Source organism: Ovis aries, chromosome 18 (genome assembly GCF_016772045.2).
Source record: "Ovis aries strain OAR_USU_Benz2616 breed Rambouillet chromosome 18, ARS-UI_Ramb_v3.0, whole genome shotgun sequence".
Classification (NCBI taxonomy): domain Eukaryota; kingdom Metazoa; phylum Chordata; class Mammalia; order Artiodactyla; family Bovidae; genus Ovis; species Ovis aries.
This window is the reverse complement of record NC_056071.1, coordinates 22,400,553-22,686,329: the sequence shown is the minus strand read 5'-3', so window position 1 is coordinate 22,686,329 and position 285,777 is coordinate 22,400,553. Positions and strand designations below refer to the sequence as shown.

Here is a 285,777-nt window from a genome sequence, read left to right as displayed (position 1 = left end):
GTGGTACCTGGTCACAAGGAAGCTGGCTGCAGAACCCCATGGGACCTGGAGCTAGGGCTGGCTCACTGGTGGGCATGGCCAGGGTCCAGAAAACTCCAGGGCTGTTGCCCACCCACTGGTGGGTGAAGCCAGGACCTGGGGTTAGTGCCAGATGACTGGCAGGCAGAGCCATGCCCTGGAGTCTGGCCACAGGGCCCAGGTATCCCGAGTTGGTGTCAGATCACTGGTGCAGGGTGGGGGTAGTGGGATAGTTCCTGACACGGTTGGGGATCGAATCTGGCATGTCCTGAAGCTTGTATTGGCCTGCTAATAGGCAGGGTTGGGGCCTAGTTGGTCCTAGGACAGGGTGTCACCTGCTGTGTACAGGTTGCGTCCACAGTCTGCAGGACTGTGGTTTTCTTGCATTCTGCCCCCTGGTGGGTGAGGCTGTCCAGAGGCTAGTGAAGGTTTCCTGGAGGGCAGGGCCCTTACCTGCCCACTGGTGGGAGAAGCTGGGTCTTGGCCCACTGGTGGGCAGTGCCATGTCTAGAGGCATGCCTAGAGGTGGCTGTGGGCTCAGCACGTCTTTACTCAGCTCTCAAATGATGGGTGGGGCTGTTACTTGTTTGGGCTGAAGCATCCCAGCACTGTGTACAATGACTGCGATCATGAAATTAAAAGACACTTGCTTTTTGGAAGAAAAGCTGTGACAAACCTAGACAGTGTGTTAAAAAGCAGAGACATTACTTTCCGACAAAGGTCTGTATAGTCAAAGCTATAATTTTTCCAGTAGTCATTAACAGATGTGAGAGTTGGACCAAAAAGGCTGAGAATTGATGCTTTTGAACTGTGGTGCTGGAGAAGACTCTTGAGAGTCCCTTGGACAGCAAGATCAAACCAGTCAATCCTAAAGTAAATCAATCCTGAATATTCATTGGAAGGACTGATGCTGAAGCTGAAGCTCCAATACTTTGGCCACCTATGCAAAGAGCTGAGTTATTGGAAAAGACCCTGATGCTAGGAAAGATTGAGTGCAGAAGGAGAACGAGGCAACAAAGAGTGAAATGGTTGGGTGGCATCACTGACTCAATGGACATGCGTTTGAACAAATTCTGGGAGATAGTGAAGGACAGGGAAGCCTGGCACGCTGCAGTCCATTTGCATGCTGCCAAGCGTTAGACATGACTTGGCGACTGAACAACAATAACAACATCCCAGCACTGGTGCCTACAGGCTGTTGGGTGGGGCTGATGAACCCCACCCAACTCATTAGCTACTGGGGCTAATGAACTAGAGGGCAGATCCCACTGCAGTGCCTGTCAGCACCCCTGTCCACCAGTAGAAGAAGCTTTCAAGTATGGCTGTTACTGTTCAGTCGCTAAGTTGTGTCCAACTCTTTGTGACCCCATAGACTAGCCTGCCAGGCCCCTCTGTCAATCCCCTTTATGGATCACAGTCTTGTCGTGGCAAAGGGGTTTGCATAATTCAGTGAAGCTGTGAGCTATGCTGCGCAGTGCCACCCAAGTTGGGTGGGTCATGGTGAAGAGTTCTGGCAAAACATGGTCCACGGGAAAAGGAAATGGCAACCCACTCCAGTATTCTTGCCATGGGAATCCCATGGACAGTGTGAAAAGTATAGCTGTTACCAGTGTCTGTACCCACAGCCTGAGCCGCACCCCACCCCCCACTGCCTCTCTGGGACACTCTTTAAGACCAGCAGGCAGCTCTAACCCAGGTTTCCATCGAGTGACCACTTTTGCCCTAGCTCCCAGTGCATGTGTGTGCTCTTTAAGACTGAAGTCTCTGTTTGCTCCAGTCTTGTGGGACACGCAAAATTAGTACCCTGCTTGCCTTCAAAGCCAAATGCTCTGGGGGTTCATCTTGCTGATGCGGGATCCCTGGGCTGGAAAGCCCAACTCGGGGGCCAGAACTCTCCTGTGGAAAAACCCTGCAACATGATTCTCTACTCTGTGGGTTGTCCACCCAGGAGTATGGTACTTGATGAGACTGTGAGTCTGCCCGCTCCAGCCATCTCAGTGTGGTTCCTGCTTTCTGTCTGTAGTTGTAGAAGACCTATGCTGGTGGGCTCCTGTCTTTTTTATCAGTGCTTGTTCTGCAGATAGTTGTGACTTGGGCTGCCCGTGAGAGGACCCAAGCTCAGGGTCTTTCTGCTCTGCCGTCTTGCCCAGTCTGTATTGTGATCTTGTTTTCAGAATAAAGACATGCAAGGGGGCCTCTCCTGGTGTCTCCTCCCCTTCTCTGGCTCCTCCTCCATCTGCCCTTCCCAGTTCTTAGTGGGAGGTTTCCTTGCTTGACTGCTCTTAGTGTGGAAGATGCACCGCAGCACCCTCAGTCCAGGGAGGGCAGATCACTTCCTCTTACTTTAAAAAACACTTTGGTGGCCCTTCAGCCCTCCTTCCACCACACCTGCCTCTGCAGTATTCCAGTCATGGCAGGAGGGTGTTATGAAAGTAGTACTCCTCAGTGTATCTTTTCCATCTCAAAACTTTGTGTGCCCAAGACTGCCATGGCTGGACCCAAACTAGACTTGGCTGAGTATTTAGGGACATTCAGGGTATGGTGCTCCAGTGGAGTTTGGTAGGGGTCCTACCTCGGTGGCCTTGGTGCAATAGCCCTTTCCTCTTCCCTTTCAGAGGTCCTGCCCTACTGCCCCTCTGTTCCCCTAAGTCACGTGTTTCTTGCTTTTGCTGTTCCTTTTGTGGAGGACACTCTGCCTCCATCTTCAGAGGAAGATAGAAATGAAATCTTGTCAGTCAAGTGTCAGGTCACTTATCCCTTTCTCAGAGGACTTCCTTAGTGCCCACCTAAAGTATTAGCCTTGTCAGTGCTCATCATGTTTATTTAAGGTAAGCTTGATGAGAGCATGAAGTTGCCCTGTTTTATATCCAATCCAGTGAGCACCTGACCCACGATAGGCACTTAATTAAGTGTTTCACTAGTGGCTGTTTATCTTTTCACTCTTCTCTCCATTGGAAGTTCTCACCTTAGAAGAGTTTGTTGGAAATATCAAAGAGTACAAGAAAGGCCATTAGGTACAAGATACTCATGTTTATGAATTCATGACCAAATTAAATATGCAGTTTTATATAAGCAGAGGCGTGTGTGTGTGCTTCTCCCCCATCCTCCCCTTCTCCCCTAGAGTAGCTCTGAGTGACTCGGGTGCAGGAGTGTGTGTTCTTGCTGTGCGACCCGCTCCTTCCTTCTCGCTTTTACGCCTCAGGCTCAAGCTTGCCCTCATGAATGTGTCTCCTGCTCTGACTCGGGATTTCTGGGCACCAGGTTCCTGGGGACTGGAATTCAGCCCCTCCCCCATCCCTCTCCTCCCTGCCCTTCCCTGACTGGGATGGCCCAGGTCCCCCACAGCCTCCCCAGGTGGTATCTAAGTCCCACCTGGGCTTGCTGGGCTCCCTGGAGGTATGGACTGGCTGTGACAGAGCTATTGGGAAGGGGTGGTGAGACCCTGCTTGCTGGGATCCTTCTGTGGCCTCTCAAATGTGAGCCTCCTGCCACTTCTGAGCCACCTTCCCTTTCTGTCCCTGCTGGCCTTTCTGCATCCTCATCAGTGGGCCAGATGACTCAGGCCTACAACCTCATGGAGACCTGATTCCCCTGCCGTTGGATTTCAGGTCCTGGCTCTCCCATCCCCCTAGAGTTCTTGGGAGGCCCCCATGGCCCCTCCTACACCCTTCCCAGAGTGAAGGTGCTGGTGCAGAGCAGCACACCCCACCTCTGAGGCTCCCCTTCACCTCAACCTCAGCCTGAACTCAGCAGAAGCGAGCTGACCAGCCAGCAGAGGGCAGCACCTGTCTGGTTTCCAAGCCTGCCATCCGGAGGCCTTGGAGGGGAGACAGCCAGGGCCTTGAAGTCTAGGGCTCGGACACCATGGCTCACAGCCACTCAAGATGCACTTGACCTGCCACCTCCTGCTCCTTCTCTTGACAAGGCCTTGACCTCAGATCTCTAGGTCTTGGCACCACAAAATGGATGCAGAGGTTCCATTTTTGCGGGGTTTGCTCTATGCCAGATTATTGGGGGTGGAGCCCCCCACACTGGGCCCTGGGACCAAAACCCAGTTCCTCTCCCTAAAGCATCTTTCTTAGATGAGTCCTGAGTGCTGAGGACAGGAGCTCAGTCTCTCTGGCTCCACCTTCATCAGAGGGACCCTGTGTTCTGAATCTAACAAGGGTGTGTGGAGTGAGATACAAATCAGAATTAGAAAAGGAGGAGAGGGTCAGTTGTGGCCCAGCTTTCCCCCACGGGGCTGCAAGATACTGTCTTAATCCTCCACCATCCTCCAGTCTCCTCCCTCTTCTTCTCTGGACTGACCTTGGTTTTGCTCTTGTTCAATTCCCCAATTCTTCCCTGTTATCACCAACCAACACTGAGTGAGGTCACGTGCTTCATTACAATCCTTTACAAGGACTCCTATTCTCCATGTCAGTGCCCTTTTCCCTGACCTTTGACCCCTACCACATCCCACCCCTTCAACACAGTCATATCCTATGGAGTTACCTGCTGAAGATGAGAACAGTCTGATTCTCGTGACGGGTCCATCACCATGGTGATTCCCGAGCCCAGCCTCCCCACCCCTGCAGCCTCATCCCCAGCATGCTGAAGGCACGAACCGTGCCCTCCAGAGTCAGTCAGTGGGGCCAGGATGTCCTCGGTCACAGTCGGTGACACTGCTTTCCTGAAAAGCATCGGAGTCATTTCTACCACCTCGACCATTGCCTCATCCACATGGGGACCCCTGCTTGGCTTTATAAAAATGAGAGCCATCCAGGGTCTTTTTCTGCGTTTCTTCCTTTGAGGGGATAGAGGCCACAATGTTTTTGTCGGTGGTGATTTTGTTCATTATTGTCTGCATTTTTTTGCAAAATTTACCCTCTCTCCATAAGAAGCTGTGCTGCCAGCAGTGGGGGAGGAGCCCAAAGGAGCATGGGATTGCTGTACTCTGGTCCCATCCCCCTCTACTTTCTCTCCCCCTGTTCCAGTGTTTCCTTGGGTTTCCATCTCCAAACCTGAGCGGTAAAGGATGGGGGGAAGGAGAAGTTTCTCATTGCACCAAGAAGCACTGCTTCCAGGGCTGCAGCTCTGAAAATCCTCTGCCACCTTCTCAGGCCTGGTTGCCCACAGCCCCGGAGGCAATGTCAGCAGAGGGCAAGCCTTCCACTTGCGGCTTCTGGCAGCTGCACCACAGGGGTGGAGGCCTGGAGTTGGGCTCTGAAGGCTTAATTTCTACCCTGACTTTTCCAGTGAGGATTTGAGCAGGCTCCACATGGAAAGGCCCACAAAGCCTCTGTAACCCTTCAAGTCCATAGATGGAGACGTGGGGCCAACAGAAGTAGGACCCTGCCTGCCCACTGCTGCTCCCAGGGAGGGGGCTGCCTGCACAGACCAGGACACACAGCTTCCCAGCAGGAGAGTTTCCCCTTTGATGCTAGGGTTCTCCGACCCACAGACAAGATGCCACAGTCCTCAGCTCTCTCCCCGATGCCCGCCTCTCAGGAGCTGTCTCCCGGCTGGCCGTGGAATCAGGACCTCTGCACAGGGCCACTGCTCTGGTCCACGAGGCCAGGCTCCCTCCTCTCTGTGCTGAGCTATGTTGGCTGCTGAGGGCAGCTCCACCCAAAGGGTCCTGGTTATGCGGGTCCTCTGTCCCTGGGAGGTGGAGGGGGCGATGCGGAGGAGCAGAGGGGCAAAGACAAGTGGGGACAACAGCAGCAGGGTCAGAAGAGGGTGGCAGCATCTCAGACCACAGCCGAGGAGGAGGATGGGGACGCCGAGGAGGCGGCCGAAGGGGACGCCGAGGACGGACTATTCCAGAACAGCCAGCGCCGCTTGGGCTGCCGCTTCAGGTGCAGATAGTCCTCCTTCTCGCGCTCCTTCCGGGCCCGCTGGTAGTGGTCTTCCTCCTTCAGGTACCAGACGGGCGGCCACCAGTGTTTCTCGAAACACTGCTGGTTTTCTGGGGCAGAACGGCAGTAGGGCTGTGTGAGGAAGATGCAGGAGGAGGGGCAGAGGGACTCCCACCCCTGCCCCGCTGCCATGGAACATGCCTCTGGTCCTCCTGGGCCCACATGCCAACCCCTGGGGACCAGAAGCGGAAGCCCTGCCTTCACTGAGCCCCCAGAGAGAGTCAGCTGCCCAGGGAGTGGAGCCGACGGTCCCCACTGGGGAAAGGCATTTCCACTTGCATTTTTCTTCCAGGCAGAGGGAAGATCCTATCAAGGCTCAGAGAATAAAGCAGGCTGCGACTAGGGATGAGGGAGAAATGGCAAGAACTGTGGGCAAGAAGATGCTCGGCCTGGCTGGGGGGACAGCAGATGCAGCTGGCAGAGCTGAGGTTCTGAGAGGGGAGGTGCAGGGGATGGGGGTGTGCAGGAGGTCAGATGGGAGGGAAGGCTAGGCTGAGGGGTTTAGACTTATTCTAGAAGGTGTGGGGGCTCCACAGAAGTTTGGGACCAGGGAAGTGAGGCAGTTGGAGCTGTCCTTTAGAAAGAAAATGCTAGAAGGGTGATGAGGAGAGAGCAGGAGTGGGAGAACTGGTAGAGCACTGGTGGGGAGGAGGGTCACAGCAACACAGACGGTGCTCAGTGAGGACCAAGTGGGGGGGGCAGCCACACCTCTCCCTGGATCCCATGAATCCTGGACCCCTGGACTCCTGTCAGGCCCCAGGACCTGAGACACCAATTAAGCAGAGACCAAACAGCAGGGACCCCAGAGGATACCCAGATCTGTGTTGTCCAAGCTGTGACTTGTGCCCATTCCTAGGTTATGAACTTAATATCATGAGTCATGAACAGTATTAATAACAACTGATAAATTTTTCAATCTGTGTACTAGGTCACAAGATAAAATGTAATTCTTGATAACCTAGAGGGGTGGGATGTGGGGATGGGAGGGAGGATCAAGGGGGAGGGGATATATGTATAATTATGGCTGATTTGCATTGTTGTTTGGCAGAAACCAACCAACATTGTAAAAATTAACAACAAAACAAAAATGTATTTCTTATTGTGGAGTTTGGTCCACAAACATCTAAAAAAATACCACTTCTAGTCTGTACCTGTGAAAAGCAGAAGCTCAGAGGGGCAGAATGAATTGCCCAAGGTCTCCGGCGGGCCGGGGCGGGGGGGCCACCCTCCACATCCGCGCTTTTTCCAGGACCCCCTCCGCTGGGCCGGGTGCATGTTTGCAGGCTACTCCCTACCCACAGGGGTCTTTGGCAGCCTCTGGGCGCCTGGGGTCAGGTCAGAGGCTTGGACCCAAGGAGAGGGAGGCGACAAATGCCGCTGGGGATGCTCACCTGGGGACATGGCCTTCATGTCTCGGGGGAACTTGCGACACACGTTGCTGTAGTTGGTGCAGAAGTGGTGAAGACACCGGTCAGCCAACTGGGACGCACAGTGGAACTGGGAACGGACAGGAACGTGTCTGTGCTGGGACCCCTGGGCCAAGGTCTGCACACAGATGTCTCCTTTCGCCTTCAGAGCCAGAGCTTTGGCGCAGGTGGGCAAAGACCCTGAGTCACAAAGAACCCACCTCGAGAGGCAAGGCCACACAAAACCATGACGGAATGACATGGATTTGTCCCACCTCACCCGTGACCTGCCCCCAGCAGCCCCAGAAACCCACAGTCCTAGGAGGTCTGCCCTCCTCAGATCTGACCCCTCGTCCTCCATGCTGGACCAGAGCAGCCTACACTAAGGTGCTGACAAGCGGGCTTAGAGAGCTGACCTCCCAGGCGTATCTGGCATATTTTAACTTCATAAACTAATCTTTAGAATTTTTGACACCCTGAGGGCTGGTAGGGGAGATTTTGCTTGCCTGTTTTGGGTGGCTCAGACAGTAAAGAATCTGCCCGCAATGCAGGACACCTGGGTTCAATCCCTGGGTCAGCAGGATCCCCTTGAGGAGGAAATGGCAACCCACTTCAGTATTCTTGCCTGGAGAATCCCAGAGACAGAGGAGCCCGGCAGGCTAAAGTGCATGGGGTCGCTGAGAGCCAGACATGACTGAGCAGCTAACACTATCACTTGGGAAGATGCAGGCAGGAAGTTCATCTTAGATGGAGAGTCCCCAGTGTGCCTTAAATGACCTCAGCAGGCAGCAACCGCGTCTATGCAGGGCTCTGGGGTTCCCTCCCCTGCCCAACGGTTGCCTGAAGTCTCCGTCCCTTCCTGCCACAGCCAGCCTCTCCTCTCGGCATGTTGAGGTGAATCCTCTGGCCTGGAGGATGAGACGGGTCTGCACACTGGGGGAACCAAGTCTGTCAGTGGGTTTCCTTCCTACCCACCACCTCCCGAACCCTCCCATTTGCTGCCAACAGGCAGAGCCCAGAGCTGAGAATGTTGGAGAGATGCAGTCCCTGTCATCCTACCTGAGCCAGCTCCAGGAACACAAGGACGTCCCATCGGTGTCCACCATCATCTGAGTTGCTTCCATCAGCCCAGTCACTGTGTACTGCTCTGTGACACACACACAGCCAGGAAGGGGCTGAAGAACCACAGGAGTGGACAGGCTCTCGTTCCTCCCCTCCCCGACCCCAGCAGGGGCCCACAGCACGGCAAAGAGAGCCCCGGGGCCAGTCCCAACAGACCAGGAAAGGCCACAGGAGATTTAAGTCTGCTCCCACTAGTGAGGAAACCAGGATTAGAGCAAGACTTTCCCACTGGAGTGGAGACGGGAAGTGAAGGAGACTGGAATAACCTATGAAGTTTTTTAAGCTACATATGTTGCAGCAAGGAGTTATACAGGTGGAGTGAAAGCCCCCACCCCTGAGAATCAGCCACTGATACTGATGGGAGAGGATATTAAATCTCACACTTGCTGAGAACTATTTATTAGAACTAAGGATTAAATCAAGTTGTTCATATTAACTTAAATTTTGTAACAAATTGTGTACTAACCTTGCATTTCATGTTAAGACCTTTCTAGGGAAGAAGTAAACACTTTTAGTTCTGAATTTCAAGTGTATCAGTATAAACTGATAGAGTATTTTATCTTTAAAAGTAATATGTCTCAGCTGAGTCCATGGGAAAAGACCTAGAAACAACAGCCATCCCAACAGCAAAAGCATTGCTAATGCAAATACTGTGGCCTTGAAATCCCATTTCCAACTACAGGAAGCCAAGACTTCTCAGAGACATGGCTGACTCCAGGTATGGGGCAGGAATGTACGCGATGAACCGGGCACATCTTGTCATTCCAGAGCATCAGAAAGCTCCTCTAGAGACTCCACAGCCAACTTGAAGAGACTTCCACAGGTTAAAGGAACAGTAGAGTATCTGCGTTTCCATAAAGCTAATTGCAATTATTGAAAACCAACAGCTGGAATCAAGATTGCCGGGAGAAACATGAATAACCTCAGATATGCAGATGGCACCACCCTTATGGCAGAAAGCGAAGAAGAACTAAAGAACCTCTTGATGAAAGTGAAAGAGGAGAGTGAAAAAGTTGGCTTAAAACTCAACATTCAGAAAACTAAGATCGTGGCATCTGGTCCCATCACTTCATGGCAAACAGATGGGGAAACAATGGAAATACTGAGAGACTTTATTTGGGGGGGGGCTCCAAAATCACTACAGATGGTGACTGATGCCGTGAAATTAAAAGATGCTTGCTCCTTGGAAGAAAAGCTATGACCAATCTAGACAGCATATTAAAAAGCAGAGACATTACTTTACCAGAGGGGATCTTCCTTCCATCCTGTGGATTTCTTTCCTTGTAGTTCATGCCCTCTCTAGATGTGGAGGGCGGGACTCAGTAGTTGGGGTGTGCCAGCTCAGTAGCTTGAGGCATGTGGGATCTTAGTTCCCCCTATCAGGGATCAAACCTGAGAACCCTGCATTGGAAGGCAGATTATTAACCACTGAAGCACCAGGGAAATCCTGATTTGGTAACTTGTTGGTCCTGGCAAACTAGGGAGATGGGACAGTCCAGGGTGACTTGGACCCTTCTCTGAGCCTGATGATAGGAAGTACTGCATTGCCTCAATGTGAATGGTGACCCCAGTTTGTGAAATCAGAGACATTCAGAGTTGTGAACATAAAATAGGACTTGGTGGATGTATTCATCTGCAAATCAAGTGTTTCAACTACATAGGCACAGCCAGGCCACCTTCTTTCTCCTGGATGCCACTTATATTGGGGAGTTATTCACCAAGCTCCAAAATGTTCTGTTGGGTAGAACTTCAGCTTTATAAAATAAAAGTGACAAAAGTAAACTTATAAACTGTGCTAATGATATTTAAGATCTTTGAAAAGTAGAGTTCACAACAGGAAAATATGGTGTGTATAAAATGCAATGGACAGAGGAGCCTGGTAGGCTGCAGTCCATGGGGTAGCTAAGAGTCGGATATGACTGAGCGACTTCACTTTCACTTTTCCTTTTCACGCACTGGAGAAGGAAATGGCAACCCACTCCAGTGTTCTTGCCTGGAGAATCCCAGGGACGGGGGAGCCTGGTGGGCTGCAGTCTCTGGGGTCGAACAGAATTGGACACGACTGAAGTGACTTAGCAGCAGCAGCATCCTTTGCCTTTGGGGGCTTCCCTGGTGACTCAGTGGTAAAGAATCCACCTGCCAGTGCAGACTTGAGTTCCATCCTTAGGTCAGGAATCCCCTGGAGAAGGGAATGGCAACCCACTCCAGTATTCTTGGATGGGAAATCCCATGGACAGAGGAGCCTAGCGGGCCACAGTCCAGGGGCTTGCAAAAGAGTTGGCCATGACTTAGCAACTAAACAACAATTCTTTGCCTTTAAATACTTATTTGTAATTCCATAATAAAGTGATTATTAACACTATTTATATGATATAGGCCCAGGGCAAAAAGGTTCACCAGGTCTGTCTCATTTCTTAAGTACTTAAATCTCAGAAAGTGCAAGTGAGTCTGGCAACCTACTGCTTTTTCTAACAATTCAAGATCTCTTAGGTGACCCATCTCTCCCCTACAGTACAGCTCAGGGCACCTCTTGGATCTCCTTGGCTGTCCACGTTCTCTGGCCTCCTTGGGGCCCTGGTCAATAAAGGGGGTGCGGGGAGGAGCAGAAGCTGGGAGTGGGCAGAAGGTGGTAGTTAGAAGACTGGTGATTCATTCATTTTTTCAACCCGTGGGGCATTTGACCTGCAAAGGGCAGAGTTAGGACCTGCCTGGAACGCAGATTCTGAGTCTTACCGGCCAGATGAGAACAAAGCACGTGGGAGGTGCCCTGCCCCGCCTCCCAAAGGCACAGACCTGGCTGGCGCTGAATGAAAAACCGCAGGGTATTCGCTGGTGGAAATTCCCCTTCGGTAGAGTCCTGGCTCCTCTCCTGAGCCACACGTGATTGGCTGGAAGTGGTAATGATTACTTCAGCAAGCACTGGCTCATTCGCTACCACCGGTGGCGCAATCAGGGCGGGGTGGTATAGAAGTAGAGGCAGACGGGTTAAACAGCAGAGCTCGGCTCCGCGCACCTCGCAGGGGCGATCTCACGCCTCAGGAAACACACTTTCATTTCTGCTGGCTCTGGAGGCTGTCACCCCGTGGGGTGATGGCAGATTCTGTGTGCTACTAGAGAACTTGACAGAGGACTAACCAGAAAGCAGCTCCTGGTGGTCTTTACCCGGGTCGTCTCCAGCCCATCCTCCTTTCTCCTCCAGTGGCCATCTGTGACATTCCTTTTCTTTCTGCAGAGACTTTCTGGGAGCTTGGTGACTGGACTCGTTGTTCTGACACGTGCGGCCACTTGGAAGACTTAATTCAGAGACCCCAGTGCCTGATGGCCAATGTGCAGGAAGTCAGCAAGGCCTTCTGTGAGAGGCTCCGGAAGCCATGGGCTGCATTCCAGCCCTGTAACATCCTGGACTGCCCCCACTGGGGTGTGACCAGTCACTCTTCTCTCCTTGCTATCAGCGTTTCACTTGTTTTAAAATGCACGGTAAGAATTAAAGATTTTAAAATTAAAAAAATAAAAAACTAACAAAAATAAATAAATAAATAAAATGCACGGTAATTTTGACTGAATAACTCAACCACTGAGATTTGTTTTACGGGGACTATATGAGGTGCTCAGCTAAGTAGTTTATGTGGATCACCTCACAGTCACCTATCAAGTTGAGATTATTCATTTTGTTTTCTCAAAATTTAAAAAAAAAATTTTTTTGGTTGTACTAAGCTGCATGTGCACGCTTAATTCCCTGACCGGGGAACCCGAGCCCCTTGCCTGGAAGCTCAGGGTCTTAACCTCTGGGCCTCCAGGGATGTCTCCAGTGTTGTTCATTCCCTATTATACAGTTGGAAAAGGTCCCCTAGGCCACACAGGTATGAGGGCCAGAATTCAAGTTGGGTTAGTCTGATTTCAGACTTCTGCTCTTAATTGCCACCCTCACCTGCTCCCTGCACTCACAATGGACCTTAAGAGCACAAGGAAAGTGACTTCACGGGTTCACCTAGGAGATACGGCAATGGGCCAGCATCACAATGTGCTTGTGAAAAGCACATTCCTCAGACTCTACCCCCAGGGTCTTGTTGTTTAGTTGCCCAATTGTGTCCGACTCTTTGTGACCCCTTGGACTGCAGCACGTCAGGCCTCCCTGTCCCTCACCATCTCCCAGAGTTGGCCCAAGTGCATGTTCATTACATTAGTGATGCCATCCCGCCATCTCATCCTCTGACGCCCTCCTCTCCTCCTGTCCTCAATTTCTCCCAGCATCAGGGACTTTTCCAATGAATTGTCTGTTCACATCAGATGACCAAAATACTGGAACTTCAGGCTCAGCATCAGACTCTCCAGTGAATATTCAGGGTTGATCTCCTTCAAGACTGACTGCTTTGAGCTCCTTGCTGTCCAAGGGACTTTCAGGAGTCTTCTCCAGCATCACAGTTCGAAGGCATCAATTATTAGGTGTTCTGCCTTCTGTAGGCCCATCTCTCACAAGCGTACGTGACCACTGTGAAGACCATAGCCTTGACAATACAGATCTTCGCTAGCAGAGTAATATCTCTGCTTTACAACACACTGTCTAGGTTTGTCATCGCTTTCCTGCCATGAAGCAATGGTCTTCTGATCTCATGGCTACAGTCACCATCTGCAGTGATTTTGGAGCCCAAGAGGAGGAAATCTGTCACTACTTCCGCCTTTTGCCCTCCTATTTGCCAGGCAGTAATGGGGCCAAAAGCCATGATCTTAGGCTTTTTCACTATTTAGTCTTAACCCAGCTCTTTCACTCTCCTCCTTCACCCACATCAACAGACTCTTTAGTTTCTCTTTGCTTTTTTTTTTTTTAACTTTACAATATTGTATTGGTTTTGCCACACATCAACATGAATCCGCCATGGGTGTACATGTGTTCCCAATCCCGAACCCCCCTCTCTCCTCCCCCGCTACACCCTCCCTCCAGGTCATCCCAATGCACCAGCCCCAAGCATCCTGCACCCTGCATCGAACCTAGACTGGCAATTCGTTTCTTACCTGATATTATACATGTTTCAATGCCATTCTCCCAAATCATCCCACCCTCTCCCTCTCTTACAGAGTCCAAAAGACTGTTCTATACATCTGTGTCTCTTTTGCTGTCTCACATACAGGGTTATTGTTACCATCTTTCTAAATTCCATATATATGAGTTAGTACTGTATTGGAGTTTTTCTTTCTGGCTTACTTCACTGTGTATAATCGGCTCCAGTTTCATCCACCTCATTAGAACTGATTCAAATGTATTCTTTTTAATGGCTGAGTAATACTGTGTGTATGTACCACAGCTTTCTTATCCATTCGTCTGCTGATGGACATCTAGGTTGCTTCCATGTCCTGGCTATTAGAAACAGTGCTACAATGAACATTGGGGTACACGTGTCTCTTTCAATTCTGGTTTCCTCGGTGTGTGTGCCCAGCAGTGGGATTGCTGGGTTGGATGGCAGTTCTATTTGCAGTTTTTGAAGGAATCTCCACACTGTTCTCCATAATGGCTGTACTAGTTTGCATTCCCACCAACAGTGTAAGATGGTTCCCTTTTCTCCATGCCCTCTCCAGCATTTATTGCTTGTAGACTTTTGGATCTCAGCCATTCTGACTGGCGTGAAATGGTACCTCATTGTGGTTTTTATTTGCATTTCTCTGATAATGAGTGATGTTGAGCATCTTTTCATGTGTTTGTTAGCCATCTGTATGTCTTCTTTGGAGAAATGTCTATTTAGTTCTTTGGCCCATTTTTTGTGTTTATTTTTCTGGAATTGAGCTGCAGGAGTTGCTTGTATATTTTTGAGATTAGTTGTTTGTCAGTTGCTTCATTTGCTATTATTTTCTCCCATTCCAAAGGCTGTCTTTTCACCTTGCTTATAGTTTTCTTGGTTGTGCAGAAGCTTTTAATTTTAATTAGGTCCCATTTGTTTATTTTTGCTTTTATTTCCAGCATTCTGGGAGGTGGGTCATAGAGGATCCTGCTGTGATTTATGTCGGAGAGTGTTTTGCTTATTTTCTCCTCTAGGAGTTTTATAGTTTCTGGTCTTATGTTTAGATCTTTAATCCATTTTGAGTTTATTTTTGTGTATGGTGTTAGAAAGTGATCTAGTTTCAATTTTTTACAAGTGGTTCACCAGTTTTCCCAGCATCACTTGTTAAAGAGATTGTCTTTAATCCGTTGTATATTCTTGCCTCCTTTGTTGAAGATAAGGTATCCATAGGTGTGTGGATTTCTCTTTGCTTTCTGCCATTAAAATGGTATCATCCTCACCCCCAGGGTTTTTTAAGACCATTAATAACCTTTCAGTGTCATAAGATGAGACAAAACAATAGTTTTAAAAGTATCCAAAATCAAACTCAATCTCTACCAAATCTGATCTGCCCCTGGTGTTCCAAATCACAATGACTACGTCCTTAAGCAACCCATCCCTCTTTCCTCTCCCTTTCATCCGTTCCTGTCAGTTTCCCACTGTTCCTAAGTCCAAGCCATTGTCATTCTTCATGAGGGTCACGTCAGGAGCCTCCTGAGATTTGTCTCCTCTCTAGAGTGCCTTGTCCACTCTATAAGCAGAACCATCTTTTATCTTACTTGTTTTTTATTGGAGTATAGGTGCTTTACGATGTTGTGTTAGTTTCCGCTGTACAACTAAGTGAATCAGCCCATGCATAAATACACCCCCTCTTTTTTGGATTTCCTCCCCATTTAGGTCACCACAGAGAACTGAGTAGAGTTCCCTGTGTTATACAGTAGGGTCTCATTAGTTATCATTTTATACATAGTAGTTAATATATGTCAATCCCAGTCTCCCAATTCATTCTCCCAAGTGGCGCTAGCGGTAAAGAATATGCCTGCCTGTCCTGCAAGAGCTGCAGGAGACTCAAGATTCAATCCCTGGGTGGAGAAGATCCTCTGGGGGAGGAAACAGCAACCCACTCCAGTATTCTTGCCTGGGAAATCCCATGGACAGAGGAGCCTGGAGGGGTACAGCCCATGGGGTCGCAGAGTCGACATGGCTGAGCAACTAAACAACAACAAGGAGCATATAGTTGCTTCCTTTTTCTTCCCTTTGGTTTCAATGAGTTGAAATCCACCTTTTTGAAATTTCCACCTAATTTTGCCCCAGCTCTGCTCTCTGAGGCCACACAGATGATGGCTTTTGTATCCCTGAGGATGACTTAATCCCACCCCCATGGTATTGTCTCTACATGGCAATTCTGTTGTTCATAAGTGAAAGGAACTCTGAGAATATGGCTGGGAGTTATATGTGGTGCTGCCCATTTCCAGATAATGTGTGTCGGCCCTGAAACAGTCACAATGCTAGGATGGGCTTTCCCTTTGGAAGACAGTCCCCATAAGGTCTATCCTACTAAGCTCCTGTAGTTTTTGTTCTTAGGTGGCTCACGAGCAAATGCTCAGAGTGCTCTCTGTCTTGTGGTGAAGGATTCTGCAGTGGGCAAGTGACATATAAGCACAGAAGACCCAACAGAATGGTGCGGGCGTTGCCTCCGAGAGCCTGTGTCCCCAGAGACAGGCCTCTGGGGAGAAGTCTCTGTTCCAGTCACCCCTGTGTTCAAGGGCTCGTTGAACGAGGGAACCAAGTAATGCTGACAAATCTAGTGTTTGAAAATCATCCAGTCCCTGTGGGCAAACCCACACATCCAAAAAGGGGCTTCCATGGCAGTCTAGTGGTTAGGGCCTTTCTTCCAGCGCAGGGGTTGTGGGCTCCATCCCTGGTTGGGAGGCTAGGATCCCACATGCCTTGCAGCCAAAACATCAAAACATAAAACAGAAGCAATGTTCTAACGAAACCCCGCCCATCAGGGCCCCTCCCCACAGGGGAGAGGAGAGCGCCGACTCCTGCAGGGCATTCAGGAAACTCATCTGCACAGGGCGCCGACCACACCGCACACCGGCTGGTTCAGGGGACTTCCTATTCTATCCTAGACCTCCTGGTCCTGATTAACTCAGGCTGCAGAGATCCAAAGTTCCCCTTGGCCCTTCTGAAAATGTTCAGTATTGTCAGTGCAGGAGGATAATACACTCTTTCTCCATTTCTGCCCAGCAGTGCAGCAATTGTCTCTCTTGAGAATGATTGTGCTAATTCCTAGGTCATTAACTCCAAGTCCTACATGACTACACACTTCTCCAACTGGAGAGGATGCAAAACAGAGGGAGATACAGAGGGTAAAACAGATCTCCAGAGGTGATCTTTCTGAATTATGAAGAACCAAGGAGTTGGAAAGAACCATCCCCTGCACCACCAAGATGGAAGGGGGGAACGTGGGGGAAGGGGGACCCGCCCCGGGGGACAGTGCAGTCTGTGAAGTTTCACCCAGTGGGGTAGGAGGGGCAGCTGGGTCAGAGTGGCGCCTCTTCCTGCCCCCAGGCCGCTCCAGACCATCCTCTGAGCTGGCCAGGGAGGTGCTGGATTTGAATTCCATAGTCCACTTGACCAGGTCCCAGGGAGTTCGGCAGGTCTGACCTTTTGTCTTGGTCAGCAATACCTGGGTTGTTTCTGAGCCTACTTTACTTTTGCAGGTTTTGCTGGGCAATCCACAACAGAAATGTTGTACTATAAACCTCCATATCTCCCAGCCACCCCTATCTTTTTCTGGCTGAGGCCAGAGTGAGTGGCTGCGGAGTGGGGCTACCTAGCTTGGGAGGAGCTTCTGGTGGCGTCGGCCACACTCCGGGAGCACTGGGTTCCCTCTGGAATTTGAGCTGGTGTCCCAGTGCCACAGGTGTGCCTGGCGCTGCTAGTGTCCCCAGTGTCACAGATGTCACTGGTGGCCCGGTGCCAGGATGCCTCAGGTGTGGTGGGTGTTGGGGGAGCGGCTGGTGCCTTGGGTGCCGAAAATGCCTCTGGTGGAGGGAGTGGCCCCAGGGTCACACAAGGCAGACTGGATGGGTGGGGGAGTGGTAGAGTCAGGATCTTTGAATCGGGGGTTGTCTCCTGCATCCAAATGGTCTCCCAGAAGAATAGCCAGGCCAGTATGAGGGTGGATACCTCAGGGCTTGGAGGCTGGAGTATTTGGAGGCTGAAGTTCTTCACGGCAGGGAAGGGCTTCACAGTGGTGGTTGGGGCCCCACCCTGGGTCTATTCAAGCTCAGGCTTTCTGAGCTCTGGCTCTGGTCCCACCCCGTGCCCAGAGCCATCGCACTGTCACCAACGAATTCTCTTCACTAAGTGACAGGAGTGGCTCCTCCTGACCCATCTTCACCCATGGATGCTCCCAAAGACGGAGTAAAGTATGTTTGTATGGTTGAGGGTCAGCATGCTTGCCATTAAACTTCTTGTTTTGTATAAGTAGTCGGGCACATGGTAATGCCCTACAAGACTGTGGAGGTGCTGGGTTTGAATCCCATAGTCCACTTGACCAGGACCCAGTGAGCTCAGCAGGTCTGACCTTTCGTCTTAGTTTAGTCATGCAAGGGTTGTTTTTCGGACTATTGTATTTTTGTGCCTCTTACCGGGAAGCCTTCAACACAAATGTTTCACAATAAAATTTCACATTCTCCCAGCCAGCCCCGTCATTTTCTGGCTGAGGGCAGAGGGAGTGGCTGGGGACACTGGAGGCCCAGCTTAGTAGGAGCTTCCAGTTGTCTGGGCTGCACGCGGCGGGCAGTGGGTAACTTCTGGGGCTTTGCTGCAGCTGTCTTGGGTACCCTGGTGCCACAGCTGTCAGTAGTGCCAAGGGTGTCTCAGGTGCCACTGGTGTCTTGGGTGTCGCGAATGTCACTGGTGGCCCACATGCATCGGGTGTTGCTAGCAACCCCCTCCCCAGGGTGTCAGGCGTACCTCGGGTGTGGCAGGTGCCTTGGAAGCCAAAGATGCCGCAGGTGGAGGGAGGGGCCGCAGAGTCAAACGAGGCAGATGTGTCTCAGGTGTCACTAGTACCCTGTGTGTTGGTCATCGGGCATGCATGGAATGCACCGGTGTCAGGGATCTTTGCATCATGCGTTCTCTCCTGCATCCAAATGGTCTCCCACAGGAAAAGCCAGGCCAGAATGAAGGCGGACAGTCACAGCTTGGAGGCGGGAGTGTTTTGGTGCTGGAGTTCCTCGTGGCAGGAGGGGCTTCGCTATGATGCTGTTGCAGAAACCAGCACTCGAGAAACCAAGCACCACTCTCAGAGAGTTGGAGAACTCAGGTTTATTACGCCGGCAGGCCCAGAGGAGTTAACACTTCAAGCTTTGAGCCCCAAACAAAGGGATTACAGAGTTTTTATATACAGACTGTAGTGGGCAACACTAGCTGTTATAGGCTGGTTTAAACTAAGGGGTTTTGCATGCGCAGGAATAGTGGTCAAGATGGGGAGGGGGATGCCTGACCTGGACAGGCATGATTAAGCAGGTTTGAAGCAGCTGAGCGATTGCAAAGAGCAAGACAAGGGTGAGTGAGATAAATTCCAGTTCCTAGTATTGCAAGTCCCCACTTTCTGAGACCACGTGACTTACATGATCCAGACTTTGCAAGGGATAAGGTGAGTTACAGAGGCAGAAGGAGGTAAAATTTTAACTTTTCCTCTTCAATGGTACAGGGCCCCATCCTGGGTCTGTTCCAGCACAGGCTTTCTGAGCTCTGGCTCTGGTCCCATCTTGAGTCCAAGGGCATCCGCACTGTCACTTAGGAGTCCTCTTCACAGAGTGGCAGAAGTGGCTCCTCCTGACCTATCTTGACCCATAGATGCTGCCAAAGACGTGGTAAATTAGCTCTGTTTTTAGGGTTGAGGATAAGCATGCTTGCCATTTGGTACTTATTTCACATGCTAATATGAAATTTATCATGATAATTCCCTATGAGGGCACATGCTAATTCCCTGTGAGGCCATGGAGTTCTGGATTTGAATCCCATAGTCCACTTTACTGGGTCCCAGGCAGCTTGGCAGGTCTGACCTTTTGTTGCAGTTAGTCATGTAGGGGTTGTTACTGGGACTATTGAAATTCTGTGCCTGTTTCCAGCAAGCAGCCAACAGTAATGATTCATAATAAAATTTCATTATTCTACCAGCCAGCTCCTTCTTTTTCTGGCCTGGGCAGAGGAAGTGGTTGGGGGACTCTGACTGCCCAGCTTGGGAAAAGGTTCCAATGGTGTCAGACCAGTTAGGGGGCAGCAGGTATCGGAGGTACCCTCTGAGGCTTTGCTGCAGGTGTCCCAGTTCCCCTGGTGTCACGGGTGTCTTGGGTGCTGCCAGTGTCTTGGGTGTCATGAAAATTGCTGGTGTGTGTGCCCCAGGTGTCAGGGGTGCCTTGGGTTTGGTGGCTGTCGGGCGTGAATTTATCAGGTGCAGAAGATGCCGCTGGTGAAGGGAATGGCCCCAGGGTCACATGAGGCAGATGGGTGGGGGAGTGGTAGGGTCGGGGGATCTTTGAATCGTGGGTTGTCTCCTCCATCCAAATTTTCTCCCACAAGAATAGCAAGAGTGTGGACACCTCAGGGCTTAGAGGCTGAAGTTTTTGAGTGCTGGAATTCTTCGTGGCAGGTGACGGCTTCACAGTGATGGTACAGAGTCCCACCCTGGGACTATTCAAGCTCAGGCTCTCTACTTCTGGCTCTGGTCCCACATCGAGCTCAGAGGCATCCACGCTGTCACCTTCAGACCCTCTTCACACAGTGGCGGGAGTGGCTTTTCCTGGCCCATTTTGACCCATGGATGCTGCCAAAGACAGGGTAAAGTAGCCCTGCTTTTAGGGGTGAGGATCAGCATGCTTGCCATCACATTCTTATTTCGTATAAGTAGTCGGGCTCATGATAATGTCCTATGAGTTTGTGGAGGTCTTAGATTTGAATCCCAAAGAATTCTTGACTGGGTCCCAGGGAACTCGGCCAGTCTAAACTTTGTCTCAGTTAGTCATGCATGGGTTGATTCTGGGACTATTGTATTTTTGTGCCTCTTGCTGGGAAGCCTGCAACAGAAATGTTTCACAATAAAATTTTGTATTTTCCCAGCCAGCCCCTTCTTTATCTGGCTGAGGGCAGAGGGAGTGGCTGGGGACTCTGGCTGCCTGGCTTGGGAGGAGCTTCCAATACTGTCAGTCCCGCCGCGGGGGCAGTGGGCACACTCCTGGGCTTTGCTGCAGGCGTCTCGGACGCCGCTGCTACCACAGGTGTCATGGGTGCCGTGGGTGTCTGGGGTGTGGCTGGTGTGTCTGGTGTTGCGAATGTCGCGGGCATCACACGTGCCACAGGTTTCACCAGTGCCCAGGCTGTTGGCCGTGCAGCGGGTGCAGCAGGTGTTGGGGATGTGGCAGGTGCCTCGGCCGGGAAGATGCCACCGGTGGAGGGAGTGGTCCCAGGGTCACTCGAGGCAGATGTGGTAGGTGAGGGAGTGGCAGTGTGTGTGATCTTTGAATTGCGGGTTGTCTCCCGCATCTGAATGGTTTCCCACAGGAACAGCCAGGCCGCTATAAGAGTGTACACCTCTGGGCATAGAGGCTGGAGTTTTAGAGTGCTGGAATTCTTCATGGCAGGCAACGGCTTCCCAGTGATGGCACAGGGCTCCACCTTGGGTCTATTCAAGCGTAGGCTCTCTGAGCTCTGGCTTTTGCTCCACCTCAAGCCCAGTGGCATCCCCAACTGTCACTTCTGGATCCTCTTCAGTGTGGTGGGAGTGGCTCCTCCTGGTCCATATTGACCAATGGATGCTGCCACAGATGGGGTAAAGTAGCTCTTCGTAGGGTTGAAGGTCAGCATGCTTGCCATTAAGTTACTTATTTCATACGATAAGTAGTTGCGCAAATGGTCATGCCCTATGAGGCCGTGGAGGTGCTGGATTTGAATACCGTATCCACTTGACCGGGACGCAGGGAGCCTGGCAGGTCTGACCTTTTGTCTCAGTTAGTCATGCAGGGGTTGTTCCTAGGACTATTGTATTTTTGCGCCTCATGCCGAGAAGACTGCAGCAGAAATGTTTCACAATAAATTTTGGTATTCTCCCAGCCAGCCCCTTCTTTTTCTGGCTGAGGGCGGAGGGAGTGGCTCAGGACTCTGGCTGCCTGGCTTGGGAGGAGCTTCCAACAGTGTGGGTCTTACTCAGGCTGCAGTGGGTACCCTCCCGGGCTTTGCCGCAGGCTTCTTGGGTGCCCCTGGTGCCAAGGGTGTTTCGGGTGCTGCTGGTGTCTCAGGTCGCTGGGGGGGCGCTGGCGCCTCTGGTGTTAGAGAATGGCACCGACGGTGCACGTGCCATGGGTGTCTCTGGTGCCCCGTGTGGGGGTGTCTAGGGTGTGGCCAGCGTCGGGCGTGCACTGGGCGCAGTGGGTGTCAGGGCTGCGGCGGGTGCCTCGGCTGGGCTAGACACCGCTGGAGGGAGTGACCGCAGAGTAACACGAGGCAGATGCTGTAGGTGGGAGAGGTAGAGTCAGTGATCTTGGAATCTCGGTTTGCCTCCTGCACCTGAATGGTCTCCCACAGGAATAGCAGGGTCGGTATGAAGGTGCACACCTCAGGGCGTAGCAGCCGGGGTTTTTGAGTGCTGGAATTCTTCATGGCAGGCGATGGCTTCACAGTGATGGCATGGGGCCTCACCCTGGGACTACTCAGGCTCAGGCTTCTGACTTCTGGCTCTGGTCCCACATCGAGCTCAGAGGCATCCACACTGTCACCTTCTGATCCGCTTCACACAGTGGCGGGAGTGGCTTTTCCTGGCCCATCTTGATGGATGCATGCTGCTGAAGACAGGGTAAAGTAGCCCTGCTTTTAAGGGTGAGGATCAGCATGCTTGCCATCACATTCTTATTTCATTTGATAAGTAGTTGGGCACACGTTAATGCCCTATGAGGCCGTGGAGTTCTGGATTTGAACCCCATAGTCCACTTGACCGGGTCTAAGGGAGCTCAGAAGGTCTGAACTTTTGCCTCAGTTAGTCATGCAGGGGTTGTTTCTGGGACTATTGTATTTTTGTGCCTCTTGCCGGGAAGCCTGCAACAGAAACGTTTCACAATAAAATTTCGTATTCTCCCAGCCAGCCCCTTCTTTATCTGGCTGCCTGGCTTGGTAGGAGCTTCCGAAGGTGCCAGGCACACTCAGGGGATGCTGAGTACACGCCTGGGCTTTGCTGCAGGTGTCTGGGGTGCCCCTGGCGTCACGGGTTCGTGGGTGCCGCGGATGTCTCTGGCGCTGCCCGTGTGTCAGTTGTTGCTCGTCGCTGTCGTCCTGCGCGCCGCGTGCGCTGCTACTTCCCTGGGTGTCGGGGGTGCTTTGGGTGCATCAGGTTTCAGGTGTGTGGCAGGTGCCTCGGGTGCTGAAGATGTTGCTGATGAAGGGAGTGGCCGCAGGGTCACATGAGACTGATGGGGTGGGTGGGGGATTTGTAGGGTTGGTGATCTTTGAATCGTGGGTTGTCTCCTGCATCTGAATGGTCTCCCACAGGAATAGCCAGGACGAAATGAAGGTGGACACCTCAGGGCTTGGAGGCTGGAGTTTTTGGGTACTGGAGTTCGTCATGGGAGGAGGGGCTGCACAGTCAGGGTGCAGGGCCCCACCCTGGGTCTATTCGCGAGCAGGCTTTCTGACTTCTGGCTCTGGTCCCACATCAAGCTCAGAGGCATCTGTACTGTCACCTCCTTGTCCTCTTCACAGAGTGGTGAGAGTGGCACCTCCTGGCCCATCTTGACCCATGGATGCTGACTAAGACATGGTAAATTAGCTCTGTTTGTAGGGTAGAGGGTCAAGCACATGGTAATGCCCTATGCGGCCATGGCAGTGCTGGGTTTGAAAATCATCGTCCGCCCCATCAGGTCCCAGGCAGCTCCGCAGGTCTGACATTCTGTCTCAGTTAGTCATACAGTTGTGGTTTCTGGGACTATTGTGTTTTTGCACCTCTTGCCGGGAAGCCTGCAACAGAAATGCTGCACAATAAAATGTTGTATTCTCCCAGCCAGCCCCTTCTTTTTCTGACTGGGGCCAGAGGGAGTGGCTGGGGACTCTGGCCGCCTGGCTTAGTCGGAGCTTCTGACCGCGTTGGCCATACTCAGGGGTCAGTGGGTTCACTCTGGGGCTCTGCTGCAGGCTTTTCAGAAGCCCCTGGAGTCACGGGTGTCAGTGTGCTGGGAACGTCACTGGTGTTCCATGTGCTGTGGGTGTCACCAGTAACCTGGGTGCCTGGGGTGCCTGGGGTGTGGCGGGTGGCGGGCGTGCCTGGGGTGTGGTGGGCGTACCTTGGGTGTGGCAGGCGTGCCTGGGGTGTGGTGGGCGTGCCTCAGGTGGCACGGGTGCTGCTGGTGTCATGGTGTCAGTGGTGTCACGGGTGTCACTTGTAACTTGGGTGCCGCTGGTGTCTGGGGTGTCAGTGGCATAGGGGATGCCGCTGGTATCCTCAGCAGCTGGCGTCTCTGGAGTCTCAGGTGCTGCTGCTGTCTTGAGTGCCACTGATGTCTTGGATGTCAAGGGTCCCGCTGGTGTCGAGTGTCGGGTGCCACAAACGCTGCAGGTGCTGCCCGTGCCGAGGGGGTCACAGGTGCTGCTGCCGTCGCGGGTGTTGCGGGTGCCACGGGTATTGCAGCTGTCACAGATGCCACTTATGCAGGGGGAGGCTGAAAGGTCACACGAGGGGGCTGGGTTTGGGGTACCTGCCCTCATTTCCAGGCTGGGTGCGGGGAGGGGGTTTAGGCTTGGTGGTCTTCTCCTGTGAATCATGGGTTGTCCCCTGCCTGGAATGGTCTCCCACAGGAACAGGCAGGCCAGTAGCAGGGTGGATGGCTCAGGGCTTGGAGACTGGAGTTCTCAGCTGCTGAAGTTCTTGGAAGAGGAGAGAGGGCCTCACAATAATGCTCTGGAATCCCACCTTGGGTCCCTTCAAGTGCAGGCTCTGGTCCCACCTTGAGCCCAGAACCATCCCCACTGTCACCCCCGAGTCCTCTTCACAGAGTGGCAGGAGTGGCTCCCGGCCCATCTTAACCCATGGATGCTTCCAAATATCAGTTAAAGTACCTCTGTCGACAAACCCTACAGGGTCGAGAGTCAGCATATTTGCCAGTGAGCTTCTTATGTCAGAGGATAGGTAGTGTGGGGCACATGGTATTCCCTATGAGCACTCTATGCCAAAGCTGCCAGAAATCTTGTCCCTGGAAGGGGCAGGACCCGGTTACCATGACTGCAAGACAGCACCGAGGCTCCACACATCCACGTCTATAGGTGGGCCCATGCAGCTCCGCCCCGGGGCGAGCTCCGGGGTGTGTAGGCGGCAATGCCGCAGAAAGTATCTAGCCTCTCTTGGGCTGTGCTCGTTGCTCACCGGAGTCTGCAATCTTCGCCTTCTGGTTCCCATCCCGGAGCGAGCTGCTCAGGGCCAGGGCCCGCTGCTCAGAGCTGAAGGGCCAAGAGCAGCTGCCAGAAGCGGCCTCGAGCCCCGCCTCCGTCACGCGGCCCTGCTCATCCAGGCAGGCGTGCATGTCTCCCCTACGGAGGCTTTCTCTTCTGTGTCAGTGACCTTCAGGAGTTTCACAGTGTTGGGATGGTTCAGAACTTTCATACTGTTGACCTCGGGAAGGAGCTCCTGGAGACGGGAAAACTCTGCTGATGTTCGTTTATGACCTTAATGGCCACCTCTCCCCCGTCACAACATGCCATGCCAACTTTCCTTTGGCAAAGTGACCTTCTCTGATTCTGTAGAGGATTTTGTAAATCTCAGTGCAAGCATCCTTGATAGCAGAGATGGCCATGAGGTCCACTGATAAATGGCTGTTTAGAAAAGCTAGTGCTACACTGCTCGGAGCAGAAAACGGCAACTCACTCCAGTGTTCTTGCCTGGAGAATCCCAGGGACAGAGGAGCCTGGAGGGCTGCTGTCCGTGAGGTCGCACAGAGTCGGACACAACTGAAGCGACTTAGCAGCAGCAGCAGCAGTGCTACACTGCTATAATTAAAATGGGTAACCAGCAAGATCCTAGTATATACAGCACAGGGAACTCTCCTCAGTGTTATGTGGCAGCCTGGATGGGAGGGGAGTTTGTGGGAGAATGGAATCACATATATGTCCAACTCTTTGCTATCCCCTAGACTGTAGCCTGCCAGGCTCCTCTGTCCATGGGCTTCTCCAGGCAAGAATACTGAAGTTGGTTGCCATGCCCTCTGCCAGGGGATCTTCCCAACCCAGGGGATCAAACCCGTGTCTCCTATATCTTTTACATCTCCTGCATTGGCAGGCACATTCTTTACCACTAGTGCCACCTGGGAAGCCCCAATAGTCTTCAGGGCACCATAAAAGAAAAGCACACACTGGATCCCTTAAACAGCAGAAATTAATTTTTTCACAACTCTAGAGGCTAGAAGTCCAAAATCAAGGTGTTAGGGTTGGTTTCAGTCAGATTTCTTTTACTGGCTTATAGACAGCCCTCTTCCAACATTGCTGTTGTTTAGTCACAAGTCGTATCCAACTCTTTCGCAACCCCATGGACAGGACTGTAGCCCGCCAGGATCCTCTGTCTCCATCCTCACATGACCTCTTCTCTGTGTTCACACAGAAGGAGAGAGAGTTCTGGGTGTCTCTTCCTCTTCTTATAAGGACACTTCCTATCGTATCAAGGCCCCACTATTTGGCAAGTCATGCTAGGGAGGCCAGATGTCCCCAAGTGGCAGGAGGAAATGAATGGCAAGCGGTGGACCTTTTTTCCTACTTTCCTTTGCTTCTGCTTTAGTCACATGAGTAGGAGGCTCCTTTTAATTGCTATGATGACAGTGGGTTCTGCCTGAAAGTACCTTTTTCCCAAACCTTGAGCTGCTAATTGCCCAAAGAAACAATACATCTTACTCATGAAAAAGTTTTTCTTAAGCTATGTTAATGAAACTATGTGTTTGTTTGGAGATCTGTGTTCCTTCAAGACTTAATTGTTTTGTGGATACAATATATCTCACCCAGAGACATCTAGTCTTGAGAGGACTCCCCTTGTGCAGATATGTATGCTATGGGAGAGAAACCTGGTGCCACTCTCTCAACTTTGAAGTGTTTCTTCTATCTATAATCAACAACTTACTAACAGGTATAAGATGCCTTGCTAAAAACCGGCAAGGGGGTATCTTTTCTGCCCACTTCTGCTGTCTATTGTCAGAAGCTTTGTCAATCCCTTTTGTGCTTTAATAAAACTTTGCCGCACAAAAGCTCTGAGTGATCAAGCCTCATCTCTGGCCCCAGATTGAAATACTCTCATCTGCAGGCCAAGAATTCCGGTGTCGTTCTTGGCTCACAGCCACAACCTTTCATCTTAGGGGCTCTTCCAGGATCTTCAGGACATGGTAAAGACACTTAGAGCTCTAGTTCTTTGGTTCTCCCAGTAAATACTAGGAGTAAAGTTTTCTACTTTACTAACACAGTGTGCCCGGTCTGTGTGAATGCTCTGTGGAAGAGATGTACAAACAAGAGTGAAGCAAGACTTGAGACTGGCTTTGTGGTTCCATGGCACCTCATAACGACTGAAGGTAGCCCGAAAGAGAGCCAGTCAGGGGTTTATACTGACCTGCCAATGCCAAGACCCATCCAACGTCCCTGCAAGGGGAGTGGCCAGAAATGGGTGAAACGCAGGACCTGACTTTTCTTTCTCAGGCAACTTTTCCTGGCCTCTTTGACCATTTTGTAATTACCTGGGGAATTGAAACTACTAACCTAATCTGTAAAATAATAGACTTTCAAGGGACTTGCGATCCATGCTGTTACTGTGTACTTTTACTTAGACCCCAAGTTTGGATTGACAGTCATGAAGCACCTAGCCTTTCTAGGAATCAAGTTACCTTGGTTGTGTTCTCATGTACTGCAGACAGGAGCACAGTTAGGTGCTAGGTGGAGCTCTAGCTCCAGGAACATCTCTCGGGCTAGAGGTTGCTCTCTTAGCTGCCTGCTTCAGGGGCCAGCAACCTGAAAGTGAGTCCTTGTCACAGCTGTGCCTCCAGTCTACCTGGAGAGAGGCACTGCTGGCAATCATGAGGTTTCTGAGGTCACAGCACGGAAATTCTAGGATCTGCTCAGATTGGAAGTGCAATGGGCTTCTTCCTTTGGTAACACTAGCTCTTAGGGGATAAGAGGAGGCTCTCCAGTGACTTTTGTCTCAACTCCTTAGATATTCTTCCTGTGGAATCTGTGGAAATGAACTGAAAGGACTGGCCCTAATAGCTCGAAGACAAAAATCACTTTTTCCTCTCTGGCCGGCCCTTCACTACCTCTTTTACTATGACATATACTGGTGTCGTGACACTCCGAAGGGACATTCTGGGTTTTATGTTTGTCCCTTTATGGCTTTCCAATTTCACTGTGGTCAGGAAATATATTCAGGACTGCGCACAGGCACCCAGGAGATGAATCTTTCCTCTAGTCGCCTCAGCTTGGGAGGCATTCCAGAAGGCTACTCTGTTGCACCCTGGGTGACATCAGAGGAAGAGCAGAAATCAGGAAAAGGCCTTAATGGTGAGCAACTGGACGTCAGTCTGGCATGCCATCAGTCCCCCTCGCTGATAGAATGGAGAAGGCCAGTGCTGAGACACCTGTGTCGGTAAGAGGCAGGTTAACTCCAGCTAGGGAAGGAAGCTTAGGTGGAAGACCTATCTCCATTCCCATCTACAGCAAGGAGGGACACCTCGGGTAGAAAGGAGCCAAAGTGCTGGACACTGCTTTTTTCTCTTTTACAAACGGGAGCGAACAGTTCCAGCCATACTGCTTTGGACTGTATCCTGAAAAACTGGGATAGACTCAATTCCCAGGGCTTAAAGAAGACACACCTGACCTTCCCATGTGAAACCACATGGCCACGGTATCCACTGGAGGATGGCAAACAGCGGCCGGTTGGAGTGTCTCTTAATAATACCATTTTACAAGGAGACCAGTTCTGTAGAAAACAAGAGAAATGGGTAGAAGTGACATGTGTGCTGCTCTTTTTCTCTCTGCGAGACACGCCAGACATGTCCTAAGGGCAGAGATTTGGGTGTGACACTTTCAGTTCCCTCCTGTTCTCCTACTTTGCCCCCATATCTGGGGCTCCCAACTGAACAAACTCAAAGTCAGGGCACCCCTCTAGGAAGGGTTGCCTTGGTCTTGGTAGAAATTCATACTGAAATTCAAACTGCTCCAGTCTCAGCAGAGGTTCAGGCAATCCTTGTTTCAATATGACCTCAGACTACTGTGGTTTCAATAGAAATTCAGTTGAAATAAAGGAAACTCAGGCAACTAAAACTAAGGGTAAAATACAGGATGAGAAAGGAGATGAGATGGAGGAAGAGATGGAGGACAGGAGACAGAGATAAGGAAAAACAGACTTCTCCAATCTATCCCTGGGATCATAGGCAAAGGGCAGCTAGAGAGGCTGAGGAACAGCCACACACGCTGTTGCCTCTTCAGGAAGGACCCACTGGGAGGAATAACGAGTCTATGAGAGTTAACCACCCCTTTTCCTATCAAGAAATGCAAAGAATCAAGAAGGATCTGGGAAACTATTTGGAGGATGCAGAGAAATATATTAGAGCCTTTAAGGGTGTTATTCTGTTTATAATCTTACTTGGAAAGATGTGACGTATATCTTGGGACAGACGCTAACTCCTGACTCAAAAACTTGAGTTTTGGAGAAAGCTGTTGCCTATGGAGATGAATGGCTTCGTGATGAATCAGCAGGAAAGACAGAGGACAAGATAGCCACCCTCCCTACTGGGAATCAGGCAGTCCCGACAACAGAACCAGACTGGGACTACTACACGGCTAAAGAAAGATGGGATCAGAGTCACTCTGTCAGATGTGTTCTTGAAGGACTCAGGCAACCACACACTGAAACTTTAAACTATGCCAAACCGGCAAGAATAAAACAGGGAGAGAAGGAAGAGCCTAGTAAATTCCTAGATAAAAGCCCTTCACAGATTCACTGAGATTGATCCCAAAAGTGAAAAGGGAACAGTGATCTTAAAAGACAGACTTCTCACTCAGTCGGGTCCAGACATCCACCATAAGCTACTAAAACAAAATCGGGAACTAGGTTTTCTGTTGAGAATCAGGGCAGCTGTTCTGAACATTTTCCACTCAAGGAGGATGGTTCTGGCTGGAATTGTGCTGGGAATAGGAAATGCAGCTGACACTACATTGACAAATCTTAGTGAAGGCTCAAAATGGAACCTGAGCCAATGGTCAGGGTCATCTCATTTCCCCAGCAACTCACGATGTGGAGGAGGAAGGAAGAGCCACAGAGTGAGCATCTGCTATGACTCTGGCTGCCAAGTGCTTTATACTAAACCAGTTAATCAAAGCCTCCCAGACACAAGACAATCTACAGGGTGGGAGAAAATATTTGCAAATGATGCAACCAAGAAGGGCTTAATTTCCAAGATGTACAAAGAGCTCATACAACTCAACAACAATAAAAGCCTATCCAAAAATAGACAGAAGACCTAAATAGACATTTCTCCAAAAAAGCAATCAGTTCAATTCAGTTCAGTCGCATCCAACTCTTTGCGACCCCATGAATCGCAGCACGCCAGGCCTCCCTGTCCATCACCAACTCCCAGAGTTCACTCAGACTCACGTCCATCAAGTCGATGATGCCATCCAGCCATCTCATCCTCTGTCATCCCCTTCTCCTCCTGCCCCCAATCCCTCCCAGCATCAGACTCTTTTCCAGTGAATTAACTCTTCACATGAGATAGCCAAAGTACTGGAGTTTCAGCTTCAGCATCATTCCTTCCAAAGAAATCCTAGGGCTGATCTCCTTTAGAATGGACTGGTTGGATCTCCTTGCAGTCCAAGGGACTCTCAAGAGTCTTATCCAACACCACACTTCAAAGGAGAAGTCCCTTTTTTGATGTGTGGGTTTGAAGGGACTGCAGGGGCTAAAAGATTTGAAAACACTACATTTGTTAGCATTACCTAGGTTCCTTCGTTCAGAATCCTGACTCTGGGATGCACACTCTCGGCGGCAACACCTGCACCGTTCTATCGGCTCTTGTGCGCTTACATGTCACTTGCCGACTGCGGAATCCTTCACAAGACACAGAGCACTCTGACCACACGCCTATGAGCCACCTAAGAACAAAAACTACAGGAGCTTAGTAGGTCAGACCCTATGGGGACCGTCTTCCAGAGGGAAAGCCCATCCTAGCATTGTGACTGTTTCAGGGCCTACACACACGTATCTGGGAATGGGCAGCAGCACATATAACTCCCAGCCATATTCTCAGATTTCCTTTCACTCGGAAGCAACAGAATTGCCATGTAGAGACAACAGCATGAGGGTGGGATAAAGTCATCCTCAGAGATACAAAAGCCACCATTTGTGTGGCCTCAGAGAGCAGAGCTTGGGCAAAGTTAGGTGGAAATTTCAAAAAGGTGGATTTCAACTCATTTAAACCAAAGGGAAGAAAAAGGAAGCACATACATGCTCCTTCTTGTTGTTGTTCAGCCGCACAGTCGTGTCTGACTCTTTGCGACGCTATGGGCTGCAGCCCACCAGGCGCCTCTGTCCATGGGATTTCCCAGGCAAGAATACTGGAGTGGGTTGGTATTTGCTCCTCCAAAGGATCTTCTCAACCCAGCAATCGAACCTGTGTCTCCTTCAGCTCCTGCATTGGCAGGCAGATCCTCTGCCCCTAGCACCATCTTGGAAGATGAACAGGAAGACTGCAGTTGACATATATACACTGATATGGATAAAATAGATAACTAATGCGACCCCAAAGTACAGCACAGGGAACTCTACTCAGTGCTCTGTGGTGACCTAAATGGGAAAGAAATACAAAAAGGAGGGTATGTATGTCTATATGGGGCTGATTCACTTTGCTGTGCAGCAGAAACAAACAAACATTGTAAAGCAACTATACTCAAAAAAAGAAAAAAGTAAAATAAAAGATGTTTCTGCTCATAGAGTGAACAAGGCACTCTAGTGAAAGTCTGTCAGTCCTGTCTGATGCTTTGCGACCACATGGACACTCTCCATGGAATTCTCCAGGCCAGAATACTGGAGTGGGTAGCCTTTCTCTTCTCCAGGGGATCTTCCCAACCCAGGGATCAAACCCAGGTCTCCCGCATTGCAGGCAGATTCTTTACCAACTGAGCTATCAGGGAATCCTGAAGGCACTCAAGGAAGGAGACAAAACTCAGGGGGCTCCTGCCAAGGCGTTCCTGAGGAATGACGACAGTGGGAAACTGACCTGAACGGAAGGAAGTGAGAGGAAAGGGGGGAGGGTAGCTGAGGACGTAGTCATTGTGATCTGGAACACTAGGGGCAGATCAGATTTGGTGGACATGATGAGCTTGATTTTGAATACCTTTAAAACTACTGATTTGTGTCATCTATGGCACTGAGGGCTGAGAGGAGCCACTCCACGGTCAAGGTCAGGAGGGGCAGCGGTGAGGAGATACCCCTCGTCCAAGGTAAGGAGCAGCAGCTGTGCTTTGCTGGAGCAGCCGTGAAGAGATACCCCAGGTCCAAGCTAAGAGAAACCCAAAAAGACAGTAAGTGTTGCCAGAGGGCATCAGAGGGCAGACACACTGAAACCATAATCAGAGAAAACTAGTCAATCTAATCACACGGACCACAGCCTGGTCTAACTCAATGAAACTAAGCCATGCCGTGTGGGGCCACCCAAGACGGGCGGGCCATGGTGGAGAGGTCTGACAGAATGTGGTTCACTGGAGAAGGGAATGGCAAACCACTTCAGTATTCCTGCCTTGAGAACCCCATGAACAGTATGAAAAGGCAAAATGATAAGATACTGAAAGAGGAACTCCCCAGGTCAGTAGGTGCCCAATATGCTACTGGAGATCAGTGGAGAAATAACTCCAGAAAGAATGAAGGGATGGAGCCAAAGCAAAAACAATACCCAGTTGTGGATGTGACTGGTGATAGAAGTAAGGTCCAATGCTGTAAAGACCAATATTGCATAGGAACCTGGAATGTTAGGTCCATGAATCAAGGCAAATTGGAAGTGGTCAAACAGGAGATGGCAAGAGTGAATGTCGACATTCTAGGAATCAGCGAACTAAGATGGACTGGAATGGGTGAATTTAACTCAGTTGACCATTATATCTACTACTGTGGGCAGGAATCCCTTAGAAGTAATGGAGTAGCCATCATGGTCAACAAAAGAGTCAGAAATACAGTACTTGGGTGCAATCTCAAAAACGACAAAATGATTTCTGTTCGTTTCCAAGGCAAACCATTCAATATCACAGTAATCCAAGTCTATGCTCCAACCAGTAACACTGAAGAAGCTGAAGTTGAACAGTTCTATGAAGACCTACAAGACGTTTTAGAACTAACACCCCAAAAAGATGTCCTTTTCATTATAGGGGACTGGAATGCAAAAGTATGAAGTTAAGAAACACCTGGAGTAACAGGCAAATTTGGCCTTGGAATATGGAATGAAGCAGGGCAAAGGCTAATAGAGTTTTGCCAAGAGAACGCACTGGTCATAGCAAACACCCTCTTCCAACAACACAAGAGAAGACTCTACACATGGACATCACCAGATGGTCAACACTGAAATCAGACTGATTATATTCTGTGCAGCCAAAGATGGAGAAGCTCTATACAGTCAGCAAAAACAAGACCAGGAGCTGACTGTGGCTCAGATCATGAACTCCTTATTGCCAAATTCAGACTGAAATTGAAGAAAGTAGGGAAAACTGCTAGACCATTCAGGTATGACCTAAATCATGATTATGATTATACAGTGGAAGTGAGAAATAGATTTAAGGGACTAGGTCTGATAGAGTGCCTGATGAACTATAGATGGAGGTTCGTGACATTGTACAGGAGACAGGGATCAAGACCATCCCCATGGAAAAGAAATGCAAAAAAGCATAATGGCTGTCTGAGGAGGCCTTACAAATAGCTGTGAAAAGAAGAGAAGCAAAAAGCAAAGGAGAAAAGGAAAGATATAAGCATCTGAATGCAGAGTTCCAAAGAATAGCAAGGAGAGATAAGAAAGCCTTCCTCATCCATCAGTGCAAAGAAATAGAGGAAAACAACAGAATGGGAAAGACTAGAGATCTCTTCAAGAAAATTAGAGATACCAAGGGAACATTTCATGCAAAGATGGGCTCAATACAGGACATAAATGGTATGGACCTAACAGAAGCAGAAGATATTAAGAAGAGGTGGCAAGAATACACAGAAGAACTGTACAAAAAGATCTTCATGACCAAGATAATTACGATGGTGTGATCACTCACCTAGAGCCAGACATCCTGGAATGTGAAGTCAAGTGGGCCTTAGAAAGCATCACTATGAACAAAGCTAGTGGAGGTGATGGCATTCCAGTTGAGCTATTTCGAATCCTGAAAGATGATGCTGTGAAAGTGCTGCACTCAATATGCCAGCAAATTTGGAAAACTCAGCAATGGTCACAGGACTGGAAAAGGTCAGTTTTCTTCCCAATCCCAAAGAAAGGCAATGCCAAAGAATGCTCAAACTACCGCACAATTGCACTCATCTCACACACTAGTAAAGTAATGCTCAAAATTCTCTAATCCAGGCTTCAGCAGTACATGAACTGTGAACTTCCAGATGTTCAAGCTGGTTTTAGAAAAGGCAGAGGAACCAGAGATCAAATTGCCAACATCTGCTGGATCATCAAAAAAGCAAGAGAGTTCCAGAAAAACATCTATTTCTGCCTTATTGACTATGCCAAAGCCTTCGACTGTGTGGATCACAATAAACTGTGGAAAATTCTGAAAGAGACAGGAATACCAGACCACCTGACCTGCCTCTTGAGAAACCTATATGCAGGTCAGAAGCAACAGTTAGAACTGGACATGGAACAACAGACTGGTTCCAAATAGGAAAAGGAGTCCGTCAAGGCTGTATATTGTCACCCTGCTTATTTAACCTCTATGCAGAGTACATCATGAGACACACTGGGCTGGAAGAAGGACAAGCTGGAATCAAGATTGCCGGGAGAAATATCAATAACCTCAGATATGCAGATGACACTACCCTGATGGCAGAAGGGAACAGGAACTAAAAAGCCTCTTGACAAAAGTGAAAGAAGAGAGCAAAAAAGCTGGCTTAAAGCTCAACATTCAGAAAACTAAGATTATGGCATCTAGTCCCATCAATTCATGGGAAATAGACGGGGAACAGTGGAAACAGTGTCAGACTTTATTTTTGGGGGCTCCAAAATCACTGCAGATGGTGATTGCAGCCATGAAATTAAAAGACGCTTCCTCCTTGGAAGGAAAGTTATGACCAACCTAGATAGCATATTCAAAAGCAGAGACATTACTTTGCCAACAAAGGTCTGTCTAGTCAAAGCTATGGTTTTTCCAGTAGTCATGTATGGATGTGAGAGTTGGACTGTGAAGAAAGCTGAGCGCTGAAGAATTGATGCTTTTGAAGTGTGGTGTTGGAGAAGACTCTTGCAAGTCCCTTGGACTGAAAGGAGATCTAACAAGTCCATTCTAAAGGAGATCAGCCCTGGGTGTTCTTTGGAAGGAATGATGCTGTAGCTGAAACTCCAGTACTTTGGCCACCTCATGCAAAGAGTTGACTCATTGGAAAAGAGTCTGATGCTGGGAGGGATTGGGGGCAGGAGGAGAAGGGGATGACAGAGGATGAGATGGCTGGATGGCATCGTCGACTCGATGGACGTGAGTTTGAGTGAACTCCAGGAGTTGGTGATGGACAAGGAGGCCTGGTGTGCCACAATTCATGGGGTCGCAAAGAGCTGGACATGACTGAGCAACTGAACTGAACTGAACTGAACCGATGACACTGAAGGGTTATTCATGGTTTTACTCTTGCGGGTGAGCATACTACTACTCTAATGGCAGAAAGTGAAGAGGAACTAGAGTCTCTTGATGAGAGCGATGGAGAGTGAAAGAGCTGGCTTAAGAGTAAATAGTAAAAAAAAACTAAGAGCATGTCATCAAGCCCCATTACTTCATGGCAAATAGAAGAACAGGTGGAAGTAGTGACAGATTTCCTCCTCTTAGGCTCCAAAATACTGCAGCTGGTGACTGTAGCCATGAAATCAGAAGACTGCTTCATGGCAGGAAAGTGATGACAAACCTAGACAGTGTTGAAAAGCACAGACATTACTCTGCTTACAATGGTCTGTATTGTCAAGGCTATGGTCCTCCCCGTGGTCACCTACAGTTGTGAGAAATGGACCTTCAGAAGGCAGAACACCTAGTAATTGATGCCTTCAAACTGTGGTGCTGGAGAAGACTCCTGAAAGTCCCTTGGACAGCAATTAGATCAAATCAGTCAATCTTGAGGGAGATCAACCACAAAAATTCATTGGGGGACTGATGCTGAGGCTGAATCTCCAGTGTTGGTCATCTGATGTAATAGACAACTCATTGGAAAAGTCCCTGATACTGGGAAAGATTGAGGGCAGAAGTAAAAGAGGGCATCAGAGAATGAGATATCTGAATGGCATCACCAATGCAATGAACATAAACTTTGGCCAACTTTGGGAGATGTTAAGGCACAGGAAGGCCTGGCGTGCTGCAGTCCATAGGGTCACAAAGAGTTGGACACAATTGGGCAACTAAACAACACCACCCTAGGGGTAGAGTCTAAGGAATGGTGATTTTCAAAAGTACCTCTTGTGATGCTGGCCCACTGCCGTATCTCCTAGGTGAACCCTTGAAGTCAATTTCCCTCTGCTCTTAAGGTCCATTGTGAGTACAGGGAGTAGGTGAGGGTGGCAATTAAGAGCAGGAGCTCTGAAATCAGAATAACCCAGCTTGAATTCTGGCCCTCATACCTGTGTGGCCTAGGGGACCTTTTCAACTGTATAATACAGAATGAACAACATTGGAGACATCCCTGGAGGCCCAGAGGTTAAGACTCTGAGCTTCCAGTGCAGGGGGCTCAGGTAAGGGAATTAAGATTGCACATGCAGCTTAGTACAACCAAAAAAATTTTTTTCATTTTTAGAAAAGAAAATGAATAATCTCAACTTGATAGATGACTGCGAGGTGATCCACATAAACTACTTAGCTGAGCACCTCATGCTGCTGCTGCTGCTGCTAAGTCGCTTCAGTCGTGTCCGACTCTGTGCGACCCCATAGACGGCAGCCCACCAGGCTCCCCCATCCCTGGGATTCTCCAGGCAAGAACACTGGAGTGGGTTGCCATTTCCTTCTCCAATGCATTAAAGTGATAAGTGAAAGTAAAGTCGCTCAGTCGTGCCTGACTCTTCGCGTCCCCATGGACTGCAGCTTACCAGGCTCCTTCATCCATGGGATTTTCCAGGCAAGAGTACTGGAGTGGGGTGCCATTGCCTTCTCTGGAGCACCTCATACAGTCCCCGTAAAACAAATGTTAGTGGTTGAGTTATTCAGTCAAAATTACCGTGCATTTTAAAATAAGTGAAATGCTGGTAGCAAGGAGAGAAGAGTGACTGCAAACACCTCGGGGAGGGCAGGCAGTCCCGGATGTTACAAGGGTGGAATGCAGCCCATGGCTTCTGGAGCTGGTCACAGAAGGCCCCGCTGACTTCCTGCCCATTGGCCATCAGGCACTGGGATCTCTGAATTCGGGCTTCCAAGTGGCTGCACATGTCAGAACAATGAGTCCAGTTGCCAAGCTCCCAGAAAGTCTCTGCAGAAAGAAAAGGAATGTCACAGATGGCCACTGGAGAAGGGAGGATGGGCTGGAGACGACCCGGCCAAAGACCACCACGAGCTGCTTTCTGGTTAGTCCCCCGTCAAGTTCTCTAGTAGCACACAGAGAATCTGCCATCAGACAGTGCAAAGGGGTCCTTTAAATCTCATTTTCCCTTGGGTGGGGGTGGGTGGGCAACCAGGATGGAGCCCTTGGACCATAGCCTGGGAGAGGGGCTGTCGCAGACCAGATGGATCTGCCAGCAAAGTCCCAGAGAAGGAGGAGATACTCTGTGCAGTGGGCTGGCTCCTCAGGACTCTCCAAGCAGAGACAAGAGGACAGAAGAGGAGGGTCTTCCCAGGGGATGCCCTAGTGGGTTCTCTTTCTCAAAAGTGGATCAGACCAAGAGAGGTGAAAGATGATTTAGCAGGGATTAGGGATTAAGCAGACAGGTTCAAGATATATTTCAATTCCATTATTACTTCTCCACTAATTCTTTTTCTCAACCTAAGCTGAGTCCTGAAGCTGAATAAATAATTTGTCATGGAGCCCTCTGGAAAGGTTAAAATGGGAGTTTCCTTTAGAAAAGTTGAAGCTGAGCACCTCCAATAATCCCAGCTTGTTTTCCTTTTAGTCCTTGTTCCAAGCAGACTTTCTCTTCCCTTTTGACACTGGGTAAAAAGATGAGGTAGGACATGACGAAGACAGATTTGTGTATGATCACAGAAAATGCCAGATTTTCTTGTAATAATCACAGGTAAGTAATAGCTACCAGCTGTGTCCACACTGTACTCCATGGAGTACACTTATGCCTTTAACTTAATTGTTTTCCGGTGCTTCCTTTTGATTTTGAAATATTTGTCCTACATGTCATATGGTATCATTTGCAAAGTAGAACAGAACGTATTTTTAGCTGCCCCCAACCCCAGTGAAAGTGAAAGTCGCTCAGTCATGTCTGACTCTTTGCAATCCCACAGACTATACATATACAGTCCATGGAATTCTCCAGGCCAGAATACTGGAGTGGGTGGCCTTGCCCTTCGCCAGGGGATTTTCCCAACCCAGGGATTGAACCCAGGTCTCCCACATTGCAGTTGGATTCTTTACTATCTGAGCCACAAGGGAAGCCTCAAAACACAAAAAAAGATCAACAATTCATTTATATGAGAGCTTAAGAATGAGAAGAATGAGATGATAAAACCACAGAATAAAATGGAAAACTACAGAGCTGAGGAAACAAACTGTGTAACATAACATCATTAAAAACTAACTCAGAACCAAGAGAAAAAAATAGGAGAAACATGGCTGAAGGTCCAATTAATGACACAGAAACAAGACTTGGAAGTGAATGCAGTGTTTAAGAGAGAGAAAGAAAAGTTTTAAAGCAATCAGGGGGGTGAGCGGAGGGCTGGGCTACAGAGGAAGCTTCTGGGTGATGGAGAGGTTCTGCATCACGAATGGGACTGGGGTTCTGTGGTCAGGGCCACCTGTTAAAACTCATCACTTTAGATTGACACAGCTTTTGTTAGTACACACTACCTCTCTAACATCAATTTTTGATGTAGTATTTAGAGATAAAATGAGAGAGAATCCAATATTGAGGATAGCTGGATTATTCAAATAGAGGTTTCAACACATGAAGCAGAAAAAAGTGTTGATAAATAAAATATATGAAAAATGTGCTTAAAATACAGCCTGGAAAGGTTATACTGTCTTCCAGGAAAAAGTGATACAAAATGATTAACGTAAAAACCCCAAGCTTTCAGCAGAATGCCCTCCCTAAAGATGCCCACACTCTAACCCCTAGAATATATGAATATGCTGTTACATGGCATAAGGGATTCTGCAGATGTGATTAAGGTTATGGACCTTGAGATAGGGCGATTATCCCAGTGGGCCTACTCACACAAGTCCTTAAAAACAGAGAGAATCCTCTGGCTGGAGTTAGAGAGATGCAGCAGAGCACAAGGCAAGAGGGAGAGCACGAGAGGCACTCAACCTGCTGTGGCTCCGGGACAGAAGGGCCAGAAGCCAAGGAAGGCAGGAGGCCTCCAGAAGCAGGAACAGCCCCCGGCCAAGAGCCAGCAAGGAAATGGAGATCTCAGCTCTGCAACTGTGTGGATCTGCACTCTGCCAACTGCCTGAATGAGCCTGGAAGTGGATTCCACCCTGGGCCTCCAGAAAAGAGATCAGGCTGACAGATGCCGTGATTTTAGCCTAGTGGGACCTATAGAAATCACTGAACTGTGAGATAATACATTTGTGCTGTCTTTAAGCACTAAGTGTATATAAATGAGTATACTCAAAAATTAAGACTTTGAGGATGAAAAAAAAGAACTGTATAAGCATCTAGGTACAAAAATCAAGTCCTTTATAAGAATAAAAACTCAGGTAGACTTCAGACTCAGCAACATTCAAAACCAGAAAAAAGATGGAACAAGAGTTTTAGGAGAATTGGGGTCCCAAGAATATTATGTCCAGTCTAATTGTTATTCAAATACAAAGGCAATAATTTCCTGTCATATAGGAACACTAATAGTACCAACCTCATGGGGTTTGGCGGAGAAGGTGATGGCACCCCACTCCAGTACTCTTGCCTGGAAAATCCCATGGATGGAGGAACCTGGTGGGCTGCAGTCCATGGGGTCATGGACTGTCGGACACAACTGAGCAACTTCACTTTCACTTTTCACTTTCATGCATTGGAGAAGGAAATGGCAACCCACTCCAATGTTCTTGCCTTGAGAATCCCAGGGACGGAGGAGCCCGGTGGGCTGCCGTCTATGGGGTCGCACAGAGTCGGACACGACTGAAGCGATTTAGCAGCAGCAGCAGCAGCATGGGATTTGGTAAGGATTAAATGAGACATCAGAATGAAAAGTTCAATAATTACAACAAAAATGACAACAACTAACATTCATTGCATTGTTATTTGTGTGCGATACTGTTCTATGTACTTCATATGTATTTTCTCATTTACTCATAGCAACAATCCCATTAGGAAGTATTATTATTATTCCCACTGTACAGATGAGGAGTGAGTTAAAGTCGCTCAGTCATGTCTCAATCTTTGCAACCCCATGGATTATACAGTCCATGTAATTCTCCAGGCCAGAATACTGGAGTGGGTCTAGCCTTTCCCTTCTCCAGGGGATCTTCCCAATCCAGGGATCAAACCCAGGTCTCCCGCATTGCAGGTGGATTCTTTGCCAGCTGAGCCACAAGGGAAGCCCAGAGATGAGGAAACTGAGGGTAACTTATCAAGGATAACATAGTAACTACTGGCATTATTTCACCCTGCCTCAGCAATATCAGGTGAGAGATGCAATTTAAGATCATTCAAGGTGACAATGAAAGAATCCTAGGAAATAAAATAATATTTGGGGGCATTTATTTTTCTGATTTCAGAAACGAATAAATAAACACCAATATCCACTTGTTAAAATAATTCTTTGCTATTAAAGACAAAGAATGGACCTGGACCATTGAAACTATCATGTAAGAAACGAATCGCCAGTCTATGTTCGATACAGGATACAGGATGCTTGGGGCTGGTGCGCGGGGATGATCCAGAGAGATGATATGGGGTGGGAGCTGGGAGGGGGGTTCAGGATTGGGAACTCATGTACGCCCGTGGCTGATTCATGTCAATGCATGGCAAAACCAATACAGTATTGTAAAGCAAAATAAAGTAAAAATAAAAATTAAAAAAATAAAATAAACACAAAGAATGTAACATACATAAGTGAAAGGAAAGCATATTTTAGGAAAAATATTATCAGAAACAGAAGGAAATGTTACATCATCTCCTTAAAATTTAATGACAATAAAATTCAAGGAAACGTTCTATAAGACAAAAGACAAATGATGAGACTAAAAAAGTCAGAACATGAACTTCCCTGGTGCTCCAGGAGTTAAGAATTTGCCTGCCATTTTAGGGGACAAGGGTTCAACTCCTGAAGATCCCACATGCTGCAGAGCAACTAAGCCCACGTGCCACAACCACTGAAGCCCGTGCACCTAGAGCCTGTGTTCCACAACTGGGGAAGCCACGGCAGTGAAAACCTGCACACCACTACTAGACAGTGGCCCGCTCACAGCAACTAGAGAAGGGGCACACAGCAACAAGCACCACGGCAGGAAAAAAAAAAAAAACAAACAGCCAAAACACGACTGGGAGAAAAACCTCTGGCTTCACTGAGAAAAGACTAAAAAAATACAAGATAATGCAAAGTTTGCTCTATGACAGAAGAAAATCCAAATGAATAGTAGAAAATACATTCATGATAAGCACAGCAAGCGGTTTTGTTTGAAGGGGAGATGTGCATCCAAAACAGAGGAAAAAACACAAACAGGTAAGGGAAGTATCATGTGTTAAAAACAGAGAAGAGAGTCAACACAGAGAGTTGGTGAACCTTTAAAATAATAGAAAAACAACAGAAAAGAGGCACTAGTACAATAGAAGAAAATTTTCATGCACCCAAGAAAGATCTGAATCTATGTCCTAAAAATTCTGCTTACCAAAATTTTTGAACAGAAAATAATACCTGGGCTTATTCTAGAAAAATCCTGTAATTTTAAGTATATGAAGAAAAACCTAATCTCTAAGTGGGAAAAAAAAATAAGGCTCACAACAAAAGGATAAAGGACAGTTTAGGCACAAATATCTCCTCTTCATTATTCAGAGCCATGTGTTCAGAGTTTTAAAATAAAAAGAAGTTTATTAAACAAGAGTTCATACTTCTGCTCATTTGAGGGTATAAGAAAGGCATTCTTAAATACAGAGAGTCTTAGAGATTATGCCATCTATATAAGCTCCCAGAAAAAAATGCAGAAAGATACACTCTTGTTTAATGAGAATTTAATCTTTAAAATTACTATGGGAAGAAAACAAAAACAAAACAAGATTCAGTACTGCATGAACACTGTATTATCTTTTGTTTAAATTTTAAAAAGGAAATTTGATGATGGAAATTAAATGCCTTCCATGAACCCATCTTCTGGCCCCAACTTCCAGCCCAGCAAATATGTCCTAAGCAGACAATCAGAGATGTAGAGAGGTGCAATTTGAGATTTGCTACAGTTTTATTTATCATAGTGAATAATTGGATACAAATGGCAGACAGCCAGAAAGATCTTTCTAAAAATGTAATCATGATTATATCACTTGTTAAAAATCCCTGAATGACTCTCACTGCCTCCAGGTGAAGTCCAAATCCTTTATGAGCCATGGAAGGTCTCCAAGACTTGCCCACTTTCCCAACTACCATCACCACCTCCTCAGCCTCCAGCCCCCTCTCCACATTCAGTACCCTTAGGGTCCTGGTGTGGGGGCCCCCGTGGACCAGCTGGCCTACATACAACCTCAATGCCCGGCGTGCTGTTCTGATACCCATGTACATCTTAAGGCATCACTTCGTGTACCAGCTCTCCCAGGAAGCCATCCCTGAGCTTTAAGCCTCACAACACAGCAATCTAATCACTACCTTCTCTGTCTGCCCTATGAGACCAACCCAAGGATGGGAGAGCCTCAAATTCAGGTCTCCTAACACAGAATTGGAGCTCTTCCTCTTACCACAGGCCAGAGCATCACCGTCTGCCACTTAGTAGATCTGAAATGCTGGGAGATAATTCCTTGATATACACCTTTGTTTCCTTGTTTCCAAAATTAAGCTAATAATAACGCCTCTTCATGGGGTCATTGTGAGAATTAAATCGGAATTAATCCACATACAACACTGAGGACACCGTCTGGCACAAAGTCCACAATATTAGCTGTTACTGGTGTTGTTGTGAGAAAAACAGCATGGCTAAAATATAACCTGACTCAATTTGAGCAAGTACAAGTGGAGAGACTAAAATGGCAGTGGAGAAAATATACAAAGTGTTGCGAATCTGTTTCATTTCCTTGGTTCTTATACATGCAGAATGGGAGGGAAGGCAGCATGACTAAGGAAACTCTGAGCCCCGTAAAAACTAGGAAGGATCCAGGGAAGAGTTTTTAAAACAATGATAAACCATATCAACTGTTGACACATTCTACAGCTGAAAGCTAAGAAAGTTAAAACTGCAGTTCCCTTGGCTTCACTTTATAAGCTGTAATTTTTATTTTCCTAATTAAAAAGAAAAGCCTTTTGAACATCTGCTCTCTATGTTTAAATTCAGAGCTCGGGTCATGGTAAACCACAGAGGCAGAAATATTTATCTGCTCCAGACATTCCTCAAGGAATCCGAAATACAGCTATGTCCATCTTCTCGCTGTCAACAGGCAAGCATCCCCAAACCACAGAGACAGGGGGAATAAAAGGATGAACTGGAAGCTGAGATATGTTGTGGTTTTGTTTGGAAATCAAGGGAATGACTAGAGTCAGCGTGATGGGAGGAAACCATAAACTTCACACTAGACAGCAGGAACAGGGCAGCAACTGCCAGGCAGCGTGAATTATAAAGGAAACCTGCAGAGAGACCACAGAGAGAGGGAGAGGGATGGTGCGGAGAGGCAGCCATTCAGGCCCAGGAACAGGTGCTGGGGAGCAAGAAGCAGTCCCACAGGAGAGGGCGGATCAGCTTTGCTCAGCGAATGTGAACAGGAAGAGCCACCACCAAAGTCAGGTGGGGCTGACAGCACCTGCAGGCTTGAGGATGAACATGGGGCCAGACCCTGCTGCAGCGTACACGATATGGCCCTTTCCCAGTTAGGTGAAGCTTAAGAAAGAGCCTGGTTTCCTTGGTGGCTCAGTCGGTAAAGAACCTGCCTGCCAGGGCAGGAGACATGAGTTCAATCCTTGGGTCAGGAAGATCCCCCAGAGAAGGGAATGGCTACCCACTCAGTATTCTTGCCTGGGAAATCCCACTGACAGAGGAGCCTGACAGGCAACGGTCCACAAATAGTCAGCTATGACTGAGCAACCAAAACCACCACCACCAAGAGGGACCCTAGAGATGATCTGATCCGATAGTTCCCAAATTTGGATGCACCGCCCCCCTCTCCAGTAAAACATGCTGCTGACAAATCCATAGAGCTGGAAGTAGAACAGAGATGACCACGGGCTGCAGGGAAAGGGACCGGGGATGGGGAGTCAGTGCTTCCTGGGTACAGAATTTGTGGTGGGGATGATGAAAACTCCTGGAGATGGATGGTGGCTAGGGTTGCACAACAGTGCCAATGTACTTAATACCAGTGAACTGAACACTTAAAAAGGGTTAAGATGCTCCCTTTTAGGTTATGTCTATTTTACCACAAATTTAAAAAGAACTGGCTGAGCCAAAAGAAAAAAAATATGCTCCCAGAATGCCTGACTTGGTGAGGTCCAGAAATCTCTATTTTAAATAGCACCATAGGTGAAATCTGAGGATCACACTTTAAAAAGTGGTATTGTGGGGACTTCCCTGTTGGTCCAGTGGTTAAGACTCTGAGCTTTCAGTACAGGCGGCACAGGTTCCATTCCTGGTCTGAGAACTAAGATCCCACATGTCGTGTGGCGTGGCCAAAAAAAAATTTTTATAGTGGTATTCTGGTTGTCAAAAACAGACCTTTCTCTTTTAGAGCTACACACTGAAATATTTATGAATGAAATGATACGTTCTTTGAGTGTGCTTCAAAAATGCCCCACTGGGGTGGAGGCAGTGGTGAAAAAGAAACAAGAGAGGCCCTGAGTTAACTGTTGCAGTTGAGTGACAGATACATGGGGGTTGTCACACTGTTCTCTCCTCTTGCACACCGGCTTGATAGTTTCTATAACAACTAAAAAAAAAAAAAAAAGATTTTTAAAATCCAGGTGGAGGCCATTCCCAACAGAGAGGAGAACATGGTTAAAGCAAAGAAGGTGAGTGGCAGCTCATTGCAGGCAAGAAACAACCAACAGCAGCGAGTGCTGGAGCACCCCCATTCCAGTCTAAACAGGAGGCGGGGGGTGTGCAGTCAGAGATGAGGCTGGGAGCCAGGAAGGGTGATACCCCGCTATGACTTGTTGGCTGGCAAATGAGCGTAAAGTCTTCAGGAAATGCTGAGCATCGTAAGTAAAGATCAGACTTGTGCCTTAGCCAGACTACTCTGGGTTAGAGGGTGGATTTGAGGAGATCGAGTGGGGAGCGAATCAGAAGGCTTTGTAAGTGCCCTGGTATGCGATCTCAGGACCTGAGCAAGGATGGCAGTGGGGATGGAGAGAAGGAGCTGCAACAGAGAAAGAGTTTAGTAGCTATGACGTCACAACTCAGTAGTTACAGACGGGAAATATGAGCAAGAGGCAAAGAATGACGGCAGGCTTCTGTGTTCTAGTCTAAGGAACTGACAGCAAAGCCTGGAAGCATCCTTGCATGGTTGAGATTCAATCAATGAGTAACTTGTGTTCAAGCAACTTTCTCCAAGGGGAGTAATTCTACCATTAAATTATAGAAATACTGTTCCTGGGCCAAGCTCTGTCCTCATACATGCGAGTCCCTGAGCACTTTGCATTTCATGAGAATGACAATCGCTTTTTATCGGGTCATCCAGGAAGGGTGTGGGTTTAGGAGCTAGGATGGGCTTATTCCGAAGGGTGTTTAGAGCCTTGCAGGATCTTGAGCAATCAAATACCTTCCTGAGCACTGACATTTATTTCATAATTTTAAAAGTTACAGTTCATCCAAACCTTGCAGCCAAAAAAAACAGCATGTGAAAACAGAAAAATAATCTCTGAAAATATCTGATTGCCTTGTGATTCATAGGGGGTAAGCCTAAACCGCCCTTGAAATTGAGGGACTACTGAATATTGGCTCTCAGATCCCATCATAATCAATGATGAGCAACTTTTTAAGAATTGCCAGAAGTATTTTCAAGTTCAGTGACTTCTCCTGAAGTCAAGATTGCTAGCTGTAATGATTTAAAAATCACTAATTGATAAACACATCAATAAAATGTATTAACATCCACACAGCCAATTTGTATAGAGCCAGGCATTACAGAGTCTAAATTAATAAGATGGGGTTCCTTTTTTGCAGTGCAGTTGATGAGACAAGTTACACAAGATAGGGGATAATATAAATAAAAATTTAAGCTATATGAGCAGTGCTTTGGGGAATAAATACTGATATAGAAATCATCACTTCAGCAAAGGATTATTTCATAGTTCTGGCCTATGATTTCTTAATCTGTTCATAGAAGTCAGTGTTTAAATAAGGGTCTTTACTCCAGATGAAGCAAAGTGTGAATTTTCCAGATCAGTCAAATTTAATCTCTCAAGAAACAAATAATTTTTTGAGTCAACTTCTGTTTGAGATCTCTGAAAATTGAATTCTACATTACAAAACATTCTAACATTTCTGCCTGAAAAATCAGAGTATATGGAGCTATGGTAGTCATTAGGAATATTCATAAATAATTAGTTTCTCCCTTCAGCCCATGGAGGACTGCACTTTCCCACTCCCTTGGAAATTAAGTGTGATCATTGACTATCTTTGGCCAATGAAATATGAGTCTAAGTATCACATTCCCCTCCTCGCTACTGTACTTATTATGCAAAACGTGTGTGCAAATAAAGCCTCCCTCAGATGGGGTCTCTGAGACATTCAAGGGCAGAGACCCCTGCTGACCCACACCAAGTAGCATGAGCTAAAAGTTGTCTTTAGTTGTTTTAAGCTCAGAGTTTTTGGGAGGTTGCTTATTACTGAAGGAAAACCTAGCCTGTATTATATTGGAATTCTATTTAACTATTAATGGACAAAGCAAGGTCTTTAACGTCATGGTGTTCTTTGAAACTGGACACTTCACATTAAAATCTAGATTTCTGGCACCTGTTGACAAAAACTCTGACATGTTTATACATGGTTGATCCCTAGAGCACATCAACAAGCAGGTATATATATATTCTCCAGCTCATGACAGCCCTCATGACTCACTATGACTACACCTGAGCAGTCTTCCTCCTTGAGAGGGTGTAGATATTTGAGTTTCAACCTCTATCCTAAACTGTCTAAGCATCACACACCTGTTGTGCTGTTGTCTACTAGAATTGCATCTCATTTCCAGTTACAAACGTCAGTGATATTTGTAGCAACACAAGAATTACAAATATCATCAATAGAGCACAACAGTTAAGAAAATAGATTTTGGAATTCAGTTTCCTAGGTTCAGATACCAGCTCTACCATTTTCTATCTGTATCATCAGGGCAAATCACTTAGCCTCTTCTAATTCCAGTTTCCTTATGAACAGAGTGAGGATAATGACTATCCCAGCTTCAGAGTGTCTGATGAGCTAACACAGCCAAGGGCTTAGACAGTACCTGACCCCGAGTAAGCATCCAGTTTGTGTTGGATGGTATTCCTTTTACTAGAAACAGAGAGTGGTTTCTTCATTTACCCAGTCGTCAAGGAATTCAATAAACATGAAAGTTACAATGGACTTGTTCTGCAGATCTGGTTCCAACCAGGTCCTGTTTCTGGTAAAAATCAGGCCCCAAAGCAGAAGCAAGTTTCACTGAGTTTTGTTGTTTCATGCTAGATGCTGTGCTCAGACTCACGGTAGGTTGTTCCTAGGAGCATGGTGACACAGTCATGCAAAAGAGCAAACTGTAAACACACTTGCAAAAATTGTTTGTAGTCTCTGCCAGGTGAACATCAGGGCTCAGTTCACTGATCCCAAGGCAATCAGAGAGAATCACACAGTTTACTTTCTCTCATTCTGACAACTGTGGACGGCCACGGCCACACTGTCCAGGAAAGGGAATTTATGTGAACACTATCCCGCGGAAAGAAAGATCCTGAATTCAACTGAGAAGCATGTGAGTCACTTCTGAAGGAGTGCCTACAATTCTTTTGACCTGAATGGCCTTGCCAGAAGAGCACTCAGCTTTCAGCAAGGTACCACCTGCCCCCAAAATCCGCTTGCCCATCAGACTCACAAAAACATGATAGGAAGCACACATTCTACTTTAATTTTTTTTCCTCTGGTCTTAGTTCCCCAACCAAGGACCAAACCTACGCCCCACCCTCTGCACTGGAAGCATGGAGTCTTAACCCCTGAACTGCCAGGGAAGTCCCAGGAAGTACACCTTCTAGAGGGACTCATTCAGCACTGAAAACCGCCTTTATCCTGTGCACCTGCTCAGTCATTCAGTCATGTCCAACTCTTTGTGACCCCCACGGACTGGAGCCCACAAGGTTCCTCTGTGCATGGCATTTCACAGGCAAGAATACTGGAAAGGATTGCCATTTCTTCCTCCAGGGGATCTTCCTGGATTGAATCCAGGTCTCCTGCTCTGACAGGAGGATTTTTTTTTACCACTGAGCCACCTGGGAAGCGCTCTTGTTATCCCAACTTAACCTATTATTATCTGCTCTGACCCCATCTTCCCCAGGTAATCGGCCACACTGCCGCTTGCATGACCTTCCCAGAGACAATTCCAACCAAGCTATTTCTTATACAATTCTTCACTGGCTCCTCTTACAACTTTGAGAATCAGTTCATGATTGGTTTCCACCTACATCTGCAGCCTCAACTCCTAGCCTTGTCCCACGGGTATTTTTTCACCTCAGCTCTACAAAACGAGTCAAAGATGCTTAAACACACCTACTGTCACATCTCTTCACAAACTCTATTCTTCCGCCTGGGATTCTCTTCCTTGTCTTGGTTTATTCAACTTCTACTCAAGTCTTCAAAGCCTCAGTGTCCAAACATTACTTGGATTGCATTGCTCCTCTTTAGCCCACACTAAATTGTTTTTAGTGAATCAACAATTCACTGTCAAAAACTGGGAAACCTAAAAAGCATAATTTCACTGACCAAAAATAGCTATTATTATTATTTTGTGGAAGAGCCCAAAAGTTAATTGGTGGTTATAAAAGGAAATCATTGACAGCACATACAATGAAAGAATAAAGTCAGACTCCGACCTTTGGGAAGATTCAGTTCAGTTCAGTTCAGTCGCTCAGTCATGTTCGACTCTTTGCGACCCCATGAATCGCAGCACGCCAGGCCTCCCTGTCCATCACCAACTCCCGGAGTTCACTCAGACTCACGTCCATCGAGTCAGTGATGCCATCCAGCCATCTCATCCTCTGTCGTCCCCTTCTCTTTCTGCCCCCAATCCCTCCCAGCATCAGAGTCTTTTCCAATGAGTCAACTCTTCGCATGAAGTGGCCAAAGTACTGGAGTTTCAGCTTTAGCATCATTCCTTCTAAAGAAATCCCAGGCAGGGCTGATCTCCTTCAGAATGGACTGGTTGGATCTCCTTGCAGTCCAAGGGACTCTCAAGAGTCTTCTCCAACACCACAGTTCAAAAGCATCAATTTTTCGGCACTCAGCTTTCTTCACAGTCCAACTCTCACATCCATACATGACTACTGGAAAAACCATAGCCTTGACTAAACGGACCTTAGTCGGCAAAGTAATGTCTCTGCTTTTGAATATGCTATCTAGGTTGGTCATAACTTTTCTTCCAAGGAGTAAGTGTCTTTTAATTTCATGGCTGCAGTCACCATCGGCAGTGATTTTGGAGCCCAAACAAATAAAGTCTGACACTGTTTCCACTGTTTCCCCATCTATTTCCCATGAAGTGATGGGACCAGATGCCATGATCTTAGCTTTCTGAATGTTGAGCTTTAAGCCAACTTTTTCACTCTCCTCTTTCACTTTCATCAAGAGGCTTTTAGTTCCTCTTCACTTCTGCCATCATGGTAGTGTCATCTGCATATCTGAGGTTATTGATATTTCTCCCGCTAATCTTGATTCCAGCTTGTGCTTCTTCCAGCCCAACATTTCTCATGATGTACTCTGGATATAAGTTAAATAAGCAGGGTGACAATAGACAGCCTTGATGTACTCCTTTTCCTATCTGGATTAGTCAACAGTAAACATCAAATAAGATGGTTTAAGAGTAGCAGAGAAAGGAAGAGCAATTGGTTAGGCCACCAAAGGAGAATGGCTAGTCCAGTTTGGGGGTAAAAAAGTGAAAGTGGGAGGGGGAAGAAAAGTGAAATGTGAGAAATTTGATGGAAGTACCAGGATAGGGGACATGTAAGCAAATACACGCAGTGACAACAACATGAATTCAGGAAGGTGACACTGAGAATTGTGGTGTCATAAACAGAAACGAACAGAAATAGCAGTATGAATAACTAGCAGATCTGGGAAGAACAATACTAGTTCATTTGAGAAGGGGTGGGGACTGGAGGAATTCCCATGGTGTATTGGAGGAATCTGTGGAATCTCCCAGAATGGCAATCAAACTTGCACCAGGGAATTCAAGATTGGAGGTTGAGGCAGAAATAAAAGAGAGATCAAGAGATATGAACAACTTTTGCATTTGCAAGTAGATAAGACTCCTGTATTCAACCAGTTTTAACCGAGGGCCTTTGATGGGGACAGACATTGTGGGAGTACTGGAGTGTGGCAGCAAGTTGAAATCCACGCATTAAAAAGACCAAGAATGTCACGGTAGTTCAAAAGACAAGATCCAACTATGTTGTCTGAGGGTAGAATTGACTCAGCAATGGATTAGATGTGTAGGTTGAAAGAGAAGAATCAAGAATTATTTTAAAAATGGTACAGATGAACCTATCTGCAAAACAGAGGCAGAGACGCAGAGAACAAACAGATGGACACCAAGTGGGGAAAAGGGCGTGGGGTGAATCGGGAAATGGATATTGACACATATACACTACCGTGTGCAAAATAGGTAGCTAATGAGAACCTACTGTCTAGCACAGGGAACTATACTCAATGCTCTGTGTGACGCAAACGGCAAGGAAATCCAAAAAAAGAGGGGATATATGGACACGTGTGGCTGATTCACTTTGCTGTCCAGCGGAAACTAACACAACATTGTAAATCAACTATACCCCAATAAAATTTATTAAAAAAAAAATAAAAGAATGACTCCAAGGTTTTGTGATGAGCAGCTGGAGGTTGTTTTCTAGGTGAAGGGATGCGGGAAAGAGCAGCTCATCTGATGAGCAAGACCACAACTTCCACTAAGCCTATGAAGTCAGAGGTGCCTGGCAGGGTCTGACACTTAGTAGATGGTTAGGGTCATTTGCTACTGTTACTGCTGTTTTTGTTATGAACATGGACATAGATGGAATAGTAAGCATTCACTATGTTTACAAATTTTTCCAGTGATCAAAGGAATGGAGTAAATTCGATCTTTTCCCTACAATCCCCACACTGTCTGAGCAACCTGCCATAGTCCCCTGAGTTCTCACCCCCTTTACAAGCTGCGGGGGGTTATACCTCAGCCACATTCATCACAGCTCTGCAAAGTCCACTCTGAAAAGTTTACTGGAGAACATTCACACTAATTACGTAGTAAATAAGTCACTGCTCCCACAGGCCTCAAATGATGAATTTAACAAGGGAATTCAGAGAACCTACTGATACCAATAAACCAGTGGTTCTCAAAGTGGGGTCCCTGGGCCAGCATCAGCAGCATATCCTTGGACCTTGCTAGAAAGCAAATTTTGAGACCCTCTCTCAGAACTTTTGGGTCAGATGCTCTGGAATTAGGGCCCAGAACACTGCTTTTAACAAGTCCTTCAGGTAATTCTGATGTACTTTCAAGTTGGAGAAACACTGATCTAGAAAAATCCACAAGTCATATGTTACAATCTTTTGACTTTATATGGGCAAAATGATGTCCAAAATATGGACATTATTGTAGGCTGAACACTGCTGGGCTCGGAAGTCCTCTGCATCCAGAGGGTAGTCCTGAGGCAGAGAAAAAGGGCCACAGGCACATTGCGAGGTGAGCTGAGCCAGCACAAGGCTGAACAAGTTCCCCTGAGTGCCGTGAGAGCAGGCCCCCACCTTGCTTTTCTGCAGAAGTCACTTCATTTCTTTGCCTTTTTTTTAACTTCGAAACAGAATCTTCAGTGTGGAATTCTACTGCTACCTCTCTGATCATGGTATTTTAAATAAGTAAAACATAATCTCCAGGTAAGTAATACTCCTTAAAATACATTTTACATTAAAATTCTCAAAGACAATATTTCATCTGCATGAACAGAAGTACAGAAGAGAAAGGTTATCTTTACTAACAGTGGTCGCGGAAATGGCTCGAGCCAGTGGTCCGGAAGCAGGTGTGGCTTACCTGGCAGATGCCACTGATACACATTCCAAGGAGTCAGCAGTGCACCGAGTCCCGTCCAGGACAGAGTTTCTCCCTGTGCCTGACACCTGAGCGTTCGGTGGGTGGCAGGGTCGTTGTCCTGTGGAAGCCATTCATAATAACATCCCTGGTACTGAACATCATTGTAGGCTGAACACTGCTGGGCTCGGAAGTCTTCCGTGTCCAGAGGGCAGTCCTGAGGCAGAGAAATAGGGCCACAGGCACATTGCAAGGTGAGCTGGGCCAGCGCAAGGCTGAGCAAGCTTCCCTGAGTCCCGAGAGCAGACCCCATCTGCTTCTCTCCGAAAGTCACTTCATTCCTTCGATTTTTTTTTTTTTTTTAACTTCAAAACAGAATCTTCACTGTGGAATTCTACTGGTACCTCTCTGATCATGGAGGGGATCACCTCATTTATTCTCATTATGTTTCCACTCAGGTAGTTTTTTCCAGATAATTAAAGCTTACCCTATATAAATGCCAAATTCTGCTCTATTTCAACCATATTGAATATTAATTTTCAAACACATCGCAGAACCTCCTTCTTTTTGAAACAAGGGGAAATGGGATGTTTTTTTAGTTTTCCAGGTGACCTAAGGTCTTCATAGGAGATATCAATCATTATCCATGCTCTCAGGAGCCATTTCAATGTAAATGATTATTAGCCATCATTTTAACTGGCCCCAAACTCCTGCACTAAAGTGGGAACTTGCGTTTGTTTCACTGTTTCTGTCATCTCGCCCTCCGCCTCTCCCCTCTGGCTCTCAGGCCTCAGGCCATCACTGTTTCTTTACTGGTACTCAGTGCCTGCCTGGCACTGGCTCTAGAACATAAAGAGATAACAGAGCTTTTTCAAATCCTGTCTACAACAAAAGCAAATAAACGCACCCAAGGAGCTCTCACACTAACAATAAAAAGTGTTTGTACAAGACTTGATAACTCAAAGATCTTTAATTACTAACCGATCTCATCAGATAGTTCCAAAGCAAGATACTGAATGACAAAAACATCACTTTACTCTTCAAAACTGAGCACAGACTTCCCAATTAATGGGAATGAATTCACTTCCTAATTAAAGGAAACAGATACAGAAAGGTAATATTTTTTTTCGTATTGTAAAAGAAATAAATGTTCACTGTAAAAACTCTGGGAATAGTTTCTATTTTTAAAAAAAAGAATAAATAACAAAGATTCTTATACATATATCTTTGAACAAACGTTTTATTTCCCAAGGACAAATTTCTGGAAATAAAATTTCTGAGAAAAAGGGTATATTTCATGAGATTTATCAACATATTACCTACTGCCCTCCAGGAAGGTCTTATTATTACCATCAGACCACCTAAGTTCCCTTTTCTCAGTACCTCTTCTCAGTTTGCATATAATTTTCTAAAATTTTTTCTAATCATAAGTGTTAAATAGAGTTTCTTTTTTTTTAATTTCAATGCTTTAATTTTCATTTCTTTCTTTCCTAGGCTTAATATCTTTCCTTGTAATTTGCTGTTTTGCATTAAGTCTTTAAAATTTTCTTGTTTTCTGCCCTTCATTTGTTTATTGGAATGTTTGTGCTTTTATTATTTTAACAGGTAAAGCTATTACATTTCATACATTTCATAGTGAAGTTATCAATTCTTTGGAAATATTTTCCCCATTTAATTTTTGGTTTTAGTGCTTTGGGAAGTCAAAAAGTATTACATTTTTATGTAGTCAGTTCCTTTTAAGCTTTCTTTACTAATGAGATACGCTTTTCCCACCCTGACCTGTAAACAGATAAATACTTAAATATATTTTCTAGTTCTTTTATAGTTTAGTGATTAGATGTAACTCTTTACTCCACTTGGAATTTATTTTGATCTATGGGGTAAGGTTTAGCTTATCTATAGCTTCCCTTGTCTATAGCTTCCCTCATGGCTCAGAGGTTAAAGCGTCTGCCTGCAATGTGAGAGACCTGGGTTTGATCCCTGGGTCGGGAAGATCCCCTGGAGAAGAAAATGGCAACCCACTCCAGTATTCTTGCCTGGAGAATCCCATGGACTGAGGAGCCTAGTGGGCTACAGCCCACAGGGTCGCAAAGAGTCAGACACGACTGAGTGACTTCACTCAATTATGTGGTAAGGTAGAACTCAAAACTTTATTTTTATGCAAATAGTTATTAACAGATTACCAGCCAGAATTTTAAAATATAATTTCTTTTATTTATCCCTTTTTCCTACTCGATTTTTGTATTTTACTGTTTATGCTTTGAGCCTTCATAAAGTACCTCAAATCCTTTTTGAATGTAGGTAGGGAATAAATTAAATATAATTAATAAACTTTCCCCTAGAATTAGTTGTATTACTTTATTGTGAATCAATCTAAAATCTTATATTGTGTCCACATTTTTCTTTGCTTTAGCAAGATTAACCCTTAACCAAGGTCACATCTATGGAAGAAAGAATCAAATTAAAGAGGATTAAAACTGGATGACATTTTTCTCTTGGAATAAGGGCTTTGTCTTCCATCTAGCCATAGAGAAGATTACCAGTAATAAAATTATCTCACCTCCACTTTTCTCAACCATGGCCAATTTTCTCGATATCTGATTCTTTGAAATCCAAACAAGAGGGTATAAGAGAGCAGGGTAAAAATAACTTCCCCTGCATCAGGCTCACTTACCATCCTAAGCATGCTCTAGGAACTTCAAGTGCTAGCTGTCTGACTCTTGAATCTTGAACATCTTAAACCCCCCAAACCAATCAAGCTTTACAAAATCAGCTATGTTTAACTAACAGAAAACAGCTAAGAAGGAACTTATATGCAGAGTACATCATGAGAAATGCCAGGCTGGATGAAGCACAAGTTGCAATCAAGATATTTAGGAGAATGCAGATGACACCACCCTTATGGCAGAAAGTGAAGAACAACTAAAGAGCCTCTTGATAAAACTGAAAGAGGAGAGCGAAAAAGTTGGCTTAAAACTTAACAATCAGAAAACTAAGATCATGGCATCCGGTCCCATCACTTCATGGCAAATAGACAGGGAAACAATGCAAACAGTGACAGACTTTAATTTAGGGGACTCCAAAATCACTGCAGATGGTGACTGTGGCCATGAAATTAAAAGATGTTTGCTCCTTGGAAGAAAAGCTATGACCAACCTAGACAACATATTAAAAAGCAGAGACATCACTTTGCCAACAAAGGTCCATCTAGTCAAAGCCATGGTTTTTCCAGTAGTCATGTACGGATGTGAGAGTTGGGCCATAAAGAAGGCTGAGTGCTGAAGAATTGATGCTTTTGAGCTGTGGTGCTGGAGAAGACTCTTGGGAGTCCCTTGGGCTGCAAAGAGATCCAACCAGTCAATCCTAAAGGAAATCAGTCCTAAATATTCATTGGAAGGACTGATGCTGAAGTATTCCACTGTGTGTATCACACAGTTTATTCACCTATTCACCAGCTGGATGTTTGGGTTGTTTCCAGCTTTTAGCAATTATAAACAAAATGCCATAAACATTCACATATGGGTTTTGTGTGAACACAACTTTTCATTTCTCTTGGGTAAATACTCAGAAGAGGGATTTCTGAGTCTCCTTATTTTACATAATAATTTTTTGCTACACATCTTTCATTTTTGTTCAAATTTAGGATACATATCTAGAAATGGATAACAAATACCAGTCTTTTTATCTTACAACTTTTTCATGCATGCATTTTTAACTCTTGGTTAGCTAAGTATTATTTGATTGGTTGTTTCTTCAAGAAGGGTAAATGTCTCCCACATTACTGACCTTTGTACTTCACAGAGGAAAGGCAAAACTGCAAGATACTTTACTTTTTTTTCATGATCCTTTCCCCTCAAAACTGTAGACATGCATCCCTGACCTTTCTGCAAATTTAAATTTACAGAAGAGAAGTCTGAGTTTTATACTTTTTAACATGTATTTTATATTTCTGCATGCGAACACATAGGGTTTTGCTTTGTTAGCACTTGAAGTAAAAACTGCAATCAAGGTGTACCTGTTAATGGTTGTTTATTTTCATCTATTTTGACTAAAACGGTTGGCCTTTTTGACTGGATACTCAAGGTCTTTATTTTCAGCACTGTATATTATTCTCAGATTATAATTTTGATTACTGCTCTTGTTCCAAGAATATCTCTAATTCTTAAATTAGAGTTCCTTTTCTCTGCTACTATTATTTATTGATCTATGATCTTTTTCTAATTTATATCTCATTCATTTGACCTTCACTTATACTTCCAAGAAATTTCCTACAGATATCCCTCCACATGACTGCTTTTCTCCAAGGCAGTCCACTCCAGTATTCTTGCCTGGACAATCCATGGACATAAGAGCCTGGTGGGCTACAGTCCATAGGGTCGCAAAGAGTCGGACACGACTGAAGCAACTTAGCAGCAGCAGTAGTGGTTATCTTGTATTTTATTATCTGATACATTTTTTTTTTTTTTTGGCCACACTGTGCAGCTTGAGGGATCTCAGTTCCCTGACCAGGAATTGAACCTGGGTCACAGGAGTGAACTTGAAAGCCTGGAATCCTAACCGCAAGGTCACCAGGGAACAACTTTGATACACTTTTTCTTTCTTTGTACTCCTTTATGAAGTCACCCTTCTCCATCTCCATCTCAAACTATCCTTGCCTTACTTTCTGTTCCAATTGCAATTTATACCCTAGTCTCTTCATAACTATTTTCTGGCAGGTACAATCCCTAATGGGAGTTAGAAAATATAGGGAAGGAAAGACTTTTTAGAGTGAAATGAACAGCATTACGGCTGCCTCCAAAAGCAGGACCTAAATGATAGTCACATTTCTTGACTGAAATACAGACTAGGTATCCAATTAGTTTCCTCTTTTTATTTGAAAAAAATTTTATTTAATTTATTATACTTGAATATATGTATAAATATTTATATAAATAAAAATGTAAATATAAAATATATAAAGCATATATACATATACAATGTGAATATATAATATATAGTATATAAAATATAAATATATACAAATATTTATATCAAAAATTTATACATGCATTCATTCCCTTATACATTATGAAGATGAATGTTATAAAACTAAATCCATAACATTAGAGTTACAGACCTCATACTGGTTGAAAATCACCAATTTAAGGTCCAAATAGCAGAATTCAACAATGATAAGATTTAGTTGTCCTTGAGGTATATGCAGGCAACAAATTGAACTAGCTCAAATTAAACTAGCAACAAATTAAACTAGTGGGGCACTCCTGAGTATTAATGTCTGTTCCAATTTTTAAAGTGAATTAGGGTATATTTTATTTTGAGTTATGCAATCATTCATTTAATCAAAACCATTTGAGTACAATATACGTATTAGGCACAGGGCTGAGTGCTAGTGATACAGAAATGAATGCAAATTAGTTTTTTTTTAACTTTTTATTTTTACTTTATTTTACTTTATAATACTGTATTGGTTTTTGCCATACAGTGACATGAATCCACCCGTTTTAAGATACAAAGATAGAGCTCCAAATTGATGTGGCAAGTTTAATGATAAGCTTACATGAGAGCTATAGAAACAAGTATCCAGGTATACAGTTCTCTTGACTGTTCACTGAGAACATCTTTCTGTATTATCACAATAGGCTGACCCAGGCTTAGTATTTTCTAACACTGTATAGTTCCATCTTTGTGACTCATCAAAGGTATAAATTAAAATTTATTAAACTCCCAGCCAGGCTACATTAAATTTTAAACATTCCAGAAGCACCAAACTGGGAGTCTGGCAGGGGAAATTTATGAGGGTGGAGAACTCGCTCTCTTGGTCAAAATGATACAGCTCTATGCTCCTGGGAAACAACAGCCTTGCCAGTGGACAAGGTCATCTATTTACATGACTTATTTCACTGTGCTTATTATGTGTGGATAAAGGAAGAAAATAAATTACAGAAAAAGTGAAAGGGTAATTTGAAGTACTCTGTTTTTTATTTGGAAAGGCCCCAACTGACGAAAGCAACTAACAGATTAGCTAAGTGATGACCAAAATCTTCTTGTATCATGCTGACTTATAACCCTAAAATAAGCTTTTGATTCTAATTTCAAAAGGCAGGCAAATTACAAAAACATGGTTTAAGACTGTATTTGAGTTAATCTAAATACAGGAACACAAAAACTGGAAGCTTAAAAAGAATGATTTTTTTTTTTTAAGTGTGTTGAAAGTGAAAGCGAAGTCGCTCAGTCGTGTCTGACTCTTTGCAACCCCATGGATGGTAACCTACCAGGCTCCGCGGGATTTTTCAGGGAAGAATACTGGAGTGGGCTGCCATTTCCTTCTCCAGGGGATCTTCCCAAACCAGGGATCGAAACCAGGTCTCCTGCAGTGCAAACAGACGCTTTACCATCTAAGCCACCAGGGAAGCCCCCCAAAAAAGTGTGCTAGAACTTCAGAAAAAAATTTTCAGATGCATTTTAAGTAATCGTTTCATTTTAATGATTTAAATGAAAAACAAAACTAACATTGAAAAACTTAACACTAAAAGGAAAACATACATTTGCTGACGGGCAGCTATGGTTATGTCTCATAACCACTGGTGGGGTCTGTACCCCAATGCCATCTGCTGTATCCTAACTGTGAGGCACTAACTTGCATCTTGAGTGTTGGGCCTGAAAATCTAAACCTAAAATGTAAATATATCTCTACTAAAAGTTCCACTACAACTGCAGCGAAGTGATATGAAAAAGAAGAGCATTTTATTTCATGAATTTTCAAAATATAAAGTACCATTTTGGACACATTCCTTCTCCAGTGACTTTTTATGATGAACCTATCATGTTCCCTGGTGGCTCAGATGGCAAAGCGTCTGCCTGCAATGCAGGAGACCTGGTTCGATTCCTGGGTCGGGAAGATCCCCTGGAAAAGGAAATGGCATTCCACTCCAGCACTCTTGCCTGGAAAATCCCATGGACGAGGAGCCTGATAGTTACAGTCCATGAGGTCGCAGAGTCGGACACGACTGAGCAACTTCACTTTCACTTTCACTTATCATGTACTACGATGTGGATATAAGGATACTCAGTTCCCTTAATAAGTCAGTAGTAAGGGTTTTTTAACCCAAGCACCTGGCAGACATTTTTCACGTCCTACTTCGCTTTGTCCAACCTAACACACATTGAATCCGCTGACTAGCCTCTACTGATGTGGCATGCTTTGTTTACTATTTAGCACAAAAATGAATGGCCACTTTACGAAGCATGCATGAAATGAAACACAAGTTATTTTAAAGCTAAGGACACTGAAGTCAATTCTCCAAGCAGGAACCTGCCAGCTTATTGTGGAAATAACTATTTTGGCTCAAAGCAACTGAGCTGCAGAAATATGACTTACAAGTTTTTAATTTCATTCTAATTATTATTTGCAAGAGCTAATGATTATCAGTAGTATATGAAAATTCAAGAACATCATTTCATAATTATATATTTTCTATCTATTACAACATTCACAATACCCTGAAATTGAAGATTTTTGAAGCCATAAATTTTATAAATATATAAAAAACATATTGATTCCACATGAGAATACTAGTAATTTTTCCCTAGAGTTTATAATTTATTGCATTCACTTGCTGATATATTGACTCAAATACTAGCGTCTTAAAAACAGAGAAGCATATGTTTTGAAGAAAATAAATATATTAATCTTTTAAAATAGTAGTTAACTTAAACCTGTCTCATGGCTGGCACTTGACTAGAATATCAAATTGCAAATTTCTGCAAGTGAAAGCGACTTTCTGGCTGGTGTATGGTCCACGGTGCAAAAGAACTGAGTGTGGATTTACATGCAATCAAATTCTGAAATAACTTTATCCACAAAGAAATACATGAGCAAAATAGCCATGCTCATGCCCTCTCCTAAATCATGAATTTAAAGGCGCATACCGATAGAAAGAGAAGGCACTGAAAAGGTTTCTCAAGCTTTGGAATAGCTTTCGCCTTGGCTTTTATGTAACCCCCCTCCGCATACCTCTCCCAAGAAAAGCTGACCACAAAAGCTCAATACTTATGAAGATTTAATAGGACTTCCCTGGTGGCTCAGACGGTGAAGCGTCTGCTTACAACGCGGGAGACCTGGGTTCGATCCCTGGGGGAGGAAGATCCTCTGGAGAAGGAAAGGGCAACCCACTCCAGTACTCTTGCCTGGAAAATCCCATGGACGGAGGAGCGTGGTAGGCTACAATCCATGGGGTTGCAAAGAGTCAGACACGACTAAGTGACTTTACTTTCTATGAGTCTCTAAGGCTGTTCAATTCGGGAGACCTGGGTTTGATTCCTGGGTTGGGCCTGCAGAATTCCATGGACTATACAGTCCATGGAGTTGCAAAGAATTGGATACAACTGAGCACCTTTCACTTTCAAGGCTGTTCAAGGATAAGGAGACCTGATAAACTTTCCAGGGAAAGTAGATTTCCTTCATAATAATCTCAGAGTACTTCCCAAGTTACAGTGAAATATCTCAATATGAGAGTGGGTACGTAAGGCCTGGGCCTGCCTAAAAGATAGGGAGCAGGGATGAGAGAATTATTAATGATCTTGATTCCTTTCCTCTGAAGTAACCTAATTTTTGTTCAGAGAAAAAAAATGTTACTGCCCCTGTTTCTTATCAGAATCACGGAAAGAGAGGGTATATCACAGGCCTGACCTTGTATCAGGAGCTAAGCTGAGAACATAGATCATCTCCACCACACACTTGTTTTCCTGTAAATACCTCAGAGCACACTACACTCTCATTTAATTTTTTTTCTTATATTTAGTATAGAATCTTCCCTACCTTCAAATATGTATTTGAATTAGACAAGCTCAGGGAGCAATAAAAAATTTGGAGATTCTTGGGCCCAAAAGTTAATTTTAAAATATAAGTCAAGATATGGACAAAACAGACTAAATAATACTGCATAAATACTTAAAAAAAAAAAAAAAAGGTACTACTCCAGGAATGGTGACTCTAAATACAGTAGCAATATTTAGGACAGACCTGTTTTGGGGTCCCTACAATTACTTTACTGTGAAATATTTTAGATCCAAAAAAGGTCAGGAGGACAATGTAAACTCTTGTACACACCAGTAAACTTCATCATTTCTTAAAAGTTTTCTTTGGATTTAAGAAATGTGTCATTACAAATATGGTGGAAGCTCCCTGCCAAACCTCCTCAATCCTATTCCCCTGCCTCCCTCCCCTTGGTGAGAAGTAACAAGTAAATGGTATCATAGTTTGTCTAACCTTTCACAGCTTGATTTTTTTGTCTCAACACTATGTTTCTGAAAATATCCATGTTGATAGATGCAATTCTAACCCAATCACTCTTATGATTCCAGAGTAATCCAATTTACAAATATAGCCTGATTCATCAATTCTTTTTACTTTTTTATTGATCAATTTTCTTAAAAGCCTACGAAGATTTATGTTGGTTCTGCAATGAGCAATCTTATACTGTCACCTACGGTACTGCAATTCCAGGCTTCCTTGGAGGCTCAGTGTTAAAGAATCCATTTGTAATGCAGGAGACATGGTTCAATCTCTGGGTCAGGAAGATCCCCAAAGGAAATGGCAACCCACTCCAGCATTCTAGACTGGGAAATCCATGGACAGAGAAGCCTGGTAGGCCACAGTCCGTGGAGTTGCAAAGAGTCGGACTCAACTGAGTGACTGAACAACTACAACAAAGGGTACATTTGCACTCATTTTCTGGGATACGTACTCTAGTGAGACTGCTCTGTTGCGGACATCGAGAGCTTCACCAGTACCAGATAATGACAAACTGTCATTTTAAGGTGGAATACCAATTTTCATTCCCTTTAGTAGTGCAGAAAAGTTCTTGTTTTTACACATCAAGGCCAATATTTGGCATTTTTAAACTAAAAAATGTCCCACTCTGAAGAATATGAAATATCTTTGTATTTTTTGCATTTTTGTTAGTGAGGTTAATATTTTTATGTTTTAGACTATGCAGGTTCCCCTTCTGTGAATTTCCTGTTCATATCCTCTTCCCATTCTTCTATTAGTTCATTTTGCTTTTGTTTTATTGTATTTCAATATGTCATACACTAATTCCTTATTGGTTATATTTATTATTAAGATTTTCTCCCACTCTATGCTTTTCTTTTTTTTTTTTTCTTTTTGCTGACACCACAGGGCATGCATACAGGATCCTAGTTCCCCCGTGAGGGATCAAACTCCAACCCCTGCAGTGAAGCACGGTGCCTTAATCACTGGACTACCAGAGCACGTCCCCACAGTATACATTTGCATGATACAAGGGTATTTGCTTAACCTGCTTGAATTTACAAATATTTTCCTTTGTAACCTTATGCCTTTTGTATCTTAAAGACACAAACATCACCCAGAGATCATACAGATATTCTGTATATTCTTTTTCTAAATGCTTTAAGATTTACTTTTCATAAGCAGACTTTAATCCACCTGGAATTTATTCTTTAATGGATTGACATTTTCTAATATTTTCCCTTTGGATATTAATAATCATATCTGAACCCCATGTATTGAATGTTCATCCTTTCTCCACCAATTTTTAAATTGCGGTATGGCTGACATTCAATCAATACACACCACTTCTATCACAAGGATCCCTCGAGTTGCCTTTTACAGTCATATCTCCTTTCCATCCACCTCACCTCTTCTTTACTATCAGGCAATTATGGATGGCTTCTACATGTCTATAATCTTTGCATTTCAAGAATATTACATACAGTTCCGGCAGGGGGCGCGGTGAGAAGCAGATGGCGGCTTTCACCCCGGCACCCTCCAGGTCCTCTGGCCTCTGGTGGGCAGGTGTATTAGGGGCCCCCAGGCCGGGACCTCCTGTGGGTGGGTGAACTGGGGGCCCCTGTGGGTAGATGAACTTGAGGCGCACTCAGTCGGACAGGTTGGGCTGTGTCTTGCGGGGCCCCAGAGTTCTCACCACCACCACCCACTGGAAGCCACAGAAAACCTGACCCTCACCCTCACCTCTGCAACCTAATGGCGGCGGCCGCCCAGAGCCCGGATCTCGCTGACCAACCACCCAGTTTCATGGCCCAAGGCTGCAGGACTTAGGCCAAGCCTCCACCAGGCCCTCGCAAGTGGGTGTGGACGCCTTGGACCCACGCAGATCCAGTACCTGAAGCTCACGCGTAGAGACTGATGAAGACCATAACGGCTCAGAAGGTGAGCGGAGCTGCGGAGGGCAACGGGTAGAAATTAACAGTTCGGCAGTTGGTGGTAGTTCTACCAAGACCTTGACATCGAAAGATATTAATACAAATGGTGGAATAACTTACTGCATGCAGCCAATAGGAACTGCCCATCGCCCTTTGGGAAGAGTACTGTCCATTTATAGAAGGCCTATGTCTATAATATGAAAACGCTGCTCTCAACTTTTCACTCAACCTTGCAAAAGGAAACTCGAGCTATATCTAGGACTTCTAGATAGGAAGAGGTTGCTGAAGTATGATAAAGTCAAGTTAGAAAATCAAATATCTTGTAAATGCCCATTTGGTTTTTTTTAGACCATGGAAAAGGCATATCTTCTGGAAATAATTTTTCTAAATGGAGTTGTTTGACCACTGTAATATAGTAAAAAAAAGTTATAGATTAAAAGTCACACAGACTTGATGCAACAAAGATTGTCCTAGATACATCAACCAAGGCAGAAATCCTAAAGGAAAAGAATGACAGATTTAATTACATTAAAATAGAAACACACATAGCATTTTCTATCTCACCTATAGATAAAGTGATAAGTGTGTGAATATCCAGGCTTCCCAGGTGGCACTAGTGGTAAAGAATCTGCCTGCCAATGCAGGAGACATAAGAGAGGCAGGTTCCATCCCTGGCTCAGGAACATCCCTTAATGGCTACTCACTCCAATAGTCTTGCCTGGGAAATCCCATGGACAGAGCCTGGCAGGCTATAGTCCATGCAGTTGCAAAGAGTCAGACATGACTTAGTGACTAAACAACACCAACAAATGTGAATATCCACACGAAAGTGCAGCAGTAAAAGCACAAGCATATGGGCTGGAAGAAACCCACCAAAGTGCCTCTAAGGATGGAGGGAGCAGGACGAGGAGTGAAGGCTGTTAGGGAAACACACCGAAGGAATACCAACGGAACATTTTATTCTCCTCCCACCCCTCCCATAAAAAAATCTGACACAGACATGACAAAACATTCAATTTGATGAAGTTAGGTGGTGATGAAGTCAGAATGGATGTTAGTTTTCTCCGAATTTCTATGGATTTTGAAATTTCTTTTTAAAAATTTGGGGATAAAAGGCAATAATTAGAGAAGAATGTAAGTCTTACCACATTTAATACAGGTAAGTGTGTCCGTGCCTAGGAAGGTGCCGGGAGCCAGCATGGGGAACCCCGCCCATGGCAAAGGTCATGAGGAAGGGGCCTGACATGCAAAGGTGGGATCAGGCCTCGTGGGCCGCCCCCCGCCACCCCCACCCTCCCCCGCCGGAACTTCTCGAGCATCTACCCCAAAACCAGAATCTTGTCTGTCTTATCATTTTGTGCCTTTCACCAACTCTCCTGACATTAATAGAGGGCTATCCCCGACCAACTTTCTCTGGAAAAGGTTAACTTAGAGCTCCAGTTAATAGTCTCCTGCATATAAAAGGAGTGTCTCAGCTCAAACCCCTCTGATGGCTCTCTGACTGGCCTGACAGGTTTCCCCGGACTTTTACAAACTACGCATGTGATTGTTTACAGCCCCCCAACTGTGAGAGGCCTAAAACATAGAGCCTTTCAAAGAGTTAAAAGCTATTAGAATAGTGCTGATTTCACTGTTGAGCCAGTGCTTGCTGCCAAGTTCCCATATCCCTCATCCACTGTGCACCTGGGAGTGCGTTAGTTAACATAGTTGCAATGTAAGAGAAACAAGTGTAGCCTTGAAACTAACCACATCAGACCTTTGAGCTAATTGGTTCTTTCTTTGTGACTTGCTGCACCTTTGCTTCATGAAAATGTAATTCTGTATGATACTTTCTGAGGCTAATGTAGATTAGAAATATAGAGAAAAAAACACTTCAGGGGAAAATAAGTTTTCTGGTTGAGCAGCCTTTATCGAAAGAGGGTCATAAAATGTTCACAGGACTCCAAGGCCAGAAGATAGTGTACACAACATCGTTTATGGAAAAGGTATACAGAAGAAAATCCTGGTTTTGATAAGGGCAAAACTGCTGGAATGTTTGGGCTGACTCTGTATGACCTTTACAAATTAAGGTCTAAAAGTCCCTTTTAAAAATAAAATAACAGGTCTCGCTCACAGAAGAAGCTTGGTCACCCTGTGCTTTGTTTTGTTTTGTTTTGTTTTGTTTCCTCTCACTTACTCTTTTTTTCAGGCTGATCTCTTTGAGCATAGAGGCTCTCTGTGTTCACTTATCTGCCCAGGTTTCTAAGACCTGAACGGGAAGACGTTCTGCATCTTCCCTCCCTCGGGAGACCGGGAGGGCACCTGTGGCCTCCGTGAACAGACCTCTCTCTCTCCTCTATTTTCTTATCTACAACATTCTTTCCTTATCTCTCTCTAAATCAATCGCTGACTCTGTCCCTGCTTCGAATTACCCTGGATCCACCAGGGCTGGACCCCGGCAAGTGGCGCCCGGAACAGGCTATTCAAAGGTAGGTATCTCGGAGCAATTTCTATTGCTCCCCGCGGAGCACTTTCTGTTGCTCCTCCCAGAGTAATTTCTGTTACTCCCCCAGTGTTGAGTTTTCGGGATGGATAGGACCTCACTTAGGGTGCTGCAGACCCCCCTGTACAGGATAGGCAGGGTGAGTAGGAGTGGGAAGTGTTAAAGGGTTGAAGAGAAACCCAGTTTCTAAAGGTTGAAAGAAACCTGCTTTCTAAGTGTTGAAAAGAAACCCCTCTTACAAAAGTTGAAACCAAACCCTCTTTACAAAACTTAATTTTCTGACATGGGTAACAGTGAATCAAAAGAAAGACAGCTTTTTATAGGAGTAATCTTGCATTTGTTAAATAAAAGAGGAATTAAAGTTAAGAAAGCCAATATTCAATCTTTTTTCACATTCGTACAAGAGCAATGTCCTTGGTTTCCAGAAGAAGGCACTGTTAACTTAGATACCTGGGAGAGAGTAGGAAAACAGCTAAAAACTTATCATGCCGAACATGGCTCAGAAAAGGTGTCTACTGACGCCTTTGCCTTATGGAATATAATTAGAGACACTTTAGACCCTGCCCCTGAATCTGAAAAAGTACATTTTAAAGACGAAAGTGAGGAAAGAAAGGTATCTGTTAAAGAGGAAGATGAGGAAAAAGAGGCTAAACCTAGCTATTGGCAGTTAAATGAAATGCTAGCTGCAATGACTGCCCAGGAAAAGGTAAAAGATAGGGATGAGAAAAAAGATCAGTTTTCAGATGAGGAAGATTTGGAAGAAAAAATAACTCAATATCATTCTGATGAGGATTGGCCTTTATTAAACAGAGATGCTCCAAGGAGTTTAAGAGAAACATCTCCAATCAGACCATTTGCTCCGAGGAGCTCAAGAGAACCTTCCCCAGTCAGGCCATTTGCTCCCAGGAGTTTAGGAGAAATGTCTCCTATCAGGCCATATGCCCCTAGGAGCTTAAGGGAGACATCCCCAGTTAAAACATCCGTAAGATTTAAACATCAGACAGTTAAAAGATCTTCGGAGTATGAGGGCAAAGATATGGGACATCCCGGCCCTCCCTTGCCCCACCCCCCACCCCTTATAAGGGTAAAAGAGCTCCACTAGAAACTCCCTGGAGAAGGGTCCTTTCTAGCCCCGAAGATGAATTTGATCCCCACCTTGAAGCTTATTTTCCTGTATTTGACGACTACGGTAGTGGAAGGGCTATCGAATGGGAACCCATTCCAATGAAAATGGTGAAAGAATTAAAACAGGCATGTGCTTCGTATGGGCCTAGAGCCCCGTACACTATACAGCTGGTAGAAGCCTTAGCAGGCAGATGGATGTCACCCTATGACTGGAAAACCGTCACTAAACTTGTCTATCTGGAGGGCAATATGTACTTTGGAGAGCTGAATTTGATGATCTTGCCCCAAAACAAGCCGATAATAACCAGAGATATGACCCAACATATATTGTAAAAAGTATGCTGACAGGGACTGATGAATACATAATACTTAAAGACCAGATGAAATTAGACAAATTTACTCTGCAACAAGTAACTGCCTGTGCCATTGCGGCCTGGTGATCATTACCTGAAGGGGAAGAATCAACCTCTTCTCTCTCAAATATCAAACAAAAACCAGAGGAGCCATATGAGGACTTTGTCTCACGGCTTTCAGAGGCTGTCCGCAGAGTAATTTCTAATTACGAGGCAGATGGAATATTGATAAAACAACTGGCATTTGAAAATGCTAGCTCCACCTGCCAGGCTATTTTACGTCCTATAAAAAAAATCTGGGGAACTAATAGATTATATCAGGCAATGTGCAGATGTAGTACCATCAGCGCTGGAGGGTGTTGCCATAGCTGCAGCGATAAAAGGGAATTCTTATCAACAGGCAGTACAATCCTTTTTTACAAACAGGAATAACCCTTCAAAGAGTCGTTCCAGTAGTCCAGGCCAGAATATTGGTTTATCCAAGGGCTGCTTCTCTCGAGGACAGGAGGGGCACTTTATGCGCGCTTGCCCCCATAAAGCAGCTGGTTCTTCTCAGCCGAATTCTGCCCCCTCCCACACCCCTGGCTGTGTCCGCTCCGCAAAATTCTCCTGCCCCGCCCTTATCTGCTAATATCCCTAGGTCTCTTTGCCCTCGTTGTCAAAAAGGATATCATTGGGCAAAAGAATGCAGGTCACAATTCCGTAGAAACGGAGCATTTTTGGGCCCTGACCAGCAGTCAAGAAACGAATTGAGGGGCCAGCCCCAGGGCCCGACAATGATTGGGGCAACGACACTGAACCCATTCATACCCTTCGTCCCATCGCAGAACTCATCAGAGCAACCCCAGGCAGTGCAGGACTGGACCTCAGTTCCACCACCTCAACAATATTAACACCAGATAGCCCCACTATAAAAACTCCTGCGGAGGTTAAAGGCCCATTACCGACAGGCTTGGTGGGAATTATATTAGGCAGAAGTTCCTTAGCTATGCAAGGTCTCACAATTATCCCTGGAGTGATTGACTCAGATTATACAGGAGAAATTCAGATAATGATTTCACCCCCAACTAAAACTATACAAATTCATCGGGGACAAAGAATAGCTCAAATTTCACTTTTGCCTTCCCACACTGCCATAGGGCACACAGCTACTCAAAGTGAAAGGCAGGAGAAAGGATTTGGGTCTAGTGATATGGTTTTTTGGATAACAGAAATTACTCAGAAACGCCCTTTGAAAACTATTCTGGTCAGTGGCAAGTCTATTGTGGGGTTATTAGACACAGGAGCAGATGTTTCTTGTATTTCAGGAAAAGACTGGCCCAGCTCCTGGCCCACACATACTACTGAAAATGAGTTGGTGGGATTAGGAAGAGCCCCCGCAGTAGCTAAAAGTGCAAAAATTTTAGATTGGCAATTTGAGGATATTTGTGGAACTTTTCAGCCATATATAGTTCCTTCACTCCCCTTTACCCTGTGGGGGAGGGACATGCTGTCTCAAATGGGAGTGTTACTTTTTAGCCCTGATGATAAAGTGACCTCTGAAATGCTCCAGATGGGCTATGATCCATCAAAAGGATTAGGTAAACAACAGACAGGAATAATTGAGCCAATTTGCCCAACTCCTCCACAGCTACCTACTGGATTGGGGTATCCAAATTTATAATGGAGGCCATTGTTTTTGCTGCTGACCCCATTATGTGGAAATCTCAGGAACCAGTGTGGGTGGAACAATGGCCTCTCCCTAAAGAAAAATTACTGGCAGCTAAAGTGTTAACCTTTGAACAACTACAATTGGGACATATTGAGCCCTCCAATAGCCCCTGGAACACTCCTATTTTTGTCATTAAGAAAAAATCTGGTAAATGGCAGCTTTTACAGGATTTGAGAGCAATTAATGCCACCGTGGAGGACATGGGGGCCTTACAACCTGGGTTCCCTTCCCCAGTAGCCGTTCCAGAGGGATATAATATAATTGTAATTGATTTACAAGATTGTTTTTTCACCATTCCCTTAAGTGCTGAGGATAAAAAGCGATTTGCCTTTAGTTTTCCAGCAGAAAATCTTAAACAGCCTTATTTAAGGTTTCAATGGAAAGTGTTACCTCAGGGAATGAAAAATAGCCCTACCCTATGTCAAAAATTTGTCAGTGCCGCTTTGGAGGATATTAGGGCTAAATATGAACAAGTATATATGATTCACTATATGAATGATATTTTAATAGCTCATCCTGACAGAGCTCATTTGCAAACTGTTCTCCATAATTTAACCCAGGCATTGTCAGCTAGAGGCTTAAAAATTGCCCCGGAGAAAATTCAAATTAATCTGCCCATAACCTACTTGGGAAGGGTTATAAATTCAGAAACAGTGACTCATGCCTCACTACAATTGAGAAAAGATCATCTTGTTACTTTAAATGACTATCAAAAACTTTTAGGTGATATCAATTGGATTAGGCCCTATTTAAAATTAACCACTGCTGAATTGAAGCCTCTTTTTAACATTTTGTGCTGGGATCCCGATCCAACTTCAAAAAGGCAATTAACTGCTGAGGCTCAGAAGGCCCTAGGCAAAGTAGAAAAAGCTTTCTCTGATAGCTAAGTAAAAAAAATTTATTTAACAGCAAACTGGCAATTCCTCTGCCTAGCTACCCCAACTGCACCTACGGGAGTGTTATGGCAAAGCGGCCCCGTAGAATGGATCCATCTTCCCGCTCAAGCTAAAAAAGTAGTGGCTTCTTATCCAGGCTTGATAGGTACGTTGATATTAAAAGGAAGAAAGCGGAGCATTGAATTATTTGGTAAAGAGCCATCAGAAATTGTAATTCCATATAATAAGGAACAACTTGATGCTCTTCTAATGTTTGATGAAGATTGGCAGATTGCTATAGGAAATTATTGTGGTCAAATTTTGCATCATTTACCCTCGCATGTTTTGTTGAATTTTATGTCCAAGCATCCAGTTATTTTTCCTGTTAGATGTAAACAGTTCCCTATTCCAGATGCTCAGATAGCTTTTACTAATGGGTCAGCAAATGGGAAATCCTCCATAGTTACAAGAAATCATCATAAAGTTTTAGAAACACAGGAAACTTCAGCTCAAAGGGCTGAAATCACAGCTGTTATAGAGGCTTTTTTTATGTTCGCAGATGAGGAATTTAGCCTCTACTCTGACTCTCAGTATGTGGTCAGACTGTTTCCACACATTGAGACTGCGGTTCTGCCAGAGAACAAAACTACTATCTTTCACTTGTTAACAAAATTACAGCAACAAATTTGGAAAAGGAATAAAGTATTTTTTATCGGCCACATTCGGGCTCATTCAGGACTGCCTGGCCCTTTAAATGCTCTAAATGATTTGGCAGATTCACTAACCCGGACTACAGTGGCTTCTGTTTTTGAAGAGGCCCGAGCCTCTCACTCACTTCATCATCAAAATGCCACTGCTTGAAGATATCAGTTTCAAATCCCTCGAGAGTCTGCTCCAGAGATTGTTCTTTCCTGCTTACACTTCCCTGCTACTATTAATAGCCTGCCTATGGGAGTTAACCCTCGAGATCTCAAACCTAATGCGCTCTGGCACATCTCCTCATTTGGAAAATTAGCTTTTGTTCATGTAACTGTAGATACCTTTTCTCAGGTTATTATTGCAACTGCTCGCACAGGTGAAGCTTTTAAAGATGTCATACAACATCTCTTTCTTGTTTTTCATATTTGGGCTTGCCAAAAGCTTTAAAAACTGATAATGCCCCTGCTTACACTTCTAAATCTTTCCAGGAATTTTGTACAAAGTTTCAAATTAAACATAACACTGGCATCCCTTATAATTTGCAGGGACAAGCCATTGTGGAAAGAGCACATCAAACATTAAAAATCCAAATTCAAAAATTAAAGGAAGAGGAATTTAAGTATAGTTCCCCCCATCAGATTTTACAACATGCTCTTTTTGTAATAAATAATTTAAATGTGGATTCATCCGGAACCACTGCAATGCTTCATCATTGGTGCCCGGAGCAATTAAATGCAAAGCCATTGGTGAAATGGAGGGACCTCCTCTCCGGACAATGGAAAGGTCCCGACCCATTGTTAACCAGTGGCCGAGGATATGCTTGTATTTTTCCACAGGACACAGATTCTCCGATTTGGGTTCCAGACAGATTGATTCGCCATGTCACAGCTCCCTGGATACCGGATTCCCCCACTGCCATGACCCAAAAGAAGGAAGAGGCCTCCTCTACCTCCACTCTCTCTGCCAGCCCGGGAAGCACTGCTGACCTCCGGACGACTGACATCGGAGATCCCAGATGGGCAAGGAACGGATCTGCCCACAAGACAGATGTCACAACTTCACATATGGGATATTGCTCCCCCTGATCCCCCACCCCGCAAAAAGATGCCAGGTCGTCCTACTCAGGCGACTCAACGAGCCTCCATACCCACCTGGGGACAGATTAAAACGCTCTGTCACCAAGCACAGAGGATAGCTTCTTTACAGGGATCTTCAACCTCCCCTGAGAAAGTGTTTACTGCTGTGCTTGCCCTACTATCTTGCCAGGTAGGCATCTCCTCCCCCACTCCAGAAAATTATTGGGCATATTTCCCTGATCCTCCAACTTTTCATATAGTCACGTGGAGTAGTGACCCTATAAGGGTTAAGACAGACCAACCTCACCTTCTGGGAGGATCTTATACTTCCTATATAAAAGACCAATACCCTATTAATTTCAATTATACCTTTAGGGGACTAACGGATGATTTTCCTGTTTGCTTTAATTTTCCTTCTGGTCATACATGAAACTTTATTACCAAGAAAGGATGTGTTGGAGCCTCTAAAAAGGCAGTTCTGACAGACTCCCCAACCTCAAAATTTGCATTTAAAGGGGATCAGTCAGTCTGGATATTACAAGCTCATATGCCTGGGGTCCTTGACCCCTATGAATCCTTATTTCTCAAAGCTCCACCAGAATATCCAAATTGTGACAGTGTTGCTCCCTCGGATGTCATATGGAAAACTATAGATGATCGTTTAGGGTATCCGACTTGGAAATCTTGTACTTATAATTCGAGAAGTGATTACAGAATACCTGGAGGAGGAAATTATACAATTCAGGACTGGAGCAACTCAAACCCAGGTCAGGACCCAATGACCAACGATGACTTTATCAATAGATTGGACAATTGGAAAGAATATTCAGTGCCTTGTCCATTAACTGCCACTAGACGGCATCATAATCAATTTGTTTCCCCTATGCTGTCTTATACGGCTAAGGGTAAAACCTTCTGGCAGCCAGAAATTTGGAGAGCCCTTGCTGCTACTGCCCCTATTACTTTAACCCAGCCAGAAAATAATTCTATTTACTCTATTTTAGCTTGCCTACCCTCTCCTTATGTTTTTCTTTTCACTAATGACTCCAGAAAACTTAATATACGAATGAATTATTCAGGTGTACCTAATGTAGTGTCTTGTGAACAATGCATGCTTTCATCTTGCTTAACTCCTCAATATAATGTTTGCTTTTTTTGTGGCATTAAAACGTCCACCCTATCTTATGGTGCCTGTAACTGTAACCACTTATTGGTATGATAACCATGGTCTGCAACAACTGCAAGATTTAATGCGATCATGATGGTTTGTGGGCTTACTTATCTTAGGAATATCAGCTTTAATAGCTGCAATCGCTTCTGTTACTGTGGCAGCAATATCATTGACTCAACAAGTACATACTGCTCAATATGTTGATACTATGTCCAAAAATGTTTCTTTAATGTTGGCCACACAAGAAGTTATAGATAGGAAGCTAGAGATGAAGGTAGATGCCCTGGAAGAAGCAGGAACACATATTGGGACTGAATTACAGGCATTAAAAGTGAAGTTGACACTGTCCTGTCATGCCAACTACCGGTGGATTTGGGTAACACCCCTAAAAGTGAATGAGATGGGTTATAACTGGGAAAAAATTAGAAACCACGTTTCAAGGGTATGGAATAGTTCCAGCGTTAGTTTAGATTTAGGGAAACTTCATAATCAGATAACCACCATGGAACACTCCCGATTAGACTTTACTGCCGCAGGAGCAGCTAATGACTTTTTCCACACCTTTTCTAATTTCATTTCTGGAAAAAACATTCTGTCTGCTGTCTTTAGCTATGTTGCTGTGGGTGCTCTAATCTTGCTTCTCATAATTATTCTTCCCTGTATTGTCAGGATTATTCGACGGAGCATTCAGAAGCTCCCGATTGAACTACATCTGGCTGTTTTAAGAAATAAAAAAGGGGGAGATGCCGGGAGCCAGCATGGGGAACCCCGCCCATGGCAAAGGTCATGAGGAAGGGGCCTGACATGCAAAGGCGGGATCAGGCCTTGTGGGCCACCCCCCCTACCCCCGACCCTGCTGGAACTTCTCAAGCATCTACCCCAAAACCAGAATCTTGTCTGTCTTATCATTTTGTGCCTTTCACCAACTCTCCTGACATTAACAGGGGGCTATCCCAGACCAATTTTCTCTGGAAAAGGTTAACTTAGAGCTCCAGTTAATAGTCTCCTGCATATAAAAGGAGTGTCTCAGCTCAAACCCCTCTGATGGCTCTCTGACTGGCCTGACAGGTTTCCCCGGACTTTTACAACTACGCATGTAATTGTTTACAGCCCCCCAACTGTGAGAGGCATGGGAAGCCTAAAACATAGAGCCTTTCAAAGAGTTAAAAGCTATTAGAATAGTGCTGGTGTAAGATTTCACTGTTGAGCCAGTGCTTGCTGCCAAGTTCCCATATCCCTCATCCACTGTGCACCTGGGAGTGCATTAGTTAACATAGTTGCAATGTAAGAGAAACAAGTGTAGCCTTGAAACTAACCACATCAGAACTTTGAGCTAACTGGTTCTTTCTTTGTGACTTGCTGCACCTTTGCTTCATGAAAATGTAATTCTGTTTGATACTTTCTGAGGCTAAGGAAGATTAGAAATATAGAGAAAAAGCACTTCAAGGGAAAATAAGTTTTCTGGTTGAGCAGCCTTTATCAAAAGAGGGTCATAAAATGTTCACAGGACTCCAAGGCCAGAAGATAATGTACACAACATCGTTTATGGAAAAGGTATACAGAAAAAAAATCCTGGTTTCGATAAGGGCAAAACTGCTGGAATGTTTGGGCTGACTCTGTATGACCTTTACAAATTAAGGTCTAAAAGTCCCTTTTAAAAATAAAATAACGGGTCTCGCTCACAGAAGAAGCTTGGTCACCCTGTGTTTTGTTTTGTTTTGTTTTGTTTTCTCTCACTTACTCTTTTTTTCAGGCTGATCTCTGGGCATGAAGGCTCTCTGTGTTCACTTATCTGCCTGGGTTTCTAAGACCTGAACAGGAAGACGTTCTGCGTCTTCACTCCCTCGGGAGACCGGGGTGGGGGGGCACCTGTGGCCTCCGTGAACAGACCTCTCTCTCTCCTCTATTTTCTTATCTACAACATTCTTTCCTTATCTCTCTCTAAATCAATCGCTGACTCTGTCCCCGCTTCGAATTACCCTGGATCCACTGGGGCTGGACTCTGGCAGGAAGGGAATCAGAGGTTAATTAAAATGTTAGCAGCTGCTACCTTTAGGTGGAAGGACAGTGAGCTATTTTACTTCTTTTTTATTTGTGTCTCTGCATTTTGTAAAGTTCTTTTGTAAAGCTAACACTTTAATATTTGAATCAAAAACAAGCAAGCAAATAAAACCACATCCTGTTGACATACAGAAAAGCTGAAATCAGACAGGACTTCATATGTGAGTTCTACGTTAGAGGCCAGGAGAGTTTATGCAGGAAATCCTGACATCTAATAAACTGAAGCAAGGGACTCCACTAGATATTACACAGATTTCCTTAAGCCTTTAGGCCAAGTTACCTCATCCAACCAGAAAGAAAAAAAAAAAAAAGTAAGAGCGGGATCTGTAGAAAAGACCTTCAAATGTGAAATGAAGAAATAATGACTTCTAGCAAGGAGGAGGTTTTCCAATAATTTTTACCCACGTCTCACCCATCAGTGGGTTTCTGGCTTCTTACCAAGTCACCTATTTATAGCACAGTAAGCAGCCCTACTAGAGGCAATATTTCAGCAAAAGTCAAGTGAAAGGAAAGAATAAATATCTGGCAACTGAACAAGTCTGTCATCAGGGATAAGGGCTAATTAAACCCATATTATTTACTGTTCTAATTAGACCACTGTTCAGTTCAATTTCTCGCATCAAATGTCACCAAACAGAACTGTGTCCTATCTATAACATAATATAAAATAAAGTTTTAATTCATAAAGAATACAATAAGCAGTCTAATACATTCATCTAGGCTTTTAGGTTGGTGAGTTCAAATCATTTTAGGTAAACATTTAAAATATACACAGCTGAAATTGATTTTTCATTTTGTCACAATATACTGATATGTTGAATGTGAAAAGTTGAAAACATCATCATATATTTTTTAAAATGAAAGTTGAGAGTACATTGCAATATTGTTTTAATTTGTTTTTATTCCCACTCTTCCATCTATTCAGTTTATAGTTAGCGTCAGGTTCCTTTCCATAACTTCTCCACTGTTACTTAACTAAGAAAAGTATTTTGATTCTAAAATAACTAAAATAGGCAAGTTGTATAGGCAGGTCTTTGATTTCTCTGATTGAATCAGTAAGATATTTTTTTTCCCCCTAAGAAAACAGAGGGAAGATGACATCTCAAGAGGGGTCCTCAAGTTTTTCTCCTCTCCTTGGCCATGAAGATGGTTAGATTTTGCTTTGAAATCGCACTTTTATTTCCTACTAGCCAATCTTCCTGCCATCTCATCAATCTTCTTTTTCCAAAGAGTAGCAATGATATCCCTAATTTCCACCTGCTTTTCATCTGTTCCATGTGATGCCAACAGTATGATGATAATAAGACAAACATTTAGGAAAAAAAACAACAAACCTCTCTTGGACCTGAACTGTCACGTGTCACAGAGTCTTTTCTGAACATTTATGTTTGTGTGTGTGTTTTCTCCCTCATAGTGACAGAGAACCTGCTTCCCTGAAACTTTCAGCCTTCTAGAGCAGTGAACGGGGAGTCTGCATCCTCTGCTACAGAAGAACTCTTCTTGAGATTTCTCAAACTAGCTGGTACCTTCAAGAATGCAGACAAGGTCAAATGCTGAGAAGTATTAGGCTAAAGTGTTGAGAGTCAGTTGTGCCTAGCACTGAGGAAGTCACTGGTGTATTTGTGAGCCGTTTCATTGTCATGATGAAACAAACAAAAATGAGAGCAGACAGTTGGGGGGCCAAGAGGCAACTAAAGGGGAAGGGGGTGTAGTGCAGCCTTGACCGCTGGGTTTTCTTTTCGTTTTTGTAATCCAAGTGACTGACTTAAGCTTTGCTTGCCAAGGCACGCGCTTTGAAGACGGCCATCTTCAATAAACACACCGCCAGCCACACAACTAGATAAAAAAAAGCCAGGCTCCACCTCCCCCTGCTCCGTCCCGGAATGAGACACCTTACTGCAAGCAAGTAATTTCTTGTGTTGATTATTTTTTTAAAAAATGGCAGTTTATGTGGTGAAATTATTGAAAAGTTCTAGACTTGGGGATGAATTAAAAAGTCAAAGTGAAAGAAACAAATCTAATATGGAGTTAGATTTTATTGTTGTTGTACAGTTGCTCAGTCATGTCTGACTCTTGGCCACCCCATGGACTGCAGCATGCCAGGCTTCCCTGTCCATCACCATCTCCTGGAGCTTACTTAAACTCATGTCCATCGAGTCGGTGATGCCATCCAACCATCTCCTCCTCTGTCATCCCCTTCTCCTCCTGCCCTCAATCTTTCCCAGCATCAGGGTCTTTTCTAATGAGTCAGCTCTTCACATCAGGTGGCCGTTATTGGCGCTTCAGCTTCAGCATCAGACCTTGCAATGAACACTCAGGATTGATTTCTGTGACGGTTTCACGCTGAGTAATTCTCACAAACACACAGGATAATGAGAGACAGTGCAGGGAGAGTCACAGAAGAGCAACTCCCCGAGAAAACGTTGTATGTATGTGTGTTACTCAGTCGTGTTGGACTCTGTGACCCCATGGACTGTAGCCCGCCAGGCTCCTCTGTCTATGGGATTCTCCAGGCAAGAATACTGGAGTGGGTTGCCATTCCCTTCTCCAGGGGATCTTCTCAACCCAGGGATCGAACCTGAGTCTCCCTCATTGCAGGCAGATTCTTTACCATCTGAGCCAGCAAGGAAGCCCAAAATCCATGAAAGTGAAAGTTGCTCAGTTGTATCTGACTCTTTGCAACCCCATGGACTGTACAGTCCATGAAGTTCTCCAGGCCAGAAAACTGGGGTGGGTAGCCTTTCCCTTCTTCAGGGGATCTTCCCAGCCCAGGGATCAAACCCAGGTCTCCCGCATTGCAGGTGGATTCTTTACCTGCTGAGCCACAAATGCTGAGTGCATATTTATTGGTAACTTATAATCTTGAAGAGCAGTAAAGCAAGACAGAGATCAGAACTCTGGGATTAAGAATCCTCCTGGAAGTCTGGAGGTAATCACATGAGAGTCGTGAAGAAAGGCCTTTGAGGATAAGAGAGTTTGTTCTGCATGCAGAACAGTATCTAGCTAATGCTGACACGTCAGAACTTCTAACTTACGGGCAGGGGAAAGAGCAAGCAAGCAGGAGAGAATGAGTAAGATTGAATTCCAGGAGACATTCCTGAGAAAGCAGCAAAACATGGTTCCCCTAGATTTCCTTTAAGATTGACTGGTTTGCTCTCCTTGCAGTCCAAGGGACTCTGGAGAGTCTTCTCCAACACCACAGTTCAAAAGCATCAATTCTTTGGCACTCAGTCTTCTTTATGGTCCAACTCTCACATCTACGGGAAAAACCATAGCTTTGCCTACACTGACCTTTGTTGGCAAGCCAATGTCTCTGCTTTTTAATATGCTTTCTAGGTTTGTTATAGCTTTTTTGCCAAGAAGTTAGATTTATTCTTCCCTATTACGTGAACATGGACAAGTTTCTTACCCTCTCCAAGTTACTTTCTTTATGTGTGTGTGTGCTAAGTCACTTCAGTCATGTCCGGCTCTGTGTGGCTCTCTAGACTGTGGCCCACAAGGCCCCTCTGTCCATGAGATTCTTCAGGCAAGAAAACTGGAGTGGGTTGCTATTTCCTTCTCCAGGGGATCTTCCTGACCTGGATCAAACTTGGATCTCTTAGGTCTCCTGCATTGGCAGGCAGGTTCTCTACCACTAGCACCACCTGGGAAGCCCACTTTCCTAATAGTTACTTTTTTTTTTTTTTTTGGCTGCACCTCATGGCATGTGGGATCTAGTTCCCTGACCAGGGATCAAACCTGCGTCCCCTACACTGAAAGCACAGAGTCTTAACCACTGGACCACTAGAGAAGTTCCCTCTAGATGGTGGGGGAGTGGGGGGGGGTGAGGGGGATTGCATAGATAAAAATCAAGCAAATGTGACAAAATGTTAGCAATTGGTGGAGACCTAGGTTATAAGCGTACAGTACTTAACTTACATGCTTTGTATTGTTCTATCAATATTTCTGTAGGTTTGACTCTTCTCAAAACAGAAAAATAAAACTGGGAATAGTGGTAGTGGTAAAGAATGGTAAATAGTGGTAAAATAAAGCTAGTGGTAAAGGATCCACCTGCCAATGCAGGGGACTTGAGACACAGGTTCAATCCCTGGGTCGGGAAGATCCCCTGGAGGCGGGCATGGAAACCCACTCCAGTATTCTTGCCTGGAGAATCCCATGGACAGAGGGGCCTTGTGGGCTACAGTCCATAGGGTCGCAAAGAGTCGCAGGCAACTGAAGTGACTTAGCACACACATGAGGGAGGGGCATGGTTGATTGTTGCAAATGTCTTGGTGTAGGAGTTCTTTGTTCCCACAGCTGTCCAGATAGATCATGTCACAGTATTCCTATAGATCTCCAACAGGACAGATGTTATTCTCTGCTCTGCAACTTTTTATCTCTGTACAAAAGGAAAAGTGTTATAGCCTTACAGGTCAGAGCCTTTGGGCTCTGAGAATGGGCTATCCTGTGTATTTCAGGCTACATAGAACACAATGCATACAATAGAACACAAAGGCTAAACTGAAGGAAACAGATCTAGTATGGAGTGAGATTTATTCTTCCCAATTACATGGACACAGATAAGATTCTTACTGTCTCTAAGTTTCTTTCTTGATAGTTAAAAGTAACAAAGAAGAAGAAGCTATGCCTTCAGTTCAGTTCAGTTCAGTCACTCAGTCGTGTCCGACTCTTTGTGACCCCATGAATCGCAGCACACAGGCCTCCCTGTTCATCACCAACTCCCGGAGTTCACTCAGACTCATGTCCATTGAGTCAGTGATGCCATCCAGCCATCTCATCCTCTGTCGTCCCCTTCTCCTCCTGCCCCCAATCCCTCCCAGCATCAGAGTCTTTTCCAATGAGTCAACTCTTTGCATGAGGTGGCCAAAGTACTGCAGTTTCAGCTTTAGCATCATTCCTTCCAAAGAACACCCAGGGCTGATCTCCTTCAGAATGGACTGGTTGGATCTCCTTGCAGTCCAAGGGACTCTCAAGAGTCTTCTTCAACACCACACTTCAAAAGCATCAATTCTTCAGCACTCAGCCTTCTTCGCAGTCCAGCTCTCACATCCATACATGACTACTGGAAAAACCATAGCCTTGACTAGACGGACCTTAGTCGGCAAAGTAATGTCTCTGCTTTTGAATATGCTATCTAGGTTGATCATAGCTTTCCTTCCAAGGAGTAAGCGTCTTTTAATTTCATGGCTGCAGTCACCATCTGCAGTGATTTTGGAGCCCAAAAAAATAAAGTCTGACACTGTTTCCACTGTTTCCCATCTATTTCCCATGAAGTGATAGGACCGGATGCCATGATCTTTGTCTTCTGAATGTTGAGCTTTAAGCCAACTTTTTCGCTCTCCTCCTTCACTTTCATCAAGAGGCTTTTTAGTTCCTCTTCGCTTTCTGCCATAAGGGTGGTATCACCTGCATATCTGAGGTTATTGATATTGCTCCCGGCAATCTTGATTCCAGCTTGTGTTCTTCCAGCCCAGCGTATCTCATGATGTACTCTGCATATAAGTTAAATAAGCTATGCCTTACACCTTCCCTAATTATTTTGTGAATACCAGTCATGGTATCAGATATAAAGTGCTTTGCAAACAGCAGAGCCCTTCCTGGCACAAGGGGTCACCCACGTGGTTATTTGGGCAGCACCAAGTGGTCCTAGATCACCTGGCCAAGCCTCTTGCCTTTGGCTGTCTCAACTCCAGCCAATCTCTGCTGCCACGGCCACCTTAACATGCTTATGCATGAGTGGCTTCCTGGCTTCTCCACTGCTCAGAGCATCACTGCAGATGCACAGACCTGCTTCTGAGAACTGGAGGGCAGAGCAACTCACACAGCAGACTCCTGCCTGCCTGCTTCTCAGTGTCCTGTCTACCCCTCCTGATCCCTGGCAGCCAGCCAGCTCCCATGAAACCACCAAAGGCATCCCAGCATTTTAGAAGCATCCGGAGAAATGCCAACCAGCACAACTTCTTTCAGGAGACCCTGCTGCTCAGGTGAGCCATACTGCCCATCCACTGGGCAGTGAAGGCAGGTGTGTGAGGAGAGAAAGCCTGGGTCCCCCTTGCTTGCATCTCACCAGAGGACCAAGTCCCCATCTTGCTGGGTTCTCCTTCAGAATAAGCTCAGAAACTCCTTTTTCCAGGTCCTTATCCATCAAGAGAGTCAACCTCAGCCATGTGCAAAGAGGGTGGTATCTCTATCTGCTTCTGATCGGCATCCAAAATCTTACACCCCAACCTGCCTTTATTGCTCAAGAGAGAGCAGACAATATATCTGTCATAAATATGAGGTTTCTGTTGGAATATAGAGTGGTTAGAAGTGGGGGAGTGTTACTTGAATTTGTTAAACATTTACAAAGGTATATTAAAACCTCTGTAAATTTAGAGAAAATAGAGAAATTTCTCCTTGGAGTAAGTAAAACAATCTGAATTAGAAAAAACAAAGGAATTATTTCCCCTTACCTTTAAGTGCTTCCTTGAACAAAATAGCCATAGCACAATACTCTTTATCCATTCCTGAAAAGTTGTATTAGGGTGCATGTGTCCTTTGGAATTAAGCTTTGAATTAAGCTTTGAATTAAGCACTGGAAGCTCAGCTCAGGTGCTCCGTGTTGATCTAGATGGGTGGATGGGAGGTGGGGAGAGAGGAAGGTCCAAGAGGGAGGGGATATATGTATCAATTCAGTTCAGTTCAGTCCCTCAGTCGTGTCCGACTCTTTGCCACCCCATGAATTGCAGCATGCCAGGCCTCCCTGTCCATCACCAACTCCCGGAGTTCACCCAAACTCTTGTCCATTGAGTCAGTGATGCCATCCAGCCATCTCATCCTCTGTCATCCCCTTCTCCTCCTGCCCCCAATTCCTCCCAGCATCAGAGTCTTTTCCAGTGAGTCAAGTCTTCGCATGAGGTAGCCAAATTTGGGAGAATGACATTCTAACATGTATACTATCATGTAAGAATTGAATCGCCAGTCTATGTCTGACGCAGGATGCAGCATGCTTGGGGCTGGTGCATGGGGATGACCCAGAGAGATGTTATGGGGAGGGAGGTGGGAGGGGGTTCATGTTTGGGAACGCATGTAAGAATTAAAGATATTAAAATTTAAAAAATAAAAAACTAAAAAAAAAAAAAGTATTGGAATTTCAGCTTTAGCATCAGTCCTTCCAAAGAACACCCAGTACAGATCTCCTTTAGGATGGACTGGTTGGATCTCCTTGCAGTCCAAGGGACTCTCAAGAGTCTTCTCCAACACCACCCTTCAAAAGCATCAATTCTTCAGTGCTAAGCTTTCTTTATAGTCCACCTCTCACATCCATACATAACCACTGGAAGAACCATAGCCTTGACTAGATGGACCTTTGTTGGCAAAGTAATGTCTCTGCTTTTGAATATGCTATCTAGGTTGGTCATAACTTTCCTTCCAAGGAGTAAGCGTCTTTTAATTTCATGGCTGCAGTACCATCTGCAGTGATTTTGGAGCCCCCCAAAATAAAGTCTGGCACTGTTTCCACTGTCTCCCCATCTATTTCCCATGAAGTGATGGAACCAGATGCCATGATCTTAGCTTTCTGAATGTTGAGCTTTAAGCCAACTTTTTCACTATCCTTTGGAGAATGATTATTTTGAACTTTGGTAAACAACAGAAAAGACTGAACCAATTTAGCCTCCATTTCCCACCACCAGTCTGCTGAAGCATAGAGGACAGGGGACAATGTTCTCCTCCGCTGTAGGGATAATCCTCAAAATCTCAGTCAAGGGAAATTCTCTCCAACAAATGATTCAGTGTCTTCAGTAGTAAATTGCAAGTTAAATAAAGAAGTAGAAGCCGATGAATTGAATGTGATGTACTCAATGTTGATGGCTGGGTGCTCAGTGGAAAATGATTAAGGAGAGGTGAGACCGTGATGACCACACAATCCAGATTGTCAGGGTGCACATGGAGGGGTCTTGGTCTCCAAAAAGCACTGGGGAGGCCTCAAGGGAGGTCAGCTCAGTCTATCTTCTTACCTGACTGGGGTTACCAGGGTGTTTAATATTTGTGTATCAGGGCTTCCCAGGTGGTGCTAGTGGTAAAGAATCTGCCTGCCAGTGCAGGAGACTTGAGACATGAGTTCAGTCGCTGAGTTGGGAAGATCCTCTGGGGAAGGGCATGGCAACCCACTCCATCCCATGGACAGAGGAGCCTGGTGGTCTATGGTTCATGGGGTTGCAAGAGAGTCAGACACGACTGAAGTGACATGGCATGTTTGGCTAAATTATTTGCCTTATGCTGTTGTTGTTTTGCTTGAGGGTTATTTTGACAATTAAAAAAAAAATTAAAAGAAGTTTAGGAAGTTTTGATGGTGAGTAGCCAGCCTGGTCCTAGGAGTGTAAATTTCTCCCCTTCTTGCGACAGTAGTCACTGTCTCTTATATTTTCTTAGAACTTTCATTGTAAATTTACTCATAAATATACTTGTGTATTTGGTTCTGGGCTTTCTAAAGGGTATATTGGAGTTTGGGAGGAGGTGTGATTTTTATTCTGTTTTCTTTCCTGTAAGGAACTGTGTTAGGTCAGGTCCTCTGAGAAGCAGATCTAAGGCAGGATTAAATATGTGTGGACCTTGTTGAGGGAGCAGCCCGCAAGGAAACTGGGGAGGGAGAGTGTCAGATGGGAGGCAGGGGGTGGGAGGGGGCATCAGGTGTAGCCCAAGGAAGGCAGAGGTTGAGATGGTTGGATGGCATCACCGACTCAATGAACACGAGTCTGAGCAAAGTCTGGGAGATAGAGAAGGACAGGGGAGCCTGGCATGCTGCAGTCCGTAGGGTTGCAAAGAGTTGGACACAACAGAGCAACTTAACAATAACAATAAGGAAGGCAGAGCTACCTGGAGGTGCCCACGCAGGGCCTGTAGGCATATAGCAATATGGACGGACCTAGAGATTATCATACTAAGTGAAGTAAATCAGACAGAATTTGACAAATACCATATGATATCACTTATATGTGAAATCTTTAATGTGATACAAATAAACCTATGTACAGTACAGAAATGGACCCAACAGACACAGAGAACACAGTTGTGGTTGCCGAGGAGGGTGGGGGGGAAGGATTGCGAGTTTGGGCTTAGCAGACATAAACTATGATATTTAGGATGGATAAACAACAAGGTCCTACAGAATAGCCCAGGGAACTATAGTCAATATCCTGTGATAAATTGTAATGGAAAAGAATATGAAAAAATATGTGTAGACCTTAAATCACTTTACTGTGTAGCAGAAAGTAATACAATATTGTAAATCAAGTATATTTCAATATATATATAAGCAGAGGCCTTCAACATGTTTGTCTACAGCCCCCACCATAGGGGCGGTGAACACTCTCCTGACCCCACACTTCCGGTCCTTTTTTGAGGACCTGGACATTGGATTGAAAAAAAGAGTTTTAAAGCATCCTGGGTAAAGACCTAGAGGGTGAAGAAAGGCTCAGAGCATATCCTTAGGGAAATACCAAGACACTATTTGTTACACAAAAATAAGACACAGTTCATGTATATAATAGGGGAAGAGTCAGATAACATTTATTGGGACAGGAAACATTATGTAGCCATTCATTTCAGTTCAGTCGCTCAGTCGTGTCCGACTCTTTGTGACCCCATGAATCGCAGCACGCCAATCCTCCCTGTCCATCACCAACTCCAGGAGTTCACTCAGATTCACGTTCATCGAGTCAGTGATGCCATCCAGCCATCTCATCCTCTGTCGTCCCCTTCTCCTCCTGCCCCCAATCCCTCCCAGCATCAGAGTCTTTTGCAGTGAGTCAACTCTTTGCATGAGGTGGCCAAAGTACTGCAGTTTCAGCTTTAGCATCATTCCTTCCAAAGAAATCCCAGGGCTGATCTCCTTCAGAATGGACTGGTTGGATCTCCTTGCAGTCCAAGGGACTCTCAGGAGTCTTCTCCAACACCACACTTCAAAAGCATTAATTCCTCAGCACTCAGCTTTCTTCACAGTCCAACTCTCACATCCATACATGACTACTGGAAAACCATAGCCTTGACTAGACGGACCTTTGTTGGTAAAGTAATGTCTCTGCTTTTCAATATGCTATTTAGGTTGGTCATAACTTTCCTTCCAAGGACTCGCGTCTTTTAATTTCATGGCTGCAATCACCATCTGCAGTGATTTTGGAACCCCCCAAAATAAAGTCTGACACTGTTTCCACTGTTTCCCCATCTATTTCCCATGAAGTGATAGGACCAGATGCCATGATCTTTGTTTTCTGAATGTTGAGCTTTAAGCCGACTTTTCCACTCTCCTCCTTCACTTTCATCAAGAGGCTTTTAGTTCCTCTTCACTTTCTGCCATCAGGGTGGTGTCATCTGCATATCTGAGGTTATTGATATTTCTCCCAGCAATCTTGATTCCAGCTTATGTTTCTTCCAGACCAGAGTTTCTCATGATGTACTCTGCATAGAAGTTAAATAAGCAGGGTGACAATATACAGCCTTGGTGTACTCCTTTTCCTATTTGGAACCAGTCTGTTGTTCCATGTCCTGTTGCTTCCTGACCTGCATACAGGTTTCTCAAGAGGCAGGTCAGGTGGTCTGGGATTCCCATCTCTTTCAGAATTTTCCAGTTTCTTGTGATCCACACAGTCAAAGGCTTTGACATAGTCAATAAAGCAGAAATAGATGTTTTTTTCTGGAACTCTCTTGCTTTTTCCATGATCCAGCAGATGTTGGCAATTTGATCTCTGGTTCCTCTGCCTTTTCTAAAACCAGCTTGAACATCTGGAAGTTTGCGGTTCACGTATTGCTGAAGCCTGGCTTGGAGAATTTTGAGCATTACTTTAGGCAATACCTTTGTACATATGGGCTTCCCTGGTGGCTCACCTGGTAAAGCATCCGCCTGCAATGTGGGAGACCTGGGTTTGATCCCTGGGTTGGGAAGATCCCCTGGAGAAGGGAACAGCTAACCACTCCAGTATTTTGGCCTGGAGAATTCCATGGGGTCGCAAAGAGTTGGACGTGACTGCGTGACTTTCACTTTCAATTTGTACGTATGCACCATTGTTTATCTAGTGTACATTCCTGCTGCTGCTGCTAAGTCGCTTCAGTCGTGTCCAACTCTGTGCGACCCCATAGACGGCAGCCCACCAGGCTCCCCCGTCCCTGGGATTCTGCAGGCAAGAACACTGGAGTGGGTTGCCATTTCCTTCTCCAGTGCATGAAAGTGAAAAGTGAAAGTGAAGTCGCTTAGTCGTGTTCGACGCTTAGCGACCCCACGGACCGCAGCGCACCAGGCTCTTTCATCCATGGGATTCTCCAGGCAAGAGCACTGGAGTGGGGTGCCACTGCCTTCTCCGAGTGTACATTCCTAGATTTGGAATTGCCAAGCCAGTGTTCTGAAAGGTTTTTGATTCCCAGTTGCAAATTAGTTTCCAGAAAGGTTATGCTTTTTAAAAATTACTGCCACTTTTATTTTTCTCCTCTGTCATTTTTTACTGGACTATAATTACTTTCTGATGTTGTGTTAGTTTCTGCTGTACAGCAAAGGGAACATGGGAAGTCTGCTGTAAAATGACGCTTGGTGCTCTTGGTGCTCTTGGTGCATCCTCTGTGGTCACCCGTGTTCTACAAAACACTGCACACCTTGCCTCTCCCTGGGAGCAAGTCTCTGAAATGGGCTCATCAGTTTCAGGTTTGGGGATGGGGTGACACAGAAGGATGCTCAGACCCTGCAGGGTCCATCTCAGTGACAGTTTTCCTGGGACCGTATCTGGTGTGTGGGCTGCTCTGGGGAAGTGCTGTGGATCTGACGGAGTCTGGTGATGCTACAGAGACACAGCCACATGTGAGCCATTCAGGTTCCCTAGAGGACAGGAAGGAGATTTCCACTGACCTCCCTTCCCCCACTGTCTCCCCAAGGGGCTGAAAGAGAAATCCTGTGAGTCAACGTGCCTGTTGAGAATCGCCCAGGGACTCTGTATGTTTTGTGGAATAAAATGTAAGGTTCTGGATGGTGGGGTTCAAGACCTCCCCGGTTTGGGCCCATGGGATCTTTGCAGGCCCTGCAGTATCATGACCTGTACCCCTGAAATGGCAGCCACATCCCTTGCACCCCTCCAGGGTGCCCCCTTCTCCTGGTGGCCGTCCTCCCTCTGGTGTCCCCCCTCTCCCATACTGAGGGCCTGCCCCATCAAGCCTGTGAGGCTGGGGCTCATGTCCAGTGTCTCTGTGTGGCATTCAGCCTGGACGGTTCCTGGCAAATCCGGTCAGTGGTTTTGTTTGGAGTGAGGAGGAAGCAGAAGCTTGTGTGTGCTGGGAGCTGGAGGCAAGCGGTGGGAAGATTGGAGATGGGCTTCAGGGGCAGCTGATTAGATTTGGAAGGGGTAGGGTACACATGGGAGATAGATGGGGAAACAGTGGAAACAGTGTCAGACTTTATTTTGGGGGGCTCCAAAATCATTGCAGATGGTGACTGCAGCCATGAAATTAAAAGACGCTTACTCCTTGGAAGGAAAGTTATGACCAACCTAGATAGCATATTCAAAAGCAGAGACATTACTTTGCCAACAAAGGTCCGTCTAGTCAAGGCTATGGTTTTCCCTGTGGTCGTGTATGGATGTGAGAGTTGGACTGTGAAGAAAGCTGAGCGCCGAAGAATTGATGTTTTGAACTGTGGTGTTGGAGAAGACTCTTGAGAGCCCCTTGGACTGCAAGGAGATCCAACCAGTCCATTCTAAAGGAGATCAGTCCTGGGTGTTCTTTGGAAGGAATGATGCTAAAGCTGAAACTCCAGTATTTTGGCCACCTCATGCAAAGAGTTGACTCATTGGAAAAGACTTTGATGCTGGGAGGGATTAGGGGCAGGAGGAGAAGGGGACGACAGAGGATGAGATGGCTGGATGGCATCATCGACTCGATGGACGTGAGTCTGAGTGAACTCCGGGAGTTGGTGATGGACAGGGAGGCCTGGCGTGCTGCAATTCATGGAGTCGCAAAGTGTCAGACACAACTGAGTGACTGAACTGAACTGAGAGCACCTCCTCTTTGGCTTCATAATATCTTTGGAATGAAAGCTTCTCTTTTTCTTTTTGAGAACAAATAATCTGATTTTACGACCCATTGTCTGAGTCACCTGGGCTCCTCAACCCAGGAACCATCTTCACAAAGTCATGAGTGTGATGGTCAGCAGGCACATGAAAAGATGCTCAGCATCACTTATTATGCTGTTGCTGCTACTGCTGCTAAGTCGCTTTAGTCGTGTCCGACTCTGCTACCACATAGATGGCAGCCCACCAGGCTCCCCCGTCCCTGGGATTCTCCAGGCAAGAATACTAGAGTGGGTTGCCATTTCCTTCTCCAATGCATGAAAGTGAAAAGTGAGAGTGAAGTCGCTCAGTCGTGTCTGACTCTTAGTGACCCCATGGACTGCAGCCTACCAGGCTCCTCCATCCATGGGATTCTCCAGGCAAGAATACTGGAGTGGGGTGCCATTGCCTTCTAGCTTATAATCAGGGATATGCAAATCAGAACTACAGTGGGGTACCGTCTCACATTAGCCAGAGAGGCCATTGTTAGACAGTCTACAAATAATAAATTCTGGGGAGGGTGTGGTAAAAAGGGGACCCTCCTACACTGATGGTGGAAATGTCAGTTGGTGCCGCCACTAAGGAGAGCAGTATGGAGGTTCCTTAAAATACTACAAATAGAGCTACCATATGATCCAGGAACCCCATTCCTGGGCATATATCAAAAAAATGATACATGCACCCCAATGTTCAGTGCAGCATTATATACAATAGCCAAAACATAAAAACAACCTCAATGTCTATCCGCAGATGAATGAATAAAGATGATATGGTACATATATACTATGGAATATTACTCTGCCACAAAAATGAAAGAATGCCATTTGCAGCAATGGATGTACCTAGAGATGAGCATATTAAGTGAAGTAAATAAATCAAAAACAAATATTATATAGTATCATCATATCTAAAAATGATATAAATGAACTTATTTACAAAACAGAAACAGATTCACAGACATAGAAAATAAACCATGGTTACCAAAGAGAAAGGCCAGGGAGAGGAATAAATAGGGAGTTTGGTATTAAAAAATACACACTACTATATATAAATTAGACAGTCAACAACGACCTGCAGTACAGCACAGAGAACTATATTCAAAAAGGATCTGAAAAAGAATATGTATATGTATATATATATATACACACACACATATATATGGGCTTCCCTGGTAGCTCAGATGGTAAAGCATCTGCCCACAATTCAGGAGACCTGTGTTCAATCCCTGGGTCAGGAAGATCTCCTGGAGAAGGAAAGGGCAACCCACTCTGGTATTCATGCCTGGAAAATCCCATGGACCAAGGAGCCTGGTGGGCTATAGTCCATGGGGTCGCAAAGAGTCAGACACGACTGAGCGACTTCACTTCACTTCATAAATACATGTACACACATAGATGTATATAACTGAAGCACTTTGCTGTACACCAGAAACTAACACAGCATTGTAAGTTAATTATATGCTAATCAAATCAAAGAGAGAATTCATGAATGAGCAGGGAGTTGGGGGGAAGTAGCAGGTGTCCTGTGAAGTCCCCAGGGTCCCCCTTTCCTCCTCCAGCTCTGGCGCCCTCCTGTCTCTTAGGCAGGGCACGTGCTGGTCCTGACACCAGAGGCAGCTGAGGAGGGGTGTCCTGTCATTTGAATAGGCACGAGCTACTTCTCCTGGATGTGCTCCTCGGGTTGGCTGTTTGGGGCCAGGTTTTGACTCTCCTGTCCCCCTTCCTGACTGCAGTGGCTGCCTCCTGGTGACGACGGCAGCGTGAGCCCTGCCATGGCCCACCTGAAGCATCAGAGTGCTGTGATCAGCCTCCTGGGCCACAGGGCAAGAGAGGGCCTGGATCCCGAGAGCGAGGACCCGGAGCTGGCCGTGGAGCAGTACATGCCCACCAGCCTTGAGCTGGAAGCCCTGTGGCCCGAGAGTCTGCGTCCGCTGGGCAGGGTAGCCCCGACCAGAGCCCCAACAGGGACTCCAGCTCTGACTACGTGAACAACACCTCAGAGCAGGAGAACTATGACTCGGGGCTGCCCGAAGAGGAGGAGGGCATCACCTACTACATCCGCTACTGCCCCGAGGATGACAGCTACCTGCCGCGTACAGACTGCGAGGGGCAGGGCTGCCTGGCCCATGACGCGCACAACCTGGAGATGGACGAGTGCCAGGAGGCGGTGGAGGAGTGGACAGAGCTGGGGCCCGACGACTCCCCAAGGCCTGCCCACCCGCCGAGGCCGGCCACGGCCCCAGCAGACACGAGTGCAGGCCCAAACACAAGGGCAGGCCCAAGTCTCCGAACCTCCCTCCAGAGGCCAAGCACCCTGCCAACGCCCAGAGGAGCTTCAAGACCAAGACCAGGACCTCGGAGGAGAGGCCCAAGTGGATTCTGGCTGGCCCTGGGGAAGTGGAGTGAGGGGCCGAGAGCAAAGGCATCTGTGCAGCCCCCAAGTCAGAATGTGAGTCAGTTCTCCATGCGTTCAGTCATGCATGGAAGTCCCGGCCACTCCTGTTCACCCATCAGATGCCATAGTAAATGCTGAGGAAATCTTGTTGAGGCTCACTGGCAGCCAGAGCTCCTGGCAGGCACCCAGCCCCTCAGCAGAGCTTGGGTCCTTCCCCTGCTTGCTCTGGATCTGCTGATGTGGCAGTGGTCCCTGAGACTGTCGCCCCTCCCCGGGGGGTTTCAGTCAGTCAAAGGGATCTGGTACTGCTGGCAAGTGCAGACAGCTGCAGCCAGTGGTTGGGACAGCCCAGCAGCGAGGGGCAGTGACCCGAATGCATTTCACAGGGGCGGTGGAATCTGGTGACACTTCTCTGAAAGACCCGGGGCCTTGGTATGGTTGGCAAGTCACTGTAAATAACCATTTTGCAAATAGTTATTTGAAAGTTTGGCAATCTTGGAGAAGAAATGCATGCTAATCAGGCTACTAGATTTAAGCATAACTGTATTTTCTTTTACTTATAGCAAAGTAAGTGTGCATTCTAATAAACACTTGAAAAGTTGCCTTTCAAAAAGAAAAACTTACGTGTATATAGAAGGAAGATGCATGTGAAGGAACTTCTATTTGACTAATTCTATGGAAAGTGAGAATGAACTGCTTTCATATATTTTTTTGATTGGAGTATAGTTGCTTTACAGTGCTGTGTTAGTTTCTGCATTTCCCTCTTCCTATGTTACTGTAAAGCCATTTCTAGACCTTATGTAATTTAATCCATAAATTGTTCAGTAGTATGTGTGTGTTTATTGCATTTTTTACATATTCATACAAAATCAGAATGGCTCCTAAGACAAAATTAATGGTAATCCTTTAATATCGTGAAATATCTAGTAGATATTCAAATTTGTTCCTCTGTAGTTTTTATAGGGTCTTTCTTTGAATGAAAATCCCAATAATAGGCACATATTGCCTTTGCTTGTTATATCTCCTTTGAGCCTTTTTGTTGTCATTTAGTTGTGTGTGGGGAGCGGATGGTGTAAGCAGGGGTCTTTTTTTTCATGATATTGTTTATCTGGGAAAGTCAAAATATCTCAAAGATTATACTCATGGATTCCATATGACCTCAAGAAAATTAATCTCTGTGCATCAGACTCTACATCTTTAAAATGAGAGTAATTAGACATCAATCCAATCAGTAATCATTTATTGTATCCCCACAAAATTAATGACATTATTTAAATATTTTTTAAAATAAAATTTTAAAGGCATTTTACTGTTATACAGAGCATACAATCAAGCATACTGAAGATGGGCTTGAGATCTGGTACACCTATGAACAACATGAAGTGATACACAAAGATTTGGTTGGGCCAGCTCAAGCTATCCAGTAGTCATGTACAGAGGTGAGAACTGGACCATAAGGAAGCCTGACCACCGAAGGTTGATCACTATGCTTTCAAAGTGGTGCTGGAGAAGACTCTTGAGAGTTCCTTGGACAGCAGGGAGATCAAACCTATCAATCTTAAAAGAAATCAACCATGAATATTCATTGGAAGGACTGAGACTGAAGCTTCAATACTTTGTCCACCTGATGCAAAGAGCTGACTCATTGGAAAAGACCCTAATGCTGGGAAAGATTGAAAGCAGGAAGAGAAGGGGGAGACAGAGGATGAGATGGTTGGATGGCATCACCAACTAAATGGACATGAGTTTGAGCAAGCTCTGGGAGTTGGTGATGGACAGGGAAGCCTGGTGTGCTGTGGTTCATGGGGTTACAAAGAGTCGGACAGGACTGAGTGACAGAACTGGAGAAGACTCTTGAGAGTCCATTGGACTGAAAGGAGATCCAACCAGTAAATCTTAAAGGAAACCAACCCTGAATATTCACTGGAAGGACTGATGCTGAAGCTGATTTCCAATATTTTGGCCACTTGATGTCAAGAGCTGACTCGCTGAAAAAGACCCTGATGCTGGGAAAGATTGAAAGCAGGAGGAGAAGGGACAACAAAGGATGAAATGGTTAGATGGCATCATTGACTCAATGGACATGAGTTTGAGCAAACCCTGGGAGACAGTGAAAAGGACAGGGAAGTCTGGCATGTTGCAGTCCATGGGGTCACAAAGAGTTGGACATGACTGAGTGACTAAGCACAGAACAGCACAAACCCACCCTCATGCTCAGTAACTCCCTGGAGATGCTCACAGTTCCCTGATTGGGGAACTAAGATCCCACATGCCACACTGCACGGCCAAAATAAAAGTAATAACCAGACAGTTTGGCAGATGGGAGGCTTGGAAGTCAGGGAAGCACTCGTATTTGTTGAGTACCTTCTATAAACTTTGCTAAGAGCTGCTTATCTGTTATCTCATTTTGATCTCTTGGCCATTTATATGGCAGGCCTCATCTCCCTCTTATAAATGAGGAACCCAAAGCTCTCAGGAAAAAGAATTTGTGAGGAATCATCAATAGTGTTGCCACAAGAACATACTATGAAGTGGAGAAGACATCATTTAGGCCCTAAGGAGAAATGTTTACTAATGGAGAAAATTCTTAAGCATGTGGTTTTCACCTAGGAAAATTTAGCAACCTCCTTTTTGGTCTCTAGAAGTAATAAGCTCATTTTTGTGATGGTTAAAGAATGGTTCTGTCCGAAGGCAGAGGAGTTAGACACATGAGTTCGCAAAGTTTCTTCTAAGTCTTATGATACTATAATTTGGTGTTTTTATGATTTCAGATGTGTTCTCGTTTATTTCCTTTTCTTAGGGTGGATAATATAAATGCAGCTATGATGGATTTGAAAGAAAAGATTTGTATTCTAAGTGAAGAGGCCAAAATAGGAGCACATAGAAAACCAACGATCTTTCTCCATCCTATTGACTGTGGTGGAATCCTTGTGGAATTGGAGCAAGCCTGATGAATAATTCACAAGAAACTGATTGCCCTGAAAAAGTCTTATCATGGTGTGCTTTGACACTGAGTCCTTCCCTGCTTCCGTCACTGAGAAGTCAGAACTAAATTATGGAAAGGGATATATATACTTTTTAATTATATGTGTATATATACATATATATACACCCAAAATATTTGCTGATTACTTTGGATTTTTTCCTGATTGGGAGAAAACTTTGATTACTGAATACTTATGGAATATTATTAAAATGGTATTCATAGAAACAAATCATTCCTGTTCTGAGACGGGGTGATGGAGTACAGTGTGTCTGCTGTGTGGCAGGGGGTGCAGGATGGAGCCACAGAGGACACCTGGCAGCTGCATGGCCGCGCATCTGGGACAAGGGCTCCCTAAGGACGCCATGGAGAGTTTGCTTAGAGCAAACTGTTTAAGGATAAGGAGTCTTTACCTCAGAGCTTTTGTTCTTCTGCAGCAGCGCATGTTCACAATTTCCTTATTTTGGGGGCTAGTGCTGGATTATGAACAGGAAGTTTTGTGGCAAACTTGGTGCCTAATCTAGTGGGTGCATAGATTGGTAATTTTTTTAAGTCAGTAGCCATAGAAAATTGGAAATATCAAAGGAACATTTCATTTAGAGATGGGCACAATAAAGGACAGACAGAACTGGTAATGACCTAATAGAAGCAAAAGAGATCAAGAAGAGATGGAAAGAATACACTGAAGAACTGTACAAAAAAGATCTTAATGATCTGGATAACCACAGTGGTGTAGTCTCTCATTCAGAGTCAGGCATCCTGGAGTGTGAAGTCAAGTGGGCCTTAGGAAACAATGCAGCCAATAAATCTAGTGGAGGGAATGGAGTTCCAGCAGAGTTATTTAAAATCCTAAAAGATGATGCTATTAAAGTGCTGCACTCAATATGTCAGCATATGTCAGCAAATTTGGAAAACCTAGCAGAGGCCACAGGACTGGCAAAGGTCAATCCTCATCCCAATCCCCAAGAAGGGCAGGACTAAGGAATTTTCAAACCACTGGACAATTGCACTCATCTCCCATGCTAGTAAGGTAATGCTCAAAATCCTCCAAGATAGGCTTCAGCAGTACATGAACCAAGAACTTCCAGATATTCAAGCTGGGTTTAGAAAAGGCAGGGGAACCAGAAATCAAATTGCCAACATTTGCTGGATCATAGAGAAAGCAAGGGAATTCCAGAAAAACATCTACTTCTGTTTAATTGACTATGCTAGAGCTTTTGACTGTGTGGATCATAACAAACTGTGGAAAATTCTTAAAGAGATGAGAATACCAGACCACCTTACCTGTCTCCTGAGAAACCTGTATGCGGGTCAAGAAGCAACAGTTAGAACACTATATGGAACAACTGATTGGTTCAGGATTGAGAATGAGGTACCACACAGCTGTCTGCTGTCACCCTGTTTATTTAAACTATATGCTGAGCACATTGTGAAAAATGCCAGGCTGGATGAGTTACAAGCTGGAATCAAGATTGCTGGGAGAAATATAAACAACCTCAGATATACAGATGATACCACTCTAATGGCAGAAAGCAAAGAGGAACTAAAGAGCCTCTTGATGAGAGTGAAGGAAGAAAGTAAAAAAACCAGCTTAAAACTCAACATTAAAAAAAAAAAAACCCTAAGATCACAGTGACTGTAGCCATGAAATGAAAAGATGCTTGCTCCTTGAAAGAAAAGCTATGACAAACCTAGACAGCATATTAGAAAGCAGAGACATTACTTTGCCAACAAAGGTTCATATAGTCAAAGCTATGGTTTTTCCAGTAGTCGTGTATGGATATGATAGTTGGATCATAATGAAGGCTGAGCGCCGAGGAATTGATGCTTTCAAACTGCGGTGCTGGAGAAGACTCTTGAGAGTCCCTTGGACTGCAAAGAGAACAAACCAGTCAATCCTAAGGAAATCAACACTGAATATTCCTTGGAAGAACCGAAGCTGAAGCTGAACCTCCAATACTTTGGTCATCTGATGCAGAGACCCAAGTCACTGGAAAAGACCGTGATGATGGGAAAAATAGAAGACAGGAGGAGAAGAGGATGACAGAGGATGAGATGGTTGGATGGCATCACTGACTCAATGGACATGAGTTTGAGCAAGCTCTGGGAGATGGTGAAGGACATGGAAGCCTGGTGTGCTATAGTCCATGGGGTCACAAAGTCAGACACGACTGAGCGACTGAACAACAAAGATCATGGCATCCAGTCCCATTACTTGGCAAATAGAAGGGGAAAGGTGAAAGCAGTGACAGATTTCCTCTTCTTGGAATCTAAAATCACTCTGGATGGTGACTGCAGCCATAAAATTAGAAGACAATTGCATCTTGGCAGGAAAGCTATTAAAAAACCTAGACACTGTATTAAAAAGCAAAGATATCACTTTGCTGACGAAGGTCCATATAGTCAAGGCTATGATCCTTTCCATTCCAGGATGTTGATTCCAGACATCCTGGAATGTAAAGTCAAGTGGGCCTGAGGAAGCATCACTACAAACAAAGCTAGTGGAGGTGATGGCATTCCAGTTGAGCTATTTCAAATCCTAAAGATGATGCTGTGAAAGTGCTGCATTCAATATGCCAGCAAATTTGGAAAACTCAGCAGTGGCCACAGGACTGGAAAAGGTCAGTTTTCATTCCAATCCCAAAGAAAGGCAATGGCAAAGAATGCTCAAACTACTGCACAATTGCACTCATCTCACACGCTAGTAAAGTAATGCTTAAACTTCTCCAAGCCACAGTACATGAACTGTGAACTTCCAGATGTTCAAGCTGGTTTTAGAAAAGGCAGAGGAACCAGAGATCAAATTGCCAACATCTGCTGGATCATGGAAAAAGCAAGAGAGTTCCAGAAAAACATCTGTTTCTGCTTTATTGACTATGCCAAAGCCTTTGACTGTGTGGATCACAAGAAACTGTGGAAAATTCTGAAAGAGATGGGAATACCAGACCACCTGACCTGCCTCTTAAGAAATCTGTATGCAGGTCAGGAAGCAACAGTTAGAACTGGACATGGAACAACAGACTGGTTCCAAATAAGAAAAGGAGTACGCCAAGGTTGCATGTTGTCACCTTGCTTATTTAACTTATATGCAGAGTACATCATGAGAAACGCTGGGCTGGAAGAAGCTCAAGCTGGAATCAAGATTCCCAGGAGAAATATCAATAACCTCAGATATGCAGATGACACCACCCTTATGGAAGAAAGTGAAGAGGAACTAAAAAGCCTCTTGATGAAAGTGAAAGAGGAGAGTGAAAAAGTTGGCTTAAAGCTCAACATTCAGAAAGCTAAGATCATAGCATCTGGTCCCATCACTTCATGGGAAATAGATGGGGAAACAGTGGAAACAGTGTCAGACTTTATTTGGGGGGGTGGGCTCCAAAATCACTGCAGATGGTGATTGCAGCCATGAAATCAGAAGACGCTTACTCCTTGAAAGGAAAGTTATGATCAACCTAGATAGCATATTCAAAAGCAGAGACATTACTTTGCCAACAAAGGTCCATCTAGTCAAGGCTGTGGTTTTTCCAGTGGTCATGTATGGATGTGAGAGTTGGACTGTGAAGAAAGCTGAGCGCTGAAGAATTGATGCTTTTGAACTGTGGTGTTGGAGAAGACTCCTGAGAGTCCCTTGGACTGCAAGGAGATCCAACCAGTCCATTCTAAAGGAGATCAGTCCTGGGTGTTCATTGGAAGGACTGATGTTGAAGCCGAAGCTCCAATACTTCGGCCAGCTGATGCGAAGAGCTGACTCATATGAAAAGACCCTGATGCTGGGAAAGATTGAGGACAGGAGGAGAAGGGGATGACAGAGGATAAGATGGTTAGATGGCATCACCGACTCGATGGACATGGGTTTGGGTGGACTCCGGAAGTTGGTGATGGACAGGGAGGCCTGGCGTGCTGTGGTTCATGGGGTTGCAAAGAGTCAGACCTGACTGAGCAACTGAACTGAACTAATGATCTTTTCAGTAGTCATGTACAGATGTGAGAGCTGGATGGTAAAGAAGGCAGAGCACCGAAGAATTAATATTTTCAAATTGTGGTGCTGGAGAAGACTCTTGAGAGTCCGTCGGACAACAAGGATATCAAACCAGTTAATCCTAAAGGAAATCAACCCTGAATATTCACTGGAAGGACTGTTGCTGAAGCTGAAGCTCCATTACTTTGGCCACCTGATGTGAAGAGCTGACTCATAAGAAAGACCCTGATGCTGGGAAAAACTGAAGGGAAAAGGAGAAGGAGGCAGCAGTGGAAGAAATGGTTAGATAGCAGCACCAACTCAGCGGACACAAATCTGAGCAAATTCTGGGAGATAATGAAGGATAGAGATGCCTGGCGTGCTACAGTTCATGGGGTTGCAAAGAGTTGAACACATCTTAGCGACTGAACAACATGGTACTCATAAGCAAAACTTTTAAGGTAACTGTTGCTGGGAATGGCCACAAGGCTGCTAGATTTTCTAATGCCCAACTGTGGTTACTCTGGAAACGAAAGCTTTATGAGAGTTTTCATTCAGGGCTGTAATTTAATGTGGAATGTACCTGAACAAATATCCAGAAGCTTGTGTGTTCTTCCCTAGCTTTCTTTTTTAAATTAATCTTTATTCTATATTGTAGCAACAGTGATATACAATGTGTTGTGGGTGACAGGTGAACCGAATGTGTTTTCAGTTTTACACACACATATATATATATATATATATATATATATGTATGTATTCATATTTGCATTTTTCCCCATGGAATTCATTACACTGTATTCACAGAAATCCTTTGTTATACCTAGGTCTTTGATGATTACCGTTTTTACATGCAATGATTATATTTGCTTACTCTAACCTTCTATTTTATCCCTTTCCACCTGCTTTCTCCTTAACAATCAGAAGATTGTTTTCTAGGTCTCTGAGTCTTCCTGTTTCTCAGTGAATAAATTGGTGGGTGTTTATCAATTCCAGCTATAAATGATATCTAAAGATATATATCTTTTTCTGATTTTGAGTCTCTTCACATTGTTTGATCATCCCTAGTTTTATCAATGTTCCTGAAAATCACATTATGTCATTTTCTTCTGGCAGAGTCGTGTTCCATTGTGTACATAGGTCTCTTTTTCTTTATCCATTTATCTCCCCGTAAACAATATGTTTATTTCCATTTTTAGCTGTTGTAAAGTGCAGTCCAGTGCATGCTTGGTTGCACATGGATTTCAAAATGTTTTCTTCTCAAATATTCTTTGGAGTGGTTCTGCAAGATCTTCTAGTAGCTTTATTTTTATTTAGGTGTGTTAGATGCTCAGTCGTGTCTGACTCTTAGTGACCCCATTGTTTGTGGCCCGCCAGACTCCTCTGTCCGTGGGATATTCCTGACCCAAGGGTCGAATCTACTTCTCCTGTCTCTCCTGCACTGGCAGGCGGATTCTTTATCACTAGCGCCATTAGGGAAGTTCTTTTTGTTTATGGACATAATGCAACTCAACTTACCTAAACATCTACAGTGGAAACAAGTGCTGCCATCTGCTGCTTCACCAGTTTTTTGCAGGCTTGGGCTTTTCTCCACTGTTTGTTCTCAGCAGGTGAGAGAAAGAACTATTCTTGTTATTTCCTCTGATAGAGGGTAAGGTACGTCACGCTATGATTTCCTGTTAAAAGAGCGGCCTGAGTGACTCCTGTGCACCAGGATCTGCACTGAGCACTTGACACACATTCTCCATTTTTTACTTTTTTAATATAAATTTATTTATTTTAATTGGAGGCTAATTACTTTACAATATTGTACTGGTTTTGCCATACATTGATATGAATCCGCCACGGGTGTACATGTGTTCTCCATCCTGAACCCCTCTCCCACCTCCCTCCCAATACCCTCCCTCTGGGTCATCCCAATGCACCAGCCCCAAGCATCCTATATCATGCATCAAACCTAGACTGGCGATCTATTTCACATATGATAATATACGTTTCAATGCCATTCTCCCAAATCATCCCATCCTCGCCCTCTCCCACAGAGTCCAAAAGATTGTTCTATACATCTGTGTCTCTTTTGCTGTTTCACATACAGGGTTATTATTACCATCTTTCTAAATTCCATGTATATGTGTTATTATACTGTATTGGTGTTTTTCTTTCTGGCTTACTTCACTCCGTATAATAGGCTCCAGTTTCATCCACCTCATTAAAACTGATTCAAATGTATTCTTTTTAATGGCTGAGTAATACTCCATTGTGTATATGTACCACAGCTTTCTTATCCATTCATTTGCTGATGGACATCTAGGTTGCTTCCATGTCCTGGCTATTATAAACAGTGCTGCGATGAACATTGGGGTACACATGTCTCTTTCAATTCTGGTTTCCTCGGTGTATATGCCCAGCAGTGGGATTGCTGGGTCGGACAGCAGTTCTATTTGCAGTTTTTGAAGGAACCTCCACACTGTTCTCCATAGTGGCTGTACTAGTTTGCATTCCCACCAACAGTTGACACACATTCTCATTTGCTTCTCACAACATCATACGAGAAAAGTACTATAAGACCCATTTCACAGGCCAAGAAATTCATGTCTTAAAAGGTCAGTAAGTGGTGGGAAGTCGAATTTAAACCCAGGTCTATCTCCCAAGGCATGAAGTTGGGAAACTATTTTGCTGGGTCCCAAAATAACATGTCACCATTTTCAAACTTTACAATAAGACCCTGAAAGATACTTGGCCAGTCTGTATTTACTGCAAAATATGAGCATTTTCTATTTTTTAAAAAAGTGTAATTACTCCAGTATCTATCCAACAAATTGTGATAATTTATTTGAGTTATCACATGGTCCTTCTTTTAGGGCCACATAAGTAGTACTTTAATTTGAGAGAAAAAAACTTTACCTAGAAATAGACAACCTTCAGTTCAGTTCAGTTCAGTTGCTCAGTCGTGTCTGACTCTTTGCGACCCCATGAATCTCAGCACGCCAGGCCTCCCTGTCCATCACCAACTCCCAGAGTTCACTCAGACTCACATCCATCGAGTTAGTGATGCCATCCAGCCATCTCATCCTCTGTCATCCCCTTCTCCTCCTGCCCCCAATCCCTCCCAGCATCAAAGTCTTTTCCAATGAGTCAACTCTTTGCATGAGGTGGCCAAAGTACTGCAGTTTCAGCTTTAGCATCATTCCTTCCAAAGAACACCCAGGGCTGATCTCCTTCAGAATGGACTGGTTGGATCTCCTTGCAGTCCAAGGGACTCTCAAAAGTCTTCTCCAACACCACAGTTCAAAAGCATCAATTCTTCAGCGCTCAGCTTTCTTCACAGTCCAACTCTCACATCCATACATGACCACAGGAAAAACCATAGCCTTGACTAGACAGACCTTTGTTGGCAAAGTAATGTCTCTGCTTTTCAATATGCTATCTAGGTTGGTCAAAACTTTTCTTCCAAGGAGTAAGCATCTTTTAATCTCATGGCTGCAGTCATCAACCTTATAGGATATTAAAGAGCCAGATCTTCAAATGCAGTATGTTTTAGACAAATCTTTTCCCTTTCAAGCCCTATCTGCTCCAAACCATCTCCTTTTTGCTTCCCTGTTCCAGTCATCGAAATTCAAAACCTGAAAACTGTCCCTTGAGCTAGACAACGCATCATTCCTAAGACAGCATGGTGCTATAGTATCCCAGCTCCAAAAGCTACACGGCTCATTACTCTTGCCTAGTTTGTACACTTGAAAAATCCATTTTCCATCTTCTCCATTGGCAAAAGCTAAGACAACATTGAGTTTTTAAAATCAACTTTACTAAAACCTGAACAAAATTAAAGAGAAAATAGGGACAAGTATAAACATTAATGATGGGTTTCCTGCCATTTGGATCATAAACCACCGCCACTTTTTTTTTTTTTAAATTATTTTAACCATTTGCAGTATCTCTTCATGGCTTCCCGGGAGGTACAGTGGTAAATAATCTGCCTGCCAATACAGGAGACCCAAGAGTCGTGGGTTCGATTCCTGGGTGGGGAAGATCCCCTGGAAGATGAAATGGTAACCCACTCCATTCTTGCCTAGAAAACTGCGTGGACTGTGGAGCCTGGCGGGCTACAGTCCGTGGGTTCTCGGAAGAGTCGGACACAACTTAACGACGTGTTATTCAGCAGTTCTTCAGGTCTTTCCAGGAAGAAGGAGTCTTGCTCCCGCCAGCCGGAAGGCGTCGCTCTCGTGCCCGAGCGGAGGCTCAGGCCAACGGGGCCGCTCCGCGCTGCTGCGTGCGCACGCGCAGAGGGCTCTTCCGGCGCCTGCCCGGGATGCGGCTGTTAGGCTACGGGTTGAGGCTGCTCGAAGCTGGGTCTGGTTCTCGGCCTGTCACCCGGCTCCCTTTGGGCGCCGACATGCCTAAGAAAGGTGGTGCGACGAACAAGGCCAGTGGCAATTCCCGTGGCCGCGGGAGGGTGGGCCGCAGGAATGCTGGTTGAGGAGCGCGGGAGAGAAGCGGGACACGCGGGTGGGTAGAAGCTCCGCTAACCGCTTGTTGTCCCCGAGTCCCAGGCCTCCTTCTCCCCACCCCACTCGGCTGCGCCGCCGGCCACCCGGAGAGGTCGAGCACCTGGGCCGGCGTCGCGCGTGCCTCTCCCCGAACCGTGACTGCCGCCCCTCCGGCCTCGCTCCCGCACTCCCAGGCTCGCGCTTCGTGTCCCGGCAGCGCGGTGTGGCCTGTACTCTTCCCTGGGAGGCTCTCGCCAGCGTTCAGTCCCCTTCCCATCCTCGACTGTCTTCCCACCCCTCCGTTGGGAACCCACCGCTTCCTGTTTCCCTCCCACTGTCTCTGCAGGGCCGACTCCGGTTGGTTCCTAAGACTCGGCTCTAAATTTGCTTCCTGCTGGGAGCTTCTCCGGCGTCCCGAGGCCGAGCTGCCTGCCTCCTCCTTTGCTGCGCGGTGATGCCCCGTGGGTGTGTGGTCGGCGCTCCTAGCATAGTGTACCAGTCCACAGTCCGGGCTCCTTGAGGACAAGAGCCATGTGTCTTTTATTCATCTTTACTCATCCTTTGCCTCCACACCCGCCTGGTGCGCAGTTTATGTTTGTTGAGTGGAAAGTTCCTAGTACAGCTTCTGACACATCAGCTTCCAGGTTGGCTCAGCGGCGACGAGTTCCCCTGCCAGTGCAGGAGACATAGCTGCGATTCGGGAAGATCCCCTGGAGGAGGAAGTGGCAACCCACTCCAGTATTCTAGTCTGGGAAATCCTATTAACAGAGGAGCCTGGCGGGCTACGGTCCATGGGGTCGGAAAGAGTCAGACGCAACTTCGCGGCTAAATAACAATAAGTCCTTTAAATACCAGTGTTGTTCCTTTTTTCTCCACCCTTCCCCCCATATAAACACTTCCAGCCGTGGTTGTTCACAAACGTTTAACTTGTGCTGCTTGAAATACAAAGATAAATAATAGTCGCTGCCCCTGAGGAATGGGAAATGCAAAGGAACCGGCTCTAAGGTTTACCAAGGCAGGAACAAAACAGGGGTTGATCGGGAGCCTTTGTGGAAGAATTGATTTGAGCCGTGAAAGATGTTGGAAGACTATTCTAGATGACCGGAAATCCCTGGACGTGACTCATCAGCCTAATTTGCCTTGGTTACGGGTGAAAAGGAATCCCGGAAGGATCAAATGCGTGGGAAAGTGTTTTGTAAACTGTGAAGCTGTAGTGTGGTTGTTCTTGTCGTTTTAGGGTAAAAACCAGAGCAAGGAACCAGAGAGACCACTCCCTCCCTTAGGTCCTGTGACGGTTGATCCTAAAGGCGGTGTCAGCATAGCCATCCATGCCAAACCTGGTTCCAAACAAAATGCTGTGACAGGTATACTTGGACCCTGGGGTAGGGATCTTGTATGAAGGACTCAGTTGTCCCCTGCTCCATCCTTCTTTTGCCTTAGTTTGCTGAAAATTTATCCTGTATGGTCAAGTGTATTTTTCACGCCTGCAGTTAGAGGCTCCTCCATTTTTAAACTCTGAATTCTAATTTAAAGGTATAACCTAGTGCTTAAAACTGAATACGTATATCATATTTAAAGCATACCAAGTTAGATGAAAAACCACTAAACACTGTCCTTTTTTATATTTTTTAGCCAATATTGTGGTGATCAGTTCAAAATACAAATATTGAGTCATTATGTTGTACACCTGTTCTATGTCAATCATACCTCAATTTTTAAAAAGGTAGTTTAGAAAGAACTTACACAGAAATGTTTGTAGCCTAGATGATTCTTAGTTTGTCCTATTCCAAAAGTAGAAATGTTCAGAGAAAGATGTTTCGGTTGTTTTTTAATGATCATTGGTCCAAGGAGGGAGAGAACCTGATGATCGACACCTGTGTGAGCTTATTTTCAGTCCAAGCTATACAAAATATTTCTGGGCCCAGTTCTTTCATCTGTCAGATGAGATAGTTGGCCTGTTAGAAGCTTTTAAGCTATTCCATGGACCCCCAAAATTGCCTCAGGGTTCTCTGTGGTGGGCACAGGTGAGGGAAGCAGAGAGGACTCCTGAGGAACTGTTGACATTTGCTTTAAATGTTGGAATTTCAGGGGAAATTGAGTGGAGGTGGGGGATTCTGATTGGGAAAAGTTTGAAAAGCATTGATCTGAGTATTCTTGATGGTCTTTGTCACCCACTAAAGCTCTGTATTCTAATTTTTAAAATATTTTGAAAACAAGACCTCAGAATTGGGGTGCTGGGCCTGGTTTGTGCTTATGGCCATGTTAGCGTAGCTGTGTGTTGGCTATCCCCTCCTTAGCCAGCATTTTCTAAGTAGTTGCTGTGGACACTGTCTCTACATACTGCTGGAATACCATGTTTCATCAGATACAATTGGCCATCAACTGTAAGGTACACACGGTACTTTATGTACCAGTAAGACAGACAAAATCCACATCAACTAAACGTTTTCTTTCCCATCTGTTGTAAGATAACACCTGGATTTCAAAGATACTAAAATGTGAAAAACTGCATCATAAAATCAGTGACAGGATAGGAGAAGGGTTGTTCTACTGTCTCATTCCCATGGACCGTGGCCACGTTTACTCGGGCGAGATGATTGAGCGTGGAAATGCCCGGGGAACCCCAAATGTCGGACTAGCTCAAGCTCATTTGCAAACTGCTTTGAATATATACTCTCAGAAATGACATGGAGGACTGCAGGCAGGTTGCTCTTTATGAAGGCTGTATTGATGAGGAAGCCTGAAGCACTTCAGAAAGCAGTGTTCATTGTCCTGGATTTCAAAGCATGAATTCAAATTTATTTTTGAATCACAACATCACTTTCTAGCCATGTGACCTTGAACACATTACTTCTCAATTCCAGTTTCCTCATTTGTAAAATGGAGATGATAAACTATAGCAATAAAGTTGTTATTTGTAAAGCCCTTAAAATATGTTTGTGTGCCCTTAAACTTGGTGTAAGTGCCATGTAGCCGTTAACTAAATAAATACATTTTAAAAACATCAGAGAGGCATTTCACTGAGGTGAACCTAATGCAGTGCTTCCACTTCCCTAATGAGGAAGCTCTGAACAGGCCTGTACAGTCCGTGAGCTAACTCATTCACTCACTTCTCAGTGACTGCTGGGCTAAAGCCCAGCTCCCCTGACTCCCTGCCTGGGGCTCTTCCTATCAGACCAGGCGCAGTTTCCAGCTCCTAATTCCAGATTATTGCCCAGGATTCTGTGGGCCCACCTTGGTCAGCAGGTAAAAACCAATTTTCTTCTCTGGGTTTCTATAATGGTAGTGGCATGTTTATGTTCCCTTAACTGTGATGAGCTTCATCATTCTTCATTCAGCAGTTATTCACTGAATCCCTACTATATGCCAGACAAATGCAAACGCTTTTACAAGATATCCCCACTTCATGAAGAAAAGGAACTTTATGAGGATCTGTTCTCATTCCAGACGTGACAGCCGAGGCTGTGAGTGTAGCCATTGCAGCGCCTCCGACAGAGGGAGAGGCTAACGCGGAGCTGTGTCGCTATCTTTCCAAAGTCTTAGAACTCAGGAAGAGTGATGTGGTTTTGGATAAGGTAGGCCTCTCTCTCTGTCAACACCTTTGAGTACTACATCAGTCATTACTTTAAAACACCAATTTTTTTATTTTCAAAATAATTGAAAAACCAGTTGTTTTTAACTTTTATATACATTTAATCACCAAAAATCTATAATTCTTCCTAGTCCCCTTCCTCCCAAATGCCTTAGTCCTTCTGAGTTCATGCCTGTACCTGCTCTTTCAGATTAAACTTGCTTGTCTCTTCCCTCAGCTCATCACCTTAGTAGAAATGTCTAAAATGGTTCTTGTTTGTAATCTCCATTAGTGAGTCCATCAAACACATCTGGTCCAGCATGTCTTCACTTACTGGGAGACACTCATTAAAGAGATGGCTCATATGAAGTCATTAATACTTCTGCACTAGAAGGGTCTGCACTAGAGGTGGTGGGAAAAATCACCTAGGAATGATTTCTAAAACACAGGTTCCTGGGGATTACCCCAGACTTACTCAAATAGAATCTGCAGGAGTAAGACCCGCCCAAGCTTTATTTCTTACAACTCTGCTTGTTTTCCAGTGCTATATTCTGTAGCTCCCACCCAGGATCCAGTGGGCACTGAGTCATTGATTAGTAGGCTGCCCCTAAGCATCCATATGATCAGGCCATGCCCCTCCACATCTGCCACAGCAGGTCGTTTCCGACTTTTTGCCAGTGCGCACGCTCTGACATCTGCCTAAAAGCCCTCCCCATGCTTCCACCTGTGCAGCTTCTACCCATTTAGATAAATACCTGCTCAGAATTTACTTTCTTTAAAGGATGTTTCTAAACAAATCCTTATAGTTGTCTTAATCGGTTGTGAGATCATAGCTCTTGGATACGTGGTCACTTTTTGTTTGGAATTTTTCAGAAATGTGTAACAGTATAGAAAATAGCAGTCCTATATTTAGAATTATTTTTAATCAAAGTTTATATTAAATTGCAATATTTGTTTTGGTAATTTAAACAAAAGTATTACTTGAAAACAGAATATTGTATGTCCAGATTCCATACTCATTTTGAAAATGCCTATTTTTCACTACAGAAATTGATGTATGAAGGTAAAACCTCTGGGGAATTGTAAAAAAAAAGAAAGGAAAAAAGTACTGAATCGGAATCTGTTTTTGGATAGACCAGAAATGGCTAGGAAAAAGCAGCACTAAGCTACCAGGAAAACTAGCCCACCTGTGACAGCCCCACAAGGACACGGTGGCGTATCCTCAGCAACTGAAGTCTGCTGTCACTAATAGCATTAGAAAGTTTAGTGTGCTCTCCTGACACCAGTTTTTCCTTTTGGTCCAGGGTGGTAAATCTCGTGAAAAAGTGGTGAAGCTTTTGGCCTCCACACCTCCAGAAGAGATCTTGGAGAAATTGAAAAAGCAAGTTGAAAAGAAATAAAAGCAAGAAACGAAAAGTACGTCCTTGAGAAACATTTTTTTATTGCTAATGATGGAGAGACTGTTAAAATACACTTAAATGCATAGAATGTGTAAATATATTTAATAAGAACAGGACTCAAAAAAGAAGTATGAAGATTAAAAGTACTGGACATGGAACTTAGGTTCTCAAATTCCTGATCCCAAACAGCTCGGGACATGTTACTCTGTTTTCACAGAATTACAGAGTACAGAACTGGAAAAGATATTTAGGATGACCTGATTTAGCCCCTTTCATTTTGTGATGAGGCTTCTGACTTCAGAAGTTGAGAGTATTCAGGATCACTTGGTGCAAGCTGGCAACTGGAACTTAGATCCTTTGGCTTCTAGCTGAATGCAGTTTATCCTGGTTGTAAATTAAAATGGTAATATTTCCATAGCAGTTACTGGAATTCTGGGGACTGCCTTCTAATCCAGTTTAAAAGTGACAGAGGAAACCTGTCACACTGCTTCATAGTGTCACTTTATATTTTAAAATGCTTATGTAAATGGCTTCCCTGGTATCTTAGCTGGTCAAGAATCCACCAACAATGCAGGAGACCCTGGTGTGATTCCTGGGTCAGGAAGATCCACTGGAGAAGGGATAGGCTACCCACTCCAGTATTCTTGGGCTTCCCTGGTGGCTCAGCTGGTAAAGAAGCTGCCTGCAATGCAGGAGACCTGGGTTCAATCCCTGGGTTGGGAAGATACCCTGGAGAAGGGAACAGCTACCCACTCCAGTACTCTTGCCTGGAAAATCCCATGGACAGAGGAGCCTGGTAGGCTGCAGTCCATGGGGTCGCTAAGAGTCAGACATGACTGAGCAACTTCACTTTGACTTTTCCCTTTCATGCATTGGAGAAGGAAATGGCAACCCACTCCAGTGTTCTTGCCTGAAGAATCCCAGGGATGGGGGAGCCTGGTTGGCTGCTGTCTCTGGGATCGCACAGAGTCGGACACAACTGAAGCGACTTAGCAGTAGTAGCAGCAGCAGCAACCCACTCCAATATTCCGGTCTAGAGAATTCCATGGACTGTGTAGTCCATGGGGTCACAAAGAGTCAAACACTTTTGAGCAACTTTCACTTTTATGTAAATGCAACATTTTTTTGTCTTTTAAAAATTCTGTTGAGCATTTTGTTAAAAAGTAAGAACAATCAAGACTTGCAATTTAGAGAGTTCCCTGGCAGTCCAGTGGTTAGGACTGAGCACTTTCACTGCCACGGCCCAGGCTCAATCCCTGGTCAGGAAACTCAGATCTCATGAACAGAACACTACCAAGCAAAAAAAAAAAAAAAAAGATTTGTAATTTCACGTTAATTTTCCTCTTGGATGGTAACTCAAGTCATCAAATCTGTTGTCCTTATGAATCTCCTAAGATCTTCAAAAGAAGACAGAAGATCTGGAAACTATTTTCAATACTTGTGAAAGCCTGTCCTGTCAGAAGTCATATCTATATTGAGGCTTCAAAAACTAATAATAAATATCTTGTTTTTAAATATTCAATACAAACTATAGTAATTAAGGTAATCTAGATAAGTACTAAATTTGCTGATGGAAGAGTTGATTTGCAATTGTCTGCTTTGTCTAAATCCACTAAAAGGACCAATAATAAAAATGATGGATGGTGAAAGAACTGGGAGCCACTCGTCCAGTACAACTTATTTTGTTGAGAGGAACCAAGGACAGTCAGTGCGGTGGCTCATCCGAAATCAGAGTAAAGGACAGAGGCAGGTTGCACTCAGCTGCCTTCTCTCATGCCGTCTGCCCCCAGATGTGCTCTGCTTTACGTGGTCTTGGCTTCAGAATCCTTTCTGTTCTTTTTCAACACTATTTTGGTGTGTGCACTACAGGCGTATTTTTACTTGTGGTCTTTACATGAATCCTTGTTTGTTAGGGTGCTTTCCCTGATAAGTAATGGAAACCTAACTCATCGGGCTTAAGCAATTAAGGGATTTATTAGCTCATATACCTGAAAAGTCTCAGAGGCAGGGTTTACTTAGGGGTTGGTTTGACTCATCAGCAGTTCAGTGATGTCATAAAGGACCCACCTACTTTCCTTCCTGACTTACTTCAGCAGTGCCAGCTTTCCCCTCAGGCCCACTTCCTTCTTGGAGGCAAAAAGGCAGCAGTTTCGAGCTTCTTATCTACCTATCACCCCCTCCAGTAGGAAAAGAAATACCAAAGCTCTTATGAGAGGCCCTTTTTCCTTGTATCTCAGCCCAGATCAGGTCACACAGTTTCTAAACCAGCCCCTATTGTCAGGGAATGCCAGGTTGTAACGCAAGGTACCTAAACCAGTGACTAATGAGGAGAGTTACTCTCACTGTTTTACACTAATCAAGGTCCATCCTAGAGCTGGAGATGGGCTCAACCTAAACAGAAACAGAGGAGAAAGCAGAGAAGGGGAAGTACTTGAATACAAATTAGGAAAAGTTACAGAAATAGGAGTCTGGATAGGAGTAACAGGTATCCACCACAATCATCTATTTAAATAGCCATATTTTAACATAAACGTTTTTGCCTAGTCACTTTTTTTTTGAGAAACGCACAGTATCTTTTGAAAAAAGAACATCCAGTCATCAAAAGCGGTTGCCAGAGGTAGGAACTGGTTCAGGAGCTGTGTTTGGGGACATGATTTCCCTTTCTTCCTCAGCGAACAAGGTTGCCTTTAGCAGTCTGTGCTCTCCTGACCTGCACAGGGCTGTTCCCCATTAATAACAATCACAGCTAAGGCCTGGGCACCTTGATCTGATGTGAAAGTGTAGTTAATGTAGCTTTCTTCAGCTGGATCCTGTTCTTCCTCCAAGAACGTTAAGACAGGCCCAGTGACCTAGGACAAGGATACAAAACCCCCAACCCCTATAACGTGTCAGATAATATGATTATAGCTCTGCCTTCCCCCCATTAAATTTAAGTGACTGCTGTGTTTCTTGTCCTGTCTGTTGTCCTGAGGGTCCAGCCTTTCAGGCAGCCCATGAACAAGGTCTGAAAGATACTTTTCCAACTCTGGTGATAATATCATGGTGGTGGTCTAGCAGTGCATATGTAATCTATCATCTGCACTTTAATACGTGTAATTACTCTTGCAAAAATGATTTAATTAAGAATAGTAAATTAATAACTTGGGTGCCTGTTGCTTGCCAGACACTGCTAGGTGCTTTGTCTACACTACACTGACCAAATTGGAGGCAGAAACAGGGAGCTTGAACTCCCGATGGCCGTGACCTCCTCCTCACCTTTACAGTGCTTAAAATTCCAAACAGCTAAAGACTCACTAAAGAGCCTCTTGATGAAAGTGAAAGAGGAGAGTGAAAAAGTTGGCTTAAATCTGGTCCCATCACTTCATGGGAAATAGATGGGGAAACAGTGGCTAACTTTATTTTGGGGGGCTCCAAGATCACTGCAGATCGTGATTGCAGCCATGAAATTAAATGATGCTTACTCGTTGGAAGGAAAATGATGACCAACCTAGACAGCATATTAAAAAGCAGAGACATTACTTTGTCAACAAAGGTCTGTCTAGGCAAGGCTATGGTTTTTCCAGTGGTCATGTATGGATGTGAGAGTTGGACTATAAAGCGGGCTGAGCGCCGAGGAATTGATGCTTTTGAACTGTGGTGTTGGGAAGACTCTTGAGAGTCCCTTGGACTGCAAGAAGATCCAGCCAGTCCATCCTCAGGGAAATCGGTCCTGGGTGTTCATTGGAAGGACTGATATTAAAGCTGAAACTCCAGTATTTTGGCCACCTGATGCGAAGAGCTGACTCATTTGAAAAGACCCTAATGTTGGGAAAGATTGAAGGCAGGAGGAGATGGGGATGACAGAGGATAAGATGGCTGGATGGCATCACTGACTCAATGGACGTGAGTTTGGGTAAACTCCAGGAGTTGGTGATGGACAAGGAGGCCTGGCGTGCTGCGGTTCATGGGGTCGCAAAGAGTTGGACATGACTGAGCGAATGAACTGAACTGAACTGAAAGACTCACTTTAGGAGGCAGTACTTTTCTGGGCTTCAGGCTGCCAGCATCCCCCTCTTACAGATTCTGGACATTCAGTTAGGTAGTTCCTTAACCATAAGGTAGAATCAAAATGTTAGAACCCATCATGGGCCCCCACTTCAGTCTTTCTTAATGCCTGCGACTAGAGACAAAGTTTATAAGGCTAGATTTTCAGTTTACATCCAAGAGGTGGCGCCATAACGCAACAGCAGAAACCCACACACAGTTTAAAGAAAGGAATGGATTCTCAATTCCTTCTGAAATGAGTACTCTTTAAGAATCTCTTTCTGTTGTGCCCGACTACCAATATCAGAATCTTTGGTCCTTCTTGTCTGGTCTCCTCAGAGACGTTCCTTAGATTTAATCCCCTCTCATTCTGGGTTTAGCACAGACCAGAGTGTGGCATTAACCAGAGCCGACTGAGTACTCGAGAGTGTGGGTCAGCACTATGGTGGAGCCAGCAAGGTCCCAAGTGCCTCCCTTAACTTCGAAGCTTTCAGATATCCCATCTAATCACTGTCTTTGAAAACAGAATTGGGCTGGACAACTAACAAGGAATTAAAAGGATGCCAGTTTATTAACTGGAGTGAAGAACACACCTGCCAAATAGACTGTGTAGTGGGATCCTCTAGTGAGTACCTTCTGTCCCTCTGGGAAATCTCTTCAGAGCCTTAGGTTTCCCCAGACATACCTGAGGAATTGAAGCACTGTGGAGAATAAGGGAGCAAGTCAAGTCCACAGAACCCCAAGCCTTTAGTCCGATTCTAGAACTGTGGTGCCAGGACAGTTGCTGCTGGTCACGTGTGGGTCTTGAGCACCTGGAATGTGGCTAATCAAATCTAAAAAGCATCACAGAAATATAGGTCCTATTGGGAACAACACAACAGAAGAGGCTGAAAATATGACATGGAGTTTAGAGGGCAGGAAAAAAGTGAGCAAAGAAAGGAAGATGACAGATCCAGAAGTCAGACACAGGAAAACCAACACACAGCAGGAGAAGGGAGCCGAAGAAATGGAACAAAGGCTTGAAGATAAAAGCAAAATATTGGAGAAATAAGATAATTTTACAGAACGAAGGTGTCCCAGGTGAAATACTGACAGTGATCAGCAATGAAACACAACCCAGTAAAGCTCTCTGAAGGTAAAAAAGCCTGTGGCCATCTAGATAAAAAGTTGAAGTCACAAGGAAAAGAGAAAACATGCCTGCAAACTCACATGTTGCTGATGGGAATGTAAATTTCTACAGTTCTTTAGGAAATGCAGCATTTATTAAAATAATACAGGTTTTTTAACCCAATAGTTCTATTTTTGAGACCACCCCAACAGAACATATAAAAGCATCAGAGGATATATGGACAAAAGCAACATGGCATAGTTAGTAGAGGCAAAAAAGGAAACCGAAGTGTCTACCTATTGGAGAATGGTCATATGATCAATGGTATATCCATACCATACCATGTCATATTATTAAAATTAAGTCATTAATCTTTATGGCTACTTACCTGGAGTGATGGTTGTTATAATCTGTTGTATGAACAAAGAATAATACACACATGTGTGGATTAATATATATATATATATATATAAAACCTCAGTTTAATAAAGGAAAAACACATATACCAAATTTATTTATTTATTATTTTTTTATATATACCAAATTTATATGGGCCTGGTAAAAGAGACAGAAGCATTCAGAACAGGGCAGAATCACTGGTTAGGTGCAGATTATTCATTTGTCTAGTTTTACTTTTTACAGTATTATTTTGTATACATGCAAAACATATTAGTGAAGGAAACTTTAAAAAGAGAAACACAAACACGAAAAAAAGCTGTGGACTTTAACAGAGCAGTTTTATTTACCTCTTTCAGACAAAGAGGCTGGAGATCCTTTAGTGAGTTAAAAGGACAGTATAAAAAAACCATGAGATCATCATCACATTGTCCCCTGAAGGCATCTCAGGAGAAGTCACTGAAACCCGGAGAAAACCTAACTGGTAATTAATACATGGGACTCTCCATACCCGCTGGGGCCAGGAGTGAAAACAACTGAATTGGCCCATGAGTACACAGAGACTGGAGATCTGTGAGCTGCACTTTCTGTACTCACATCGGCCCAGAGTTGCCCACGCTACTTCTGGAGGCACAAACCTGATGCTGACTGGGCACTGAGTCTGTGCCCCACCCATTGATGTTTACTTTGCACAAATGCTTTCACTTAATCCTTCAAGGGGATGATCAAATCACTTAAGAGCAATTTTGATGAGGAACAGCTTGTCCGCATTAACCCCCTCCCATGCCATCCCATAAATCTTAAAATCTGAGGGGTGTTATCCACAGCTCATCCCATTTTCCAGTCTGACAGCACTGATAATGAACTACTCAAATAAGCATGTGTCTCGCACATGCAGGCCTCAGCAGTGTTACCAGCTGCTGAGGTCACTTCCTCTTCAACCCTGGTATATTCTCTACAGACAGCAGTCCAACTGACTGAGACCCATGCAGCCAGCATGGCCCTCCCCTGCCATCTCCACAGCTCATGGGATCTCTGCTACCATCCCTATTTTCCCCAAGAGCTGGTCCCAGCAAAGGTGTCAGACTAGAAGGCTACCTTACAGCTGAATGGTATAGTCTACTACTTGAATCTAGTTGCTGCTGCTGCTAAGTCGCTTTAGTCATGTCCAACTCTGTACGACCCCATAGACAGCAGCCCACCAGGCTCCCCCATCCCTGGGATTCTCCAGGCGAGAACAGGTCCCAAAATAATTTGATGTAGCAAGACCCAGGAAAATATGTTTAGCTATTACAGCATGTCAAACCGAATAGGTCTGAATTCTTAAGTATTAATCTGAAAATTAATATCATTAATTTCTACAGATGTCAAGAATATTTATCACTGTTGGTCTTCATTCTAAGTTCAAAACTGGAAAAATTTTTAAAGCATATCTAAGTTTATAAATCTTCACAGAGGAAACATTCTCTGAGTGACCTATATAATCAGATTTTTCACACAGAATTAACCAAAGCCTAATGTATTTCAAAGTTCCCATTTATATGTATTATTTATCAAATATATGTATTTAATATGTATTTTATTGGGCTCCAAAATCACTGCAGATGTTGACTGTAGCCATGAAATTAAAAGATACTTGCTCCTTGGGAGAAAAGCTATGACAAACCTAGAGAGCGTTTTAAAAAGCAGACACATTACTTTGCAGACAAAGGTCCGTCTTGTCAAAGCTCTGGTTTTTCCAGTAGTCATGTATGGATGTGAGAGTTGGAGAGTTGGACCATAAAGAAAGCTGAGTGCTGAAGAATTGATGCTTTTGAACTATTGTGCTGCAGAAGACTCTTGACAGTCCCTTCTACTGCAAGGAGATCAAACCAGTCAATCCTAAAGGAAATCAGTCCTGAATATTCATTGGAAGGACTGATGCTGAAGCCCCAATACTTTGGCCACCTGATGCAAAGAACTGACTCCTTAGAAAAGACCCTGATGCTGAGAAAGATTAAAGGCAGGAGGAGAAGGGGACAGTAGAGGATGAGATGGTTGGATGGCATCACCAAGCTGATGGACATGAGTGAGCAAGCTCCAGGAGTGGGTGATAGACAGGGAAGCCTGGCATGCAGCAGTCCATGGGGTTACAAAGAGTCAGACACAACTGAGCGACTGAACTGATATCAAATAAGCTTCTTTGGTTAAAACACAGGACAGTGAAAGAAAAAACCCAAAGAAAAATTTCAGTGAATTTATATATATATTTATATATACATGTATATTATATATAAATATATATAATACATCAATTTATCTAACATTACCAGTCAGTGCTTTAACACATAGCATTTCCAGCTAACTGAAGTTCTGTAACAAGCCACCTCAAACTGGGACTATTTATTTCCTAACAAGAACAAAATTCCCTTTCACTACAAACAGTAGTGCTAATTAAAAGTCGTCAAAGGTCCAGAGCATAGATTTCCATACATAGCGAAATCTGTGTTTAAGTTGACTGAATCAAACAGAAGACACAGTCTAGGGAAATTTTTAAGGTGTTAAAAAACTATTGAGAAACAAAGTGTAGTGCTTTCAATAGAGTTCAAAATTAGTGATATCAGTAATCTTCAGGGTAAAAGATCATTTCCTTCCTTTTTGGGATTCTAAACTTAAAACTGACATTTCATTACCCTTAACTGTCATAAAGTTTTATATTTCCTTTGGGGGATAAAATTAAAAGGGAACATTACATCCTTGTCTGTTGAGCATTATGTTATAAGGAATGCAGCTTTGGAAACCAAAACTATGCTGTGAATCTTACTGGCTTCTTCGTATATGGTTTCAAGAACCTAAAAACTATTCTTAGAGCAGTAACCCAAGGTTACTATACTCTCTGCTGTGCTTAGTTGCTCAGTCATGTCTGACTCTTTGCAACCTCATGGACTATAGCCTGCCAGGCTTCTCTGTCCATGGGATTTCCTAGGCAAGAATACTGGAAGGGGTTACCATTTCCTCCTCTAGGGCAAATCCTTCTAGCACTCAAGGAAAAAAAAAAAATTTTTTTTCCTGTCTTTAATCTCTAGTAAACTGATCTCAAAAGGATACTAATTTGATGTGTTCCATAATCAACATTGTCAAGCCAGTGTCAATTTCCAAACAGCAAATGCCAGTAATTTTGGTTCAACTTTGATATAAACTTGTCTTTCTTCTTTTTGGCCACACCATGGGATCTCAGTTCCCTAACCAGGGACTGCACCCAAGCCATTTACCTAGTCCTAACCACTGGATTGCCAGGGAATTCCTCTCTGTCTTCCATATTTGAAGCGTTTATTTTCTGAAGGATACGTTTTGTTCTTTTGCTAATCTGTATAGTAATACACCTAAGGAAACAATCACATTATCTTTAGTTCTCAATCTGCCTACCTCATTTGGGATTCCCTCATTGTTTAGTTAGTAAAGAATCCACCTATAATGCAGGAGACCTGGGTTCAATTCCTGGGTGGGAAAGAACCCCTGGAGAAGGAAATGGCAACATACTCCAGTATTCCTGCCTGGAGAATCCCATGAACAGAGAAGCCTGGTGGGCTACAGTCCACAGGGTTGCAAGAGTTGGACATGACTGAGCGACGAAACCACTACCACATCCTTTATATCAATACTATGCTTTCAGTTCAGTTCAGTCGCTCGGGCGTGTCTGACTCTTTGTGACCCCATGAATCGCAGCACGCCAATCCTCCCTGTCCATCACCAACTCCCGGAGTTCACTCAGACTCACGTCCATCGAGTCAGTGATGCCATCCAGCCATCTCATCCTCTGTTGTCCCCTTCTCCTCCTGCCCCCAATCCCTCCCAGCATCAGGGTCCTTTCCAATGAGTCAACTCTTTGCATGAGGTGGCCAAAGTACTGGAGTTTCAGCTTCAGCATCAGTCCTTCCAAAGAAATCCCAGGGCTGATCTCCTTTAGAATGGACTGGTTGGATCTCCTTGCAGTCCAAGGGACTCTCAAGAGTCTTCTCCAACACCACAGTTCAAAAGCATCAATTCTTCAGCGCTCAGCTTTCTTCACAGTCCAACTCACATCCATACATGACCACTGGAAAAACCATAGCCTTGACTAGACAGACCTTTGTTGGCAAAGTAATGTCTCTGCTTTTTAATATGCTATCTAGGTTGGTCATAACTTTCCTTCCAAGGAGTAAGCATCTTTTAATTTCATGCTTTAGTTTATCAAATCCTTTCCTCTCACTGATTTAATGCAGCACCAATTATATACAGCTGAGGTTTTAATGGTCACAGGCTTTCATTTCCATTCTCAAGCTCTTACATGTCTGGTCACTTGTTTTTATGATAACCCTGTGAGAATGACAAGCGTATCACCTTGCTATCCCCATTTTTGCAAGTGAACAAATACTTTTCTCAAGGTCAGATACCTTGTAAGACAAACTTGGAGCCAAGATTCCTTATGCTTAATCTATATGCTATTACAAGAGACTACCTATTTGAGATGAATTTCACTTGACACATTTTTTTTTCTTCTCCACTTTTCAATGATCCTTAAGTTGCTTTGATGTTCTTTTCTGTCTCTCCCACATGAAGCAGAAACCATGTCTTTTTATTTTTTCCTGATTTTAAATATACAGGGAGCAGTCTGATGTAACTGCTAATTACACACACACACACACACAAAAACCACCACCACATAAATTACCCATGCTGAATGCAGAAATAACCCATGTTAAAAGGAGGACTCATCATATTTCCAAGAAGAGTTGATACTCAGGCCATATATGCCCTATTGTATCAGTGTGAAAATATTTAAGTACTGTTGGAAAACACTTTTCTTCCAAGCTTTCTGAGAGGCACCCTCCGTGGTCCCTTGGATCCAGAGATCTAACTAGTGTCAATAGCTGGCACAGTAGACAGCCTCCAGGACCCTGCTCCAGAGGTGTGGCCCAACAGGTCAGCAGCTGTGCTTTATCAATTGACAGGTATTTTTAATAACCCATCTGCTTTTGGGGTTCCCTGGTGGCTCAGATGGTAAAGAATCTGCCTGCAATGTGGGAGACCCAGGTTTGATCCCTGGGTCAGGAAGATCCCCTGGAGAAGGGAATGGCTACCCACTCCAGGATTCTTGCCTGGAGAATTCCTTGGATGGAGGCAGCTGGCAGATTGTGACCCATGGGGTCACAGAGTTGGACACAACTGAGTGACTAACACTTCCACACTTCACTTTCATACCTGCTTTCAGAAAGGATCCTGGGCTATAGCCAAGGCATTCTTAACTCTCTAGGCCAAGTCCTACCTTAGTATACCACCACTGGCTTGTTTCCTACTGATGTAATTAAGAGGGCTATGGGGAAAACCCTTCTTATTGTTAACATTTTATTTATAGCTGAGTGTGAGTACTTGGTTTATCAAATCCTTTCTAATAAAAGTTACCTGAAAGGACGGCTTTGCAGGAAGGGGGTGTAGCGGAGAGAGTTAGATCCAGAGCATACAGGAGAAGCAGTATCTGGAGATGTCAACCTCTAAGCAGAGTGCTAAGAAAGAAGGCAGCAGAAGGCAGATTCAGGAAGTTCCCTTTTAATATCTTTGACCTATCATGAAACCTGTGCTCTTAATATTACTCTTAAACCAAATGAACTTTTTTCAAGAGATATGAGGACAGAGCAGTAAAGCTCATCTCACTGTATTAATGAATGGACTAACTACCAAAATTTGAAGGAGAATACTTACAAGTATTTTATTTAAATAAAACTATTATAATGGCCATTAACATGATGGGAAATATGGTGCTCATTCTGAAAGAAAGTTTCAGCATCACTGGATTTACAGAAGAGGAGGCAGCAAAAAAATCTCACCTCCAGCACATCTGGAGGTGAAATAACATTGTAAACTCAACCTACATTAAGTACCATAAAAGTAAATAAGAGTCAAAATACAGCATTATTTACATATAACTGAGAAGAAAGGGAACATTACAGAGTTAAACTTTTGCATGTAATGTTTATGTTAGCAAAAGCCTTAGTGTTTGTGTGAAATGACTTGTGTGCCTTAATCCCACCCACCACTAGATTAAGTAAGATACTGAAACTGAGACTGATTCCTTCCTGATTTTACAGCTTTATTCTTGACATCCCTCTAAAGAGAGACCAAAATGATTGTGAAAATGACTCATACCTGTAGAGTAATTACAAAGTTCCACATTCACATAACAACAAAAGCCAAATGAAATATACTACAATTGTTTTACCTTTCAATTACTACTGTGACAATACATCATCAGTAGGCATAGTGGTGCATTTAGGAGCTGATGTACTCCCTGTGTAAATTTTAGGAATGCGCACATCCGAGTGTAGGGATACTTCCTCATCTTACAAATTAAAAGCAAGCATTTTCTACATAAAATTTTTATTTCTGTGTAAAACAAAGACAACTCCTGAAGGTCTAACAAGGAAAATTAGATATGACATTCAAAGCACTATTAAGTCATGAAACAAAGACGAATCTGAGGTAGAAGTCAAGCAATATAACCCACAACCTTTTTAGGGGAGTATTTATTTCCAGCAACCATCATGTCTCTCCAGTAAGATCTAATTTTTTTAAATTCCCAAGTTCCAAAAAATTAATAATCCATTTTCTACAATCAGATGTAAAACTATGACCAACAAAAGATACAATGTAAACTTTTGTCATGTTAACAGAGTAAATAATTTTACTAAAAGTTGCTGACACTTCTATCAGTAGTAGCCATAAGGAGGCCTTTGGTTGTAACCATAGTGTCCATATTGATGGGGGTAGTAAGGTTCTTGTCTGTGCTGCGGGTAATTGTTACCCCAGGATCGTCCATGCCATTGATTGGATCGATTGTCACTTGGCCACCCCCGTCTGCTATCCCTACCTCTAAACTGTCTGTTATCTTGCAACCTACAACAACAAAACAGAAATATTTTTATACTTTCCTTAAAAACATATGATAAATCTAGCCTGGTGCATTTCATTTCTCAATCTAATACTCAGTAAACAAAATAGTAAAAACCAGTTTTCTTTATAGAGTGTTACTGCACCAGGTATTCAAAACTTTCCTAAAATCCAGATCCAGTATTATACTGGATAGACTTTGCAGAGAAGAGGTAAACTAAGGCTGCAAACTCAAAACAACAGGATGGTTCTGAAGCAAACTAAACCTATTCAGTTGTTCAAAAGCAGTATGGTAATATTCCTTTTATCTATTTTGAGGTATTAAATGGAAGTAATTTCCATTGTATAAACTTCTTTCTAAATGGAAACCAAAACAATACCTTCTTTATGGAATTTAATGTAAACGTTTTGTAGAAGACCCTAGGTTTTTAAAGCATATTTGCAAAGAAGATATTAGTCCAGAGAAAGAATATTAAAAAAAACCTTTAAAATACACATACACACAACTGCATAGCAAGGGGAGAAAAATATGGTGCTGACAAAATAATAAAGCAAATATTTATCAGGCACTTAAGCAGTTACTAGGCACTCAGTATAGCACACTGAACAAAAACACTGATGGCTGCCCTCACGGGCCTTGGGGGCTAGATGATTCGAGCTGTCCTCTCCCAGATCAGCCATCTGCATTTACTCTTCTGAAGTAATACATACCGATTGCCTCTATTTCTCAGGCCACCACCAGCTCTGCTATTCCATTCCTCAACGATCGGAGGAGACTCGGGAGGGCGTTTTAAGTATTCTTGGTATTCTTTGTCATCTTCTGTGAATCTACTGGCAAACATCTCTTCAAAATTTGGAACAGCTTCAGAAGTGTCAGTCATTCTGAAATTCTGTACAGGTTTTTAATATGTTTCTATTAGAATTTTTTTTTTTTTAAGTAACACTATCTTTACCAGATAATAGGAAGTAAACACTTTTAGGGAGAGTATGTGTAAAGCCCTTGTGTACCTTTAAATCTAAGACAGGCTAGATTCAATTCAGTGTTTCTTCATTACTATAATAGACGCACTATGCTAACTAGGAGCCTGGGATACAAAGATGAAAAATATATCATGAACCTTGCCCACAAAGAGCTCTCAGTCTGGTAGAATAGACAGTTGTCGTATAAATATAAAGGGAGGAGCAGCAAATGTCAAGAAATTAAACTCTAAAAGTGGGCAAGAGTAAAATAGTGAAATTCTTTATATTTAATGTAAACAACTCTGCTTTTTCAGAGGCAAAGGGGTGGTTTAAGTAGGGAAGTCTCAAGAACAAATTTACCATTTAGAAGGATCACTTTTCTATTAATAACACAGTAGAGAACAGATTAGTGAGTTTAAGGGCAGATTACTGCAATAATGTGACATGCTGAGGATTTAATCTGAGGCGCAGACTGTGAAAATAGTTTTAAAAGAATTCCAAGAGGAATCAGTAGTAGATGTTATGAAGAGAGGGGATAAAGGATAAAGGAAGAGAGGGGATAAAGGATAACTCCTAGGTTTCTGGCCAAATAATTGGTCAGGTTATGGTATCACAGGAACTAGAAAGTGAAGGTAGTTGAAGAGCCACACTGAGGTAAGTTAGTTATGATATGTATATCCACATGAAGAGTCAGTTCACAGTTTAAATTTCTGGGACGGAGAACTGGGCAGACAACAAATGCAATGGGAGACATCAATTTTGCTGGTGGATAATGCTGTGAGAAAGAATGAGACTCCTCAGGAAGGCTATGGAAAAAGAAAGAGTAACAAAAAACAATCCTAGAGAACATCATCATATAAAGATGATAAAGAAGGGATAAGAGGAGAACCCCAAGAGATTATCATAGAAGGCAAGAGATTAAAGAGTGAAAGGTCATCAGTGTTGAATAGTAACTGGAAAGAACCAAGAAGAAAAAATTAATTTTATTTAGCCATTAGGAGCTGATTAGAGTAGCAGGGATTAAAGCAGGACTACAATTAATTAAGAAGTAATTGGAAAGTAAGGAAATAGAAATCTATACCAATTAGTCTATACTAAGCTTTCAAGAGGCCTGGCTGGAGATACACACAAAGGGTAGTAGCTAAGGGCTTACTGGAAGATTATCTCTTTTTTTCCCCAGACTAAAACACCTGATGGTTGGTGATAGGAAAATAAAAGAAGAGCCAACAAAGAAAGAAAAAGACTGAAAATACAGTGAAGTGAAGTTGCTCAGTCGTGTCCACTCTTTGCGACCCCATGGACTGTAGCCTGCCAGGCTCCTCGGTCCATGGGGTTTTCCAGGCAAGAATACTGGAGTGGGTTGCCATTTCCTTCTCCAGGGAATTGAACCCGGGTCTCCCGCATTGTAGGCAGATGCTTTTACCCTCTGAGCCACCAGGGAAGTCTCTGGAAAGACAAATAAAAAGGCCTTTAAACATACAGCTATTAAAGTCAAGGGTAATTACTATAGAATGGTATCTATTTTCTTTTTTTCTCTAATACATTCTTATTCTAGGTGTTCTGACACATGAAAAGAAGTACTATAAATATTATCTAACAGCTATGAAAACAGAAGTTTTTTTCAGCTGAGTTTTCCAGGGCAATTATGGATTCACATTTGAAGCAGTATTTAACTAAATTTTCAGAGAGCCCCCTACCTCTGAGAAAAGATTTGACTTAGGCTGCAGAAGACCTAATCCTTGAGGAACCAAGGAAGAAAGAGTTCACTTCTTATCTTCAACCAAGATCTGGAAGCCAGCCAGCCCTGGAAGTATTTTGGAGGTAGCCCCCCGCCCCCCCCCCCAATGCTCAGCTGGTAGAGTCCACCTGCAATGCAGGAGACCCTGGTTTGATTCCTGGGTCAGGAAGATCCCTTGGAGAAGGGAAAGACTACCCACTCCCAATATTCTAGCCTGGAGAATTCCATGGACTGTATAGTCCATGGGGTTGCAAAGAGTCAGACAGGACTGAGCGACTTTCACTTTCACTTCACCCAATGTCCAGTCCTTCCTTGATGCAGTCCCATCCCCTACCTTTCCTAACCTAAACCCTATCTTTCTATTCGTTGCCTCAAGACGTTTTATGATGTGGGGCATATGTGACACCATGTTAAAACTTTAAAACCAAATCTCTCTTATTTGACATCCTAGAATTATTTTTCTTCCTGTATCAATTCAGTTTATAATAAAAAGCTTTTGTCAGATGTGATATTAGAAGACAGCTTTTTCATTAGTTTGTCTTTCCTCCAAACTCCTCAAAACTCATGCGAATATTTATAATACTACTGTCGTCCCAATGAAATTACACAAAGATTATTATTTGAATTAAAGAAACAGTATCTAGATGTTTTAACTTCTTATATGTCTTATTAAATACCAGTGTGTCTGAGATTGACAAACAGCTGTCAAATTCTCAAATCCAAGGTATAGTTGAAGATAGATTCAGCAAATTAAAACCGTGCCTCAATTTCTATAGGAATTACTGGAGTCACCAGAAAGATGACCCATACCTAACCATAGGGATGATAAAAATCATAAGGCAAGGCAAATGTGCTACTGTACTATGTTCTCCCAGGATCCCCCTCTCACAAATAAGCAAATGTTTATCATCTTTATCATTACTGGTGAGGATGAAACTTAAATAGGATTTTAATTGATCCATGCTTTACTCACCTCAGGGATTTGAGGCGACTGTTCTGTTTAATGTTTAGATTGTGTAGATCTGTGGGAAGAAAAACAATAAACGACTCCCTTGAAAGAAACTCTCAAAAGGTGTGTGCCGCGGGGACGGGAACCGTAAGGGTCTTAATTAAGTGGTAGGATTAAAAGACTTCCGGCGCTAATTTGAAAGAGGAAATTGGAGCTGAAAGTGCTACCAAAGAGCTAGAAGATGCTACAAGACTTGTCCTCTGGGCCTTCAAAATCAGTCCGAGCGTGAATAATAACAAAGGACGTTATTTTCTGTTAAAAACAAACACAACAACAAACAAGGTAGGTGTGTACTCGAGGACGGCTAGTTTTTAGGCCCTAAATAAAACCACACGGAACTTTCGCTGTGGGTCACTAACCTCGGAAAGGACTACCCAGAACGGGCAGTCATGCCCTGAGAGATGAACCCAGAGAATTAACCGACGAAGACACCGACTGAGAACCGCTGCGTTTCTCAGTTCTCTCTCGGAGCTTTGACTGTTGGGCTCCTTCTAAAACACCTCGGCCCCAGGCGCGAGGGAAATTAGAGGCCGTGAGGGGGAAGCGGCTTCTGGTTTCTCCAAAAAGTCGGGTCCCAGAACTGCAGAGCCCGAGGACACCTCGCCGGCCACTCACTTCTGCCTGCCCGCCCGACTCCCTCCTCCCCGCGGCCCGAACGGACTCCTGAGCCCAGGACTGTGTCTATCCCGCTCAGGGCTCCGGATGCGCAGGGAAACCTACCTCCGGCCCAGGGCGCTGGCACAGTACCTCTCTGTACACTCCTTCAGCTCTCCCAGGTAACAGAGCCACTTCGGCCAGAATCCGACCGCCTCCTGACTTCCGCTTCCGGCGCGCTGAGGCCGAGGCTGGCCTGTGAAGTCTCGCGGGATCTCCAGCTCTCCGTGTGCATTTTCCCCAGTTTTCTCAATGCCGATGGCTCGCGCGGGGCTCTGCGAGAGTAGTTGCTGCTGCTGCTGCTAAGTCGCTTCAGTCGTGTCCGGCTCTGTGCGACCACATAGACGGCACCCCACCAGGCTCCCCCGTCCCTGGGATTCTCCAGGCAAGAACACTGGAGTGGGTTGCTATTTCCTTCTCCAGTGCATGAAAGGGAAAAGTCAAAGTGAAGTCGCTCAGTCGTGTCCGACTCTTCGCGACCCCATGGACTGCAGCCTACCAGGCTCCTTCATCCATGGGATTTTCCAGGCAAGAGTACTGGAGTGGGGTGCCATTGCCTTCTCCGGCGAGGGCAGTTAGGTCGGGCTGAAAGTGTTGATGCTTTCCGTGCACTTCCAACCGGCCTAGTGACTGGCCGGAAGAGACGCATCGCTCTATTTTGAGCCCTCTTGATTTGGAGCCGGCGACGGCTAGGGACGAAAGTTCTGGAACTTCTCAGCTGAGAAGGGCGGGAAAAGCTGCTTTCGGCCGCCTGCGCCGAGTCTGCGTGAGGAACTTGAGGCGATTGCCGGCCGAGTAGGCGCGAGGGGATCCCTTCAGCGATACTACACCCTTCACTCCTGCTCGGGCGAACCTCAGTAGTAAGATTTCTCTAGTCCGTTCTGTACCTGTTTTTGCCGAAACACTGCCCCGCTCTGCCCCAGCTTAAGTCGTCAGTACCCAGCTCCCTTCAGGAGGCTTGTCCGTTTCTTCTGGAATGTTCGTAGGTGTATAAACGCTGACTATTCCGCAGAGTATTTTGGCCTCCTTCCTCCCGAATTGCTTTCCAGAGTGGCTCCCTCATTTCGTTAATACTCTCGTGAAGTTTCCAGCTTGGAAACATCAGTGTTTCTATTTGATGCCGTTTCTGTTTTCCCTATTGATACTGACCCGCGTTTTTGGCCTTTCTCAAGCAATAGAAATTGACTAGTGACAAGAAATTCAGGGGAGGCTCTGTAGAGGCTCATGTCTATATCTTGGGATGTTGACATTCTGTCCTTTAATTAAAGCTGAATGAAATAATAGCTCCATCTAGAAATAAGTTTTCCTTCTACTGAATGTTCATTGTGCTTTGGAAACCATTCTTAATCTGTTCATTCAGTACCAGTTTCTCAGTTGGAACTTCCATTTATGTACAAGTCTTTTCTCCCTACTAGACCGTAATCATCCATTTCTGCATCCTGAGTGTGTAACGTAGTGCTTTGTATAAAATAAGCACTCAGTGTTTGTGGAATGAATGATGAACTGTGAATGTTCCAATCTACGTTTTAGAGACATTATCCTAGCTCAAATGTGAAAGATAGTATGGATGAGAAGATAGGATAGTCTTGGTGTTGGGTAATAAAGGTGAGAGCAAAAAGAACAAGATTACAATAATTGATTGGTATAGTAGCCAGGTTGATGATGGGAGAAAAGGATCAGGAGGAATCAGAAAAGACTCCAATTCTTTAAGTCTTGGAAATTGTAACTGAGAAGGGATGTGCATAGCATGTGTCGGTTTTAAAACAAAGATGAGCTCAGAGCTCAAAAAAGATTTTTAAAATTTGAGATAGTAGGGAAATATTCAGAAGAAAAATCTTAGGGGGTTTTTAGAAATACAGGACTAAAGCTGATGAAAGAGAAGTTGTACCTAAATAGGTAAATGTGTGAGTCATCCATGAAGAAACAACAGTTGAAAACATCAGTGTATATGATCTTTCTGAAGGAGAAAGTATTTATAGAGAAAAGCAGAAGGCCAAAACGTACAGCTCAGGAAATAAGCCATATTTAGGAAGGGGAAATAGGAAACAATAAACTTGAAGGGGAAATTGGAATAAAGATGGGTAGCAATGTAACAGTTGAAAAACTCAGGCAAATGCTTGCTTGCTTGGTATCAGCAGTCAGAGACGATATTTGGGAAATCAGTTTTTGAGTCCAGCTTTCTGATTTCTTTGTGACTTTATTATAGTGTTATTTCTAGGTAATGAGAATTTACGTAGAAAAGAGTATATTTATTTTCTTTAAATTCCAAAACTGCACTTAGGAGCTCCTAGGCTTCAGAGAGTTTCTATGAAAAACTGGGGATGCCAGCCAGTTTTCAAATGAAACTATCTATGCACATAATATTTTCTCATATTCTGATATCTTGTCAGTTACTATAGTTCATTTTCTGGCATCACTGAGACATAATCTATTGTGTGAAAGGGAATTTTCCAGTTAACTGACAGTCTTTAAGCACCAAAACTTGTTAACTGGAACTACTTTTCTAGAAATATATGTAAAATGTAGTACTTACTTCTGTACCATAACCAGAGTAAGTGGGCCATAATTTAATCTTTGCTTGGCAATTAAGGATAATTGTTACAGCATCAACTGCTTGCCCAGTGGCTCAGTGGTTAAAGAATCCACCTACCAGTGCAAGAGGTAAGAGTTCAATCCCTGAGTCATGAAAGATCCTATGTAGAAGGAAATAGCAACCCATTCCAGTATTCTTTCCTAGAAAATCCCAGTGGCCAGAGAAGCCTGACTACAGTCCATGGGGTCACAGAGTCAGCCACGACTTAACGACTAAATAACAACAGTAATAACAATTCTATTCTGCTGGGTAATAATGTGTTTGGGGCCTGTTAATACCTGTGGAAAAAATTACCTTTTATTAGTTGACTTTGCTGTTTCTGTTATTACTGTTGTAGCTCAGTGTTTTATCTTCTCATAGCTTTATAGATTGACCTAATTTGAAGCCTCACTTTGACCCAGAGATCTAGAGGCAAACACGCTAGCAGAAGTCCCAGGGGGAATTGTAGCAGCAAAGAGTTTTCTGAGGCTGTGAGTGAATTTAAGACAATAATCATTTTTAAAATCATTAAACTGGAGCTGAAGAGGCAATATAATTTATTCAAAGGAACAGCCAGTAAGTGGCAGAACAGGATTTGGAGCAAGTCTGTGATACTTAAGAAGGCCTTGCTTTTTCTCGGTGAAACAGTTTTCTCCTTTTCATTCCCTGCTGTACAAGTCTTGAGCCACATTAAACAACTTTGCTGCTGCAGCACAACCCGAACTCTTCCTCTCCACAGTTGATGTAGAGCTCCAGAAAGCAGGGACTCCTGCAGCCTCCCCACCAAAAAGTGAGCTCCACGTGGTACCTGTTTCCTCACATTGCTTCCCTTAAAAACAAAAAATCTCTTGAAGTTGTATTTCATAAGCAAAACCAAAGTCAAATGGCTTGTCCCTGGCTTAAAGGAAGACCGGGCCCTTGAACTTCTAGTATCATCCTTGGAGAGATAGTGCTCATCAGGTAGTAAATTGTCTGAACAGAAAGATATTCAAAAGATGCTGGGCAGCCCAGAAATGTGACATTTATCCACTTTAGCTTAATTACACTTTGCCTTGTATTATGGTTCATTATATATATAAAATCACAGTATTGAAGTGGTGAAAGGATCATCTGGTTGAATGTTTTTGTTTGTTTTTTTTTTCCCTCTACTAAAGACCCCCAAGAGATTAAATAACTTCTCCAAGGTCACAGAATTGATCAATGACAGAACTAGACCTTTAACCTACAGGCATTCTTCATTAGTTTGACATCTTTTTGAGTGTTAGATGCCAGGTACTGTTCTAGGCCCTGAAAATATCAATGAATAAGGATAAAAGCCCTGCCCTCATGGAGCTTCTATTTCTAGTGGGGGAGATAGACAAAAAAATGAATATGTACATGCGATGAAGAGTAATTAAGCAGAGTGAGAACACAGAGGGTCACAGGCTGCTGCTTTGCTTAGCATGGTCAGCGAGTGTGTGCGTGATAGTTTTCATCTCAGCCCATTTCCTTATATGGTGGAGTCCCTCTTTTCTCTCCTATCATGAAGGTAAAAATTGAATACTTTGTTTATTTTTAACATCCATACCATTCACAAGGGAGTAAAAAAATCTCTCTCTCATTTCTGCAACAAGGCAGATTTGCTGAGTTTGTAGTTTCATAGACTGTGCCCAGTGGCACAATTTAACTTCTGTTTCTATAGCTTGAGTTGGAATTACCAGCTCCTAAATATTCTTTCGTCTTTATATTGTGTTATTCAAACCATTTCCCCCTTTCCACCCCACCCACTCTACTGCATCACAGACACACCAGAGCACAAGGGTTGAGCTCAATAAATAAGTTCCCCAAAGAGAATTTAAAAATGATAATCTTCCACTCATTTTTTCTGACCTGCAAAAAAATCTCATCATGTTTCCCTGCTCTGATTTTAGCTTCTGCAAAATGGGAATAATAATCCTTGTTGATTGTCTGCTTTGTAAGATTCTTGTAAGAATTAATCATTGCATGTATAAAGCACTTTAGGTGCCAGTGAAGAAAGATGCTATGTAAATTATAATAATGAAGTTATTATATGTTACATAACGGTTTAATCTCCAAGAGGGAAACATTTCAAGTTATAGGAGGCATTGGTTTAGAGCCATATTTGTACTCCTGTGGCTGTAATTACATGGAATGGTTTTGGTCAGAGATTATAGGATCTTAATCCAGTTCTCCATCTCAGGGTCGGCTTCCCACATCCAGAGTCCTTTGTGTAGGGGCCTTTATTCAGGACACTGCAGAAAGCAAGCCAGTGTTTATTGCAAGTTTGTTTGCTGTCTGAGTATTTCTAATTACCCTAGAAGCCAGTTGATATTGTTAAAGAAATCACAGAAGGAGAGAGAAGCAATCTTGGGGATGACAGAACTATGAATTGGTCTTAGTAGGTTGGACTTAAGTCTTTTCTACTTGTAAAGTGTGTGATTGTGATATGAAGGTGTTTTTTCCTCCTTTTCCCTAATGTTATATGAGTTAAGGACACAAGCTATGTTTTCCAAGTAGACATAATTTCTTCCCATTTCTATTCCGTTTGACAGGCCTACCCACGGCTAAATGATGGCTCTAATCTTCGTTATCCTCCCTTTGTATTTTTGGTGACTGTTTTCTCTGTGTGCTCCACTGGCTAGCTCTAGTCATCAGTGCTTGGTCCTGTCCACCTCTTCCTCAGATGTGTGTGTTACCCTTAGAAAGGACCTTGGAAGTGTGGAGAGGCCAAGAGGCTTGTCCTCAGTTTACTCTCAGCCATTCCTTCCCCCATAACATCATACTCTCCCTCCAGGTACTTTTCTAGAATGTTTTCCGGTGAAGTGATGCTCACAGTTTGAGTGTTCAATGCATTTTCCAAGCACGCGAAAGAGGCATGAGTAATTCAGGATCTCTGTCCAAGGGTGAACTGCTGCTATCTTACCCATTAAAAAAAAATTTTTTTTAACATTTATTTAATTGGCTATGCCGGGTCTTCATTGCAGCGCATGGGATCTTTAGTTGTGGCATACAGATTCTTTAATTGCAGCATATGGGATCTAGCTCCTTGACCTGGGACTGAACCCAGGCCCCCTGCATCGGGAGTGTGGAGTCCTAGCCACGGGACCACCAGGAAAGTCCCTTACTCATTTCAAGAGGGCAGATCTCTAGGTCCCATTCCTGGGTTTTGGCAGGCTCACTGTCCTTGGTGACAGGTGGCATAATCTTCCATTTTGTGAAGCCCGCCTTGCCTGGTCATCTTTCAAAAGAAAGGTACAGAAAAGCCCCATTTTCAAACAGATGTTCAGGCAATGCAAATGTCTTCAAAACAAGTGAGTATATTCTAGGGAGTAGAAAGAGGACCGGGCAAGGAGTCAAGAAACTTGACTAAATCAAACTATTACTCTCTATGGATTATCATGCAGATCAAGGCCCTCTCTGGGCCTTGGTTTTCTCATTTTCTTATTTTGCAGATAATATTGAGGCCTCAATATCAATTCCCTTGATTTCCAAATCTCACAGAGAAAGACCTCTGGTGCAGGGTGCCCTCTTTCTGCCCCCTTCCACCTTTCGTCTTCCAGTCTCTTGCTGCTGCGTCTTTGATCAGTGTCCCCTCAGCTCTCTGAACATCGCTCCTGTAGTTACTCCTTCTCTTCTCGGTTTTCAACTCTCCTTCTGGAATGGCTCCTCCCACCCCCAGCACACCATGTAAATAAACTTGCTCAAGTTTCTCCAGTCTCAAAACAAAACTGATACCCTGCCTCAATCCTGTGTCCTCCTTTAAAGATCTCGGATCTCCTTTCCCCCTCATGGGGCGCATCTTACAAAGAGTGCCCACAGCCTCAGCATTCTACCCTCCCCTCTTTTCTGTCCACTGCAGTCAGGTTTCTGCCCACAGACATGCCACTGAAACCACACTGGCAAAGTTCCCCAGACAGAGTTGACCTAGGGCCAAGTTCAGCTGCTGTTGGTTTAAAATCTTCAGTTTATTTAATATCTGGGAAGCATTTGACACTTTTATCTCCTCCCTCTCTTAAATCTGCTTCTCACTCTGTCTTCAGATTTCTCATGATTCTTCTCTGCCCTGGATTGCTGTTTCTTTCTCCTCGGCTGACCCCTCATTCCCCTACTCATGGCCCTGACTCTGCTCTCCTGGTGTTGCCCTTGGAGACTCAGACTCTGCTATGACTTCAGCTTCCCGCTCTGTGCTGATGACTCAACAGTGGATATCCCCAGACATATCTGAGCTCTAGACTTGAAAGTATTGCTGCATGCTAGAAATTTCTATCTGGATGTCCAGCAGACATCTCCAGCACGTATCTTAATGTGAATTCATCTTTCTTCCTGAACTTGTTCATCTGCCTCTATCTCTGTTTTCAGAGAATGATTCTTACCCACATCAGAAACCTGGAAGTCACCCAGGACTCCTCCTTCTCTCCCATCCTACCCGTCCAGGCCCTCCCCAAGTCCGGTGGACTTCAGCTCCTGACCACCTCTTCTATTTATTCACTCCTTTTTCTTCCATCATTCTCATAGTTCTGACCCTCATCCCTTCTCATGCAGACTAGGTGATGGCCTCTAACTGGTCCCCACATATAGTCTGTGCATTTATCACAATGTATTGTAATTTGTTTATGTGCACGTAAATGATAAGCTCCTTGAGAAGAAGGCTGTATCTTTCATGCCTTTAGCAATTAACATAGAGTCTGGCAGCCCATATATATGAACATTATATGAATAAAGTTCAATAAATGTTTATTGATCTTGCCCCTACCTTCTTCTCCATTGTATGTTAGACTAATCTTTTCCTGCTTCCCTCTTAGTTGGAGAAGGCAGTGGCACCCCACTCCAGTACTCTTGCCTGGAAAATCCCATGGACGGAGGAGCCTGGTAGGCTGCAGTCCATGGGGTCGCTAAGAGTCGGACACGACTGAGCGACTTCACTTTGACTTTTCACTTTCATGCATTAGAGAAGGAAATGGCAACCCACTCCAGTATTCTTGCCTGGAGGATCTCAGGGATTGGGGAGCCTGGTGGGCTGCCATCTATGGGGTTACACAGGGTTGAACATGACTTAGCAGCAGCAGCAGCAGCCCCTCTTAGTACACACTCTACCTAGGTAAAGACTCAGCTCACCTCCTGAGCATAGTGCATGTTCCCCAGACGCCCGTTTATCACGGCACCTGCATCACCTCACTGAGTCTGTTTCCATGTCCGTCTTCCCTGTGAGTGTCAGTGCCAGGAGTCACTGCCTTGCCAACACCTAGCCCCGGGACTGACACACGAGGCAGTGAAGAAGCCTTGCGACTATATGAAGGAAGGAGTTAGACTTGCTGAGCTTCAAGTTCTCCAACTCAAATCTATACGGTTTGACACAAAAACTGACATAATCTCAAAGTTTTCTCCCAGCAGATGGTCAGAACAGTCGAAACACCAATTCAAACAGTTGGCAAATACAAAGGTAAACATTTAAGAAAGTGAGTCAGAATGAAGGTGAATCCTCCAAAAGGAGTGAGAACATTGGCAAAACAGTGTCTCCATGTAGTCACAAGCACCCCCTTTGCATCTGATGGTGGGTTCCATATGTTCCTCTCAAGGCGTGTGACACATATGCCTTGAGAGCTTCTCAGCAGGGTGGGTGACAACCTACTGATGACTAAACCCCCACTGGCTAGAAATGAGCTGAAGGCGTGTTATTTCTCTGGAACAAAAATTAATTTTTTTCTTCAGCACTTTAATTTGCTCATTTTTGTAAACACAAACTTTACTCATTTATTTAATATTTGTCTCTGTTCAGTTAGAACTCTAGGAAAAATCCCTAATCTAATGACTTACGATTTGCAACTTATTGTTTCACTCCACAAGCATTTATTAACACCCAATATATATTTGTAGGCTCAGTGTTGGGGGAGTGAAAAGATTTTTTAAAATATAAATTATAAATCTTAAGATCTAATTGAAGAACCAAGCAGAGGATATGGATGTAGATATGCATAATGCAAAAGAGCACATGGTAACCTGATGAAGTGCAGGAGAAGGTGATTCCAACCAGATATCCAAGTACGAGAGGGGCCAGAGCGGAGACAACATCAGCTCAAAGGGAAAGCAACCAGGAGAAATTTACTGAAGGTGGTAAATCTCCAGTAAGCACAGCAACACACAGAGTATATGGATTGCCAGCAGTAGCACTGGTGTGTAATTTGGATTCGAGGGGTAGAGAGGATGGAGACTGGTCATCCTTCTGTCAAATGCACTTCAGAGAAAAACAGACTGCTCCATCTCCCCCTTCAGGCCACCTCGTACTACTCCTCTCTCCCAAGTCCCCTTGGGGGACCCCTGACCCACTATCATATTTGGGGTACAAGCTGTGATCCTGGCTTACTTGGGGAAATGCACGTCTCCCTTCAGAATTTTGCACATTCCAGTTAGACACTGTCAAGGACTGACTCCGTTTTCCCCAGGGCAAACAGGAGTCGGCCCCCACCCACAGGTAGGTGGGCATCTCCACAGAAGTCATCAGCATCTGCAGATGGGGAGACTTTAGCCAAGAGAGAGGTTCAGTTTACTAATTTCTAAAATGCAATTATGATAATCATTTCCACCACCTACAATGTAAGAATGAACTAATTCATTTTTTCATCACTTTTCCAGACCAAAGGAGAACACTCTGACTTGGCTGATTTTAATAGTAGGAAGAGGTTCTGATGCAAACATTTCACAATAGTCCTGGTGAAACAGCCCTGTCAAAATGTGGACACCTCTACTGCTACTATTTATTGAGCATTTACTATAGGCCAACCAGCTGAGCAACACTTTTATGTTACTTCATTTTATCCTCACAATAACATACCAAGGTAGATATCTCTTTTTAAAAATTTTTATTACATATTTACTTTTTTGCTGTGTAGCTTGTGAGATCTTAGTTCCCCTACCAGAAATTGAACCTGTGCTCCCTGCAGTGGAAGCACAGTGTCTTAACCAGTGGACCACCAGAGAAGTCCCTATCTTTTTTTAAAACAAAAAAAAAAACCAGCACGGTTTAGAGATGACAGATAATTTGTCCAAGGCTACACAAGCAACCAAAAAATCAGGTTTGACCTCAACTCTCCTATTTCCATAGAAGGGACCCCAGAGAACCTGAAGAACAACATATTTGAGCTGGAGTGTTTTTTTTTGAGAAGTAGCTGTGTGACAGGCTCTGTGAGGAGAGAGTAGAATGCAGATGTTCAGTGACACCAAAAGTTGCTAAAAGTCGTGAATCGTTGCTAACAGTCATGAATCGTACTCTTACAAAAAGTGACTCTTGTGATATGTCAGTTATGTGGGGGAGGGGGTAAGGGGGGAGGAGGAGAAATGATGAAAGCAGCTTTGAACCCGCCTGAATATATGGCTAGCACTTCAGTGAAGACCTGGGGTAACTGGCCGTGGAGCACAGAAGAGAAGATTTCGGCCTAGAAGATGTGAGGAGTAGGAGTGAATAATTAAAATCTCTGTGTCCAAACACCTAACTGTGGGTAATCTGCCTGCTTGACATACCCCTGGGAAGGGTGACAGTCCTGACATGAATAGTGGCTGTGCAGAAACAGCTGGTTCTCTGTCGCCCTTGTATCAGTCGTCCTCTTCTTCCACAGAAGAGAGTGGGTTTTCAGGCACTGGTTCAGACCTGCACTGATAGAGTCAGAGTTTAACAGCAAGAGCCGTCAGTTTTTGATTCCAGGAACGCTTTACAGTCTATTTGAATTTTAAAATAAATTCTGCATAGCAGGTTGTTGCGTTTAAACTGTCAGGTATAGGCTGGCTAGCCACCCAGGCTCAGGGTTCTTGGTGCCAGAATTACTGACATTTATTTAAAAATGATGTCAAAGTTAAAAAAATATATATTATACCTTTAGTGGTTTTGCTTTCCCAACAGCCTCTACCCATCCCCTCCCCATCTCTTTCTCTCTGTATGTGTATGTGTGTCTGTTTGTCTCTCTGTCTCCCACTTTCTCTCCACCCCTTCCCTTGTCCGTCCTGCCTCTGACCACCGCTTCTTCCCTCACCAAGTTCAGAATTCCTAAGAGCGGAAGGACAGAAGTCCCCAGCATTAGAAACAGGAACCTTGCCCTGGTGCCCTTTAGGAAGCTGGCACAGCAGGAGGAAGCACACAAGCTCCCTCTCCCCTCCCAGAATGATTAATTACCTGCACCTGCGGTGTGATCCCGAGCCCAGGCCTCAGCTGAAAAATCCAGAAATCAGAGTCGCTTGTTACCAAGGATTGGCTCTGTTAACCGAGCTTATTTAACCAAACCCCTGTTCTGGTTTCTCGTTAGATCAGATACCAGCTTGTTAATTCACAATGAGAAATATACCTTCCTTTCCATCAGTGCCTCAGTATCTGGGCACCACTTGGAGCCATGGACTCTGGCCTTGCACCTCTGCATCCCTGGAACACAGTTGGTGCTCCATAAATATTTGCCAGACTGAATTGAATTTTGCCAGGGGTAAGATGTATGTATCTTCAGCCATTTTTAGTCAAACAGAACCTAGAGATATTTTTACCCCACATATTAGTTTAGTCAGTTGTTGTTTCTGAGCCACAAAGATCCTTGCAAACACTGCAAGGCAAGATTTATGAAGTAGCCATTTTTAATTTTTTTTTTCTCCACACAGCTGACTTCATCATAAAGAACGTTCATCTCAGGGGATTTACCTAGAAAGATATCATTCTACTTCATTTTGTGTTTCCTCTTTTCCTTTACATCCAAAATGAATGCAATAAAGGATCCCACTGTGCCCCAGGTAATAATAGCACAGGCAACTATAGACTGTCCACTGTGTCCCTGAAATAGATTCTCGGGTAGAAAGAACAACAGCCCTGTCATTTAGTGAGTGCTACGGGAAGCAAGGATCAGAGCCGAGACACAAAAAGACTTATGAGTCAGTGGAGTCCAATTTAGTCTTGATGGAAGCACAAGGCACATTATTAGATCCATTTTCAGGGAAAATTATATTGTTGGAAAGAAGAGTCCTGTCCATTTGTCAAGCCGTCACTAAGGTTCCTGGGGATAGGGACCTCTTCTCAGACCCCCAAAAAGGCTTTCCCTTTTCTTGGTTCTGCAGACCCCGTTAACAATAGCCTGCCAGGCTCCTCTGTCTGTGGAATTCTCTAGACAAGAATACTGGAGTGAGTTGCCATTTCCTTTTCCAGGGGATCTTCCTGACTGAGGGATTGAACCCGGGTCTCCTGCATTACAGGCATATTATATACCATCTGAGCCAGCAGGGAAGCCCCTGATATATAATAAATACTCCTAAAGGTTTCCATACCCATGTGACAGCTCTCCCCTTTCCTCCAGCAGGTAGAGTTTCTGATCTGAAGTTTAGGAGATTTTGTTCAAAACTCTTGGCTGCCATGACCTCTCTCTGAGGTCAGTGTGTCCAGGACTCAGCCCTTGACCTCTTCTCATTCTCCATGCATGCCCTTCATGTGAATTGTATTTATTCCTGTGGCTTCCACTGTCATTTGTGTTGCTGGTACCCTTGACCCTCAGTTATGGTGTATGGTTCTGCCTGTATTTAGACATCAGTATGTTCTGTGCACGAATCCTCTTCCAATGAGGATTGGATATCCCATATCCCTTTTCATCAAGCTGCCTGTTCAGTTCAGTTCAACATTTACTGCGTATGTTTGGCAGGGTTCTACTGTAGTTGTCGAGGATACCGAGGTTCCTTTCTATTTAAGTTAATATTCGTCTAATTAATTTGCAGGGTTCTTTATTTTAACTATCCAGTCATTGTAGTAATCCCTGAAGTCTTAACTATCAGCTACTGTTCTCTTTCTCTCCCTGCATCCTCCCTAAGATTATTCATTAGTACAGTTTCCATTTCATAGAGATAATTCTCAAATATCCATATCTGATTCCAGCTATCTTACCTGTCTCATTTAATGTATGCACTTCAGTGTCCCTTTGGGTCCTTAAAATAAATAGCTGCTGTGGCTTTGGTTTCTGAATCTCTAAAATGCAGAAGTGAATGGGGAGATAATTTAGTAAGTTGCAATGTGTCAATACAGTGCAGCTTTTCGCCTCTATTTAAAATGCTTACAAACAACTGTGGATAATTACTGCTTCTCTATTCACTTTCTTATGGGAGTGAGATGATCAGTTATGTCTCGCAGGGGAAGGTGGAAGAGAGACAGCAATTTGCTGTCACCTTGCAGCCACACCTAGTGAATCCCCAAAGATTTCTCAGAACCCTTCAGTTTCGTTCTCTCCTCTCCCTTCCAAGTGCACGGCTGTGACAAGAGCTGCCTTGAAGTTGAACCTTTAATTTGCCTTTCTCCCCTTCTCCAGAGTACTTTTAAGACTGTGAGCTGCCTGAGAAAAGAACCGTTCACTTCTGTAACCCCAAACAGTAGAAGAGCATGCAGTTGTAGAAAGAAGGAAGAAGGTCTTTCTGTTCTGTTATAGGACAAAAAAAAAAAAAAAAAGGCTGACTGCAAATCAGCGAATATAGAGTACTCCATTTAAGTAAAGACAGGGAAAAGGAACTTTCACTCTTTGAAAGGATGTATGAGAACAGGAATGCCTCCGAAAAGGGGACTGTGCACTGGAGGAAGAATGGTGGGAGGGAAACTTTTCACTGCAGACCCTTTTGTACCTTTTGAAATCTAACCCTGTTGAATTATTCATGATAAAAAATAAGTAAAATTTAATTTTTAAAAAATATGTTGAATGTATTTGAAATATCCAGAATAGGCAAATATGCAGAGAGAAAGCAGATTAATGGCAGCCAAGGGCTAGGAGGAAGAGGGAATGGAGAAGGATGGCTTAGTTGGGTCTGGGCTTTCTTTTCAGAATGATGAAATTACTCTGCAATTGAATAGTGGTCATAGTCGCACAACATTATGAATGTACAAAATGCATTGTATACTTTAAAGTGGTTAAAGTGGTGAATTTTGTTACAGGAATTTTACCATAATTTTATATATATGCTGAGTCACTTAAGTTGCTTCAGCCCATATATATGGGTGTGTATATATATTCTTAATGAGTAAATGAATGAATAAAATGCCTATTTTCAGATTTATATTAGATATCAATGAGATATCTGTGTGATGAGGTATCTCTGCTTTGTGAAGTTTTCAGTGGAAAATTCCAAATGTATACAAAAGTAGAACAGTGTCATGGACCATGCTTACCTAGCACTCAGCTTCAACAGTTAGCAATTCATGGCAAATCTGACTCCATTTATACCTGAACATTTGTCCTTCATACCTACTGGATTATTTTGAAGCAAATTGTACATATTTCAGTATGCATCTCATAAAAGCTATTGACTCTTTAAAAAAAAAAAAAGCTTATAGTGCATTATCAACCTAAAAAAATTAAGTTATTCCCTAATGTCATCAAACAGCAGTGTTTATGTTTCCTAGATTGCCTCACAAACATCCTCCTTAGGGCTGACTTCTTGCTGTATGGTTTTAAAGTGACCAATCTCCTTTTCCCAGAACTGACCAGGTCAGCTCATTCTTAGCCATAATGAGATCTGGAGGAATTTAAAGTTTCTTATCTGAACATCTTGAAGTTGGACAAGATGCTATTAAAGTTCTATTTCTATACAAACATTTTCTAAAGAGTTTCTAATGAGGTCTTTTGCCTGCTAGGGCCCACAGTGCTATATGGCAGCAGATGTCAGTCAGGAAATGCCAGTGTAATGATTGAAATCTGAATTTGAGAGGCCCCAGTTGGGCACTGGAACTCACCAGCAAGAACCTCTTTATTCTCCCTCTTGATTAGTAACTTAACCATTCCTGAAAGTGCAAGTTTGCTATGACCAGTGTGTTCTCTTGGCAGAACTCCATTAGCCTTTGCCCTGCTTCATTGTGTACTCCAAGGCCAAATTTGCCTGTTACTTCAGGTGTTTCTTGACTTCCTACTTTTACATTCCAGTCCCCTATGATGAAAAGGACATCTTTTTTGGGTGTTAGTTCTAGAAGGTCCTGTAGGTCTTCATAGAACCGTTCAACTTAAGCTTCTTCAGCGTTACTGGTCAGGGCATAGGTTTGGATTACTGTGATATTGAATAGTTTGCCTTGGAAACGCCAAGTACTGCATTTCGGACTCTTTTGTTGACTATGATGGCTACTTCGTTTCTTCTAAAGGATTCCTGCCCACAGTGATAGCTAGAATGGTATCTGAGTTAAATTCACCCATTCCAGTCCATCTTAGACTGATTCCTAGAATGTCGATGTTCACTCTTGCCATCTCCTGTTGGACCACTTCCAATTTGTCTTGATTCGTGGACCTAACATTTCAGGTTCCTGTGGAATATTGCTGTTTACAGCATCGAACCTTCCTTCTATCACTAGTCCCATCCACAACTGGGTGTTCTTTTTACTTTGGCTGTATCCCTTCATTCTTTCTGGAGTTATTTCTCCACTGATCACCAGTAACATATTGGGCACCTACCAGCCTGGGGAGTTCCTCTTTAAGTGTCCTATCATTTTGCCTTTTCATACTGTTCATGGGGTTCTCAAGGCAAGAATACTGAAGTGGTTTTCCATTCCCTTCTCCAGTGGACCACATTCTGTCAGACCTCTCCACCATGACCCTTCCTTCTTGGGTGGCCACACACGGCATGCCTTAGTTTCATTAAGTTAGACAAGGCTGTGGTCCTTATTTAACTTATATGCAGAGTACATCATGAAAAACATTGGGCTGAAAGAAGCACAAGCTGGAATCAAGATTGCCGGGAGAAATATCAGTCACCTCAGATATGCAGATGACACCACCCTTATGGCAGAAAGTGAAGAAGAACTAAAGAGCCTCTTGATGAAAGTGAAAGAGGAGAGTGGAAAAGTTGGCTTAAAGCTCAACAATCAGAAAACTAAGATCATGACATCCATTCCCATCACTTCATGGGAAATAGATGGGGAAACAGTGGCTGACTTTATTTTTGTGGGCTCCAAAATCACTGCAGATGGTGACTGAAGCCATGAAATTAAAAGACACTTGCTCCTTGGAAGAAAAGTTATGACCAACATAGACAGCATATTAAAAAGCAGAGACATTACTTAGCCAACAAAGGTCCATCTAGTCAAGGCTATGGTTTTTCCAGTGGTCGTGTATGGATGTGAGAGTTGGACAATGAAGAAAGCTCAGTGCCGAAGAATTGATGGTTTTGAAGTGTGGTGTTGGAGAAGACTCTTGAGAGTCCCTTGAACTAAAAGGAGATCCAACCAGTCCATCCTAAACCCAAAATCCATTCCTGGGTGTTCATTGGTAGGACTGATTTTGAAGCTGAAACTCCAATACTTTGGCCACCTGATGCAAAGAGCTGACTCATTTGAAAAGACCCTGATGCTGGGAGGGATTGGGGGCAGGAGGAGAAGGGGACGACAGAGGATGAGATGGTTAGATGGCATCACTGACTCAACGGACATGGGTTTGGGTGGACTCCGGGAGTTGGTGATGGACAAGGGAGGCCTGGCGTGCTGCAGTTCATGGGGTCGCAAGGAGTTGGACACGACTGAGCGACTGAACTGAACTGAACTGAAAGTGCACGTGAAAGCTGCTCAGTTGTGTCTGACACATTGCGACCACTTGGACTATATAGACCATGGAATTCTTCAGGCCAGAATACTGGAGTGGGTAGCTGTTCCCTTCTCCAGGGAATCTTCCCAAACCAGAGATTGAACCCAGGTCTCCTGCATTGCAGGCAGATTCTTTACCAGCTGAGCCACAATTCAGTTCAGTGATTCAGTCGTGTCCGACTCTTTGCAACCCAATGGACTGCAGCACACCAGGCTTCCCTGTCCGTCACCAACTCCTGGAGCTTGCTCAAACTCGTGTCCATCAAGTTGGTGGTGCCATCCCACCAACTCATTCTTTGTCATTCCCTTCTCCTCCTGCCTTCAATCTTTCCCAGCATCAGGATCTTTTCTAATGAGTCAGTTCTTCACATCAGGTGGCCAAAGTATTGGAGTTTCAAGTTCAGCATGTCCTTTCAATGAATATTCAGGACTGATTTCCTTTAGGATTGACTGACTTGATCTCCTTGCAGTCCAAGGGACTCTCAAGAGTCTTCTCCAACACCACACTTCAAAACCATCAATTCTTCGGCACTCAGCTTTCTTTATGGTCCAACTCTGTATGGTCCAACTCTTTCATGTATGGTCCATACATGACCACTGGAAAAACCATAGCTTGGATTAGATAGACCTTTGTCGGCAAAGTAATGTCTGCTTTTTAATATGCTATCTAGATTGGTCATAGCTTTTCTTCCAAGGAGTAAGCATCTTTTAATTTCATGGCTGCAGTCACCATCTGCAGTGATTTTAGAACTGAAGAAAATAAAGTCTGTCACTGTTTCCATTGTTTCCCCATCTATTTTGCCAGGAAGTCTGGGACTGGATGCCATGATCGTCATTTTTTGAATGTTGAGTTTTAAGCCAGCTTTTCCACTCTCTTTCACTTTAGTCAGGAGGCTCCTCAGTTCTTCACTTTGTGCCATAGGGATGGTGTCATCTGCATATCTGAGATTATTGATATTTCTCCCAGCAATCTTGATTCCACTTGTGCTTCATCCAGCCCTGCATTTTGCATGATGTATTCTGTATATAAGTTAAATAAGCAGGGTGACAATTTACAGCCTTGACATACTCCTTTCCCAATTTGGAACCAGTCTGTTGTTCCATGTCCAGTTTTAATTGTTGCTTCTTGACCCATATACAGCTTTCTCAGGAGGCAGCTAAGGTGGTCTGGTGTTCCCTTCTCTTTCAGTATTTTTCACAGTTTGTTGTGATGCACACAGTCAAAGGCTTGGCATAGTCAGTAAAGCAGAAGTAGATGTTTTTCTGGAACTCTTTTGCTTTCTATGATCCAGCGGATATTGGCAATTTGATGTCTGGTTCCTTGCCTTTTCTAAATCCAGCTTGAGCATCTGGAAGTTCTAAGTTCACATACTGTTGACGTTTCACTTGGAGAATTTTGAGCATTACTTGGCTAGTGTGAGAGATGAGTACAATTGTGCGGTAGTTTGAACATTCTCTGACATTGCCTTTCTTTGGGATTGGAATGAAAACTGACCTTTTCCAGTCCTGTGGCCACTGGCATATTGAGTGCAGCACTTTCACAACATCATCTTTTAGGATTTGAAATAGTTCAGTTGGAATTCCGTCACCTCCACTAGCTTTGTTCATTGTTATGCTTCCTAAGACCCACTTGACTTCAGACTCTAGGATGTCTGGCTCTAGGTGAGTGGTCACACCGTTGTGGTTATGTGGGTCATGAAGATCTTTCCTGTACAGTTCTTCTGTGTATTCTTGCCACCTCTTCTTAATATCTTCTGCTTCTGTTAGGTCCATACCATTGCTGTCCTTTCTTGTGCCCATCTTTGCATGAAATATTCCCTTGGTATCTCTAATTTTCTTGAAGAGATCTCTAGTCTTTCCCATTCTATTGTTTTCCTCTATTTCTTTTCCAGTCACATCCACTGAGGAAGGCTCTCATATCTCTCCTTGCTTTTCTTTGGAACTGTGCATTCAGATAGGTGTATCTTTCCTTTTCTCCTTTACCTTTTGCTTCCCTCCTTTTCTCGGCTATTTGGAAGGCCTCCTCAGACAACCATTTTGCCTTTTTGCATTTGTTTTTCTTGGGGATGGTCTTGATCACTGTCTCTTGTACAGTGTCACGAACCTCTGTCCATAGTTCTTCAGGCACTCTATCAGATCTAATCCCTTGAATCTATTTGTCACTCCCACTGCATAATTGTAAGGGATTTAATTTAGGTCATACCTGAATGGTCTAGTGGTATTCCCTATTTTCTTCAAGTTAAGTCTGAATTTGGCAATAAAGAGTTCATGATTGGAGCCACAGTCAGCTCCAGGTCTTGTTTTTGCTGACTGTATAGAGCTTCTCCATCTTTGGCTGCAAAGAATATAATCAATCTGATTATGGTATTGACCATCTGGTGATGTCTACATGTAGACTCATCTCTTGTCTTGTTGGAAGAGGGTGTTATGATCAGGGCATTCTCTAGCAAAACTCTGTTAGCCTTTCCCCTGCTTCATTTTGTACTCCGAAGCCAATTTGCCAGTTACTCACGGTATCTCTTGACTTCCTACTTTTGCATTCCAGTACCTTACGATGAAAAGGACATCTGTTTTTGGTGTTAGTCCTAGAAGGTCTTGTAGGTCATCATAGAACCATTCAACTATAGCTTCATTGGCATTAGTGGTTGGGGCATAGACTTGGATTACTGTGATATTGAACGGTTTGCCTTGGAAACAAAAAGAGATCATTCTGTCACTTTTTATATTGCACCCAAGTGCTACATTCTGGACTCTTTTGTTGACTATGAGGGCTACTCCATTTCTTCTAAGGGATTCTTGCCCACAGTCGTAAATATAAAGGTCATGTGAATTAAATTCACCCTTTCCAGTCTATTTAGTTCACTGATTCATAAAATGTCAATGTTCACTCTTGCCATCTCCTGCTTGACCACTTCCAATTTACCTTGATTCGTGGACCTAACATTCCAGGTTCCTATGCAATCTTGGTCTTTACAGCATCAGACTTTACTTCTAGCACCAGTCACATCCACAACTGGGTATTGTTTTCATTTTGGCTCAGCCTCTTCATTCTTTCTGGACCTATTTTTCCACTCTTCTCCAGTAGCATATTGGGCACCTACTGATATGGGGAGTCCAGTTTTCAGTGTCATATCTCTCCCTTTTCATACTGTTCATGGGGTTCTCAAGGAAAGAATACTGAAGTGGTTTGTCACTCCCTTCCCTAGTGGACCACGTTTTGTCAGAGCTCTCCACCATGACCTGATATCATGGGCTTCCCTGATAGCACAGTTGGTAAAGAATCCTCCTGCAATGCCGGAGACCCTGGTTCTATTCCTGGGTCAGGAAGATTCACTGGAGAGGGGCTAGGCTACCCACTCAAGTGTTCTTGGGTTTTCCTTGTGGCTCAGCTGGTAAAGAATCTGCCTGCACTCTGCCTGCTAAGGAATCTAGGGGAGACCTGGGTTCGATCCCTGGGTGGGAAGATCCCCTGAAGAAGGAAAAGGCTGAACCACAAGGGAAGCCCAAGAATACTGGAGTGGGTAGCCTATCTCTTCACCAGATTGTCCCAACCCAGAAATCGAACCAGGTTCTCCTGCATTGCAGGCAGATTCTTTACCAACTGAGCTATCAGGGAAGCCCGTTCATATCTTTATTTAATAGAATTCTGGGTGACCCTCCTTCTCTCTCTGGAGACTCCTTTAGTTTTCCACATTGTCCAAACTAGTATCAGAGGGGCAAGTGCTGATGGGGTACCTACCCTAGGGGATCACAGCCAGCACTGTCTTAAAGAAAACAGGTTTGACTCTTTTCTTTCTCTTCCTCCACTGTCTTCTCTTTTTGTGTTTATAATGCATTGATTAACCCACAAAAGTACATATTTCTGTATGACCTGTTTGAAGGTCTATTTGCTTTTTAAAATAATTTTTTATGGGCATAGAGTCTATTTACGAAGTTGTGTTAGTTTCAGGTGTCCAGCAAAGTGACTCATTCATGCATATAGTACAGCCACTCTTTTAAAGATTCTCTCGCTTATTGGTCATCACAGATCGCTGAGCAGAGTTCCCTGTGCTATACCGTAGGTTCTTGTTGGTTATCTATTTTATGTATAGTAGTGTGTGTCTGTAAGTCCCAAACACCTAATTTATTCTTCTCCACCCCTTTTCCCCTTTGGTAACCATAAGTTTGTTTTCTGTGTATCCTGACGTGATCCTGTATTTTAACATTTCCCCAAAATGTGTCCTTTGGAAAACTACTTAAAGTTTCATTGTTACGTTCCTTTTATTTAGGAAGTATAGTGCATTGTATTCACTTATTAAAAGTTTCCTGAGTCTACATTGACATGTTAAAAGTTCTTTAAAAACAAAAAGCCAGGGATATCCCTGGTGGCCCAGTGGCTAGATTCTGCACTCCCAATGCAGGGGGCCTGGGTTCGATCCCTGGTCAGGGAACTAGACATGCCATGACGAAGACCCAGTGCAGCCAAATAAATATTTTAAAAAGCACCAGTAAAGAAACCTATTTCAGTTTGTTTAGCCCAGTATTTCCCAAACCTATGGAATATGGAACCTTTCTCTGATGCTTAACACCTGTTGATATTCCATGGAAACACTGCTATATGTAACTTTCTGAAGGGATGATAACAAGAACCTGTCTCAGAAACTGTATTTTCATTAAAGTTTCACTGGCTTCATTAAGAAGATGACACTTCTGCATTTCTAGCCTGTTTTTTATCAGGCTGGATTAAAAAATGAGCCTCTCTGGCTCATTTTTGTTGTTGTTCAGTCTCTTAAGTCGTGTCCAACTCTTTGTGACTCCATGAACTGGGGTTAGCATGCCAGGCTTCCCTGTCCTTCACTATCCCCCAGAGTTTGCTCAAACTCCTGTCCCTTCAGTTGGTGATACCATCCAACCATCTCATCTTGTGTTACTCTCTTCTCCTCTTGCCCTCAATCTTTCCCAGCCTCAGGGTCTTTTTCCAGTGAGTCAGCTCTTCGCATCAGGTGGCCAAAGTATTGGAGTTTCAGCTTCAGCATCAGTCCTTCCAGTGAGTATTCAGGGTTGATTTCCTTTAGGATTGACTCATTTGAAATCCTTGCAGTCCATGGGACTCTCAAGAGTCTTCTTCAGCACCACAATTCGAAAGCATCAATTCTTTGGCACTCAGCCTCTTATAGTCCAACTCCCACATCCGTACATGACTACTGGAAAAATCATAGCTTTGACTATATCAACCTTTGTAATGATTCCTTGTGCCATGGGGTAGTTGTTGGGGATGGGGGGGGGGTCATATTATGTAGGCAGGGGCCCACTGGAGCCACCTGAATGTGAATGAGCCTCCCAGGCTTGTATCACAAGGGCCTCAAGGTGAAATTTCAGCTCACACAGTATAGTTAGTATACAGTGTCTCCCTCTGTAAACCCTGACCTTGGATTTGGTAGATATAAACTTCCCAAGTTATTTCCATACAATGACCCAGCTGGCTCTAAAGATAGGCTGTGATGTCACTGGCTATCTATAGTCACTCCCTAATTAATACCTGGCCAATGACTACCTGACTCTGTTCTAAATTGGGACTGCATGTCACTGTTATCCCTCAACTGTGGGGAACCAAGCCAGGGCACAGTGCCAGAGCTGCCAGAAATTTGGGATCATCCGAGGTCTTCGGCAGTAGAATAGAAGTAAGAGGCAGCATGTGGGCCTCGTGTACAGAAGGCCTATGGGAGTCCTGGGGCCTACTGGACTTGCAAGGGTTTGGGAAAGTAGTCCGAGTAGCTTCTAGAAACAGGAAGTCAGTTTGGCTGAAAGCCTTCACCTACACAGTCGGAGGCAGGAGTTTCCTCCTCCCCCGCCACCACAACTCTTGCTAATGGAACTTTCTTCCCAAATTTGCCTTTCGTAGAAATTACTCCAGGCACCAAACATGCAGCTTTCCACACCCCACCCCCAAAATACTAAATTGGTCCATTTAATAAATATCCTGAGTGATCTATAGGATGAGTTTGGGAAACACTACCGTAGTTATTCCAGGCTCAGTCCATTCCTCCAAGTACTTTTGTTTCCTGTTGAGGAGGAACAGAAGATGCCACCCCAAAGTATTCCACTTTGGCATGTGGATTATTTTGAGCTGAGAACAGTCAGGACCCAACAGACTCACAAAGAGCTTTTTACCTTCCCTTACCTGACTAAAAGAATTTAAATAGAGGGCATGTACCAGGAAGACAAACCTAGACAACATATTAAAAACCAGAGACCTCACTTTGTTGAGAAAGATCCATGTAGTCAAAGCTATAGTTTTTCCAGTAGTATGTACATATATGAGACTTGAACCATAAAGAAGGCTGAGAGCTGAAAAATTGATGTTTTCAAATTGTGGTGCTGGAGAAGACTTTTGAGAGCCCCTTGGACAGCAAGGAGATCAAACCAGTCAACCCTAAAGGAAATCAACCCTGAATATTCATTGGAAGGGCTATTGCTGAAGCTGAAGCTCCAATTCTTTGCCACCTGATGCGAAGAGCCAACTCATTAGAAAAGACCCTGATTCTGGGGAAGATTGACGGCAGGAGGAGAAGGGGACAATAGAGGATGAGATGGTTGAATGGCATCACCAATTCAATGAACATGAGTTTGAGCAAGCTCCGGGAGATAGTGAAGGTCAGGGAAACCTGGCGTACTGCAGTCCATGGGGTCACAAAGAGTCGGACACGACTGAGTGACTGAACAACAAACATTAGACCAGCCAAAGAACCTAGAGGGGAGAAGGGAAAACTTTCTGTCCCTATACTGCCAATTCATTGTTTGGTCTGTCTTGGGATGCCACAAGGGTCTTGTGTTCTCTCAGAAGAAATGGCGAGGACCTTACCCTCCTCATCTTCATCTTCTTCAGGGGCTTTGGACTTCTAGCCCCTCTAACTGAGGCCTGTGGCTCAGCCTCCAGCTAGAATAAGTTTATATTTTCTCCCTTTTCTTGGGTTATTTTTCCCCTGCTTGTTTTAATAAGAATCATTTAATAATAAGAAGAGATGGTTGGGTGGATTGTTGGTGCCCTTTTGGTGCCTTTTATATTAAGCCTGTTCTTTTATATTATCTCTGATTAGCCAAGAGGATTTTTGGAACACATACTATGTGTAGAACTAGGAATAAAAAATGAATTAAAAATGTCTCTACTTTCTGGGACATGTTTGGATTTGAGATAAAGAAAAAATGCTGGAAATGGATGGTGGTGATGGTTGCACAGCAGTGTTAATGTATTTAATTCTACTGAACTGTACACTTAAAAATTATGAAAATGCTACAATGAGGCATCCCCTCATGCCAGTCAAAATGGCCATCACCAAAAAGTCTCCAAATAACAAATGCTGGAGAGGGTATGGAGGAAAAGGAACCCTCTTGTACTGCTAGTGGGAATGTAAATGGGTAAAGCCACTATGGAAAACAGTATGGACATTTCTTAAAAAACTAAAAATAGAGTTGCCATGTGACCCAGCAGTCCCACTTCTGGGCATATATCTGGAGAAGACGAAAACTCTAATATGAAAAGATACAGACCCTCAATGTTCATCAGCACTATTTATAATAGCCAAAACATGGAAACTAAATGTCCATAAACAGATGAATGGATAAAGAGGATGTGGACACACACAATGGAATATTACTCAGCCATAAAAGGGTTAAATAATGCCATTTGTAGCAGAATGGATGAATCTAGAGATTATCATACTAAGTCAGAGAAAGACAAATATTACATGATATCACTTATATGTGGAATATAAAAAATTGTACAGATAAACTTATTTACAAAGCAGACTCACAGACATAGAAAACAAACTTATGGTTACCAAAGGGGAAGAGGGGATAAATTAGGAGCATAGGATTAACATATACATTACCATATATAAGATAAGTAACAAGGATTAACTGTATAGCACAGGGAACTATATTCAACATGTTGTAATAACCTATAATGGAAAAGAAAAAAATATATATGTGCATATACATATATAAATGTGTATCACTGAATCACTTTGCTGTATACCTGAAATAAACAGAATATTGTAAATCAACTATACTTCAAAAAAAATTATGAAAATGGTAAATTTTATGTTGTGTATATTTTATCATAATTGGGTAAAAAAATCTTGTTCAGACAAAAATACACCCTAAAACTAACTGAGGAAGACATTTACAAAATGATAAGCCAGTAAATGTGAAGGAGCATGTGATTTAAAGGGATACTGGCCTGAAGTAGACCAAATACTGAAGCAGCTTTTGTGCTAGTTTTGAAGGAGGTAAAGAATTGGTAGATTGGAGACTTACAGCAATGAAAGATGTGGCGTGTGCAAGGAGAGCAATAGGTCAGATCTAGCAGAAAGCAAGTGTCTAAAGGGAAGGGTCTGTCAAAGAGGCAGCCCTCACACTACCGACCACCCTGGGCATGGAAAGTGTCCTCTGGGGGGATGAGGTGATGAGAAATTGCAGAGAAAGCAATGAAAGAAATCTCCACAGGTGGCTTGGTGACTGTACTTTGAGTGAGTTAATTTATTTGGATTGCCAGGTGTTAGTTGCAGCACACAGGATCTTTGATCTTCATTGCAGTATGCGGGATCCTTAGTTGCAGCATATGGGATCTAGTTCACTGACCAGGGATCAAACCCGGACCCCCTGTATCGGGGACATAGAGTTTTAGCCACTGAACCACTAGGGAAGTCCCAAGACATATTGTTTTGATTCAGAGTGATTTTCTGCTAAGTATTCTGGTAGTAGTATTGTGAAGTTACCAAAAGGAAACTCCTGTAGAGCGCTGAGGGGTGAGATGTTGGAGAGATGGTTAGAAATGGCCAGAAGAGGTATACTCAGTTCTGGACCCACTACCCAATCATGCACCTCTGCCACGTGCAGGAGCCGGGAAGGGGCTGGAGGTGGGCTTCCGAGCAGAACCCAGCTCTTAGCGGGGAGCCCAGCACAGTCAAGGGGTTTGTGGAACAGGCAGAGCCACAAACCCGCTGGACAGCTGTTATGAAACAGGTGGCTTTCAGAAAAGGTGGTGTTTGTGAGGAGGACCCAAGATTTGTAGAGGGACCTCACTTAGAACAATTGGCAGATGAGCTGAGCTTGATGGGAGGTGGAGATGCTAGGAACCCAAGCCACGGTGGCCTCCAGATGGGGCTGGGAAGAGAGTGGGAGAGGGGCTGTGTCTGATAAGCTCCGCATGCCAGCTGAGCCATCTGGGGCAGGGCTGGCACATAGTAGGCGTTCAGTAAATATTTGCTACATTGAAATGAATTGAAAACCCACTTGTTTCTGTTCTGTATTATTTGGTGTTTGTGTGTTTGTTTTTGTTTTGCCCTTAGTTTTCTAGTGAAGAGTTACTACATTTTTGTAAAGAGAAGATACTTGATTCAGCTAAATCAGGCTAAAAGGGGGTGGATCCACATCTAGAACAGAACGGCCTCCTGGGCGCTGCTAATGGCCACTCTTGGATCTTCACAGACTCCCTTTCCTCCCCTGTGCCTTCCTGTACCCTGCCTCTGCTCCTAGGACAGGCTCTTCCTGTGTTCAGATGTTGTCTTTCTAATGGCTCCCAAGCTTCCTTTCCCAGCTCCATGCCTACCATGTCTAACTGCCTACTGGACATCTCTTGTTTATTCCTCAGTATTTGCATCTCAGCATGTCCAAAGCTGCGCTCATCAGACTCCCCTGGTGACCCAGTGGTTAAGACTCCACACCTCCACTGTAGGGAGCACAGGTTTGAGCCCTCGTTGGGGAAGTTCCTCATGCCACATGATGCAGCCAAAACACAAAACTGCACTCATCACCCCTCCACTCTGACCCACTGCTGCGCTCCCCTCCAGGGTCCACATACCCTTGAGATGTGTCTCTGTGTGAACGACATCTCAAATTGGACACCTCCGCACCACACACAACTGCACCATCTTCTGAACTCATCCTCAGTCTCGTGTCTACCCCAGACGTGACTCTGGAATCTTGCCTCACCTCTCCAAGCCTGCCCCATCCCATCTATTCCAGGTACAAACAGGTAGCTCCCTGTTCTACGGCTGCTGCCAGTCAGAGGCAATTCATCTACACAGCTCCCGCCCCTCTCAGAGAGCTCTAGCAGGCTTTAGAATTCTTTCTGCCCTGTGCCCGGTACAGCTCTTCCTTGGCTCAACAAATTTCTTGGGTCTTTGGTTCTCCTCCAAAGCCCTAAGTCTCAAGAAAGCCTAGCCAGCGAGTGTGTTCCTTTTTGTTCCTACCAGTTCCCAAGCTCCTGGGGCTCTGAGTCTCACATCCACTTCTGTTGGGCACCAGGAGGCTTACAGCAGTGGCTGGCAACCCTGGCTGTGCATTGGAACTACCTGGGGAGTGTTACTGATGCCTGGCCGCCAACCAAACCAATTAAATCATTCTCCCTGGAGGTGGGACCTCGGCACTGGCATTTTGTCATGGCCCTCTGGGTGATTTTAATCCTCAGCCAAGGTTTTGAGCGACTGATTTAAAGCATCTATTTCCACTTTCTCTGTCCTGGGGTGTCAGAATTCTGCCCATTCTCCAACTCTCCAGCCCGGCCCTTTCAAGTTCTTCTCCAGGAACTTGGAATGACACTTCTACGTCCTTGATTATTGCTCATCCAGCAATTCACCCATTTCCTCTGTACCCGGCACTGGGAAATGAATATAACTGTATACTTCAGAGCGGGCATCTCTTATGTGGGGGCACCATCCTGTATCCGTTGACTTTGATTTCCCAACTCTTGCTTTTCTTTGGAGTGTCTGCTCCCGTCCTACTCCCAGTTCATGCCCTCCTGTGAGAGTCTCACCCCAGGGCTGCATGTGACCCAGACTAAGGCAGTAAGGGCATTTCATCCTCCTGGCCACAGCAACTGGCTCAGGGATGGGCCCATGCCCCAAGGCAGGCCTGTCAGGCGCCGTGCAACTCAATCCTGAGACTTTGGTTTGAACTGGTTGGGAAGTTTCTCATTTCCTGCTGCACATAAATGTGTGACTAGAGCCAAGAAGAGAGCTTGTCCGAGGATGAGCCTGGACCGAGCAAGGAAGACCCAGGGAGGGATTCTGCCCTTGAAGGTCACCATCTGGTGGCAGAGGCTCACCTGTAGACAAGTCCCAAAGGAGCAGTGAAGGGGAAGTCAGGGAGCTGGCTCAGGGAGGTGGAGCAGCAGGATTGAATGTCCCTGGGGGGTGCTGGTAGTATGGCTGAGCTGCTCATATGGTCATTGCCATTTTGTAAAATTTAATGTTTATTTAGAGTGTAGTTAATTTACAATCTTGTGTTGGTTTCAGGTGTACAGGAAAGTGGTTTAGTTGTACACATGTATCCACGCAGGGATCCACGTAGCTCAGCCAGTGAAGGATCTGCCTGCAATGCAGGAGACCCAAGTTCAATCCCTGAGTGGGAAAAATCCCCTGGAGAAGGTAATGGCAACCCACTCCAGTATCCTTGCCTGGAGAATCCCATGGACAGAGGAGCCTGGCAGGCTACAGTCCATGGGGTCACAAGAGCCTGACACCGACTTAGCAACTAAACCAGCACTACCACCATTCTTTTTCAGATTCTTTTCCCATATAGGTCATTACAGAATATTGAGTAGGTCCTTGTTGGATATGTCTTATATGCAGCAGTGTGTCTGTTTTTTCATTAATTTTGATTGGAGTAAAGTTGCTTTGCAGTGTTGTGTTAGTTTCTGCTGCACAGCAAAGTGAATCAGCCGTGTGTATACGTATATCGCCTCTCTTTGGGATTTCCTCCCATCTAGGTCACCGAAGAGGACTGAGTAGAGTTCCCTGTGCTGTACAGTAGGTTCTCATTGGCTAGCTATTTTATACATAGCAGTGTGTATATGTCAGTCCCAGTCTCCCCATTCATCTCCCTATCCAGCCATTTCTGTTTTTGCCTCCTTAAATTCTTTGTGGAGGCAGCCAGTGAGGTCCAGCCTCTCCTGGAGGCTGGATTGTTGAATGCTTGATCTCTCTGCTCAGCAGCTGAGCTTCCCATGGTCCTGCACACAGGAGATCCCTGGTCCTCCCACCTCATTCAGGCTCCCATCCCTTACTGGAGGCTAATAGAGACCCTTCCTGTCCTTTTCTGGTCTTGGCTGAAACCTTGCCTAGATCCTCCTAACAGACTCTTCTTGCCTCCAGTCTCCTCCCCTTTGGACCATGCTCCCTACTGCTGCCAGAGACTGTAAGATGCTAATCTGATCACACCAGCCTCCTATTTCAAAACTCTCATGTGCTCCCTGTGGCTGTCAGAATCAGGCCCAAACTCCTTAACATTCCCCTGAGGTCTTTCACAAGGTAGTACCAACCCACCTCTCCTGCTTGGCCACTTCCTTCTTGTTGTTACTGTTTAGTCATTAAGTCGTGTCTAACTCTTTGTGACCCTATGGACTGTAGCCCACCAGGATTCTTTGTCCATGGGATTTCCCAGGCAAGTATACTGGAGTAGGTTGCCATTTCCCTCTCCTGGGCATCTTCCCAACAACCCACATCGCCTGTATTGGCAGGTGGATTCTTTACCACTGAGCCATCTGGGAAGCCACTTCTTACCACACACTATTGAGCTAAACACGTGGACATTCCCTGTATGAGTCATACTCTTTAATGTCCCTGTGACTTAGCAAGAGCTGGTCTATTTGCAGGAATTGATCTTCTCTCCCATACAGCCTTTAAGATCCAGTTCAGGTGTCCCCTTTATGAAGCCTTCCCCAGATAAAGCCAGTACCTCATGGGACTTTATTCATACCTTGGTTACATTATATTTTACTTATTAGATTGTTTGAGAACATAGTTGTCAGATTGTCTGATCTACGTCAGGAAACGTGCTAAGGTTAAATGAATGAATGAATGAATGCTGTCAGAATGCTCAGAGGCATCTAGAACAGATAGACTTCTCCAGATAGGAAGAGGAGAGAACAAGTAGCAATGTTGGAAACCATCCAGAGCTCATCTCTCCAAGAGCAAGTCCTTGGCTAGATCAGAAGCAGGTGCTGGAGCTGGCATCTTAAAGAGATGGCCCATAGTCTTCTCTGACCCTCAGGCACCCTGCAGGGACATCCTGAAGCTATGAAGAGCTTTGGGCACAGGTTGGCAACATGTTACTGGGCAGGAAATGCATGAGCCACTTCCATACAGTTTCAGAATCCTCAAACCGACTCTACTAAACTGTAAATTACCAACTCTATAAATACCATTCAGTTCAGCTCAGTTCAGTTCATTTCAGTTCAGTCGCTCAGTCGTGTCCGACTCTTTGTGATCCCATGAATCGCAGCACACCAGGCCTCTCTGTCCATCACCAACTCCCGGAGCTCACTCAAACTCACGTCCATCAAGTTGGTGATGCCATCCAGCCATCTCATCCTCTGTCGTCCCCTTCTCCTCCTGCCCCCAATCCCTCCCAGCATCAGAGTCTTTTCCAGTGAGTCAACTCTTCGCATGAGATGGCCAAAGTATTGGAGTTTCAGCTTTAGCATCATTCCTTCCAAAGAACACCCAGGGCTGATCTCCTTCAGAATAGACTGATTGGATCTCCTTGCAGTCCAAGGAACTCTCAAGAGTCTTCAACACCGCACTTCAAAAGCATCAATTCTTCGGCGCTTAGCTTTCTTCACAGTCCAACTCTCACATCCATACATGACTACTGGAAAAACCATAGCCTTGACTAGATGGACCTTTGTTGGCAAAGTAATGTCTCTGTTTTTGAATATGCTGTCTAGGTTGGTCGTAACTTTTCTTCCAAGGAGTAAGCGTCTTTTAATTTCATGGCTACAGTCACCATCTGTAGTGATTTTGGAGCCCCCAAAAATAAAGTCTGCCACTGTTTCCACTGTTTCTCCATCTATTTCCCATGAAGTGATGGGACCGGATGCCATGATCTTCGTTTTCTGAATGTTGAGCTTTAAGCCAACTTTTTCACTCTCGTCTTTCACTTTCATCACAAGGCTTTTTATTCACTTTCTGCCATAAAGGTGGTGTCATCTGCCTATCTGAGGTTATTGATATTTCTTCCAGCAATCTTGATTCCAGCTTGTGTTTCTTCCCGCCCAGCGTTTCTCATGATATACTCTGCATGTAAGTTAAATAACAGTATTAATTCAGTCACAATAAAGAATGAAAAGTTTGCCCTGGTCCCCCCATGATAACCAGTCATAATAATAATACTTGAAATGTATTCAGAATGTACAGTATATTCAATGGACATGAATTTGAACAAACTCTGGGAAATAGTGGAGGACAGAGGAGGCTGGCATGCTGCTGTCCGTGGGGTTGTAAAGAGTCGGACATGACGTAGTGACTGAACAGCAATAACAAATACCAAGGAACTCAGCTAAGCACTCTACATGTTTTCTCACTTCATCTTCCAGTCCAGTGAGGTATCCCCATTTTACAGGTGAGCGATCTGAGGCTCAGAGAGGTTAAAAAGCTTGCTCAGCATCACAGAGATAGTCAGTGGCAGGGGTGAGACACAGGCCAAGTCTGTCTGACTCCAGTGTTTGTGCTTTAACCCTGTGTTCCTTCTGCTGTCCCAACAAATCAGACTTTTCATTTTCTATACTCCCAAGCCTTGTCCATGCAGACTAGTAGCTTTTACCTAATTATAGCTATAGCACAATGAATATAATAACATGGATGATTTTCTGAATTTAACTTTATATCATAATACACACCCAGTCTGTCACCAAGTCCTGTCAAGTCTCCCTCCAAAATACACCTCTGATCTATAATCTACTTCCCTTCCTCTCAGCCCTTGTCTTCTGTCTGGGTTTCTGCTAGAGCCTCTTAACTGGTCTCCCTACTTTCACTCTTGTCTCCTTCTTATCTCTTCTCCTCCCAGTAGCCAGAGTGAGCTTCAAAAAATGTAAACCAGACCATTCTCCAACCTGTCTGTGTGGTTGGATAAATCCCATTAACCCTACGTCAGGGCCCTGGGGACCACTCCCATCTCACCCCCTGCCTTGCTAAACTCCATGCACTCTAACTGCACTAACCCTGCAGTTCCTCAGAACTTCCCAGCCTTCTCCACCTCTGTGCTCCTCTGTCTAGGACCTCTTCCGTCCACCATATCCTGCCCTTTGTTCTTCAGGCCCCCCCCCTTTTTTTTTTTTTTTATGTGACCATTTTTTTGTCTTTGTTGAATTTGTTACAGTATTGCTTCTGTGTTTTATGTTTTGTTTTTTTGGCCAAGAGGCATGTTGGATCTTAGCTCCCCCATGAGGGATCAGAACCCATATCCCCTGCTCTGGAAGGCTAAGTCTTAACCGCTGGACTCCCAGGTAAATTCCCAGGCCTCTTCTTAAATGCCTCTTCAAAGAGGCCATTGTGACAACCCCTCTCAACCTACATTAGGACCATTTTATTCACACAGATAACAGTTTTTATGTTTCTGATTTTTTAATATTTCTACCCACTCTTATAGTTCCATGATATTATAGAAGTACTTTGTCTCTTTTGCTGAGCACTTGATCCCTAAAACTCAGCACAATACCAGGCACATAGGAGATGATTAATATTTCTTGACAGAATATTTTTCTATGTTACTATCTAGAAATATAGTACAAATTATATCACAGATATAATCTTAATAGCTGTAAAATATACCTGATCATTACCTGTTTAATTAATGACTTTAATAAGATATTTGTTTCATACGTAGTGGAGAGAAGGATTAGAAGACAAAAAAGTTGAAGTCCTTGGATTAGCAATACCAGAAATCTGAACACACTAATAATATTATACATATACACAGTGAGCCTAATTTTGCTGTTGAAAAAAGAAACATACATGGATTACAGGTTTTGAAATCAATCAACAGCATTGCTTTTAAAAATAGAACAGAATGGAGACTGTCTGAATGCTTTGCAGGTGAGAATTGCTTTGTGTAACTTTCACTTACATATATAATTTTTGTTTCCATTTTGTCTAGGTATAACTGTAGATAAAGTGGAAGTACCTACCTGGCCACAGTGTAAAATCTGTTTCTTACTGTAGGTTGCAATTTTAAAAAAAAAAAAATGGAAAAGCAAGATTTTGATGCATTGCCTTTGGAGTTATGCAGATGATTTCAAGTCCGAGACATTCCCTGGTGAGGTTCTTGTTCAGTGTTCCACACGTTCACCTTTCTGAGATGACCAGTGATTAGACTACTTGCAGGATTCTAGTATACAAGAAACTCCCAAGGCTGCTTTGTTTTATTTGGGACCAACTTTAGATTTACAGAAAGGTTGCAAAGACAGTACAGGGAGTTCCTATGTACCCCCACCCCGTTTTCCCCCATTGAAAATTTAAAAAAAAAATTTTTTGGGCTGCACTGCACAGAGTGTGGGGTCTTAGTTTCCCAACCAAAGATCAAACCCACACCCCCTGCATTCAGAAGTCTTAACCACTGAACCATGAGGGACCCTATTGTTAACATCTTACATTACCATGGAGTGTGTGGCATAAGGAAGAAACCAACACTGATACATTACTATTAACTAAATTCCAGATTTTATTTGGATTTCAAGATTTTTTCTTCTTTCTCTTCCAGGATCTAAATACAATGTTTAGTAAATCATCATGTCATCACCTTGGGGCTTCCCTGGTAGCTCAGATGGTAAAGAATCTGCCTGCAATGCAGGAGACCCGGGTTCAATCCCTGGGTCGGGAAGACGGAAGATCCCCTGGAGAAGGCAACCCCCTCCAGTATTCCTGCCTGGGAAATCCCATGGACAGAGGAGCCTGATGGGCTATGACGCCCATGGGGTTGCCAAGAGCTGGACACACTGAGTGACTAACGCTCAGCAGCCAAATAATAACTCATGTCGCCTTAGTTCCTTCTGGTCTGTGACAGTTTCTCAGTCTTTTCTTGCTTATCGTGACCTTGACAGTTTGGCAGAGTACTGATCAGGAATTTTGTAGAATGTCCCTCAGTGTGGATCTGTCTAGTGTGTTTATCATAATTGTTGCTGTTCAGTTGCTAAGTCGTGTCCTATTCTTTCGAGATCCCTGCAAGCCTGCCAGGCTTCTCCATCCATGGGATTTCCCAGACAAGAATACTGGAATGGGTTGCCATTCCCTTCTCCAGGGGATCTTCCCAACCCAGTGATTGAACCCAAATCTCTTGCCTTGGCAGGTGGATTCTTTACCACTGAGCCACCAGGGCAGTGCCTCTTTCATGATTAGGTTATGGGCTTAGGGAAAAGTAACATACAGGTGACGTCTACTTCCCTTCACATCCCGTCAAGGGTATGCGATGCCAACGTGGCTTACCACCGGCGGTGTTAACCTGGATCACCCGGTCAAGGCAGTGTCTATCCGGTTTCTCCACTGTAAAGTCGCTGTTTTTCCCTTCCCATTCTCTCTTCTTTAGAAACAAATCACTAAGATGCTAAGACCAGCTTACTCTCTAGGAGGCAGAGGAGGGGAGTGTTAAATGCTACCTCCTGGAGGGGAGAGTACCTACACATATTATTTGAGATTCTTCTGTAGAGAAGATTTGTTTCTTCCCACTTATTTAATAATTTACATCAGCATGGATTCATATGTATTTATGTTACATTTTGTGTTATCATCCTGTACAGTGTTTTTTATCGTATTGCCCAAATTGTTCCAGCTTTGGCCATTGGAAGCTCTTCAGTTAGCTCCTGTATCCCTTCAGCACACACCCAGCCCTTGTGTTGTTTTTTTGTTGTTTTGTTTTGTTTTGTTTAGTATCTCCTTATTTTGTGGTACTACAAGATGCTCTGTGCTGGTTTTCATTTTTCCTGCCTTAGACTACTATCAGCCGTTTCTCCAGGAGCTAGCTTTTGGGAGACAAGAAGCCAGAGATGTGGACCACAAACCTCTTAGGCACAGGGGCTGCCCAGGATGCCTGGGAGAATTCATTTGCAGTACAGAGGAAGGGCACACGTGGAGCCACTCTGTTTTCCTTAATTTCACAGGTTCATGCAGCTCTCTGGTGAGCCATCAACAGTTATCCAGTTTGCCTCTGTTGGAGCCCAGGGTGTCCTTCCCGTGCCACCTATCAGATTCCGGAGCCTCTGCTGCCCATACAGAATGGCAGGAATTCCAGGCCCCTGAGGTTGTGCTGGTCAAGACATGGCCTCCCAGACTTCTGGGACATCTCTGCCCTGCTCATTTCCAACTCTGGGTCTGTTCAAACGCTAGTTTTTATTTTCCTAAGGCTATCAAGTTTGGCTTCTACCCCACCTCCTCTCTCTTGTGCACATTCAGTAAGCGTCCTTTCTTCCCTTAGAAAAAAGAGCCTGTGGGACAGACTTCCCTGGAGGTCCAGTGATTCCGACTTCACCTTCCAGTGCAGGGCGTGCGGGTTTGGTCCTTGGTGGGGGAGCTAAGATCCCACGTTCCTCATGGCCAAAGAAACAAAACATAAAACAGAAGCAGTATTGTAACAAATTCAATGAAGACTTCTAAAATTGTCCACATTAAAAAAAAATCCAAAAAAAAAGAAAAAAAAGCCCACCAGGCAAGGGTTCCCTTCACCTCTCTCACCTTCCCCTCTAGACCCTCTACCCCTCTCCAAGGCCAGTGCCTCTGCCTGGCCTGGATCCCATAATCTCCTGCTCTCCCCAGGACTGCCCCTTCCTTTTCACATCTTCAGTCTTGTCCTGCATCACTGACTCCTCTTGCCCAACCTAAAAGGATCCTGAAGTCTCTTGGCCTAAAAAGACTCTCCTTGGCCTCATCTCAATGTCCAGTCAGCATGGAATCTCTCCCTTTGACTACAGGACTTTTTTTTTTAATATTCATTTATTTATTTGGCTGCATCAGATCTTTGTTGCGAATTCTTGAGGCATATGGGATCTAATTCCCTGATCAGGGATGGAACCTGGGCCCCATGCATGAGGAACTCAATCTTGGTCACTGGACTGCTAGGCAAGTCTCAACTGTGAGACTCTTGAACAGGAAGGACTTCACCCATCATTTCCCTTGGCAACTGGGGCCACAAAGACCATGTTGATGGGCGATATTCACAGGAAAAGGGTTACTGTGTTGGCTTCAATGGAGGGAGGAGGCACTAATAGGGAAATTAAGTGGCCTCTTTCTAGGGAAAATTCCAAGATGATGAAATACTGCTGGCAAGAACTGGAAGCTTAGACAAGGCTCTGGGCATCTGGGAAAGCTCCTGAGAGGCAGCTCCCAACCTGGGCCTGGAGTTGGGGGTGAAGGAGAGGAGTGGAGGTTACCTCCTACCCCCAGGGACAGCAGCCTGAAACTATGGGGAAGGAGGGACATCCATTTCCCACTCTTGTCTGATCCACCCTTTCCTATAGGGAATCCCAGCGTATTTAACCTTACCGGGCTTATACCTCCCGCACCGCCCTGCTTTTTGCTGACTGTGTGAAGCAGCCCAGGTGATTCAGCAGCCCCACCTGTGTGGCCTCAGTACCTCTTCCCAAGGTAACTTGGGTGTTGCCCTTTCCACCAGTGGAGCCAAAGGAAACTCCCACTCAGGTTTGGGGACACTGCTTGGTCCAGTGCACCGTGAGTCTATTCTCCGATCCTCCTACTCCAGCCGAGCCGGCTTATTCTAGTCCTCTTTCCTGGCTCCTCCCTTTGATACTGCTGGGAACCCCCACCCCCACCCCCACCCCTACCAGCTTCACCTGGCCTTTGGAATTCAGCTGGTGATGAGTTTCCTCCAAGATCAAATGCTTATCCAGTCCTGGCTCTGTGTGTTGTGTACTAAGTTCCTTCAGTTGTGTATGACTCTTTGTGACACTATGGACTGTAGCCCACCGGGCTCCTCTGTCCATAGGATTCTCCAAGCAAGAATACTGGCATGGGTTGCCATGCCCGCCTCCAAGGGATCTTCCTGACCCAGGGATCAAACCTGGGTCTCTTATGTCTCCTGGCATTGGTAGTGGGTTCTTTACTAGTAGCGCCACCTGGGAACAGACTTACTTGTGCTTACAGACCCTGGCCAATTCTGTTTATCTGTGGCCTAGGCTATTCACTCATTCATTCATTCAACAGATGTTTTATGGAGGACTTTCAGGCGCTGTTCTAGGCACTGGACATGCAGTGATGAGCAAAATTAATTACGGCTTCATAGAGTGTGCAGATGTGCCTGGGAGATGGTTAAATTATTAATTTCACAGACATTACACACAGTGAGTGCGATGAAGAAAAAGTACAGGGGTTCACAGTCTTGTCTGGGGCATTAGATAAAGATTCCACAAGGAAGGGACAGTTTAACTGAGATCTGAAAATGAGTAGGAATTGACAAGGCAAAGGGGTTGGGGGTGTCAGAGACAAGAGAGGAATGTATCTTCCAAACTGAGAACAGCAGGGGCTGAAGGGAGGATGGCCAGTTGTCTGGTGCACAGGAAGCAAGGGGACAGGATGCAAGGAGAGGGAGATGGAGGCACCGTGAGGCAAGGCCTTGTGAGCACAGTCAGTATCTTGTCTTCATCCTAAGGATGGTGGGAAGGAAATAGGATCAGGCCTGTAATTGAGACAATTACTCATAGCGGGTCACCAGTCCCAGGAAGAGACCTTGAGGGTTCCCAGGTAAAACTGTGGTTCCAGGAAACATGAGGATAGGCTTGGGGTGGTGGCCCTGCTTCATATGCTTGTTCCTCGACTTTTGTTTACTGTCCTGAGTATAGAAATACTGCCCAGGCTCAGGTGGGCAGCATGTTCTCAGGAGAAGATGATCCTGTGAAGGGCCCAGAGTGGAGATGAAGGTTAGGTTAGTCCGGTGCCGGCCTTTAGTAGGGGCTTGGGACCTGACATGTAGACAGAGGACTCAGCGATGGCTCTTCTTGAAGCTCCACCCTTACCATCTCAATTTCCTTTGCTCTAAGCCAAGTTGATTAAACCTCCTGAAAAGCGATTATGCTCTAATCGGGAGACCCCAACCCATCTTTGCCCACAGAAGAGCCCAGAACACCTGCAGCGGGTGTAGGATCCGGAATTTCATGGTGAGGGTGCCCTGAGCCAAACCCCTGGAGTGGACCCGCAAGATGAAAGGGAGCTTCGGGGGGGAACACGGCCGTGCCCATCGCAGATTCTGCAGACTTTGGGCTCAAAGCTGAATGTATGTCCTTGGGCAAGTCACTTCCTCTCCTGGGGCCTCGTTCCTGCAACTGCAAACGAAGGGTCGCCCAAGTCCCCTCAGTCCCACAGGCTGAATGCTTGCTCTGGCGCTGCGACAAGCCCCGCGGTGGGCACGGGGCGGGGGAGTGCCAGTGCCTTGTCTCCAAGGGAAAGGAGGGGGAGCCCGGGAGGCGGGTGGCGACCGCGGGGCGGCGCCCGGGGACACCGTACACCCCGCCGTGGCCCCCACCCCTTGGCTGGGCGCCGAGTCCCGGGGGCCACAAGGTTACGTAAGGAGCCGGGCGGGGGGAGCGGGGCGGGGCGGGCGCCGCCCGAGCGCGACCGCCCAGCCCCCGGCGGCCCAGCCCCCGCCCTCCCGCCCGCCCGCGCCTGGTGGCGGCGGCGGCGGTAGTGGCAGCCGCGCAGACCCGCGGAATGGAGCGGCGCCGGGGCTGAGCCGGGCGCGCAGGGGCCGCCGCATGTGCTGCGCGGGGAGCGGCTGCAGAGCCGGCGGAGAGCGAACGCGAGAGGCCCCGTCGGAGCGGCCGCCGGAGCAGCGCCGGAGATGGGGTGAGTGAGCCCGCGCCGCGCGCAGAGCGCGCGGCACCCCGAGGGGCTGCGCTGCCCTGGCTCGCGTCCCTAGGCTCGAAGCCCCCCTGGGCGAACCGGCCTGTACGCCCAGCACTGGGAGACTGGAGCCAGCGCGCAGCCAGCTCCGGAGAGCCTGGGGCCGCCCGACCGCGCGCTCTCCGCCCCGGAGCCCGGACACCGGGCAGGGGCACCCCGGCCTGGGCGCGGAGTTTCCGCGCAGCGCGCGTGGCCTTCGCCCTCTAAGGCAGCCCGGGCACGGGGGCACCGGGCGGGGACAAGCACACTGGCCGGCCTCCCTGCTTCGGCCATTCCGCCGCGGTCCCTTCGCTCCAGGCGCGATCAACTCCAGGGCCTGTGTTTGGGAGTCTAAGAAGCAGTTTGTCTGTCTCCACAGTTGGGATTTATTACGTACAAAATAGAATTCGAAGTTTTCCTGGAAAGGGAACACACCAGATAACAATAACCCCCCTCATAGGAATAGTGGACTTTATGCTTTGAGATGACGGAGGATGTGTAGGTAAGGCTTCAATCTTTGAAACAACTGAGTAGATGCTCAGGAGAGAAGTTGAAGCACTCTGTCGAAGTGACTAATGCATCCGAGTATATAAAGTAATTTAAAAAGCAGGATTGATTTCTCCTTGGCGTCTCTCTGAGCAGTAGGCGCTGTGAGTCAGGGAGCCGCTGCGCTAATAACACAATTAACTCCGTGCATCTGCTCACCCGATGTAAGCACATATCGATGATGTGCTCTACAGGTTCTGGGAGTGGTTATTATTCCCATTTTACGGATAAGGCAGCAGAGGCCTGAAGTGGTTGGGTGACTTCTCCCAGGTTGAGCAGGCAGCTGATGAGTGTTTGTAGAATGACCCCTGAGCGCACGGGCAGAGCCGCCAGCGCAGCCTGACAGTGGGCTTGGGGTGGGTTGGTGGTGGGTACCTGAAGGGGAGTTCCTGAATCTCTGTGTCCCCTGCTGCTGAGCTGAGCGCCCTTCACTCATTCCTCAAGACCTAAAGACTTCTGCGGGGTGCTAGGTCTAGAGAGCTTGCTTTCCTGGGCAGGATTGGTTAGCAGTAGAAAGGGGAAGGGTCCTCCTGATGATCTGACCAGGCTTCCACGGTGGCTTCATTGTGCTTTAGTCCTTACCAGGTTGTGGAGTCATTTTACCCAGTGAATTTTTACCTCTGGGGTCTGTAAAGTGTTTGGAGGAACCAGAGGGAGGCTGAAATGAATTTTGAGAAGGGAAGTGTGAGAACTCCAGACTGACGTGAGCAGGTCAGAGGGGACAAAGAGGAGCCTGGAGATTTGCTGAAGACACTGGTGCTGATCCAGATTTCACACGGAGGAAGCTGTGAGTGGTTTTTACCAGAGGCACCCTGGCCGGGAAGCTGTTTTCCTGTAACATTTCCAGTGACCTCTTGGTTGGCTATGAAACGGCTGCTCTTTGTGCAGTGGGAACCTTTGAGGTTCTCATATTTCATACTTTAAAAAAAATGTATAGAAAGAAGGAGTTGGCAAATGTAGGTCTCAAGATGGAAGATAAAAGGAACCTGGTAATTTTAACTCTCTCTGTACACCCCCTGCCCCCACCCCCACTCCCAGCCAACACAAAACCAACCCAACACACTGGCAGGATCAAAAACAAATATTGAAGCTCCGTGGTTGAGATCAAATGGTTCTGTGGAAATGAAAATGTTTACTCATAAAAGCTTAAAGAAAATGTCAGAAAATAATTTTTGTTTGTAGAGAAGCTGGGAGGAGTAGCTTGGGGATTTTGTTTAAATACTGGATATGTCTTTCATGTAATTTTAACATCATCTGATAAATGTCTGTTACTCACTTCTAGTAGGTAAGGGTTGGTTGGTAACTCCTACCTACTTCTGCCATTTTTAATATATCCACCTCTTCTATAATTTATGTGAACATACAAACCATGGCTGTAAATTGAGATGGAGCTAAGGGCTGGGTAAGCTATTCACACAGAGGAGGGAGCCATTTTCACCGAAAATAGAACCAATGTCATCCTTTCCGAGAGTTGAGTAGGATGGAGGGGGATGAACTAAGAAAGGGCAGCCAGTAGAAAAGCTTGCTGTGATCCTACAGCTTTGTCACAGCTCTACTGTGTAGACACGACCAAAATTTAAAAGGAGGAAAAAAGTCAAACCTGAGTTTCTCTCTCCTCCACTTAAGATGCTTTTCCTCATTCAGAAGTTCACTGCTGTTTCCCGCTTCTCTTCTGAGAAGTATTGTGCATTGTGTATCCATTTCTCCAGTAAAGTTGTGTTTTCACTCCCCCAGGAAGTTGTTTCCTACTTTCTTCCTTCCTCAGGTCTCCCTCTTCTCCCCTGACACACATCTTGCCTCCCTTTTCATTGACAAAAGACAGCCACAGTCCAAGGAAGAGCCTCACCACCGCCCCCCATGCCTACAGTCCCGTGTGTGGCCACCCTCATGTTTTCCTTCCTACCTGTTGTCCTGCCAGAGGCTTGCCCCTCCTGGAGGACCAGCCATCACATCCCCTTTCACCTTGTCAGGGAACATTTCTTGTTTTCCCCCCTCCATCTGTCTCTAGGGTCTTTCCCATCAGTGTACAAACATGTTTTGGTTCAGTGCTGTCCCGTGGAACTTTCCACACTGATGGAAACATTCTTATCTGTGTGGTCCAGTACGGTGGTCACCAGCTACCTGCGGCTGCGGGGCACTTGAAATGTGGCTAGGGTGACTGAGAGCTAAATTTTTTAAGTTTGAATAGCCACACATGGCTAGTGGAGCCTCCATGGTAAACAGCACAGCTTTAGCATCTCTCATTTCATTGGGTTGGCCAAAAAGTTCATTTGGGTTTTTCTATACCATCTCATGGAAAAACCTGAACGAAATTCTTGGCCAACCCGATACATCCCTGTCCTTCTTCTGTTCCACTTCTTTGCTCCCCTTTACCTGAGAACATCTCAAAAGAGAAGCCCGAAACCACCGTCTCCATTCATCTCCTCTGCCTGCCATTTGTTAGCCCTTCATAGCCTGTAGTCTGGCTTCTGTCCCCACCTCGTCACCAGAACTGCCGGGTCACTGATGGCCTGCATGTTGTCAGACCTCTGTCCTTGTCTTCCTACCCTCCTCAGCAGTGTTCCTCCCCTGCGGCCACTCCCCCGCCTCCCCTCCACACTCTCCTGGGCTTCTGCTTCCCTTCCCCATGACTCCTCGTCAGTCTCCCTGCTGGTTGCTCCTCTGTCTGACCTCAGAGTGATGGGGTTGCTTAGGGACTGGTCCTGGTTCCTTTTTGCTGTCCACCCTCTCTTCCTTGGTGATGTTATCCCATCCCTCCATGGCTTTAATATATGCTGGCAACTCCCATGTTTGTATTTCTTTCTTTTTTTTAAAGTTCATTTTATTTATTTGGCTGTGCCAGGTCTTAGTTACAGCCCTTGTGATCCTCCATCGTTGTTGCAGCATGTAGGATTTTTAGTTGCGGCACTAGATCAGGGATCTAGTTTCCTGACTAGGGATTGAACCCAGGCCCCCTGCACTGGGAGCTCGGAGTCTTAACCACTGGACCACCAGGGAAGTGCAGTCCATTCCACTGTATTTCTAACACAGCCCTTCCCCAGGGCTTCCTGCTGTTGTTTATGCACAGAGCTCCCCAAACCTCTCCTTCCCTCTGTCTCTTCCATCCCCAGTCCTTGGCCCCACCGTTCACCCACTTGTAAGAGTTATCCTTGATTCTTCTCTTTCTCACCCCTGATATACAGGCTGTCAGTGGGTCCCCGGGGTTCTGCTCCTGGGATATTATCTGGGGATGCATTCACCTCTCCCTAGAATCACAGCTCCTACCCTACCCCTGGCCATTTGCCTCCATCCTGGACTAACGTCCTCACAGGCACTCCCAGCATCCACTCTGGGGTGTCTCCAGTCCACTCTGCACATGGGAGCCCAGGTGATGAGTCACGCCACTTTTCAATCAGGTCGCACCCCTCCTTGCCTTAAGCCCCCGCCAGCCACCAAGAGGTTGTCCTGTGCCATCTCCTCCCAGCCCCTCTGGCCTCCCTCCCTGCCTTCTGCTGACCCTGGCCTCCTTTCTTTTCTTGCCCTGCCTGGGAGGGCTTTGAATTCGTTCTTCCCTCCACCTGGAATGCTTTTGCCCCGGTGCTGCAAAAGCCTTCCTTCTTCTCATCCTTGGCATTTGGACATCGAGATCACCTGCTCAGGGTCTTTTCTAACCACCCCTGTCACCTGCCGAGGTGGCCACACTTTGTTCCCACCATTGTTCGCCACACCTGCTGTTGTTTGGGTTCTTTGTGCTTGTTTATCATCTGCCTTCCCCAATAGCATCCCGAGAGGATGAAGTATTAAGTTCTTCACCAGTGAATCCGAACACCTGGCACCATGTCTTGCACCTAATAGGCTTCCAATAAATTTTTTGATTGAGTCAGTGCTTGAAGTGGTGGGCAGCCTTGCCTGGACACCAGCCTAGAAGTCATGATAATTTCTGGATTACCTTTTATATAGCATGCTTAATTGAGAGTTGCAGTGGCCAAGAGAGAAGGAAATCACATTTGGAGACAGTTTTCTTTTAATGCTGAAGCACACTGTTTAGCTTTTATTGTGACTTGGGTTAATTTTCAGGCTGTCGGCTGTCACCCGAGCATTGGGGTTGTAAATTGTCTTTCTACCTGCCTGCAGAAGGCTAAGAGAAAAGCCAGCTTGTGTGCTGCTGTGACTTTGGGATGATTTTGTCAGTGTTTACAAACAACATGTACTGTATTTCTGTTTGGCTTCAGTTTACGCTCATTTGTTTTGTCCAGCCAAGATTGCGTTGCACTTGGTTATCTAACACCGGGGGCCTTCGCTTGGTAATCTATACTGGTTTGCTTTCTTCTGATGATCATTCCTTCTCCTTTAATTTTCCACTCCTCCTGAATCACACCTAATTTCGTAGTTCTTGCAAGTTAGAGACTTTTGCAGAGGGGGGGTTTCGTGTTGACTAAAATAAATAACAGGCTCTCGAATATGTTGAGGAAACTTGTCTTCTCTTGGTTCTGTTATGGGTTTCTTTTGTGTACGTGTGTGTGTCTTTTGGCCACACACCACGGCTTGCAGGATCTCACTTCCCCGACCAGGGATTTAACCCCAGCCCGTGGCAGTGTAAGTGCAGAATCCTAACCACTGGACCACCAGGGAATTCCTCTGTTGTGGGTTTTTTTGTTTTTGTTTTAATTTTATCTTTGGCTGGCAACTGTGTCGCTGCTCTAGGGCTTTCTCTAGCTGTGACTAGCAGGGGCTACTCTCTAACTGCTGGGCATGGGCTTTGCATTGTAGTGGCTTCTCTGATTGTGAAGCACGGGCTCCATGGGGCACAGGCTTCAGTAGTTGGGGCGCACAGACTTAGCTGCCTCACGGCATTTGGGATCTTCCCAGACCAAGGATCAAACCTGTGTCATCAGCTTTGGTAGGCAAGGCAGATACTTAACCACTGGACCACCAGGAATGCCTTGTTGTGGGTTTTTTAAACTTGGCTTCCTGAGGTCTCAAGCTCGTCATCTGTAAGGCAGTTGGAGAATCTGTTGAGGATCCAGGATGAGCAAACCTACCAGTTAGTTGCTGCCCTTGTGGAGTTTATATTTTAGAAGGAAAACATAAGCCACATACACAAGTGCCAACTATATGTGTGAGTTTAAACAAAATGCTGTAATCCATAGGGTGTCAGAGGAACTATCAAGGGAACATAAGAAAGATTCCACAGTACACTAGGCAGAAATGCTCAGGGAGACCCTTAACATGTAGGATCATCCTCATTGTTTAGACAGTCCTTAGTGTCACCCTTCATGTCAGAGCTGGAAAAATACACAGTGCTTGGCATTGGGTAGATAACAAGTAGATATGTGCCGAATGAATGAATGACTCATTTTAGGTTGACTTTCACTTTGGGAAAATGCTGTCATGCTTATTGGAAACAGTCCTGAAACTCCTGACTTGGTTTTAGGATGGACTTGAGGGCATGTTTGCTGCTTGTACACAGTTCCCTGAAGGGGGACCTAGAACAGAAAGGGGCTTTGTTTTTTGTCTGATGGGCTCAGTGGTTTGTGTAAATTATTAGGTTTCCTTTCTGCAGTGGCTTCTGGGGAACTTAGGAGACAGAAGTGTGGTGACCTTATCACATTGATGAAATCTCATCCTTTACGTCTATTCTTCGCTCAGTTTTTTGACCCTGTCCTTGTTTTGCCTTCACTCTTTCACTAAGTAAAAAAAAAAAAAAAAAAAAAAAAACACCAGGAAATAGCTTTGCTTTTTTCTAATTATAAAAGTATTACATGTTCATACTAAAAAAATAACAGTGTAAAGAAGAAAGTGAAAATTACTTGTCATCCCACATTGCAAGGATAACCTCCATCAGCAATCAGATGTCCATCTTCACAGACTCTTTTCCATGTATACATGTCTCAGTGTCTAGATAGACATTTATGTAGAGCAAGCAATATCAAAAAATTGGATATTTTTATCAAAATGGAATCATGTCACACATCTCTTTTGTAACCTAAGTTTTTCAACTTAAAATACCTTGAATGGACATCTTTCCCTGCCAGTTACTATAAATATACACCATCATTCAACTCCAAACCTACTTCTGATTTATCATTTTGCTGAATTTTATACATCTCTGCAGACCTGCTGAAATCCTTTTCTAGAGCAAGGCAGGGTATAAATTAAAATATAAAAGCCACATTTTGATAATCTTTTAAATGAATTACTGAAGGAAAGAAATGGTAGAGGAGACCAAGATCACAATTAACATTAGGTAATTTGCGGAGACAGTGTAATTTCGGATGAGTCACCGCTCCTTAGTGAATCCTGGTAGGAACACCCAGGATCCATCGTGGTTGCTAAGGGTGGCTGGTGGACGAGGACCCAGCTGCTCAAACTGTCTCTGCTTGTTTGGAAATATTAGGGCAGAGTAATTCTGCTGTAAGACCTAGAAGAGAAGGCTGCTTACAAGCCGAAAGCACCCATGCCCACCCCTTAGATGTCTTCTCTGCAAAGCCCTGTGTCTGCTGGGCATCAGGCCCCTCCTGCAGAGAGACTTCCCTTGTTGAGGGGATTGACAAGAATGCACAGTCAGGGAGGTCTGTGCAGTCCCTGCTTCAGTTGTCAGGCAATTGAAAAAAAAATCTGGATAAATCCCGGGACAGATTACCTATGCCAGCATTAGCACCTAAAACCTTTGGGAAAAGACTTCTTTTGGTATATGGAGTGGGGATGGGAGTTCCTATTCCCTTTGAAAAGAAAAATTCCTTGCACTTTTGTCAAAAGTGAACAGCACCCCCAAACAGAGTTACAATAGAGAAAAAACATTCTTCAGAATATTAGAACTCTCAGGTGTGCTGGGTCCTGATCTTGAGAGTTAGACTTTTTTTTTTTCCTAACATGAAAATAAATTAAGCACAAAGGAGCCTCAAGAGGAGTTGGGGCCAAGAGCTGCTGATTTGCATGGGTTTGGATCCTTGGGTCCCCAAGCCCCGCGTGTTATCTGCCTGCACTTCTAGGTATCGCGCGCATGGCCTGCCCCCACCCCCAGTCATATTTATAGGCTTGGAGGTGCGTGTTGGCAGCCAGAGCCAGCTTCCTAGCGGGGTGTGCGTTGTGTGGGAAGAGTGTCAGGTTGGGAACCTCTGCTGAATGTACGATGAAGCCTCCCTCCAGTAGTTCTGCCACCGGGGACTGTTAGTCATATGGTATCATTCTGGTAGAATTTATTTAAATTATATTTCAAATTAGCTTGTTAGAATAAAAATATGCATGTGGGGAACACATTTAGACATTTGTCAACGACTGGAGATTTTTTTTTTTTAATTTTTTATTCACAAGCCTGGTTGATAGTCGTCTTATTCTTCTAAGGAACTGGGGACCATGGCATCCTCCACCCTGTGCAGAAAAGCTTAGGATAAAGCATTGCCACCAGCCGAAGCAGTTAGCTTAAGAGCTGTGCGTTAAGAGACCCCGGTAGTTGTTGCTGTTTAGTGGCTAAGTCATAGCTGACTGTTTTGCAACCACATGGACTGTAGCCCACCAGGCTCCTCTGTCCATGGGATTCTCCAGGCAAGAATACTGGAGTGGGTTGCAACACCCTCCTCCAGGGGATCTTCCCGACCCAAGGCTCCAACCGAGTCTCCTGTACTAGCAGGCGGATTCTTCACCACAGAGCCACCTGGGATGCCTAACAGACCTCGTAAACAGTGCTAAATACCCAGGTATCTCCCAGCCAAGTGGAGGCTGCATTCCAGCTGCCGGCAGGACTCTGACCAGTCCTTTTCGGTTGCCTTGTTCTGGGAGGTCTTGGTCCAGCTCTTGGGTGATGAGTGGGACCATCCAACCAGCCTTTGTCCTCCTTCCTCCCCTTGTGCATTGGGGGACGTCTTTTCTGTGGGTTACAGGGTAGAGTTTGTCCACAGGGATCCAATTAGTGAGGCATATTGCAGACCCTGCTGCCCTGGCATTGGAGCCCTTTTGGGATTTTTAATTGGGAAAGCTTTTAATTGGAGTTGTTCAGATAAATGGAGAATGGGAGGGTTGCTTTGGTGTCTGTTGTCCTGCGGGAGAGGGGTGATGGAGAAGGTCCTCTTGGGGATGAGGAACAGGTCCTCCTGTTCTGGGAGGCTCTGAAGGGCAGGAGAAGGAGCTCCTGGTAGACATGGCTGATTTCAGCTCAGTTGGTCTGAGGACAAACTCTCTAACCCCTCCAGGCAGACTGAAACTAGAACTGGCTGTCTCAGCAAGATGAGTCTGTTGTCATGGAAGTCCACCTGTCTGGAGACTGGAGAGGATGCTGAGTTCAGATCCCAGCCCTCCTGGCTGGCTGTGTGAACTTGGACCAGTCATTTTATCTCTCTAGCTTCACCATCTGCATCTATCAAAGGACTGAGACAACTGACTAGTAAAATGTGTGCAGAACGTTTGGAACACTGTTTTGACACATAAATGGCTTCCCAGGCGGCACTAGTAGTAAAGAATTCATCTGCCAATGCAGGAGATACAAGAGATGAGGGTTCCATCCCTGGGTCAAGAAGATCCCCTGGAGAAGGAGATGGCAACCCACTCCAGTGTTCTTGCCTGGGAAATCCCACAGACAGAGAAGCCCGGTGGGCTACTGTCCATGGGGTCGCAAAGAGTTGGACATGACTGAGCACACACGTATACTTCACTGACACAAATATTTCATCAGTGGTGCCCAGGTTCTCTAAGATCATCATGGTCATTTCTGCCCTGGGTGGAAGGTCTGCAAGTGGCTCCCGATGTGCCTTTCGGGGATACATGGTTGGACATGGTCCATTCCTGGGCCCTCCTCAAGTCCTCAGCTGCTCTCTCCCAGTCCTGAGTATTGTCAGTTGGTTCTTTGTCATCATGTGACCCAGAGGATATGCAGTTTGTCTTCTGAGGCTTCCACTCATATCACTAAGCCTCTCAGTTCGTGTGGGTGGAGAACTGTTACTAGCTAGTGGACAAGAAAGGCAAGGAAGCTGACCCGCCTATCTTCACAAGAAAACTAGTCTACCAGCCAGTTGCTTTCATGGGGAGGTGCAAGAGTGGACCGAAAACAGAAACCAAAAATCAGTATCTCCCCATTGTGGGGGGCATCAGACTAGTGATTTGTGCTGCTGGTTAGGGAACCCTTCATTGTATACTCATTCACTTATTCACTCAACAAATCAGGGCCATCTGCCTTCTGTGCTGCGAACAGTCACAGTGATGGCCCCATGATGCTCTCAGTCTAGTAGGGGAGGTAGACATCAAGCAAACGTTACCTAGTGAACTAACATGGGAGGTATCAATATGGGGCCATGGCCCATGTGGACTAGACAGTAATTGGCTTCAGGGTCTCATATCTCTGATTCCCACCCACTTATATGGATCTGAACTCCTCTCTGATCACTCTTCATCTGTTCATCAGCTCTGGTAACTTTCTTTTTAAAAGTTATTTATTTTCAAATTTTTTGGCTGCACCACAGGGCATGTGGGACCTTAGTTCCCCAGCCAGGGGTTGAACCTGTGTCCCCTGCATTGAAAGCACAGAGTCTAAACCACCAGGGAAGTCCCTCCTGTAACTTTCTTGGCCATCCCTTAGCTTTTGAGCACCTTCTCTGGGCTAGGCAACAGGATGACAGAGGCTGTTGGGACAGGGTTCCTGCCCTCCCAAGGGAGATGGATGGTGGGTAGCTAATTAGGACAATGAAATAGCCTTTTATTGAAATGTCACTAAGGATAAAATTCCTAACTCTTTGAGAAGTTGCAGAAGGCTTCGTAAAAAAGGTGACTTTGGAACTGAGTCTTGAAGGGTAAGGAGGAGTTTCCGAGGCAGACAGAACAGCAGAGCAAAGGGAAGCGTTGAGATGGAGAGGAGGCGGTAGAGTGTTCAGGTCAAGAACAGAGACCTTGGACTCAGGCCTGGGCTGGCTGTTCGCTGGCTATATGGCTTGGAGCAAGATACTGACCTTTGTGAGCTTCAGTTTCCTTATATGTGAAATGGGACTGATGATAGTACCACCATCATAGTGTGGTTGTGAGGATTAAACGAAGCACACACTGTGATGTGCGTTAGCTGTTAGTAGTGGGCAGGGAGGTGAGAAAGAATGTGAAGTGCATGGTGAGTGTGGAGAAGGGGTCAGGAGCGTACAGACATGAAGAAAAGGCCTTTGTGCTACATGTTTGAGACTTTATCCCATAGGTGGCAGGGGGAGCCAGCCATGGGTGAGGCTGGAGGTGGGAGGAGCAGTTCGTCTTGGTACCTAAGAATGAGGCCTGAGTCCCAGGCAGTAGCAGGCAGTGGGCTCAGAGAGGACGAGCTAACTTGGGTTAGGAGGCAGAAACATGCTATGTCCTATGAAATTTTGACTTCAGTCTATAGGTAGTGAGGGAGCACTCAGTTTTGAAGAGAAGAACATTACTTGTGTTAAGAAAATTATTCCAGAGATGATAATGAAAGGTAGCGCAGAAAGTTGAGAGATTGGAGGAAAGAGACCTCATAGAAACTAGCCACAGTCCAGGCAAGAAGTGTTGAGAGCACAGAGCATGTATGGCCCAGATTTATATATGTAAACCATGCCCTGTTCTGTGCTGGATTGTGGCAGCTTCTAGGAGTATATATAATACAATAAAGCAGAAAAATATATGTAAGGCACCTTTCCAGAGATGAGAGAGTGAAAACTTGAATGTCTTTCCTATAGAGTTGCTAAATCAGGACACAAACTAAACTATTACTTAATGAAAACTTAGTGGGTTTGAGTTAGTATGCAGAGTGTGTCTATACAGTATCTCATTTAATTCTCACAACAACCCTCGCTTTCATAGTTGGAGAAACTGGGCTTGAGAGATTCAGTAATCTGTCCATGCTCACAGCCAGGAAACCAAGCTCACGCCTATTTGAGAGCAGAATTCGTGTTCTTTTTTTTGTTGTTGTTACTGAAATATATTTTATTTTATTTCATTTTTTTTCCTGGATCAGTTTTCTTTTTTTTTTCTTTAATCTTTAATTCTTACATGTGTTCCCAAACATGAAGCCCCCTCCCACCTCCCTCCCCATAACATCTCTCTGGGTCATCCCCATGCACCAGCCCCAAGCATACTGTATCCTGCGTCAGACATAGACTGACGATTCGATTCTTACATGATAGTATACATGTTAGAATGCCATTCTCCCAAATCATCCCACCCTCTCCCTCTCCCTCTGAGTCCAAAAGTCCGTTATACACATCTGTGTCTTTTTTGCTGTCTTGCATACAGGGTCGTCATTACCATCTTTCTAAATTCCGTATATATGTGTTAGTATACTGCATTGGTGTTTTTCTTTCTGGCTTACTTCACTCTGTATAATCGGCTCCAGTTTCATCCATCTCATCAGAACTGATTCAAATGAATTCTTTTTAACGGCTGAGTAATACTCCATTGTGTATATGTACCACAGCTTTCTTATCCATTCATCTGCTGATGGACATCTAGGTTGTTTCCATGTCCTGGCTATTAGAAACAGTGCTGCGATGAACACTGGGGTACGTGTCTCTTTCAATTCTGGTTTCCTCGATGTGTATGCCCAGCAGTGGGATTGCTGGGTCATAAGGTATATCTATTTGCAATTTTTTAAGGAATCTCCACACTGTTCTCCATAGTGGCTGTACTAGTTTGCATTCCCACCAACAGTGTAGGAGGGTTCCCTTTTCTCCACACCCTCTCCAGCATTTATTGCTTGCAGATTTTTGGATCACAGCCATTCTGACTGGTGTGAAGTGGTACCTCATTGTGGTTTTGATTTGCATTTCTCTAATAATGAGTGATGTTGAGCATCTTTTCATGTGTTTGTTAGCCATCCGTATGTCTTCTTTGGAGAAATGTCTATTTAGTTCTTTGGCCCATTTTTTGATTGGGTCGTTTATTTTTCTGGAATTGAGCTGCATAAGTTGCTTGTATATTTTTGAGATTAGTTGTTTGTCAGTTGCTTCATTTGCTATTATTTTCTCCCATTCAGAAGGCTGTCTTTTCACCTTGCTTATATTTTCCTTTGTTGTGCAGAAGCTTTTAATTTTAATTAGATCCCATTTGTTTATTTTTGCTTTTATTTCCAGAATTCTGGGAGGTGGCTCATAGAGGATCCTGCTGTGATTTATGTCTGAGAGTGGAAAGCCACAGTCATCAAAACAGTATGGTACTGGCACAAAGACAGACATATAGATCAATGGAACAAAATAGAAAGCCCAGAGATAAATCCACACACATATGGACACCTTATCTTTGACAAAGGAGAGAAGAATATACAATGGATTAAAGACAATCTGTTTAACAAGTGGTGCTGGGAAAACTGGTCAACCACTTGCAAAAGAATGAAACTAGATCACTTTCTAACACCGCACACAAAAATAAACTCAAAATGGATTAAAGATCTAAATGTAAGACCAGAAACTATAAAACTCCTAGAATTCGTGTTCTTAAGATGCATTTTCTAGAGGCCAAAGGCACCCCGAGAGTCACGTGGGAGGTGGACCCACAGCTCTTGATTGTTGTAACAGGAGAAAGGGAGAGGCGGAGCTGCCAGCAATTCAGGTATTTCTAGACTGTTTGAGTGGCTGGTGGTGCCATTGACTGAGATTAAGAACACAGGAGGAGATGCGTTTTAGGGGAGAGAGTTGATGAGAGTTAAGTCTGGGTGAATATGGTGAATTTCCACTTGTAGTGGGTCATGTGCAGTGGCCTCTATCAATAGAAATTCAGCTCTAGCACTCAGCAATTAGGGTAGAATCAGAGGTACAGATTTGAGAGCCATCACCTCTGAGATGGACTTGATCACCCAAGGAGAGAGTGGATCAAGAAGATGAAGATGGGAGTCTTCCCTGGCCATCCAGTGGTTAAGGCTCTGCGCTTCCAGTGCAGGAGGTGTGGGGAACTGAGATCCCACATGCTGCGCAGCACAGCCAAAAAATAAAAATAAATAAAATAACAATAAGAATAATAAAATATTTTTAAAAAATACTTTAAAAAGATGAAGATGGAACTCTGGGAAAGGGCACTAGTTGAAGAGAAGGAAAAGAAGCCAGTGGGTGAGACTTAGAGGTGATGATACTGGAGGCAGGCTGGGGGAGAGCAGTTTTGCGAAAGCCAGGAGAGAGGAGGCTGAAAGGGAGATGTACTCAACATGGGTGAGGGCCTCGGGAAGCTGGGTAGGAACCCAAGGTGCATGCTGTTAAATCCTGCTGTGGGGGTGGGAGAGTTAGGGCACTGATGGATTTTAAGAGCAGCTTCAGCCAGGTGTGAAGGCACAAATCCATCTGCAGTGGTTTAAGGAGTGAGTGTACGGCAGGGGAATAAAGAAGTCAGGCTAAGGTGGAGGATGAGTCAGGGTAGTAGGAAGGCTGATTTCATTTCATCAGTTGAGCATGTTGGGAGGCTGAGGGGGGAATAGGAGTGGAGGTTGAAGATATTAGAGAAAGATGACAGGCAGTGTGGTTGGCACAGGGAAGTGGATGGCAGGAAGGAACTAGAACAAGAGCTTTATGCTGGGAGGATCACCCATAGAGACCAGGCAAGTTGCAGGTATGGTGGCATTTTGAGGCTGAGGTGGAAAGGGGAATGAGGAAGCTGGGTCGCCTGGATTTCCTTCTCTGTGTGAGCTAAGGAATTGATCTGAGAATGAGGGGGTAGATTAGGAAGAGAAGAAACGGTTTGATACAGCTGACTGTGGGCAAATACAGATTTGTGAGCAGCCTTGCAGTGCCCATTGGAGACTGAGGAATGTGTTGGTAAATGTGCTATTTGCCAGCCTGCGAGGTGACCTGGGGGCAGGAACAGAGGCAAGCAACCCCAGACCCAGGGGCTGGGCAGTCAGAGATGGCCAGCCCAGTTGGACTCCAAGTGCTTTACCTTCCGCAGCCCTGGGGGATGCTGTATGGAGGAGGGGAGAGCCTACTTCATCTCCATCCGTCACCTCTCTGCCCTCGCTTCTCCGAATAGCCAGCCATTGTTCTGTTGTTAATAATCTTCCAGACCTTTCCTAAAAAATGCATTAAAATTTTTGCCAGCATGACCTCTTTGAGTAATGAGATCTGTAAGTTTATTAACCTCTGTGAGAAGTAGATTTCCTTGCTCCGTGGGAGCAGATAATCTCTTGGAGGGAATGAACATTAATGTGGTGACCCAGAGGGTCAGCTCAACACCTGAGGGCACAGGCTTTTCTGTGGGGATGGCTCATCTTGTGCCCTTGCCCCCATCAGCTGACGTGGCATGTGCCCCATGGAAGGAGAGCTGGGCACTTCTGCATAGCCCTCTCCTTGGTCCTGCTCTGAGACCTGCAGTGGTCCGAAGTTGAGACAGTCAGAGAAACCAGCATAGCAAGACCTCGTCTCTTTCCTTCCTTTCTCCTGTGTTTTGCTCTGCTGGGTCTTCCTTGTGGTGTTTGGGCTTCTCTAGTTGTGGCACTCAGTCTCAGTTGCCCTGCGGCATGTGGGATCCTGGTTTCCCAACCAGATGTCAGACCTACATCCCCTGCATTGGAAAGCAGATTCTTAACCACTGAACCACCAGGGAAGTCCCCTTGTTTCTTTTGCTGAGTCTAGTTCTCTAAGTATGAGGAGGGGAGGGTTGGGCATGATAGCACTGAGTTGTATGCAGACAAGAATATCTAGACAGCAGGTCTGTTCTTAGAGGCCCAGGAACCCACTGGAGTCGGAAGGGCTTTAGGACATGTGCTCTATGACCACGTTGAAACACATCCTCTGTTGTTCCAGTGGCAGCCTTCAAATCTGCACATGTATTGGACAGTTGGCATAAGCTACTTGCAGGGTGTTCAGCTAAGGAGCAGCAATCCATGACTTCATCATCATTAGTTTGGTGTTTCAAGTCTGTTCTAACCTCGTCTGACCTACCTGCCCTCAGTGTACCTGAATGCTTGGCCTGTACCTCTCTATGTTGTTTATCACATAAAGTTGATTATAACACAGTGTTATATCAACATAATGTCATAATCTGCTTCTTCCCACCCTTGCTAACTAGACCAGCACAGTCCCATAGAAATATGAAGCCACGTATGTAATTTTACATGTTCTAGTTTCCATTTAAAAAAGCAAAAGAAACAAGTGAAATGGATTTTAATGTACATTATTTCTTTATTTATTGGAGTGTAATTGCTTCACAGTGTTGCGTTAGTTTCTGCTGTAGGACAAAGCGAATCAGCTATAGGCAACATCCATCCCCTCCCTCTTGGACTTCCCTCCCACCCCATCCCACCCATCTCGGTCATCAGAGCACTGAGCTGAGCTCCCTGCGCTATAGAGCAGGTCCCCACTGGCTTACTGTTTACACATGGCGGTGTGTATATGTTGCTGTCTAGTCACTAAGTCGTGTCCAACTCTTCTGTGACCCCGTGGACCGCAGCCCCCCAGCTTGCTCTGTCCATGGGATTTCCCAGACAAGAATACTGGAGGAGGTTGCCATTTCCTTCTCCAGGGGATCTTTGTGATCCAGGGATTAAACCAGTGTCTCCTGTTTCTCCTGCATCGGCAGGTGGATTCTTTGCCACTGAGCCACCTGGGAAGCCCCAGGAGTGTATATCCTGTCAGTCCTAATCTCCCAGTTCGTCCCACTCACCCCTCCCCACCCTCCGTGCCCACATGCCCACTCTCTACATCTGCACCTCGATTCCTGCCCTGCAGATAGGTTGATCAGGATCATTTTTCTAGGTTCCACCTATATGCATTAACATACTACATTTGTTAATTCTAACATATTTTAGCCAAATATGTCAAAAAATATTATTATTTTTAACATGTAACAATTTAAGTCAGACACGGCCCCCCTCTTATTTCCATGGAATTCTCGTTCTAGTGAGGGAGACAGATTCCACCTGTCTCTGCCCACTCCCAGCCCTCTCTTCCCCCTGCGAGCATCCACAAATAAAATAGCTGCAAGTTGTACTCGGTGCCATGAGGGAAGGAAGCAGGGGCTGAGCCCAGCTTGAGGCCGTATGTTTATGGGCTGCCTCCGAAGAGGTGACATTTAAGCTGCTCTATCACGTGAAGAGCAGGAGCAGATCGTTCTAGGTGGAGGGAGGGATGGGGTTAAAGACCCAGTGTGGGAAGGGGCTGCCCAGAATGTTTCAGAAACTGAAACCTGTGGGGCTGGCTGGCAGCGAGGGAGGGAGGGGCGCCCAGGCCGGGGTTGGAGAGTGGGTAGGCATGAGGGCAGACCAGATCTCATAGGCTGTGGCATGGACGATGGCTTATATTTGAAATGCTGTGAGAGCAGATAAGACTGAAGGGTTAGGACAGACCTGTGGGTGGTTAAGATTCTGTACTTCCAGTGCAGTGGATGTGGGTTTAATCCCTGGTCAAGGAACCAAGATCCCACATGCCAAGGGATGCTGCCAAAAACAAACAAACAAACAAAAGACAGAAAGGTTTTAATAGGCCTGTGACAGCCCTTCCTATGTTTTAAGAAGACTTCTCTGGTGCTCTGTGCAGAATGGATGAAACGGGATAAGACCTGAAGCGAGAAGTGACAGGGCTCCTGTGTTCTAGTTCAAAGAGGATGCTGGCTGAGCCCGAGAAGGTCACGGAGGGAAGGAGAGAAGTGAGCAGACTGCAGATGGTTTGGGGGAAGATTTGTTAGAGCTTTCAGAGAGATTGGTTATAAGGTAGGAATAAGGGGGAGGGAGGGAATGAGAAGGATCCCTTTGGTTTGGGGTTTAAGCAAGTGGTGGCCACTCGACGCGAAGAGCTGACTCTTTGGAAAAGACCCTGATGCTGGGAAAGATTGAGGGCAGGAGCAGGGGACAACAGAGGATGAAATGGTTGGATGGCATCACCGACTCAATGGACATGAGTTTGAGCAAGCTCTGGGAGTTGGTGATGGACAGGGAAGCCTGGTGTGCTGCAGTCCATGGGGTTGCAAAGAGTTGGACACGACTAAGCGACTGAACAACAATCAGGTGTAGGGAAGCCTGGAGGAGCAGAAGGTGAGGGGTGGAGTGGGAGACTCAAGGTCAAATGGCCACATCATGTTAAGTTTGAGAGGGTGTGTGGAGCTGGGCAGAAGGCAGGGAGTTAATGTAGTTTGGGTTCAGCAGAGGTCAGACTGGAAGAGACTGGGCGACTTCTTGATGGATTGAGAGGGAAGGCAGAGGAGGAGAGGGCTCAGAAGTGTCCATTTTCCAGGTGGCAGTAGAGCAGGCGGAACCAGCAAGAAAGATAGAGGAGAAGAGCCCAGGGAGGGAGGGAGGATGGGGCTGTGTCTCAGTGGGGGCTTGGGTGTCAGTGTTGAGTGCTGCACAAGTGACCTAGGGCTGAGTGGTGTGGTGGCTGGTGGTGGCCGTGACCTGAATCCAGACAGCGGCGAGTCAGGTGGGCCAGGCACCAGGTGGGCTGGAAGATGAATGGGACGGGGGTTGTGTGAGGGAGGTGTGGACCACTTTCTCAAGTTCTTGATTGGAACTTCCGTGCTGGTCCAGTGGCTCAGACTCCATACTCCCAATGCAGGGGACCCAGTTTTGATCACTGGTCAGGGAACTAGATCCCGCATGCCGCAACTAAGACTTTGCATGTGTGTGTTAGTCACTCAGTCCTGTCCGACTCTGTGCAACCCCATGGACCATAGCTCGCCAGGCTCCTCTGTCCATGGGATTCTCCAGGCAAGAAGACTGCACTGGATTCCCATGCCCTCCTCCAGGTCGTCTTCCTGACCCAGGGATCAAACTCGCGTCTCCCACGTGGCAAGCAGACCTGTTACATCTGAGCCACGAGGGAAGTCCCTAAGAGTTCGCATGCTGCAACTAAGATCCTGCATGCTGCAACTAAGACCCAGCGCAGCCAGACGAATGAACGAGTGAATGGAGTTGACAGCTGAAGGTACGGAGTGATGAGACAGTCACATGAGAGGCTGTGGGTAAAGGGAGAAGGTATTCAAGATAGGAGAGCTCCAGCATGTGTGGATGCTGGCAGGAGTGCTGCCCAAGAGAAGCAGGGTGACCCAGGGGCCTAGGCCTTACGGTGACAGGAGTGGGGTTCAGGGCATCAGGGGAAGATTGTCCCTTGGAGCAGAGAGAGGGAAGGAGGGAAGGAGGCCACAGTGCGAGCAGATGGAGGCAGGTCTGGGTGTGGTGGAAGGTGCTTGAGCTCTAGTCCAGGACTCTTGTTTCTCGCCAGGATGTATGAGGCAGGCTCATTAGCTCAGAGCAAGGGTGGAGGACTGGGGATGGGAATCTGAGGTGAAGAAAACAGAGTAAAATTGTCTGGGATCGGGTGGCCAGCCTCCCAGAGAAACCTAGGCTTTGTGGGCCATTGCAGAGAGACAGTTTGAGGTCAGAGAACATGCATTTAAAGTGAGACACGTCCACCCAGTTTTGTCCACCCCATTGCTTGGGTGTGGACGCAGAGGAGGCAGGTGGCAGAGTGCATCAGGTTGGGAGGCAAGGAATTCCCATAGAGTGGGGAACAGTGACGGTCTGTGGGGAGGGCATGGGCCATTCAGGGAAGAAAGTGAACTCGCTGAGGGGCACGGGGAAGAAGGCACTGGATGGGAGGCGCTGAGTCCAGGGCAAGGGGTTTGTCCTGTGGGTGGGGGTGCTGACAGGAGGTGGACAGAGGATGAGGCAGGCTCAGAGCTGAAGCCCCCATTGGTGGCAGGAAACACTTGGAGGCTGGCACGGGTGTGGCAGGGGGCAGGTGACTGGAATGGCCTCACCTCCAAGGGCACAGACAGAGCCACACTCTGGGGGCCACGAGGACACCAGCCACCCAACTCCCCTTGGGTTCCACTTTTGTGGAGGATGAGAGGAATGGACCGGCTGTGTGTGGCAGGGCAGTGCTGTCCTCACGGACTAGCTTTGTGTCAGTTACAAAGCTTTGTGAAGGTGAAGGGCGTATTCTGGCTAGACAGCTGGTCCTGCAGGTTTCAAGGACTTCAGGAGATTTGAGAGTGTAGGGAGGAGGGAAAGACTGGCTCCAATTTAGCAGGGAGGACCAAGAGCCTGGATGATGCTGGGTGACTGGGAGGGTGTGGTCCCCTGGCTGTCCCCCAGGTAGAGGGATGAGAAGTGAGATGTATCTTTCTGGGCATGTGAAAGACCTGGGGATTTGAGTTGGTGGTGAGTTCCCTGTGAGTCAGCCCCTGTGATGTGGTTGTCTCGAAGGCTGGCTAAAACTTTGAAGCTCTTAGCTGAAGTATGAAATAAGTAGAGGTGAGGGGTCTGCTGCATGTGACATCCAGAATGTTGTGTTTAGTTCTGGGTGCCAGAGTTCCTCTGATTTAGGAAGGAGAGCAGAGCTGGAGGGGTCTGGCCACATGTTTCCTAAGGATGACACAGAGAAAGGTTTCTTTCTCTTTATCTGTTTGTCTTAGTTGCAGCACGTGGGATCTTTGTTGTGACATGCAGGATCTAGTGACCCGACCAGGGATCGGACGCAGGCCCCCTGCATTGGGAGTGTGGAGTCTTAACCACTGGACCACCAGGGCAGTTCCCTGAAGGAAGGTTTCTTAAAATAAAGTTTCTAGGGCCTTCCCTGGTAGTCCAGTGGATAGGAATCTGCCTGCCAACGCAGGGGACATGGGTTTGATGCCTGGTCAGGGAAGATTCCACGGGGCAGCTAAACCCACGAGCCACAACTACTGGAGCCTGCATGCCTAGAGGGTGTGCTCTGAAACCAGAGAGCCCACCACAGTGAGAAACCCACACACTACAACTAGAGAGCAGACTGTACTTGCCACAAGTAGGGAAAGCTTGTGCACAGCAACAAAGACCCAGCACACCCAGAAATAAATAAATACACAATTTTTAAAAATGAAGTCCCTATGTGCAGTTCAGGGGTCTGTGAACACCCATCCCCACAAACTGTATGGAGCACTGTATATGTGTATGTTCTTTTCTAGGGAGGATGGCTATAGTTTCTGATCAGATTTTCAAAGCAGCCCTTGACCCTAAAGAAAGGCCTGTTGAAAGGATCTGGGCATGTTCAGCTGAGAGAAGAGAGAACTTGGGCCAAGAGGCAGGGGCAGGAGAGAGCGGCTTCCACGTAGAGGACCGCTGCCATTCGGAGGAGGTGGTTTGCTCCTGTGGCCACACCTGGATGGACTGGGACCAGAGGGAGGGAGGCGCAGGCAGAGGGTGTGGCTCCATGGGGGCTGAGGGGGCCTGAGCGCACCTGGGTGTACACGGGTGGGGTGTACACAGGGCAGAGACAGAAAGAGGTGGCCTGTGATGACTCTGAAACCGTCGTCCAGACCTTCTTGCTCTGAGAAGCAACAAGCTCTGGGCTCTGCCAGGCTTTCCTGTAGGGTGAGGATGTGGTGTTGGGCTGAGCTTCGCTGGGAGACGTGAAGCCCCTGCAGTGGCTCAGTGCAGCTCAGTGAATGAGTGCTGAGGCCCCAGAAGCCTGCCCGCCTTTCCTCAGACCGCGTCCTCTCAGGTGTCGGCCCCTCGCCCATCCTGGGGCCTCAGTGGACCCCTCTGTGATGTGGCGTGGTGAGTGTTCCCTGGGCACAGCCTTGAGGGGTGCCTAGCCCCAGCCCACATCTCAGCCAGGGCTGTGAGGCCACCTTCGCGGGCCCTCAGGCGCCCACCTTGGTGGCCTGTGTATCTCTTCCAGGATGTGGAGCTGGGTGAGACAATCTCTGAATCGGGCCTGGGGTGGAGCAGAGTATACTAGCTCAGGGTCCCCCTCCCTCCCCACACCCAGCATGCTCCCAGGAAGTTCCTGGCCTCCCGCCTGACTTTGGCACTCACAGCATCCGATCTGCTAAGTCTGAAAGCGACTCCCCTGGGACAAAACTGAAGATTAATCAAGTCTGACTTTTGTCAGAGCTTCCTCTTTTATTTTTTCTCCTCTCAGTTTTTTTCTTTCTTTTTTTTTTTTAAAGCAGGCATGTTTCACCAAAGATGGAAAATCCTGGAAAATTGGAATCCCACCACCTGATTGAAAGCCTATCACTGGCTTCAAGGGAGGGAGCTTTAAAAAGCCACTCCTTGGCTTCTCCCATGAATTTTAAATATTCTGAAAGCTTTGCCCACGAAGGCAACAATGCCTCATCCCTTGAATAATTAAATAGAGCACACTGGGGATGGCAGGACAGCATAGGCCCAGGCACACCGTTCCTCTGGGAGCCTCCTTCTCAAGTGGTCCTTCTCGCAGAGAGATGGAGGCGGCTGCAAACAGCCGTCTTTCAAGCAGTGGGTAAGGCTGGCACAACCCTGGCAGTGTCACGGAAGCGGATGAAGGTGTCACGTGATATGGCGCATGTTTTCCCTGAGATACCGGCATCCAGCAGCTGTTCGCAGCGGCCCTGTGAGGTCTTGGTTGGTCTTTCTTGTCCCTTCACTGCCACGTGACTGCCCATGCAAGGTGTCCATGGCCTTGGGCCGTACCCCCGATCTCCCAGCCACTGCAGTATTGACACTGGTTTCTCTGTGTACTTGGTGGAAATTTCTGGAGACTCTGTGAGGGCAAGAGAAGGCTTTTTTGTCTTCTGGCAGCTGACCTCCCCTCAGGAGCCATGGTGGCATCTCGGAACTGGCTGATTATTTCCTGGCTGTTTTCCTGTTCCATAATTACACAGGCTCTTTATCTGTGAGGCCACAGGATGGTGTGCTGGACAGACAGAGGTTGTGCCAGACGGTCACTGTGCTGTCTTACTTGAATTCTGTGGAAGATTGAGTTTTGCTGGGAGGAAAGGAAGGAATATTTGTTGATTATCTATAGGTATTATTTCATTTAAGCTTCATGTTTTATGGATAAAGAAATGATTTCAGAGAGGTTAAGTTACTTGGCTAATGTCACACAACCAGCACATTGAGTGGGCTGGTGGTTATGTATGTTGTCTGACTCTGAGACTTGTACAGTTCCAGGAGAAATGAAAGACACTCTTTGTTTCAAAAGTACAAACTTGAGGTCTAAAGGAAGAGACGTGTTTAAGGAAGCTCTGTTAGCACACCTTCCAAACAGCAGGGGTTAAGAGCAGGTATCTTTAGTCTGTTGTGAGCACATAGCCATTCACACAGCTGAGTTTTCTTTATTTAAAAAAATTTATTTATTTATAGCTGCACTGGGTCTTCATTGCTGTGTGTGGGCTCTTCTCTAGTTGAGGCAAGTGGGGGTCTGCTCTCTAGCTGTGGTCTGCAGGCTTCTCATTGCGGTGGCTTCCCTTCTTGCAGAGCCCAGGATCTAGGTGCTTGGGCTCAGTAGTTGTGGTGCACAGGCTTAGTTGCTTCGCAACAATGTAGCATCTCCCTGGACCAGGAATCAAACCTGTGTCCCCTGTATTGGTGGATTCTTAACCCCTGGGCCACCAGGAAAGTGCCTCTTTCTTTCCTTTTTAAATCCAAAATGTGCTGTTTGTGATGGTTTCCCACTCATCTGGATTCAGGGTGCTTTTAATGCTGCTTCCATCTGAAAGAGCGTCTGTCTGCAAGCCTGGCTGTTCCTCTTGTAGGCTGGCAGAGGACAGTGGAGCAGCCAGCACGCGAAGCTAAGTCTGTGCCTGGCTAGAGATGGCTGTAGTATCCTGGGCATTTCACATCCATGAGGTGGGAACTGGGGCTCCACACCAGGCGCTTCTTCTTGTGTGTCCTCTTCTCTTCTGGAGAGGGATGGAGGGGATCGTTTGTGAGAGGCATGTTCTGCTGGGGAAGTCGTCACCACCGGAACACAGCCAAGTTTTCTACAGATTTCTTTCACCCTGAATCTACTGAGCCATTCCTCGGTCTTCCTTTTCTCATCCTTCTCTCTTCCAATTTCTCTCAGCCCTTTTTCTCAGACCTCAGCAGAGGTTCTCAGAATGACTTAATTCTTCACCCTTGTTGAGTTGTATGTTGCAATCGACATCTATTAAGACATTGTTCAGATCACGTAATAGGAGTCCAAGTCCCCAATAAGTAAACCTGTTAGGCTGGGTCTGTATCTGATGACTTACTTCGATATTAATCTTGACACAGGGCAGGGTGGTAAGATCACCAAAGCCCACACTGTTCTCACCTGCTTTTTGGCTGTGAATCGGGATGTTTCTCATATTTGCCAGGGGTTCAGGTGTTTAGCTGATTGCCTGCATTGCTTGTCTCAGAGATGCACAAGAACTTTTCGTTTCCCCAAGTGTTGTGGCTGCTTTGTTGCAGCTGAGGTTCTCCTGAATGGAATAGAAGGACCCGCCTGTCAGGAACCTGAGAAGCAAGGTACTTGAATGATGTGACTTTCAGGACTGGTTTCCCCGGCAGCACTTTATCTCTGTAGAAGAGGGAGATTTTCAAGCTCCTCCATCCTGGGTGAGAGGTCAGACTAAGTCTGAAGTAGTGAAATTTGGTTCTCTTTGTGCCTTTTACAAAAAGTGTTTGGCTTATTTATGTGTCTTTTTTTCCTGGAGCAAATCTCTTACCCATGTATGGTGAAACTAACCTAGTGAGCCATGAGTTCAGTTTGAAGAGGAAGTCACAAACTGAAGTTATAATCTGACACCCAGATAGGACACTTCTCTGGTGGTCCAGAGGCTAAGACTCTGCACTCCCAATGCAGGGGTCCCGGATTTGATCCCTGGTCAAGGAACTAGCTACCATATGCTGCAACTAAGAGTCTGCATGCCACAACTGAGAGTCTGCGTGCTGTAACTAAAATATCCTGCATGCCACAGGTAAGACACAGGGCAGCCAAAACAAATGGAAATACTTTTTTAAAAACCCAGTTAGGATCTTGTTAAGTGTTTTTTCCAGAGAGGAAGTTCATGATTGAAGGTCCTCTCCATCATGCTTTTAGAATGAATTTTTTCAGGTAGCCACTGAAACTATTCTTGATGACAGGTAAAATGAGTCCCCCCCGCCCCCGCGCCCCGCCATCCACGGGATCAAATATTTGCACAGTGGCATCAGAAACCGCTGTATGCACTCAGATCTCTATGTCTGAGGGCTTCTGATGCTTCGTGCTTAGGCTTATCAGAATCAACAGCTTTATTTAGGTCACCTGTATTCAGGTGCCAGTCAGTGGGGACAGAGCCAGATCCAGGCAGTCCGGGAGGAGATGACCCTTGCAAGCAGCCAATTTAGCCCAGCAACGGATTTCTTAAATCTGAACTTTGCTCCTCCATTTTCTCAGTTAAGTAATATTTACTGAGTGCTTCCCGGGGTGACTAAGATGGATCTTGGCCTCTGTCCTTGTAACGCTTACAGTTTAGCAGAGGAAATGGATATTGAATAATTATGCAAGTGATTAAAATTCATTCATTCATTCAATAAGTTTGTTGAGTTTCTGGTGTACCAGGTGCTGCTCATGGTGCTACAGGCAGGAACCAGAAAGACAAAAGTCTCTGCCTTACTGGCCCTTACATTCAAATGAGATGCACGGTAAATCAAATGAAAACAAGTAAATTATGTAGCATATTAGAGGTGGTAAGTACTGTGAGCAATAGAGCAGGGAAAGATGATTGGAAGTAGTAACTGGGTGGGGTGGGTGAGTGGGCACCAGTTGCAGAGAGTGGGGTGCATTAAATGAAGATTATTGATCGGTTTCGAGTTAGTGACAAGGAGTTGGAGGGGCTGAAGGCAGTGCAAGCAACTGGCAGGCCAGTTGGAGGGATCATGTGTACGTGTGTGCGTATTGAGGTGACTGAGAATCAGGACGGGAGTCGTGTAGGAGAGATGGCCCATTATCCAGGAGCTGAAATCATCAAGAAATGAGGGGGAGTGACATGGAGGTTGGTGCTTGACAGCAGCAGTGAGGGGTAGAGGATGACAGGGCCTGATGACAAGAGATTGAAGACTGGGGAGTTGGAGGAAAGAGGGAAGAAAATCACCTGGAGTAGGCAGCAAGGAGCTTGGTGATCGGCTGTGAAAAATGCCTGCAGGGGAGGTGCCGTGTCCCCTGAGGGTGGATCACAGGGGTGTCTGGCCGGGGAAAGAGAGGCTCAGCAAGGCTCCTGTGATACTGTGATTTATAATAAGAAGTAGATGATTGGTCTTCGTCCTGTTCCTGGCACAGAGCTCCTGAAACCCTTGGAATTTCCTGTGAAGAGAGCTCTAAAACTGTCTTGTTAGGTTGAGGAGGTGACCTTTAGAAAGCACCTAAGTATGGGGACCCAACTACGTGATCATTGTCATTCAATTGCTCAGTCGTGTCTGACTCTTTGCAACCCCATGGACTGCAGCACCCCAGGCTTCCCTGTCCTTCACCAATTCCCAGAGTCTGCTCAAACTCATGTCCATTGAGTCGGTGATGCCATCCAACCATCTCATCCCCTGTTGCTCTCTTTTCCTCCTGCCCTCAGTCTTTCGCAGCATCAGGGTCTTTTCCAATGAGTTGGCTATTCATATCAGGTGGTCAAAGTATTGGAGCTTCAGCTTCAGCATCAGCCCTTCCAATGAATGTTCAGGGTTGAGTTCCTTTAGGATTAACTGGTTTGATCTTCTTGCTGTCCAGCGGACTCTCAAGTCTTCTCTAGCACCACAGTTCAAAAGCACCAATTCTTCAGTGTTCAGCCTTCTTTATGGTCCAACTCTCATATCCATTCATGACCACTGGGAAAATCATAGTTTTGACTATAGGGACCTTTGTTAGAAAAATAATGTCTCTGCTTTTTAATACACTGTCTAGTTTTGTCATAGCTTTTCCTCCAAGGAACAATACATACATACATAAATATTTTTTAAAAAGAGATGTATAAGGATTAATGTATTTGCCCAGAGACCCGTCAAGGCCCTCAAGAAGGCTCCTGCCTTAACATGGTGGCCTGGGGTGGAGGGTCAGGGAACAGGTGCGGGGCCTGACTGGGCATGCACTCGGGAAGGGATCCAGAGGTGCGTGTTGGGCTTAGGTGTTCCAGGTGACTCCCAGCTTATCGCTGTATGTGCCCTTGAGTAAATTATTTCATCTTTTCCTCCCGTTTTCCTCTGTTAAAATGAAGACACAGGCGCTGACTGTCAAGGTTGTTGGGAAAAGGAGGTGAGCTGTTTTTGTCAGTGCCCAGAGCAGTGCAAGACAACCACAGATGATCAATACACACCGGAACCTCTGCGAAATACCTTTTCTGAGGTGCTGCTGATACTGCTGGTGGTATGGATCTCAGCATTGCTGTAGGAACGGAAAGCCATCTCTTATTTAAAAGACAGACCCTTTAGGAGAGGAGCACAGGTTGCACTGAAGATGTGCATGTGTTTGTGTGCTGTGCTAAGTCATTTCAGTCGTGTCCAGCTCTTTGCAACCCCATGGACTGTAGACTGCCAGGCTCCTCTATCCATGGGATTTCCCAGGCAACTATACTTAAGTGGGTTGCCATGCCCTCCTCCAGGAGATCTTCCTGATCCAGGGATCGAACCTGTGTCTCTTGTGTCTCCTGCATTGGCAGACAGGTTCTTTACTACCTGGGAAGCCCATGAATGTGCACGGAAGCCTGAAAATCTGAGGATGGAATCTTGAGGCGGATAAAAATGGAGCAAGGAGAGGTCTACACACGGCCATCTGGGCCTTCAGAGGGGACGGGCAGTGTGTCCTTGGCACATGGGAAGTAGTACGGCTGTTCCAGGCCAGACTCTGGGCACACATAGGCCCCAACTGTCTAGACACCTGCTGGCTGCCTGTTTCTGCTGGAAGTCGAGTATCAGACCTTTTCCAAAAGGGGAAAGAACCTGTAGAAGATCCAGTCTGATAAATAGCGCCCATCTGATTCATCAGAGCACAGCACAGAGGGATAGGAAAACAGGTCGTTCTTCTAATAGTCACTTCTTTCTGTCTACTGAAGACCCACCAACGCTCTGTACAGTCTCTTCCAAACCTGAAGAAGTATAAGTGGAACTTGGCTGTTTGCTCTAACGCTTTTGTTCTCTGTCTCTGTGTACCTTCTCTCTCAGCCCTTTCTGGTTTTTTTGTTTGTCTTTTGGCTTGCAGGATCTTAGTCCCCTGGCCAGGGATAGAACCTGGGCTATGGCAGTGAAAACGCTAAGTCCTAACCACTGGACTGCCAGGGAAGTCCCTCATCCCTTTGTTAACACATTATTAACAAGAGATATATTAATGTTTCTTTTGTTACCCAAACATTGTTGACCAGAGACGTATTAATATGTTTTTAGAGAGTGATACGATTAACATCACTGTGTGAACTTGTTAGAGCTTAAAATTGATCAAGGGTTCATCATACATCTCATGACTGTCATTATCATTCACATTTTGCTGCGTCAGGTTTTCGTTCCAACCTCGTGTAGATAAAAATGGAAGTTTATTATCGTAAAATTTTCAAAAATGACGTGTCATGAAATTTTGAGTGAAGAAAATTTTTCAGTGAATTTCATATAGATATTTTCTCTGATTATCCAAGTGATGTATATACTAGTGTCTCAGAAGATGATAGTTCTTCAGAATACAGTTATTCAGACGATGTGAATATTAGACCAAAAAAAAAGACAAAAATTACCTTAGCGATTGATTCTGATATGGACAGTGAACGTGAACACAGTGCTGGAGAAGCCTCCTTTGCCTCTACAATCGAAGACAACATTTCACAAAAATTAGACTTTACAGGTGTCTCAGGTATAACTTTTGAGTGTAATAGCCTGCAAAGTGTTGGTGAAATAACAGAATTAATATTTTGGCTGGCCAAAATAGGAATCGCCAGCCATAGGCCTTAGTTTCCCCTGGTCAGTAATGAGTTAAGGCATGTTTTCTGGGTGCCGGGCTCTGGCTGTGACACAGCACATCAGACATAGTCCTGGCCCTTGTACTTAGCCCAGTAGGGCTGTGCTTTCTGGCCTGGCAGGGCGCCCTGGAAAGGTCATCTGCACAGCACCTGGGATAAAGGACAGAGTTGCTGGTGGGAGCCACAGGCTGGGCCTTCTGCTGACCTGGTGCAGCCTGGAGCTAGAGGGTCAGTACCTCGCTGCACACCTCTGTGTGTGTGCATATGTGTGCACGCACTGTGTACATGTGCACTTGTGTGTGTGTGTGTGTGTGCTGGGAGGAAGACAGTCCCTAGCAGTTCTCCTGTGGGGAAGGGGTCTCACGGCTGTCCAGCAGAGATCTGCTTCTCTGCCCTGTGGAATTTCATAGGATTGTGCTTGCCAGACAGCGGCTGGATACTGTGGGCCCTTTGGGACGTGGGTTCACTGAAAACTTGGGCCGCAATTTCAGGTACTTCCTCTACCAGAGTCCGCAGGGGTTCTGGAAATAACCTGCTTCCTGGTCAAGGGGGCCCACAGCCCAGTGTGGGACACAGCACACCTGCAGCCACCAGAGACAAAGCAGAGCCACATGAGGGCCACGAGGGAGACACAGAGCTGGGCTCCAGGGGCGGACTCTGGGCTGGCAGTGGACCCAGGTGCCTCTGCCAGAGGAGGCGGCGTTGCACTTTGATTTGAAAGGTGGTGGGGTTCTGACCAGTGGGGGTGGCCTGAGCGGTTGGGGGATGCCCATGAATAAGAGCCATTCCAGGGAGAAGGCACAGGTAGGGACAAGCAGATCTGTTTTGTTAATCCTGTAGGCTGGAACAGGGGTTGATGGGGAGGAGGAGACAGTGGCCAGTTGAGGTCGTGGGTTTGGGCTCCAGTGGGGCACGGCGCACTGCCTTCACAGCCCCGGTGTGAAGAGCCAGGCAGGGTGGCCCCCTGTGGTTAGTCTGAATGGAGTGCAGCTGACTCCGTGTAGTACCAGAGAATCCAGCACAAAAAGGCTTTCTTGACTCACGTATCGCTCATTTGGGGTCCTCAGGGCTGACTTTGAACATGGCCTCAGCTCCTCCTGGGCCAGCAGACACCTAAGGCTGGGGGGGTCTGTGGAGCTGCGGGCACAAACTATTTCTGTGCTCCTTCAAATGCCCGTGTTTATTTTTAAACTTGAGCCTTTGTAAGGCAGGAATGTATCATGCCAGCTCTGCTTTTGAGTAAAAAAGGTCCCCTTGGGCTGATGGAACCTGCAAAAGATGATCCCCATCTAAAGTTGTCCCTTCTCTTCATTTAGTGTCCTGGTGCATGTATGCAAGCCTTACAGGGAAGGCCACAGAAGTAATTTGCTTTAAAATAAAAATAAAAAAAAAATCCTAGAAAGAGGAAACCCGCATGCAGGTCGCCAGTCCTGTAACTCGCACCGGCAGATCTGTGTCAGGCGCAGTGGTGCTCCGACAAGGAGGGTCTGTGTGTGTCGGAGGCAGGCGGGAGATGACAAGCTGGGACGCCAGCCTGACCCCTGCCATCACCACCCTCACTTCCCACCCAGAAGAGACCGCGGAAAAGGGGCTTAGAAGAGACCGTCTGTTATCTTTTAAGCATGTGCAAGTTATAACTGAAAAATTAATGAGATTAACACAGAGTTCAAGATGGAGGTCTCAGCACAGTGCTTCTTTCTACCTTTCCTCCCCAGAACCCATTAAAATGATAATAAAGAGATTATTAAAAGTATAATCCTATGACAGCAAAGTGAATGGGAGGGAATTATAAGCAGCTGAGAGACTGGAACACATTTCTGGATGATAGAAGGCAGGTAGAGGCATGGCCATGTCAGAAATGTAGAGACACCCAGAGCCCAGTGGGCCCAAGAGGAGGGGCCAGTCTGCCCCGCAGAACCCCAGAGAGCCTCCTGACCAAGCCTGTGAGTCCATTCCAGAGCAGGAACGAGACGTGGTGCTGAAAGCTAGGATGTTTTTCTTTCTTTTTTTAATTTTTTTCATATAGACCATTTTTAACGTCTTTATTGAATTTGTTACAATATTGCTTTAAAAAAATTTTTTTCCATGTTTTGGGTTTTTTTGGCCTCAAGGTATTTGGGAACTCAGTTCCTCAACCAAGGATCGAACCTGCACTTCCTGCATTGGAAGCACAGATTCTTAACCACTGGACCACCAGGGAAGTCCTAAAAGCTAGAACTTTAATGGACGGTCTCAGGAGAAGATGAGGACAGGTGGGCTTGGTTGGCAGAGGCAAGGCTGGGGTGTGGGTACTGGCATTCTATCAATAGAATAAAGCCTTGCACCTGGAGGGGTGGGATGGGTAGGGGTGCGAGGGAGGCTCCAGAGAGAAGGGACGTATGTGTAACTTATGGCTGATTCACGTTGTTGTATGGCAGAAACCAACACAACACTGTAAAGCAGTTATCTTCCAATTAAAAAAAAGAAAAAGGAATAAAGCCTTCCTTGGTCCTGCGTGGATCTGGGGTCAATGGATGGCGTTTGAAGCCCTGGTGCCTGCTTGGTTAGGTCAGCTAGGGAGGGCGCGTGGAGTGCTCTCATGCTGAGGAGCCAGGAAGAGGAAGAGCCAGCAAAATAAATGTCTAATCAGACAACGTGGGCACAGGACAATAGACAGTAAAGCCGGGCCTTCAAGGCTCTGAGGGAGAATAATTTTTTAACCATTGAAAAAAAATTTTGTATCCACTGTCTCCCACAGATGTCAGGCCCTAATCACTGGAACCTGTAGTGTTACCTGATAAAAGGGTCTCTGGAGGCAGCTAAAGAAAGGATCTTGAGAGGAGGAGCTCAGTGTGGATTATCCCTGTGAGCCTGATGCAATCACATGCGTCCTTATGAGGGAGAGGCCAAAAGAGATTTTACTGCACACAGAAGAGAGATGGGGATGTGAGCTCAGCAGAGGGAGACCTGAAGGTGGAGGGACAGGTCTTGGTAGCCCCAGCAGCTAGAGAAGGCCAGGTGGCCGGATTCTCCCCTGGAGCCTGTGGAGAGAGCTTCCTCACCCCTTGGTTTTAGCAGTGAAGGTGATTTTGGACTTCCTACCTCCAAGCTGGGAGATGATGAGACCCTTTAGCTTTTGAGAAATATCTATTTGTTTCTTTGGCTGCCCCGGGTCTTAGTTGTAGCATGCAGGATCTTCGATCTGTAGTTGCAGCATGCAAACTGTTAGTTGCGGCAATCTAGTGGAATCTAGTGCCCTGACCGGGGATCGAACCCCCAGACCCCTGCATTGGGAGCACGGAGTCCCAGCCACTGGACCACCAGAGAAGTTCCAAATCCTGTAGGTGTTTCTTTGGGTCTCGGTCTTGGTTGGTCTTCGTTGCTGCATGCAGGCTTTCTCTAGTTGCAGCAAGTGGGGGCCACTCTTTGTTGCAGTGCATGGGCGTCTCATTGCAGCGGCTTCCCTTGTGGTGGAGCATGGGCACTAGGGCAAGTGGACTTCAGTGGTTGTGGCACACAGATTTAGTTGCTCCTCAGCATGTGGCATCTTCCTGGACCAGGGATCAAACCCATGCCCCCCTGTATTGACAGGCAGATTCTTATCTATTGCGCCACCAGGGAAGTCCCAAGACCCTGTACTTTTAAGCCACCCAGTTAGTTGTAGTTTGTAGCCCCAGGAAGCAAATACACTGAGCCACCCTCATCCAGTGTCAGGGGACAGTGAAGTCAGTTATAGGTATACAAGAACTGAAGATTTATTCGCACTCATTCTGATTGTCTGTGCCAGCCACACAAGGGTGAAGTCTAGTAAGGAGGCAGCTGGGGGCAGAAAGAGAATGGACGGCTTCCGGGAGCCTAAAGAAAAGAACTTCCAGACAGACGGCTGTGAGTGGGCCTCAGAAGCACCCAGTCCAAATTAGAACTGGAAGCCGTTGGCTCCAAGAATAATATCTCCAGGACAGAGACTGGAATGGATTCCAGGAAACGTTCAGAGAGAACAAGAAGCTGGAAGACACGAGGGTTATAGGAACATGGGCTGTTTCTTTTCTCAATAGGAAAAAAAAGGCAGTAGAAAAACTCCACAAAAAATAAAAAACAATTGCGAGCATGTTGTGATCCAAATGTGAAGCACACTGAGATACCACCTGCCTTGAACAGTGGGGAGCATGCTGGCAAGGAAAAGCTTCTCTTTAAAAAATAAATTTACTTATTTATTTGGCTGTACCCAGCCTTAGCTTTAGGATCTTTAGCTGCGGCATGTGAACTCTTAGTTGGGGCTTCCTCGGTAGCTCAGCAGCAAAGAATCTGCCTGTAATGCAGGAGCCGCAGGAGACGCGGGTTTGATCTCTGGGTCAGGCGGATCCCCTGGAGGAGGAAATGGCAACCCACTCCAGTATTCTTGCCTGAAGAATCCCATGGGCAAAGAAGCCTGGCAGGCTGCAGTCCATAGCGTCACAAAGCGTCGGACACGACTGAAGCGACTTAGCGTGAATGAACGAAGGAACACATGCACAGACTCTTAGTTGTGGCAGGCAGGATCTTAGTTCCCCAACGAGGGATCGAACCCGAGCCCCGTGCATTGGGAGCACACAGTCTTAGTCCCTGGACCACCAGGGAAGTCTCAAGAAGCTGCTCTTTGACCTGGATGCTGGGAACCTTTCCCTCCTTGGAGTGCTTGACTCCTGACTTTGAACTGTGCAGAAGGAAATAGGGTCCCAGTGCATTTCTTGGCTCTGCGGGGAGCAGTATTTATATAGTCACAGCCACGCTCTCTTTTTAAATGGTGATGTGGTGCTCTATTGTGTTCATATGTTAACTGCACTCTTGCTGGTGCTGGATATTCCATTTAATTCCTGCTTGCCTTTGACTCTTTTTTTTTTTTTTTTGGTAACTAATGCTGGAGTCTGTGGTCACTTTGACCTGTGAAGCCTCTTTGTGGGGAGAACTGAAGAACTGAATTGTCAGGTAATGTGTAATTACATACAGTGGGGGGAGGTGTCCTGGGTGTAAGTGCCACTGCGAGATTCCGGAGGGAGGTGGCTGCTGGACTCATCGAGACTGTCCCCATGACAGGGCCTTGGTCCTCCTGGATCCTGTCCTGGCGAGCAGCCTGGTGCTGCTTCTGAACAGCAGCCCGTGGGCAGAAGCGGGGTCAGGTACATGGCCTTACAGGTTTGGTGCCTGTGGGAGAAACCTGAGCTTATTTACATGCCAACAGAAAGGCTCCAGAAACAAAGAGAGCTATTGTTGTCAGCAAGGTCAGAATTGCCCAATCTTCTTGATGTCATGCACACATAGAAAATATTTGTACAGCTCACGGATAAATGCATAAGACTGTTCACAGTCAGAAGTGGCCCATCCAGGCCCTCCAGTCACCCCAGGGTCTGCTCTGCCCCAAGGGTTGAGGAGATCTCCTTGTCAACAAGCTACTTCCTCCCAACCCAGTGACATCCTTGTACAAATGAGAAGGAAGACAGCTTCCAGATACCCAGTCTGCCAGGCAGTAGACATTGTCAGTGTGCCGACCTTTTATGAGCACGGTGATGAACAGATGCCCTCTGGGCTCTGTGCTGTGTGAACCTGTGGCTCAGCATACCTGTGGCCCAATTTAGGATGCTGCTAGGAAGACGGCTAGGGGCCTGAACTGCTGGGGGGCAGACGGAGGCTGGAGATGCTCTTGCCATCTGCTGGCATGAAACTCCTGGGGTTCTGCTATTCTGACAGATCTGAAGGTGGGGACACCTGGAATAGGGCTGCAGGGGGGTCAGATTGGGCGCCAAGCCCAGGAGAGACACCCAGGGGAGCATCTGGGGGCAGACCTCTGGGCATCGTCATACAGCAATGGCGCTTGAAGATGTGGACGTGAGTGTGTGTGAGAGTTCCACGGAGGAGAACTCAGGAACAAGCAAGTAAGGCCCTGTGGTCCATCCCACGCCTCTGCTAAGATAGGGCCTGATATTCAAGTAGAGCATAGAAACAAGCCTCCCGTGGGAGGGGAATCTGAGCACTGTGATATCCTGTCCCGTGGCTCATGGGCAACCACCCAGCCTGGTCAGGGATCCCAGGTAGCAACCTCTGGCTGCCGTACTGAAGACCTCAGCTCTGCACCCTTGGGTGCTGGCATTTTCCACCAGTGTTCACTCGGTGCCACTGCCAGGGTGTGCTGTCCAGCACAATGTTTCATTCATCTGTCTGTCTGTCCCTAGGGCCAGGAGTTAGATTTTTGAAAATAATCTTATGTGATTTATTTTTAACTCATTTTATTATTATTTTTGCTGCACTAGGCCTTTGTTGCTGGTCTTGGGCTTTCTCTAATTGCAGTAGTTGGGGACTACTCTTTGTTGCTGTGTGTGGGCATACCATTGCAGTGGCTTTTCTTGTTTCAGAGCACAGGCTCTCAGCATGCAGGCTCAGTAGTTGCAGCATAGTAGTTGCAGTTGCCCTACAGCATATAGGATCTTAGTTCCCTGACCAGGGATTGAACCCATGTCCCGTGCATTACAAAGCAGATTCTTAACCCCTGGGCAACCAGGGAAGTCCCCCAAGCGTTAGATTTTTGAAGGACTTTTAAGAGTGCAGATAGAGGTCTGAACTTGGGTGCTTGGGTGATGAAGGGCTCCAGCAACCCTGCCTGCTCTCTGCCCCGGGTGGCCTTGGGAATCCACTGCCCAGGTGTTCTCCACAGCCCGACTCTGAGTGGCCGCGAGGAGTGTAGGGTCCAGTCCTGTAGAGCTCTGGTCTCAGCAGCTGTCCCAGGAACATTCCCTGGAACTGAAGGAGGCCTGCTTTGAGTCCCCCACGTCTGAGCTGTTGGACTGGATGAGCTGGTTATAGTTTTGCCCTTGACATTATGGGAAATACTAGAAAGGAACTTTTGCTTTCTTGGGCACATCTCATATGATTTCCACATTGCATCAAAGCCAAATCATTTAGTTTAGCAAATATTTTGGATTTACATTGTACATCCAAGCTAGTTTCATGGTGAGTGCAGCCATGAAATTAAAAGATGCTTGCTCCTTAGAAGAAAAGCTCTGACAAACCTGACAGGGTATTAAAAAGCAGAGACATCACTTTGCTGACAAAGGTCCATGTAGTCAAAGCTATGGTTTTTTTCCAGTAGTCATGTACCGATGTGAGAGTTGGACCATAAAGGAGGCTGAGCACCAAAGAAATGGTGCTTTCGAACTGTGGTGCTGGAGAAGACTCTTGAGAGTCCATTGGACAGCGAGGAGATCAAACCAGTCCATCCTAAAGGAGATCAACCCTGAATATTCACTGGAAGGACTGATGCTGAAGCTGAAGCTCCAATACTTTGGCCACCTGATTCGAAGAGCTGACTCATTGGAAAAGACCCTGATGCTGGGAAATACTGAAGGCAAAAGGAGAAGAGGGAGGCAGAGGATGAGATGGTCAGATAGCATCAACGACTCAATGGACATGAATCTGAACAAACTCTGGGAGACAGTGAAGGACAGAGAAGCCTGTAGTGCTACAGTCCATGGGGTCGCAAAGAGTTGGATATGACTTAGCAAACTGAACAGCAACCACAGTTGTGCACACAGGAGAGAGGTGCATTGCTCGTGCATGTCAGAGTGAACTCACTGTGGCTTAAGAACAATGGATTTATTATTGTTTACTAGGTTTCCTTCTCTTAAGACACACAGTGTCTCAGCCTCATAATATTATACTAAACATGTCAACTTACTTGGTGCTGGGACTTGTTGCTGTCCCCACGGGGGCAGGTCCTCCCTGCTTGTGTCTTTGGTGTCACGTGCAGTGTCCTTGGGTACAAAGAACTGTCCAGCAATTCCCATCCAGGGGCCTGGGAGGGTAGGAGCCATGCCCCAGCTATTTCATTATTTCCCCAAGACAAAGGGCAATTGTTCTGCTGTAGGCTCCTTGGGCAGGTAACTAATGCACTTGGCTGTTTGGCTGGAATCCTAACAATTTTTGAGAGCACCTTTGTGAAATCCTGCTGATTAGAAAGCTCTCTGGTAGTTATATGTGACTTCAGTCCATAAAGAAGTGAGAAAACAAATTTCTCTTTCATAAATACTGCCTGGAAGGTTAAAATCTTTCCATAAATGGAGTCCACAAGGATGATATGAATAATAAGTGACTAATTCTTGGTTCACTAGGTTGGAAGTGGATTAACTGTGAGTTAGAAACAAGCCCAAACAACCGCTAAACCCGAGGGTTCTGACTTTTTCTGGGGTAGCTGGTGGTTTGGAAATACCCAGCCAAGCTCAGAGGGCCCCTTGGGATCTCAGTTCTGTTGGTGCCAAATCCCCATCCAGCTTCAGTCATTTCTGTTCCCTTGTGATCTAAACTTTTTAAGGAAAAATAGTTTATTGAGGTATACTCTTGAGTGCTCAGTTGCATCCAACTCTTTGCAACCCCATGGGCTGTAGCCCACCAGGCTCCTCTGTCCATGGCGTTTCCCAGGCAAGAATACTGGAGTGGGTTGCCATTTCCTCCTCCAGGGGATCTTCCTCAACCAGGGATCGAACCTGCATCTCCTGCATTGGCAGGCAGATTCTTTACCACTGAGCCACCTGAGATGGCATACCAAAGTCTGTACACAACTTAGTGAGTTTGGAGATAAGAACATCCTGTGAAACCATCACCACAGCCTACGCCATAAAGACACCCATTCTTTCAAAAGCTTCCTCATGGCCTTCTTGCTTATCGTTTGTGTATTTGTGATAAGAACACTTAACAGAAGATCTACTCTTTTTGCAAAATCGTAAGTGTACAATAAAATATTAATTGCCGGCCCCATGCTGGTCAGAGTTTGGTGGGTTTTTTTGGCTGACCACCAGGGAAGTCCCTATATGAAGTTCTAAGAGCACCTATCCCTCTCCCTCTGTCAACCATGGTGTTTGGGGTCCTCTCACACCTGTCTTGTTTGGTCTGGGTAGTTCTACAGTTGACCTCTAGGTTGGAAAGCAAGCAACTGGCCTCTCTTGCCCAGACACGATCTCAGGTTGTAGCAAGGCTCACTGTCTTTACCTCGCATGCATTCAGTAACCCTAGTGTCGCTCTTGCCGGAGACAACCCTGGCTCTGTGGTCACCATCCCATGGTCTTTCTTGTGCCCTTGTAGGTCCAGAGTGCCCTGGATTCTGAGGCGGAGGCCATGGGGATCTTGTTCCTGGGGTGTTCCTATGGAACTACTGAGTGGATGATTGCTAACTTAATATATATACTAGTGTACACATTTATAAGAATGAGATCATAGAATGATGCTTTCCTGTAATCTCTTTTCACTTTAATACTGTATATTCTTATTAACATCTATAGTGTTAGTGTTGGCTAGCTTTGGTCAGAATTCTGGAGCATCTGAGTTCTTTTTGTTTTGTTTTCTCTGAATAAAGAGATTTTGAGTGACACCGGAACCCTTCAGGGTCTAGCTAGCTCTGTTCAGAAGGATAGAGGACACAGACTGGACTCAGCAACACCTGTTGGCCTCCTTATTCAGTAGCTTCTGGATGTAAGTCATTGAACTATAGTTTAATGAAGTTGAGAGTATATCACAATGGATAAAGAAAAAAAGAACACCTTTCCATCTTATTAAATACTACAGTTTTTAAAGGATGAATGGTATGTCTTGATGGGTCTGTTATACTTGATTTAAACAATCCCTCACTTTGGAACATTTAGATTATTTACAAGGGGTATGTGTGTGTGTGTGTAATAAACAGCTCTTCAGTGACTGTCCATTTGCCTGTATACTTTGCACATCCTCATTTATTGCCCTTGAATAGATTACTAGAAGTGGAGTTGCTGGCTTTAAGAGAATGCAGTCATGTTGGTTTTTTTTTTTTTTTTTTTTTTTGGCTGCACCACGAAGCAGGTGGGATCTTAGTTCCCTGACCAGAATTCAAACCTGTGCTGCCTACAGTGGAAGCACAGAGTCTTAATCCCTGGACCACTAGAAGTCCCAGGAGAATGCAGTTGTAAGGCTTTTGATTCACAATAATAAATTGCCTCCCAGAGCATTCTCTCAAGTCACACCCCATTAGTAGAGTAAAAGAGACAGATGCGTTCCACTCTAGCAGGCTGGATATTTTTTTAATCTTTTTTTGTTACTGTGGTAAAATGTACGCAACATGATGTACCATCTTGACCACTTTTAAGTGTGCGCTTCACTGGCGTTGAGTGCTTTCACATTGTTGTGCCGCCATCACCGCGTCCATCTCCAGAACTTTGTCAGCAGAGAAATGGGTTTTTTTTTTGTTTCTCAGTCTGTACAATTTGACACTGGAAAGCTTCTCACTGTTTTAGCTGACAGTTCTGTTTTTACTGAGAAGGTGCAGCTTGTGGTCAAGTGCTGTGGACACTGGGTGTCTCTGCACTGCAGTCCTCCGCATGGTCAGAGCTGCCTGAGGCTCCGGACAGTTCCCTCCGTGAAGCTCCGCACCCCCAGCCTTGGTACTGGCCGGCTTCGCTGCCCCCTCTTGCCCAGCTTACCCACCTCTGCTCCACCTGCCTTTTCAGTTCCCAACATTTGCAGTTTTCTCGCCCATGCCTGTTCTTCAAGGTTGCCCTTTCCTGCCTCATCCACCTTAGGCCCTCTCCACCAATACTCCCTAGGAGCTGTTCCCAGTGAATTTAAGGTTCTTGCCTCATCTCAAAATAATTTGGAGACAAAGTGATAGTAATAATTGGATTTATTTAGAGAGAAACACATTCCACAGGCAGAGTGTGGGCCATCTCAAAAGGCAAGAGGCCCTGAAATATGGCACACTTAGTTTTTATGGGCTGGATCATTTCATAGGCTAATGCGTGGGAGGATTATTTTGGAGAAGAGGTGAGGATTTCTAGGGATTGGGCCAGTGCCCGTGTTTTGGCCTTTGATGGCTGGGCTCAGAACTGTCATGGCGCTGGTGGGTGTGCCAGCTAGCTTGTGCTGGTGTGTTGGGGTGCGCGTGATGGGGCTCGGGGTCCACTGAAAGTTGACTCTTCTGCCATCTTGGATCCAGCTGGTCCTCGCCAGTCTTTGCCACGTGCTGCGGCCGTGTCATTCCTTTAAAGATTGTGCCCTGCCCTCTTCCCTCCCATTTCAGCAGCACCCTCTGCTGCTGTTGTTGGAAAATATACAGAATGTAAGTTTAGCACTTGAACCCCTTCTAAGCATTCTAACAATTCATCAGCATGTAGGCCATTCCCCGTGCTGTGTACCTGTCACTGCCGCCCGTCCCCAGAACTTAACAGAGGCTCTGAACTCATTAAGCAGTAACGCTCATTCTCTCCTGCCCTCAGCCCCTGGAAATCACCATTCTACTCTCAGTCTCTGCCTTTGATGGTTTGATTCCTACATGTGGAATCATACAGTATTTATCCTTTGGTGTCTGACTTATTTCACTTAGCATCATAATTTTCAGGGTTCCTCTGTATTGTAGTATATGTCAAAATTCCATTCCTTTTAATGTCTGAATAGTACATTCCATTGTATGTGTGTAACACATTCAGTTTATCCATTCACCTGTTGGTGGACATTTGAGTTGTTTCTGTCTTTTGGCCCCTGTGCATAATGCTGCTATGAAGATTAATGGATAAGTATTTATTTGAGCCTCGAATTTCAGTTCTTTGGGGGGTATATACCTAAAAATGGAATAGCCAGATCATACAGTAATTGTGTTTAACTTTTTGAGTAACTGCCAAACTGCTTTCCACAGTCCCAGTACCGTTTTTGAGTAAGTGACCAAAAGAGGTAGCACGCAAGTCTCCACAGGCTGAGGGACTCTACCTTGCAGGGAGCCTAGACTTAGGAGTCCAGAGAAAAGGGTCCAAGCAGAGTGGGATGAGAACCGTTTGCTAAGACGTGCAGAGCTTCGCTGTGTGATCACTGTCCGCCTGTCGTGTTAATAGTTTACTCTTCTAAGCAGTGGCTTCTGCAGCTTTAAGGTAGGTAGCCAGAGAGAGGGCTGCTGTTTGGGTGAAACCACAGAAGCAAGAACAGTGACCGAGACAAGGCGGGCAGGAAGGTGGGTTCCTTGGGCTATCGGTACCAGGTCAGGCTCCCCATCTCTACCAGCAGGCACCATTGGCCAGGAGAGGCCAGGGGGCTTCCAGCTGCATGCGAGAAATTTTGGAAGGATCTAGTGATCTCTTCTTGTAACTCAAGCCTCTATGAGATGGTCACGGTGGCCTGGAAGCAAAGTAAGAACTGCGGACATGCTCCTGAGGCACCGGGCACTTCTGTAAACACCTCTCCCCCAGCCACAAGGGTGCTGAGCTTCAGCTCTGCCCAGGCCACTCTGCACATGTGGAGCATGGCAGAACCCCATAGAGCATCTTCTTAGTCTTTGAAATACGGCCCGCCCACCATCTGCAGGTTTGCTTGTATCTCTCAAGGTTGCCTTCTGTAAAAAAAAAAAACCATTTGCTTTGGTATTTACTGAACTCCTTTCTCGCCCCTTTCTAAACCCCCATTTTCTGTGTTTTTAGTATTTCTGAAAGCATTAAAAAAATCCTCCTGTTAATAAAAGACCCCAAGAGGGACTTCCCTGGTGGTCCAAGTGGTTAAGACTCTGGGCTTCCTCATTGGGGAACTAAGATCCTGCAGGCTGCATGGTGCGATTGATCAATCAATCAATTGATCGACAGAAAGAAAGAAAGAAAAGAGACGGTAAAATAGGCAGCCTAGCATGAGGTGGGTTCCTCCCTGGGACAGCAGTGTCCCAGGAAAAACAATGGAGGCCCAGAGTGGGCACACATTCTGTCTGCCTGGGGAGTAGGTCACCTTCAGTGAGGTGCGCCACTGTTCCCCTGGAGATATGCTAAGTATCCATTGCCCTCCATTGCATGCCCACTGGGAGGGCTGTAATAAAAAAGACAGTAACAGATACTGGCAAGGATGCAGCACATTGGAACACTCATCCAGCACTGGTGAGGGGACAGAATGGTGCAGCCTCTTTGGAAATAAGCCTGGCAGTTCCTCAAAAAGTTACACATAGAGTCACCATATGACCATATGACTATTCCACACCTAGGTATAAACTCCAAGAGCCAAGAAAACATGTCCACATAAATCTAGTACACAGATAGTCGTAGCAGCATTATTTATAACAGCCAAAAGATGGATGCAGTACAAATGTCCATCAGCTGATGAATGGAGAGACAGAATGTAGTGTATCCATGCAGTGGACTAATAGCTCAGCCACAGAAAGGAATGAAGTACTGATGCATGCTACGTCATGGATAAACCTTGAAGACCCTGTGCTCAGTGAAAAAAGCCAGACACACAGAAAGCCACATATTGTGATTCTATGTGTATGAAATGTCTAGAACAGGCAGATCCATAGAGATGGAAGGTAGATCGGGGTTGCCTGGGGCTAAAGGAGGGAGGAATGGGAGTGATTGCTAATGAGGATGGGGTTTAGGGGAGATGACAATGCTCTGAAATTAAATAGTGGTGATGGCTGTACAATTCGCTAAATAAACTAAAAACCACAGAACTGTACACTTCAAAAAAAAAAATTTATTTGGCTGCACCAGGTCTTAGTTGTGCCATGCAGGATCTAGTTCCCTGACCAGAGATTGAACCCAGATCCCCTACATTGGGAGCGCAGAGTCCTAACCAGGGAAGTCCCTGAACTGTACAGGATGAGTTTTATGTTGTCTGATTTATAGCTCAATAAAAATAATTTGAAGATATCCATCAAATAAAAGTTTTTCCAGTTCTGTATTTGTGTGTGTGTGTGCGTGTGCCGAATCTGGCAACTCTATCCTTGGCACCTACTTGTTGTAGAGAACATTTTATTGTAGTGCACACACGAAATATCTACCAGTCTGGGAGACAGGCTGATGGTGTAGATGAATACAACGCAAATGCTCTTTTGAGGTATGTCTGCACCTTTGGTTTTGTATTTTACACTTTTGCCGTTGACTTGGCAAGTTACCAGCCTATTGACACCGTGTGATTCTAATTTTAAACAAGAGGTTCCTAGGAAAACAAAAAGAACTCCCCCCCTCCCCCGAACCCAAATTCAGAGTGGTAAGGTGTATATTTAACCAGGGTTGGCTTTCCAGATGGTGCTAGTGGTAAAGAATGTGCCTGCCAGGGCAGGAAATGTAAGAGACTTGGGTTTGACCCCTGCGTTTGGGAAGAACCCCTGGAGAAGGAAATGGCAGCCCACTCCACTATTCTTGCTGGAGAATCCCATGGACAGAGGAGTTTGGCGGGCTACAGGCCATGGAGTCACACAGTCAGAAACGACTAAAGTGACTTAGCACACACACAGGGCTTCTAGAACTGGTACCAGGATCCCTGATGCTGCTGCCTGGGGAACCTAAAAGAAAAAAAGTGAACTACAAAACCAGTTTGCCATAGTACTCTTTGCCAGGAGAGGAAAAAACAAGCCCCAGGAGGAAATGAACCCTGAATGTTCATTGGAAGGACTGATGCTAAAGCTCCAATACTTTGGCCACCTGATGCGAAGAGCCAACACTGGAAAAAACCCAGATTCTGGGAAAGAACAAGGGCAGGAGGAGAAGGGGGTGACAGAGGATGAGATGGTTAGATAGCATCATGGACTCCAATGGACATGAATCTGAGCAAGCTCCCGGAGATGGTGAAGGACACGGGAGCCTGGTGTGCTGCAGTCAAGGGGGTCACAAAGAGTTAGACACGACTGTTGACTAAACAACAATAACAAAGGCTTATAAACAAACTTTTTAAGCTATGAAAAAATTTTGTTAATTATGAAAGTGCACAGGTATTCTTTTTGAAGATTCTTTTCTGTTTAATTTGCTGATGATAACAGAGAGAGTGCTAGTCCTCTTTGGTGGTATGGAGCTGTCTAAGGTGAAGGGGATTATCTTCCCCACAGCGATGTCTCACACCTGTAATTAACATATCACAATATTCTTTTAACAGGCTGCTATTACTAACAAAAAAGTGCTTTGCAGACATTGTCACATTTAATCTGAGAGCAGACCGGGCTTCTGTTAAGGTCAAGGGAAGTGACTTGACCAAGGTCATAAAGGTGATCAGGTCCTCCTTGGGTGCATGTACTGTTCCTAAACCGATTTTCCCCTTATTCTTAATGAAGAGAAGCAGCCCTCCTCCTCTTCAGCTGTGTCTCTGACAGGTAGACAGACCCATGAAAGGAACTAGAATTAAAACCAAACCCATAAAAAGGAACAGATTTGAGTAGTGAGGTGGGTGACCCTAGATCCTAGACCCTATTATACAGAGTTAAGTAAGTCAGAAAGAAGAAAACAAATATCATATATTATACATACAGAATCTAGAATCTAGAAAGATAGTACTGAAGAACTTATTTTCAGGGCAGGAATAGAGACACAGGCGTAGAGCATGGTCTTGTGGACACAGAGGGGGAAGGAGAGGTGGGGGCAAATTGAAAGAGTAGTGCTGATATATATATACACTATCATGTGTAAAATAGATAGCTAGTGGGAAATTGCTGTATAGCACAGGGGGCTCAGCCCGGTGCTCTGTGAGGACCTAGAGGTGTGGGATGGGGTAGGGTGAGTGGGAGGACAGTCCAAGAGGCAGGGGTCATAGGTATCTGTTCTGTTCAGTCGCTCAGTCGTGTCCGACTCTTTGCGACCCCATGAATCGCAGTGCGCCAGGCCTCCCTGTCCATCACCAACTCCTGGAGTTCACTCAGGCTCGCGTTCATCGAGTCAGTGATGCCATCCAGCCATCTCATCCTCGGTCGTCCCCTTCTTCTCCTGCCCCCAATCACTCCCAGCATCAAAGTCTTTTCCAATGAGTCTTTTCCAGTGAGTGTTCCCCTGGCTTCAGCCCACCCTCAAGGCCTTGTCTCTTGCCTCCCCTTCCTGTATCACCTCTTCGCATGAGGTGGCCAAAGTACATAGAGCTGATTCACATTGTTGTGCAGCAGAAACCAACTGTACAGCAATTGTACTCCAATTAAAAACATACCATTAAAAAAAAGGAAAACCCCAACCCTGTTATGTTCTTGACACGAAATGGGCACTGTCAAGTCATTTCAGTATATATTTCGGATGTCCATCACTCTGTTTTCCTTTCCTGATAAAGGTTGGACGGTTATGTGGTGGGCTTTCAGGATGGTATGGAACCAAGTGGATTTTTGCAAAGCTTAGGCAGCCTGACCTGCTCCAATGCTCCAATGCTTTTCCCTGCTCCCCTGCTGTTTCCCTGCCTGGTCCTTCATCTCTGAGGAGGGCTTCTCTTCCTGCCCCTGTCCTGGGTGCCTCTCAGCTGGGTGGTCCATTTTCTCCTCTCTCCCTGGGAACTCTCCCTGCGTGGTCTCATTTACCTGTGATTTTTTTTTTTAATTTATTCATATGTTTGGCTGCTCCCGGTCTTTAGTTGTGACACATGTAGGATCTTCGGTCTTCCTTGTGGCATGCAGGATCTAGTCGTGGCATGCGGGATCTGGTTCCCCGACCAGGGATCAAACCCAGGGCCCCTGCATTGGGAGCATGGAGTCTTAGCCACTGGACCACCAGGGAAGTCCCCCACCCCTGATTTTTATTCAGCTGTTGCAGTGGGTTTCCCAGTCTAGTCTCCTAACCTTGCAGTCACTCCAAGTAGGGGTCCCAGTTGCCTTCTCACATCTCTTCTAGATGGTTCATAAACAAGGTCCACTGTTCAGGACTCATATTTCCTCTCAACTGCCCAAACCAGAAAACATGGTTCTTTTTTCTCTCTTATCCTTTTCCACACTTGATCTTACTAACAAACAAACAAAAACAGCTTTACCGAGCTATAACTCATACACCATACAATTTACTTATATGAAATATACAATTCATTGTTTTTTACCCTATATTCAGAGCTTGTACAATCATCAAAACCATCTCACTCTAGAACATTTTTTCCTCCTCTAAGAAACCCAGAACGTATTATTATCAGTCACTCCCCATTCTCCCCACTTTATGTTTACTATAGATGAATACAAAAGCCCTCCACACTTAAAATTGAAAACATTATTTGTTCAGTCCTGTAAGAAAATAATATCTGCTTAGTATTAGGAATGATATTGATGAGTCATGTCTTCAAAACAGACCTGGCGTGAAGTCTTCTGTATTTTGTTTTCATCTAGTGTAACAGGAATACCTCCACGCACAGACATGTTACAGCATAAGGAACAACGCCGACTGCTTTTTGGGCAGTGTTTTGCACTCTTTTGAATTAGCTGTCCCAGGAATCATTAATCATTATGGCTTGGCAGCTCGCCACCTGGCTTTTTAGAAATCATCCCTTGGATGTTTTCTGATTCTTGGCTTTTGGGGTTCATAGCACGTGAATCATAAAACTCTACTTTGAGGACTCCGATCTTTCACCATAGATTCCAGGGGAGTGAGTTCTTTAGTGTAACTGTTCAATATGCTGCATATAGACTACATCACAAATGTATGTTGAAATCCTAAAACTAAGATGCCGTCCACATGTTGGTGCAGTGGCTGCTTTGTAAGTGCAGGTCACACGTGTGTATGAGGCTCGAAAGACAGGTGTTGGTGATTCCTCGGAAGCCTTGGGTAGAGAACACAATCTCTAAACGATGATATCTCATAATTGTGAGAACAACTATCCAAGTGCATTTAACATTTTTCCTACATATATATTTCTTGGAATGTATTTGGAAGAGAAAATAGCTTTGACATAAATTGGCCATGGAGCACAGTTGGAGACAGTGGCCCCTAAGAGAAAAACCGATTTAAAGAAATCTAAAGAGTGGGTCATTCAGTGTTCCCCTGGCTTCAGCCCACCCTCAAGGCCTTGTCTCTTGCCTCCCCTTCCTGTATCCCTGAGTGGCGCTTGCCAGTCTCTGAGCACACCTGTCACGTCTGCAGAGTCATTTCCCCCTCACATGCTAAACCCCAATGATTTCCTGGGCTCTGGGCTGGGTTAGAGGTGGGGTTTGGAAGAGGGAGAGGGGTTTCTGTGCAGGAGTAGCAGGGTGCCATTTGAACACAAGATGGGATTGCAGTGTTTCTGGTTTTTTTGCTTTAAGTATTTATCTGTTTGACTTTGCTGGATCTTAGTTGTGGCATATGGGGTCTAGTTCCCCAACCAGGGATCAAACTGGGCCCCCTGCATTGGGAGGGCAGAGTCTTTTGTGTGTGTGCTTGTATGAGTGTGTGATTCTAAGGTCTTTATTTATTGTACAGTGTATTGTGATAGTTGACATTTTAAATAAAAAATATCTTGAGAACTGGGTCTTTTTTTAAAAAAAAACTGGAGGATAATTATAATGTAGTGTTAGTTTCTGCTGTATAACACCGTGAATCAGCCATGTATACATGTGTCCCTTCCCCTTAGGCCGCCCTCCCACCCCTGCCCCATCCTACCCCTTGAGATCGTCTCAGAACGCTGAGCTGAGCTCCCTGTGCCGTGCAGCAGCTTCCTGCTAGCTGCCTGTCATACACATGGCGGTGTGTGCACCTCAGCGCTACTCTCTCAGTTCGTCTCTCCCTATCCTTTCCCCACTGTGTCCGAAAGACCGTCCTCTAAGTCTGCGTCCCTGTTCCTGGAGAGAGTGGAGTCTTAGCTGCTGGAATACCAGGGAAGTCCTGGTATTGCAGTGTTGCTGGTGAGTTTTGTTTTATTTTCTCCCTTGATCCTGTCCTTGGTCTCATCCTCCCATCTTATGTTTACCTATCCAGCATCCTTCAGAGAAGCCCCAGCCACCCACCCCCATGCAGATGTTCGCCTTCCATCATAGATTTGCTTTTCTGAGATTCTGCCTCTCCCCCTCCCCACGACTGGGATCCTCTCCCGGTGCTCTGGGCCCAGCACCTCTTTGGGACGGTGCAGAGCCTTTCCCAGAGCACATGGTAACAGACCTGTGGGCCCTCAGCCTGTGAACCAGCCCCCGAGCTCTGTCAGACCCACATCACAGGAGACCTGCAGGAGGACGTGGCCTGAGAGCTCCTGAGAAACTGTCAGACCCTCTCCCATAGAGCTAGCGTCGTCATGGAAGCCTGTGAGCTTCCATCAGGATGCTTGCCTCATTCTGTTCCCTGATGTAAATGTGACCCAAGAAGGGGATCCCCAGTCAGTGGAGTAGGAAGTCTGTGACAAACGTGACTTATGTGATAGCTCTCATTTATCAGGTTTGTTAATCTGGGCAGTTTGGGGGCAGGTGGAAATCCCTTTAACAGAATGGGTCTGCCGTGACCCACTTGAAGGGGCTGAGACCGGGCAAGGAGACGGATTCTGGCTAAGGTGCAAGTTTTCTCCAGGGAGGTGCCATTCTGTTGTTCTAAGAGGGTTTAGGGAATGATTTCCGTGTCCCCACTGATGGATAGTACTGCCTGCATTGTGTACTTAATTCCCTGCCCTTCTGTTTCTAGATTCTGTCTGTTCCATTAGTCTGTCTGTTATTTACTCATACCTATTTTTTCATTTGCTGGACCCGTATCATAATATATTTCAATATCTGGCTGAATTATGGCTAAACCTCCTCATTGTTCTTCATCTTCAGAATTTTCTTGGCTATCCTCTCATATTAAGTCTTCCACATGAATAACTCTGTCTAGTTCTAAAAATAATTCTGTTGATACTGGCATTTTTAAGATGTATATATAATTTAGCGGTAATTGACATCTTCATATTGACCTTCCCCTGTAAGAACATGATGTCTTACTTATTAAGGTTTTCTTTTGTTTGCCTGAGAAGTTATCTTTATTTTTTCTGAACAGATCTGGCTTCTTAAATAGATTCCTAGAAATTTGATCTTTTTTACTGCTACTGTAAATGGAATCTTTTATTTATTTTTAATTTTTGGCCATACTGTTCAGCATGTGGGATCCTAGTTCCCTGACCAGGGATGGAACCTGCACTCCCTGCACTGGAAGGTGAATTCTTAACTACTGGACCACCAGGGAAGTCCTAAATGGGATCTTTTAAAATCTATTATAATGTCTATCTGGAAAGGCTATTGATTTTATTTTTCTTTGGTAATTTTTTACTTAGTCACCTTACTGGATTTTATTATTCACAGTCACTTTTTCAGTTGATTTTTTTGGGTGTTCCAGATGTGTGATCCTATTATCTGCAAATAATGATAACTTTATTATGGGGATTTTGTATGAAAGTAGAATTACAAGATACTCGTCAGTTTGGTAGGTTCTTTTTATGAAAGAATGTGCTAGAACCTTTTGTCCATTATTTCCTTTTTCTACCAGATCTTTTTCCTAGGCTTGGGGCCTTGACCCTGCCAGCATGGGCCTGTTGGCCTAGATGTAGATCGAGGGCGGAGAGCTTGGTGAGCCACCTTCTGTTCCCACATGCCAGGTGCTCAGTCCAGGGCCTGTATCTTCAGAGCATGAGTTAGATGTCTCACAGTGCTGTGGTGGGGACTTCCCTGGTTATCTAGTGGTTAAGAATCTGCCTGCCAAGGCAGAGGAAACAGATTCACATCCCTGGTCCCGTAAGATCCCACATGCTGCTGAACAACTGAAGCCGTGCACCAGAACTACCGAGCCCCAACAAGAAAAGTCACCATAGTGAGAAGCCTACACACTGTCACAAAGAGTAGCCCCTGCCCTCCCCAACTAGAGAAAGCCAGCACAGCAATGAAGGCCATGCACAACCAAAAATAAATTTTTTTAAGTTAGGAAAAAAATTTTTTAAAATATGCTATAGTAGGACTCAAAGTACTAGTGGAAGTCCAGTCAAAGGGGAGGATGCTTTAGCCCCAGTGAAGGGCACGCTCATGGTCCTGTGAAAATGCAGGTGCTTTGGTTTGGAGGTGCTAGCAGAAAGCACAGAGCCTGTCTGGTGAGGGGGCACGGCCAGGTGCTCAGCACCCATGGATCACTCTGATGCTTCTGGAGCTGGCCCTGTGGGGCACAGAGCCAGGGAGGGTCCTCGAAGCTGAGTGGACTGTGCCCCATCGAGGTTGGGGCCGAACACTTCTCTTGGAGCTGTGTGAATGATGTGCGCAAGGATCTAAGACCCAAGGAAGATAAACTAATGAGGGCATCCTAGGAGACTTTGGAACATGTTTAAAGGGCTGTAAGATAATGACTGAATGGTTTGTTTTCATTCACATCAGACAGAAGTCAGAATAATAAGGATCATGAGGTTTTACAAGTTCATACCAGGAAAAGCCTAGTGAGTACTGCATAGAGAGATTAAATAAAATATCACTTTACTTTTTTTTCCTGCAAAAAGTAGTCATGCCAGTTCTTTGCAGAATCATTTCACATGGAGCCAGAAATCGTTCATTGCAGGAGTGGCCTTTCTGCTGAGCGGTTTTCATATTCCAAACATACATATGTTTTGCAGTGTCTAATTATTCTTGGGGACAATTACTGTCAGGTTCCCAAATGTGTTCAATGAGCGGCAATTGGTGTTTATTCAGCTCTAAAAAGACTGTGCAAGGGAACAGTAGGTTATATTGTCTGCCTAAAGGAACGGTTTGCCATCCGGAAACATCTGCTTTCTATTTAAAGCACTGAAGAAGGAATGGGAGTATATTTCAAATATACTCCCTAAGCATCAAACACCAAAGAAAGGAGAATAAAACTGGGTATGAAGGTAGCTTCTGTTCCTGATGTACACTCTTCGGCGTTTCCCTGCTGGGAAGGAAAGGTGGCCTCCTGGCACGGACAGTTGTGTTTCCTTTGAGTTTTTCTATTTATACTGATCTGCACACTTATAGGAACTGACTTCTGTGTCCTAGTTCCAGCTCTTACTTTCTCCGGTAGGGCACGGTGCTCTTTCCAAGTCGGGGTCTGCTTTTCTGGATTTTTGTGGTGAGGTTTGCGCTCTGATTTTGCCCATGAAGGTGTAAAGGCTTGCTGTCCATGTTGCCTGAAATCATCCTGCAACTCTCAATTTCATTCTTTTTCTTTTAAGTATTTATTTGACTTTACTGGGTCTTAGTTGTGGCCTGTGGGGTCTAGTTCAGTGACCAGGGATAAAACCCAGGTCGCCTGCAATAGGAACACAGAGTCTTAGCCACTCGACCTCCAGGGAAGTCCCTACCTTCACTTTTCTATGTAGCGAATTCCCCCATTTACAGCTCCGTCCAGAGGGTTGAATGAGAATACATGCAACATATACCAGCTAAATATTAACTGACTTTCCTTTCCATCCTGTCTTTTTCTTCTTTTTCTTTAAATACCATTAGATTTTTTTCTTGTACTTTTAAAAAAATATAACTATTATTTATTTCTTTGTCTGTGCCGGGTCTTAGTTGAGGCATGTGGGATCTAGCTCCCTGACCAGGGATGGAACCTGGGTCCCCTGCATTGGCAGCACAGAGTCTCAGCCACTGGACCACCAGGGAAGTCCCTAAATACCACTAGTTTTTTTTTAATTTTAGAAAAATAAAACAGAACTCCCCCAGAAGCCAAGGATTTGGTTATTCATGTAGAAATCCCAGTACTGTGGGTAGTTTCCTGGGCTCAAAGCTGTGCCACACTGGCCCTGTCTAGCCCAGGTCCCCAGGCCTGAGATTGCAGGTCTTTGAAGAGCCGTGGCAACTCCTGTGAGGCCCACCCTCAGAATAGGGTCAGTGGGTCTCCCTGCAGCTCCTTTCCTGGGTCACCGTGCTCCCTCCGCACCGGAACAGCCACTTCCCCGGCAGAGGCCTGACCATGGAGACCGGGCTGCAGACACCGAGGGTGTGGCCAGCTGAGCCCACCCACCGTGCTCTCCCGACATCCCTGCATCGCTGGTTGTGTGTTGTCATTGTTCAGTCACTCTCAGAAGGTCACAGCTTGACCACCAGAGGCTGCCCTCTGTCCTGACCAGAGCACCTCTGCCTCTTCATGCCCCTCCCCCATCCTTTGCAACCAAAGATCCTGTTCTTGGCCCCTCTGTTGTCCTCTTCAAGCTGTGGGCGGGTGTTTTCGAGTTGTTTTTGTCATTCTGGAGGAGAGGTGCTGGCTGTAGTGGCAACTTCTTCCATTGTTTCTAGATCATCTGATAATGTCTAATGCGAGCTTCCTAAGGATAAAAATCACCTGGAGCTCTTGTTAAAATATAGAGCTGGGACTTCCCTGATTATCCAGCAGTTAAGAATCTGCCTTCCAGTGCAGGGAACATGTGTTCACTCCCTGGTCCAGGAAGATGCCACATGCCATGGGGCAACTAAGCCCATGCTCTGCCACAACCACTCATCCCTGACTCTAGAGCCCGTGCTCCACAAGAGAAGAGTGAGAAGCCCATGCATGGAAACTGGAGAGTGGCCCCCGCGCGCTGCAACTTGAGAAAGCCCCCATGCAGCAACAAAGACCCACAGCCCAACATTAATTAATTTAAAAGACAGAACTATGAAGGCCCCTTCCCTGCACAGCCAGGTTCCTATGGGGCTAAGCTGGGGCCCAGGAACTCGTATTTTTACTGAGTGCCACAGCTAATTCCTATCAGAGACTTAGGAAACACTAGTCTCAGGGTGCTAAATCCAGACCCAATCCATGTTCCCTAGTGTGGAGGACACAAGGGAAAGCCTGACCCCCTCCCCTGGGAGGGCTCCTGCCTGACGGTGGGTCCCTGCCCAGCTTGTTAGTGCTCTGTGCAAAGGAAGCAGAGATTTTAGCTTAATTCTCTTGTTTAAATTGAGGTATAATTGACATGTAACATTGTTAGTTTCAGTAGACAACAACGATTTGGTATTTGTATACCTTGCATAAGTCGATCCTTTTAAAAAGATTTTCTGTATTCCTGTCCTTTCAGTCGCTCCCTCCTCTTAAACATACAGAAGAACTCCAGGTGAGCAAGTGTTTTCCTTTCTGGTGTTGTACTTGTCTGGTTAGCAAAACGTGGCACGGAGTGTACAGATGCAAGGCTTTCCCATGTGGATTGATTAGGCGGGCTGGTATTCACGGGCACACACATGCTCCCCAACGGCTGGTCCCCCTCTCAACAACAGATGCAGAACACTACAGTGAGAATATTCCTTTGTTTCCACAGCTGTCATCCTGTGGCCAGAAGCGTGTCAGTTTGGGACTGAGTGGGTGGGTGAACCTGGTCACCGTGGCAGGAAGACAAGCGTCCTTATGATCCACATAAGGAGGCTCTTAACCTGCTCCTGGGACGTACAGGGGAAGGTTTCGGGGGGCTAGGAGTGCTGAGCTCGGTCCCTTCTGGAAAGCTGAGCTCTAGAAACAGCTGCATTGAAGTAGCAGGAAGAGCGTGCCCTTGGCTTTTATTCATTCAGAGAAATAGTCATGAGGAAGTTTTCTGCATTATCTACAGTCGCAGTTGATGGCTAATGCTGGTATTCATTGTGTTACTCAGTATCTCTTGCGTGGGGTGAAATGCCTTGTAAATTGCTTTTCTAGGATACAGTTTCTCTCTTAAGAAAGGGTTTCCTTTCCAATAATGAGCCTTGTTTAGTCAGGATGGGTTCATAGACGACTTTACCCAAAACCACTCCTTTCAGAAACCAGAGCACTTAAAATTCACTCTTTCCTTATGATTTTATCTTCTGTTTCCACTTGGATGTCCCATTCTTTTATGTCATCTCTTTGAATTGTGAGTGTTAAAAAAATTAATTTTTCTAATTTTGATTTAATTTTTTGTCTCTCATAAGTGCTTACTAAATCGATAGCATTTTATGAATGAGAGGATTATTTTTACATCCTGGTGCGGTAGCTTCCCCCCACCCCCATTTTGTCTTATTTGGAAAGGATTTTCCAGCCAGTTAACCTGAATTACCTTTCTTCAAAAATAATTAAATTTTAAGAAATTATATTTTGTAATGAGTCTGTGATTTATTTTGTGCTACTTTGTGAAGCAGACACATTAAAATATGAAATGCAGTTAAATCCATTATAGTTTTTATTCATCTGCCTTGTTAATGCTATTGTCAAGATCTAATTAATTCCTCACTTAATAGAAACATAGACACCATGCTAATTTGGTTAATAATCACATTAAGAGTTTACAGGCGTGTGAGTGAAAAAACAACAATGCAGGGACAAGAATAGCAAAAGAGATTTGATGAATACTGCATAAAACCCAAAGATTTGTAAGTTGGAAATATAAAACTTTAAGGCTCAATTATGAATGAATGCATCATTCATAAAATGCTGCAAATATGAGAAGTATTTAGTAGAAATACAGTTGTTGCTTAGTTGCTAAGTAGTGTCCCCATAACTGTAGGGGACACAATTACATGGACTGTAGCCCACCAGGCTCCTCTGTCCATGGGATTTCCCGGGCAAGAATACTGGAGTGGGCTGCCATTTGCCCCTCCAGGGGATCTTCCCCACCCAGGGATTGAACCTGCATCTCCTGCTTGGCAGATGGATTCTTTACCACTGAGCCCCCTGGGAAGCCCATAGAAATATAGTATGAAGTCACAAATGGCTTGCAAAATCTTAAAACTGTTGCAGAATCCGTACCTGCCAATACATATGTTGCAAAGCCCTAAAAACTGCCAAGAGGATATCAGAAAAAGAACAGGACCCTTGACTGGGATGCAAAAACCCTGCACCAGGAGTTGCCTTTAAGCAAATTGCTCATTAAGCCAATTGCCCCTCAGCCTCAGGGTGTTGGGTTTCAGTAACCACTCCTCAGGTGTCTGGTTTTTACCTCCTCTCTTCCCTTTTCTTGTTTTCATTGTTCTCATGCATATGTAACTTTCCCCATAAATGATTAAAATCTTAGGTGGCTTAGAAATCATAAATTATACATGAAGCCATGTTCCATCAACTCACGGGCCCGTCTCTCCTCTTGCAGAGAACAGCCCATCTTCACTACCCGAGCGCATGTCTTCCAGATCGACCCCAGCACCAAGAAGAACTGGGTGCCTGCAAGCAAGCAGGCTGTCACCGTCTCCTACTTCTACGATGTCACAAGAAACAGCTATCGGATCATCAGTGTGGATGGAGCGAAGGTACCATTTCACCGGCTCATTTGAACCTTCCCAGTCACTTATTTTTCATCAAAAGCAATATGATACATTTTTAAGGTTCACTTACTGTATGTCCTACAAACATATCCAACTCTTTGCGACCCCATGGACTGTAGCCGCCAGGCTCCTTTGCCCGTGAGATTCTCCAGGCAAGAATACTGGAGTGAGAAGCCATTCCCTTCTCCAGTAATATGTCTTGCAAACAGATTGTACCTTCTTTTTTCCCCGTGTGCTGTACAGCAGGTTCTGTATTTTATACACAGTAATATATGTGTGTCAATCCCGATCTCCCCATTCATACCACCCCGCTTTTCCCCTCTTGGTGTCCATACATTTCTCTACCTGTGTCTCTATTTCTGCCCTGCAAATAAGTTAATCTGTACCACTTTTCTAGATTCCACATATATGCATTAATATATGATATTTGTTTTTCTCTTTCTGACTTACTTCATTCTGTATGACATTTAAAAGAATAGATTTCCTTGTTAGCACATTGTCTTCGTAAGTAGCATTTTAATGCCATTTTGATAATTATACCAAGGACCTATAATGTCCTTAATCTCTCCCATTATGGTTAGATACTGAAGTAGCTTTCAGTTTTTTCACTATTGTAGATAATGAGCATCTTCATGAAACAGATGACCCTTGTTATCTGTTTATTACTTTTTTAAATAAATAAAGAATTTGGCTGCTCCGGGTCTTAGTTTCTGCAGGTGAACTCTTCATTGCAGCCATGGGATCTAGTTCCCTGACCAGGGATCAAACCCAAGCCCCCTGTATCAGGAGCATGGAGTCTTAGCCACTGGACCACCACAGAAGTCCCGTGCCTGTTGCTTTCTTTTGGATAATTCCTTAGAACAGATTCCTGGAAGTAATGTTATAGGTCAAGATATTAATACTTAGTGGCTCTTGATGAATATTGCCAAGTGGCTTTCCGAAGAGTTCTGTCCTCCAGCATGTATGAGAATGCCAGTTTATTGCATCCTTGCCAGCCTTAGGTGTTAGATCTTGTTTGGTTTTGGTGTTATTAGCTATGGGAGTTGAATTTTATTAAGTGGTTTTAGAGTATTTCTTGAAATATTTTTTTCCTGGTGTTTTCATTATTCTGCTGTCTTCCTCAATATTTTAAAAGATATTTATTTATTTCACTGCACCAGGTCTTAGTTGCGACATTTAGGTTCTAGTTCCCTGACAGTGATTGAGCCCAAGTCTCTTATGTTGGGAGCTCAGAGTCTTAGCCACTGGGCCCCCAGGGAAATCCCTTCCTCAGTATTTTGCCTTATTATTATGGGAGCAGAATAAAGAAGGGTGATCAATAGACATATCACCAAGTTTACAAAAGAAAAAAGCTAGACTCGATGCTTCATAATTTCTTCTGTGTCTTTGATCTGTGTTCATCCTGATGGACATTTTCACATGGATTATCTGCTGTCACCAGAAATTCAGTGTATCTGAAGCTGAATACCCTTATTTGTCCTCTAAACCACCTCTCCGTTTTCATTTCCCAGTCATTTGTTGCCAGAAAATATTTTTAAAAAGAAAGCAAATGGAAAAGCACAGGGTCAGTTCCCTTTTAGCTGATCACATGGAAGTCAGTCTCACGTTTATGCCTCGTTCTAGATTTCAAGGCCATGACTCTTGTCCCGGTGCAGTCTTGCTCAGACTGTTGCAGTAGCCTTCTGACTGGCCTCCTGCCTACAGTGTGTCTGGTCGGTGCTCCTAGGCATTTGGAAGCAGGGGAGTTTTGGGTGCAGGCTGGTTGGCAGAATGGGGCCTGGCTGTGGGCTCCTCCCTCCATGAGCCCCACGACCACGGAGCAGGAGGCACAGGAAGCCTCCATTGAGGATCCCTCAGGAACGGTGTGAGAGCTTGTGGTGCCCCGGATCTTTTGATGAGGCTCCCGTCTTCAGGCAAATTCTCCCTTCAGCTTAAGTTCTCTAAAGGCCTCCTTTGTACTCTCAGCACCACTGAGGTTGCAGATAGAGGAGCTTGGCCTCGCCGTCCTCTCTCTTCCTTCAGGTTGCCACAGCCCTTACTCCTATTTTATGGCTCAAGTCAAAGACAGGCAGTGACTGGCTAAGTTTACGCTGCTTTTGAGGCTTGACAGACTGCTGCCTGTGCCCAGGTCCTCAGATCCCAGCTCCCAGCTCTCTGAGTTAGAGCACACTTCCTGCTGCAAGCTGGGTAATCAGGTGTGGCAGGGATCCAGTGAGCACTCAGGGAGTGTGCAAGTGCCTGGCGCATAGTAGGTAGACACCTTGTGTCTGAGGATTGAGTATCTGAAACTTGCTTTTGTTTTTTTTTCCTTCCTCTGGGAAACATGGTGATAATGCCGTTGTGTTACCGCTTTCCTTCTCTGTGCTTTTGGACTGGAATCTCCTAGACTCTTGCCAGGATGTTCTGCTCAGAGTGGTGAATCAAGCTGTCTTGCTTTCTTTTATCTGGAGATCCTGTCAGTTCATCCTCCATCCCTTGAGATGGGTTTGCACTTTTGTCAGCTGAGTTATCCAAGGATAGAGTGGGCTTAAATACAGATCAAATGACTTTCCTAGAGAAAGTGTTTTAGTCCTATTAGCTGGGCTCTGAGTAATGTGTCAGCGTGTCAGCCACTGCAGCACACAGCTCTGCAGTTCCTGAAGCTGAGACAGTGGTGGGGTCAGAGCCAGAGGAGCCAGCTCTGAGCAATCGGATGGGTGGAGGGCCCCCACTACAGAAGAGAGTTAGTTCAAGCTCAGTGTGGGGCCTCCATCAAGTTAGGAGTCACTTAAGAAGTGGGAAAGGGGGCACTTCCCTCATGGTCCAGTGGCTAAGATGCTGCACTCAGCACTCCTGAGTTCGATCCCTGGTCATGGAACTAACGAAGATCCCTTCTTCATGTGCCCCAGTGAAGATCTAAGATCTCGAGTGCCACAGCTAAGACCCAGTGCAGCCAAAAAGAAAGTGAGAATGGGGACCTCAGGCTGTGAGTTGCCCCTGGAATCCAGCGCTGGAGCCCAAGGATCTCCAGCCACCCCTCCTATGATACCCGACCACCTGGAGTTCCAGGGGCCCACCTAGAGCTTCTGCCTAAGCAACAGGGCAGATACACTGTGACTGGGCCTTGTTCTGCAAAGGGGAGTGTCCTGTGATGGAGCAGAAGGCCCAGAAGGCCCAGGTAGTGGGCGGGGCTGGCCTTAGTTGTTCAGTGACTGTGAATGGCACTTGGGGCTGAGGGTAGGGGACGAGTGTCCTGTCCTGAGAGCTGAAGCACAGGATACCAGACAGGGATGCCCAGGCCGCCTCAGCCCTGCTAGACCTTTCCTGGAGCTGCTTGGCCAGTTCTAGGTCAGCTCCTGTACCTCCAGGTGCTCCACACATCAGGTGAGACACGGAGAAGGACCCCAGCGTGGCGATGGCCACCACCCAGTCTTCTGCACCTTCCTCCTCCCACCTGTGGCTGAATTCCTTAGCTCCACAGCCCCAGCCTCCACCCTGCCCCAGTGCCAGATGGATCTCCTTTCTTCCCGGGGACTGGAGCCGGGCACGGTATGCTGATCTGAGCCAGGGTCGTGCCACTCTTGTCCGCTGCCCCTCTGCGTCCTGCCCCTGCTTCCAGCTCCCCATCTCTGTGTCCCACCACGTTGGGACAACTCCGCTTTGTTTTAGGCCTTTGCTTCCAAGTGTTATCTGAACTGAGATGACAGATGGTCAGGTGCTTTGCGCCTCGGGGGCTGTGCCTTGGCCCACGGGCTGCAGCTCTGCCCTTGGGCCTCCTGTCCTGCCTCTCTCTCCTGGCCTGGCCATATCAGGTCGTGTGCTCGATGCCGCTGGGCCAGCTGTCCCTCCGCTGCTGTAGCCCCTCCCAGATGAAGCAGTGCATTTGCTTCAGGGACAGGCTGCCGGTGTGAACAGGACTCGAAGGTTGTGGTGAGCAAAGGACACAGCCGTGGAGCCCACCATGGGCACCCCACAGAGCAGGGCTCCCCGTGAAGGGAGGGGATACAGCAGCAGCTGTCACAGCTGTCGTTCGCAGCAGGCACAGTGGCCCCTCTGCCCTGTCCCAGCACTCGCCATGCTCTCCTTGGGGAAGGCTGCCAGGAGGCCCCCTCCTTCCCCTGAGAGCCATGAGTGCTGCTTATCATAGGAGAAACCTGTGCTCAGACCTGTGTCTCCTCCTTCCTGAAACACTTAGATGCTTGCTTCTTCCAGGGAGAGTATTTCACACCTCAGTCACAGCTGCCCCTCAAGGCTATATTGGTGGGAATACATAGCTCCAGCGCTGCCTGGGGCCTCTGTGGATCCATTTCTGGGGAGGGGGGGCTGCCAGGAGACTGTGCTCTTGGAGGAGCAGGCCTGGCTTGCCTGTGGGGTCCCAGCACCAAGCTAGCATGGGCGACGCCATAGATGTGGACGGCGGATGGGGTCAGGCCTGCAGGAGGTGTGCCATGTCCACAGGCCAAGAGGAGGGTCACTACCAAGAGGGAGCCAGGATGGAAGCCTCAGCACATCACCCCAGGTCAGCCCTGAGCATACACAGAGGGGAGCCATGTGAGGCTACCTCCCACCTCCCAGCTTCCCGGAGCCCTGATGCAAGCCGTCATATCACCCACAGCCGCAACCAACAGCTGTGTGAGTGATGGCGAGTTTCTGCCCAGAACCGCCAACTCCATTACGGAGGAACTCCGTTCCCAGAGCATTTGTTAATTGAGCCATCGCAGCACTTGATTTCATTGTGCTGTTGGCACTCTTTGCAGGCAGCGTTAATCATTGCCATCCTTATGAGAAATTGCCTGCACCCATGGACAGGATCTGCCTGGAGCAGGTGTTTCTCCCAGGGGCTCTGGATGGCTCTCCTGCCCTTGGTTCTCAGTTATTTATAGGATTACAGAAGCCTGTATCGAAAGAGTCCGTAGAGGTCATCCAGTCTGGAAATATTTAGCAGCACCTGCTGTGTTCTGCCTGATCACCAAGGTTCAGAAGATACAAGCCCTGAAACCCTGACTTGTTTGGTGTTTTCTTCTAGGAATGGAAATTGCTTTCAAGGACACAGTCAGGGTCCCCTTCTCCACCCATTATTATGATTGTTGCTGTTGTTGTTCAGTCACTAAGTCGTATCCGACTCTCTGCAACCCCAGGGACCACAGCATGCCAGGCTCCCCTGTCTTTCACTATCTCCCAGAGTTTGCTCAAGCTCATGTCCATTGAGTCAGTGGTGCCATCCAACCATCTCATCCCCTGTCACCCCCTTTTCCTCTTGCCCTCAATCTTTCCCAGCATCGGGGTCTTTTCCAATGAGTTCACTCTTCACATCAGCTCGCCAAAGTATTGGAGCCTCCACTTCAGCATCAGTCCTTCCAATGAATATTCAGAGTTGATTTCCTATAGGATTGACTTGCTTGATCTCCTTGCAGTCCAAAGGACTCTCAAGAGTCCTCTCCAGCACCACAATTCAAAAGCATCAATTCCTGGGTGCTCAGCCTTCTTTATGGTCCAACTCTCACATTATAGCTTCCTCTTTTGAATCAATATAGACCACTTTCAACTAAAGGGGCAAGCATAGGAAATGTTCTCAGCACATAGTAGGATTTCAGTGAATGTTGGTTTCTTTTCTTCCCTGACTTTTTTAAAATAAAAAAGAATAAAAGCATCTATTGATAGGATTTCCCTGATGGTCCAGTGGTTAAGACTCTACGTTTGTAATGTAGGGGGCATGGGTTCGATCCCTGGTCAGGGAACTAAGACCCCACATGCCATACACCGTGGCCCACATATTTTTTTAAAATGTTTTTAAAAATAGTCTATTAATACCTTTTCTGGAAGCAGGCACAAAGTCTTTTGATTGCCATAAGTCATTCCCAGCCTCTTGTGGAAAATTTCTATGTCCTTCCAGCTTCTCTCTCCTTGGATTGAGGAAAACTTACCTTGAAAAGGAATCCAGGGGACCTGCCTCACATTTTGCGACAAGCAGCCTCCTCTGAAGTCTGGAGCCAGACGGGAGACTGGAGGCACTTAGCTTTTTGCTTCTCCCAAGTACCTCTTAATGGCATGTGTTCTGTGCATTTTCTGAGAAGTTGAATTCAGGGCTCTGCAGGAATTGAGTCTTTCCCGAGGAGTCTCTCTTTCTCCTCCATGAAAGTTTCAGAGGGAATTCACAGAAAAAGAAAGGAGTAGGCATAGGGATCAGGAGTCCACATTAAAGGTTGTGCTTTAATCTTTTTTTTTTTTTCCTTTTTTGGCCACACTGCAAGGCATGTGGAATCATCTTGTTTCCTTGACCAGGGATTGAACCCCGATTGCCTGCAGTGAAAGTGCAGAGCCTTAGCCACTGGACCACCTGGGAAGTCCCAAGGGCAGGACTCTTGACTCCTTCCTTTTTGTTCCTTTGGCCAGCAGGATCCCAGGCACACGGTGAACGTTCAGTGAGTGCTTGCTGAGTGAGTGGAAGCACCATGTGCTGGATCATCTTTTCACCTCCTCATTCATCCTCTACCCTTCTTCACTCCGCTCTGGTCCCCGGGGGGCTGCCCTGCTGATGACATTGGAGGGCTTGCAAGGCCACTGGCTTCTGCTTGGCTCTGGTGGGTGGTGGGAAATCAGAATGGCAGAGTTGAGGGCATTTGTCCTGTGGACTTCCTCTCCTGGGGGGGCTCACCATGTGCTGGTGCGGCCCTCCGCAGGAGGTCACCTCTCTTGTTAACACAGCCTGTGCTCTGTGACTGTCTCCTTCCATGTCCCACAGCCTCTTCACTCCCTCATCCTTCATTTTTTTAATTGATTTATTTTTAATTTGGGGAATGCACTGCGAGGCATGTGGGATATTGGTTCCCTGACCAGGATGGAACCCACGCCCCCTACAGTGGAAGCATAGAGTCTTTACCACCGGACCACCAGGAAATTCCCACACCTCCTCATCCTTTAAAGCCAAAGGGCAGCAGCAACAGCTAGCCCCAGGTCCCTGCACTGTCCTCACAGTCTCCATGCACCCAGCTCACACCTGCCTAATTAATCTGTCAATCAACTCTCCACCAATTATCCCAATCAGAGTGTACCTTTACTTTTCTGTGGGAAGGCAGCAAGCCCCCACTGCTGATGAAGATTTTAAATGATTTGAGATGGGCCTCAGGGCTCCAGGCACTTAGAAATGTGAGGAGCTCAGTTCTTCCGAGGATTTGTGACACGGCTAGCCATTAAGGACAATCGGATGCACAACAGCTTTGGGATAATAAATAGCAGTCCTGGAAACTATTCTCTCCTTAGGAGAGACTCTCTCCCACTGATAACTTGTGAAATCTTATTTTAGGCCAACTGCCTGTTTTTAAGTCTCTAAAATTGCCCCTGATCATGGTGGTATGTGTATGACTCAGTGTGGGATGAGCCGGAAGAGGAAGAACTCAGGACCACATGTAACAGTGGGGGAGGTAGGCTTTCCATACGAGCTTTGCCAACAGAGGGTGTTTTTAAGGACTCCCTTGGGTGTCTAATTCGATGTTTCAGCGTCGACTCTTTGGGCTGTTTCGCTGCAGGTAATCATCAACAGCACAATCACGCCCAACATGACTTTCACCAAAACGTCACAGAAGTTCGGGCAGTGGGCGGACAGCAGAGCCAACACGGTGTTTGGTTTGGGGTTTTCCTCGGAGCAGCAGCTGACAAAGGTAATCAGATGGTCTTCCCCACGGCACCATGAGTGCCGCTGTCTGACGCGTAGTTGCCTGTCAAAGGATCCGGCACTGCCGCTGGATCCGACACAAGCCTCTCCCCTTGTGGCACTGCAGGGCTGCCAGACCAGATGACGTTTCAGAAATCACCAGGTTCCTTAAAAATGGAGATGTAGTTTGGAGAGGGAAAACATCTCTAAAAATGCTGCATCCCAGCCTCAGGACTAGCCTTGCCTGGTGTCCACAACTCCCCACCACCCCAGCTCCCTGCACCCAGCCAGCAAGCTCAGTGACGCTATGGTTGGAGCCCTCAGAGAAAGAGAGCAAGGTGATGCTCAGTAAGAGTTTTGAAAGGTTTCTGCTCCCAATTTCCAACATGCATGCAGGTGGCGGGGTGTTTCCCACAACACCAAACAGTTCTGAGACCCCTGTGGGTGTCCTGCAATGCACCTCAATTCTGACACCGTTTACCTGGAAGTAGTGTCTGCTCCCACAGGTGTAGGACTCAGTCCTACAAGATCCTCCCCACTTCAGACTCCCAGCTGCCCCCTGTGTTTCTGACCGACCGGCTATAGATCAGGGCTTCCAGTGACCCCCCTCCTAAGGTTTAATTTGCTAGAGCTTCTTATAGGGATTCCCTTAGAGCTCAGTCAGTAAAGAATCTGCCTGCAATGTGGGAGACTCAGGTTCGATTCCTGGGTGGGTAAAATCCCCTGGAGAAGGAAATAGTAACGCACTCCAGTACTCTTGCCTGGAGAATCCAATGAACAGAGGTGCGTGGCGGGCTACAGTCCATGGGTCGCAAGAGTCAGACACAGATTAGCAACTAAACCAGCACCAGCCCCAGAGCTGCTTATAGAACTCAGAGAAGTGGTTTACTTACTAGGTTACCAGTTTTTAAAAGGGTGTATGCCAGGAACAGCTGGTTGAAAGAGATGTTCAGGGCAAGGTAACGGGGGAAGGATGGAGCTTCCACACCCTCTCTGAAATGTGCCCCTCTCCCCATATCTGTCCGTGTTCACCCACCTGGAAGCTCTCCAAACCCCATCATTTGGAGTTTTATGGAAGCTTTATTAACTAGTCTTGATTGATTACATCATCCACCTTTGATGGTTGGTTCAGCCTCCAACCCTCTCCCCTCCCCAGAGGGACTAAAAGTCCCCGTCCCCACCCCCACCTCCATTCATGATTGGTCCCCCTGGCAAACAGCCCCCATCCTTAGGTCCTTTCCAGAAGTCACCTCATTGACATAAACCCGGTTTTGATGGAAAGGGGCTTGTTCTAAATCACAAGATACCCATTTCACCCCTATGGCTCTGAACTCAGAACTGAGGAAAAGAGACCAAATATGACAAAAGATGCTCTCACTGCCCGGGAGCTATAAGTCAGGAACCGTGGAGGAAGACCAATATGTGTATGTCTTATAAGTCACAATGTCACAGCTTCTTAAGCTGAAGTCCCCACAACCCTTCAAATGTCACCCAATATTCTGTGTGTGTGTTGCTGTTTTTTCTAGGGAAAGGGTTCATAGCTTTGCTTTGATGGCCCAAGGGGTCTGGGGCACTGACTATGGATGGTTAGAAGGGTGTTGAGGAGCCGAGCAGGCTGACCACAAACAGAACAGTGAGGACTGAGGGAACAAGCTGACCACGTCTAAGAGGCCTTCCCTAGCCGAGTGAAGGGCCAGCAGCTTGTTTTAGGAGAACAGGTTTTCCTGTAGGATGGGGGAGAGCCCTGTGTAGGTGTCGAGAATGTGCCGGTTAAGAGAAGACTGCCTAGAGACTTACCTGGTGGTCCAGTCGTTAGGACTCCACGCTTCCACTTCAGGGGACACAGGTTCTATCCCTGACCAGGGAACCAGGATTCCACATGCTGCAATATGGCCAAAAAACAACAAAACAAAACAAAAAAGCAAGGCTGCTTAGTTTGTGTGACACAAGAATTTACTGGAAGAATATCAGAGTATCCAGAGAATCCAAGAGAGATTTGAAAATCTGAGAAGGGCTGGAGCCAGGCTGGCTTTGGGCAGCTCGGCTCCAGAACTTGTCTCTCATCCATTGCCTTGACCATCTGACCGGCTGCTGGGCAGGTGTTCAGTGAGCTCCTGCTATGCCGACACCGAGCTGGGCCCCAAGGATGCAGAGCGGGTGTCCTGTCCCCGAGCGCCTTAGAGTCCCAGATGCCTGGGGAACTAACGGAGCTTTTAGTGCAGACTGGGCTGCTTGGGTTCCCTGGGCACAGAGAACGGGACTGAGATGACTCAGGAAGCCACTGTGGGACTTGCTAAATGTTCCTTTCATTTGTCCAGTGTGTGTGTGTGTATGTGTGTGTGTGTGAACACCACATATACACACATGCACATTTTAAGGAGGCCTCCAAACCCAGCACCTGCACCCAGCCACAAACGAGCCCTGTGATGAAGGGCACACCACAGACTGTGTTTCTCTGCGTCCCAGCTACTGAGGATGCTGCCCCTCGAAGCCCAAGCCCCAGGTGGCCTAGTAGCTCTCTGCACATTCTCTTATTCCAGCCCCTCACAGAAGCGTTCTCTCCTGGGTGCTAACGTCTCCAGATCTCCAGGGCTTAGCATCATGGGGCAGGAAGCAGAAACCTGAAGGGTAGCTCATGGGGTGTAAACATGGGAGGTGTCGTCTCCATCTCTGGTCCCCCAGTCTCTGGACCATGGCCCTGAGGAGACGCATCCCATCCCAGGGGCCTGCGTGATACCTGTGTTCTAGCAGGCAGCACGGCAGAGTTCTAGAAGGCCTGCTGCTTCTGCTGATAGGGTTCGTGGGAGGATGGAGCATCCTGTGGTGTGTAGACCTTGCTTCATTTCATTTGCAGAGAAGCTGGTTGCTTGTTTGGCAGTGGTGCTGTGTGGTATGGAAGGCATTAAGTCAGTCTAAGGGTGGCAGGGCTGGGAGGCCTGATGGCTCACAGTCCATGTCTGTTTTCTGAGAGTAAATGGCTGTGTGCTCTGGAGGAAGGGCCTGGTGCAGTCAGCCTTCCCCAGGGGGCGTCCTGGTCACTCCGAAGTGTAGTGCAGAATCCGGGCCTCAGGGTGGGTCCCTGTTGTTGGCAGCTGACACTCGTCAGGGCCAAAAGTCAGAGTGGCCATGGGGAGGAGAAGGTGTTGTCGAGGCCACAGTCCTCTCCCTGGCACCGAGGCCAGTGTGTCCATAACCTTCTGAGCAAGCGCTGGGGAAGAGAATGCTGGGTGTCCACAGAGCAGCTTTCCTGTCCCTAGTTCTCAGGATTCTCTTTGCTGAAGGGCGGAGGCTTCAGAAAAGCATGGTCTTAGTCTGCTCAGTCTGTTAAAACAAAGTACTATAGATGGGTGTTTGAACAGCAGCCTCTCACAGTCTTAGAGGCTGGAGTCTGAGATCAGGCTGCCAGCATGGTCAGGGTGAGGTGAAGGCCCTCTTCTGGGTTGCAGACTATCAGCTTCTCATTGGAAGAAGGTCAGTTCCGCTCTCTGAGGTCTCATTTTTAAGGGCACTCTTCCCATTCATGGAGACTCCATCCTGTGCCCCAGTCACCTCTCAAAGGCCCCGCCTCCAAAGCATCACAGTGGCGTTTAGGATTTCCACCTACAATTTTGAGGGAGAACACAGACTTTGAGTCCATTCATTGCAGGCCTTCATGGGGAAGGTGAATATCTCCAGCCTCTGGCTCCATTTGGACCCACTGTTGTAGCCATTTCCCAAATCTCTTTGTCACTAACCCTTCAGCTGGGTTTCTTCCCAGTCCCTTCCATGCAACTTGGCTCTCAACTGTGTCCCCAGGGCTCAGTGTAGATCCCAACTCCAGGCCACCTCTGCTGTGCACACCAGGCAATGAGATGTTCAGATCATGCCACAGGGAGCATTTCCCTTTCCCTCCATCCTCCAGCCAGCAGAAGGAACACAAGCAAAATTCTGATGCTATGTAAGGGAAGCTTCAAACAGTTCACTGTTGACGGGGCACCTGGGTTTGGGGGGTAGGCAAGGCTGATTAGAGGCCAGCTCTTGAAAGGGCCTTCTGTGCCATGCCAGAGTCTCTGGACTTTATCTCACGGCCTGTGAAAGATTTTAAGCCAAGAAAGAAAATGATCAGATTTGCACTCTATGTATATATATTTTTTTCTGACTTCAAGACAGATTAGCTTGTTTTCATCCAGATCAGAGATGAGGAGGGCTTGCATAAGAGCTGGAGACATTTAAGAAATATTGAGGAGCTAAAGTGGCAGAACTTGGTGAGAGGATGTGGGAGGCAGAGTCTGTGGGGTGGTGATGGATGGACGATGTGATGCCATTTTCTGAAATGAGGCAGAGGAACAGGTGCTGTGAGGATCTGAGAAAATTTCTATGAAGTGGAAGCAAGCCTGATGGTGATTTGTTGAAAGAATCATTAACCAGAACGTCTGTCGGAAGTGGCTGGTAGGGATCGCATGCCTTTTCCCTCTGAAAAAGTGCCTGGTGGAGAGAAGTGGGGTGGAGGAGCAACGCCTGCCCTGCCCAGTGACTTGTATCCAGGCTGAGAGGGCTGGAAACCTCACACTGCTGGGGAGGGTCAGGTGGGGTGGCTTCTGTCAGAGATAGAGTCCTTTCTGGGCCCTCCTCCTTGGCTCACCAGCCCCTGATCCCACCCAGGGCTGGAGTTCTCCACGGAAGCTCAGCTGCCTAGAATAACTTCTTCAATCTTTGGAGGACTCAGAGTAGCTAGGAAGGACAAGGGGGGAACGTTTCAAAGAAAATAATTGAAAGAAGGGAGAACTCAGAAGAAAAATGAGAAGTGGTTAAAGTACCATTCTTTGTGCCTCTGAGAACTAAAGAGACCTTGGGCTGTGCCTGCATCCAGGCATGGCCACTTCTAATTTTTCCCAGATGGAAGAAAACGTCCTGTCATTAAAGAGGAGTGCCCTGCCACCCCGAGTCACCCGGTCTCCTCCAGACGCGTTGGAGTCCCGCTCTGTGACTGTGACCTGCCATTGTCACAAAGACTTATCAAATAAGCCCTGAGGTGCCTCCTTTGTTCAGAATGTTGCAAATCAACTTCTCCCCTTTCTCATTGAAGGGAACGATTAACCACACACTGATAAATTCCCACGAAGTGAGGCTGGCAGTCTCGACAAGTGGCAGTTGGTGAGCACAGAGGAACTTGGGCCCAACGGGTTCCCGAGGCATGTTGCTGAGGGGACAGCTGTGGCTGAATATTCCCCACTTCATGGAGCAGCCGCCCACAGGCCTGAAAGAGGAATTGGTAATCAAACACTCTAACTAGCCTGGAAAAACGAACTCCACTGTGGATGTTAGCATTTAAGAACACTTCATAGGTACTTCTCTTTTCACTCCTCCAGAAGGAAAATAGATGCCTTGATCTTCATGACTCCCGTTATAAGGACCACTTCACACCAAAATCCAGAAAGTATTACAGGGACACTTTCCACTCTCTGTACAGGCTTTCCAAAATAACAGGAGCTGCATACTCCCAAGGGTGAGCTGGCATGTTGTTCACCCCCTGGAAAGGGTGTAATGCCTCAGCCTGCTGGAGAGTGTTGAAAAGGGGCTTGCCTGTTCTGACAACTAGAAAGCCTTCTGAAGAGATGAGAGGAAGGAGAACCAAGTGTAAGAATGAGCCAGTCATCCAAGTTTAAACGGTTCCTGGCATCTGACCTTGATACTTTTGGCTCCATCTCATCCTGCCATGAAGGGGAGTAATCAGGTTGGAGTTGCTCGTGCTGTGATTGATCCATTATTCTTTGTTGAAAGAATAATTAACCAGAACGTCTGTCGGAAGTGACTGGTGGAGATTGCATGCCTTTTCCCCATGAAGAAGCACCTGGTAGGAGAAGGCGAGTGCTGGGAGCGATACCTCCCCTGCCAAGTGTCTCATATCCAGAGTGATAGGGCTGGAAACCTCAAAGTGCTGGGGAGGGTCGCTTCTAATTTTTTCCCAGGCAGGAGAAAATGTCCTGTCATTAAAGAGGAGTGCCTGTCTCCCTGGGTCACCCAGCCTCCTCCAGCAAGAGTTCTTACAGGAAGCCCAGGATGGTTTGAAGGTTACTGTCAGCTGCCTGGAACAAACACATTCTGCCACAAAGGGCAGTGATCCAGGATGGAGCTGCTAGCGCTCTGTAGTTGGTCCAGCTAAATCCTGACCACCCCCCCAAGTGGCATTTGCTTTTCAGTTATCTCTAATTCAAATTTGCATTCTTAACGCTTACTTCATTAACTCAGTGTCCTTGTAAGAACATTTCCTGATCTCCTGCCTTTCTGATGTAAAAGGTTCACTTTTCTTTCAGTGGATATTGATCATTCTTCTGATGGGTTTTAGTTAGAATGTTTGGTGGCTACAAGTAACAAAGAGCTAATCACGGTGCTTATTCTTTTCATACGGAAAAGAGAAGGCCTGCAGGCGGTTGCCAGCATCAGTACAGTGCTCCATGATTTTGGGTGTAGGACTCTGTGTTTTGTTTCTCTGCTTATCCTTTTTCCTTATGATGATAAAATGGCTTTTCAAGCTCTGTCCATCACATCTGTATTTATCGCAACAGGGAGGAGGCAGGAGGATGGTACCACAACAGCGTCCCTGTAAACTCTGTGGCAGATTTATTTTGGGAACCCAGTGTCAGTCTTGGGTCCCTGGACCACCCTCCCATACCCACTTTCAGGGAGAAAAAAAAGAGGCAGAGAAATGAGTTACCATGATCATCTTAGATCAGTTCTTATTCTCTGCCATGTAGGAAATTTCTGTTCTAGACAAATCAAGATTCTCTTAAGCTAAAGGAAAAGAAAAAAATGGATTTTGAATAAGCAAATAGGTAATGTCTGCCATAGGGTCTTCAATGGCCAGGCCCCCCCCCAAAAAAAAAAACCAAAAATGAAATAAAACAATAATTTTTTACTTTCTATCATAATATGGTGATTTTGATTATAAAATTACTGCCACACATTTAAAAACTACAGAAAATGATCCTAATAAGTAAAGACATGAGAATTTGGCATCTATTTAGAAATCTTTATAGTTTGAATATCCTTTGATCCATGGGTTTTATTTATAGGAATCTATTCTAAGGAAATAATTGTAACTGCATGCAGAGAATTAGCTACAAGAATTTTCCTCATGGCATCATTTATAATACACCAGCCTAAATGTCCAGCTATAGAAATTAGTTAAATAAACTCCAGTATATCCTTCAGGGTAATATTGTACAGCAATTCAGATAATGTAATAAAAGATAGTTGCATGGAAATATTGTCATATTAGTATCAAAAGTAGCAATAAAAGCAGATGTGTTGGCTTGGCCAAAAAGTTCGTTTGGGTTTTCTGTAAGATGGAAAAACACGAACCTTTTGGCCAGCCCAATACAATATCATTCTGTTTTTTTAAATATGTGTGTAGTGGATGCATATGTACAGATAGAAAAAAGTTTTAAAAAATTCACGTGGTCAGTGCTTATCTCTGGATGATGTGACTCTACGTTTTAAAAAAATATTTTTCCTTAACTATATTTACTAAATGTACAAGCATATGTGCTTTCATAATAAGTGGGGAAATGCTAGAAAGCTTAAGACTTGGAGAGAGGAGCTTTTTCACCAAAGGACAGTGAGACTACTTGTGTCCCAACAGTTGGAGGCTCTGAGTAGAAACCTTCCATCCTTCTCCCAGGGCTCCCTGAATTGCTTCCAGTGTTTCATGATGATAGATAATGCTAGGATTAACGTCTTTGTATAGAGGATCTTTTTTTTTTTTTCATTCTCTCAATTATTTTTGTAAGAGAGTTTCCCAAAAGTGATACCACTAGGTCAGTGGGTATAAATGTTTTTTTTTTTCACTTATGATCAGTGGTTCCAAACTGCTTCTCCAAGGGACTGTACAGTCACAGCATTGCCAGGAATACCTTGCCAGCACAGGGTATTATAATTGTATTTAGTGTTAGCTAATTTAGCAGGCCAAGAATGGTGCCCCATTATTCTGCTTTTGAATTTCCAACAAGGCTGAACAATCTTTTCTTTAAGTTGCTTACTTATTATATTTTTGTGTGTGTGAGTTTTGCAGTTTATCTATTGGGATTTTCATATTTTCCTTTTCAATTTGTACAAACTCTTTCTATACTAAAGATAATGACCCTTTTTCTGTTGTACTAGTCTAAAGATAGATACTTTCCCCAGGCTGTAGTTTCCCTTCTGAGTTTCTTTCTTTCTTTTTATATACAAAAGCTTTAAATTGTTAGGCAGGCAAGTCTGTCACTTTGTGATTTTCCTTTTATTTCTTCCAGGTTTAGAAAATTACCCTCACACCCCTCAAGCAGAAGTTTGATAAATGTTCAGCTCTGTTTGCATCCAGATTTTAAAAATATAAAACAACTTAGCCATTTAACTCATCATTAATTTATCATGCTACTGGTTTGTGTAAGGATTTAAATCCATTTCCCCTCAGTTTACCAAAATTATCGCAATTATATTTTGAATAATTTTCCTCATTAATTTATGATTCCCCCTTTGTCATAGCTAATTTTTATATAAATGGCAGGGCCCATCCTGACACTGCTTTTAAAATGATTATTCAGGGACTTCCCTGGTGGTCCAGTGGTTAAGACTCTGCTCTCCCAATGTAAGGGGCACAGGTTCAATCCCTGGTCAGGGAGCTAAGATCCTACATGCCACATGGAACAGCTTAAAAAATGTATTATAATAATAATAAATAAGTGATTATTTATTTACCTAAATTTTATCCGATAGGGCTTATCCTACTTCATGACATTTTGAGCTTATTTTCTGATAAAAATTCTTTTGATTATCACCCATTTGAATATAAAGTCCTCTACAGACCCAGAATTCCTTTGAAGACAGGAACTAAGTCCTTCTTAAGTATTTCAGTGTACCTAGAGATAGGTAGTTAATATTTTTGAATGAATGAATTCACCCTTTTGTGGGGCTCTGTTACTAAAATTTGTGGCTTTTTTTCCCTTCATGGCATGTGGGATCTTAGTTCCCCAGTCAGGAATCAAACTCATGTCCCCTACGTTGGAAGCACAGAGTCTTAACCACTAGACCACCAGGGAAGTCCTAAGTTCATGGTTTTAAGTCAAATCAGGGCCATGAGAAGCTGTGCTTCCCTTTGTTGAATGCCCATCGCAAAGCCCCATCTCTCATCCTCCAGGGATCCATGGAGGTTGCATTATTATTGCCCATATTTCACAGATGAAGAAAACAAGGTGCAGAATGGTTCATCTGCCTGCATTTGAAAGAAGGATAAGGGTTAGACTGGGCATCGTAGCTAAGGTAGCAGTTAAGTAGGTAAATCACAGGGCACTGGAGCGTCCAGCGCTGGTGTCAGGTGGCTGTGTTCAGCCCCAGTGTGACCCTGGCCAGTTATGGAACCCATCTGAGCTGCATTTGTATATTGACAGTAGTAAGAGGACCTCAGAGAGGCTGTGAGTGCATAGCACGACTGTGCATCCTGACTGTGAGAATACATGTACTGTTTTACCCTTTTTGAGATGCTCTAGGCTGTTACTGTTCACAGGCATCCCTCGGAGATACTGTGGATTTGGTTCCAGACCACTGCAATGAAGCAGATATTGCGTTAGAGCAAGTCTCAAATTTTTTAGCTTCCTAGTACACATAACAGTTTTATTTGCACTATACTGTATTCCGTTAAGTGTGCACTAGGGTTATGTCCAAAATAATAATGTGTATACCTTAAATACATAGTGGCTTCCTTTGTAGCTCAGTTGGTAAAGAGTATTCATATTCCTGCAATGCAGGAGACCCAAGTTCGATCTCTGAGTCGCAAAGATCCCCTGAAGGAGGAAATGGCAACCACTCCAGTATTCCTGCCTGGGAGATCCCATAGACAGAGAAGCCTGGCAGGCTACAGTCCATGGGGTCGCAAGAGTCGGACATGACTTAGTGACTAAACCACCACCATACCTTAAATAAAAGTACTATATGGCTAGAAATTGCCAACCGTCATCTGAGCCTTCAGTGAATGTAGTAACAACGAAGAGACTTATCACAGATCACCATGAAAGTTTGACATCCTGTGGGAATTACCAAAATGTGACACAGAGACACAAAGTGAGCAAATGCTGCTGGAAAAGTGGTACTGATAGACCTGCTCAGTGCAGGGTTGCTGCCAGTTTCAATTTGTAAGAAACACAGTATCCGTGAAACACGATAAAGCGTGGTGTGCTGGTTTAATAGCGCTGTCACCTCAAGGTGACATCCTTCTGAGATGTTCTAGGCTGTTACTGTTCATAGGCATCCCTTGGAGATACTAGGGGTTTGGTTCCAGACCGCTGCAATGAAGCAGATATTGCGGTAAAGCAAGTCACACATTTTTTAGCAATGATAGAGCTGTCTCCCGGGCCACTCACTCCATTAACATTTGATTTTCTAATCCTCAGGCCTTATCTTTGTCTTAAAGGTTCCCATGACCTGCCTTGGAATTAAAGCTTTTATAATGTTCTTTTAAAGAGGAAGTCAGTACAATTCTATTTTAAGTACAATTCTCTTTGCAAATGGAAAATCCAATCAATAAATGTTTAACAGCTGTTGTGCAAGTCTGTGGCATTCGTGTAGGCACACGAAAGTAACCGGATGTGTAGATGATCATGTAGAAATCAGATCTAGGCTCAAGTTCAGGTTATTATTTACTAGCCATGTGACCATGGGCAAATATTAACCTCTCTAAGACTCTATTTTCTTATCAGGAAACTATGAATAAGAATTCCTGTCCAGTAGAGGGTAACCAACAGGAGAATGTGTATTGAAAGTCACTAAATTTCTGGGACTTCCCTGGTAGTTCAGTGGTTAAGATTCCGTATTTCTAATGCAGGGGGTACAGGTTCAATCTCCAGTTGGGGAACCAAGATCCCACATCCTGCAAGGCATGGCCAAAAAATAAATAAAACAATAAAAGAAGCCATTAGACTCCTTACCTTGTAAATGTGGCTCTGCTGAGGGTCTAGGGGAAAAGGGTGATAGTTAAGCCCACCCACGGCAAAACTGTGGGACATCTAGAGGGACCAGCATGATGGGTGTCAGGGACCAAGAGAGAAGGGACCACTGGACCTTCTGGACTGAGTCTCTAGTTGAGCTGAGGGTCATCATGACAGTCAGGGTCAGGTGGGAAGCCCCAAGCTCCATCCAGAGGCCGCTTGTTTTATCAAAACCTGCCAGGGCTTAATTTTCTGACTTGTTTGCCACTCTCTCCTGCTACCCAAGTCTGGTGCTTTCTCTGATGCTTACAGTGTTCATGCCCCAGCAGCTAGCTTAGGCCACGGCCCCATATTTGTTTGCTGAAGTCCTGAATGGTGCTCAGACCATGCTTGTCGACTAAGTAAACCTGACCCTGGCGATGACATTTCCAATCTAGTTTATAAGCAACTTCAAATAAGACCCCGAAAGAAAGAGACCCTGACAGGTGCAAGAAGGGTCTGTAAAAAAATAATGCCTTTGGTTTGGGAGCCTGGTGAAGTATTCCCATGCCTCTGGGTACCTCCAGTACCATGGTACCTCCCCAGGTCCTTAGGTTTGGCTGTACTTTGACATGTTTTTTTTTTTTTTTTTTCCCCAAGAGGGTGGAAATGTGCAAATTTAAAACCCAGAGCTCATTCATTCTCTTAACAAACTTACTTAGACGTGCTTTCCACCTGGTCTCGTGGGAAGGTGCAAAGGGGAAAAGCATGGGCCCTGCCATCAAGGAACTCATGACTTGATGCTTTTACTTAGGAGGCCCCTAAAAGGAAGGGGGATGCTTTGTCCATCCTCTTTGGACCTCAGACCTTTTAAGCAATAGGTAATGTGATTTTTCTCTGGCAGCTCTGGGTTGGTAAAATGAAGCCCTGTGTTAGTGGCTTTATTTACAGGCCTGCAGGAGCAACACCAGCGAGCACTGCAAGGCTGACTGACCTTTTCGGCTTCCGCCAGGTGCTTGGTTTACCAGCAGCTGTCATCCGGCAGGGTTTCCCAAAGCAGACTGCTGTTGTTGACCTTGTGAGACACTCAGGGGGCAGCCTATGCCCAGAAATCGAGTTCTTGGTGAAAGCCACAGCATTGTCAGTGGCATTGGCACTGGCTGGCTTTTTCTTGCTGCTCAGCAACCACGTTGGGCTCTCTCTTGCTGTGTGATGTCAGCATTAGCTATGACAGGCAGTTCTCTGTTCAGTGTATTTGCTAATTAAAATCAGTTGCTTTGTCAGTGACAATAAAGCAGTGATTGATATGATTGCTCTGGGATTTTAATAATTTTTTAATTTAAGAAAATATTAAAACATTCCTTTAAGCAGAGAGCATAGTAGAATGAACACCCACAGATGCATTACATAAATTTAATAGTGAACACGGCCACATTTCTTCATCTGTTTTCAGGCTTTGCTGGTAGCTCAGTTGGTAAAGCATCCACCTGCAATGCAAGAGACCCTGGTTCAACTCCTGTGTCAGGAAGATCCCCTGGAGAAGGGATAGGCTACCCACTCAAGTATTCTTGGACTTCCCTTGTGGTTCAGCTAGTAAAGAATCCGCCTGCAATGTGGGAGACCTGGGTTTGGAATATCCCTTGGAGAAGAGAAATATTCTGGCCTAGAGAATATATAGTCCATGGAGTCACAAAGAGTCAGACATGACTGAGTGACTTTCATCTGTTTCTATTGTTGTTAAAGTACTTTAAATTACAGACATAAAGACATTTCCTGCCTAAATACTTCAGAGTGTATGTGCGTGCTCAGTCACTCGGTCATGTCCAACCCTTTGCAACCCCATGGACTGTAGCCCGCCAGGCTCCTCTGTCCATGGGATTTCCCAGGCAAGAATACTGGAGTGGATTGCCGTTTCCTTCTCCAGGGGATCTTCCCAACCCAGAGATCAAACCCACATCTCCCACATTGACAGGTGGATTCTTTACCACTGTGCCACCTGGGAAGCCCAAATCCTTCAGTATTTATCACTAAATAATGACATTTTCCGATAACCACAACATCAGCAGCACTTCTAACAAGACTAATAAAACAGTAACTCCTTGGTGTCGTCTTATCCAGTCCATATTTACATATCCCTTGCTGTTGCCCAGAAATCCTATAATTGGTCTGTTTAAAAGAGGACTCAGACTTCCCTGGTGGCCCAGTGGCTAAAGGCTCTGAGCTACCAATGAAAGGGGCCTGAGTTTAATCACTGGTGAGGGAACTAGATCCCACATGCTGCTGCTAAGACCTGGCACAGCCAAATAAATAAAAAAATTTTTAAAGAGTACTTAGTCCTAGGCTAACATGTTGCATTTTGCATCTTAGGCTTTTAAAATCTAGAATGTTCCTTCCCCTGAGCTTTTTGGATGTTTTTGTTATTCATGCCATTGACTTGCAAGAGTTCTTGGATCTTTCATGAGAGATTATGAAGTTTTGGGGAGATTGCTTCTGTACTATAGCTAAATTTCTTTTGTTGCATTTGTATTAGGTACTCTTTAACTAGAGGTATGTGTTTTTAATATTTTGCCATCAAATCTTGCTTCAGTATCTTAGAAATTAATTTAGATCTGACCTGGGCTTTTTTGTTGTTATTTTTTTGTTGGTGTTGTTCAGGAAAAAAGCATTTCTTATATTCACTTCTTTTAAATCTCAAATAAAATCTGTTTCCTGGATTTATACAGAATTTATTGACTTCAAATGAATGCAAAATAATAAAGGTGGGTTCTGAATATCAACCATGTATCAGGTTAAGGAAACCTCTAATAATTCTTCTTCATGTTCAGTTTGCAGAGAAATTCCAGGAAGTAAAAGAAGCTGCCAGACTAGCCAGAGACAAATCCCAGGAGAAAATTGAAACTTCGAGCAATCATTCCCAAGTAAGTAATTTGCCCATAATATAAATGAGTGTGATCAGTGATTAGGACTTTGTTCCTTGTCACTTTTGACAGGAAAGAACAAATTTTTACAGTAGGGCATTTTGAAGGCTTTTTCAACTATTAGCCTGTTCACAGTGAGAAAGATGTGACATGTTTTTATGAGGCTTGAATTTTTCAAGATGTGGTGATACATTTTGGATGGAAAACATTTGATGAGATGAGAGTTAATACATGTCCCTCATCTGGAATTCTCTCTGGTCACTGTTTAAATACCAATGCCAAGGAGATGTGTTTTTTTTCTGTGTTGGGAGGGGAGGTCTCCATGAAGCATGCTCATGGACCAATGCAGGTACCTGTGCCCATGACAGAGAAAACTTGTTCAATGCGAGAGGCTCCCCGTCTGTTTCCCTATTATAACAAAGTCAGGTGGGAGGTGGTATTTCAACAGCTCTAGTTTAGTCAACGAAAATGTGGCTTTGCCAGGAACTGAGTCATCTGTCTGCCTAAAAGTGTGGTCTCTGACTAAAAGGGACCTATCTTAACCTGAAATAAAAATACCTGCCTTCCTGATGTCTAGAGTGGGGTATGCAGTAGAATGCAGAAGCCTTGACCTCGTGACAGAGTTATGTGTAGAGAGACAGGGTGAGAGAGACATGAGGAGCAGGCATCTGGGGTTAGGAATAAACATGATGTAAGCGAAAGCTAGGAGTCTGCCGGCCTCGGGGAGAAGAGTGCGGTGGGAGGACCAGGGATGCTTGGAGGGACTGTGCAGGACCCAGAATTCTTCATTAGTGGATCTCTTCTTACCTAGTTTTGTATTGTTGGATAGTGAGAAGACACCGGAGGTGTTTATGGCCGCTGATCAGGAACTGACACGGTGGTTGCATGTGGGTGGTGAGGAGGTCAGGGAGCAGCCGAGGGCAGGAAGGCTGGCGAGGAGGCTGTGGGGTGGAGGACAGCCATACTGGGATGGCCGTGGATGGGTTCTGGGGCAAAGATGAGAGCCTGCCTCCTGGAAGAGAGCCAGGGGGCTCGGGCATCCTGAGTGGTCAAGGCCAACACCCTAGGCTTGATCGTCAGCCATAGCCAAAGCTGGATCCCATAAAAGATGTCCCTGTGGATTTACGGAAATGAATGTGTGTTAGACTCCAAGTGGACAGGAACTTTCCTGAATCTTTATAAGCAGTCTGTACTGTCATCTAAATGATACTCTTGATTTAGCCCACTAATGTCTGTACTGAGCAATATCTGAGGAACTCTAAAATTGGGCACTTGAAATGGTCCATAGTCTAAGGAGTTTCTTTTTTTTTTTTTTTTTAGAATGCTAAATTTTATTTCATTAGATAGAGGAAAATCTATGTTTTAATTGATTTTTTCTTGGAATATAATTGATTTACAATGTTGTGTTACTTTCTGCTGTATAGCAAAGTGATTTAGTTGTATATACATACACACACACACACACACACACAGAGTTAGATTCTTTACATAGAACTGAATAGAGTTCACTGTGCTATTCAGTAGGTTCTTGTGAAAGTTGCTCAATCATGTCTGAATCTTTGCGACCCCATGGACTATACAGTCCATGGAATTCTCCAGGCCAGAATACTGGAGTGGGTATCCTTTCCCTTCTCCAGGGGATCTTTCCAACCCAGAGATTGAACCCAGGTCTCCCACATTGCAGGCAGATTCTTTACCAGCTGAGCCACAAGGGAAAGCCCAAGAATCCTGGAGTGGGTAGCCTATCCCTTCTCCAGGGGATCTTACCGACCCAGGAATCGAACTGGGGTCTCCTGCGTTAGGTTACTAGCTATTTATTCTATATGTACTAGTGTGTATACGTCAGTCCCACTCTCCTAATTTATCCCCCCCACACCTCTTTTCCCCTTGGTAACCACAAGTGTGTTTTCCACCTCTGTGACTCAACTTCTGTTTTGTAAATAAGTTCACTTGCACTATTACTTTAGATTCTGCATATAAGCGATAATTTATGATACGAAGTTTCTGGTATACCATCTTTTTCTAAATGTCATGTTATAGTGGTATCTTTAATATCTGAATTTCTTTATATAATGTTTTTGCTTTAATGTTTATTTTCTCCCCTAAAGTATTTTAAACCTAAAAAAGTCAAGTGTACAGAAATGTTATTATATAGATATATATTAATTACATATAAATGGCTTTTCTAAGCTTTAGTTTTTATTTACCCTTGCTGATGTTTTCCCAGCTATGGAGATCATTGTCCATTTTTCTTTTTATTAGAAATCACACAGTTGCTTGGTTTTTTGAATTTCTTAGAGAATAAGTACTTTGGCCAACTTTTCTAAATACTTGAAGATTTTAAACAACCTAACTACAAAAATTTTTCATGTGTTTTTTCTGAATGTAAAAGCAATACATATTTATTGCAGAAATTTAATAAAATATGCCATACTATAAAGGAGAGCATAAAAATTACCTATATTCTTACCTAAGACATTTTATTAATGTTTTAAACTATTTCTTACTAATATAGTTTTCCAGTACATTTTTGTATTATTCTTTTTCATCTTTTTTTTAAACTTATGTTTGTTATAATCATTTCCTCGTGCTTTCAAATATCACTTTTCAAAACTGTTTTAATGTCTAAATAGAATTCCAGTGTTTGTTTATATCACAACTTATTCCACTAAACTCCTATAATTTGGGACAGTGAAGTCTAAAGAGCCTCTTGATGAAAGTGAAAGAGAAGAGTGGAAAAGTTGGCTTGAAGCTCAACATTCAGAAAACTAAGATCATGGCATCCGGTCCCATCACTTCATGGCAAATAGATGGGGAAACAGTGGAAACGGTGGCTGACTTTATTCTTCTGGGCTCCAAAATCACTGCAGATGGTGACTGCAGCCATGAAATTAAAAAACGCTTACTCCTTGGAAGGAAAGTTATGACCAACCTGGACAGCATATTAAAAAGCAGAGGTATTACTTAGCCAACAAAGGTCTGTCTAGTCAAGGCTATGGTTTTTCCAGTAGTCATGTAGGAATGGGAGAGTTAGACTACAAAGAAAGCTAAGTGCAGAAGAATTGATGGTTTTGAACTGTGGTGTTGGAGAAGACTCTTGAGAGTCCCTTGGACTGCAAGGAGATCCAACCAGTCCATCCTAAAGGAGATCAGTCCTGGGTGTTCATTGGAAGGACTGATGTTGAAGCTGAAACTCCAGTACTTTGGCCACCTGATGCAAAGAGCTGACTCATCTGAAAAGACCCTGATGCTGGGAAAGATTGAGGGCAGGAGGAGAAGGGGATGACAGAGGATGAGATGATTGGATGACATCACTGACACAATGGACATGGGTTTGAGTGGACTCCGGGAGCTGGTGATGGACAGGGAGGCCTGGCGTGCTGCGGTTCATGGGGTCGAAAAGAGTCGGACACAACCGAGCAACTAAACTGAAGTGATATTATTTCTAATTTTTCATTAATATAAGTAACACTGTGATAAGCCATTCTTGTGTCCTTTTTGTGCATTTGATGGTTTCAGCAAGATAATTTTTTTTAAACTTTTAATTTTATATTGGAGTATCAATTCAGTTCAGTTGCTCAGCTATGTCTGACTCTGCGATGCCATGGACTGCAGCACGCCAGACTTCCCTGTCCATCACCAACTCCTGGAGCCTATTCAAACTCATGTCCATCACATCGGTAATGCCATCCAACCATCTCATCCTCTGTTGTCCCCTTCTCCTGCCTTCAATCTTTCCCAGCATTAGGGTCTTTTCCAATGAGTTGGTTCTTTGTATCATGTGGCCAAAGTATTGGAGTTTCAGCTTCAGCATCAGAGTATAGTTGACAACAATGTTGTGTTAGTTTCGGGTCTACAACAAAGTGATTCAGTTATACAGATACTGCAGGATAAATTCTTGAAATGGAAGTATTGGACTAAGGGTAGGAGGTTTTGTGAGCTTTTGACGCATACTGCAAACATCCCTGCAGAAATGTACAATTCTGACTCCCACCAGGAGTGAATGAGAGCAATTTTTCCTCCCACACACTCACCCACAGAGCTTTGTTGATTTGACGGAAGAAAAATGTATTTTACTGTTTTTTTTTTGCATTTTGCATTTCTTTACTAGTAAGATTAAATTTTTTTGTTTATTGAGTCTATGTATGTCTTCTACTGTAAATGTCAATTGCATATCCTTTCCCTTTTTTATGTTCATTTCCAAGAACTTTATTTTTTAGCATGGCTAGTTTTGAACCTATACAATACTAGGCAAAATTGTGTAACTGAACCCCATGGGCCCATTAGTTCAGTTTTAACAATTAGGAATTTATGACCAATCAGTGTGGTTCAGCTGGTGAAGAATCCACCTGCAATGCGGGAGACATGGGTTTGATCCCTGCATTGGGAAGATCCCCTGGAGAAAGGAAAGGCTACCCACTGCAGTATTCTGGCCTGGAGAATTCCGTGGGCTGTATAGTCTATGGGATCGCAAAGGGCTGGACATGACTGAGCGCCTTTCACTTCACTTCACATTTCATCTACACCAACCCTTTCCCTCCACCTCCCAGACATCATTTCATCCACAAATATTTCAGAGTGTAGCTCTAAGAGCTGAGAACTCTAAGAGTTTCTTTTAAATATAAGTATTGGCATTTTGGTTTTCATATCCACTTTAAATATTTCCCCCACATTATTGTTTACATTCTAATATAGTTTATGGCATTTTTTTGTGATGCAGAAATTTAGCCAGAAATTCATTCCCTTCATGGTTCCTGATCATGGTTTATGATTCTTGGAGACTAAGTAAGGTCTTTCTAAGACCTTATCCGAGACCAGATGAGATTGACCTCCATGTGGTATGTCTTATTACAGAAAGCATTACAGAATATTCATAATAATGCTAATAGTAATGGAGACAGCAGACACCCATGTCTGATTCCTGGTGTTTTGTTTTTTTTAATGATCTTTATGTAGCCTTAGGATAAAAAAGGTTATCTCAGCTTCTTCTTGTCGTTTGGTTGCTAAGTCATGTCTGACTCCTTTGTGACCCCATGGACCAGAGCCTGCCAGGCTTCTCTGTCCATGGGATTTCCCAGGCAAGAATACTGGAGTGGGTTGCTATTCCTTCTCCAAACTCAGCCACTGTTTCTTATTATAACCATCCCCACCCCCGCTGCCTTTTTAACCTGTGGCTCTGTCCTGTGTTATTTAAGGAAACCAGGTATCCTGACTTGTAGGTTTATCTGTAAAGTCTTATTTTAAAAGTTTCTGCCTAATGGCCCCAGATGCTGTCTTGTGAATAAACGCACAGACTTTCTGGACTCCGTGTGGACTCTCCAGGGCCAGTCTTCTTATTAGTCTTTGTGTTGTGCGTTCTGGTTGGAGGCATTGGGTCTCCCACACTCACAAACACAGCTCCTGCCGCTGTCAGGACAAGTGATAAGCAGTGAAGGTAACCCCGTCTTCTACTCAGGCATCCAGTGTCAATGGGACAGATGATGAGAAGGCCTCTTGTGCGGGTCCTGCCGACACACACCTCAAGTCTGAGAATGACAAGCTGAAGATCGCTCTGACCCAGAGGTGAGCATGTGCAAATCCAGGTGCTGTTGCCCAGGGCCAGCACTCCCCTGCAGCCCCTCCCACTGGGCAGGGCTTCAGGAACTTGGGGGAGGAGACCGGTCCTGCTCAGAACAGCTGGTCTTGTCTCCTGGCCAGAGGAAGACCAGCTGCCTTCGTGGCTGTTCCCTGTCCACATCAGCATCTGTGTGTGTGTGTGTGTGTGTGTGTGTGTGTGTGTGTGTGTGTGTGTGTGTGTGTGTGTGTGTGTGTGTGTGTGTAAGAGAGATGTGACCCTATGCTTTTTTTTTTTCTTCAGCTGTACTGCATAGCGTGTGGGATCTTAGTTCCCCAAGCAGGGATTGAACCTGGGCCCTCTGCAAAGGAAGTGTGGAGTTCTAACCACTGGACTGCCAGGGGAGTCCCTGTGCTTAAGTTTCACTGTTTTGTTTTTTGAGAAGCCAAATTTATCATTTATTTGTATATGACAGACTGTCTTGAATATCCAAGAGAAACATATAAAAACCTTAAGAAACTATCTTTAAAACAATATAAAGTCTCACAAAGACCAGTAGCTTTTCTATATGCAAACATCACATAGACTATATATTTGAAGAAGAGATTTCCTTTATAATGCCTGTATGCTAAGTCTCTTCAGTCGTGTCCAACACTGTGACTTCATGGACTGTAGTGTGCCAGGCTCCTCTGTCTGTAGGATTCTCCTGGCAAGAATACTGAGGTGGGTTGCCATTTCCTCCTCCAGGGGGTCTTCCCTGACCCAGGGATCAAATCCAAGTCTCTTACGTCTCCTGCATTGGCAGAGGCGTTCTTTACCACTAGAGCCACCTGGGAAGCCCTTCCTTTAGAGTATGAATTATTACATATAATACAAACCATAAAATACATAGGAATAAACTTATAAAATATACAGGATCTTTGTGAAGAAAATTCAAATAATTTTGAGGACCATACATGAATAATTTAACAAATAGAAAAAAGTCTGTTGGAAAGGAGTAGGAAGCCTTAATATTTTAAAAAAGTATCAATTTCCCTTAAATTGATGTATAAAGTTAACACAGTCCCCATAATGATATCAGCAAGATTTTAATTTTTAATGACTACAGTAGCCATGCTTGTGTTTTTGTATCTCGAGAATGTGGCCCCTTTCCCAAAGCCAGGCTGGACCTCATCGTGTGGGCTGGCCCTGTGAGCACCCTCAGGGTCGCTGTCTTTGGGGTCATTCTGTTCACCTGGCAGGGAACTCTGCCAGCTCCCCCCAGCCTCCCTGTGGCTACGTTCTTCAGAGCTGCTCTGTGTAAGAGCTCTGTCATATTAGTCCCTCCGTTTTACACAGATGAGGAAACCGAGGCCCAAGTGGTACAGCCAGTCCTTGCCCAAGGTCACACGGCTGGTAGATTCTCCGCCGTCCCACACTGCATGCCTATACTCAAGGCAGGAGCCTTCAGTAATCCTCCCAGGGGCAGCCAGTCGTGCTCCACAGCTGGAGCCGATGGGTTAGCACCCGCTTCTGCCACCCAGCGGCCTGACCGGTGCTTGGAACTCAGTTCCCGTGATCTGACCTGGGAATTCCAGAAGGAACTGAGATCCACAGATCCAGCACCTGCTTTGGACTGTGGGTTTTATCAGGTGCTTCAGAGGACAAAACTCTGGCCATTCTCTCTCAATCATCAGGCAATCATGAGGACTGTTTTTGGTTGTTTAAGTCACAGTGGACTGCCTGGTTGAAAATGTTTCACCCCTGAAAGTAAATGTTTTTTTTAAATTCCAGTTTAATTGACAAGTGAATTACAGGAATGAGTGTGAAGTCATTTCCCTAAATCAGGTCAGATTCTCACTCGTCAATTCTGAAATTAATCACATGATAGTATTTGCTGTGTTTTCAGTCTGTGGTGTTTGAAACCCAAAGTACATATTTTCCAGTCACATTCCTAGGACTTTGAGGTGGATGAAAGATAATGCAGATTATTAAAATACAGTTGTATTTACTTAAAAAAAAATTTTTAAAGAAGACTTTAGATACAGAACTTTCCTCAGCCAGGCAGTGTAGATTAGAAGCCAGAAACATTTTTTCTTCTTAGTAGCTGAGTCTGATGCGTTGGGTTTTTTAAAAAATTAATTTTTATTGGCATATTCGCTCCCTGGGGTTGAGAAGATCCCCTGGAGGAGGACATGGCAACCCACTCCAGTATTCTTGCCTGGAGAACCCCCATGGACAGAGGAGCCTGGTGGGCTACAGTCCACGGGGTCACAAAGAGTGAGACTCAACTGAGCGACTAAGCACGTCATTACTTTCCAATGTTGTGGTGATTTCTGCTGTACAGCAAAGTGAATCAGCTCTACCCTTCCTTTTCAGATGACCTCCCCATTTAGGTCACAGCAGCTACACAGAAGGTTCTCATTAGTTACCTATTTTATACATAGCAGTGTGTATGTGTTGATCCCAATCTCCAATCCATGCCGCCCCCGACTTCCTCACGTGGTGTCCATACGTTTGTTCTCTGCTCGTGTGACTTTGTTTCTGCTCTGCAAATAAGTCCGCCTCTACCATCTTTCTAGATTCCATGAATAAGTGATCCTATGAGATACTTGCTTTTCTCTTTCTGACTTATTTCACTCTGTGTGACAGACTCTGGGTCCCCCCACACCCCTGCAAATGGCACTACTTTGCTCCTTTTTACGGCTGAGTAGTATCCATTGTATGTATGTATCACGGCGTGTGTGTCCGTTCCTCCCTCGGTGGACGTTTAGGTCACTTCCATGTCCTGGCTGTTGTAAATAGTGCTGCAGTGAACACTGGGCTCCAGAGCAAGGAAACCAAGGGAAGCGTTGAATGGGCAGAGCAGCTTGAGGGGAACCTAACTGCAGTTTGTTTTTGAAAACTTCCCTCATCACAGAGGATCAGAGATTATCATGTGGTTTGGTGATAACATGGAGGCATCGCTCAGACCTGAGGTGACATGGGGTTGGCCAGGACTCCTTCACACGCAGCGGTTTGAACCTCGGTTCTTCCCTCAGGGGATTCCCAGCCCCGTCTCCTCTGTCCTCTAGTCCTCAGCTGTCAAATCTGGATCCAGGCTGTCTGTTTAAACCTGGGGTCACTGGACTCCAGAGAGTGGGGCATCAGGAGCTTGTTGAAAAGATCCACAGCTTTCACAAGAGTCTCAGGGGGCCTGGGCTCCACCTCAGCACTTCAGAACCTTTATCCCTGAGGCTCATTTCAGGAAGGAGCTAGACATGGGCCAAGAGGGACCCCTCCTGTGGCCAGGAGTCAGTAGGGAGCAGGCAGGGGGGTCTCTACCACAGTGTGTGGCTTCATTCATGGTTTTTTTTTTTTAATTGAATTAGAGTTGATTTACAATGTTGTGTTAACTTCTGCCATACAACAAAGTGACTCAAAGTGACAACAAAGTTATGCATGTATGTATGTAGTTCTTTTTATATTCTTGTCTGTTATGGTTTATCCCAGGATGTTGAATGGCGTTCAAGGTTTCCATTCTCTCCAGAGTTCCCTGTGCTGTATAGGAGGACCTTGTTGTCTATCCATTCTGCATGTTGCATCTTACTAACCCCAAGCTCTCAAGCTATCTCTTCCCCAGCCCCCTCCCCTGGTAATCACAAGTCTGCTGTCTACATCTGTGAGTCTGTCTCTGTTTTGGAGATAGGTTCATTTGCGTCATAGTTTAGATTCCATATATAAGTGATGTCATAGATATTTGTCTTTCTTTTTCTGACTTACTTCACTCAGCATGAGAATCTCTAGTAGCATCCATATTGCTGCCAATGGCATCATTTCGTTCTTTTTTATGGCTCAGTTCATTCTTAGTTTCATCTCTTCCTTCTCTGAGAATTCTGTCCTTTCTAAAGTGATACCTTGAGAAAAATCACCCAGCAGGGCAAATTAGTGTCCCTTTAGTGGGGCAAATATGTTCCCACTAAAGAGAGGCGCCAGGCCTGCGGGACCCGTGATCCTTGTGGCCAGGCCACTGTAGGAGAGGATGTGGCCTTGAGGGCTGGGCTGAGGGGGTGGCTGGGTCCCCCCACCCCAGAGCAGTAGAATGGATGGTGCCCACCACCCCGGTCACTACCTGGCCCCCGCCCCACAGTGCTGCCAATGTGAAGAAGTGGGAGATCGAGCTGCAGACCCTGAGAGAGAGCAATGCCCGGCTGACCTCAGCGCTGCAGGAGTCGGCAGCCAGCGTGGAGCAGTGGAAGCGCCAGTTCTCCCTGTGCCGAGACGAGAACGACCGGCTCCGGAACAAGGTGGGCTCAGCTGAGACCCTAACCCACGGGGAGTGGGGCGCCAGCATGGGACAGGGCAGCCAGGACCTTCCTTCCACTCCTTCCCCACCCTCCCTCCACTTCCTGCCTGCCTTAGTAAAGGGAATGTAGCCACACACAGAAGTGACTTAATCCTTCTATTGAACTAAGTCTCATAGATGTGTTGCCAAGGGGAAGAGGAATCAATGGGAGACAGCAGCTTTGTCTCTCAAAGAGCACCCTTCCGTGTGCACTGCGGGTAGGCCTTTCGTGGGCAGCCTCCTTTTGGTATTTTCTGTTGGTTCAGTGACCTTCCAGAGGGTGAGGGAAGAAAACAGACTGGGGAAAGGTGAGGCATGATTGCTCAGAAACCCTGCTTCTGTGCAGACCACTATTTCCGAAAACGTGAGTTAGGAAGTGAGGACAGGGAGTGTGAGGTGGGGAGGGGGTGCCCACTGTCCTCATGTGCCCTTCACCCTCCTACCTCGACATCCGAGCATCTCGACCTTTTTTCAGGATTCGCCCGTGGCCTTCTCTGTAATCAGTCCCTCACACTCTGGTGTTGGGCTGAATGGATGTGGAGGTTTGGGGGCCCCCAGTTGAGGTCCCGGGGTTGCCATGCTGTTTTGCTGGTCAGCACTTTCACCCCACAGTTGCTGACCGTGGTCTGCTTTGCAGATTTCAGGGTCCACATCACATTGAGATGGGGACTGGCTCCCCTCACCCCCATTTGTAACCCCCCACCCTGTTCTGAGTGGATCCCCTGGAGACCGCTCACCTTCCATGTCTCACTTTGTGCAGATGGCACGTGAAACTGCCTCGTGTCCTTTTTTCACAAACTGCTGATGGTGAGGGGTGCAGGCCAAGTGCTGACTCTGCGCCTTCCCTCCTGGCTGGGCTCATCTGCCTGCCAGAGGGATCGATTGCCCTCTTTTTCCAAGCCAAGAGCTGAGTTTTCTCACTTCACATCTGAGTGTAAGAACCAAAGGGCTGTGCTGTTGGGGGGGGGGGGTGAGTGGGGGTGGGGGCGGGGGGGAGTTGTGGAGGAAGCACCTGCTGTGTAACTTGCTCGCTGGGTGGGAAGCCCTGGGAACTTGACTTCCAGGGTGGAATGTGGATATCGGGGGACCTCTGACAGCCCCCAAGGCTGGGGGTGCAGATCCTGAGGGTTGCTGCAGTCATCTCTGAGAACTGTCCTCAAGGTGACTACCCAGTGCCCTTCACCCTGAGGACTGGCACTGTCCACTAGTGGGGACCCCATTGACCTGGCGCTTGTGTTACTTGGTTCCACTCCTGCCATCCACTCTGTACCCACACTCTGGCCCCTGGAAATTGCCCAACATCAGACAGCAGTGCCAAGGTTGTCAGGCCTATACATCCCTTCCGGGGGGTCAAGCTGGGGAAGGAGAAAAAGATGCACTGTGAGGATGTGCCGGGTCAACCAGCACCTGTCATCTCTCCAGGAAGAGGCCCACAGGCCAGACGCCGTCTGCATGCATCAGTGGGGAAAGGTCATCTTGATTTAAAAGTTTTGGAAATGTCATTGAGTCCCACAGAACTGCTCGATTCTCTGCCCTGCTGGCCTCAGCTCTGGAGATGCAACAGAATCATTCAGGGCATGATTAAAGTAATGTGAACGTCATTCTGGGGAGAAGCAGACAGATTCATGGGACATGTAGCCCCTATTTGTGACAGATCCTTAAAAGCAAACCTAGAACTACTGTCCTGCGGCTGCGAGAGAAAACCAGAATCCTGGAGCATCCTGAAGCCAGGTTGTGTGACTTCCATGGCTTCTCTAGCATTAAGTGAGGTGCCTTGTGCCAGTATGAGCAAACAGCCTGGGGCAGCCCCATAGCATTCATTTGTAGCCACAAGGAAACATTTGTAAGTGGGTTAATTTAGGGTTTATTTTAAAAGAGCTGTGGCAATCTCTTGTTTAATGATTAAAGTAAAACCCATGGACTGCAGCCAGCCAGGCTTCTCTGTCCATGGAATTCTCCAGGGAAGAATACTAGAGTTGGTAGCCATTCCCTTCTCCGGGGGATCTTCCCAACCCAGGAATCAAACCTGGGTCTCCTGCACTGCAGGCGGATTCTTTACTGTCTGAGCCACCAGAGAAGCCCAAAGTAAACTGGCACCCCTGCTTTAACATGTGATATTTATTATTAAAGATTGACGAGCTGGAAGAGCAGTGCAGCGAGATCAACAGAGAGAAGGAGAAGAATACCCAGTTGAAGAGAAGGATTGAGGAGCTAGAATCAGAGCTCCGAGAAAAGGAGACGGTGAGTGGCAGAGCTCTGAGCCGTGCTGCTCACATCCCCTCGGCCTTGGCGGGTGGTCTCCACCCAGGGACACGGCAGGTGGCCGTGGGACGTGTGATCGGCCCTGGCAGCTGTCCAGACAGCAGCACAGAGACAGAGCCAGGAGCCACACCAAGGCACAAAGAGCCCAGAGCAAAGGCCTGACCATCACCCCGTGCAGCCTCCTTGTGTTTATTATATATAGACAGTCTCTCAGATCCAGGAGGAGTTGGGCATTTTCAAACGCTCTTGGAAACTTTCGTAGATGGTCCCTCATCAGAAGTTGAGTTCTGCTGTCAAATTAATGCAGCAAGAACCCCCAGTCACACAGTCATTTATCTCCTGGGGGGACAGGACAGCTAAGTACAGTGGCTCACCTCTGCACAAACGAGTCCCATTCCGAGAGCATGTTCACAAGTCCAGTTTGTTCCTAAGTCCAACAAAGTTAGCCTAGGTACCCAACTAACACAATCAGCTACGTAGTACTGTGCTGTAATAGGTTTATCATACTTTTCACACAAATAATACATAAAAAGCAAACCCAAAAAATAAAACATTTTTAATCTTGTGGTTTAGTACCTTGAAAAGTACAGTAGTATCAGCTACCTCAGCACTGCTTTGACACTTGCTTCTGGACCTCCTGGACTTGAAATAAAGATACTATACTGCTGTCCTCTATACAGTCCTGTGTAGTAAGGGACACAAAAGCTCAGCCACGTGTGGAGGATGCTTGCACGTGCCAGTGTACACCAGGCACATGAACTGATTTACGCAAGTGGACGTGCGAATGCACGTTCTCATCTGTGTAAGTCTGCAGCTCGAAGGTCCGTATGGAGGGGACTCACTGTCCACAGAGGCTGGAGACTGTGGGCAAGTTACCAGTCCTCTCTCAGCCTCAGTTTCCCTACAAAAAGAGAAATCATGCTTCTCTTTTCATGGTGGTATGCAGGCTTCATGCTTTAATTCACGGGACATAATCAGCCTTTAGAATTACCTGATGTGTGTTAGGTATAATATCATCACCGTTATTTACACGGACAACACAGGTTCCAAAAGCTGCTTCCATGACTGTACACACAAAGTTGGGGATTTTCAAGAATACATTTTATCTCACTTGCTCTCATATTCTTCTTCAAACTTCTGTCCCCTGTAGGAGTTGATAGACCTCCGAAAACAAAGTGAAATCATACCTCAGCTCATGTCAGAGTGTGAATACGTCTCTGAGAAGTTAGAGGTAAGAGCGGGGAGCACATGCACTTTGACTCAGGTGTGAAGGCATCCGTCATGTTACCCATTTCTCCGAGGCCTCTCCCATTCTCGCCTCACTTGGTGAAGAAGAGTGACTTTGGATCCCTAAACAGCCAGTGTAACTACTTGCTGGTTGCCTGCTCTGCCTCCAGGGGAAGACTCAGCTGTGTCTGCCTTTTTGTTTTTCCACTTATACAAAGGTGTCATGTGTGTAACTGTAGTGCAGGAGGCTGTTTCCTGCCAGCAGAAGTCCCTGCAGACCCACAGAAGGGCCAGGAAGGAGCAGGGGACAGAGGGAGGGGCTAGGGAGAGCCTCAGACCAGGGACTGTTCCACTGCCTCAGCCAGAGACCTTGGATATGACCTTGGGCAGGCACGCCTCTTCCTGGCCTCAGATTTCTGATCCACAGAGGGAGTGTTTTCAGGTCCTCCCTCACCTCCGAGGGTCTCCTCACTTCTAGAGCACTTTGTTCAGGCACACAGGCTCAGTGTTAGTAACTGGTTCCTGTAACACATTTTTAGAAGGCCTCATTTTATCCCCACAAGATGGAAGCTCTTGTTTGCTATGAAGAATGATCACGTAAGGACTCACAGCAGTCCCGCCACTGGGAGCTTGACTGTCTCCATGGCAACACCACAGGACAGCCGGTGCGCAGACCCACCGTCCCTGCGTCTGGCACGGCCAATGCTCCCTCACGGACAGCCAGCAGCTGGCCTGGGGCCAAGGAGGCCTTGCCTTCTCAGGGGAGACAAGTCACTCTCCCATGCATGCTGTTTCTCCCCCAGAATGGAACCCAGAGGGGCCCCTGCTGAAAACCCTGGGCCTGGGGCTGAAAACCCCATAGGCTGGGATGTCAGATTTCCTCTGCCAGGCACTTTATGAAAGCATCGCTTGGCACCAGGCTGCTTTGGGCAGAACTCGGAGTTCTGCATTCTCTGTGGGCATCGTTTTAAGATGAGATCGCTGCTGGCAAACAGCAGGAAGGAGGGGCACACACCTGATTTCCGGGGGTGGGGGAGCACTTGACACCTCCAGAGGCAGGCCTACCGCGGGGACCAACTGACTGACTATCACAGGTCTCAGTGGGCTCCTGCTTTGTTCCCAGACCCTTCTTTCTGTCGCTCATGAATTTGCCTTTGGCTGCGCGGGGTCTTCGTTACTGTGCTGGGCTCTCTCCGGTTGTCGTGAGCAGGGGCACACTTGGTTGCGGTGCACGGGCTTCTCACTGCGGTGGCTTCTCTTGCTGCCGAGCATGGGGGCTTCACTAGTTGCATCTCCCCAGCTCTAGAGCAAAGGCTCCGTAGTTGTGGTGCCTGGGCTCAGTTGCTCCGAGGCCTGTGGAACCTTCCCAGACCTGGGATCGAACCCGCGTCCCCTGCATTGGCAGGCGGACTGCCCTCCACTGTATCAGCAGTCCGCCCTCTCTCCTTCCGCTGCAGGCGGCGGAAAGAGACAATCAGAACCTGGAGGACAAAGTGCGGTCCCTGAAGACGGACATCGAGGAGAGCAAGTACCGACAGCGCCACCTGAAGGTGGAGCTGAAGAGCTTCTTGGAGGTGCTGGACGGCAAGATTGACGACCTCCACGACTTCCGCCGGGGCCTCTCCAAGCTGGGTGCCGACAACTAGGTCCCGCGTGAGTCCCCAGGGTGTGTGTAACCCGCAGTAGTGCTAGGACGTCCTCTCGTTCGCGTGGCTTCTGTCAATGCAGGCGCGGTCTGTCGTGTTTCCAAACCAGGGGTGCCGTCCACCCTCTCCTCTCCAGAATAGAAATCCCCCCTCGCTTCTTCTCTGGCCTCGCGAGGTCGTGGATGACTGGACGATTCTGACTCAGGAATCCAGAACTAGGCCTACCTTAAACGTTTACGCAGTCAGGGCAAGGATGTTTATATCTTCCTTAAGGGCTGTTGCAACCATATGAACTGGAAAAAAAATAGTATTTTCTAATCCAAACAGGAATAGCCTTTCCACCTCCTTTTTTTTTTTCTTTTTTTGAGTAGAGTTCAGAGTATTCGAATGTCCACCAAGCTCCAGAGCATAGGGTGTGGCCATAGTAACTTCTCTCTCAGCATATATAGAGATGCTTTCAAACAATGACTTAGTAGATACTTGTCCTAAGAGGAGACAAGTGTCTCCTGGGGGTGTCTCCTGGCTGGGGAATCACCTACATCCACTCAGCCCACTTCTGCCGGCTCTCCAGTTTATAAGGTTGCGACAACGTTCCTTTTCTTGGTTTTAATTTCTGAACAGGTTACTGCGCTGTGGGGACAGCACACAGTGAGGGTGCCTAGCACAAAGTAGGTGCTTAATAAATATTTGTTCAATTAAACGTATACAAAGAATTTAGTGTTTTAATCAATGCCTGCCCCCCTCCTGTCAAAGCCCCTGTTGGAAAGTCCCGCGTCCTGGTCATTCTTTATCAGGCATGAATGTGACTTTGTGAGCAGACTCATGGATTGGCTCAGGTGGCCCTGGGCCAGGGAAGGTGGCGGTGGAAGCAGCAGGAAATTGTCTGAGCCTCCCCCAACCCCGGTCCCAGGGTAGGGGTGGGGGAAACCTCTGACCCAGCAATCACTCTTCCTCTCCAAGCGTGAGGTCTGGGGATTCCAGGACTGCTGACTGTCCCTGGTAGAGGGGCTGCCCAGGGCTTGGGATTTAGGGTAGGATCCTCTGTTGGGTTTAGATAATTGAAAAAGAAACCACACAGGATCACACAGGCCCACAAGGGAGAGTGGGCTCGAAGTGACCAAGCCTTGGCCTTAGAGGAGTTCTGCCGAGGTCTGCTTCCTGCGTCCCTTGGTTCCTGGGAAGGAAGGGACCAGAGCCGTAAGCCACTGCTCTCTCATTGAGTTTCTTAGTGGAGCAAGTAAGTGGGCATCTCATCTGCCCTGTGCATGATGCAATTGTCTGAATTTCCCTGGCTGTAGGCATTTCTAAATGCCTTTGACAGAGGGGGAGGCTTTGGTGCCCCTGTATTTGCTTTGAGAACCGCTGTGAGAACTCCCCCTAAAAAGGTCTTCTCACATGTTAGAATTTATCCCTACTGAATGTAGATAAGCAATAAAATAGTCTGAGGAGGTGGGCAGGGGACACACGGATGTGATTGTCCACGTCCTACTGTTCTCCTTCCTGTCGCTGAGACATCTCCCAGAGCGAGGAGGTCTGGTTTGGGATGAGGAAAGACGGGAGGCTGGTGGTCTGGAGCGCTGGGGCATGCGAGGGAGACCTACAAGCAGAATGGGCGGCTTTGGTGAGGCCCACTGGGCTGGAGGCAGCCCTCCTGATGGGCGGTGGGGCTGCTGGCCCTGCCCCCTCCCTGGCACTCCGGACAGCCCTCGGGGCAGTGGTGACCTGGAGAACTAGACTGGCCCTGGGTCAGCCCTGTGGCCCAGCATCGGGCTAAAGGGTGCTCTTCTCAGGTCAGGCGAGTCCACCTGTCAGAAGGTGGGGCGAGTTTGTTGTCCAGGAGCAGCGGACACCAGGATTCCGAAACCTCAGCTTGGGTCATCTGACGCCCACCACCCCTGTCTGTGAGGCGGTTTATTCATCCAGAAGGAGCTGTCCTGACTGTCCTGAATATACCCAGGGGGCATATTCATTAGAGGACAGAATTGTCAGAGCCACCAGCACGTTCTGGAGCAGCAGGGCCGTGAGCATGGTGGGCTGCTTCTATCCCTGTGTGGTTGAGACCCCTGACCCCTGTTTGCCGACAGCTGAACAGTTGGGTGAGCGCTGGCAGGTCTAGGTTAGGAGTTGCAAGCCCCCATATGGGGCAGGCCCCGCTGGCTCTACACCATGCAGCCCAGGAGGGGCACCCCTCACGGGGAAGCTGACCTGGGCTCAGCAGGGACAGAAACCGTGGACTCTCAGCTCCTTCTGCTTTTCTCTAAAAATCTTAACAGTTCTTCATTTACTTTCTTTAAAAGAAAAAAACAGGCCCAGGACAACCTCGGCAGTCTGTCGAGAGTCTGGCCCTATCCGACAGCCTCTGGATGTCGTGATAATGACCCACTGAATTTGTCTCGGTTCCCCCGTGATCTTGTTTATTAGGAAGTCCAGCTCCTCGGTTGTCTCGATCTTAAGCCAAACGCAGGCAGGGCATAAACGCCGCCCCCACCCCCACAGGCACCTCGGCCGCATTGTGCTGCTGGAGGGTTTAGAGCCAGGGCTGCATCTTTGTTCCAAGTGGTGTCTCCTGATTTGACATTTCCAAGACTGGCTTCCTAAATCCTGATGCGCTTTCTTTTTTTCTTTCTGCATCTGTAAAATCTGGGACTAAAACAAGCAAAGTAAAATTTGGAAGCCTTCAGCCATATGATCCTTAAAATAATTTTCGTTTCAAGTAAAGACCCACTGGATGTGTGGTCCAGTGGAGAGTGGGGAGAGGAGGTGAAGTCTTCCTAGTGCCCAGGGAACAGAAAACCACCTGAGTGAGAGGCCAGGACAGTGTGATCAGGCCTGAAAAGAGAGTGAGTGTCTACCCGAGACTTGGAACTTGGGTGCTCCCTCTGTTCCACACTCCCTTGCAGGCTGTTACTCTGGATCATGGTTGGGTGAGAGAGCAGGGCACAGATCTTTCCCCGATTTGCAGAGGAAGCAGACAAGCCACTCCCCCAGGGTCAACCAGCTAGTGAGTGAGCAACGGCTTGGGTGGCGTCCGGGTCTCCTGGAGACCCTGGTCCTGTGTCTTCCTACACGTGTCCACAGCAAGTGACGACTTACAGATCAGCAAATCAGAATTACATTTGTGTTCATTACAGCAGTGAGTTCCTTTTTGAATGATTCTGGCTTTGCAGGGATCTTTTTAAGAGATCATTGTTTAAAATGATGTGGGTGCTCTGAAAGGCCAGAGGGATGAGATGCAAATGCTTTGAGTCTTTCATCAATGGCTTTCGTGGAGATGGAGCTGTTTGTTCAAAACAAGCAGGAGGCCCCAAGAAGGCAGAGCAGTAAACAGAATGCTGATGCGGGGAGGGGAGCGGTTGTGGGGGAGGTTTCCCATCACTGCCCACCCCCTTCCCAGACTGGAGCCAGCACCAGGTTGAGAGCAGGTGGGCCAGTGGTTAGAACAGGTTGAGTGGGGCCTGACCAGCCCCCGGGGGGACTGTCCACTGTCTGAGCTGTTGGTCTGCATTCTGCAGGCTCCTTGTGGACATCTCTAGGCTTGGCAGCCCACAGGCACAGCCTAGAGGGTGGTTGGCTGATGCCTGACCACTGTGTCTGACATAAAACATCGAGCAGAGGGGGGTGGGGTGGGGATATAGTTAATGTGCTGCCCAGAGGCGTCACTATTGCCCATTGTGAAAAGACCCCTTTTCTGTAGGAAAGACTGCTTTTCCATAGAAATCAGGGGCCACTCTAGGTGAAAGCCAGAGCCAACCACAGACTGTGCCAGGGACCTTGTTGTGGGACATCTGGTGGTGGCCAGGTGCACCTGTAGAAGGCAGGCAGGAAGGCAGCCGAGATGGGGCTTAGCAGAGGCACTCGATGGAGGCTGCCCTCTAAGTCAGAGGGTGCCCTTTAAGACAGAGCCAGCCGCTGCGCTCTCCTCACCACTGAAAGGGGCTGTTTTGGTCATTTGTCCTTCTAAAAGCTATGATGATTCTTTTATTCACTTAAAATGTCACTGGGTGTTGAAGCACTGACAATGTAAACTAGAAGCCTGCAGACCAACGTCCATATAGATTTTTAAATGATGTGCATGGTTGAAAAGGACCCTGATTTCTGATTGCATGGTTTTCCCCAAAAGAAATATATATTCTTGGGATGGTGAGTGTGACAGACGGCATGGAGAGGGGGATCCTGTATAGAAACGTGTTGTGTTACGTCTCTTTTGCATACATCTATCTCAAGAATATGGGTTTCCCAGTTCCTTTTTAAACACCAGCCAGGAAGGAGATGATTATGGTAAGAATCTGGCAGCTGAGTGAAATGGTCTAGTGAACTTTGGAGTGTGTCTGGAGGGGGAGCCGGGGGGTGGTGTGTGAATGTGTTGGGAGAGGAAGCAGCAGGGAGATGAGGGAGAAACAAGGAAGGGTTCTCAATTATAAAAGATATGTGTAGCTAAGAGGAGTCTTCAGTAATCCTGGTGGTGATGTTATACGTTCTGATATCCATCTTTGAGAAAAAGAGCTTGTGGGTCTTTTGTTTTGAGGAATTGTACAGTGCCCTACTCTCTTTGATGAACGCATAGCCTTGTGAAGAGGGGGCCCCCACCCCACCCCCAGGCCACACAGATCCCTGATGCACCTGGCAGGAGCCCAGAGAAACCACGGTGGAGTCCAGACTGTGGGATGCTTGACAGATCTGATGATACCCAGCTATGGGGAGTGTGTTACTGTTCTTACCACTTTTAAAGTCTTGACTTTAAATAAACTGTTATAGCAGTGTCTTATGGTGTGACAGACAATTAGGCATTTCTTGCATCACATATAAGAATTTAATGATAAGTGTGAGGTAGTTAAGTGGACTCTTCCAAGAATACTGGGGGTTTTTTTCATGCCTTTTTGGTACATAAATAATATATCCCTTTTTTTTTTAAGAAGAAACTACAATAAGTGAAAAAAAAATCACTTGTTGTTATACCATCTGTTTATAACCACTGTTAACACTTTAGCATATATCTTTTCAGACATTTTTGTATGCATCTATATAAGTTTTATTACTTTTTTCATGAGATGCAACTATGTTATACATATTATACTTTTTTAACTTGCTTTTTTCCTTTTAACACTATATTGTGACTATATTTCTACGTCAGTAAATGTGTAACAGCATCATGTTTAACATCTGTGTAGGTTGTACTTTCGTTACTTAGGTTGTTCCCAATTTTATATGGTTGTGCTCAAGGATCAGAGAAGGCAATGGCACCTGACTCCAGTGCTCTTGCCTGGAAAACCCCATGGACGGGCTGCAGTCCATGGCATCGCTAAGATTCAGACACGACTGACCAACTTCACTTTGACTTTTCACTTTCATGCATTGGAGAAGGAAATGGCAACCCACTCCAGTGTTCCTGCCTGGAGAATCCCAGGGAAGGGGGAGCCTGGTGGGCTGCTGTCTGTGGGGTCGCACAGAGTTGGACACAACTGAATCGACTTAGCAGCAGCTCAAGGATATGATGAAACCCTTTCTTCTAACATCTTCATGAGCTTCTCAGAATATTTACTTAGGATAACTTTCTAAAATTGGACTTGCTGGCTCAAAGTATGAAGGGTGGTACAAGCACACCCTGTCTTCTCCCCCACTCCTGGGCATACAGGAGACACCACTTCCCAGCCCCTAGAGTCATCCAGGTCTTGTTCCTAATTATGGCCAAAGAAGTATGAGCAGCAGTGACACGTGACACATCCAGGCTGAGACTCTGAGATGCCCCCGGGCAGGTCTGCAGACTCCTGTTGCCTTGGTGACGTCCCAGGGCTGGAGCCTCTGTCAGCCTGGGTCCCTGAGTGACTGTGTGGATAGCTCCCCTTCTCCCACTGTGACACGGCCCCACCTGCATGAACCTGCAGTGTGAATAAAGAATAAATGTTAAGTCTTAACACTACTGGCATGTCAGGGTTATTTTGTTACTGCAGCACACGTAGTGTATCCTGACTAAGAATACAATATGCACATGTTGGGGACTTTTAATATGGGGCTTCCCTGGTGGCTCAGCTGGTAAATATCTCACCTCAAATTGCCTTCCAGAAAGATGATACCAAATTATACTCCCACCACCAGTATGTGAGAATGCCTGACTCCCTCTTTTGCATTGGTGTTACTACAGGGCTAGTTTTGATATGCATTTTTTTAATTGAAAGTGTGACCACCCTAGCTGAAATATTTATTAGATTATATTCTTTTCTTGTTTACCTATTCATCTTCTCTGGCCAATTTTCTCACAAGGTGTTTAGCTGTCTCATTGATTTCTAAGAAGTTGTTTCCCCAGCCGCCCTCACTGCCCCCTGATTAGCTGACTCGTTGATTTCTAAGTTGTTTTTCCCCTAAAAATATTTTTTTTTAAGTTCCATGTATGACTTTGACTAAAAAAATTTTTATTTTTAGTCAACTTTATCTTTTCCTTCATGACTGCTGCCTTTGCTGGCCTGCTTTTAAACATCTTTGCATTTCTGATTTCAAGTTTGTATGAATTTTCACCAGTCTTTTATTTGTGTACTTTTATCGTTTTGTTTAAGCAATTAAATCTGTGATCCATTTGGAATTTATTTTCCAAATTCTAATAAATTTGAATTTTATTTTCCAAGTTACCCCAGTATCACTTATGGGGAAAGCTTTCCTTTCTCTACTGATACAAGATCCCATTTTTCACTGTGTACACAGTCCTTATGTATCATAAACATCCTTCTGAACTTGCTGTTGTGGTCCATTGTGTGCATTTTGGCACTGGTACCACATAGTTTGATCAGCTCACATTTAAATGTCCCCGTTTAAATAAATGTCTTCAAAAATGTCCTAGTACTTTTATATGTTGCTATTTCAGGTTCGTTTTGTAATGTTTATAGAAGAACTGGAAATTAAATTGTGTAAAATTTATGGGTTACTATAGAGAGAATTGGGCTTCCTTCGTGGCTCAGACGGTAAAGAATCTGCCTGCATTGTGGGAGACCTGGGTTCAATCCCTGGGTTGGGAAGATCCCCAGGGGAGGGCATGGCAACTCACTCCAGTATTCTTGCCTGGAGAATCTCCATGGAAAGCCCTGGTGGGCTGTAGTCTACGGAGCTGCAAAGAGTCAGACACGACTGAGTGACTTAGCACAACACATAGCGAGAATTAACATCTTCATAATATTTAACCTTTCATTTCAGTAAATTTACAAAGTATTGTGTTCCTCTGTGTATTTTTTCTGGTATAGATCATTTTTTTGTAGTTGTGGTTACTATGGTAAATGAGCACTTTGTCCATTATATTTCCAGCCTCTTATTGTTCACATAAAGGTATACCACTGATTAAATCAATTAAATCCATTGATTTTTTATATTTAAAATATTACATAAAAGCTATGTAAATGTAAAGATTATGAAAAAACATAATTTGGAAGTTGAAAGTTCCCCATAATTAAAAATCCCTCTGCCCCAAGATAAAACAGTCAACAGGGATCTACTGCTGCTGCTGCTGCTAAGTTGCTTCAGTCATGTCCGACTCTGTGTGACCCCATAGATGGCAGCCCACCAGGCTCCCCCGTCCCTGGGATTCTCCAGGCAAGAACACTGGAGTGGGTTGCCATTTCCTTCTCCAATGCATCAAAGTGAAAAGTGAAAGTGAAGTCGCTCAGTCGTGTCTGACTCTTCGAGACTCCATGGACTGCAGCCCACCAGGCTCCTCTGTCCATGGGATTTTCCAGGCAAGAGCACTGGAGTGGGGTGCTATTGCCTTCTCCACAACAGGGATCCCTGGTCCTCACATCTTTTTTTCCTGAAATATACTTTATCATTTGGACCATATGATAGACCCTTCTGCTACTTGCATTTTTCCCTTGGCAATAGATCTTGGACATTTTCCTGTCTGTACATATCAATCTACCTCATTTTTCTTAACTCTTCATAGAGAGTTCCGTGGTTGTTTATTTGTTTATCTAACGTGATAATTGGTTATTTATTTTGTAGCTAGTCAGTTACCGAATTTCCTTTTAATTGCTTTGTTGTTGTTATTGTTAATTCTCTTGCCTTTTTCACATAGATAATAGTTCTGAGTCGTGATGGTAACTTTACCTCCATATTTTTAAATAATCTTATTTCACTACCTTATCACGTTGACCAGCACTTTTAGAATAATGGTAAATAACACCTATATAAATTGTGCCGATATTGTACATTCTTCTTTATATATATTTTTTACGTGGTGAGAATATCTCCAGTGTTTCTTCAGAAGTACAAATTTGACTCTTAGTATGAGATATTCTTAACATTTAAATTTATATAGTGTTAGGTCCTTTTCTTTCTAAGTTTGCTGAAAGTTTTATCCATAATGGATGTTGGCATTTTATTAAATGCCTTTTGTTTCCCACATCTTTCAAGATGATCAAATGGTTTTTCTTTACCATGACTTAATATGAATCATTTTAATAGATTTGCTAATGTCAGACTGTCTCTGCATTTCTAGAAAAATCTAATGTTGTCATGGTATATTATTCTTTGATGTACATCTCCTTTCAGTGTTAACAGTGGTTATTTATGATGGGTTGGTTTATGCTAGACTTTTGTGTTCTTATCTTTTTCTGATTTTTCTACATGGCTCTGCTATGACTTGTCTAATAAAAATTGGAGCTTTAAAATAAGGAAAATACTCTGGATTTGGCTTCCTCTTGTTTTAACGTTTGTTTTTCAAATGTTAAAGTGGATACTTGTATAGTTTTTTTTTTCCTGCTTTCTTTGTCAGGTATTGATGTTGGTAAAGGACTTGGGAAGCTCTATCTCTTTTTTCTATGCCCTGGAACAATTTAAATAATATTGAGAATTTTTTGCTCCTTGAAGTCTTTATAACATATATAAATCTGTCCAAGTCTAGTGCCTTTATAGGAAATAATTCTTTGACAATTTATTCAATGTTCCACACTCATTAGTCTCTTTAAACTTTCTTCATATTATGTAAGTTTTTGGCAACTTAAACTTCCTAAATAATCATTCTGTTCAGACTTTCAAATTTGCTGGGCTGGCACTATTATATTTTCTTTTCTCGTTCATAACGTTCTATGCCTGTGCTTTTTATTTTAGGGCTTAAATCTTAATTTACTGTTTTACCATTTTATGATGTTTTGGTTACTTTTTGGTTTTATTAATTCCTTCCTGTATCTTATGATGTTTTTTCACCTTCTCAAGTTGAATGCCATTTTAACTTTTTCCTGTTTAATAGTAGATATAGTTACTAGCATTCATAAGGCTATATGATTTTTCTTCTGGATATTTCTTTATCTGTAACCCTTACATGTTTAGGTATGGTGTTCTAAGTTCTAATAATTTGTAATTTCAGATTTGACTTTATATTTTACTTAAGAGTTATTTGAAATTATACTTTTAACTTTCCAGATAGTTTGATACTCTTTGTTGTTGTTTTAACACTTGTTATAAATTTCTGCTTTTACTGCCTTGCTGTCAAAGAGGGTGTGGCCTGTACAATTTCTGCATTCAGGAGTTCATTGATGTTTTCTTGGGACCTAATAAATTGTCTATTTTAATAAATATTCCCAGGAAACTGGAAAGGAAGGTGTATTCTCAGAAGGGAACAAAATTCAATCTATATGTGTTGATTTGACCTTATTAATTATAATGTTATGGAGTTTTAATTTCTGCTGACCTGATTCATTAAAGACTAAGGAAAGTATGTTAGTCTCCCACTACTGATGTATTTCTATTTATCTTGTGTTTCTAACAGTTTTTGCTTCATATGTTTCAGTACAATGTTATTTGACATCTTTTTATACTTAAAGGGAAAAGGTATTTTCCTTCAAAGACTTGTATACTTTTGTGGATTTTACCTGATTTTGTTGTAACAGAGTTGTTTATGTAGAAATACATAGTTCAGTAAAATGTTTGTGTCTGTTTTTAAGCCAACAAAAATCTTTGAGAAGCCCTCTGTGTCTTAAGATACTTTGGAAATTCTGGCTCTTCCCAAGCATAGGTGGATATTCTCCAGGGTGACTTCCTGTGCCCAAGCAAGGAAGACAGTGTGCATTGAGGCATTTAAGCCTTTGCAACAGAATGAGGGTTTAGGGGAGTTGCCATCAATTCCAGCTCCTGCTTCAGGGCAGCCCCACGCTTGGTATGCTCAGAGATCACCTGCCATCCAGCTGGTTATCTTCTGCCTTCATGAAGTCAATACCGAAGCTTTCCTTTTTTTTTTTTTTTACAATTTTTTTTTTTTTTTGATGTGGACCATTTTTCAAGTCTTTATTGAGTTCATTACAACATTGCTTCTGTTTTATATCTTGGTTTTTTGGCCACGAGGCATGTGGGATCTTAGTTCAGCCAGGGATCGAACTCACACCCCTTGCATTGGAAGGTGAGGTTTTAACCACTGGACCACCAGGAAAGTCCCCCAAGGCTTTTGTTAACCCAAGAGGCAGTTTTCTGCTGCAGGACTGTCCTTCTGAGCAGAAGGCAGCAGAGAGTGTTATGCTTGTGTTCCTGACTATTGCAGGAAAAGCTAATCTCAGAGACTCACTCTACTGGGAAAGACTTTTCCAGAGCTGTTTAAGCAGATTATTCACACGGCAGAGTCTGTGCCCGGCAGAGAACCAACTTTTCCCAAATACGTGGAGGAGGTGTGAATCTCAGTTCACAGCTCAGGAGTAAAAGAAATACCACCTTCTCTATCATCCCTTCATTCAAGAAAATGTCTGTTTGGGGCCTCGATCTACCAGCCTCATGCAATTTGATCTCAGTCACTCCTGGGATCCCCTTTTCTCCAGAGGTGAGTTTTCAGAGGCTGAGGGATTACGTAGTCCCAGGATGGTAGTGGGGAGCCTATGTGTGCTGAGATGATGTCCCCTGTTCCCGCCCCTGCCCTCTCACTCCACCACCTCTGTTTCACAATTCCCTAGCTTTCCCTGCCGTGCAGAAATCCCCATGAGGCTGTCCTGGGCTCTGACCTCAGATCCTCTACGCACCACCCCCTGTTTGACAACAAAGGTTGAGTGGATGGTGATTTGACTTTCGTGTGTGCATGCCAAGTTGCTTCAGTAATGTCCACCAGGCTTCTGTCCATAGGATTCTCCAGGCAAGAATACTGGAGTGGGGTGCCATGCCCTCCTCCAGGGGATCTTCCTGACCCAAGGATTGAACCCATGTTTCCTGCAGCTCTTGCATTGCAGGCAAATTCTTTACCGCTGAGGCACCTGGGAAGCCCCGATTTAACTTGAAAGGCTGCTAGCTGGATCAGCCGATGTGTGTTTGCAAGAGTGAGCACACTACTGAGTGGAAGTGATTCTGTGGCCACTCATGTTCACTTGCTTTCCAGACCCTCCCAGCTCACTCGTGAGTGGCCTCAAGTGCTATGTGAACCCCCTTCCAGAGGGGCCTCCTTACACCAGTCATGCCCTGTTTGGGGCACAAAACAGCAAATGCCCCTTCTCTGGGACATTTGGGAAAATTGACCTCAATTTTGCAATAATCTTCCCATGAATGAAGTTTTCCTTTCCAGTTCCTTTTTTTAAAAAATATTTATTTCCTTAATTCACTTATGGCTGCACTGGGTCTTGCTGCTATGCTCAGGCTTTCTCTGGTTGCAGCAAGTGGGGGCTCCTCTCTAGTTGCAGTGCACGGGCTTCTCTGAGGGGGCTTCTCTTGCTGTGGCTCCCGGGCTCTAGGCGCGTGAGCACCAGTAGTTGTGGCACATGGGCTTAGCTGCCCTGTGACTGTGGGATCTTCTTTTAATTTCAGCATGGGAACCCTTAGTTGTGGCATGTGGGAATCTTACTTAGTTCCTTGACCTGGGATCGAACCCTTGTATCCTGTATTGAAAGGTGAATCCTTAACCACTGGACCACCTGGGAAGTCCTCATATGAGTTCTTAAAAGCAGAGCACCTTTCCTGGCTGTGGTCAGAAAGAGACGGTAATGAAAGAAGAATCAGAAAGATGCCGTGTTGCTGGCTTTGAAGATTAATGAAGGGGCCACAAATCGAGAACTGCAGGCCACCTCCAGAAACTGAAAGAGCTTCTAGCTTCTCCCCTAAAGCTTCAAAAAAGGAATTCAACCTTGCTGACACAAGGATACTAACCCAAGGAGAGCCACACTGGACTTCAGACCCATGGAATGGTAAGATAATAAATCTATGCTGTTTTCAGGCCATATATTTTGTGTAGTTAGTTCTGGCAGTGATAGATATACTGATAGATATAATAATATTAATAGATAAACCAATATACTTTTTCCATGAGTTTACGTATCTGAGAGTTGAGAAACTCTGCTGTGTAAATTCAGTCAACTACATGGCTTCACATGATGGGTGGTCATTAATCAAAACCTCTTGATTCTGGCTCCTGCTACTACTACCTGCTTGATGCCCCAGTTCAGATGCAGGAGAGGGAATGAAAGAACACATGAATAAGTCACTCTGATTGGCCCAGCTCGTGGTCCTTCACGCTGGGACCATCTACAGGATGCTTCCAGTTAGGGACTGGCTGTCCTAGAATCAGCTTTGGCCAGAAGGCCCATTGGGGGATATGAAACCTGGCCAGAGCAGGCTGCCCTTGTGGCTGGGACTATGGATGGGGAAGGCATTGTGACTGGCATCCTGGACAGGGTGCAGTGGTCCTTCAGGGGCCAGGGAAGACTTCAGAGAGGAGGATGCTGTGGAGTTGAGACTGAAAGGTGGGTATGGATTTGCCAGGACCGAGTGGCAGAGGCCTGGTACATCCCAGGCACTGAGGCTCAAGAGAGCAGAGCTGTGTGGGAGCTGGTGGCAACCTGCTTGGTGTTGCTGGAGTAAAATGTGTGGTGGGGGAAGGGGCGGTGGGGGGCAACAGCCAGGTCCTGGGGCTTGGCACGCCCCACCAAGGGGCAGCCTTTACCCATGTGGGTAGGAGAGCGGAGAAGGACATCACAGGGAGCGGTGGAGACTGACTGATAGCACTCTGGAGGGTGGACTAGGGAGGTCTGAAGCCAGACAGTAGGAGACAATACTTGTCCCCCACTGTGACCCTGGATTCTCTGAGGCCAGTGTGTGTTCAGTTGCCAAGTCGTGTCTTGACTTTGCAACCCCATGGACTGTGGCATGCAAGGCCTCCCTGTCCCTCACCATCTCCTGGAGTTTGCCCAAGTTCACGTCCATTGAATTGGTGATGCCATCCAGCCATCTCATCCTCTGCCACCCCCTTCTCCTCATGCCCTCTGTCTTTCCCAGCATCAGGGTCATTGCCAATGAGCTGGCTCTTTGCATCAGGTGGCCAAAGTATTGGAGCTTCAGCTTCAGCATCAGTCCTTTCAATGAGTGTTCAGGGTTGAGGCCAGAGTCTGGACTTAATTCCCAGCTTGGCTGGAAGAAGCGGGGAAAAGGAAGAGAAATGAGGGAGAGAAGGTTCCAGAGAAGTTTTGATGCACTAAAGATGGTTGGGTGAGGAATTTTCTTTGGAGAACTCTCTGAAAAGGATTTTTTTTTTTTAAAGCTTCTCATTTTTGGCAGCCCTTAGAAAGCAAATTCTGAGAATTATCCAAGTCTGAATAAGCTCACTCATATCTCAAAATACTGAAATTACAATAATTAAAAATACTGAATTGCAAAATAAGCACAAGCAAAGTCCAACAGAGCTCTGATTTGGCCATTTTTAAAAATACCAAATTCTTTCTAGAGAAGAGTTTTGTGCTGAGGTTGGCCTGTCTCTGGTGGTGAAGGAGGCCAGGGACACAGCCACTGAGCCAGCTTCTGGGGGTTTTGACCGAAGCCCAGCAAGTAGCCAGCAAGATGCTACCTACACAGGGGTGTGGCCCCATGCAACACACACTCCTAAACCCTGCCGGGAACCTACAGGAAGGAAAGGGATGACATGTATAGAGATGACACCTGTGCCGTGTCAGGGGCCCAGGGCCTGGGCCCAGGGAGAGGAGTGAGGCACCTTCAGCCCGGCAGCTGGATCCGGGTCTGCATCACTCATGGTCAGGGAAGGCAGGACCCTGGCAGTGGCTGCACACGGAGGCCCAGGCTGCAGCTGCTGAAGAAACACCCAAGCCTCTCCCAGCTGTGCCGCCTGAGGCCCGTCAGTCAGCGAAGAAGCTGCAAATAGGAACAGTGTGGGTCTGTAAGAACTTCTCTGTGGAAACCAAGGAGGGTCAATTCATCTTGTTCAGAGGAAACCCAGGGTTGCCATGGCGAGAGTGAAGGGATGAGGTTAGTGAAGATGCTCTGGACAAGTTGAGAAATGAGTGGACTGCCTTGGTCTCTTCACCTTTCCTATTTTTATGTATTTGGCTTCACTGGGTCTTAGTTTGCAGCATGCACGATCTTTAGGTACAGCATGCAAACTCTTAGTTGTGGCATGTGGGATCTAGTTCCCTGACCAGGGATAGAATCCCGGGTCACCTGCATTGGGAGCAGCGAGTCTTAGCCACCAGACCATTAGTGAAGTCCCATTCCTTTCCTAATTTTAACACAAAGCAAGGAGGAGAAGATTCCAGCATGAGTGCCTGAGGAGAATGACACTATTCCCCACCCTTAGTATTTGCTTAAAAAAACATTCAATGTTTTTAATAAATTTCAGCTAAACCCAAAGCAGGAACAGCTGTGTTAAGATATTCGGTTTCTTCATGAGTGACACGGAGGCATTATAAATAAGTTCTTTATTATGAGTTTACATTGTGCTTGATACATGAAACACATTTCATTTAAAATATTTAAAATAAGTCTTGCTTATAAGCAATTTATTCTGATTATTGTTAAAATAATGTCCACATTCAAACCTTTCAATCCCAGCAAACCACTGCACACGCTCGGTCAGCAGTGCTTTCTACAGTAGCAGCGTAAACTTTTTTCAGAATAAGGGAATGATTCTAGGTTATCCATGGTGAACAGTGATTAGTTTCTCATGCCACCAGTGCTCACCTCTTGCTCAGATGTGCAAGAGGCACCATGTGTCTCCTTCCTCCCCTGACTTGAAGAGCCACAGAGTTAAATAAAGCTGCAGCGTCACACACCATGCCCTAGACTGATCTTCCGGGGTGTGTGCAGCCTCTCTACCAGTACCCCATCACATGCTGCATCAGAACAGGCCTTGGGCCCTTGCAGAGGAGCCTAATGATCCCACTCGTGGGGGCCCTGCTCATCGCCTTCCTCCTCCTCTTCCTCCGAGTCAGCAGACACCCTCTTGATTCTCTGCAGCGCTGCCTTGATGCTCTTCTCCAGGTCGCTGGTGGGTTTACTGCTGGGGCTCGGGCCAGGGGCAGGGTGGACCTTCTTCAGTTTGACCCCCTGCCTTATGGCAGCCAGAATGTGCTCGTTGACTGAGGCTCGGGGAGGGGGCAAAGCGGGCGCCTGCACCTTCTGCACCTCCCTGCCATGCCTTAGGGAGGCCAGCACTTCATCCATCGACCCTGAAATTGAGTAAACAGAGCAAGGAGTCAAGGAATCATACTCTTTCTCCCCAAAGTGCCAAGACGATTTTGTGCTTGTTAAAGGTGTCAAGTCACCCATCAGTTAAGCCATGATTTAAACAAATGGTCATCATCCCATTAGACAAATGCTCTGAGCATCTGATATCGGCTATCTGCTAGTATTGGCTCCCTGTTTGAATCCAGGATAGTCTCATCGCTAATATTTAACCTTAACCACTGATTTTCCACTACTTCCTCAAATCCATAGCAACTCCCAGGCACAGTTGAAAGTCACCATACCTCCTGGTTAGCACGGCTGTTTCTGAAGACACAGGTGTTATCACATTTCCAGGTGACTCTGAAGATAGTTATGAACAGCTGCGGTGTTTTAGTCCGACCCAGTGTGCATCGATAGCTCTGACATTCTATCTCCTCCATTTCCTTTCCCACTTAAAAATCTTTCAACTGTACCCCGCCGTAATTCTCCAACTTCAGTCTTGGATATCAGTCAGTGATTGCTTGTTCTGTGACACTGAGTGAGTGGGTTTCCACACACAAAAAGGCTTAAAGGAAAACTTGAGTCGGTGAACCCAGAGCGGGTGGCTCTGGCATGTCTCTGTATATAGTGTGTTTTAATTCCACCTACATTATCCTGAGGTAACTTAATGTGCTCTCTACTTTCAAGGGTGTGAAATGCTGTCAAAACACAAATTAGATCAGAGTTTCAAAGCCTTGGTGAGAAGCTATTTTTCACTCTTGGCACCTTGAGCCCCCTGTGGTGGGTAAAATCTTTTACCACCTGCTGGAAGTATGTGACTGTGGCCACTAATTTAGGGATCTTCCATGTGAGACTTCAAGGTAAATAGTCATTTCTAGTTCAGAACTGAAAAGCTATGCCATGGCTAACAAAACACCTTAGATCTTAACCTATAACTGTTATTCCACTTCCCTTCTAGGAGTAATAAGATAGACTTGCACCATCGAGGGCATTTTATGGTGTTAACTCACACTTTCTTATTCTTTCAGTGCAGTGAGGCAGTGTGTGTGTTACGAGTCAGGTCAGGAAACAATGTGTGCACATGTGCTCAGCAGGTAAGTCATAACTGACTCTGCAACTCTATGGACTGCGGGCCGCAGGCAAGAATACTGGAGTGGGCTGCCATTTCCTCCTCCAGGGGACCTTCCTGACCCAGGGATTGAACCCAGTCTGCACTGCAGACAGATTCTTTACCACTGAGCCACCAGGGAATCCCTGGTCGGGAACGAGGCACCCCCACAAAGACCTGCCATGTCGTATTTCTTGTCCAGGCCCGTGAGCTCTCACTTTCATTTACCACAGTGTTGCAGCAAAACCCATGGAAATGGGCCATCTGGTCTCCACTTAGTAGTGTGGACATTTTCATCTGTGCCTCGTTCTAGGTACAGTAAACCTTAAACTCAGAATGACCAGAATACACATTAACCAGAACCATGGTTGGAACTGTTATATAATTCCCATCATGTCATAGGCCCCTTGTATTTGACCACTTCATTTTACAAAGATTTCCCACAGTAAGGTTTCTCTGACCACCACTCAGACTACAAGAACAGCCCTCCATAGTCTAAAATTCCTCCAAGATAATTCCAAACCACTATTCTGCTTAAGATGTAACCATTTAATTCCAAGAAGGACTCACAGATGCAACAGTGAGCTTAATTCAAAGCGACACTGAAACATATGGCAGAAATCAAACACTGATGTCTTAAGAACCTGAGACAGGGACTTCCCTAGTGGTCCAGTGGCTATGACTCTGAGCTCCCAATGCAGGCGGCCCACGTTCAAACCCTGGTCAGGGAACCAGCTCGCACATGGCACAACTAAGAGTTTGTATGCTGCAACTAAAAAGATGCCACATGCTGCAACTCAGTCCTGGCTCAGCCAAATAAATAAAAAAAAAAGAACCTGAGACGGGTTGATTCTTGAACAGCCCCAGAGATCCCAAGTCATGTGACCATTAATTGTATAGAGATGTTTCTTCGATTTAGGCTCAATCGATTTAGGCTCTGCTAATTTTGCAATGAAAGAGTGACAAGGTAACACATATCAGAATATTTTAAGATTGTAGAGTGTTACGAAAAAGATTTTGATTTGAAGATGATGGCTGCTAAAGCTGGAGCCCTCTAACCACTTAACCACCCCTGGTGAGTGGGGACAGTTGGGAAGGTTACCTGGGCCACTAAAACTGTCTACAGGGCCTCGTGGGCTCTCAGTGGGTGATTCACACGCCAGTGGAAGTGGCTGATCATCTTTCACTGAAGTCCCGAAGCGTAAATTCCGATGATTTGCAGGTTGAGAAGAAAAGGGCTGAGCAGGGAGGGGCGGCGGCGGTGGGGGGGGAGGAGGTGGCGGGGGAGGCGGAGGCGGTGGCGGCAGTGGCAGTTCCTCACTTGACGTGGAATGTGTTTGGTCACTGGTTGGAACCAAAGTTGGAACAGGGCTGTCTCCAGCACAGTCTTCACGCTCAGGGGTTTTCACAGTACTGACTTCAGACAAGGGAGCACTTCTGGTTTTCCTAGAGGATGGATGGATCACGGCTGTCATCTGAGAAGTCGGCGGGGGTATCTGCTTGGGTAGTCTGTTCAGCAGGTCTGGAGTCACAGGTTGTGAGCGAGAGCTCTTTAGGATAGGCTGGCCTGGACATCTCTGAAAATGAAAAACCATTGTCAGAAACTGGCTACGATCACAAACCATCAACATGCTAGAGCTTTCTATAAAGGACACCCAAAGAGTTTCTTTGTGTGGATCATCCTAATTCACGAAGCGGCTGCTTTTCACTTTGCACAGCCACCCTTGCTACTAAATCTATATATTGAGGAACAAGCATTCATATGCTTTCATATAATACTTTTCTCTGTAATAAAGACATGAAAGGATACATACAGATGAAAACACTCATCATATTTTTAGTATGAAAGATCAGACAACAAATACAAACAAAAGACAGTTGAAAAAATTATGGTGAGTTTAAAGTATCAGGCAGCCATGAAAAATCATAAATAGTACAAAGTCTGTGAAACATCTTTAAAAAAAATGCAGATGATATGGTGTGCAATGTATAACCATGTAAAAAACAGATCTATGAAAAATACCAGCAGTGTAGATCTCCAAGTGACAGTTAAAACAGGTATTACAGATTTCTCTAATGTTTAGTCTTAGAGTAAATTTTGTAATTTAAAAATATTAATTAAAAAAGTTGTAGTCTCACAGGTATAGTTTGCTAAAGAAAAACCTCACCTTACAAAGAACTAATCTTGAGGGGTGTACACCTCCATGGACCAAAAAACTGCAACTTTTACCAATTTAAGGTCAACTCCTTCCAGTTTGTTGATGGATTCTTTCACCTTCATACCACATAAATGTGAAAATCAGGGCTCTGACTAGTTCAGGGTCATGCAGCTGGACTTGGATCCCTTGAATCCCCTCCTGCACAGTGACTCTGTCGTGCTAATCAGTACCCTCTGGAATATGGATGAGCTTTGAAAACATTACGCTGAGAGACCACTCACCATGAAGGACCACTTATATGAAATGTCTACCGTAGGTAAATCCACAGAGACAGAAAGCAGATTAATAGTTGCCCAGACCCAGGGAGGTAGCAGGGAATAGCTACTGGATATGAGATTTCTTTGGGGAACAGTAAAGCTGTTCCAGACTGATTGTAGCGATGGTTGCACAACTCTGAATATAGTAAAACCTTTAAATGGAAGAACTGTATAGTGTGCAACCTACATGAATAAAGTTGCTTTAAAAAAAAAAATGAGAATGAATGTAAATGCCTAGCACAGTGCCTGCCATACAGCAAGGATCAGAGTAGAAAGTCTATCAGGGACTTCCCTGGTGGTCCTGTGGTTAACAATCCACCTTCCAATGCAGGGAACGTAGATTTGATCCCTAGTCTAGGAACTAGATCCCACATGCCTGGGGCAACTAAGCCCACACATGGCAACTAGAGAAGCCGACTCGGAACTAGATCCCACATGCCTGGGGCAACTAAGCCCACACATGGCAACTAGAGAAGCCGACTCACCACAGCAAAGACACAGTGCAGTCAAAATTTCACAAGAGAAAGAAGACAAGATGAAGTCGTAAAATATGATGTATTCACTCTGGTGGCCCCTGTTTTTCTTGTTGGGACTGCACTATGCATCTTCAATACCTCATCCCAGACTTACGTCTGGGAGTGGGTGGTTTTCTCTTTGGGGTCATTATGAGGGTATATGACGAGAACAGGTTTACGCTTTTATGTTCAACAAGTTCAATGTTACTTTAAGTATCTATTTACTTTAAAAAAAAAAACAACCTATTCGCTTCTGAAGGGAAAAACGTACTGGAGCGCAGTTGCTTCCCAGCGTTGTGCGAGTCCCTGCGATGCTGCAGTGGGAACCGGCTCCACGCACACATATCGCCCGCCTTTTTGGATTTCCCTCCCATTTCGGTGCCCACAGAGCTCTCAGAGGAGCTCACCGTGCTATGCGGTAGTTTCTCGTGAGCTGTCTGTTTTGGACATGGTACCAACAGTATATATGCGTCCGCCCAACCTCCCAGTTCTTCCCACACCCCCTTGGTGTCCGTGTTTGTTCTCCCTGTCTCTTAAACCTGTTCACTTTTAACAGGTCACTTAACTAATGTCACAATGTTTCCTCGACCAAATTTTAGAGCCTTCTTTATTATAAATGAGGAAAAGCCAGCTAGAGCTGAGGGCAATTTAACTATTTTTGGTTTTCCCTGCCAGTTAACAGCAGGGTGAGTGGCAAGGTCAAAAACATCTTGATATTTCTAATACTGTAGTTTTTTATTTATAGACTACAAATCATGGCATTTGGGGAACATTTTAGGTCCCAAATCATCTGTCCCTAATACTTCATTGGGACTTCCCTGGTGGCTCAGACAGTAAAGCGTCTGTCTACAATGTGGGAGACCTGGGTTTGATCCCTGGGTCGGGAAGATTCCCTGGAGAAGGAAACGGCAACCCCCTCCAGTACTCTTGCCTAGAAAATCCCATGGATGGAGGAGCTTGGTGCAGGCTACTGTCCATGGGGTCACAAAGAGTCACAAAGAGTCAGGCACAACTCTATTTAACTATTTTTGGTTTTCCCTGCCAGTTAACAGCAGGGTGAGTGGCAAGGTCAAAAACATCTTGATATTTCTAATACTGTAGTTTTTTATTTATAGACTACAAATCATGGCATTTGGGGAACATTTTAGGTCCCAAATAATCTGTCCCTAATACTTCATATTTTTCTCCCAGGGCAGGTGATCTTCATTTATTTTTCCAGAAAACATAGGAGAAGCGAGGATTTATAGAACTCACCTCTTTAAATGCTCTTAATCTTTGGAGGGTTTTTTGGCGTTCTTGGTTTATCCATTCTCTTTTCTTTTGTTCCTCCTCTTTTTTCTTGTCTCTTTTCTATATTTAGACAAACACATATCTGTAAGCTTCCCAAAAATCTTGAGAGACTGTAACCTGACATTCTTGCCACCCCCCAGCCCACTGTCATATCCGTACCACCACCCCCACCCCGGCTGCAGGGCTACACTGCACCACACCCTCAGGATCCAGGCTGACCAGCAGTGGGGCTCCACTTTGCACAAACGGAAGCCCATGGGTCACATTATGCAAACATAAAACATTTTTCTTCGGCCACTCACCCTCTGAACACTGTGGTGCTGATGAGAATATTTTACTCTTTCTTCAGCCTGTTGAAGTCTGAGTCGATGATTTTCTTTGCATTGATCCTAGGGGAATAATGTAATTTCACTGATCTGTTTTTTTAACTTGGTTATAAATTGAACACTGCATGGCTTTTAATATTTCCATGGGGTAGCATAAAAGGTTAAAAGAAAAAAGCGCTGCGTTTGGGCTGCAGTATGAGGCATTTATTAATAGGAGTTACGGTGTGATTCAGTACGTCTGCCTCCTCCTCAGTCATGTGACATGGGCCGATTGGCTGCTTACAGAAATCCCTTGTTCCTGGTCAGGAAGGTCATGGCTGGGGTGCAGTGCTTTGGGAGATGAAAAAGCAAGTCCTCCAACCAAGCAGAAATGGGAGGACAAACAGGCAGCCCCATATCCTTAAGTGGGAAGCGTCCTAAGGGTCTGTTTCAGTGCAATTGTTATAAACACATTTCCCCCTAATGTTCTAAATATTTCCAAACATACCTACATAACACATCCAATCTATAATATCTAAAAAATTATATTAAAAACTGTATCATATAGGAATTCCCTGGTGGTCCAGTGGTTAAGAGTCTGCTTGCCAACACAAGGGACACAAGTTCAGTCCCTGGTCCAGGAAGACCCACATGCGACAGGGCAACTAGGGCCGAACACCACAGCTTGCATGCCTGTGCTCCAGAATCTGTGCTCCACAACAAGAGAAGCCCCCATTCACCACAACCGGGGAAAGCCCACTCAGCAATGAAGACTCAGTGCAACCAAAAATAAGTAAATAAATAACTTAAAAAAAACTGTATCTCAAGTATGCTTACCCCTTCTTAGTATGTTACCTTTTTATGTAATCACAGAGTTTTTAAAAATTAAGAAAAAAATCACTCACCAATTATAAGGACTGAAGTAAGCCGAATATTGTCTGACTGACATAATCAATTTAAAGTAAAATTAATTTTATCATTTATTATAGCTTCTTAGACGTTTCTACCTATTGTGAGTTTTAAAAATGCCTATGTATGTCATAGACATTCAATCAATAGTTGTTGAAAGACTTAATTAAAATCTAAAGATGGTTAAATCCAAAAGGAAAAAAGAATCTTTTTAAGAAAAAAAAAAACCGTAGTGTATTTTAATTGTAGCCACTGATATCTACATAAACACACATGAAATGAATCATTCATAAAAGCCTTATTTTCGAACCTATCTTTTGTAAAAGAAGAAATCCCCCAAAGCCGTGAGCCAAGAAGGCCGCCCAGGCATACCCACCTTTCTGTTCCTGAGACGGGCTCTCCTGGCACAGATGCTGCCCCGCTTTGACTCCAGCTGCTGGCACTGCCGGCTGAGCACGCCCACCTCCAGCTGCTTTCCTTCCTGTAGCCCCATTACACCATCCATGACCGTAAGTTCCTCTGGACTTTCACACGGGTCGTAGTAGATCACTTCATCCTGTTTATCTAGAAGCATATTAATGATTTTTAAACCGTATTTTATTAAAAATGATGCATACTTTGTTTTCTTTTGGCTGCACTGGGTCCTCATCGCTGCGCAGGCTTTCTCTAGGTGCAGAGAGTGGGGGCTACTCTCTAGCTGCAGTGCGTGGACTTCGCATTGCGGTGGCTTCTCTTGTGGCAGAGCACAGGCTCTGGGGCGCTCGGGCTCAGCAGCTGTGGTGCACAGGTTTAGCTGCTCTGCAGCATCTTCTCAGATCAGGGATCGAACCCCCGTCTCCTGCATTGACAGGTGGATTCTTTACCACTGAGCCACCAGGGAAGCCCACGCATGTAAGGATATCCAATGTAAGGATAGTTATAGGTTCTTACAATTAACAGATATATATATGTGTCTATGTATACACACACACATGCAGCTTACATAGTTACGTGTATCAATAAAGATAATTCTCAGAGAAACTTTTCCATGTGATAGAAATACAATTTTAATGGCAACACAGTATTCTCGAATTTAAGCACTCTCTGTTCTCAGAATGTCACAATGTTCCATTATTATCATTTCCACTGTGGTGAACATCTTTGAATATAAATCTTTGTATACATTTTTTATTACTTCCTTTGCAGATGAATATTTAAGGCTCCTGATCACTGTTGTCAAAGCACCCTCCTCGAGAAAGGCAACATATGTTCTACCAGCAGCATGTCATTAAGGTGCCTTAATGATATTTAATCTTAATTACATATTGATTTTTTAAAAAATACATGCTGATTGTAACAAACTCAAGTCCTACAGAAGTACATAAAAATAGAAAGTAAAATTTTCCTCTTTCCTCACTAAATCTTTGTCCTTTCGTTCCCAGAGGAAAATAGGAATAGTTTGGCATGCATCCATCCAGACTAACCTTTTTCTAATAGAACTTCTTCCTAAATATGTAAAGTGCTTATAACATGAAGCTAAAGTTTCTTGAATACCTAGGATTATTCTTGCCTGGAAAATCCCATGGATGGAGGAGCCTGGTAGGCTGCAGTCCATGAGGTCGCTAAGAGTTGGACACAACTGAGTGACTTCACTTTCACTTTTCCCTTTCATGCATTGGGGAAGGAAATGGCAACCCACTCCAGTGTTCTTGCCAGGAGAAGGGCAGAGCTTGGTGGGCTGCCGTCTATGGGGTCGCACAGAGTCGGACACGACTGAAGCGACTTAGCAGCAGCAGGATTAAATTAAATGTTCAGGATCTATATGAAGAAAATAACTAAACTTGGAGGAACTTTAGGGAAAACAACAGACTTGAGTAAATGGAGAGACATACCATGTTCTTGGATGGGAAGATTCAAAATTGAAAAGACGGTAATTCTTCCCAAAGTAATCTCTAATGTTAACTGCAATCCCAATAAAAATTCCGAGTTTTTTGGGCTTTTTGTTTTGAGCTTGTCAAAATGATTCTAAAGTTCATCTGGAAGAATAAAGGAGTGATAAGGAGTCAGAAAGTTTTTGGAAAAGTAGATTGAGGGAAGGATTTGCTTTATGTAATAATAGGAACAGCATGGTACCAGCTACTAGGAGCCATTCACAACTCAGTGAAAGAAAATAAGAGTTCATAAATAGATCAAAGCAAGTATGATAATCCTGGATATGGGACAGGTGACAAGTCAAAGCAACAGGGGAAATGTTTTTAAAATCAGTGAGTGGGACTAAGAATTTGGAGGGGAAAGTTTAGATTGCTACCCCACATCAAAATAAACTTCATCTGGATTAAAGAGCCAAATGTTTTTAAAAGCAAAATCATAAAAATACTAAAAACAAAAGTAAATACCTGTGTAATTCTGGGATAAAGGAGTTACAACACCAAAGCAGAAAGACTGAGAGAGGTGACTTCATAAAGATTAAATATTCCGAAAAAGCAAATGACAGAGCAATGATTTGCAACATAAGACAGATAATAAAGTAACATCTCTAATACAAAAAGGGAATATTCCAAAGAAAAATGGGCAAAGACCATGAATAGGCAGTAAATAAAAACAAATGACCAGTAAACATACAAAACTGTGTTCAACATCACTTGTAAATGAAACAAATGAAAATTAGAAGATGCCATTTTTTTTCCCATCACATAGGCAAAGAATTTAAATGAATAAGTACAGGGAAACATTTTCATCATCAGCTGATAGGAGCATCATTAAGTAGAATGAAATTTAGAAATTAGAAAATAATAGTGGTATGGGAAAATGCCTATCAAATGATTGTTATAGTGTTGTTTTAACAATTAGGTGTCAAAATGTAAAACGTACATTTTGTAAAATGTACGTGATTCCATCTTTAGAAATTTATTCCAAGGAAAGAATCTGTCCTACACACAAAGACATATGTAAAGGAAGGTTCTTCACTACATTGTTCACAACAGTGAAAAGTGGATATACCAGTATATCTATTTAATGGAATACTATGCAGCCATTAAAATGTTTGATTTTATAACTTTTTGAAATGGAAAGATGACTATTATATATTAAATGAAAAAGAGGTTACTGAACAGAATACTCAGTTTTGGTTTAAGAAATTGATAGATATTTCTAAACATTAGCATATAAAAAAGGCTACGAAACTACAGAGTCTACAAAGTATCTCTAGATGATGGAACTGGAGTAATAATAGTTTCCCTTTGTTTTGCTATATGTTTACCAATGAACGTATTATTTCAGTGACAAAAATACTGAAGGGAAACTGTATTAGAAAATTTCAGTATATAATATACAACAAATAATTGATAATATGGTCTGTATTTCCTTGAATCTGTAATTTAAACATACCAAGATATACATTGAAATATAAATTTTACCTTTTATAAGTCTTTTAATGGAGTCCAACTGAGTAACAAGCAGTATTTCTTCATATTTTAATATCTCAAATTTAACCTCGTATAATTCTAATTGAACTTCATAATATTGTATTTCTAAGTCATCTACAATGTTTATTTTTTTTTCTTGTTCTGGAAGATCTTCCATCTTGTTTTCATGAAAAAGATAAGAGCAAGTTAAAATAGGCCATTAAAAGCAAACTTTACAAGCATCTGAGTTATTTTCTATTCTGTGAAAGTGAAAGTGTTAGTTGCTCAACTGTGTTCAACTCTTTGGGATCCAATGGACTGCAGCCTGTGAGGCTCCTTGTCCCTGGATTCTCCAGACAAGAATACTGGAGTATTAATGATACTGGAGTGGGCTGCCATTCCTTCTCTGCTCAGTATCAAACGTGAAAAAAGCAAAGAGAGAAGAGACACTTTTCCATTTCACTTCATGGGATAAAAATGCCTTCTTCAGCATTGACCACAGATACTTTACCTCATCTCTGAAACATATGAAAACATTTAGGTTTTGAGAAAATAAATGGCAATGAAGTATTCACAGATGTTTTCTGCTTTAAAGTCATTATGTTATAGGAAATAAAACTGACTATGCTCCTAAGACAAAGCATCTCTTTAACTATTCTAAAATTGTGCTGAAAACATGGCTTGGCTGATTTTCAAGTATATTACCTGCCTTGGTTCTGAGGCCAATGCAATCATCAAGTGACTGACAATATAATATTTCAAAAACATTTTAACTGAAACTTCACGGCCAAACTTCCAGTCTCTAAATTCTGAAAAGACCCTGATGCTGGGAAAGATTGAGGGCAGGACGAGGAGGGGGTGAGAGAGGATGAGACAGTTGGATGGCATCACCAACTTCAGTGGGCATGAGTTAAAGCAAACTCCAGGAGATGATGAACGACAGGGAAGCGAGGTGTGCCGCAGTCCATGGGGTTGCAAAGAGTTGGAACGACTCAGTGACTGGACAATAACAACAGAAGATGGTACTGGGGACTTCCCTTGTGGTCCAGTGGCAAAGACTCTCTGCTTGCAATGCAGAGAGCCTGCATTCAATCCCTGCTCTGGGAACTAGATCCCACATGCCACAGGTGAGAGTTCCCATGCTGCAAATAAAGTTCCTACATGCCACAAGGAAGGTCAGAGATCCCATGAGCCACAACTAAGACCCAGTGCAACCCAATAAATAAATAAAATGGTGAAACTTAGAAAAATTTTTTTAAATTAACAAAATTTTTAAGATAAAAAAGATGGTGTTGGAACAAGTGAATAAGGATGCTACCTAAAATAAAAGTGTATTTGTAAAACAAAGCTTCACTTATGTTTGTCTTACCTTGCCCTGAATTTCAGCTCTTCTGTGATTTAAACACAGCTCTTTGGCTCTCATGAGTTGTAGAGTCTCCCGGGCTAACATCAGCTTGAGTTTTTCCAACCTGGGAGTTGCTGTGGCCCAGGCAGCCTGGCCAAATCTCTTCTCATCCTGTGCCATTTGTTTCTTCATTCCTGTTGGATTATAATTAATAAAATAAAACATAATTACAACTCATAATAAAAAAAGAAACTTTTTTAAAAAGGAAAAATTCATCCTGAACAAATTCTGTTTATTGCCTTCCATGTTACCGGCAAAACATCCCTTTTAAAAGAAAACTTGTATGTTAGTGATTTTTTTATTGTCACAAAAATAATACATGGTTATTTAGTAAAAAATTTTAGATGACTTCATTTAAAAAAAGAAAATCATGAATCTCACTTACTTAAAGCAATTGCTTCTTACATCTTGGTGCAAATACTTCTGGGCTGTTTCTGTGTCTAACTAGACAAACAGGAAGATACAGTTTGACCAAAACAAACCACCAACCCCCCTCCCCCGTCCCAGGATATCATTCTGCTTTATACCTTGTTTATTTCACTTACTGTATCACAGAATTCTTGCTATTCATAAAAATTGTTATAGAGAATCATGTTTAATAGCTACATAGTATTCTACTTTATGAATGTACTATAATTTAACAAACTGGTAATAAGTTGTTGCTATTTGCAGCTACTGTCAACAGTGACGGAAGATTAGACAAAAGCACCTCAAGCCAGGGACTTCCCTACCAGTCCAGTGGTTAAGACTCTGTACCTCAGTGATGTGGCCGAAAAAAAACAATAAACAAAAAGTACTTCACCCAGCCTACAGGACCATATGGTCTTGTCCCTGCCTGTCTGCCAGCATTCTCTCACACCACATTCTCTGTACAGGCAGACCACAGAGGTAGTTCAGGTTCAATTCCAGATCAACACAGTAAAGTGAACACCACAATAAATCAGGTTGGATTTTCTTGTTTCCCACTGCATACAAAAGTTATGTTTACACTGTACTGTGGTCTATTAAGTGTGCAGGAACCTTATGTCTTAAAAAAAATGTACAAAAAAAAAAAAAAAAACAAACAAACAAAAAAAAATGTACATACCTTAATTTAAAAATACTTTATTACTAAAAAGTGCTAACCATCATCTGAGCTTTGAGCTGTAATCGCTTTGGCATAGTAACATCAAATATCACTCACCACAGATCACCATAACAAAATGTAAAAGTTTGAAATATTGGGAAAATGACTAAAATGTGCAAAGTGGGACAAATGCTGTAGGAAAAACAGTAGTTGCTATTCTTAAAATTTATTTATTTTTATCTTTTGACTGCACCACATGGCATGTGAGATCTTAGTTCCCCAACCAGGAATCGAACCTGCACACCCCTGCATTAGCAGCACAGAATCTTAACCACTGGAGCACCAGGGAGGTCCCAGCACTTGCTATTTTATAATAGACTTGCTCAATGTAGGACTATCACAAACCTTCAATCTGTAAAAATCATACTACCTGTGAAGTGGCGTAAGGTATAGCACCATGAAATGAGCAATGAGATGAGGTATGTCCGCGCTGTGCTCCAGCCCGTGGCTTCCTCATGCTTGTCAAGCTCCCTCATACCAGAGGGCCTTTGTAAATGCTACTCCTGCCTGGTACACCCTCTCATCAATTTTCTGCTCTCTCCACTTCCATTTACCCTTCAAATAGGAGGGCAAATGCCACTTCTCAGAGGCCTTCTGTGACCACTCTCATTGAGTCTCATTTTTCTCTCCTAGGCTCTCAGCGCCCCATGTTTCTCTTCTTCATATGGCTTGTTGCCACTGCCATTTTCCATGTGTTTGAATGAATAATATAATTAAGATTTCTCTTCCCTCATCTGACTTTACAGTGTCTATCCACTCCAGCACTCTTGCCTAGAAAATCCCATGGATGGAGGAGCCTGATAAGCTACAGTCCATGGGGTTGCAAAGAGTCGGACACGACTGAGCGACTTCACTTCACTTCATGCTTATCCTTATAGTGAATCCTTAGTACCTAGAAAATACAGAATCTGGTGCTTAAGAGGCACTCAAGTATTTTCTGAGTACAAGGAAAATTACATGTATCTTAGTATAGCATTTTAAAATTATTACCTGCTAATGCTTCTACCGTTTTTTCAAAATAATTCACTGTAATATCTTGAACAGAGACTATAGCTTCTTCAGCCCGTCTGGTCCATTCTTGGGCTTCCTTCTGCAGGGCAACTATCCTTTTAGGACCCAGATCATCCTCATCCAAGGACTTCTACAGAAAGAAGGGAAAGTTGTATCAGTAAGAGAAAAGAGTCATGTAGAACCATTAGAAAATTGAAAGAAACTGGTCATGTGGATTATTTAAACTACTTTTATTACTACTACTTAGTCAATTAAATTTCATTCACTCATCAGTTCCTTACTGAGTATAAATAAGGCTCTAAGTGCAGCATCCACTGGAAGACAAAGGGATACTCTGGAGCATAAAGGAAAAAATACCCTACTTTACTTTGTACTACTCGAATAACTTTTTCTAGAAGGGAATACTGTCAAGCTGTGTTTCTCTGTTAATATATATTGTTTGGAGACCTCCCTGGTGGTCCAGTGGCTCACCTGCCAATCCCAGGGACACTGGTTTTATCCCTGGTCTGAGAAGATCCCACATGCGGCGGGGCAACTAAGCCCGTGCAATCACAACACCTAGCCCATACTCTGGAGCCCACAAGCCACAAGAGAAGCCCGCACACCACAACTGGAGGGCAGCCCCCCGCTCACCTCAACTAGAGAAAGTCCATGCATGGCCCAGCACAGCCAAAAATAAATAAATACATTTTTCAAATGTCTTTGTCTTTCAATCAATTTAAAAAATAAATTCGATGTATCTACAATATTATCGAAACAAGGGGTGAACCCAAAGTGGAAACACAGATTGAATCATTAATGCAACTAAAGAAACAGCATGTCATAAACAGTAAATCTGATAAAGTAAAAACGTAAAACGTACCAAAATAGCAAGCTTACATGAAGTTGCAAGTTCTCGCATGTCCCTGAATGGCTGCAGTAAATACTGGAAGAACATAGTTGTCGCAGTGACTAATTCCTGGTACGCTTCATCTTCCTCTCGATACACTTTCATTAATGCTACCATGGTGTTGGCTTTTTCATGCCCTTGAAGCAACTAGAAGGCAAAATGTAAATAAAGTTCAAGTATGGACAGTATAAGATCATACCACACCAACAGAGCTAAAGAAACCTGAATGTTCCTAACATTAACGCATCAATTTGATTAAACATGAAAATGTTACTGTCCTCCAACCAAAATGCCCAGTAAGAATGGTTAAATAAATCATGGTACATCCATAGTAGGAATATTATTATTGTAATCATTTATTCAGCACTGTGCTTTTGAAGACTGGTTCAGTAATCTGGGCACTTTTATAATAATAAATGGGAGATAGAGGAGGATGTAGAGTTGGTCCTAAGTATGTAGTACATGTACTAAGGACTCAGAGAAAAGGACCTGAGAGAGGATATTTTTCCATCACTTTTTTGACCATAAAGGTATTGTGAGAATGCACTCCTTTTTTAAAACTGCTGAGGGACTTCCCTGGTGGCCCAGTGGTTAAGACTGCATTTCCACTGCAGGCAGCATAGGTTCAATCTCTGGTCAGGGAACTAAGACCCTACATGCCGTGTGATACAATCAAACCAAAACAGACAAACTCATAAAGACATAGAGATGATTCCAAGTAGTTCTCCAGCATGTTGACTCTCTTAATTCCCCCAGGTTAATATTCCCATCAATTCCCCAGCAAAGTAGACTCATTCACAGCATCACAAATGGGGCTCTAGCCTCTAAATAATGCTTCTGAGGCAGGGCAAGAAATAAACTGAGCATTTATAATCTAGAAAAACTCATTTGGTAAGAAACTAATTTACTGCCCAGGAGAAGAGAAATAAAATCAAGTAATAGTATAAACTCCCCACCCCCACCCCTCGGTCAGTACATCCTTAAATTCTTCTATTTCCTTCCCTCCAGTTAAGAATAAAGTAATCTATGTTCCGTAGTCCTTTTATCCAGGTGATAACAGTAGGATTACCCACCCCCCTCCAAAAAAAAAAGCAAAAGTTTCCTTCAAGAAAATTAAAACACGTGAAAAAGTAAACTTAGGATAACTGATGTTTTTCAGCCTTATTTCTTAAGACTATTCAGACTTCAAAACATTCAGTTTCACTTTCTATATTCTAGCAATGTTACTAATTGGTCTAATTCTAGAATCAATTGCTTTCCTGTTCTACATATGAGCTGAGTACTAACATTATTACATGCACTTCCATGGATGCAGTGTATTTCATATTTAAGCCCTCACTCCACCCGCATGTTCCAGGTAAACAGGTGAACTATACCAGTGTCAACATCTAGCTTAACAGTATGAACTATACTAGTGCCATAATACCTCTGAATGAACTCAAACTTGGATAAAGTGTATACTGAAAAATAAGTGATTCAACATGGTAAAACTGAAGATCAAAAGCTAACTAGCCTGAAACTGCCCTGTGGTTTCCTCATATTATCAAGTGAAATAAACCCATGAGAAGTGGGTGTATAAAAAGCTCATTCTATATTTAGCTTGAGAGAATATAATTAAGATGTTGGAATGTGGATAAATTGTTCTTACACCTCCCCTTCCTCAAATGAATGCAGAGAAAAATCATTCTGATTAAGAACGAAAGTGAGAAAGGGCTTCCCTGGTGGTGCGGTGGTAAAGAATCCGTCTGCAGTGCAGGAGAGGCAGGTTCGATCCCTGGGTGGGGAAGATCCCCTGGAGAAGGAAATAGCAAACCACTCCAGTATTCTTGCCTGGGAAATCCCATGGACAGAGGAGCCTGGTGGGCTACAGTCAATGGGGTCAGACACGACTTAGCGACTAAAACAATAGTGAGAAAGGGCCGGCAAGAGGCATGTCCGGGTGTAGCATAGAGAACTCAGTCTTGACTTAGGAATAGTCAGTTCGTTGTGGATATATGAGCCATGTTTTCTTCTGAAACCCTTTCTTGAATCCCCTTCAGTTCTGTAAACTCAGCGCTCAAAAAATGAATCGTTCAATCGCTCTAACAACCTCTTTCAAGCTTAAAACTGCTTTCCTATTGCTGCTGCTCCCAACTGATGAATACAGCTCATATCCTATCGGCTTTCCACTGGACCAAGTCTGTTTTGTTTTGTTGGCCACACTGGGCATGCGGGGGTCTTGGGAGCCAGTGGCCCCATCGCAGTGCAAAACGGGGAGTCCTTTCCTTGGACCACCAAGGAAATCACCTCACCAAGTCTTTCTTACCTCAAAAGCGTAGGTCCTAGAAGCCCCTTCATCCTCTAACACATCTTGTCTCCCTTATGGGGCTTTCCCTCATACACGGAACCTGCTTTTGTTTACATCCAGTCCTTGTTATCACTTCCTACACTTAGGGGATGTTTCTAGTTTCTCTTTCAGTATTCTCTGGCATTTCCGGTCACAACAGCCTGCTCCGCCAATATCTCCAGGGGAAAGGTTAAAGAGCCTACTCTGGCTCTGAACTGCGAATAAACTTTAACTCAGCCCTCTCGCCAGGCCCCGTGCGGGTTCCTCCGGAAGTCCCCTCGCTGCTGCGCGCCCCTTCCGCGCATCTCGCAGATAACCGGAAGACCCCACTCTCGCACTCGTCCCTCCCCAGGCAAAGCAACACAGAAAGGACCCGCGTGGGCCCGGCGGGCGCGTACCTGGCGCAGCCGCGCGCTCGCCCCATCGCGCCGCGCGCGCAGGGCTCGCTCCCGGAATTCTCGCGTGCTCTCGCAGTCCGCCGCGCAGCGTTGGCCCGGGAAGAGCGCGTCGCGCACCGCCGCGCCGCCGCAGCCGTCGGCCGCCTGGCCGAGGTAGCGTTCCAGCTGCCCGCACAGCTCCTGCAGCGCCGCCTCGCCCGGGCCTGCGGGCGCCGACCACACCAGCGTCCACAGCCCGAGCCCCAGGCCCCAGGCCCCGCCGCCGCCCGCGTCTAGCTCCGGCGGCAACCGCGGGAAGCAGCGCTCGAGCGGCGGCCACAGCGCTGCCAGCTGCCGGTGCGCGCCGCGGAGCCCGGCAGCCGAGAGCAGGCCCGCCCAACTGGGCGGGGGTGCGGCGGCCTCGGGCTCGGGCGCGGGTTCGGGCCCCGGCTGGCTCCCCTCGCGCCGCCGCCGCCGCTGCGCCGTGCGGTCGTGACAAGTCACGGCGAACTTGCCCTCCACATCATTCCAGGCCACCAGGAAGCGCAGCTGGTGCCGCTCGGGCTCGGCGAAGAGGTCCTCGCGGACCGGCACCCAGCCCTCCAAGCTGTCGGGCTGCTCGTCCTCCATGGCCGCCAGCGGTCAGCGCCCGGCGGGCTCGGCTCCCCAGAGCCTGGTCTCCTCGCACCAGCAGCCGCTGCACAGTCCGGACCGCGTCATTTTTCGCTGAACTGGAATCGGCGTCAGCACCCCCACCACCGCCACCCTCGGCACTTTTGATTGGCTGTCTGCTGCCTGGGAGGCTTCCAACAACGCTTCCGCGATTGGTTGGATGATAGATGGGAGGCTTCGCGACAACCAAAGAAATGGTCAGGAGGTCGCCGCTTGGAATCAACCAATGTCGCAACCTGGTCCGGATCCTGGGATTACCACTCTTGCCTCACCTTTTCCACCTATGTACACACTGACATTGAAAAAATGTTTGTTAAACGAACTAGTTGTTGTCTTAGCCTCCTACACTAAACTGTGAGCCTCTTGAGAACGGAAACCCGGTTGACTTGGTCTTCTATCATCAGGGCCCTAGTGAATACATCGTTCCTGAGCTCAAGAACGGTGAGGTGTAACATTAAACTTAATAGTTACTTGTTGAGGGCGTAAGTGCTAGGCACTAGGTAGAAGCCACAAGTTTGTTGGTATCAATTCAGCAAGCTTTTATGTAATGTATAATGTTTTGGGAGGCTGCGCACGAAGGGGTCATGCCCCCCCGAAAAGAAAAAAAGATACCTCCATCTTCAAATCCTTCCGGCTCCCAACCAACATGTTTAAATACAATCCATGTTCTAACTTGTCATTATAGAGATAAGGAAACTGAGATCCAGAAAAGAAACTTTTCTTAAGATACCCAGACACTCAGGCAATTCAGACACTTCAGACCACCTGGCTACTGAAGACCTGTTTAAGGAGATGGGGTGATGTACTTTCAGCTGGGGATGGAGTGTGGGTTGGAGCTGAACCTGTTCATACAGGGAATAAGGCAGCACTGGTCTCTACCTAGGAAATGTACAGGGTAGACGGAAATACAGTACATGTCAGCTCCCATCCTGAGAGAGCTGATAGAGTGGTAGTGCGGTTGGAGGACAGAGCGGGAGGAACAAGAAGCTCAGGGAGCAGGGAAGAAGCCTTTCATCTAAACAAGATTTT

General features: G+C 45.3%; 4 protein-coding genes, 1 long non-coding RNA gene, 1 other non-coding gene and 1 pseudogene across 11 annotated transcripts; 4 read left to right on the top strand and 3 right to left on the bottom strand.

Annotated features, from left to right (window-relative positions):
- The first annotated feature begins 65,110 nt into the window (after positions 1-65,110).
- LOC121817083 (uncharacterized) lies at positions 65,111-74,409 on the top strand. Its single transcript, XR_006056822.2, has 2 exons — positions 65,111-65,695; positions 71,309-74,409. It is a non-coding gene; the product is annotated as an uncharacterized LOC121817083 (long non-coding RNA).
- Positions 74,410-101,485: 27,076 nt separating this feature from the next.
- Positions 101,486-112,278, top strand: C18H15orf40 (chromosome 18 C15orf40 homolog). Its single transcript, XM_004017776.6, has 4 exons — positions 101,486-101,602; positions 102,904-103,030; positions 105,114-105,241; positions 106,542-112,278. The coding sequence occupies exons 1-4, from the start codon at positions 101,489-101,491 to the stop codon at positions 106,635-106,637; spliced, it is 465 nt and encodes a 154-aa protein (XP_004017825.2). The 5' UTR covers positions 101,486-101,488; the 3' UTR covers positions 106,638-112,278.
- A 5,971-nt stretch (positions 112,279-118,249) lies between these two features.
- Positions 118,250-123,595, bottom strand: RAMAC (RNA guanine-7 methyltransferase activating subunit). Of its 2 annotated transcripts, XM_012098521.3 has the most exons (5): positions 123,495-123,595; positions 122,739-122,787; positions 121,451-121,473; positions 119,779-119,957; positions 118,250-119,073 (listed from the first exon to the last, which is right to left on the bottom strand). In XM_012098521.3, exons 4-5 carry the CDS (start codon positions 119,946-119,948, stop codon positions 118,887-118,889), a joined length of 357 nt encoding a protein of 118 aa, XP_011953911.1. In that variant the 5' UTR covers positions 119,949-119,957; positions 121,451-121,473; positions 122,739-122,787; positions 123,495-123,595; the 3' UTR covers positions 118,250-118,886. The 2 variants fall into 2 exon arrangements, with proteins under 2 accessions (XP_011953911.1, XP_004017824.1); XM_004017775.4 differs by lacking the exon at positions 121,451-121,473.
- Positions 123,596-123,657: 62 nt separating this feature from the next.
- HOMER2 (homer scaffold protein 2) lies at positions 123,658-261,463 on the top strand. 5 transcript variants are annotated; one of them, XM_060401667.1, is made up of 10 exons: positions 123,658-124,288; positions 191,406-194,238; positions 214,939-215,095; positions 222,616-222,747; positions 236,482-236,574; positions 242,030-242,136; positions 246,237-246,393; positions 248,562-248,672; positions 249,844-249,924; positions 251,378-261,463. In XM_060401667.1, exons 4-10 carry the CDS (start codon positions 222,646-222,648, stop codon positions 251,564-251,566), a joined length of 840 nt encoding a protein of 279 aa, XP_060257650.1. In that variant the 5' UTR covers positions 123,658-124,288; positions 191,406-194,238; positions 214,939-215,095; positions 222,616-222,645; the 3' UTR covers positions 251,567-261,463. The 5 variants fall into 5 exon arrangements, with proteins under 5 accessions (XP_060257650.1, XP_060257652.1, XP_014957399.1 ...); XM_060401669.1 differs by lacking the exon at positions 123,658-124,288 and adding an exon at positions 160,998-161,157; XM_060401668.1 differs by lacking the exon at positions 123,658-124,288 and adding an exon at positions 181,774-189,522.
- LOC114109007 (small ribosomal subunit protein eS27-like) lies at positions 184,061-184,401 on the bottom strand (annotated as a pseudogene).
- TRNAT-UGU (transfer RNA threonine (anticodon UGU)) lies at positions 220,755-220,827 on the top strand. Its single transcript has one exon. It is a non-coding gene; the product is annotated as a tRNA-Thr (tRNA).
- A 4,728-nt stretch (positions 261,464-266,191) lies between the features above and the next one.
- WHAMM (WASP homolog associated with actin, golgi membranes and microtubules) lies at positions 266,192-284,809 on the bottom strand. The gene is given in 12 exon segments (XM_015101910.3): positions 266,192-266,958; positions 269,167-269,347; positions 269,350-269,409; positions 269,411-269,641; positions 272,310-272,405; positions 272,648-272,734; positions 273,936-274,123; positions 276,955-277,120; positions 278,312-278,481; positions 280,464-280,614; positions 281,347-281,520; positions 284,098-284,809. Coding segments are annotated over 12 exon segments (2,412 nt in total). The 5' UTR covers positions 284,707-284,809; the 3' UTR covers positions 266,192-266,659.
- Positions 284,810-285,777: the final 968 nt, after the last annotated feature.

Excerpts from the sequence above, each read along its gene's own strand:
- C18H15orf40 (XM_004017776.6), top strand. The coding sequence starts at position 101,489 with ATGCGGCTGTTAGGCTACGGGTTGAGGCTGCTCGAAGCTGGGTCTGGT. Across the intron at positions 101,603-102,903 it reads AAGGTGGTGCGACGAACAAG|GGTAAAAACCAGAGCAAGGA; the intron begins GCCAGTGGCAAT and ends TTGTCGTTTTAG. Across the intron at positions 105,242-106,541 it reads GTGATGTGGTTTTGGATAAG|GGTGGTAAATCTCGTGAAAA; the intron begins GTAGGCCTCTCT and ends CTTTTGGTCCAG.
- HOMER2 (XM_015101913.4), top strand. Across the intron at positions 246,394-248,561 it reads ACGACCGGCTCCGGAACAAG|ATTGACGAGCTGGAAGAGCA; the intron begins GTGGGCTCAGCT and ends TTATTATTAAAG. Across the intron at positions 249,925-251,377 it reads ACGTCTCTGAGAAGTTAGAG|GCGGCGGAAAGAGACAATCA; the intron begins GTAAGAGCGGGG and ends CTTCCGCTGCAG.
- RAMAC (XM_012098521.3), bottom strand. The coding sequence starts at position 119,948 with ATGACTGACACTTCTGAAGCTGTTCCAAATTTTGAAGAGATGTTTGCC. Across the intron at positions 119,074-119,778 it reads CTGAGAAATAGAGGCAATCG|GTTGCAAGATAACAGACAGT; the intron begins GTATGTATTACT and ends TTGTTGTTGTAG.